Consider the following 288,358-nt stretch of genomic DNA (forward strand, 5'->3'; position numbering starts at 1 on the left):
GGCATAAAATAGAGAGGCTCGGGGAGAGTGGGGAGACCTGCTGCCAGGAGAGAGGAGGCCGTGCTTAGAAAGGGATTATTTTAATGAACAATGATGTCCCCGACGTGGTAAAGAGATCCCAGGAAGGACAGAGTACGAGGGAAGAGTCCAAAGGGTCAGTTTCCCTGACAGTCACTTCAGGCATTAAAGGCTCCATGACAACATCGATTGATTTATATTAAATGGAAAGTGCTGGCAAAGCACGTCGTGGTACATAACTAAGGTTACAGCTGTCAGAGTTTTGAAAAGTGTGTATTTCTTCTAAAGCTGGATACACTGTGATTTTAACACTATTTTTTTAAAAGTATTTATTTCTAATCCTACACTCGACGTGGAGCTCGAATTCATGACCCCAAGGATCAAAAGTCACATGCTCCACTGACTGAGCCAGCCAGATACCCCTTAACAAATGATTTTTAAAAAATATTTACTTGAGAGCCAGCGAGCAAGTGAGTGCACATGCACACAAGAGGGGTAGGGACGGGGAAGGGAGAGGGAGGGGAAAAGAATCCCAAGTAGACCCTGCTCTGAACATGAAGCCTGACCTGGGGCTCGATCTCATGACCCTGAGATCATGACCTGAGCCAAAATCAAGAGTCAGGTCATTAACTGACTGAACCACCCAGGCTCAACATCCATGTGATTTTAATGGGCAAGAGTAAAGCACAGTGTGGTATCTTCAGGCCTCTCTGCTGCTGAATAGTCAATAGGCAATTGTTATTTTCAGAAAATAATATACTTTGGCTTTAAAATGTGACACCAAGATAACTGCTTTAAGGGACATTATGTGTGAAAGGTTAAAAGTAATATTCAACAAGTGTAAACTTTTAGAGAAATATACTGACACAGCCCACATTTCTACATCAACAAAGAAAACAACCTTCACACTCTACTTCATATTACAAATTTTGTGTTAGCATTAGATGATATATTAATTTTATTTTCTTTACATAAATTGAGGAAGAAACAATCAGATCCAAATATATTACAAGGCATTTAGAGAGGTGTGTTTTGTTGCCCAAGAGAAAATTATCTGAAATCGACCTTCAAAATTGAGTTAGACTTCTTTAAAAGCATCTTCCTGGCTCCTTTCTTGTTTAGAACACATCCTGGTTTTCACAGAAGTATCAGTAAATGGATTTGAAACACATTCTGTCTTACGCTGTTAAGATTCCAGATGTTCCAAAAAATCATATTCAACACAGTCTTCCAGTTGTTGTAAGACCCTGGGACTATCTGTGACAGGAAACTCCAGGGCTGGAGGTCCTCGGGTGTCAGCAGGCAGTTTACTCTGGGTTTTAAAAGCACAATTTAGAGTCTCGAAGAATGGCATCAATTGCCTAATGCTGGAGACAGAATGTTGGCGCAGAAGGGGGAATTCATTCTTCATGGTGATTTCATCAGAGCTGCCAACTTCCTGCAAAAAGCCCCCACAACAACCCATAAGGATGATATGGCTTTGCTAAGGGTTAGAGATGCAAGTGAGGTACATGCAGGTGTCAAAAACCAAGGAGGTGGGTGCTTCACGAACATTCACTACCAGCGCAATGGTAGTTTCCAGATCAACTTAAGTTCTGGTCTTCAACTGATTGTTTCCAATAGGATGTCAGCCCAGGCCATCCTTGCCGCCCCACCCCCGACCCTCCCCCATGCCTCGGGACCCCAGACCCCCACCATTCTTCCTGCAGGTCCTTTGTCTGCATAATCAGGGGACTCTGTGTATAAAACTACTTCCACAGGACCGCGATCGTGTTACCCAGGATGCTTACCTCAGCAACTGGGACGAGAAAGTGACATATAAATGAAAAAGCCAGGATGGAATTTGTTTTAACACATGGATCAAAGAACTTGAGAAAATTATTCAGTCATTAAAGTCAAGTGGTGCATGAGGGACTCCTCTCGCTACCTAGACTTTCTCCCCTCTGCCACAAATGAAAATTGCCAAAAAGGAAGACAGTTACCCCATATTTTAATTTGAGAAGTTCTAGAATCCGAACGGTGTGGGGTTTGCATTCTTGGTGATTCTCCTCTAGATCTGATGGGAAGGCAGGGCCCTCTGTGTCCACTTCTGGAACAAATGCCCACCTGTAGCTGGATGAAAAAAAATCTGAGGTCAGGCATGTTGGCTTGGAGCCCACTTCAGAAAGATTTTTAAACGCTTTTATTGAAATCTAATTCACACACAATATAATTCACCCATTTGAAGTGTGGCATTTAATTGCTTTTCATTTATTCACGGAATTGTCTATCCATCACCCATGATCAACTTCAGGATATTTTCACCACCCCCAGAAGAATCTTGCTCCCTTTAGCTATCATCCCTCAATCCCTTACACCCCCTTCATCTAGACCACCACCAACCCATCTTCTATCTCTCCATATTTTCTTATTCTGGACAGTCCCTATAAGCAGATTCACAGAATATGTGGTTCGTCGTTGTGACTGGCTTCTTTCACTTCACATAATGTTGTCAAGGTTCATTCATAACCCAGGACATGTCAGTACTTTGTTTCATTTTACTGCTGAATATTTCATTGTATGGATATATCACATGTTATTTGTCCACTTGTACACAGATAGACTTCAAATATTCTCCACTTTTTACTTATTATGAACAATGTCACTATGCATATTTACATACATTAGAACTCACTTAAAAAAAAAAAAAACCAACTTCCTTTTTTGGAGTGGTTTTAAGTCTGTGACACAATTGAGCAGAAGTCTATATGCCCCCTGCCCTCCTCTGCCACGCAATGCCTTCCCAATTATCAACATCGCCCACCAGAGTGGTACATTTGTTACAATCGATGAACTGACATTGACTCATCATTACCATCCCAAGTCCAGAGTTTACCTTAGGGCTCAATCTTGGTGGTGTGCATTATATGGGTTTGAATGAATGGATAATGACATGGATCCACCATTATAGTATCAAATAAAGTAGTTTCACTGTCCTAAAAGTCCTCTGTGTTCTCTCTTATTACCCCCTTTTTACTGTCTCCATAGTTTTGCCTTTTCCAGACTATCACAGAGTTGGAGTCATACCGTCTATAGTCATTTCAGATTTGCTTCTTTCACTTTGTAATATGCAGTTAAGGAGAACCCACACTTTAACCACAAACATTTCTACATGGCTCCTGTCTTTAGGAGGATGGGACAGAGAGAAGTGGCATCTGGGGCCAGGCACGAAATTAACCATATGAGCAGCTGTGTTAAGCCTACAGGAAATGTAAGCCAATAGGGGCAAAGTGAGCTGGACACAGCGTGTTCCACTTATTATGAACAGACACTCTACACAAATGCAGTGAGAACCACCAGTCCCTGACCCTTGTTTCATAAGCGTTCGGTAGCAACCCCCCCTGAACACACGCACATACCACAGAAACTCATCCAAAAGCACTACAAATTGAGGAAACCACAGGTGTTGTAAGCGCTCCGAAACCCGGTATTCTCATCGGCCACTAGAAACCCCTACCATAGCTTTTCACACGCTCTACACAACAAGTGAAAGCGCTGACAAGGAAAGTCACCATTTCAAAGAGGACACATGATCTTATCTGACTTACATTTGAAATAATGGCATCTTGTCAGGTGGAAAAGAGAGTGCTGTGTCCAGGAATTTGCAAGCCGATAAATATAAGACCAGTTCACTTGGGGGTATCTCCCCCATTGAAGGCCCATTTCCATCAGCAACCGCAACTTTCATTCTGTTGATTTTGTTGCTGTTTCTATAAATTTGCAAAGAAACTCGTGTTACAAATTTGTTCACATATGCTATAGTCCATTTGCCTGTGCAACGTCCATAAGAAGCTATTCCGTTTAAGAAACAGTCAAATAGCTGGTCCCTTCACAAGTACTTCAAGAAAATAATACTGAGTGTTAGATAACCCTATATCATAGAGTGACATCCACTCACATATGCACACAGACCTGTGCACAACTTACCTCAACGATTCATCGTCCTCTTTCAGATCTTCTTCAAGCTGTATGAATATCTGAATCTTAAAAAGAAAACATAAATTCAATTTACTGTTTGAGAGAGATTAGATCTAGCATAATGTTTAAAATGTGTATGTCCATATACAATAACAAAGCAAAAGAATCAGCAAAACGAAAAGACAACCTACAGGGTGGGGAAAAATATTTGCCAACCAAATATATGATAAGGGGTTAATATTGAAAATATATTTAAGAAATTCATACAACTCAGTAACAAAAAAAGCAAATAATTTAATTTAAAAATAGGCTAAGGACCTAAATAGACATTTTTCTAAAGAAGACATCATGGCCAACGGGTCCATGAATAGATGCTCTGCATCGCCAACCATCAGTGAAGTGCAAAAAAACAAAAAAACAACAAAAAAAACCAACAACACCACACACACACACACACACACAAACCCCCAAACCCAAACAAACCCCAGTGAGAGATCCTCACACCTGTCAGAATGGCTAGCATCAGAAAGATGAATGACAAGTGGCGATGAGGACATGGAGAAAAAGGAACTCACATTCACTGTGAGTGGGAACGCAAACTGGTGCAGCCGCTGCAGAAAGCAGTATGGAGTTTCCTCAAGTTTTTTTTAAAGATTTTATTGATTTATTCATGAGAGATAGAGAAAGAGGCAGAGACACAGGCAGAGGGAGAAGCAGGCTCCATGCAGGAAGCCATATACGGGACTCGATCCCGGGACTCCAGGATCATGCCCTGGGTCGAAGGCAGGCGCTAAACCACTGAGCCACCCAGGGATCCCCAGGTTCCTCAAAAATTAAAAATAGATTTACCCTATGACCCGGCAATCTCACTTCTGGGAATGTATGCTATGTGCTACTAACTTGAACATTTTCAGATAAAATTAGATATATGTGAAATAGTACATTATTCCTGCAAAAGGAATTTTGAAAATATTCCTGAATACATGAATATGCGTTCAGAATCTTATGGCATAGCTGCATGACTATTTTTATTTTTTAAAGATTTTTATTTATTTATTTATTTATTTATTTATTTATTTATTTATGAGAGAGAGACAGAGAGAGAGAGAGAGAGAGAACACAGAATGAGCAAGAGGGAAAGGGGCAGAGGGAGAAGTAGACTCTGCTGAGCAGGGAGCCCCACATGCAGCTTGAGCCCAGCACCTCGAGATCATGACCTGAGCCGAAGGTAGATGCTTAACTGACTGAGCCCCCCAGGTGCCCCTTTATAACTAAATGTGTGGAGTATTTCAGAAGCGCTGCTCTTAAAAGTCTCCCCATAAACTTATGGCGCTTTTGGAGATTCATGGTTAACAGCCTTCTAATCAGCATTAAGCTTTCAAACTTAAATATTTCTATATAAGATATGGCTTCAAAGAAACTCACAACATAGGTGTAGTGGGCCTCTCTTGGAAATCTAGTATCAGTGAATATAAACATCTGGTCATGAAGTTCTTCAACAGAAATATGAAGAACTTAGTAAAGATAATTTTTCATTAGGAATTTTTAGTAGTGTGGATCCATGGTAGGTTATGCTATGTGTTATGTGATGGTAATATTTCTAGTTATGAATGTAAACTCTTATTCAGAATTTAAAGGATTAACCTGCAGATTATGTAATTAATGTCACCATAAGTCACAGCTTACCAGTAGTTCTGAAACATGATGACCTGACGTCTCCCCTCTAATTTGCTTTTGACTTCACTTGAGATAGAACTTCCAACTCAGATATTGTGAAGGCATGCATATTTTAAAATAATCTGAGTTTTTTCTTCCTAGAGGTACTATTTTTTTTTATTTTATTATTTTTTTTAATTTTTATTTATTTTTGATAGTCACACACAGAGAGAGAGAGAGAGAGGCAGAGACACAGGCAGAGGGAGAAGCAGGCTCCATGCACCGGGAGCCTGACGTGGGATTCGATCCCGGGTCTCCAGGATCGCGCCCTGGGCCAAAGGCAGGCGCCAAACCGCTGCGCCACCCAGGGATCCCTTCCTAGAGGTACTAGATCTAAAAGAGCTTACCGAGGAACTTTCCTGACAGTAGTAGCAGGCTTGTCTGATGGTCGCCGGTTTGTAACATGTATATAGTTACTCACTGTGCCTTAAAGTTTTATACTTTGCTTATATAAACTATAAAATTTCCCAGAGATAAATTAAATGGTTTTGTCTTCAAATTCTCTATGTAACCAAGAGCTGACTATGTAATACCAATTTAGTTGAAAATTTTGTGATAAAATTAAGATGTAGATAAAATAGTTCATTATTCCTGCAAAAAGCATTTCAAAAAGCTCCAGCCCCGCTTTCAAGAGTGAAATAGTTGTACTTACTAATTCAGAGACCATTATGGGCCACAATGAAGTCAAATGCTGGGGAGATATTCTTAGCAGCAAAACTCTGAAAAAAAGAAACATCTGAGCAGCAACTATGGATGTCTGTCCAACTCTGAGATTGTCTGTCAGGCGTTCTAAGGAAAGAAGATTTTAAAGATGTCACACAAATGTGCAGTTTGAGGTTTCTCATTAGACCAAAAAACCCCACAAAAAAAACTGTACTTGTTTTGACATTTAACAACAATGCAGCCTGAAAAATGGGTGCCGGGATGTTTCTGCCCCTCATTTACCCCAGCCTTCTTCTTTATGAAGGGGAGCAGTTCATGACCTTTGCTAAAGGAAGTGAACTAAGGGGCTCTTGTTCCCTGCCGCAGCTGACCAGAAAGACACTGACTTCTGACTTAAGCTGGACATCCATTGGATGACCAATGACCACTAAATTCCCTTCTGAGAATATGAAATACAAGACACAAGAACCCCAGACAGTCCTTGGTGAGTGATGGCGCCCTAAGATCACAGAGGTTGGCTGGCAGCTCTGGGAGTGAGAGGTTGGAAGCTGAGTAAGTGAATGAAAGTAGAGGTATTTGGTAAGTTTGGATTTCACGGCCATGACAGAAACTTTAATTCCTGCAGGAAGAAAAGGTGTGAGTTCCCCTAGCCCTAAACAGTTTTCCCCACTTCTCCACTGAAATAACTGTCTGCAGAATGCAAATCCCCCTGCCCCCACAATTTGAGGTTTCTTAGGAACATAACAAATCAGTATAGCAAACAGCTGAACTATAGTCATGCAAGTTAAGATTTGTTTGTAGTATCTGAGTAATAAACTTCTATTTATCTGAGCTAGCTTAAGTAGCTTTTACTTCTTGCTTTGAAAAGTACTCTTGACCAGGGGTGCCTGGCTGAATCAATCCAGTCCATAGAGTACGCGACTCTTAATCTCAGGGTTGTGAGTTCAAGCCAAACCTGTGGGCGTAGATTCTTTAAATAAACATTTTTTTTTTTTTTTTTTAAATTTTATTTATTTATGATAGGCACACAGTGAGAGAGAGAGAAGCAGAGACATAGGCAGAGGGAGAAGCAGGCTCCATGCACCGGGAGCCCGACGTGGGATTCGATCCCGGGTCTCCAGGATCGCGCCCCGGGCCAGGCAGGCGCCAAACCGCTGCGCCACCCAGGGATCCCTAAATAAACATTTAAGAAAAAAAATAACTCTCAACTAAATGAAGAGTTGAGCATCACTCAAACAGTTAACAAACAGGTTGGCATTTTTACTTAAAAAATTTTTTTAAAGTAATCTCTATACCTATCATGGGTCTGAAACTCAAGACTCCAAGATCAAGAGTCACACGTTCTATGACTGAGCCAGCCAGATGCCTGGGTTGGCATGTTTAAAAAGTGCTTTGCATTTCTGGTTCTGGATGAGATGGAGTATATAGATTACACCCCATTTCTCTAACTGCAATTAAAAAAATAATAACCTTGAACAGAAATATTTAAAGTGCATCAGAAAACTGAAAAGTGAAGGAAAGGTGACAGGACAGGCTAGAATCCTTGGGACTTAAACAATGATCTAAAGGTGAGTTCTCTAGGGTTTTTAATTTTATCCTGGCCTGGGAACCTGAGGAGAGGGTAAGCTGGAATGCCAAAGTGGCAACCAGAACGAGAAAAGGTAACAAAACACACCAGTGCAGAGATGCCACTGAGGTTAGGGTTATTGGGAGAGGATCTTAAAGATGTGGTCTAAAAACATTCAAATAGTCAGTTACAGATAGTTGGAACAAATAAAAAAAATAGAAAATGTCAGCAAAGAGTTGGGAGATATAAAAAAAAAAATGTTAGCAAAGAGCCAGGTGGAAATTTTAGGACTAAAAAGTAAAATTGATGAAATAGAAGAGCTCACTGATGGGCTCGACAGTGGAATGGTGGTGAGAGAGGAAGGGGGAAGTAGAAGATGGAATCTGTGCAAATTACTGAAACTGAACAAAAGAAGAAAAAAAGAGGTGGCTCAGGGACCAGAGGAAAGATGACAGGTCTAACATTTCAGTCACTGGAGTTCCAGAAAAAGGCCAAAGGGTACACATTGGGAAAATATTTGAAGAAATAATGACTGAAAACCTCCCAAATTTGGTGAAAGACACACATCCACAGATTCGAGAAGCTGAGTGAACTCTAAGAAGAATAAAACCAAAGACATCCAGCTCTGCTACATAAGGAAACTTCTGAAAAAATAAAGATAAAAATCTTGACAGTGGTCAGAGGGAAATGATACGCTCCAGTGGTCCCCCTGTCTCAGCCATGGTCTACTTTCTGACGTTGCACTGGGCCATGGTCAACTGAGGTCAATTGAGGTCCAGAAGCTGATGTCCTCCTCCTGTCATACCGTCAGAGGGTCAGTGGTAGCCTCATGCTCAGTCACATACCGATGTCACTCACCTCTCTTACTCTCATCACGTGGGCATTTTATCATCTCTCATCAGTCACAAGAAGGGTGAGGACAGTGTGATAAGGTATTTTGAGAGAGAGAGAAGACATTCATGCAACTTTTACTCCAGTATATTGTTATAATTGTTGCATTTGATTATTATTGTTGTTTTTAAAGATTATTTATTTATTCATGAGAGAGAGCGAGAGAGAGGGAGGCAGATATATAGGCAGAGGGAGAAGAAGACTCCCTGCGGGGAGCCCGATGTGGGATTTGATCCCAGGACTCCAGGATCATGCCCTGAGCCAAAGGCAGATGCTCAACCACTGAGTCACCCAGGTGTCCCTAATTATTGTTGTTGCTAATCTCCTACTCTGCCTAATTTATGAATTAAATATCATCATAGGCATGTGTGTACAGCAAAAAACAGTGTGTAGTATTGGTACTGTCCATGGTTTCAGGCAGCCACTAGGGGTCTTGGGATGTAGCCCCTGTGAGAAAGGGGGGCTACTGTACCTAAAAGGAAACAATGATTTGAGTGAGAGCAGATTTCCCTCAGACACTGCAGTCAGAAAGAAGTGGCACACTTTGCAAGTGCTGAAAGACAAGACCTTCCCCCAGAATTGCATTTCCAGTGAAAATATCCTTCCTTCTGGGTGTTTGATCACCCAGACCAGAAAGGAGGAAGGTGAGATAAAGAGTCTCCATGAAGGGAAACAGAGAAAACTTGTGGCCAGGAGATGTGGACTCAAAATGTCCAGAAGATGCTCTTCAGATGAATCAGAAATGGTAACAGTGGGAAACATGGAACATTAAGACAAAAGAGCAATTGAAAGGGTCAGTCCGTGAGTGAAGACGGCATTCCCTGTCTTTTTAAACTAGGTTGACCAGTCGATGTGGTTTTCTGATGGATCATGCTCTATGAGCTGTTCTCACAGGGAAGGCTGGACACACAGGACGCAGGGACGCTCAGTGCTGCCTCTGCAACTCCTTGGGAAATCTTCATCCGTTTCAACATAGGAGGTATTAGGGGAAAAAGTGGTTTGTACACATAGGTACATTTGGTGCTGGAAATTTCATAGTGGTGCTCCAAATAAAAGCTAAGTTCATGAGATTATTTTTTAGCTAAGATGCTGTTTTCGAATCACTAATGTTCTTTAATCTCTAACATTCCTTCCCTAGCTGAGTGATGAATCTTATCAACCTAAGGAGATTTTTTGTTTTCTTGAGCAGCGAGTGGGAGAAAGCCCTGAGCCAGCTTCCCTCCACCACCATTCCAGGTCCTGGGACCTTGTTCAGGCTGGCTTAACTGTGTTGCACCCCTGTCTCCCATCTGTGAACCCTAGTCTGGTTTCCCTACTCCACTCACCTCAAGGGGCACCTGCTAAAGGCTTTTGCCTACCATTGGGAGCCAAAGGGCTCAGGTTTCCAGGCGTTGGTTCCAGGTGTTGCCAGTTGATGGCAATACACCTCTGAGCATCAGTATCTTGATCTAAAAATCGAGCTATTAGGTATAGGATGATGAGGAAGACTTCAAAGATGGGAAGGACTCCAATGGACCTGGGACAGGCCAAAGTCACCCAGCTTAAAGGGTACAGAGCGTTGCTGCTAGATCTTTCTGATGCCCCTAATCAGGGCCTATATTGGGAGTGATGTCCATCTTCCTCTCATCTTAGACAAACAACATTTTGCTTTAAAAAAAAAAAAATCCTTGCTTTGGGCTTATCTACAGGCTCTTCTATGATCAATGTAAAATTTATGTGACTCTGAACCAAGATGCATGGAGCTGCTCTACACCCTGTGCACACCAACCTCCTTCAGGGCTACTGGATGGTGCCACCATCCAGGGAAAGGGACTTCTGGGCGTACCCCAGAGAAGAAGTGTTAAAAATTCCTTATTCCTGGATTTGAGATGAGGCTGAAACTTAGAAGCTTCTAAATGTATCTACTCCTTCAACTTGGGCATTATTGCTCCACAGGGGCCAGTCCAGTGTCCCAAGACTATCAGAGAATGCTCTGAATTCCATCACCTGAGGACCTCAAGGAGGCTGGCCTTTCAACAGTTTTGGGGACAATGACAATAAAGAGGGAAGTGCTTTGTCAAGTGTCAGGTAACAAAAAATGAAAGGGGGCAAAAATGTTGGTTTTTAAAACATGGAGCATTCTTAGAAATACAGCACTTGAGCTATGCAAAGTAGAGGAGAAATACCTCATTCCCCAAGGGCCCCCAAACCATCTCTGAATGAAATCAGCATATGCACACACACTTTTATGGAATATATACAGTATTATATTGCCCCTACCTGTCCTCCCTCTCAGAGGCATGATTTCTTAGAACTGTTGGATGCCCAGATCCTGCCATGGTGAAACCACTCCAGTGTTTGAGAAGGGTGTTGTCTGTTCTTTTCCTGTTCTACACACCCAATACTGTCCCTTTACCTCTCTGGGCCTCACTCCACATTTTAAAGGTGTGTGTGATGGGAGACAGGGCAGAGAACGAATGGATGTTTGCTGTCAGGGCGGTAAGGCCCCCAAAGGACCATCTGGGGCACTGGCCAACATGTTCTCCTTTCTGGTTTCCTCCTCCTGCCTTCACCAAAAGTGGACTTTCAGACACTGTGGCATGGCTGGGTGTGTACAGCACCATCACAAACCCTGCACGGGCACCAGAGGACAGAGGATTCCTAGTGCTCCTTCTCCCCTCCACGTTTTGTAGGGATGCAACAAAGTTCAGCTTTGACTCTGCATTCGCTATCTTTTTTTCTTCTTTTTTTAAAATTTAAATTCAATTTGGTTAACATATAGTATATTGTTAGTTTCAGGGGTAGAATTTAATAATTTGTCAGTTGCATATAACACCCAGTACTCATCACATCACGTGCCCTCCTGAATGCACATCACCCAATTACCCCATCCCCCCCCCCTCCTGCCCCCCCCCCCCCCCAGCCACCCTCACTTTGTTTCCTACAGTTAAGAGCCTCTTATGGGACTCTGCATTCAGCCAAAGTCTCTGGAGGGCTACCTCATCCGTACTGGCATTCCTGGCCACCATCTGACCGAATCAGCAATTCGAGAAAGGATATGTCAATATTTGAACATTCGCTTTCATTTATTTCAAGTACTCAGGACGTTAGGATGGGACAATCTCCTTATAGGTTTCACAGGTTGAAATTATGTCAGTTTTAGTATAAAGATATTATTGCAAACATAAAATACAGTCATAATTAATAATTGTGAGGGCTGTTAACATTCTAAACTACAACAATTAAGACCTTTCGAATAGTTCATCAAGTAGGCACATGGGCTGACAATTACTACTAATATTAAGAATCATCAGGATGGGGGCGCCTGGGTGGCTCAGTCGGTTAAGCATCTGCCTTCAAGTCAGGTCATGATCCCAGGGTCCTGGGATCAAGCCCTGCATTGGGTTTCCACTCAACGGGGAGCCTGCTTCTCCCTCTCCTCCTGCCTGTGCTCTCTCTCTCTCACATAAATAAATAAAATCTATAAAAGTCATTAGGATGACTTGGGAAAGAGAACATGCTTTGTGTGCTGAGAGATACATTTATATATTTATATATTGATTGATGGTAGGCTCCATGCCCAGTGTGGATCCCAGTGCCAGGCTTGAACTCACAACCCTGAGATCCACAGTCAGGTACTTAACAGACTGAGCCACTCAGGCGCCTCAGCTGACAGATGTTTATGAACGTGTTTTGTTTGTTTTTTAAAGGGCAGAGCAAGACATTTGTGCCATAATTCTACTTGGAAACAACCCAAGTGCCCTACCATTGGCAAACTAGTGAGCAAGTCACAGAATGGAATACTGTTCAGCAATTAAAAGGAGTATACTGTTGATAAATGCGATGGAACCGATGACTGTCAAACACATTACGTAAGTCAAAGAAGCCAGACTCAAAGGCTGCACCCCATCTAATTACATTTAGGACATTCTGGAAAAGGCGAAACTGCATGAGCAGAAGGCAAATAAGCACTTGGCAGGCGGAGGGGAGGGGATGACTTCTAAGGGTTACAGGGGAACCTTCTGGAGTGATGGAAATGTTCTGCATGTTGACTATGGTGATGGTTCCATGACTATATGTGCTTATCAGAATCCAAAGAACTGTATACCCAAAAGGGTGACTTTTATTGTATATAAATTACACCTTAGTAAACTTGACCCTCAAAAAAGAATTTACACCATAATTCTAGTATTTGTAAAATTGTTACACTAATCTTCATATATTAAACAAATAAATCCTTCAAGAATTGTATTAATTTTAATTCCATCCAGGCTATGAATCTTTTTTTTTTAAAGATTATTTATTTATTCATGATAGACATAGAGAGAGAGAGAGGTAGAGACACAGGCAGAGGGAGAAGCAGGCTCCATGCAGGGAGCCCGACGTGGGACTTGATCCCGGGACTCCAGGATCCCGCCCTGGGCCAAAGGCAGGTGCCAAACCGCTGAGCCACCCAGGGATCCCCCAGGCTATGAATTTTAAGGATAACACCTATTTGAGAATTCTTTTATATCTTGGAGAAGGGTGAATTTATTTTTTTTTTAATTTTTTATTTATTTATGATAGTCACAGAGAGAGAGAGAGAGGCAGAGACACAGGCGGAGGGAGAAGCAGGCTCCATGCACCGGGAGCCTGATGTGGGATTCGATCCCGGGTCTCCAGGATCGCGCCCTGGGCCAAAGGCAGGCGCCAAACTGCTGCGCCACCCAGGGATCCCGAGAAGGGTGAATTTAGACAGAATTCCCACTTCACCACCTCCACATTTTTATGAGGGGAAAAAAACCCCTTTAAAATAATGAATTGCTGCAATAAGTCATTTTTGAAGCAAAGAATATATTGAGTACAAAAAAGAGAAAAACCATTAAGGAAAGGTTAGATACTTCGCTAACCTCGGTGGACGTTGTAACCTCAAAGTATCTTAACTCTGGGAGGGATCTAGCAGGAGACAGTGCTTAGAAAGTACTGTCAGACTTTTAGTAACAACCTATTAAAAACTAATAGCATTCTAATCATTAATTTTTAAAACCACGTTCCAGAGTCACTGATAAATTTCTGGAGTTGTTCAATGGTAACCCCTGCCGAATACTCTTGTGAAGACTCCACCACCCTGCCAGGACGAGCTGTGGGCCACGCTGGTAGCCGGCCTGTCTCAGCCAGCCGGGAGCCCATCCATGAGGGGGGTGGGATGGGGGAGGTGGCCTTCTTACCTTGTATCAGAGGAAGGTAAAGGTGGTATTGATCAAGCTCCCCGCTGAAGACAGCAAAAGCCTGGCGCTTTAGCAGCATGGCTTTCTGCTCAAAACTTGAGAACAGTTTTAAAGAACTGCTCTGCATGTCTAGAATAAACACAGCCAATAAGTTCCATTTAGTGAGAAAACTGCAATCGGTGGTAAGTGATAGGACATTCACAATTGTGTAATTTCTATCCATTCATAATTGTGTAATTTCTATCCATCCTGGTGAAAAATCATGATCCTAAGTAATTATGATCTAGTGGTTATTAATCAATATTTATTTGTAAACATAAATACCTGTTTAATGACATGTAATGATAGGGCATGAGAAGAAGATATGAGGGACAGACAAGCACTCTGAATAAATCAGGGTAAACCTGTCATTACTTTCAAAAGTATTCCTCCGCTGTAAAGCTGTAGGAGAGGTTGTCGGGGCATTCTGGTCAGTAGACGAGCCGGGAGGCTCATTCGTGAGCCCTGACACACTCTGCTCATTACATTACAGTCTGCAGCTTAGAAAGCATCCTAAAAGATCCGAGTGGAGCTTGAGATACATGGTCAAATCGGAATGTGATGGGGTTGGGCCTTTAAAGGTGCGATTTAAGTGCAGGTGACAAAGAACTTACTCATTAAATCTTTAAACATTGTTTTCTCGTGAGTCAGAAGATGGTCAATAATGGACTTCCAACTGGATATTAAAAAGAGCAAAATTAATTAAGTCTGTAAAGGATGACAGTCTGATGAGAGGCGTCGAGAAAAGAACACGCCCCTTTGAGATCTATTAAAACCTGTTTTCTGAAAAGGAGTTAGTGGAATGAATAGGTTTCATACAAGCGAAAGTTGGGCAAAAGCTCTTCAATTCATAAACTTAACAATACAGGCGATGAATAGTAAGAAAGAATAATTCCCAGCTCGCAGTAAAGAAAAACAGTCGTTTCAAGAGTTGCCCTAGGTTCACCCAGGAGGATTGTTCATTCGCCTGCGCTGATGGAAAGCAGCGGGGGCGGTGACACCCAACGTGGCTGGTTTTCAAGTGGGCTCCCCAGAAGAGCAAAGGGACTTCAAGGTGAAAGCCACAGGGCTCTGGGGGCGGCAAGGCAACTTTTGGGCTTTGCAAAACGCAGACCAATCTCCACCCTCCATCCCTGCCATTAATTAAGACATCAGGCCTGACGGGGGAGAGGCGATTTAGGGGCTCTGCTGACCTCCCCAGAAAAGGCACAGAAAAGGTCACCACACTCTGCAGCTCAGTGGCTCTCTGCCACCAGCACAGTGCCTGGCTGGCTGCATGGGCTCAGGGACAACTTGTGAGGTGTGAGCTGAGATGCGGGATCAGGGCACCACAGTGTCACCAAGGGCTCGGTCATTGTATAGTGCTGGAGTATTCTGCGACTCCAAGATGCAGCAGTACTAGAACAGGGGACCCTGGAACCCCGGATTGTGCACTCTGGGGATGATATGTCCTCTTCACTAAGATCCTTTGGCTAATAAATGCACCTCTGTATCTTTAAAACACCTAATCCCTCTGCCACGACCATGCGAGCCTGTGACAGTGACGTCCTGGGATCTGGGGTGATGCTGACCGCTCCCACGTCAAGTATGAGGATCGAGTAACCCGAACCACTCTCCCCACTTGAGGATTTGCAGCACCCTTTTGTCAGAACGGCATCTCTTACTGTGCACAGCAAGTGTCCATCTGAAAGAAGGCAGGGTCCAGGAACAACTCGAGGACTTCTTTCTTCCAGGCTCGCTTGGTGTAGGCGTAGCCACTCAGGGAGCTCAGCAGCTGAGCACCAGCCCGGAAGCTGGGAGCGTTGTAGGCGCTGAACCGGGGATGGGAGGAAAAAGGGTTAAGGTCAGAGACTGTGCAGAGGAAGCCACTTTTATTTATTTATTTATTTTTAAAAGATGGTTTTTTTTTTTTTTTTAAGATTGTATTTATTTATTCATAGACACAGAAAGAGAGGCAGAGACACAGGCAGAGGGAGAAGCAGGCTCCGTGCAGGGAGCCTGATGTGGGACTCGATCCCAGGTCTCCAGGATCACACCCCAGGCTGCAGGCAGCGCCAAACCGCTGAGCCACCGGGGCTGCCTGAGGAAGCCACTTTAAAAAAAAAATATATTATTTATTTATTTATTTATGAGACACAGGCAGAAGGAGAAGCAGCTCCATGCCGGGAGCCCTATGTGGGACTCGATCTCAGGACCCCAGGATCATGCCCTGGGCCGAAGGCAGGCACTAAATAGCTGAGCCACCCAGGGATCCCCCCAGAAGAAGCCACTTAATGCGTTTCCCACAACCTACGGTGACACCACGGGGAAGACAGCATTACCTGTGATTGCGTAAGTAAGGAAACACGTAATAGAGCAAGCGGGAGACCAACGGCACCGCCTTCTCCTTCTCGTCACTTCGATACACCATGTCCAGGAGAGATGCCAGGACCTAGCAGGGTGGGATCACGAGAAGACAGAAAGCTTCTGAAGCCGGTGACAGGAGGGATTAGTCCTCGAGGGGCGCCTAACCTAACAAGACAGCTGGCAGGGGCAGCCTGAGGCCAAGGGCGGCTCTTGAGGTCACCCGGGAGGGGTGACCGGCACTCGCTGGCCTGAGAACGGGGTGCCAGCATGATGCTTTGGGGTGGCAATCGTGCCATCGGGGGAGGGCAAGCCAGGTGTGCACTGACCTCTGCCAGGAGGGACAGGGCCTGCACGCTGTACACCGAAGGGGCGGACGCGGACACCATTGCCGAGGCAGCGGCGGTGGCATCTGCTGACAGATAGAGACATTTGTGCTTTAGTCACGGCGGGGGGGCCACGGTTCAGGCCCCTGGAACATTGCACGGGTGGGAGTGATGAGCCCCATCCTTGCACCCTGAGTACGTAAGTAAGTATATATTAGGGGGTCCTGTTAACACGCTCAACCTCAGTAAGAATCTGGGCACAGCGACCAAGGAAATGAGCACCGACTCAGTGTCTTCCGCCCCCCGTGTCTTCTCCGCATAGTTCTCAGAACTTCAGTGTCCCCTCGGATGATCCACCCTACCCCCTCGGCCTCTGCCCCCCTGGCCTTCTCTCCCCCAACGATCTGCTACTCCGCTGCGCCGGCTCAGTCACCCACTGGCACCGTCACCCCCTTGGCCTCCCCCTCGGACCACATCTGCTCCTTCCTGGACCCGGGCACAGACCCCCGAAGCCTCCAGCCTGCCGTCCTGACCACCATCGGCTCCTCCAGGTCTGCCCCGCTCATCTCCACCCCCCCACCCCCCGACACCCATGGTCTCCCAGCTACCTGGCCAGTGTCCTGGACTCTCTTGCTGCTCCCTCCCTCTGACGCACTCGCGTGGAAAAACGCAAAGCAGGCTAAACCCACAGATCAGCCCGTGCGGTTCTGGGTAGCTAAATGTTCTGGGGAAAACCAGACAACGATAAAATAGATCTCACTTTCCTTCATGACCGTGAATCTCAAACAGGCCCTGATGTTACCAGATAGACCCAGGGCACGGATGCCGGTGGCACGCTGGCTCTCCTGCTCTGCTGCGTAATGCTCTCGGACCTGCCCTCGGTAACCACCGATACCCTTCCCTTCTCACCTCATCACCTCCCCTCCGATTCCACAGAGAAATGTCAGAGAAACAAGCAGGAACTCCCTCAGTTGGGTCACTATGAGCTATTAATCTAGAACATACGTATCTTTGCCTTCTCTCCTGTTTTTTTTTTTTTTTATTTTTTTTTATTTATGATGGTCACACAGAGAGAGAGAGAGAGAGAGGCAGAGACACAGGCAGAGGGAGAAGCAGGCTCCATGCACCGGGAGCCTGATGTGGGACTCGATCCCGGGTCTCCAGGATCGCGCCCTGGGCCAAAGGCAGGCACCAAATCGCTGCGCCACCCAGGGATCCCTCTCCTGTTTTTGATAAATGTGTCCCTGGCTCCTCTGGACGAACGGTAATTCCATGTATGACATCATCCCCGGCCCCAAGGCCATCACGTGCTTCGCTTTCTAACTATCCTTTCTCTCTTTGGTATCGATTTCTTCCTCTCTGCTGCACGGATCCGTCATCATACTAGTATACTCCAATTTAAAAACGAATCAGATAGAGGGTATTCTTCTTTGCTCTTTATTTATTTATTTTTTAAATTTATTTTTTCATGACAGAGAGAGAGAGAGAGAGAGAGAGAGAGAGAGGCAGAGACACAGGCAGAGGGAGAAGCACACTCCACGCAAGGAGCCCGACATGGGACTTGATCCTCGGTCTCCAGGATCACACCCTGAGCCGAAGGCGGCACCAAACCTCTAAGCCACCAGGGCTGCCCTCTTCTTTGGTCTTTAGTTCGACTTGATCACTGTCCTCTTGACAAGAGAGCTTCCAGGAGTTCTGTGTTCCCAGTATCCTCTGCCTCTCCCGGCCTCCTCCCTACCTGCTCGACTATGTTCCCCCCACAGCTTCCACGTTGTCAAGCCCCGTGGGTCTCTGTCCGACCTGCCTCTGTTTCTCTGCAGCCTTCCACTGTTATTCCTCTCTCCTTCTGGAAGCACCCTCTTTCTCGTGTTTCATGACTCTCTTCTCTCTTGGTTTTTCTCCGACCCCAGTGGCCACTTAAGTGTCTTTTCTGGCTCTTTCTCTTTTTTTCTGACATCTCAAATTTAATACTTGCAAAACCAAGCTCAATTTCCTGTTCCAGAATGTTCTTATTTTGGTTTTCTCCACCTCAATAAGTTACGTAAGCCAAAACCAAAGTCGTCCTCGACTGCCTTTTTTTGTTTGCCACCGCATCCAGCCCATCAGCAAATTCTGCTGACTCTCCATCTACATCAGTCCACCTTTCCATCGCCCCTGCCTCCAAGCCGACACTGTCTCTTGCCCACACTACTGTGAAATTCTGCTAAGAGGACTTCCTTTTTCTGCTCTCACTTGATACAGCCCATGTTGCTCACAGCAGCCAAACTGATGTTTTCTGAAGACCGCATGAGAGCCTGTCACTTCTCTAAACATTTTAATGGCTTCCACAGTGGGTGGGATGAAATCCAAGCTCCCGATCCGGCTCTCTACCAAGCCCAGCAATCCTCAGCTCCCACTCGGCTCCCTGCCCCCTGCCCACCACTTGCTAAGCTCCAGCCAGGCTGGTCTCGCCCGCCTCAAAGACTTGCCACCCCTGAGTGGCGTCTCCCAGGTCTTGGCACAGCTGCCCCCACACTGCTCACTTCTCAGCACAACCGTCGCCTCCCTGGGGACACGCTCTGTAACACCTCCCCACTCCCAGCTGCTCCCTGTAATAGGATTCTTATTGTCCTTGCACCGCTAAGAACCACCTGAAATTCTCAGGGTAACTTACTTTTTTTTTTTTTCAATCTTTAAAAAAACTTCCATTTTGAAATAACTTCAGATTTTCAAAAGAGTTGAAAGATCCCTTTATTAGTGTGCTATTTTGCTTATCATCTTCCATGCTGCCCCCATGTCTGCGGCCGTTGGGCCCACCCACAGGATATGGCATGCGGCACACACCACACGCGAGTTCAGTGTAAGGACCCGTGTGTCTGGGGCATGCGTAAAAATTTTAAATGGAGACAAATGTATTATTTGAAGCCTCACTGTTTCATGCTTTATGTGGCCGATACGTATACATAAATTCTTCATGTCAAGTAAAATACAGTCATGATCTAAACACTCATGATTTTTGGTACTATATAATTAGCTAGTTAAGTTTTATAGTGCAGTTCAAAACTCTCCTCCAGCTTTGGAATTCTAGGATTTCTTTAAAGAAAAATCAGGTAATTTTACTATAGTACTATTTTGAGGTTAAATTTAATCACAGCACCGAAGTCAGGCCCAGTAACAGTGGACCGAACATGGTTGGCTCAGCTATTCTGGTGGTGGCGAAGCAGTTCAATCTGTACATTAGTACATAGGACAGAGATGACTAGGAGCAAATTAGCCCAGGAAAGGCAAGCTCTTCCTCCCTAGAACCACAACTGTTATCATCCCGCAGCCTGAGAGCACCTCGTTGTTGCTTTATATTAGCAAATGATAGTACACTAGTTATAGGATCTTCATTACAGAGTGAAGTATATTATTTTTCTTTTTTTTTTTTTAAGATTTTATTTATTTATTCATGAGAGATACAGGCAGAGGGAGAAACAGGCTCCTGATGTAGGACTTGATCTCAGGATCAAGTAGGCTCCACACCCAGCCCTGAGCCAATGGTAGATGCTCAATCACAATCGCATGCCCAAGACACACAATCACTGAGTGACCCAGGTGCCTCAGCATATTATTTTTCTTATGCAAACCGCAAAACTAGTTATCAGACAAATACAGCAAAAGTAGCGGCCAGTGGTCCCGCAGTTTGTCCAGCAGGCCATCCTTCCTCCTCTAGGGAACAGAAGCCTCCTTTCAGTGGGCACCCATTTCTTGCAGCTCCAGTGTCCCAGCCCTTCCCCTCCTCTCTGGGTCAGCCGTGTGGCCAAAGGTGAACCAGAATCTCTGCACAAGACTTGGTTAACCTCCTCCGAGCACCTGATTCCTGCTTTGCCTAGAACCAGATGCTGATGCTAGGGCTTTTCACTTACATGAGCCAAAGTGTCTTGTTCTGTTGTTTCTATTATTTCTGTTACTGCTGAGAGAAGAGAACCCTGATTTTCTCGCCACTTTTTCTATGGTATGTTAAAGATCACAAACTTAGCTTTGAGCTGCTGCTGTAACTATTGCTCATGACAATGAAAGAGATAATAAAATATCACAGAACAGTTTTTGAACATTTACTTTGTGGCGGGTACTGTACTATGTAGCTCATATTAAGAACCTAAATATAATTTTTTTTTGCCCTTGTGTTAACAAAACCAAGAGCAAACTGGTTCACTCATCTGGTGTAACCAATACTGGGACTGGGCATATGTTCCTGTCCCTCTGTTAAATTATACTGAGAACTAGTAAAAACAGTAACTTTCTCCAAAATACATTTAATCCTGAAAAAAACTGAACACCAACTAAAACAGCTTCCTTATCAAAATAGCAAGCTCAACAAGATTCACATCGGGGCTCTCACCTTGTGCTGTGCCCACCAATCCAAAACTCCTTCTACTACCAGTTCTCTACCCTAAAAGATCTGCCACAAATGACTCAGCCAAGACCCTGCAACCCTACAAATGTCCTCCTTGAACTTCCCTAATGAGACATTCCTATGACTCTGCAAGTCTGTCTCTCCCTACAGTAGGTCTAATAATCTACGATCTGCTACATCAACAGCTGTCTGGTGGTCTTCAGGGCGCCGTTGATTAACCATCTACACAGCTGCACTTAATGCAGATTCCTCCAGAGTACCTGATGGATCGATGGTCTGAGTGAACAGATGAGTCTCCCGACTGCTTTCTTAGGAGCTGTAACTAATAATACGGCTGCGGTATGCCTAGCCCATGTGACTTCTACTAGAAAATTTTCACTTCCCAGGCAGTGATGAGACACAAGGATCACTGAGAGGCAAGGGTGTGTGAGTCATAAATAAAATATACAATCTGACTGCCTGACAACAGTTCGTTGGTTTACTACATTTTCTTACCATAGTTCCACAGAAAGAAAAACCTACATTTCCATATTCTTTATACCACATGGATTTCTTTTCACCTAATCCTTGCAAATTATCTTACGAAGCTACCTTCTTGGATCCTGATCTAGGCTCAGTGAGGGCTTCCATGGTAGCATATGTCACTTGGACTATCAGTGGAATCCTATTGTTTATTACACATAAATAATGTTGTAAACAGTAAAACAAGAATGACTGCTTTTCTTAACTTTTTTTTTTTTTTTAAAGCAGGCTCCACACCCAGAATGGAACCCAACTCGGGGCTTGAACTCATGACCCTGAGATCAAGAGTCAAAAACCTTACCCGGCAGAGCCCTCCAGGAACTCCCAGACCGTTTACTTTTAAGGGAAGTCCAGACCCTCTCACACTAGCTGGCAGCAGGCATATCTGGCCCCCTGTACCTACCGCACAAATCTTCTTCAACATCAGATTCTTCTAGAGAGATCTGAGGCTGGGCCTTCACTTCTAGGTTTCTGCTGAGCCAGCTGGTTTGTTCCAAGGAAGAGCCAGCAATGTTCCCTACAGCTTCTAGGACTTTTTGAGTGACTTCCTAATAGTGGGGAGAAAGAGGAAAGTTAGCTCAGGAGAAGCATCCAAAATGCCTAAAACAGTAACCATCCAGCAGAAGCACAATATAGGCCACAACCAGAACCACACAGGTAATATGAATTTTATAGAAACCACACTAAAGGGTCAGAAGGAACAAGCTCATAACGTTTAACCTCATATACCCAAAATATGATTAACATGTAATCAAAAAACATGTAATCAAAAAAAAAAAAAAAAACATGTAATCAACATAAAAACTTTTAATGAGATTTCACGTTCTTTTTTTGCACTAGGCCTTTGAGATCTGATGTGTATTTTATACTCAAGCACATTCAACTTGGACAGGCCACATTCCAAGGGCTCAGCAGCCACACGTGACTAATGGCTTCCACACTGGCCCCCGCAGACACACCACAGAGAGACAGGAAGTCACAGCTGCACACTGCATCTAGCAGATTCGTTTTCAGGGTTCTTCAGCACCATGGGTTCTTGCTGGGATTGCATCTTCCAATAGCGTAACAAGAAACACAAATAAACTAAACTGACTCAATGAGGGTGAAGTGAGGAGTGATCTGTATCAGGATTATAACCAGTGAAAGCATCTGGCCAAGGAGCTGTGATAAGGAGAGAAATGCTGAGCCACTTTCCCAAGCCAGCATCGTCAAGTCTCACCAGCAGAGGCTGGCGGCACATCCTTGACACCTGAGAATCGAACAATCCTGGCTTCCACTGTAAGCTATGCTTAGGCATGAAGCGAGGGCGTGTCTGCCTGCCTGCGGTGAGCCTGGGCAGAGGTGTGGTGTGGTGTGGCTGGCGGTGGCAAGAGCGAGCAGGAAAAGGGACCGAGGGCTCAGAGGAGGTGAGCACACAGAGAAGAAGTGCAGGTCCTGCCTTGGAGCAGGAGTTAAGGGGTTGGCATCAGGAGGCTGGGCATTATGGGGTAGAGGCAACCACAAGGAGCAGGGGTGAGGTGGACCAGTTGTACCAGTTGTGATAACACTCGTGGCCAATGCTACCCCCAGAATGGACCAAAGCAAGGGATGTGCTATAGGTAACAGGCCACAAAACAGGGGCCTTGAGAGCTGAGTTTGGGAAGTGCTGTCCAAGTGCTGGTCACGCAGCGTCTGTGCTTTAATGATGCTTCCTTCTCTACAAGTGAAGGCCGGAGGAGCCCCCCAAATTTCCTGATTATGCTTGACTGTGTTTTATACAGTGCTCCAGCGCTTCAGCAGTGCGAACCAGAGACCCTTCACGAATGCCACAGATCATAACAATTAGCAGACATGTCACCAGTCATAGGACTGATAACACGTCCCGGTTTCGATGGAAGCCTTGGCTCCAACAGCCCCTGCATCAATGATTCTCACTGTTGCAAAATAGTGACTTCCTAACTTTATCATTCTATTTATTAGGTGGCTATCTACTTGAAGATCTCCCTTCTCCTGGGGTGAGTTTCACTTTTACTTTGCAGGATTTTTCAAATTTCCTTTGAGTTATACTTGCTTTACTAAGGGAGGGCAGGGAAAGAAAGGCTCTCAGGAAAGAAATCCACGTCTACGGAGTTTCTATCCTAACGTTGCTAAGGTGGTGGCGGTACCCACGTCTGCATAGGGTGATGATGGGGGCATCCTGTCAACCCATGAGGGCTTGCTCAAGTCTGACGCAAGAGCTTTGGCAGGAGTCTGTGGCTCAGGTCTATCAAGCCCTCCCCAGACAGCAACAGAGGAAGCCAGATGCGAGAACAATTGCAAATCTAAGGAATGATCCTGCGCAGTGCTGACATTCCCCCAGCACCTCCTCTAAAGGCGGGCACTATTCCTGGAACAGTTGCATCTGCTAGACTCTGCACACAGACCTGCAGGTCTTTTTGGTCCTTCTTGCTTTCCACGTTGGGAGTTCTCGTCACGAAGTCATTGAGCATGCTGTTGGGAGACAATCAGCGTCAGACTAGGAGCGCTGCAGAAACAAGGTACCTTGGGGCAGAACGACACGGTGACCGGACTGGTGGGCCACAATACCTGAGAAGCAGAAAGTATCCGGGGGGAGCGAGATTCAACTGTACAGATTCCTTTAACACGCCCAACAATGAAGGAAAGTTCTCCTGCAAGGCTGTCACTGGGAGCCTATTTAAAAAAAAAAAAGAAAAAAGAAAAAAGGAAAAAAAAAAACCCACCCAACTGTGAACATGTGAACAAGTTAAAACACGTTATCAGGAGCACATTTCAGATCCAGGCAGTTGGAAAGCAGAGGGAAGATGGCCTGACTAACTTGTTTGTTCTTTTCTAAGTTAAAATAATGCACAAGCTAAATTTTCGTATTCTGGCAAGAACTTGGGAGCCTGGAGACCAGAAAGCCTGCTGCTGACAAGTCAGATGCTCCTGGTTTCCGGTCTATCAGAGAAAGGCCTCAAACCAGAGGGCTTCTGATCCCTTGGATCTGTCTGGCTTGCATATCCGGCCTCCCCAGTGTTGTTGGTACTGGAGTCAGTCCTTGGGTCACATCACAAGGTCCCCCACCAGGAAGCTGATCTTGGGCAGCTTTCCAGACGAGGCCTGCATAGTACAATATGCTGTGGCTTAGCCACAGCCCGAGGGCCCAGGGTTCAAGTCCTGGTGCTTGATGTACTGCCTCCTGAGTGACATCGGCAGTGCCTCCTCTGCAAGAGGAGGAGGGTAAAAACCTAACGTGCAGCTGTTCCGAGAGCTCCCGTGTCACTCAGACCGCTGCAACAGACACTTGCTAGCATCACGATGCATGGCAGCTCTCACCAGGAGAGATGTGTGATCAGCTCTTTAACTCCTGGAAAAAGAACTGGGGCGATGCTTGTGGGTGAAGCATCAACAGCTGATCCAAACTAGAGCCCAGAGCCAGGGACTGCAGGGATTATGACTCTCTCTACCTACCCTCCTGCAACCTCAGGGCGTGGGGAGTCGGAAGAAGCATGAAATGGGAACTGGGCTAACCAAGGAGCTTGTCCCTGGTTGTCAGATTGCCTGATTGTGTAACTCCACACCCGTGAGGATTTGGAGGCTTCCCTGAGAAGGGGCTTCTGCCCCCAACCTGCCCCTAGTTACTGCAACAGAGACAGCCCTGGATGGTGGAGGCCTGCGAGCTGCACCTGGACGTGCCCATGTCAGACCCAAGAGCCCAGGAAGGCTTCCTCTCTACTGTGGAGAACCACATGGGGGGTCTGCCTCACTGCCTCCTGCAGCAGAGGCTCCAGAAAAGTGCCAGTAAGCTCAGGACACCCCAGCAGAAGCCACAGGAAGGTGCTGGGGACAGCACCCAGAAGAATCATTTTTCCTTTTTCTAAAAGAAGTCTTCAACACGTTCAACACTGAACATAAAACGTTCAACGTACAGCACTGGGACAAAATGAGATCAGATCTCTGCAAAAGGAGAAGTAAGAGCATCAGGGCATTCTCTCTCCTCGGGAGGAAAGTAAGACACCGTCACGGTATTTTCTCCAGGGGTCAAGTACAACCAGGGTTCTGCTTGGAATCCCTGCAAGAGCATCTCTAATTGAGAAGCCTTTGGGAAGGGCTGCATTACCTCTGGATGAAAGCGTAGCAAAACTGCAACACAGGGATATCCACAAGGGGCGCTTTCTGAAAACAAAAGTGAAACCAGTTACTCCAGGTTGGTAGGAAATGAGGTTAGAAGAATCACAAGAGAAAATGAAACAGTGTCTCATAAAGCAAAGGGTTTTAGCCTGAGCTTTTCAAATACAGTAACACCCGTGACCCCATCCCCCCAGCATAACAAAACAAACGTATGCTATGAGGTCCCCAAACATGACTGCCCCTCTTAGCAGACTTCCCTGGGAGAGTCCACACCAGGCTTTTAATAAATATTCAGGGAAAATGTGGCATCGTAGCTGAACTTCCCTAAACAAGGTGGTGGCCTGTTGACCCTCATGAGGGTGTGCAATTAGCTACAGACAACAGATGATAAAAACTTTTAATTCTTAGCTCAAGGAATTCCCTTAAACTCAGACCAGACAACTTCCCTGAATCCCAAGTGGCTGCAACTACTCAGAAACTGGCTTTGAAAATTTCCCCCCTTCCTTGCTTATAAAAAGCTGTTTGTAGAAATTATACAAGTTGAGCTAATTAAATGAGTCGTGAAACACAATTCTGTTACTCAAACAGCCAAAAACCAGCCAGCCAGATGAGATCTAGTGTGTGTGTGGTTGTTTTGTTTTTTTCAGCCCAGGAGTGGCAGATATTTGTAGAAATTCAAGTGATGTGAAGGAACAAAACTGGAACTGTCTGCTGTGCATAGAAAACCTGTCACAGAGGCTCCTCCTGGCGGACAGCTCACTTGGCTCTGCTCATAGGAAGTGACCACCAGTGTGCAGGGTCACTTTCCTGACACCTGAGACTTGCTCAGGGTTATAAAATGTGAAGTCACCAAGAATCTGATGGCTCTTTCACCCCTGCTCCTCTCTTCGGGGTTGACTACTTTAATATTTATGTACAAGAGTGAAGGCAGCAGGACTATACCAGGCATTCGCGGGAGGCCCGACGAATGCCATGGATGTCACCCGTGTGCATTTCACATCCGATTCCTTGTGCTTCAGCGGTTCCATAATCTGGCCTCATGGTGTTAATTTTTAGGCTGGCTTATCTTCTTTTCCCCACTAGAAGAGAGCTGACTGAGGGCAGTAGGAGTTTCACTATTTAGGATCCCTTACCACTGAAGCACGTAGCTGATTTTCAGTTCTGGAATGAGAAAGGACCAGGGCCCTGAACACAACTGGCTGGTGAGGAGCCCTAATAGGCCTTCTCAGCACAGACGTGTCTGTAGAGGCTCCCCTGTGCCATGTACCAGCTATAAAAATGGCTAAAGAAATTCTTGGCCAGTTTTCCCACTTACCGGGTAAGACGTGGCTGAAAACACTGATTCCAAGGTTCAGCTTTTGTTTGCCGTCCCCAGTGCAATGACCTTAATACCCGAAGCTATATGCCTTTTATTTGTTATAAGACTTTTTATTGTGGTAAAATATACTTAAGGGGCGCCTGGGTGGCTCGGTTAAGTGACCGACTCTTGGTTTCAGCTCAGGCCATGATTTTAGGGTCGTGGGATTGAGCCCTACATTGGGCTGTGCACTCAGCAGGGAGTCTCCTCTCCTTATGTTCCCTACCCAGCTCACACCCTCTCTAAAATAAATACATCTTTAAAGTATACCTAGAATTTGCCATTTTAACCATTTTTAAGTGTCTAGTTCCATGGCTTTAAGTTCATGTGGCATTAACATTCATATTGTACAACCATCACCACCATCCATCTCCAGAACCTTTTCATCTCCAAACTGAAACTCTGTCCTGATAGACAGTAACTCCTGTTCCCTCTCCTCTCTCTGGCAACCACCACTCTACATTCTGTAGGAACTATGTTCACAACAGACTACTCTAGAGATCTCACGTAACTGGAATCACATAATTTTTGTCTTCTGTGACTGGTTTCAAGGTTCATCCATTGTTGTAGCAGGTGTCAGAATTAACTTTCTAAGGCTAATATTCCATACTCCACTGTGTGGATATATCTGGTTTTCTTTATCCAATCGTTCACCAATGGATACCTGGGTTGTTTCTACCTTTTCACTATTGTGAGTAATTCTACTATAAAAATGGTGTTCGAATATCTGTTTGAGTAAAACTTTATTTTTAAATATTCACTTTGGGGCACCTGGGTGGCTCAGTCTGTTAAGCACTTGCCTTCGGTTCAGGTCATGATCTCGGGGTCCTGGGATGGAGCCCCACGTCAGGCTCCCTGCTCCAGCAGGGAATCTGCTTCCCTCTGCCCCTCTCCCTCTACCCCTACACTCTCTCTCCACTCTATTAAATAAATTTAAAGATCTCGAATGAATGAATGAATGAATGAATGCTTTGTCCATTCTGCTAGTTTTCATTTAGGGAACTGTCCTTATATTTTCCCTAACAACTAAAAAAACATATTTATTCAGTTATTCGTTTATCTGAAAGACAGCTCACAAATGCACAGCAGTGGGGATGGGCAGAAGGAGAGGGAGAAGCAGACTCCCCACTGAGCAGGAAGCCTGACATGGGGCTTGATCCAAGGATCCTGAGATCATGACCTGAGCCAAAGGCAGACACTTAATTGACTGGGCCACCCAGGTGCCACTTTCCTAACCACTTTAAATTATCTGATAGAAGGCAATTATTTCAAAGTCAAAATAAATCTCTGGTTTCTATTAAACTAAGAACAAAACAGCTCCTATACTTTCAATGAGGTGCCCTGGGAAACACAAAAAGCTCTGAGTTGCCTGGCTGGCTCAGTCAGCAGAGCATGTGACTTTTGATCTCGGGGTCCTGAGTTCGAGCCCCATGTTGGGTGTAGAGATTACTTAAGAATAAAATCTATTTTTTTTTTTAAAAGCTCTAAGGGCATTAAAAAAAAAAGAAAGTTAAACCACAAAGTCTGCTCTGTTTCAAAACCATTGCATGTGACTGGAAAAGGCCTCTAGCTCTTCACAGTTCCATCCTAGCGCCCTTCTCGCCCCTTCTCGCGCCCTGCCTCCACTGCGGCCAGAAGAAATCTCTTCCTTCTCAGAATGCCTCGAAGGAGTCCTGTCCTCTGACCTTTTTCATTTTTATGTAAAAATTATGCAAACGCTTAACTTGCCCTTTGACAAAGACCTTCTCTTCTCTTTGAACTCTGGTCAGAGCTCTCTCTTCCCCTCCTGGGCCTGTGGGGGCTGGGACTTCCAGCCGAAAAGACTCCGGCCCCTACTAACCTGTACTGGGAACAAACACTACCCAGGTTTCTAGCAGCTCAAGGCGGTGTCCCGCAGATGATAACCCCGTCACCCTCAAATGCCTCCCCGAGAGCGCTGGAGGCTGCCAAAACAGTTTGCCATTTGCTCTGTCAACACCCATAGGCTCCTGACCTCCCTGCCTGGGGCATTTATTAACCCTTCCTTTGAGACGTGCATGCATCCTCTAGGATAGGAAAGGTCTTCCTCCAGGACCTGGGAGCTGTCCTCTGAGATATCGCCTCTGAAGGAGACCCGGCCCCCTCCCTGCTCTTTCAGAATTTCCCAGTTCCCTGACTTGTTGGGGGCCCTGCTCGTTCACCGTTCCTACTCCCCCGTTGTTTGGGCTAAAATACCTTGCTGCCTCTGAGCAAATCAGAACTGAGGTCAGCTCTCTCTCCCAACAGTAGCTACTGAATAAAGTCGGTCTGGCCCACCTTTAGGTGTAGCATCTGGCTTTGCTTCTCTCTGACACCTCTTAGGCCGTGAGTTCCTTGAGGCAAGTGCCATTTCCTCTTTTTTCTTTTCTTTTCTTTTCTTTCTTTTTTTTTTTTAAGATTTTATTTATTCATGATAGACACAGAGGGGGGGGGTGGGGGGCAGAGACACAGGCAGAGGGAGAAGCAGGCTCCATGCAAGGAGCCTGACGTGGGACCTGATCCGGGGACTGCAGGATCATGCCCTGGGCTGAAGGCAGGCACTAAACTGCTGAGCCACCCAGGGATCCCCTCTTTTTTCTTTTTTTAAGATTTTATTTATCTTAGAGACACACAGAAAGAGGCAGAGATATAGGCAGAGGGAGAACCAGGCTCCCAATGCAGTACTCGATCCCAGAACCCCGGATTCACTCCCTGAGCCGAAGGCAGACATTCAACCACCGAGCTATCCAGGAATGCTTATTTCCTCTTTTCCAAAGCTTTGTTCAACTTAGCATGCTGCAAGTACTTGGTAAGAACCCATCTCTGGGCTGGGGTGCTACAGCCTGGGTAGAGACAGCCCTGACCTCCAGCAGCTCCCACCTTCAAACCTGTGCACTGAAGCCCATTAGGCACACTTCACAGAGTCTCCCCCAAGCCCAGGAAAACATCTCCATTTCCCTAACACCAGGAATTCTCAGGTGCTCCTGCGACCTCTGCTTCCCTCCCAAACATAATTTATAAAAGATAGGAGGGTGCCATGCATTCATCTGGAAGATCCCCAGGCTTCCCACCTCGTCCCCGCGGATCTGCGGCGGCCTCTTCACCACCTCCTTTGCTAGGTGCAGCACCGTGTCCGTCTGCAGGGTGCTGAGCGCACAGATCAGGTCGACAAGGGTCAGTTGGGATGCACTTGCAGCTGGGACAATCTGCCAAGGAAAAAAAAACAGCTCTCTTCAAACTCACAGAGAGAAAACAAAAATAAGAATGATGCACAGAAAGTATTCCGTAATAGCTGCCCTTGGAGAGAGAGCTTTAATCTTTTAAGTAAATATTTAAACAAAAACTAGGTAAAGGACTCTATCGGTGGGGATAAAGAGGAGGCTGAGTATTTAATGACAGTGATGTATCAGCATCTGACACACATGAGGAATAACAGGCACAGGTGATGATAGGGCAGTGACATTGGTATGTTCGAGCTTAGAAAGAATTTTGTTTCATTTTTTAAACAGTAATCTCTATACCTATTGTGGGACTCAAACTCACATCCCTGAGATCAAGGTTTGGGTGGTCTACCAACGGAGCCAGCCAGATGCCCCTCAGAAAGCATTTTTAGAAACAGATACACTTAATTTGAACAGAGCAGGCTGGCATTGAAAGATAGCTCTAAAAGTATGAAGCTAGTAAACGGGAAACCAGATAAACCAGGTTTTCGATGGTTGGCCTTGGCAGGAAAGCCCTGGTATGGGAAGTACTTTTGTTTTGTTTTAGTTTTTTTTTGTTTTTTTTGGGGGGGCGGGGGGTGAGAAGTACTTTTGATGATGGAAGTCTGCATAATACGATCGCATGCACTTGGAAGGATAAGGATTACCACCAGGGAAGATTCTACAGGTGCTAAGCAAGGTGGCCTACACCACCAACCTCTCATGCCTCCTCAGGGAACAGGAGCCCATGTTGGGCACTGAGATAGTGTCCAGGGAGTGGGAGAGACCCTCTGAGGGAAGTGAGATAGAAACCTAGATGGTCGGAATCCCTGGGTGGCTCAGCGGTTTAGCGCCTGCCTTTGGCCCAGGGCACGATCCTGGAGTCACGGGATTGAGTCCCGCGTTGGGCTCCCGGCATGGAGCCTGCTTCTCCCTCTGCCTGTGTCTCTGCCTCTCTCTCTCTCCCTGTGTCTATCATAAATAAATAAATCTTCAAAAAAAAAAAAAAAAAAAAAAGAAAGAAACCTAGATAGTCAAGAAAGAACAAAGGAAGAGGATTATGTTGGTTTTGCAGAAATAAAACAAGTCCCTGGAGGACTTAGTGATGGACCAGTCAGTGGATAAAGAATGGATGAGCTGTGAACTGAAGTCATCTTTGGGAATAGGAACACGATGATTTAAATCGGTTTTACGTTTTTGCAAGTATTATTTTTATAAATTAAAAAGCCTATGGAACCCGGGTGACAATGATGCGTCAGTGTAGTTCATGAGTGGAACAAACCTACCACTTGGGGGGTTGCTGATCGTGGGGGAGGCCATACACGTGTGGGGCAAGGATATTTGGGAAATCTCTGTACTTTCCGCTCAATTTTGCTGGGCACCTACGACTGCTCTTAAAAACGGTAATAATAAAGTCTTTAAAATAATAGTTAAAAAAAAGCTCTAGGATGGCACTACATGCAGGGAAGGACCAGCAGGGGTTCTCGCAGGTAGGATAACGTGCACTCGAGCTGGGAGGCAGGTTCATGGTTTCTCTATTTCGTGGAACATACATGCTGTATGTGCTCTTCTACGTACGCTATTAGATATTACATTTAAAAGACTGAATGGAAGTAGTATGTATTCATTACACAGAGATCCGAGAGCAAGCCAGGGGTGAGCTCCCTGCACCCCCTGCCACCTGCCCACCCACCCACAATCCTAGTTGGAGGCACGGCTGTGTTATCTGTGCATTTAAAACAGTGAAACCACTTCAGCAGTTTCCCACGTCGGTCTCCAATGTCACCTCTGATTACACGCGACTCTGGTATTTCTGGCAGAGTAAGTTTAAGTACAACTTTCATTTTTAGACTCTACCTTCATCTTACTGAGACGTTTAACCTTCTTTCTGCTCCACACTGCTGCGACAGCGGCGGTTAACTGAACTCCCAGATGGGCCGTCAAGGGGTTCAAGAAGTCTAAAATTTTTTGTCGTATGGTCTAGAATGGGAGAAAGAGAAGAGTTATGGCACAGTAGCACCCGGGCTTTCATGGACCACCCTCAAATGCTGGGAGTGGAAGCTCGCTGGTCTGCCCAAGGGAGGCCTCCCCTCAACCCCAGGCCGGGGCAGGTCCCTTGGTCACATGCTGTCAGAATATCCTGTGTTTCTTTGTATTGCTTCTCATCTTTTTTTTTTTTTTTTTTTTAAGATTTTTAATGTATTTATTTATTGAGAGAGAGAGAGGGGCAGAGACACAGGCAGAGGGAGGAGCAGGCTCCATGCAGGGAGCCCGACGTGGGACTCGATCCCAGGTCTCCAGGATCACACCTCGGGCTGCAGGCGGCGCTAAACCGCTGCACCACCGGGGTTGCCCTCATCTTGATTTTTAAACTGGTGGTTAGCATGTGTGTTTGCCACGAGGGCGAGGACCTCCTCTGTCTTGTATGAACAAGGCCCAGTGCCCTGCAGCAGGCACACAAATATTTGTGGAATGAATGAATTTACTGAGCACTTACTATGTCTCTACGTCTATGTTTAAGATCATGTTAGATGCAACGAGCATGTGGGGGAGATGTCCTCCATCCTGTGCCCTGGGTCCAACCCCTGTGCCGCTGCTTATATGTACAACTGCCTGCAAAGTGCTTCTGCTCTCTACACCCCAACGTTCTTGTTTGTAACCTGGGAATAAAAACAGTGCCCACCTCGTACATGAGGGCTAAATGTGCTAATAAATGTAGAGTGCTTTAGATGATGCATGCTTCCAACTTAAGAAACTCTGGCACAGAGAGGCTGGGGAACCTGCCCAAGGTCCCACAGTATGGCTGAGCAGAGCGCTGAGCCTGAGTCATCCTGTTCCCCATGCTCTGAACCAGTCTGCCCAGCCTGGGTTGCTGGATGCCTGTGTAAGCCCTGAGGCCACCCTGGCACTGTGTGGTCAGCTGACAAGAGATATGACCAGATAATTCCAAGGGGCCATACCAGGCAATCAGAGACTGAGCCACATGCCCCGATGCTTCCAAGGCAGAGACTGCTATAATTGAGAGTGGGTGTGAACTAGAAACACCCTGGGCTATGTAGGTTTGGTTTAACAAAAAAACTGAGACACCATAGCGCTCCACTTGATGTGCCCATGTGTCCAAGGCACCACTGAAAGCAGGATATAAGAGACAAGCTGTGTGATAAAAGTGCTTCAGGGAAACAGGTGAGATCTTTTGGTACCCCATTCAAGCCCCCAGAGACTTTATTTTTACTTTAAATAAAAAGATGAAAGGGGAAAAGATGGGTTGAATTCACAAAGCCTTTTTTTCATAAATAGGAAAGTTGTTCTTTTTAAGATTTATTTATTAGAGAGAGAGAGAGAGAGAGAGAGGAGGGGTGGGAGGAGGGAGAGAGAATCCTCGGGCCAACTCCCCGCTAAGCAAGGAGCCTGAGGCAGGGCTTGATCCCAGGACCTGAGATCATGACCTGACCCGAAATCAAGAGTTGGATGCTCAGTTGACTGAGCCACCCAGATGTCCCAGGAAAGTTCTTTTTCATTTTTTTTTTATTGGGATTCAATTTGCCAACATTTAGCATAATACCCAGTGCTCATCCTGCAAAGTGCCCCCCTCAGTGCCCATCACTCAGTCACTTCAACCCCCTGCCCACCTCCCGGAAAGTTATTCTAATAAACTGGAGAGTTCTATTTCTGACTTACAAGTAACTTGGGTTTCATTGATCACATTAAGCTTGATCATTTATGTATATATTCCTGTACATACTTGTTTTTGGTGGGACAAGACAAAAGAAAGAATAAAACCACAGAGGAAGTTCTCTCACTTTGGTGGTTTTAAAGTAAACGGAAGAGGATCCCTTCGTGGCTCCAAGGAGATCGACGGGTCTCTTGTGAGTCTCCTCCTTTCTGAGAACATTCCAGAGAAGGGCCATGGTGTTAACGATTCGAGGCAACTCTTCCAGAATGGCATTCTTGGCATTTTTCAAATTGGTAGGATCGCTTATGGTAGTGGTCTACAATTGAAAGTGAACATGAGACTTGGCTGCGTGTGTGGCACCGGCCCCCTTCCCATGAGGCCAGGAGTGGGTGGGGTGGGAGTCTGGGCAGTTGCACGCCTCCAAGCAAGTCCCACGGGTGGTGGTCTGGAAGCAAAATGCTTCCCCGTGCATTTCAACCCATGGCCTTCTTTCTAAGAGGGGCATCTGGGAGTCTGAGGTTCCATGTTATAGACTCTTTCATTCAGCTGAAGCATTACCTGTATTCTGAAACGTAATCCCCAATAGGGCAGAGCAAATAACAGCTGTGCCATGTGTAAAAAATTGGCACCAAAAAGACATTTTATCCCTTTTGGTTACTGATAAAACAATGGGCAATGGGACGGTGCCTCGGGGAGCACCAGAAAAACAAAGTACATTTGCATTACTTTCCCACATTTGTGCACATATATATGCACACGCGCTTGCATTCTGTGCAAGTATACATCTGTGTACATATTTACAGTTATTACATGTGCACATTTCTTATTTGAACTGGTCATAATCCAATGAAGACAACACAATATATGAAAACTGCCTCGAGCCTGGGGAGGGAGGTACAGAAAAAAACAACTTACCTTTTTGTTTTGGTTGGGTTGTTCCAGAAGACAAAAATGAGTAATGGTTGTCAGGCCTTCCAAAAGAGTGAGGGGGTAATCTGGGGAAATGTTTTCCCTCTTGGAGGTCATGCTTTGGTGAAGAAATGAGAAACTCATGAGAATTTTTATGAATGAGGCTGTAAGGTTTTTAACCCTACCTAAACGCAGAAACCAGTGAGCTAGCACTATCTTTGATAAATTAGGGCCCTCATAATGAAATATTGTTACAATAACGAGGGGCACCGTTTGTGCTTTTACATTTTACATTCCTACAGTCACTGTGGAAAAATGTTTTCAGGTTATTTCAGAATTTCTATAAAGGTGACGCATGTCTTTACTTTGGTCTTGGAAAAGTAATGGAGTGTGGCTACAACACTCAGCTAGCCTGGGTACCTGTGTGGAATCAAAAATGAAGGACATGAGCATTTAGCTCCTTGTTACCCCTCTTGACAATGCAAAGCAGGCTTTTGATTAGGTTGGAATTATCCTCCAACTGGCTTCTATGGCGCGTCAGGTCAGCCACCTGTTACAAACAGGATCATCAAAGCAGTAATAACACACCAAACGGTTTGCCATACCTGATAGAGAGCTTCACAGCTTCGCTTTCATACTGCTTGACCAGCTCATCCAAATTTTTGCAGATCTGGACAATGAAAGGTGTCACGGTCCAGCCCAGGGACTTTCCAAAGTACGGCAAGGAATGCGTGACTAAGCTCACCCAGGCCGGGTGCATGCCGTAGCCATAGGCCGGCTGCAGACCCCTCACCACGGCGGACACCAGCAGCCCCTGGGAGGTGAGCGGGTGCGGCTGCATGTACTGCATGGCACTGATGGCCTGCTGGAAGTTAAGGGCTCTCCGCCACTCCCGGGACAGTTCTGGCTGATTTTCAGCCTCCTCCTGGACCTGACCCAGGTGATGTTCCAGGACAATGAGCACCTGCAGGAGCTTCAGCAACTCGATCTGCAGGGGGTGCTCGCTCCAGATCTGATCCTGGCCCAGGTTGATGAGACTCTCCTCAAAGAGGCTCTCCTCCTGCAGGGCCCGGCCTCGCTCGGCGGTGGCCAGGCCATAGCGCTTCTGGCTCGTGTACATGGACGCTGACAGTGAAAGCAGGACGAACTCCTGAACTTTGCACCTCTGCAGCAAGCTGTGAATGAACTCCACGTTCTTCCCCTCGGCCGACTTGGCCACGGAGACCAGCTGCGTCATTATTCGGATCAAAACCTCCACGCTCTTGACCTGCACGTCCCGGTTGCCGAGGACGTCTCGGTGGGAGACCTTCAGGTAACAAGGGTAATAGCTGCGCAGGAAACTGAGGCACAGGTAGGTGAGGAGCTCGATCAGCAGGGAGTGGGGACACACGCTGGGAGACTGCGTCTGGAGTTTCCCGTAGAAACTCTGGCCGACCAGGGCCTCCTGGTGGCGGGCGAGGAGGTTGGAGATGAGGTTGAGGTGCGCGGTGGAGCTGGTGTCCATGCTGGTCCTGGACACCGCCTCGATAAACTCCTTGGGGTTGGTCTTGAGCACGGCCTCTAGCACCGAGAAGGCATACAGGACTCGCCGAGAGTCGTAGGGCTGCAGGTAGAGCAGAATGTGCTTGAACAAAGCCTCGATGGTCTCCTGCCTCTCCCGCTGCTGCTTCAACAGACGGGACGTGCTGAGGGCCTGGAGCTCCAAGTCGGCCTCCTCATCGCTGGAGAACGACTCCGAAGCCTGGGTCTTGTCCGAGTCCACGCGTGCCAGGCCTAATCTGGCACTGGACTTGAAGCTTTCTGCCTGGAAGGCGGCCAGCAGGGCCGAGCGCTTGGGGTAGGCCCTGCCGCCCATGGGGATGGGCGCGCAGCAGCTCTCTTCGTGGCTCAGCTCCTGCGGGTCGTGGGAAGGGGAGGAGAAGGAGGACGTGTTCTCACTGTCCGTGTGGGCAGAGCTCGTGTCCGCGGACTCCGTGTGCTCGCTGCTGTCCAGCGTGCTGCAGGCCGTCCTGTCGGGAAGGTCCACGTAGTAGGGGAGGTCATCCTCACTCAGCTCGCTTCCGGGGGGGCACTTCTCCGGCTCCTTCTCCACCTCGGCCCAAATGGCCTCACGGTCGACGGTGGTGAACTGGTTGAGAGGCACACCTTCCTCCGAGCTGCCCTCCTGAAGCTCCGATGCTCCACACGCCTCTTTGAAGGGGATTTTCTTCCTGTTAAACCAACGATGCAAGTCTTCTGAAAATTACAAAATGACAAATGGCTTCAGAACAGAAGAGTTGGCGGTGATACATCAGTTCCAGAATGCCCTTTCTCTTCAAGCCAGACAGAAAGATCAATGCTTATAAAATTCTCCCCATACAACGACAACACCGGAATCTACATTGTATCATGGACAAAAGGCAGTCAAGTAAAAGTGAACGGGTCTTTTAAAATGTTCAGGGAATCCAATAATTTAGTTACACTGTCAGAGAATATGTGAGTATTGCAACTTTTACAGGGAGGGTGATTAAAAAAGTGTATTATTTTGTTCCTGTCAAGAAATGTATGCCACAGAAGTGTCTGCAGGTTTTCAAAGCTGTAAGGGTATTTGCTGAGCTGTCACATGGGAAGACAAACTGGAAAGCGAATAAAACATTGAGACAGAAAAATTGTGGCACACGCATGCAGTGGAGTACCATTTGGGTTTCTAAAAGATACATCCGTACGTCCTGATACAGACCAATGAGTGGCATATTTTAAGTAAAAGACAAAAAATCAAGCTGTATTGAATGAGCTCACTTAGGGGAGAGCCTCTATAATACACGGCTCTAAAAAAATCTGGAGGACTATCCGCCAAACCATTAACAGTACTTAGCTCTATTAGCTAGCATTCCAGGGGACTTTCTTTTTTTTTTTTTAAGATTTTATTTATTTGATAGAGTGAGTATAAGCAGAGGGAGAGGGAGAAGCAGACTCCCCGCTGAGCAGGGAGCCTGATGCAGGGCTGGACCCCAGGACCCTGTGATCATGATCTGAGCCAAAGGCAGATGCTCAACCGACTGAGCCACCCAGGCACCTGCTGGGGGACTTCCGTGTGTGTTTTACCTCATTACTCCGATTGTTAAAATGAGCATGTGAGTACTTCTGTAATCAGAAAATATACGATGCTTTAAAATATTCAGGTCTCTTTAAAAAGGAACAACAGCCAGAAAGAAGTCCTTTGCTTGCCAAACCATTTTCACATGCAGCTCTCAGCAGATCCAGTCCATGAACATCAAGCAAGATTAGGAAAGGAGGAAGAATGAGGCATTAGAAACAGCTGAGCTGCCTAAGGCTCACAGTAATATTTCCAAAACAGGGATAGGGTGGAGGGTAAAGCAGAAGGCTATTCTAGTTGCTTCCAGGGTAAGGACATAGCAGGGAAAAGACACTTTCTTTTTTTTTTTTAATTTTTATTTATTTATGATAGTCGCAGAGAGACAGAGGCAGAGACACAGGCAGAGGGAGAAGCAGGCTCCATGCTTGGGAGCCCGATGTGGGATTCGATCCTGGGTCTCCAGGATCGCGCCCTGGGCCAAAGGCAGGCGCCAAACCGCTGCGCCACCCAGGGATCCCAAGACACTTTCTTTTATCAGGAAGGTAGTGGGAAATACGGGTCACAGGAAGCAGTGGGAAGTGCCCTCAGACTTAAAACTAGGACATGTGGCCTTAGGACTCTCTTCCTAACACAGAGGAACACTAACAAATTTAGAGCCGAAAATGAGAGCCAAGCTTTCAAGAAGGTGCTTTAGTTTATACTTCCCTGGACTTTACTTTCCTATAATGTGGATTAATAAAATGCCTCCTCTTTGAGAAGGCAGCCAGCTTTCTCTCCTAAAGGAAAACTAGAAGTTCCAGTTTTAGTCAGAGAACCTTGTAAAGAGGAGAAGCCGTCTCAGAAATCGCTGCTTATGTGCGTGTGAGGCTGCTTTTCCCTGTAAGATAAGACTGGTGCAGACAGAATATTTACAGTCCAGTGGGCTAAACCAGCTAACTCAAAGCTCGTAAAGCCATCGCTTAGAAAACTGGAAGAAAAAAAAAAAAAGGAAAAAAAACTGGAGGAAGTCACAAAACACACCTAGTGTGCAAAGTCACATTAGTTCATAAACTGTGCTCCGTACTGATCGCCCAAATGTAATGCGCTCATTAGGTCTACATTAGCTCCGTTCTTCTTCTTCCTACCTATAGTCAGTTAAATTTGTGTTAAAGATGCCTCTGGGGGCGCCTGGGTGGCTCAGTCGGTTAAGCCTCTGACTCTTGGTTTAGGCTTAGGTCATGATCTCAGGGTTGTGACATCGAGCCCCACGTCTGGCTCTGAGCTAGGCATGGAGTCTGCCTGAGATTCTTTTCTCCTTCTTCTCTCTGACCCCTCTGCCCTCCCCACTCTTCACTTGTGCTCTCTAAAATCAATCAATCAATCAATCAATCAATCTTAAAAAAAATGCCTCTGGAAGTTTTTGGAACTCAAAGGATTCCACATTTCTGATTATCTGTTCACAGAATTTATAGCTGGAGAGAACTTTAGGGAAGAGATAGAAAAATAGACAAGAAATCACTCATCTCGTGGTTGAAGGTTCACAAAGGAGTGTTTTTTGTTTTGTTTTGTTTTGTTTTTTTACTTAAGTACAATTGAGCTGATTACAAGGAGATTTCAGCTTCTAGGCCATTCACAGGTAGAGGCAACCTAATCCTCCCCAGGTCTAAGCACACATCTGGGGAGAAGTGCCAGCCCAACCGTCTCAAACTTAACTTCCCGCCAGACACCAAACCCACTCTTCTAAGTGAAGGTGCTAGGATGGAGGATGTGTTATTCTTTCCTCCTACCTTAGGTGCACTTGAATTGTTTTTTGTAGTGAAAGAATAAAAAGTCAGCTATTTTTATTGGAACAGTGGTTACTAACAATTTCCTTTTTTATTAAAAAAAGAAAAAATCTGATTTTTCAGTGAAAACAAAAACATACTCCCTGGCATTTCGAAGTGCTGGTTCGTCTACTCCTTATGTTGGAAGAGTCCTCACAACTTTACAAAGTACCCTCACACCACTGGAATGTAGCTAAACCACTGAGCAGGGCTAGGTGCCTTGACTGTCCCCAGGGGCAGCTGGGGCTGGAGCCGCCCCTCCTCCCTCCCAGGCCCAAGGACCCTGGGGACACAGAGCCTCCCACTGACCCTGCCCACTACCCTGCATGGTGTGCTCACCTGCCGAGTTCTCCTGCTTGAGGCAGTGAATGGAGGTCCTTTGGGTTTTGGGCTGGAGCAGGAGCAGGAGCATGGGTTCCAGGATGCGTGCCACATCACCAAGGGAGAGCGCCCGAACCAGCCAGCCCTGGGCTGCCGCGCTGATGGCACCGTCCGTGCAGGCCAGGCTGTCCAGCACGACGAACAGGGATCTGCGGGTGGGAAGGGCACCATCAAGTCAGCATGTGGTGACCCTGTGCACCAGGATGCCCTCGGGGAGCTTCACCCATGCTGGGCTTAGAGACCAAGCAAAGACAAGTGGACATCCACCCAAGAATCACTAGGGGGGCTTTCAAAACCCTGATGTCCCAGCTTCACCCTAAATTATTCAATCAACTTTGAGGCGGGCCCCCACCATCGGATCAGCTACCCTTTCTCTAAGGCTGTGTGTCTGGCCTCACACCTAGTTTTGGAAACAAGGAGGAGGATTTTGTTTTTTTAAGTACAAAAGACTGTACTGCAGTAAAATTCACATCTCAAGCATATAGTCACTGACACTTAAGTGTCTACAGCCAGCGTAGTTGCAGCCCCAATACAGACCCAGACCACCTCCACTTCCCTACAAAGGTCCCTTCACGAGGCATGGTCTCAAAGCTGCTCAGGTGGTTCTGATGCACTGGGCTTCCTCCTTCTGGGACCAAATTAAGAAAATTCCTACTATGTATTCACATGCATCTGGCCTAAAGTCACTCGAGGGATCATGGAAATCGTTTGCTGTGCATCCAGAAAATGGGGTCATGTTATCAGTTTCGCACACAGCCCCCTCATGGCCTGACACAATGACTAGGATCCTCCGCAAAGCGTCCTTTTTGACTTAAGGGTATCTACATGAGTAGCACCTTACCTATCAAATGAGCGGTTGTGAGATGTCACACGACTGCCCTGGGTCTCTCTCGTCAGGTGCCAGATGACAGAAAACCTAAACAGAGCTTCCAGTCTCGTCCCCTTGATTAGGAAATAAGCGGGAGTGAGGCACCTCCCTCCCTCCCAGCAAACCCAACCCTAGTAACAAAGGGGAGCTCAGCAGGAAGACAGCAACCTCAGAGGCGGTGCTGGGCTCCCAGTGCGGCCCGGGGCCAAGGAAGATGGGCATCGGGCATCCTCCCTTCCTTGCTCACTTGAATACAGTAAAGCACATTTTCAAGACCCCTCATAAGCCCATGTCCAGGGTCACACGTGGGTCGCAGATCACAAGATCATGAAGAGCATGGTGTGCTCACACACCCTGGGGGTGCCAGGCCCATGTGGCTCAGAGAAGAACGACACAACTTGACTGCAAAGGATGGCCAGGGCCTAAAAGGGTGATGCATTCCCTACAACTGCCTACTTCAGCAGCAGCTCTGGGATCCTTCCAGGGACTCAGTGTCCTGCAAACATCCTGGGAGTTGGGGGTGGGTTTCCCTGGTGAGTCTTAAGATGGACACAACCCATGTTTTTAGGACTCTAAAGGGGCTGGCTAGTGCTTCTGAAGGCCTCCCAATCTTCTGAGACTCCGTAACACCCCTCTGCTTACTGATCAGGGTGTCTGCTGAGCCCCAGAGGGCTGAATACATGTAAGTCAGCCCTGGGCATCTACGGTGATGGGTGGCCTGGCAGTTGGGATTGTTGCAGGACAGAGATTACAGGCTGCAAGGACTTACCTTGTCAGGGTCCAGGAGGGCATGGCAGATGATATCTTCACAGATGTTGGCCGTTGGGGCCAGGCAGTGCAGCCGGTAGAACAACTCTACACAGGTGATGTGATGCTCTCGGGTCTCCTTGTTCAGCTGATTCCAAAGCACACGAGCCACCCTCTGAGGCAGGAGGGAGACTGTTAATATGGGCAGCACCCACATTTCTTCCTTGTGCCAGTCCAACCCCAGCCCCAAGGAACTGGCTTCTACCTACATTTCTTATGTGAGGATCCCTAACATACAAAGAAATACCACCAACAAACAAAATGAAGCAAAGCAAACCCCAAACCAAACCCAAATCCCACCAGGTGTCCCTACACCCAATGTGGGGCTCAAACTCATGACCCTGGGATCAAGAGTCGTGTGCTCTACTGACTGAATCAGACAGGTACCCCAAGACTACTCTTTTTATTAAGTAAGCCCTATGCCCAATGTGGAGTTTGAATTCAAGTCCCTGGGATCAGGAGTCACGTGCTCTATCAAATCAGTCAGCCAGGTGCTCTTTCAAACTTGGAGGTTTGGAACTTGCAGCTAAGAACACTGCAGCTCTTGCCCAGACTTTAACATTACTTTCAGAGAGGAAATCCTGGAAGCAAGAACCTACTGGTTGACACATCCTTTTGACAAGCACACTTGACCAAGCCTTACTATATGTGCTGGCACCGGAGGTCCCAGAGATGTGGCCTCCAGGAAGTGTGGGGAATTTGCAGTGAGTGGTGCCAGTCTTGAGGCAGACACACTCGCAGCACCTTACCACCTACAGCTGGCTTACACCAGTTACCACAAGGCACTGACAAAGAATCATGGCTTTCAGCTTTAATTCCACAAACCTGTCCATTCCCATTTCTTTTTTAAAAAAATTTATTTATTTATTCATCAGATACACAGAGAGGCAGAGACGCAGGCAGAGGGAGAAGCAGGCTCCATGCAGGGAGCCCAATGTGGGACTCGATCCCGGGACCCTGGGATCATGACCTGAGCCAAAGGCAGACGCTCAACCGCTGAGCCACTCAGGCAGCCCTGTCCATTCCCACTTCTGTGCAGTGTCATCACGGGGGATGCCCAGCTCACTTTCAGGACACAAACCACACCCCAAATCAAGTCCTCCATCTTCTCAGCCCTGATTTTAGATCTTTAAACATACAGGGTCTAGGGCTGGCTGCAGCCCCTTCCAGACCCCAGGAAGCACCCGTGCGGTGCCTGGTGCAACCGGCTGAGACTCAGGGGAAGGCTGGCCCCATTTCTGGGAGGAAATTTCTGAAGGCATTTTTCCAGGTGATGGGAAAGGACTATGCCTCACAGACTGTGACATTTCACAAGTACATCTTAGATCAAATGACTTCTTTTGGCTCATCTATTTCTGTTGGACAAAACTATCTTCTCTGCTTAGATCAAATTATCCGTTGACTGTCTTGAGCCCTAATCGTGATTTTATTTTTTTTTAATCTACGGGAATGTGATTTCCAATTGTCAAATTGCAATGAAAGCTCTGAATCAAAACTTTTGACTGAGTAGTCACCTCGTAGCCACTGTGGGCAAATTTATGTGGAAGAGTCTCCTTCCTTCTGGAAGGTTTAAAACAATGTTTTTTCAAGGGTTTGGGGGCTGATGTTGATCACAAAACACACATCGCACACCTGCTCCTTCATCTGAGTTAGACTTCTCAATCCCTATGTTCTGAACGCTTTCTTAGTGAACTGAATTCTGTTACCACCTGATTAGAAAGGTCAGGACACTCGTGGGATAGTGAGCCTTACTCAACGTGAGCACTGGGATGTGGGCTGTGCTGTGAGAATGAGATAAAGGCCAGAAGATCTGGAAGCAGCCCTGCACCTGGAGTCCGGGAACTGGCACATGGCCTGGCTATCTGTGCAGGTGGCTTCCCTGCTGCCCATCCAGCATCGCCTCATGGGCCAGTGCCAGCCACTGCCATCGTTCTGGAGAGTATATTCTAGAAAGCACACTCCAGTGCCCGGCGAGTGGTAAAGACTCAGATATGTACCACATCTGACTCAAAATAAAAATCAAGGCTTCAGAAAGAACTCAGAAAAGCATACTTTCCAAAAACATCACCAAGGGTACATCGTCAAAACAAGAATATTTAATGCAGTCATTTCATTCTATTGATAGCTTTCTAAGGATTCACAGACTAAATTCTTCCTTCTGTTCTTTCCCTGTGCCTTACAACACAATGACCCCAAACTTCTTGGATAGAAGCAGGAGCAAGGAAGGGTTGCCCAGGCACAGCTGCTGGATTACAGTGACACAGTTCCTGGTTGCAAGATCCACACAGACTCAACTCTGGTAAGAAGAGGAGGGGGCGTGTCGGGGATGAGGGACCCGAACCCAAAAGCAAGTTAGTAAGACTCCACCAGGACCTGATGCCATAGATGGGGTCTGAGGACACAAGATAGTCTGGCTGTGTGAGGAGCTCCATGTGCTCTCCCAGAAAAACTACTGTAAATAAAACTGAAAATTATGGGGAAAAAAATCAAACATTTAGAGTCTCTGTAAATTATCCTAAGGACATTCAGGAAATAAAGATTTATTCAAGAAAATCTACTAAATTTTAGTAGAAGCAACAAGTCTGTAGCAATGAAACTACAACCCTCCCCTCCCACCCCCCGGCCCAGCTTGGTGTGACAAGGAACGTGACTATCCCCCTGACCCTCCCCAGCTCCCAGTCCAAGGCTCTTCATCTTCATGGAAGGCACAGGCCACAGCATTTCACTCCTTGTCCTCACTCCTGGGTGGAGGCTGTGTCCACACACTACAGGCCAAGAGTGCTTGAGTTCAGATAGTTCTTTCCCTAGTTTACTGGTAGGGGGACATTCCATGCTCAGAGAAGCAAGATCAGACAACTGGAGGCTACCGCTGGGAGCGACCTACAGGGCTAGCCCTCCAAGAGAAGCAGGCAACTGTCTCAGTCCCAGCACTTCTTGAGTAACAGGATGTAGAGACTTTGTCCAGAGTGAGAGGCAGGCCATAAACCAGAGAGCTAGCTCCTTCAGGAAAATGTGGGGCAGTTCAAACCCAGGAGTGCTCTCAAAAGCAATGGAATTTTTTAATAAGTGATTACGAAGAAGCTGGTAGCTCCATGACAGCACTAGGCCAGCTTGTTTATCAGAAATAACCAGGACAAGAGACACTTCGGAAGAACCCTCTTTGTAAACAAAACAACTCAAAGATGACCTCCAGAAACCATCAGACTGTGGGGTAACGTACGTCTCTGCTCACTGCTGAAAACATGAGAGCAGTGAGCCAGCAGTTTGTGGAGCCCAATAGTGGGGTGTACACTGACAGCTTCACAGAGACCAGGGAAAGAGACAGTCAGTGACAAACCTTCTTAGGCCACTGTCACTGCAGGCTGACCGCACATCCCTCCAGGGAGCAAGCACTAAAGGTCTCATATGGCAGGGGGGACAGACTCCACCAAAACAGTCTAGGCAAGTCACCAAACAGCAGACAAGGACAAAACAAGATGCAGATGGCGGTCAGAATACAGTAAAGTTGCTATGATACATTATCTAAAATATCCAGGCTTTGATAAAAACTGTAAGATATGCAACAAAACAAGAAAATATGATACTCACACAAGGGAAAACGCAGGCAACAGAAGGTGTCTGGGAGAGCAACCAGGTGTCAGATTTATTTAGCAAAGACTCCAAAGTAGTGATTGTAAGTATGTTTAAATAACTCAAGGAAGCCATGCTTAAAAAAGTAAAGGAAGATATGATGACAACTTCTTTTCAAGTAGAAGACATCAACAGGGAGACAGATAGTGGAAGGAAGGAAGAGAAGGAACCAAATGGAAATTCTGGAACTGAAAGTACAATAACTGAAATGAAACTTTCACCCCTCAAGGAGCTCACTGGTTCATCTGAACTGAAAGAAGGAAGACTCGGTGAAGAAAATGGATCAACAGAAATGGTGAAATCTGAAGAATAAAGAGAAAGAAACGAAGGAAAGGAAACGGTCAAGTGCAGCAGCAGCAGCACGTCCACAGGTGGAGTGCTGGGGAAGGAGGAGGAGAAAGGAGCAGGGAAAATATGTGCAGAAGTAGGGGACAAAACCTTCCCAAATTTGATTTAAAAAAAAAAAAAAGATATTGAACTACACATCTAAGAAGCTTGAAGGATTCCAAGTAGGATAAACTCCACACGATCCACACTGGACACATCACAACGAGAGGCTAACAGACTAAGAGAAGGAGGAAACTTTGAAGCAGCAAGAGAAAAATCACTCATCATTCACAAGGGAAACCCAAGAAGATGAAGAGCTGCCTTTTCATAAGAAAGCTGGAGGCAAGATGACAGTGGGATCTTGACAAATGGGGAGTTCCAATGTAAGTTCCAACATTCACATGAGCATTTGTTACAGGTTATTGGAAAAGTGCTGTTGGGCGTCTGGATGGCTTAGTTGGTTAAGTGTCTGACTCTTGATTTCAGCTCAGGTCACGATCTCAGGGTTGTGAGATCAAGCCCCTAAGGTGGGCTCCATGCTGGGTGTGGAGCCTGGTTAGGATTCTCTCTCTCCCCCTGCTCCCGTGCCCCTGTGTGCACAACATGAATGCTCTCAAAAAAAAGTGCTGCTGGGATCCCTGGGTGGCGCAGCGGTTTGGCGCCGGTCTTTGGCCCAGGGCGCGATCCTGGAGACCCGGGATCGAGTCCCACATCGGGCTCCCGGTGTATGGAGCCTGCTTCTCCCTCTGCCTGTGTCTCTGCCTCTCTCTCTCTCTCTCTCTCTCTCTCTCTGTGACTATCATTAAAAAAAAAAAAAAAAAAAAAAAAAAAAAAAGTGCTGCTTTACTTACATATTGTATATTCAAGCATATCTGGGGCTGTTTAAAGTATATTTATTCTTTTTTTTTTTAGTTATTTTTTTTTAATTTTTATTTATTTATGATAGTCACAGAGAGATAGAGAGAGAGGCAGAGACACAGGCAGATGGAGAAGCAGGCTCCATGCACCGGGAGCCCGACGTGGGATTCGATCCCGGGTCTCCAGGATCGCGCCCTGGGCCAAAGGCAGGCGCCAAACCGCTGCGCCACCCAGGGATCCCAAAGTATATTTATTCTTATATTCCAAGTGTTGAAAGAAAAAAACCACAACCAAGAACATTATACCTAGGAAAACTATCTTTCATAAAAGGAGAAATAAAGGTATTCCAGATAAACAAACACTGAGTGAATCTGTTGCTAGCAGACCTGTCTTATAAGAAACTCTAAAGGAAGTTCTGGTGGTGGCATGGGGCAACTGGGTGACAGGCATTAAGGAGGGCGCCTGATGGAATGAGCACTGGGTGTTACATGCAGCTGCTCAATCGCTCAATTCCACCTCTGCAACTAAGAATTCGCTACATATTCATTGAATTTAAATTTAAAAACATCAAATCAAAACACAAAAGAAATACTAAAGGAAGTTCTTGAGGTGAAAGCAACTGACCCCAGTTCATCAAATCCATACGAATAGCACCAGTAAAGGTAATTGCGTAGCTCTAAAAAGACAGCATAAACGCCACCTCCTTTCTTTCAACTGATTTTCTGGAAGAGGCTGAGCACACAGGTATCCCAGCAGCTATCACCAGAACATGTAGAAACACCCTTGTGCGCCAGTGGCATGGAAGACAGGCAGGGCACAGGTGTGCGGGGGGAGGGCAGTGGCCCGGGTGCCACCTGAAAGCCCCACCTGAAGGGCTAGGAATGTTAAAGAAGAAAGTTAAGTAACAAACTGTATAGCTATTCAGTCTCCTTTCTCCTCCCTGCTTCTTTAAAGAACACAGTATCATGTAGTGACTCTAACGCTGTGTCGTGGGGTCTGTCTCACACATGCACACACACACGGGTGTAACGTGCAGAACAGCACCAGGAAGGGGAGGAAAAGCTGACACTGAAGGTCTCTGGGTTTCACTGCATCTCAGTCTGGAAGTGAGTAGATTCTGATGAGCTAGGATGTACTCGGTAAAACCCTGGAGCGACCACCGAGAAAGCTCCAAAGATCTACAGAGAAAAATCATGAAAGCGATGCAAACATTGCACTGGAAAATATCCATTTGCTGAAAAAGAAAATGGTAAAGGGGGGATGACAAAACCCAGAAAAAACAGTAAGCACAATGGCACAGTTCTGTAGGCACAGTGAAAGCCACTGAACTGTACACTTCCAGTGGGTGATGTGGCCTGTGAATTATGTCTAAATACAGCTATTATTAACAACAGCGACAAGAAGAAACCGAGCTGTAAGGTGGCCTGAGTTATGTGACCTGTTTGGGAAGAGCTCATCCCAAACAGAAAAATGGCAGCCTATTTCCAAGGCCTTTCAGCACAGAGGCTCTTAGGACCCAAAGGAACAGTATAGGTTCAATATCTCATTCACCCATAAAACATGTAAAATATCCCTTCCTAAGCGTCACAGCTTTTCAGGGTGCCTGCCGCCCCATCAGTGCAGGGAAACCTGTTCCATCCACAGTGTTGGGAGCCGCGTGTCAGGAAGGGGTTAATGGATCGAGCAGTGGCTCTCTGTTGACTCTTCCAACCGCGGCCCACCTGTCTCACCCTTGTTGTTGAAGGCTTGTGGCTCAAGGACGCATACTATCGCTATCTATTCAAGGGCGCATACCTTTGCTATCTATTGTGAAAAGACATGTTTGGAGAACTAAGCTTAAAACATCCTGCTTGTTAAACAACCCTGCTTTATAAAAGAGTGAATAATACAAATAAAGTTGGCATTGTGGCTGAATCCGGCCATATGTCCCTCCTGCTCCCACTCTGTTTATGTCTCTTTTCTTTTCCTCATTCCCTTACCCTCATCCCTAGACAGTTGTTGCCCCCAGCTGCCCCCAGTGCGCACGACACCACAGGTCCCGGTGAGTGGGCACATTCCTCTCTGCACCACATCACCTCCTGCCCCAGGGCCCCTGTCACTGCTGGGTGGGCTGGAGAAGCTGAAGGCACTGACCCAAGGGTGCTTCACTGACAGACTGTTTAACAGCCCCCGACCAGTTGGTCCAGAATTGCAGGAAAGACATACAAGCATCATTAGCTATAGGAACCAAACCTGACGGTCAGGAGGCAGACCGAAGGTCAAGTGGCAACCACGTTTGTTACCTGAACCCCTGGATGGCCCAGCGAGGTGCAGAGGGAGCAGCCTCCGAGTCTCACAGCCCCCCAGGTGAGAGCCAGCTGCGTTCTACTCTTGCCCTTTGGCCTCCACGGGGCACTAGCTCAATAGTAAACTCCACTTTTTCTTTTTTCTCATAAGCTGACTGGAACTGCTTGTAGCTTTCTGCAATTAAATGAGCCCTGGCACATATAGCTTTAAGCTATTTCGCTTTGTCCCCCAAAAGAGAGAGAACACGTTCTCACTGTCTTTGGCAATAATCTTCCTTAAATTTGTCGAGTCCTATGTTTTCCTTGATGTTAACTAGCTTTGGGACGCCTGGGTGGCTCAGTTGGTTGAGCGTCTGCCTTCGGCTCAGGTCATGATCCCAGAGTCCTGGGATCGAGCCCCACATCGGGCTCCCTGCTCAGTGGGGAATCTGTTTCTCTCCCTCTCCCTCTGCCCCTCCCCACTGTCCTGCTGTCTCTCCCTCTCTCTCTCTCTCAAATAAATAAAAAAATCTTAAAAAAAAAAAAAAGTTAACTAGCTTCAAAGCCTTTACCCTTATAAGTTAGGGCACAATCTCTTGTTCCATATATTTAGATAATTCAACAATCTTTGCATATGAAGTCCAGTTAGCCTAAAACTGAACATAAATCTTTATGGAACTCTTGCTGCAGAGCCAGAAACTGTGCCAGCAGGCTGGGATGGTGGTGCAGACAAGGGGAGCACAGGTCTCCAGCAACCCTCTTGGGCTGTCCCCCGAGCCATCATACCCTATCACAGCGCCTGCCACCTCGCAGGCAACTTTATTTATTTATTTATTTATTTTTTTCGCAGGCAACTTTAAATAAGTGGTCGGGAAGAGGCTCCCGCCCACCTCCTCCGAGTGGGAAGTACCTGATAGAAGTCTGTTTTCTCTGCAATGACTTTCAATATTCCTGGAGCAATGGGAGGAACCGTCACCATCTGCAGCTTGCCGAAAAAGGGGTTGTGTCCAGAGCTCTTGTAGCGTTTCATCTTGTCTTCGATGACAAGGGCCAGGGACTGGGAGTGGTTGATCACCTCCAGCAGAGTGGAGATGGCCACGTTCTGGAGGAAGCAGTCAGTCACGCAGCAGCCCACGGTCATGAGGGATCGCAGCCACGAAGGGAAACTACAGTCGCCGGCTCCTGAAAGGAAGCAGGTCAGACAAACAAAATCCCATGAAGATACCTCTGCCATGTGCAGGTTCTAAGACGCCCTGAGATCTGCAAGTCGGGTGGCCAGCAGGGGGATAACCTTCCGCTGGGGACACGGTATCAGCCATCACGCAGGGCCAGAGGACAAAGGAGACTGGGTCTGCTTTTGAAAGCTTGTCACATTACTCGAATTCTGGAAATGTCAATCTCAAGGCTCCGAGATGACTCAAAGTGTTTACTATTTATTTTAAAAATTTACATAGAGAATTCATGTTAAAATTTTCTTCTAGATTTATAGAGTCAATCCACATTTTTTGGCATAGAGTTCGAAGTGTTTTTTCAAGGCTGTCTTGATGGTGGGACACATGGCACTAGCTTTAAAAGAGGCCCAAAATGCACCGTAGATTTAAAACCTAGTGACGTGCTTCCAAGCACAGGTCATCTGCAGCTAATGAGCCAAGAGACACACTGCACAGGAAATTTACTGTAATGACAACAGGAGGGGACAGCTTTGTCCTGCATTCTCACCAATGTAATCACTTTTCTCTTGTTCTCTATCTTCCTCTTTTTTCTTTAAAGCGTTCACTACCTGCTAAGGATTGAGTTGTGTCTGCCCCAAATTTATATGTTGAAGCCTGATGCAATGGTATTTGGAGGTGGGGCCCTCATGACGGGATGAGTGCCCTTATAACAGACACCAGTGAGATCTCCCTGGACCCTCGGGCTGTGAGCACCCCGAGAGAAGGTGGCTGTCTATAACCAAGGGGAGAGCTCTCATTAGAAACTGACTCTGCTGGCACCCTGACCTCAAACTTCCAGCCTCCAGAACTGTGAGAAGGACATTTCTGTCCCTTAAGCCACTCTGTGAGTGCTGGAGCTGCTAAGACACTGCCTGTTATGGGTAGAACGGTGTCCCTCCAACACCCCCAAATTCTTACATTGCAGTCATAAACCCCTTTAGGGCCTCAGAATGCAAACTTCTTTGGAAATAAGGTTGATGCACATGTAAGGAGTTAAAGCAAAGCCATACGAGGGTGGGCCCCTAATCTGGTATGACTGGTGTCCGCAACCCAGGACATGTACACATATGCAGGGGGGCTGCAGTTAGGATGCCATGAGCCAAGGAACTACCAGAAGCTAGGGGAGAGGCCTGGGAACACATCCTCCTGATCCTTCAAATGGAGAACAGCCCTCAGATCTCTGCCTCCAGAACTGTGAGACAATACATTTCTGTGGTTTTAGCCATTTAGCTTGTGGCACTTTGTTATGGCACCTTAGCAAACTAATGCCAATCTTTAACAACCGGGATGATGGACTAGTCTATTTACTGATCATCATTAAGCACCTTTTCTGTTCCAGACCTCTTAATGGGCTGTGTGGGACCGCTCAAGTTTAGAGATACGGTCCCATCCTCACCAATCTGCCCCCTTTAGGACGCAAGTCAAAAGCACGCACAAATAGTGACAAAAACACACAGGGCAGACGGTTTTGACTGGTCTGTAAACACCAGCTGAACGACAGGGCTCCTTGAGGAGGACTCTGTGGGGGCAGCCCTCTCACCGGGAAGCTGGAAGAGCGTTTCGCAGAGCCGCTCCGTCTCCTCCTCAGACAGGTAGACGGGGAAGGTGGCGCAGTCCAGCAGCAGGTGGCAGGCGGCAGCGAAGGCCTCCCTGCAGCCCTCCCGTGAGCTGCCCAGGTCAACGACCACCTGCTCCACAGCCCAGTCCCCCTCCTTCTTTGGGCCGGGGCTCCTGGGAAGAGGTGATGGCAACTCCGCACTTTTTGTCTTAAATGGAGACCCTCGAGCTGTGAACAAGTCTGAGAGCATCTGCTTAAACTGGGGCACGCTGATGGGCTTCGCGTCCCATGGGTTCTTCCTGTCGGAGTCACTGCCTGCTGCACACGGTGGCCCGCCTTCATCCCTCTGGCTCGCAGGCTCTTCATGCTTGTCCTCTTCCCCGGACGTTGTCACTTGTACTCCAAAAATGTTCTTGTGCGCAAAGTTGGCGATCAGCTCCTGGATGCAAAGAAACGTCCGCTGCATACTCCCACCCTTCTTCCAAACATCATCTTTTTCGGGAGAAACCCTGGGGACCCGCAAGTGCTCTGAGAGCTCTGGCGATGAGGCACTGAGCCCAATCCCACTGTCTTCAGACTTGAGGGGAGGAAACGAAGCATCTTCATCAGCTGGAATCACTGCCTTGGTGTCTATAATCACTTCACTGTTTTCACCTTTTACTGGGCTCTGTAAAAAAAAAAAAAAAAAAGGAAATTTGTATTGTACACTTCTTGTGAGGTCAAGAGATTCAAATATCGGACATACCATGAATATGTACTTCCTGTTTTTCGAAACCCTAATCCTCTACACCAAGAGAATCCCTGTGTGAAAGCATATAATAAAATGAAGACAGCACATCAGGGGGAAGAGAGAGGGAAGAGGCTGCCGGGCCCCACACTCTCTGAGGAGGCTGGCTTTGAGCCCAATCTGTATTATTTATTTAGGTTCAAGGTTCAAAAACCCTATTTAAAAATAGTTTCTGACATATTTTAAATTAAAAAACTGAATGAGGATATTGAGCTGAGGGTAAAATAAAGGCCTGAAGAAATTAATGAGCAAAAAGCCAGAATAAAGTGTTTACCTGTGTGTATATGGTATCTATCTGTCCATCTATCTGTGTGTGTGTGTGTGTGTGTACTCTGGCTTTTTTCCTTTTTTTTTTTTTTTTAAAGATTTTATTTATTCATGAGATACACACAGAGAGAGAGAGAGGCAGAGACATAGGCAGAGGGAGAAGCAAGCTATAGGGAGTCCAACACGGGACTTGATCCCAGGACCCTGGGATCACAACCTGAGCCAAAGGCAGACACTCAACCACTGAGCCATCCAGTTGCCCATTCTGTGGCTTTTTCAAGGAGATGACACTGCAACCTTCAACCAGTCAACCTCTTCTCTTACAGTGTGCTCTATAGGGAAGAATGAAATAGAATGCACTTTGTGAAACATCATTAATTGTATTTGTAGACACATGCTTAAATTTTGTGTCTTAAATCATTTAAGGGAAATTCATTAGCTACAATAGTTAGAAAAAAAAAGGGGGGGGGACTAACTTTGGAAGGGAGATTACCAGTCTGTAAGCTAATCTGCACCCAAGTGCAGGCCCGGCCCTGACCACGCGGAGTGGAGGGCCCATTGCCTCGTCTGTCTGCACTCCTGCCTGCAGCTGCACTGAATGGGTGTCAAGAGCAGAATTTTTCAAATCTTTAAGGAAAGCAGAAAATAAAATCAATCCAGACTGCGGGCCTCGAGCTGCTTGGGGGAACTCTGGCTGTTATTGTCTTCTGGGAGGACCCTTTGGCAGCATCCATACCAACTTAGAAGGAACATGCATCTCTCCCAGTTTAAAAAGAAATGGGCTTGATCACAGCCCACGTGGAGGAGTTGATCCTTCAGAGAAACCTGCAAGCATGAACTAGTTGTGCAAGGATGCTTAGTACAGCACTGTTTTTAACATTGAAAAACCCAAAATCATCTATGTGACCTTGGTAGGGGAAGAGCGGAAGATGAGGTAAAGCAGCAAGACTATATGGCATGGAAACCAAACAAGAGTAAGATACCTCTATGTAGACCAAAGTGGAAAGAGAACCAAAGTGAGTCAGAGAACAGCAGATGTTATGGGTTGAAGTGTGTCCCCCTCAAAAGATGAGAAGTCCTAACCCCGGTACTTGTAAATATGACCTTCTTCGGACACGGGCTCTTTGCCGATGGTCAAGTTAAAATGAGCTCCTCAGGGTGGACCCTAATCCAACATGACTGATGTCCTTACAAAGAGGAAATCTGGCATTGTGAGGATGAAGACAGATCAGGGCAATGAGTCTACAGCAGAGGGACACCAGAGACTGCCAGCACCACCAGGAGCTGGGACAGAGGATGGAGCCGACTCCTCCTGCCACACCCTCAGAGAAAACCAGCCCGGCCCACACCATGATCTCTGACTTCCAGCTCCAGAACTGGGAGACACTAACTTCCACTTATTTAAATCACTCAGCCAGCGACACTTCCCTACTGCAGCCCACGTAAACTAGTATCTCACTCAGATGCTTAAAAAGGCACCAGCGTCACGCAAATACAAACATATGCATAAAAAGGTCTGGAGACTGAGCTGAATTGAAGCAATAGCTGTAGGAGAACGTAGCGGGGGTGAGCAAAGTGAATGGGGGTGTCAGCTACCAGACTAGAAGCTTTTAGGAAGTGTTTGAGGATTTTAGAAGCATATTTTAGCTATTACCTTTATATCCTCTGATCTTTACTCCTTTTTTTCAAAAAATTCATTCATAAGAGAAACAGAGACAGGCAGAGACATAGGCAGAGGGAGACTGCAGGCTCCCAGCAGGGAGCCTGATGCAGGACTCAATCCCAGGACCCTGGGATCACGCTCTGAGCCAAAGGCAGACCCTCAACCACTGAACCATCCAGGCGTCCCTGATCTTTACTCTCACTCCAACCAACCCTAATTCCTTCCTGCTCCCAGGAAGGCAAAAGCCTAGCCCAAGGGAGCCACTTGTGCTCCTCGGGGCCATACCATGCTTCCACTCGTGGGCTCCATGTCCAAGTAGGAAGGTGGCATCTGGACCTTGCTGAGCACTTTGAAACATGTCTTCAAGGCATGCGTGAGCTCAGGTAAGCTCAACGCCTCCATTTCCTCAGCCAGAGGCTGCACCAGACAGCCCAGCACCTGAGGGAGGTACTGGGTTTGCACCTCGGAGTAAAGTTCCTGTGGAAAACAAACATGAGATTAACTAACAGGTTTCCAATTTCTGGTCAGAAAAAAAAATGCACCTCAAAATGGCACCTTGAAAAAGTCCATTTTTTAAAAGATTTTATTAATATTTATGAGAGAGAGAGAGTGAGCATGTGTGTGTGTGAGAAGGTGGGGGGATAGAGGGACAAGGAGACTCCTCGATGAGCAGGGAGCCCGACAAGTAGCTCGTTCCCAGGACCCTGAGGTCATGACCTGAGCCTAAGGCAGACACTTAACACACTGAGCCACCCAGGCGCCCTGAAAAGTCAATCTTTTTAGAGAATGAGTGTCTCATGTTCATTCCCAAATCAGAAAAAAAAAATCTCTTTGATCTCAACAAATCAATGCACATTCTTTCTCTCTTTTCAAGTGTCTTTACCTTTTCTTTGCATTTTTTCTTCCTAAAGACTTGGGGGAGAGAGAGAGAGTGTGCATGTGAGCAGAGGGAAGGGCAGGAAGAGAGAGAGAATATTATGCAGGCTCCACTCTCAGCATGGAGCTCGACGCGGGACTTGATCTCAGGTCCCTGAGGATTATGACCTGAACCAATCAAGAGCTGGACGCTCATCTGATTGAGCTACCCACCCAGGCGCCCCTCAGGTGTCTTTACTTTTTCTAATAGAAAAATCACTGTCACACTTACTTCCATATTAAGGAAATTAGTTTCCTTTAAGAAAATTAGCCAGTAGCACAATTTTACCTAGAAATACATTTACTCTCACTCCTAAATAATGGCAGTGCAAGGTGATGCCAGTTTATCTGGCTCACGTGACCTGGGCTCAGGCCACTTACAATGGGCTCAGAGTTATAACTTCTTTTATTTTTTTATTTTAATTTTTAAAATTTAAATTAAATTTGCCAATATATAGTACATCATTAGTTTCAGATGTAGTTTTTTCTCTACCTGTCTCTTGCGTAAGAGACTTAAGAGGTTACATTCAGCTACATCTTCCAGGCCAAAACAAACATGAAAAGTGTTGTGGATTTACGCACACCCGCTTTTCAGGCCAACAACACTAATGAACGGAAATAACAGCAAGCATGGGGTCGCCACTTCTTGGCAGGGGCCTTACCAAGGGGATAACATCCAGAAGGAACACCAGGAGGGTGCAGAGCTCCGAAACCGTCGGGGGAGGGCTGATGCTTTTCCCAACAGTGTAAGTGTGCTTCGTTGGTCTACAGAAGTCACGGGGAAGAAAATCCAATCAATTCTTTCTCCTCTAATACCTTTAAGTATCTCTTATGATGTCGAATCAAGTTACTCTATTTCAAACATAACGAAAGACAGCTCTGTGCTCTAATGAGGAAGCTTCAGTGACTAAAACCACTGGACACAGAGGTGTCAGTCAGTGTCTTGAATCTGCCTGTCTCCCAAACAGGTCCAACTCAGACTCGAACTTCATCAGTCCAATGAGGGTGGTCCCTTGGTGGTGGGATTCCGCGCCCAGCACATCCTGCTTTCAACAGGAGCAATGCTAAGCAAACGCATGGTCCAAGGGAAGTCGCCTGGTTAGAGAAGACATGGACTGCACAGGTCCACCTGCTGTGGGGGCAGCCTGAGATGACTCCTCCATGTGACACTTTTGAGCTCATCCCCGTGAGCCACTTAGCTTTTCCAGCTTCCACAGAGAACTTTAACTTCACCAGTCAGCTCTACAGTAGCCGCTTATACAAAAACTCAACACTTGTTTCTAAATAAGCAGACAGCTGGTGAAATAGGTAGGTCAAAAACCATACGTGTTGGTTCTCAAAACCAACTTTGGATTCATCGAGCTATCACAGCACAACTCAACCTGGGTTGTCTTCACTGCAAATTAGCACCTGGCTACCCAGGGGTTTATCTTAGCAAGAAAATGCCTTTGAAGAACTGCATACACCATAATCTAGCAACTAATCTCAGGAAACCTCCAGCATATGTCTGTAAAGGGACAGGACAAAGTGCTATTTGTAACAATGAAAAAATTGAAACTGGTGTTTCCACCCGATGTACACACAGATCTCCAGAGGACTGTTAACCAACCCCGCAACAGCAGACTGCAACGTTATCTACAACCTGATATCCCTCATGTAAAACTTGAACAGACACACTGGACTGTGTCATTTCTGGATACACATTTAGTTATAAGGGCACAGACAACATCAGTGATAGGACAGACACTAATAATCCCAGTAGGAAAGGAGCAGGTGCTGGGAAGGTAGGAGGGAGTTAGTTCTACCTAGGAAGCAACATTTTATTCCTTAAAAAAAAAAAAAAAAAAACTGAAAAACAATGGCCAAGTGTTGCCTAAATTTCCAGTAACGGGTGCACGTGTGCCTGGCATTTCTTGTTCTTTCTTACATTTGAAATGTTGCATAGTTGATTTTTTTTTTTCCTTTTTTAGAAGGCAAGCACACCATGTGACTCCGAAATGCAAATAGGCTGACCAAGATATACTGTAGCTTCAGTATAACACAGCCAGCTGTGCTCTTGCCCATGGGTCCAACTACGACTAATTTATCCATCACGGAGTTGAATGCCTACGGGGACCTGGCTCCAGGGGCACAGAGTAGCACAGTGGGAGAGCTGGGGAGTCCGACATTCCTGGGTTCGCATCTCAGCTGCTGCTAATGTGTTGTGTAGTGCCATACTGGGTGCCTCATGTCACTAGGCTCCGGCTTTCTTCTTTGATACAAGTGCCGACTTCTCTTTGGGGGTGTCCCAAGGAGCTAACGAGTGTGCTTGGTTTTCAGGCCAGAGGAGGGCCCACAGCAAACAACAAGTAAAGCTTCTACTAAGTTGCTAGGTTGGGGGAGAACAGAGACAGCACAGAGCATCATGCTGAACAGTACGAGGAAGGAAGCCTGATGCTGTGACTTGGACAAGACAGGGGCTGAGAGACTACACTAGTCCCCCGCTGTGGGGAGAAGGTCCTGGGAGAGGCTCCCCAGGGTGTGCCACCATCCATGATGTTGAGGTGGTGCAAGTCACCAACTAAAGCTGACATAAAGCTGATTATGGCAGTTTGAAACATTAAAGCTTTTATCTGACCCATGATACAAAAATTTCAGGAAGAATTTAAGAAGACTGATGATTTCAAAATCACTTGCTCTTGTCACTGAGGTGCAGAATAAACCCCTTTAAACAGATCCACCTCCCAGAGAACAATGTGAAGGTATGTTTGGTCAACGTAACTAGAAAATGCACAGGGTTTTCTCAAATTAGAATTAATAAATTAAAAAGCTCCAGAATTATGTGGCAGAGATTATCGGAACCTTCTCACGGGCAATATCTTTTATTCTACTAAAATTTTAAGTGAATTCTCTCCCATTGTGTGCTCAGCAGAGACCACCCACCCTGAGCCACAATAAGCAGCTACGAAACCACAAAAGCTTCCAATTCTTCCTAAACGTTCCATAATCCTGAACTGGATACTTACCTAAAGCAGTCCTCAAAACACCGGGTCATATAGTCCCAGAGAAAGTCTGTGCTTAGGGAAGTGATCAGCAAATTCACCGTTTTAACAATCTCAGAGGCATTTCTGTTTTCTTTTATTGCACTGTAAAGGAAAATGGATGCTCATAAATATATCTATGAGAAACCGTCTATCATGAGAACAGTGTGTCTGAAAAACTGTAATTCATTTCCTTTTTTTTTTTTTAAAGATTTATTTATTCATGAGAGACACAGACTGAGAGGCAGAGACATAGGCAGAGGGAGAAGCAGGCTCCTCGCAGGGAGCCTGATGTGGGACTCGATCTCGGATCCCGGGATCACGACCTGAGCCAAAGGCAGGCACCAATCACTGAGCCACCCAGGAGTCCCTCGTTTGCTTATTTCTAGAGAGACAGACAAAACCCAGTAAGAAACCCAGTAAGGATAAATATGTTACTAGTCTGACAGAGAAAAAAGTTTGCATAATGCCATCCTACACAGTATATATACTGATACATTCTCTTAGAAGTAAGTGTAAGAGCTACTGTAAAAAGAATCGGTATAAACCAGGTTTAGTCCAACAGTGAGTCATTAGTACCCTGCTGGTAAAATGACAGGGTACACCCATTTGGGTGGGAAATTTGGCTAAGATTTAAATGTGCATCTTCTATGACTCAGGAAATGTATTCTAGGGGTTTCTCCTACAGAAGTCCTTGTACAGGCACACAAGTATGCATGAGAATACCACTGCAAGGTCGTTTAAAAATACTGAGAAAGTAGAGGCCACCTAACAGTTAATCAATGGGAGACTGGTCAGTCAGGATTTATTTAAATAAGTGATAAATCCTCATTGAGGAACCAAAGGCAACGTGATGTTCCACTGCAGAAGGCAGGGGAGCTACTCATGACTGCATTTTAAGAAAATAAGCAACTAAATAATTAATGTAATTCCATCTCTATAGATTATTTTCTTAAAGATTTAATTATTTATTTTAGGGAGAGAGCAAGCGTGTGAGCTGCAGGAGGAACAGAGGGAGAAGACCTTAAGCAGACTCCCCACTGAGCGTGGAGCCCGATGTGGGGCTTGATCCCATGATACTGAGATCATGACCTGAGCTGAAATCAAGAGTTGGATGCTTAACTGACTAAGCCAGCCAGGCTCCCCTCTAATTCCATCTTTAAAATAAAATATAGGCATCTATATATTTATGATTGCATTGAAAATCTGGAAATAAAAATGTTTTACGTTTTTCTTCTCAAGGGCGGTGGGATTGTGGGTGATATCTTTTTTCTCGATATGTGCAAATATTAGTATATTCCACAAAGAGCATGTACTATTTTCGTATTCAGAAAAACAATAATTCTGGTAGAAAAGAACAAACACTCTGGGAGAGAAAAAGCAAACACTCAGAACTCTTGGTACATTGACAATTAAGAAGCCAGAGAAATCTTCAAATAGATTTATATTTTCAATATACCTAATGCCAATTCAAGCAGAAAAAAGTTACATCAAGAATAAAGTAAAAAAGAAGAGACTGTATTATCTTAAAAGGAACAAAAACAAGGGACGCCTGGGTGGCTCAGTGGTTGACTGCCTTCAGCTCAGGTCATGATCCCAGGGCTCCGGGAATGAGCCCCACATTGGGCTCCCTGCTCATTGGGGAGTCTGCTTCTCCATCTGCACTCCCCCTCATCCCACTCAAATAAAATCTTGGGGGGAAAAGGAACAAAACCCAAAACCTAGGGTTGAGAGAGAGAGAACTACATACCTACATACATGTCTGCCATGTCCTGAACCCCACTCACTCCACCTTCAGGTCCTACAGCACAGGCCCTTGGAGTGCCCTTGACCAGCTCTCCCCCTGCCACCAGACCCTGGCTCTACTTCCTGACCTTGCCCCATCCTCTGCCATCCTCCCTGTAAGTCACCACATGGGAACACCAGCTCCTGTCCTTGAAACAGCTTTCACACTTGCTCAGTAAATATGTTCTGTATGTCCCAGCTGGGCAGAGACTAACTCAGATACCTTTGAAACTCTTCACAGGGCACCTGGGTGGCTTAGTTGGTGAAGTGTCTGCTTTCAGCTCAGGTCATGATCTTGGGGTCCTGGGATGGAGTCCTGCCTCGGACTCCCTGCTCAGCGGCCAGCCTGCTTCTCCATCTGCCCCTCCCCTCTGCTCGTGTGCAAGCGCTTCCACCACCCTCTCTCACAGGAAAGAAAAGAAAGAAAAAAGAAAAAAGAAAAGAAAAAAAAAGAAAAGAAAAGAAAAAAGAAAAGAAAAGAAAAGAAAGAAAAGAAAAGAAAAGAAAAGAAAAGAAAGAAAAGAAAAGAAAAGAAAAGAAAAACCTCTTGACAGTATTTGACAGGGAGCAGGCCATTTATGGTGATTGACTCAAGAGCATCCGTTACCTTAATCAGTGGTGTGATCCCTTGCCTGCCTGCTTTCTCTAGCCCCACATGACTTATAATAAACAGTAAGGAAACAAGACTTGTGCCATCAGGTTATGGAGAAGAAGTGTGAAGCTGTGAACCAAAGTGTGAAGTATGTGGATGGGGAAGAAGTATGAAGCTGGGGGCCAGAGTGTGAAGTGTGAATGGGGATAAAGTGTGAAGCTGAGAGGCAGAGTGTGAAGCGTGGATGGGGAAGAAGTGTGAAGCTGGGGGGCAGAGTGTGAAGTATGGACGGGGATGAGTGTGAGCTGGGGGCCAGAGTGTGAAGTGTGGACCGGGAAGAGGTGTGAAGCTGGGAGCTAGAGTGTGAAGTATGGATGGGGAAGAGGTGTGAAGCTGGGAACCAGAGTGTGAAGTGTGGACAGGGACGAGTGTAAAGCTGGAGGCCAGAGTGTGAAGTGTGGATGGGGAAGAGGTGTGAAGCTGGGAACCAGAGTGTGAAGTGTGGACAGGGATGAGTTTGAAGTTGGGGGCCAGAGTGTGAAGTGTGGACAGGGATAAAGTGTGAGGTTGGGAGCCAGACTGTGAAGTGTGGATGGGGAAGAAGTGTGAAGCTGGGACCCAAAGCCGTACCTTATTAGTGAGTTTCCACTCTGGGTATAGCTAAGTTTGAGATCAGAGCCAAGAGCGTCTCTGCAGTAAGAATAAAAGGCTCGGATGACTTCAAGAAACAAATTCCCAACCACTCGAGGCCCTGTAATTGAAAAGAAAATGGTCAGAGAGAGATGAACAACCCACGTTCAAATCAATAAACAACATATGCGTGAAACAGAGTTTGACAGTGACAACCCAAGCCAGGGGAATAAAATTCATGAAAACGGCCAATATTTTTGCAGCACTTGCTGTACCTGTTACCTTGTTTACACCTTACAATAGCCATAAGACCGGGTACTGAATTGTCGTATGGACTACAGACAAAGGGATGGGGCAGAGAGGTGAAGGAAGGCATCCAAGACAGACTAGCCTGGGGAGCCAGGTGCATGCTCAGTGTGCGTAAGTGTGAACGCGCTGCTTGGCCAGAGATGCTACTCAGCATAAATACCAATGAAGCAGGGCAACTTTCTGATTTTATTTTACATTCTTTGAAAACGGATTTATTTTTAAAGGTTTATCTATTTATTTGAGAGAGAGAGAGAGTGTGTGCACTTGAGTGTGGGGGGTGGGGGGAGCAGAGGGAAAGAGAAACCCAAGCACACTCTGCACAGAGCACAAGGGAGCCCAACCAGGGGCTCGATCTCATGACTCGGAGAGTACAAACTGAGCCAAAACCAAGAGTCAGACACTTAATTGACTGAATCATAGAGGCATCCTTGTTTTTCTTTCTTTCTCTCCCTCCCTCTTTTTTTTTTTTTAAGATTTTATTTATTTATGCATGAGAGACAGAGAGAGAGAGAGAGAGAGAGAGAGGCAGAGACACAGGCAGAGGGAGAAGCAGGTTCCATGCAGGGAGCCCGACATGGGACTCGATCCCGGGTCCCCAGGATCCCACCCTGGGCCGAAGGCGGCGCTAAACCGCTGAGCCACCGGGACTGCCCCTCTCTTTTTTAAAAGTAATCTCTCCACCCAACATGGGGTTTGAACTCATGACCCTGAGATCAAGAAGTCACATCCTCTACCGACTGAGCCAGTCAGGCACATCTCTAAATTCTCTTAATCATGAGCTAGAACCTCACAAAATAAATACCACCACTCTTGAGAAGCTTATTAAAAGGCACAGAGGAATAGACCAGCTGCAGGTTAGAGAAGCATTCCCGCCGGTGAGGCAGGTGGAAGGCAGCCATCAGGCAGGGAAGGGAGTGACTTCTCACGCATGTGTACGAAGGGATGAAGACAGGATGGATTCAGAGGAAATGAAAGCTCGGTCAATATATCTGTGTTAAAAAGCAATCAGCAGATTAATCCAATCTTTCATGCTGCTTTTCTCACAAAAACAGAAGGTGTGCCTCTGAGAAAACTTTTTCATGATAAGCCCCGCGTGTATTTTATCTACGCTGTAAGAAAGCTGAATTTGCTTTTTACAAATGAAGGCAAGTTTGTTGCCATGATTCAGGAGAAAATGGGGCAGTGAGTGAAGCCTGGTAGCAAAAGAATGAGCACCCTGGGCCTTCTAGCTCTCCTTCTGTATAATCCACCCCTCTGCCTCTCAAGTAGGTCTTCTCTGGGACAACTAAATTAACAGAAAAATAAAATCAGACTGCTAGATTGGGGAGAAGCCTGCCATTCACCGCCTTCCAGCAACTATCACCTGGAGCCCCAGCTGGCAGGAATATTTCACTTGGCTCACCGAGGTGCAGGGTCACAACATAAAACACTCATCCTCAAAAATGCAGTCACTTTTTTCTTTGAATATTTCCCCAAGTTACGTGGGAGGGTCCCAAGACACTTACATAGCTCACTTCACTTTTTAGCCTAAATCATGATTTTCCCAAATTGCAGTTACTCCACACCAGGATGAAAATCTACTGGAGCCACCGCTGGCCAACAGAGGCAGCCGGGGCGGGGGGGGTGGTGAGGGGGGATGAGGGGAGCACAGTACACAAGTACCTTCAGGTGGCACTGAGGGCTGAAGCTTGGAGGGACAGACGCTTCAAGCTTTGACTTTAAGAGCAGCTAGAGCTGTACATGTCATGGGACACAAGTTCTTCTGTGTTCCAGGACTAAGCATCTCGGCTATGGGGGTCCGAGCACAGTCAGGGGAGCAGTGGCGTCCTGCCAACGAGAGCTTAGGCTCTAGAGTCAAACAGACTGCGTTTTAATCTCAGCTCCTGGGCAGCTCTGGCAAATCTCTTGTCCTTTCCATCTGTAAGATGGGAGCAGTGAGAAAACTCACTTCAGGGTTGTTGGGGGCAGGGAGGTGCATAGGGTGATGTGCGTTAAATGAAGTATACAAGTCACTTCACATTAAAAAATCGCAAAAAAAAAAAAATCGCTCAAAAAATGTCAGCTGTTATTACTCACAATAGTAAAAACGCACGAGGACCTCAGAATCTCCCTTCCATCCAACTTGACTGGATGCCTTCTTTTTTGCACCTTTTGCACCTCTAGAGCCTTACCATCATCCCTGCCACACAGCAAATGTTCCCTGACTGCCCCTGAATGAATCAACGAAGACCAGAGGGAGAAGGCTCCTTGGTAATGCCCTTGACCTCATTCTCTGCAAACAGCTACCAGGCGATGGACAAGTCCTGAGAGCTCAGATGATGCCATCAAACTTGAAATCCCAGGGCTCCTGGGTGGCTCAGTCGGTTAAGCGTCTGCCTTCTGCTAACATCATGATCTCAGAGTCCTAGGATCGAGCCCCAAGACAGGCTCCTTGCTCAGCACAGAGCTTGCTTCTCCCTTGTCCTTCTGTGCTTTCTCTCTCACATTAATTAATTAATTCATTCATTCATTCATACATACATACTTACTTAAATACAAAAAACCACCACCACCATCACAACAAAAAACCCTTAAAATCCCATGGAGAAGATGGGACCCATCATGGTGTCCAAGTGACTGGATGTTAAGAACTGTCAATGGATATTGAAGCCATTTCTACTCTTTAAGCAAAGGAGAGAACCAACACTTGGAGGACCACAGTGTGTAAGAGGGGACCCTTTAGGAACCAGAATCTAGTTCAACCCCGTTCATTTGGCAGAGGAACAGACTGAGGCCCACATTGCAGAAGTGCCTTGCCCCAGTCACAAGGCAAAAAGATGGAGGAGGGTCCCCTACTCCCTTGAAAATAAAATCTAAGCTCATTTGATACATGATATTTGATTGGAGAAACATTCTCACAAAGTCTGAACTGTCTATACTCTGGAAGCACATGTGCCGACGTGCACAATAGGAGCTCAAAGGAATTTTTCTAACAAAAGTGCTCATGCTATTGTGCAAAACTTTTAAGTGGTGCCTAGATAGGATAACTGAACACATAACATGACGAACTATTTCAAGATTCGGAAACTCCGATGATGGAATTACATTCAAAATGACCTGAGGATTGTTGTCTCACCAAGCTTAATACCCCTGGACCTACGGTGGTGACCACGTGCCGCACGTTACCTATTTCTGGCTTGTCAAGCAGACTGACGAGGACGCGGAAGGGCTTCAGGTATGCATGGTGGCGTTCCTCTACATTGGCATCTGAGAACTTCTGGTGCAGTATCTCAGCTAGACCCTATTTAAAAAAAAAAAAAAAGCCACAAATGAGGATATTGTCCAGGGACAGTTTCACATTATTGGTTGTTCTACTTGTAAATACTCTGGGAGAGGGAGAAAACCAATCACAGGGCACAGAATGAGCACACAGAATTTTTCCCACCCGTGGATCCAGGAACTTGCCCAATGTCTGCTTTGAGGTCCTGCCAATTGATCTGCTGAGGAATCTGATCAGGAATGTTCTGATTGGGATCTACTTTCCGGAAAGGCTCCTTTACCTCAACTAAAAGATCCTTGGAATATTTTTCAAAAAAATACGAGGACTGGTCTTCGTAAGAATTTGAGAGTTCAGATTCTGGCACAATGGTATTTCCTTTAATATCTGAACCTATAAAAGAACAAGGACCATGAGCTGTAACAAGATCTACAATTTTAAAGTACATAATACTGTGCGCAAAGGTCTCATGCTCCAGCATTTTTAAAACTAGAATTCCTCCAACAGAAAACCAAATACCAATCTGGTAAGACTAAGTCACGTTTTCTTCTGACAAAAGAAGTGATGTCCCAAGGATTCCACCTCATTAGGAGTCAATTTAGTCTGTTCCAAGAATTCACTCTAAGTGTCTTTAACAAGCCTGATTACAAGGATTGAATGGAACGAGGATCATTTTCAAAAACCAGTGTTTGCATGGCAATATGTAAAATGGAGCTATTCTCATCTACATGCCTTTATTTTGGGCCTTGGCTAAGTCTATGAGGTCTATGGGATAAAAAAAGGCATCTTCTGGCACAAGGAGAGACCATGGACTCTGGGACCAAGGCTAACAGGTCTAACCCAGCACTGAATTTGGATCCCAGGTCCTCTCTACACACAACAAGTCAAGGCCAACTAGGACAGAGCTGAGTGTTTCGCAAAATCATCCTTTTGATAAAAATGCTTAAAAAGCCTCCAAATATTCCTCTTGAAATCCTTCCTAAGCTTCCATGCAATGGATTCTGGAAGTTCTATAACCAGGGAGAAGAGAGGAAAGAAGGGGTTCAGAGAACTTCCTGACTTTGGTGTGAGAAGACCTGTATGTTGAGGGTTATAAAAGCGGTGAAGCAGAGAATTTCTTAGGGTGGTGAAACTACTCTGCACGGATGCTGTCATGGTGGACGCACGTCCTTACACACCTGTCCACACCCACAGGAAGGACACCCCCAAGAGCAAGCCCTGATGGAAACCACAGACCCTGGAGAGGATGTGCCAGTTCACTGACTATGACGAATGTGCCACGCCAGTGGAGGGGCTGCGGGAAGCTGGGAACTCTCTGTACCTTCCTCTGATTTTGATCTGAATATAAAACTGCTCTAAAAAAAAAAAAAGTCTTAAAAAAAAAGCTACAGAGTCCATTCATGGTCATTTTGTACACCTTTTCTGCTCAGGTACATGAACGTGGGAATTTATAAAATTCAGAAAGTGCCAGGAGCCTCCATGCCCTGTGACTTCCTGGGCTCTGTCCCTATGAAGCCTCCCAACCAAATATCAAGGGCTCTTTTCCTACAGGTTTACAGGCTGTCGACAGAAACACAAGCCTGGTTTCTCATGCTCTCCCCTGAAGTCATCCAAATGTCTTCTAAAACTTTACATCAGTTCCACAAACATTTCCATCTACGCCAAACCTTCTCTTACGCAAACTCTATAACATCTGTGGGTCTTCTCTCACCCACCCCCCAATCCCATGAGACTTCTTTACAGCAACAGGCTTCTACTTGAAAAAGGTTTAGCTACAATTTTTTTGCGGTATTTCAAGCCTCTTAAGATGGAATTCAAATATTCAATAAATATCCCATGGATTATTTCCCTATTTTTAATGTAATACTTGCACCATAAGCAAAGCTACAGTGTAGACATAACTCAGCTGAGCAGGGCCATATTCAGTCGGTGTGTTTTCTCTCCACACCTTATGATTCAGAAACATATCACGAAGATTGAAATGTGTCCCAAAAATCAGCACTAAAAGGTTTCATGTTAACTCTGACTTTCAATGATCGGCTACGGCTCAGTACCTAGTAACCATGCATAAAGTCTTCTGTTGAGAGACATGTCTCTTCTCAGCAGGGTCTGGGTGGCCGCCGACAGGATCTGCACAATGTCAGCTCTGGGCAGGGGAATGGCTCTCTCGTGGGAATCCTATTGGGGGGACAGAGAAAACTTTACTGCAAAGGGATGATTGGATGATTATTGGCTTTCTGACATGTGGCCCGTCCTCAGCAGTCTACAAAGCTTTATCTTAGAAAGGTAGTTCTTCTCAAAAGGAGTTGGTTCTTCACAATGCCCACAGACAGAGGCCATTTGGTTTTGGCTACAGAAACACCATCCTCACAAAAATGACCAAGGACCTTCCATCGGCTGAAAGCAAATGGTGATCACAAAGTGGCTGCTTTAAACCATCCATCCCACTGCCTTCCCCACATCCTCAGGAAATACCAGTGACCTCCCTGGAAGAACACAAACGACTTACCAGACAGGTATAAAATGGAAAGAAGAACAGAACGATTTCCAGAGTATTTCTTTGCACCAGAACATTTGAGTCCAACAGTGACGCACACAGAGACTTTACCTGTAAGTGATAAACCACCATGAACATTTCACTCCCAAGACATTTAACATCATTTGCAGGCTACTCTTTACAGTCACAAAAGTGAAGGTAACTCCTGGGAATCTTGAAACCATTGTGTTAAATCACATGGAACAGAACAGTAAGGTAAAAATGTGGGTTTTAGTTCTAGACACGGGCGGGGGGGGGGGGGGAGGGGGCAGTGTGTGCTGGGGGAGGCCATCGACCAGACGTGACCCAACTGATCTGCAAGCTGGAGGCTCCTCACCCCCTCCCCGGTCCTGGAATGTACATTCTGCTTACCCTCCCTGCTCCAAGGTCCCTGAGGGTCCACAGCCTTGAGACGGTGATGTGCCGCTGAGAACACCTGCACGGTGTGTAGGACTGAACCCAGTAGGGCCTCTACATAAACTTAAGATTTGGCAGGTGGAAGCTGTACTGTGCGGTTGGAGGTCTCTGTGGTCTGTCCTGCATAACCGACTACCTCCACCTGCACGTACACAGGCAGGGTTGGGAATGCTGTTTGTGAGACTCATGCTGCCTAACTGACCTTGGGAGCCTGGTTGGTTGACATCAGCTGGTCTCCAGGACAGAACTGGCCCTTCTGTTCTGGACACCAAGAGCTATGCAATTTGCCTTGCATCCCCTCCTGCTCTGGGCTGGGCTGCCCGCCACCCTCAGAATGGAATCCGGAAGGGGAGACAAGCACACCCAGTCCAGGCTCCTTGAAGATGTAGAGACACGATAACACAGAAACGTAGCTCGCTCCAAACTGCACGTAGGTGAATAATTTTTTAACCTCAGAGCCCATCATCTGCCCTATAAACTCGGCCCTGATGGGGATGGTCAGTTGGAAGTCTCACTTGAGGGGAGGATGCTCCGTCCAGGCCTCTCAATTGGGACCCCAGCTGGCTGTCTCCACAGCACTTCCCCAGCTAGTGAAGTTGAAGGTTGGAAGCAACTGATCTGATGTAAGTTTGCCTTAGTTTCCCCTTTACTGCTTACTATCACCTTCATCTATGTGCAAATTTCCCTTTTCTTTTTTCTGCTTCTATTAGATTTTTATAATATCAATGAGGTGTTTTTTCCCTTTTGAAACTGAGAGTGCGGCTGCTGTGAACCTTTTCTTCAGAACAGATGCAGAGATCAACTGTCTCGTGGCCGCCAAGACAAGCCTTGTAAGTAAGTTCCCTTGCTTATTGAGCTGGCCCCCCACCCATCTGGAGCGGCTTGTCTCTTGATCTCTCTCTGCCCTCCACATTACACGGGCCACGTTCAGGTTACACCCAGGAAGCTCCCAAGGAGGCTGTAAACTGAGTGTGACATCGGCGATCCAGTCAGCTGCAGCCCTCACATGGTCCATCTGAGAGCTGCAGAGGCTTGGACCAGATGGTCCGGTTCTAAGACCTCACATTCTATGATTCCAGAAAGGAACATCTTTAGGGTCCAATAGAAACTTCGGGTTAACTTAAAACCCCAAAGGCATTCTGTGAAATGGATTCCAAACCAATTCAATACATATTTCGCCTGTCTTTTCCAGATATAGATACATGAGATACAGATGTGTAACAGAGGAGAAGAGCCATAGGAGAAATGCTAATAAAAACCTATGAGAATTCAGAAAAGGGGAGGGAGAAAAGGGGAGGAAGAGATCTTTCCACCAGGGAAGGCTGAGCCAGAAGGTCAGGGAGGACGTGCGCTGAGATCCCTGGAGAAGGGATGGGGAGTGAGTGAGAGGAGCAAGGAGGTGGTATCCCAGACCTCCAGGCCAGGCTGGGCAGGGAGCTCAGGAGTGCAGGGGCCTGGACGGAGCGTAAGGCACTAGTGGGTTGGGAGTGGACCTGAAATACTTTTGAGTTTGGACTTTATCCATAGGCAAGAGGAATCCAGATACTTTTCAAGCACAGTGTAGGCAGGAGCAAAGTTATGCTTTAGCAAAGCAAAGAGCTAAGGGTAATCAAAGAAGCCTGGATGGGGGGAGGGGTTGGGGAGGGCCTGTTGGGAGGTGACCGCACAGGTGCCAGCCGGCCTCAGAGGCTGAAGGAAGCAGAGGTGGAGTGGGGAGACACGCACGCTGCTCACGCTTCCCACTAGGTGGCGACAGACTGCAGGCCATCGACACCCCAGAGCTCAGTGTGCGAAGAGAAGAAAGATCTGGAGGGTCATGAGAAGAGGCGGCCTTGCCAGGGAAGAAGGCAGCTGTCCGAAGCGCCTGGGGATGGACGCCCGAAGAGCCCTGACCATCTAGGTTTGAGGGCGGCCAGAGGACAGGACGATGGCAGGAGGACGGAGAGACACAGCAACTGGAGGAAGAGGGAACCTGATGTGTGGTTCCCTGCCTACAGCTAACCAGCGAATCGTACCACTGAAGCCTTGGCCGGGCTTCCAGAAGGGCCTCTTTAGGTGCCAATACATACTGACTACGGCAATCGTTAATGCATACGTTGAACACAAAGCCCACCACCCTGCGTTTCGTCCGCCTACTGACCTACGGATGCCTCCCCGGTCTGCTCGGCAGCAGAGCGCACAGACTCGGAGGCTCAGGACACCTCCACTTCCCTGCCACTATCACCAATGTCCCTTGGCAGCCCCAGCTGACAAGCTGTGCGCGAGGAACCCGGCCGCCACCCTGCCCCCCGAGAGGAGCAGCACCCACCGTGAGCTGGTAATCCGTCCCCAGCATGTACTTCTGCTCCTTGCCGGGCGAGTCCCTGCTGATGTGGCCCACCACGAAGAGCGAGGCGGGGAGGCGGATGGCCGGGCTCACCAGGACGCTCCCCCAAAGGGCCGCGTAAAACACCTCCTTGCCGACCACCAGGGACAGCCTCAGGAGCAGAGCGTCTGTTCTGTGGACAAGAGATGCAGACTGTCAGGGCTGGGTCCCACGTACCAGCAGCCACCGCTCCCTCTCCCCGCGACGTGACACACCATGTCCTCATCATTCCGAGCGCCTGCCATCTCTTCTTGCCTTTCTGCTCTGTCCACCTGCCAGCTGTCACTGAAACTGAGTTTGCTAAAACAAACATGTCACCGACAGGTACGGCTTCTTGGCCAACAGGGAGTGTCTGACGGGTCGTGTCACCGTGGCGCGGAGCTCCCTCTCTGCCCAGGGCCTTGCTGCAGACCTGCAGGACTTAGCAGGAGGGCGATGCCACCACCGTATCGGGGACGAGATCATCCTCAAAGGCTGGTGCAACTGACTGGAGACTTAAGTAATGATAAAGATAACCCCCCACCTGGGCAGAGCCAGGGGACATTTGACTTTAGGAACACAGGACAAAATTCACCTGGGCCTCCCACTCGATGCAAATTCCATATGGCCTGTCACTCTGCCCCCAGCACACCCCTATGCTGACTCCTGCTCTGGGAAGTTCTCCTGCTGATGCCTGACATTTTTTTGTCCCTTATCTCTCTGAGTCTCTCTCCTCTGACACGACATCAGCAACTTCATGCCCGCCCTGTAAGACAGGCAGTGTCATCAGCGGGTCTGGGCTTGTTTTTCCAATGATACCAAGGCCAGGCCCCCCTCTGCTCAGTGGCCTGCATGCAGCTGACTAGGGCACCTTCCCTGTCAACAACGAGAGCAGTTTGCCGGGCCCGATGACAGCACCTGTCAATAAAACAGCAGAGGCAAATTCCCACAAGTGGATTTCGTTGAGGGAGCAAACTGACTCAAAATCACAAGAATTCCATCCCTTGCATCTCCCATCTGCAAAGACGACACACAAAAATCACAGAAGGAGTAGCCCAGTGTTATGCAGTGGTCTCCCCAGGTTCCTGGAGTCAGGTCTCTATTGTCCAAATCCTGCGTCTGCTTCCTGGCAGTGGTCCCCAGGATGAGTTTATTAACCTCTGTGCACGTTAGCTGCCGGCTATGAGATCCAGGGGAGATGGAGATGTCCCAAGGAGCATGACCTGAGAGTCTCGTGTAAAACTCAGGACAGACAAACAGAGCCAGTGCTCAGGCCTTCTGTTACCACCAGGTCTGCTCTGCTTGCTGACACGTCCTTAACATCCAGACGATCGTCTGACACTCAAAACATTGTGAAATGAATACCACCCCTTCCCTTTTTTTAGGACTCAAATTGTCTTCAGCTTACTTTTCAATCATCAGTTCAGGGTATACAAAGACTTTTCATTACAAAAAAGTATCTGCTGCCTTTCTAAACAAGATTTATTGCAGAGAGAAAGAGAGAGAGAGTGTGTGTGTGTGTATGTGGTGGTGGTGAGGGGGGTGAGGAGTAGAGGAGAAAGAAGAGAGAATCTCCAGCAGACGCCCATTGAGTGCAGAGCATGATGTGGGGCTTGATCTCACAACTCCAAGATCATGACCGGGGCCGAAATCAAGAATCTAGTGCTTACCCAACGGAGCCACTCAGGCACCCCTACAATCTCTTTATATTAACAGCAAGTTTTGTTCTCTTTAAGGCTCATCTGAATCTTTTTATCTCATAAAATATTTGATTTTTACTGTGCAAATGATGCACAATATCATCTTTACAGAAAGAAACAAAACAGGATGCCTGGGTGGCTCAACAGTTGAGCATCTGCCTTTGGCTCAGGTCAGATCCCGGGGTCCCAGGATTGAGTCCCACACTGGGCTCCCCGCATGGGCCTGCTTCTCGCTCTGCCTGTGTCTCTGCCTCTCTCCCTCTCTGTGTCTCTCATGAATAAATAAACAAAATCTTAAAAAAAAAAAAACTGAAGAGGCACGAGTAATAGTCAAATGCTTAGGAAAAGCACACAGAATGGTTTAGTGGCTAAAGATACCGGCTAATCTACTACTGAGGCTGAGCAAACAAATACAGCATATGTTGCCCAGCTCTGAAAACAGTGCAGCAAAGGCCCCAATTTGAGGCAGAAGCACGTGGTGGCAGATCAAGCAGATGGGTAACTGTCCCCTGGGCAGACAGGACAGTCCCGAGAGAGGCAGAGATTCCTATGGCAGGAGATTAACTGAGAAAGTCCCCGGGGGTGCTCCCATCGCCAACACTGCAACGTACACACTGACATCACATCCCCCTTTGCTCAGAACAGTGTATTACCAAAGTCAGTTCCCTGGAACACTGGCCACGAGCTGCTCCACAGAAAGGAAGGGCTCCACTGACAAGAAATCTGGGAAACGCCGTCTAGGCTAACCCTTCTTCAATATTCGGAGTGCACCGGCTAGTTTTCTTTATGAAAGAAATACAGCTTCGGTCTCATTTTATCCTAAACAAATTAATAGATACCAAAAACTTAAATGATGCTGGGGTTCACAAAAGGGCAATGAGGACAAAACTTTGCTCTGGAGAGCACAGTAAAGAGGAAGACAACTGGGCTCAGACTCAAGAAACTCTCTATTAAGTGAGAATTACTCCCATCCTCTCAGATGTGAAATTCCAAAATCAGCACTCACAGTTTAGAGCTCAGGACTCGAATCTTTTCTCTTCAGAAGCAACGGGCAACCTCCAAAGCCCTCCTGTTTCCATCTCTCCTGCCTCGCCCTGGCCGGTGTGCTCGTGCCTCCTACGAGCACCAGCTCACTTGGACGACACCACTAACATGCTCTCCTCTATTCAACCGACAGCAAGTGACACGGACCGTTTGCCGTGAGCCCCAAGCATTCCCCAACTTCAGCTGTGTGGTCACTTGCCTAGCGGGTGGTCCTGGAAAGCCAAGCTGTCACAAGAGCAAAGAGCTTGGGGCGTGAGCATCTGAGCGAGCACAACAGTGACAACAGCATCCTGTACCACCACAGGTCAGGTCCCCTCCCAGAGGGGTAAAAAACATTCTAGAACCAGTAGAGCTCATCATCATGGTGCCTGGAATCAACCAAAAGAAAGGCCAATAAATATGCTTCTGGGCACGTGGGCAGCTCAGTCAGTTAAGCACCTGATTCTTGCTTTCAGCTCAGGTCATGGTGTCAGGGTGGTGGGATCCAGCCCCACGTCTGACCTCAGCGCAGAGTCGCTGGAGGATTCTCTCTCTCTCCCCCACTCCTTCTGCCCCTCTCCCTGCTCGCATGCATGCGCGTTCTCTCTCTCTCTCTCTCTCAAATAAATCTTAAAAAAATATGTTTCAACTTCTATTTACATCAGGCTCTCTCAACCCTGACAAGATGGACTTTGGGGCCAGATAAGCCCTCATTGTGGGGACAATCATGTTGCGGCAGGATGTCAGCGCTAGATGCCAGTAGCACCCTCTCTACCCCAGTGGTAACAGCCAAAGGAATGATGTCAAATGTCCATGGGGGATACAGATTCAGCCCAGCTGAGAACTGCTGACTCACATTTTTGCTTGCTCACAGACCTCTGGAAATAGTCACCTTTCCCCCAAATCCTCAGAAGGGGAGTCTGGTACTTTCTCCCTACTACTCCTGCTTTCTCAGGGCAGCAAAACACAGCTGTGAAGCTACCTCATGGGCCCTTTAAAGAAGAAATTCTGGCCAGGATTAGTGTGCAGGCACACAAGGACTAGAAAGCCAGTGTGAAGAGTTAGTCCTAACTGGCCAGAGTCTCTGTTCTTAGGGTTCGTGGACAAGCACAAGCCAGGAACAGTCTACGGCTCCAGGGAACTAGTGAGTCACCCGGCCTGCAGCGGCCCCAGCCTAACTCAGCCCTCTGCATCTGCTGCCAATGGGGACATGAAGATACCCTCCCCCTGCCCCTCCCTTTGTTGTTCCTGCACAGGGTTTGCTGGGGGTGTCTGCCTCGGTCCCTGAGCACTTAGGGAAAAAGAGTTACTGACTTTCCTCAAACTAACATGGATATAGAGACCAAAGACTCTGGTGCTGTTGTCCCAATTACTGTGCTCAGACACATCCAAAGATTCTAGAATCTTCCACCAGCATCCACCTCGGAGAGCTGAGAACGAATGGCTTTGGGGTGCCGCAGACACTTGGCCTGGCTTTCTGTCATGGTTCCATCCACTCAGTGATTCATGCAGCTCTACTCAGCTCTTGGTTCGATATCAAGAAATCACACCAAGAGATCCATGTTAAGCAACTTTAGCAACTGTTCCAATGAATCCTCATTGATCAGCTAAGAGAATGCACAAAAACACCCGCCCCAACTATTTAAACTCTTCTGGTGTGATTCATTCTCACAAATTCACATTTTGGGAACTGAACTGATGTATTCATCTGTCAGATGATGGAAAAAAACATTTTATAAACACACACACACGAACATACATGGATCTGTTTGGGAAACATGAATGGGCCAGCACTTCTAGAAAGAGCCTGGGACTAGGGGTTAAGAGACAGGTCTGGTAAGGGTCCTCTTGCTGACCCCTACATGACCTCCAGTTCATTATCTCCACACACCTAACCGATCTTGCCTGCGGGCACAGGCTTAAAACGGCAACGAGACGGACTCTGCCTTCTAAGGAAATGGATCCTACAGACCCAACCCACTGCAAAGATGGACCCTTCACTGGGAAGTGGGAAGCCACCACGTGCTCTGCGTGAACGCTAGATATGTTACAATGCAAATTTTTGGTTAAGTTTGTCAAATTCTACTACAAATGCTCATGACTTAAATGTAGCCTTGGTCACTAGCCACAACCCGTTTAATTACTTGGTTTCTCTGAGTTTAGGGGAGCACTTGAAGCAGACCTTGAATTGATTCCTTGATTCCACCCCAGCCTCCGCACCCCCCGAGTCACAGCCAACATGACAGACAAAGGCGGTGTGGCTGGGGCCTCTGGCGTGGGGAAAATCTGAGCAGTGCATTGTGTAATCAGATGGAAACTTTTGCAAGCACAGAGGTTTCTAAACCTCCCAGTCTGGCTGCACATGGGCTCTTGAAGCAGGTCCTATTAACAGAGGTTAATCACAGTGATCACTCAGAATGGTTAATATGACGGAAGTGAGTTCCTACATGATAATTCCTGAAAAATAGGCTACTGTGTATACCCAATAGTCTGAACGGATATACGCTTTCTTCTGCTCCTGAGCATGACCAAAAAAACCCAAAAACAAAAAATCCCTGCGTGACCTTCTATGCATATGAGCTTTACAAATTTCCCCAAAGTGGTGCTGAAATTTTGAAGCTGTTCTGCTCAACATCGCCTTTTCCAGCCTTAGCCATAAATAAAGCACGGCTCTGCAAGCAGCCTAGTGTAATGGGAAGAAGGAAGACTTCAGAATCTGACCTACGTGCCTTAGGATCCCAGCTCTGCCACTCGCTGACTGTGGGCCTCTGGGAAACCTTCTCACTTTCTGACTCACTGGAGACAATTCCGAGGAGGACACGGTATTTGGTCAAGTGGAGACCAGCACAGCAACGTCAAGCATCATTCCCTGCCACACAGACCTCTGTACCTCCTGGCCTGCTTCCCAAAGCAGTGGCGTCACACTCAAGCAGCACAGCCATCAGCACCGGACGAGACCCACCTGTCATAGATCTCAGAGCCCTCCTCCAGGCCGGGCAGCAGGCCCACGATGAAGGCCTGGAGACTGGGCAGGAGCAGCTTCTGCAGCGGGAGGAAGTACTTCTCATACAGGCCGAGCAGCACGGGCCTCACCGACATCGCCGCGTTCGCCAGAAGAGGAAACAACCCACAGCTGTGAGAGAGAGGGGATAAATGAGACACCGAATCAGAAGTCTGGAACAATCACCCAGCTAAAAGGAGTTTTCAAGAACAGCCAGCCTGCCATTTACACTGGGGTTGTAGACGCTTGCTGGTGCCACAACAGTCACAACATACTGTTCGGCCCAGAGCAGGCATCTAGATAGACAGTAGGTATGACACGGTCCTACTTAGAACACGCTCAAAGAAAGGCCTGGGTGCTGCGCTCCAGAGGTGACCGCTGGTTATGTCCTGCTGTTGTGTGTACGATGAACTGTTGCCCACCACCCCCTATTTTGCTTGTTTGTCATCTTCTAATCTTGCGAACTGAAATCCTGGTTGTTCAGGTAATAAGACAGTAACGTGACAGGGAGGCTACTATACCTGTATAGGAACAAATCCTTGGCCAGCCATTTGGTCCCCACAATTTTGAAGATAATCTCATAGGTTTCTAGGGCTTTTAGGTGCACACCGCTGGGCAAAGCAGGATGCAGGCACTGAGCTAACCTCTTGCTGATAATGAGCCGTCTTGGCAATAAGGAATACCTCAGGTTACTCTGGAGGGCCTAGAAAACAGGAGGAAAAACATGAGGAAGAAGGTATGGACATTTACAATGCCAAGTAAGTCACCCGCAGCCAGGAAGACTCCGGCAAACGCCAACCGAAGACAGAGGGCCTGTGTAGGGAACACCAGGGGGGCCACGAGCCAGGCTCCAGGGACACGGGTACCAGTGAAGCCCCTGGCAAGGCTGGAGATGAGGCAGGCATCAGAATCAAGAGCAGGGGACACTGTCACCAACAGACCAGTCACACGTGGGAACCTGGATACCAGTGAGGGCTCCTGTGCACACACGAGTCCAAACAGAACGTGGACTGTATCAGGGGACGCGACCCTCATCCCTAGGAGGACCCTTGCCTGTGTGCTGGGGAGGCCCTTGGAATCTGCCCAGCAAAAAGAGGAGGTCTGAATTATCCCCATCATTCTCATAGCCAGGTAGCTGTGAGCGAGGGGTTACCCCAGAAGAAATGCAGGGGGAGGGGGGCACACCTCTAGGCCACGAGTCCTGGAATCTTTAGCAGTGGTGATCCCGCTGGGAGGGACCCACATCCCACTGGAGAAAGGCCCAACCCTGCTGGGGTGCAACAACAGGATTCCTGAGCCAGGCCTCTGCCAGCCAGACACAGGCCTCGCCTGCGCTCAAGCAGGCCGGGTACTGGGGGTACTTGAGAAACACGGTCAGGAGTGTGAGCGGATCGCTGCCGCCCTGCACAGCCTCGAGTGACCACTGGCACACTGCTGCGTCTGGGTGGGTCCTCATGACTCAATCTTAGAACACAAAGTGTCTGTCATTATGGAATGATCCACAAATATTTGCTCAAAGCCTACGGGGTGAAGTCCACGCTTCTTAAAAAGCCACTCAAAGGCCTCTATAGCATGAGTCCTGCCTGCTTTGCCCCCCTCCCCCGCCCCATCTCTTGATTCATCAGCTTCAAACTCTGTAGCAACACAGATCCAGTTGTGATTCCTGCCTGCGCACTCTCTCTGCCCCAACCTCCTTCCCCGCAGGAGACTTAGCATCCCCTCTCGTGGAGGTGGAATGTCCCCCCATCCCCAGCAGGGTGCCCCAAGTTCAGTTACTCCTGCGCTGGGTCCCATGTGTCCATCCCATCTGTCACCAATACAACACTGTTCTAATGATTATCTGCTCCGGGGCTGCCTTAGGCGGTGAGCAACTCTCTGAGGGCCGGGTCTGTTGTCTTCCTCTCTGCGGTTTTCAGCAGCACTCTGCACAGAGCCTAAAACAAAGCAGGCATTCTGGAAGAATGTCATAAGACGTGTGTGATGCCAACTGCATTCTATCTCTGTCTCCCAACTGCTGGCCCCTGGACCATATGGTCTTAGGGCCGTGACAGCTTTCTTTTTATAAACAAGGAAAATGATCCTGCCCCTAAAACATACACTGAGGTTATGCAGGAGGTAAAGGGAAAGGAAGGAAAATAATATTTTTCATCATAAGCCTGTAGTCTAACTGAACTCTCCAATTCAATAAACCCATGTCTCAAAAACACCCCCATGTAACTAGAGGTCATCAAGAAACACCTTAAAACATTGTATGTAAATGTCTGATATTTTAAAACAAAGGGAAACCAACAAAATATTTTTTTAAAGATTTTAATTTATTTGACAGACTGAGAGAGAGTGTGAGTGCATGAAAGTTAGCAGGGGGGAGGGGGAGAGGGAGAGTCCCCAGCAGACTCTTCACCAAGCATGGAGCCCACTGCGGGGCTTGATCTCATCACCCTGAGAGCATGACCTGAGCCAAAGTCAAGAGTCAGACATTTAACCAACTGAGCCACCCCGGGGCCCCCAAAATATTTTTTTTTAAATGTTCTTCTGTCAAAAAACAAATCCTGAGGTAACTTGAAACACATGCTGTAAGGGGATAAGAACAAAGTGGGACAGCTTTGGCGGAGAGGAAATGAATGTGCCAAATGCACAGGAAGCTGTATTTTATTATGGACATTTTAAAAAAACATAGAAAAACAGTTGGAACAGCCATACAACCATCACTCGGCTTCAACAAGTATCAACTCCCAGCCAGTCCTGAAGACTCGGCTTCTAGAAAACCATGTCTGCGACTTGACCGGCTCATTTTTTTTTTTTTTTTTTTTTAATGATAGTCACAGAGAGAGAGAGAGAGGCAGAGACACAGGCAGAGGGAGAAGCAGGCTCCATGCACCAGGAGCCCGACGTGGGATTCGATCCCGGGTCTCCAGGATCGCGCCCTGGGCCAAAGGCAGGCGCCAAACCGCTGCGCCACCCAGGGATCCCAACCGGCTCATTGATAACGAGATTCAAGAGCAGGAAAGAGGGCCTCTGTCTTCACCTGTAGCCATCTTTTTTGTCGGGATTAAGCACTTGTGTTTCCTTTTTCTTCTAAGATTTTATTTATTTGAAGACAGAGAGAGCGAGAATGAGGGGAGAGGCAGGGGGAGAGGGAGAAGCAGGCTCCCCGCTGAGCAGGGAGCCCAATGCGGGGCTCCGTCCTAGGAGGCTGGGATCATGATCCAAACCAAAGTCAGACACTTAGCCAACTGAGCCACCCAGATGCCTTCAACCATTTGTTTTTTTTTTTTAAGTCAGCATGTCTGTGCTGCTCAGTGTATTCTAAGGACTTCTGCTGTTTGAGGTGGAAAAGATGGGGCACCCCCCATGGTGGTTATCTGGGACCCAATGGTGTTTGCCTTCCTTGGGCTGTGGATGTTCGGAATCCCATTCCTCTGCCCTTTTGACCCCAGGTGTGGCCGTATGACTTACTCGGGCCAGTGGGATGAGTGGGGTGATACGTGTCATGCAGGCACAGGCTTTAAAAGCCAACTCAAAGCATGTTGGGTTCTCTCTTCTTGACTCTAAGATCATGGAGATGTGGGCTGAGCTGACGCCTTCTCCCAGCCTGGCTGCCTGAGAAATTACAGAGCAGAAACCGTGTGCTGACCCAGTGAGGCAGAACTCAACTGTGTATGACTCGCTGAGACGAGGGACTGTTTGTTACCGTGTCATAACCCTCACTATCCTGACTGATAAACCCCTTCCCACATACACGGAATCACAGTGAACCACAACCACCCATTCCAAATGAATGAGGCTGCTTGCTATTTCTATCTCATTTAAATGTGTGACTTGATTTAATTTGAAAAAAGACATAGGGGGATCCCTGGGTGGCACAGCGGTTTAGTGCCTGCCTTTGGCCCAGGGCGCGATCCTGGAGACCCGGGATCGAGTCCCACGTTGGGCTCCCAGTGCATGGAGCCTGCTTCTCCCTCTGCCTGTGTCTCTGCCTCTCTCTCTCTCTGTGTGTGACTATCATAAATAAAAAAAAAAAAAAAAAAAAAAAAAAAGACATAGGAAAAGAAACATAACCAAGAGCTGAGGCCGTGACAAGTAAACAGGGAATGGGTCGGTCACTGGATGCTGTCCGTGTCAATCCATGCAAACACGTATGTCTGAGACAGGGAGGGACTCAGTGCCGCTGAGGTACCTAGAGATAAAGGAAGCTGTCGGATCTGAAAATTCAGCAAAAACAAAAGATATAAACAGATAGTACTTAGAAAAATGAGAAGGTGCTTGTCCTTCCTGGTAAGAAAAATGTAGATTAAAAAAAAAAGAAAGAAAAAGAAAAAAAAAGAAAAGTGTAGATTAGGACTACAAGACAATACCGTTCTTTTCACCCACTGGACTGTCAAGTTAGATCAAACACACAAGTTCAGGAGCAGAGCAGAGCCACCCAGAGATGGGGAATCAAGTTAAGTTCCTCACCTAGAGTCAGGATGTGGCCAGACTTTGCCAGCCAGCTCCTTAGAGCAGTTAGGAGAGTCAACCCTTCTGCATCATTTTCATCACTAATCACAGGGCTGAAATCGTGCCTAGGTCACAGCATTTGTGCTAACCCACTTTGCACAGAGCCTGGCACTTAACAGGTGCTTCTACACTGAGGCTAGGCTAAAAAAAACAATACTGAATTATTATAATCCTGGTCTAATATGGGAGGTTGGGGTTGAGAGCCTGGCATGCCAGTTCCACCGTCTGCTTGTTGGGCAAACTCTTTAAACTTTCTGGCTATGGTTTCATCTAGAAAAATGGAGATCATGGCACCTCACAAAGTTGCACACATCAAATGAGACACCCCATGCAAAGAGGAGATAGCACAATGTCTGGCACAGTGTCATTATTATAATGACAGATTGAAAATGAAGCACAAGGGACCCCTGGGTGGCTCAGTGGTTGACCCTGCTTCTCCCTCTCCCTCCCTCCTGTTCATGTGAGCGTGCACTCTCTCTTTCTCAAAAATAAATAAAGAAAAATCTTCTAAAAAATAAACACACCTTCTGGGTGAGTAGTAATAAGTAGTATCTCACAAACATGCCAGAAGGGGAACATAAGCCAACTCTTGGTGCCATTAAGGAAACAGTGGTCTGCTCCCTCACCATCCCCCTCCCCTGTGTGCAGAGACTCCGGGGTGGGGCTAGTGAAGGAAGAGCCAGTTGCCTCTGGTCAGTGGTAAAGGCCACCAGGAAGGTCCCCACGCTGGTTCCCCTAAATTCTCCCTCTGTAAGACTTTATCTTTAGTCTCACTGGGGGTTAATGCATGGCTGTGACCATCTCCATGTTTTCAGGGTAGACTTAAAAGGGAAGGAGTCCTCCAGTGATTCATTCCCCCACTTTGGCTGCTAAAGACTCAGAGCTCAGGGCGGTGGTCCAGCCATGGGGGATTTCTTGAGTCGGCCACCTCTGACTTGGGAGCTCTGCTACCTGGGAGCTGGCAACTCAGGCACCCCTGCACTAAGGAAGTGCTTGGCTCATGTGGCCAGCCCACTTTTAGGATCTGAAAAACACTTCTCAGGAGGAAATTGGAGGCCTTCTGTGCCATCCTCTCTCAGAGTAAGCCAGATGCCCATGGCTGTCACTGCTTTTTGAAAAAGAAAATGTTCTATTTAGAAGAGCCTGGGCCTAGGAGGTTTCAAAACTGAGTGCTGTGCACTGCTGGTGGGAATGTAAACTGGTGCCATTTCCGGGCAAACAGTAGGGTGGCTCCTCAAAAGATCAGGGGTACCTGGCCGGCTCAGTCGATAGAGCATGGGGCTGTTGATCATGGGGTCGTTAAGTTTAAGCCTCACATTGGGTGGAGAGTTTACTTAAAAAAAAAAAAAAAAAAGAATCTTAAAAAAAAAGATTAAATGTTTAACTTGTTTACCAAATTACTATATGATCCAGCAATTCCACTTCTGAGCACATGTGCAGAGGAACTGAGAGCAAGGATTCAAAGAGGTATCTGCACACCTCTGTTCATTGCAGCCCTATTCACAATAGCCAAAACGTGAAAACAACCCAGATGTCAATGAATGCATCAATAAAATGTGGTCTACACAGTAGACCAGTACTCAGCCTTAGCAAGGAAGGAAATCCTGAGGCACGCTACATGGATGAACCCCGAAGACTGCACTCAGTGCAATGAGCCAGATGCAAAAGGATGAACACTGACTCCACTTCCATGAGGTCCCTAGTGTTGTCAAAGTGACAGACACGGGGAAATGGAACGGTGGGGGTGGGGGACCTGGGAGGCGGGGGAGGGGAAAGGGCAGCCCATGTCTCATAGAACCGGTCTCAGTTTTGGATGGTGGTGCTGGTTGTACAAGGTAAACACGCTGAATACCACTGAACAGTACACTCGTAAACAGTTAAAATGGTAAATTTTATATATATTTGATCACCCAAAAAGACAAAAGAAGCCAATGCTGTGTTTCATCCAACTGCTCCTGCAGCTCAGCTGCCAAGAACCATGAACTCCCGAGTGACGTCTATATGTTGAACAAACTGAAAACTCTTTCCTTACCAGCGAACAAAGGGACTCCTTTTAATAAATCCTGAAGGGACCCAGGGACTCGGTCCAACCTCTCTTGAGTGTGAGGCTTTTTTCCCCCTTTTCTTTTAGAGAGAGAGAGAGAGAGTGCACACACACTCATAAGCGAGCAGGGGTGGTGGGGAGGGGGGAGAAGGAGGGGGAGGGAATCCCAAATAGATTCCCCAACCAGCGTGGGGCCTGACATGCAGCTTGATCTCACCACCATGAGATCATGACCTGAGCTGAAACCAAGAGTCAGAAGCTTAAACCACTGAGCCACCCAGGTGCTTCTGAGTGTGAGTTTTTAAGCCTTAATTAAATAGCCACCTGAACTGAGTCCACCTTCTAGCACTTCAAAACTCCAGATTTCCGGGATCCCTGGGTGGCGCAGCGGTTTAGTGCCTGCCTTTGGCCCAGGGCGCGATCCTGGAGACCTGGGATCGAATCCCACGTTGGGCTCCCAGTGCATGGAGCCTGCTTCTCCCTCTGCCTGTGTCTCTGCCTCTCTCTCTCTCTCTCTGTGACTATCATAAAAAAAAACAAAAAAAAAAAACTCCAGATTTCCTCCTGGGTATTTGAGAGCTGCCGAGACTGGAACCCTGGTGTGGGTTAGGGAAGGCCAGCCTCTATCCAGGCACTGTGCTTCTCCAGCAGGGAAAGCCCAGTGAGGATTTCCAGGGAACTTTCATTATTTGGGTTGTGTTTTTCAGGACACTAGAAACCCAAGTAAGCTTAATAGATGCACAGAGAGATATATACAAACACAGTCTATGAAATATATATATATATTTATGTTATATATACAACACACATGATAAACACTGAATAAAAATGATGAGAAACATTTGTTAAAAAACAAAGATGAGAAATGTTCTTCAGCTATAGACTAAATAACTCAAGGAAACTCATGAATCTGGAAGGAAAAAATGGCCATGTTTTCAAAATCACTTTGAAAAGTGCTAAACAGAAAGGAAGAGCTACGATTAAACCAGAAATAAACCTTCCTTCCTTGTTTTCCTTAAAAGCTACACTATTTTGAAAAACATTCCTTGAGCTACAATCAAGATGTAATATTTTGGACCTCATTGTATGCATCAGCTCAGCAGGCTGACCTTAAAATAAAATAATGAAAAATGTACAAAACGTAAGTTTGAAAAAGAAAGGTTTGAGCCACATCCACGCCTCATTAATGAAGACCAGGAAGTGTCTCACTTTGTTCCACCCAAGACAATGTCTGCGCTGCACTTTATTTTATTCTGGCATCACGCTATCTGGCAGCCTGATGTTCTCTAGCACTCTCAGCACAATTCAGAAGGGTTTTGTGTAAGAAACAGGATTAAAGATTCCAAAAGGGCAGACCATGGACTCAAAAGGTAATTTAGTACACTTAAAAAATGGTGCAGGTAAATTGTGTGTTAAGTGTGTTTTACCATAACTAAAAAAAAAAAAAAAATGTTAAGGGTGATTTAACAATATGGATAGGGGGTAACTTATATTCGGTTTTAGAAAGTTCCTAAGGGAGATCGCCCAAACCTGCTCTTCACCACGATAACACTGACCTCAGGATGCCAGTGCTCATCTACAGAGCAACACAAGCAAGCCAATTTAAAAGCAGGTCTCGCATGGAGCAAATGGTAAAATACCAGCAGGTCCTCTTCCTGGAAGTTGGTCATCTTTAAAAGGATGCTCGTTACCTGCCGCAAAAACGAAGCTGTGCAGCGAGTGAGGCTGGCCAAGTGGCACAAGCTTGAATAGTCATTAAATACTTGCCAAGGTACACCAACGGTGCCCTTCACACAGAAGGAAAACAGGACAGACACGGAGTAAGAACAGATTGGCCAGAGCGTCCCACACTAAAGTAGGCCACGTACGGAAGGTGGAGATGGCAAAGACTGTCATGCCTTGGCTGAAATGGCAGTGACTCGGCCACAGGGCCAGCTTGGGAGCAGGGCGGGGGAGGATGGCAAGAGACAAGTGGAGAAATGATTGGTCCCTAACAGCCACGACAGGGAGCTGGGGTTTCAGAGAACCAACAAAGTCAGCTGTTGTTTGACTGGGGAGTGACACGGGCACAACCCCTCTGTAAACGAAGAGCTTCCTTCTTAGAAAGGTCACGGATTGAAACACGACTGCGCTGCACTGACGCATCAGCTGACCGCCTGGGGCCAACCTGCAGAGCGGTGACCCCGAGTGAGTAGTCAACTCTTGGCTTGCGACACCCACACCCCACGACCTCAGCTCGCAAGACAGCGAGCTCCTAGCAGGCCACAGCAGCAATCTCTGCTGAACTCCCCGTCCACTGGGGGTAGAGACGCGTTGGAACACACTGCTTCCTTTTTAAAATGTCTTAGGATTATTTTTATTCCCTTTGCACTGGTTTTATCTTATTGCTGCAGCTAATATTAACTTAAGCTTTCCGAGCAAATACCATGCTGCCCGCGAGGAGCACAAGCAGAGGCTGAGCACACATGCTAGGGGAGGCTTTACGAGGCGCGGCCTGATGGCCAAGGCAGTGGCTACCGCAGGCCCGGCCAGGGCGGCGCACAGCAGGCAGGCCGACCTGCAGCTGCCACTGACCACGCACCCCCGGGAACCATGGCCCGGATACCACAAGGCCTGGGCCCACGCCTCGGCGGGGCAGTCTTGGAAACTCATTTTTCTCAGCTGAGCCCGAGTCGGCTCTGCCGTGGAGGGGAGGCTTTGCTGGTCTAACTCATGAGAAAGTGAGGCCAGGGCAGGGGACATGTGATGCAGAGCCCAGGCTCGGAGCCAGCTGACCTGGGCCCGGTCGGAGCACCACCCTTCCTTAGCGGGCCAGCCTGGCACAAGGTCCTGAAGCACAGGGACCTGGTCGTGCAGGCGGGACTCAAAAGGAGCTAAGATGTTCCAGATGTTCCTTGTTCCGACTCCCCCAGGGCAGCAGGCTTAACAAGGAATGCACACATCTGTACACGTGTGACACAAGCATCGGTCCACCCTAGAGTCTCAGCGGAGAGGACGTGGGAACCTCCATACTGGGTCAGAAAACTCTTGATTTAGGCTCAGGTCATGAGCTCAGGGTCGTGAGATCGAGCCCTGTTGTCGGGACCTGCGCTGGGCAGTGGAGTCCGCTTCGGATTCTCTCCCTCCCTCTCTCCAAACACAAAAGCCAAACCACAACACAGCAGAGGCATTGCCACCTCCTAGAAGGCAAGTGGCAACACACATGTCCAGATGTTGCTCTTTATTTTTCCGCTTGTGAGTTTATTGCAACATCTAGATTGTAGAAACCACTCCCCCTCACCACTAAGAGCAATTTCCCCTGTCTTCCCACAGGGAAACTTGGGATGGCTGGCTGTCATGCCTTTCACGTTTCCAGACTCGCATCTTATTCTTTTCCCACAGCAGGGCAGGTCCCAAGCCCCCCACCCCCCAGCCGTGCACGTGCACGTGGGCTCTGAGCTGAAGCACGGTACGCTGACCCCTGACCAAGCCTCAAGCAAGCCTGAGCTTCTTCCCTCAGCATCCTCACCAGTAAAAGGGGTGGCAGGGCACCTCTGGAGGAGGACAGACTTGAAAAACAATGAATGACGAGCTCATAAGGGGGCTCACTTATGGGGAATCACTCTGTCTTGGAGGCGAGGAGCCAAGGGGATGGAATGATGGACAAGGGTGGCAGGAGGGCAAGGCAGCGGAGGCGGAGAGTGAGCCACATGAAAGGAAATGAACACGTGGGGCAAACAAGCCGTCAGGACTAAACAATGACACATACGTGATGCAGAGGATACTAAAATACTTAAGAATTTGTAACCACAAACCAGAAGATCTAATAAAAGCAAGCATACCATTAAAATACTAAGTGACTCGCTGTCTGAACACAAATCCTTTTCTGCTCTTTAAACGTTTTTTTTTAATCCACATACAAATGATACATTTAATAAACCAACCAAAAGCCTATTATACGGAAACCAACTTGTTAAAGTCAGAGCCAGAAAAGCAGCAAGAGTATCATGGGGGAAGAGTCTCATCGCCAATCCCAAACAGGCTTCAGTTCCCAAAAGTTCGACTGGAGGAACTCAATAGTCTCTAAAATTCACACCCAGAAGAACAGAACTGGCACGCTCAAGTGAGACTAAATGTTATCTCCTCCCGCACAGAGGTTTCTCAGGATCCCCGGGGCGGCACTTCCCAATCCTCAATGTCAAGCAAAATGGGCTCAGAGTGGCCGAGTGGAGCTTGGACACGTCCTCCCCAGTGCTCTGGTTCTGCCAACCCACAGGGCCTCGGGCACCGCAGGGCGCTGGAGCGGAGATCGTGTGATCTGCATGTGCAGCAAGGAATGTACTTCAGGGACGCCCGGGTGGCTCAGCTGTTGACCGCCTGCCTTCGGCCCAGGGCGTGATCCTGGAGTCCCGGGATCGAGTCCCACGTTGTGCTCCCTGCCTGGAGCCTGCTTCTCCCTCTGCCTGTGTCCCTGCCTCTCTCTCCCTCTCTGTCTTTCATGAATAAATAAAATCTTTAAAAGAAAAAAAAAAAAGGAATTGTAACTCAGAGTTGCGGTTGGGATGTGAAGAACATGTCTCTCCAATGCTATGCTGCCTGTTCAAACTTTTTCTTTTTTAAGGTTTTACCTATTTGAGAGAGAGAGAGAGAATGAGAGAGAGCACACCAGCGGGAGAAGGGGCAGAGGGAGAGGGAGAAGCACACTCTCTCCACTGAGCAGGGAGCCCGACTTGGGGCTCGATCCCAGGACCCTGGGACCATGACCTGAGCTGAAGGCAGACGCTCAACCGACTGAGTCACCCAGGCGTCCCCTGCCTGTTCAATCTGATCTGAATCCCACCTGGGGTTCCCCTTCTCTATGCTCTTCTTTTGCTTCCTGGTCCCTGTGATAAACCATCTGCATAGAAGCAGGTGGCAGTTAAAGAATAAGCTCTCGGTGATGGGAGGAAGGAGGCTGCTAGAAGGCATCCGGGAATTGTGACCGGCGCACCATTCAAGCCCAAGTGGGCTCTGCTCCCCAAAACCCAACAGCTATAAAACTGCCTGGAACACTCAGAACCAAGAGGCTGAACACACGATGCTGAAGGAACTTTACCTCCTCAGACACATAATGGGGCTCGTGCACTGAGGGCGAAGCCAGTGAGGCCAGAGAGACAAAATCCTCTGTAGAGTCTCTGTATGCACCTTCATACCTTCATTCCAGCCAGAACCATGCTAATGCAGAGGTGAGGGCCCCCATCAGCATGGGACATTCCGCATCTTTTTTTTTTTTTTTTTTTTTACATTCCACATCTTTTAAGGACACACAAATGCCTTTACTGTTGAGAAACAACCGTGCCTGCTTCTGCCCACAGAGGAAACGGGTTCCTGTGGGTTTAGGATGGTCGGACGTTGCAGACTCGGTTACCAAACATTGGGCCGTAAAGTGTAGCATACCCAACTCTACAACTCTAAATGAAGAAATGGATCACCTCACAATCAAAAGTCTAGAGCAGTGGTTCTCAAACCGGGACAGTTCTGCCCCTAGGGACACCTGACAATGTCTGGAGGCACCTCTGGCTGTTATAATGGGGGTGGGATGTGCTACTGGCCTCTGGTAGACAAAGGCCAAGGTGTTGATAAATGTCCTATAATGCACAGGACAGCACCCCTTGCCCCACCACACAAGGTCAATAGTGCTGATGCCAAGAAACTGGTCTGGGGGAGCATATTCCTCTATTTGGCTAATCTGAGGGCTCAGTGACATCTTAAAAGGACGCGAACCTTTCCATGCTTACATGCTTCTCATGGTGAGTTGACTTATCCTCAGCTTTTTCCTGCTGTGGCCTCAGATGTCTGCTACACATCAGGCCACTAAATTCTCCCACAATTAAGCAGAGGAACAAAAAAAGTCAAGCGTTTGTTCCTTTCCTGCCTCTCTGTATTAGAGGAAACCCTTTCCAGAAGCCAGCTGGCCCCATCTCATAGGTCAGAGAAGGTCACATGCCTATGTCTGAGTCAATCCCTGTCAAGGAAAACAGAATTACTAGGGAGAAGTCCTAGAACAATAACGCTTACTGCTGAGGCTGAGCGATGGGAGCTACCACCCTGCAGTTGCTTTGCCACCTGATCCCTAGACGTAACTGGATTCCTCTGACAAGACGGCAGAGCGTGAAGAGCTGGGTAGACCACTAGTACATGTGTCTCGATCTCAGAAGTTGGGGGTGAGCCTGAATGTGAACTCCTATGCTCTGTGTTCCTTCCTTGTTCCACACATCTGAATTAGTGTACCTGCCAGCAACTTACTTCTGAGGTGTATCTCGGGCGTTGGCAGAATCAGTTTAAGGACCACGATCACCAAGAACACGGGAAAAAGTTAAGACAGAATTGTGTGGCCCTGAGAAAAGCAACCCAACACTTTACGAACTGATCAGGTAATGAACTGGCTTACGTTCTGGCTCCATAAAGATACGAAGTCAGGGAATCCCTGGGTGGCTCAGTGGTTGGGCACCTGCCTTCGGCCCAGGGCGTGATCCTGGAGACCCAGGATCGAGTCCCACATCGGGCTCCCTACATGGAGCCTGCTTCTTCCTCTTTCTCTCTCTCTCTCATGAATAAATAAATAAAATCTTAAAAAAAAAAAAAAAAGTTACCTTTAAAGATACGAAGTCATTTAAGTTAATAAATAAAGACCAAACTGGTGTCTGAGAGACAGAAATCTGCTGGGCCCACAGGGCTGAGATAACCGTGAAAGAGGAGGTACCCTCTCCAAAATCAGTGCATGCCAGGCGGGGGTAGGGATTGCCACGTTCACCCTAATCATGCTCCCTGTTTCTCTTCCTGTAGCTGGGCCACCAGAACAGAATTCTCTGGCTGCTCCACCCAGAGAATATTTTTCTGCCTTAACGAGATGCATGGAGGTAATGTGCGCCGTTAAGTTCTGTGCGTGCTCCTAAATGCTCTTCCCCCTTCTCGTGGAACAGAACGACAGCGAACAGAGCAATTCTGGAAGCCATGTGTTAAAGATGGCAGAGTCCCAGGCTTGAGTCTCTAGAATAACCATGTGGAAGAGAGCGGCCCAGTCTGGAACACCATGCTGAACTGATAAAGGAGCGAGAAACTTCTATCTTATTGGTGGTCCTTAGGCTTTGGAGGGCTTTGTTACAGCAGCTGGCATCGTTATCACTAATACACCACCAGTGTCAACATTATTAGTGTTCCAGCAAAATGCTGGTATGGCAAAATGCCAGGGAAAACCCACAAATTTAGTATCGATTGATGATATGTATGCTTAATTAGTTACAAAACTCAAAACAACTGGTTCAAAAAAAAACTTAGAAATAAATTCACTAAGATGGCTAGTTTCCAAACTCTGTAAGTTAATTGCTTTGTACACCCACGGCCGGTTAAAACATATAGTGGGAGATAATCCCATTCACAACAGCAAAATACATGTACAGGCGATCTACCGTATTTAGGACACAGGGAAGACTTGTGTAAGAAAAATGATTAAGTTCCTAGGGACAAAAGTGAACATTTTTTCCTCAACGGAGAGAATGACCACGACTCCCCGTGGGAGGGCCAAATGCATCACCACGTCACTTCTTCCCCAAACATTCTATAATTGTTACCTAATACCAGTCAAGCCCCCCAAAGATTTCACTTTACAAATGATTCTAAAGTTCATCTGGAGGAAAACCACCTGGCAACGGTAGAAAAATTCTGCAAGAGAAGAGGGTTAGGTTGGTGTAGAGAACCCAGTCCTGCCAGATGGACCTGCTCTAAAGCACTACAGTCTAAGGCTCTGGTACCAATGCAGACAGATGAGCAGGACGCAGACTCGTGTGTCCAAAGGTTTAGCTCTATGCCCACCAACACAGCCAGTCTACCTCTGACGAGGGATGGATGTTGGCAAAAACAGCCAGGTGCAAAAAGATGTTCATGGGAGCTTCATTCAGAACCAGGAAAAACTGGAAGCAAACCAGGCCAGGCATGAGGGTTTCTAGACCTCGTCCCTTCCATACAATCCCCTCTTTTATTCTCCCTCCCAAATCCAAGACTACAGCTGTATATATAACTGTTCAGTTAGCCTTTTTTTGTCTCTATTTTATCATGAGCCTTTGTCACACTGGTAACTACAAGGATACCTCATTCGGATGGTGGCATATGTCATCATATTGTTACAGCATGACTTATCCTACTGCCACTCCCCTACTGAGGGGGGTCACGTTCACTTTTTGTCTATTCTATACAACATAAAATAGTGCAAATTTGGGGTGCCTGGGTGGCTAAGTGGATTAAGTGTCTGCCTTCAGCTCAGGTCATGATCTCAGGGTCCTGGGATAGAGCCCCAGAATGCTCAGCAGGGAGTCTGCTTCCCCCTCTCCCTCCTCCTGCTCGTGTTCTCCCACTCACTCTCTCAAATAAAATAAAATCCTTTAAAACAATAGTGTCGTTTCTTACAGTTATCCTTGTATTGTATTTCTGTAAGAGTAACACAAGTTTATAGTGATCACGTACTGAGGCTCTAACCAGGAGTCATTTAAATGGGAAATGTAAAAGCCACAAGGAGCTACTAGTACAGTCCTACTAAAATGGCTAAAATAAAGACTGCCCATACCAAGTGTTGAAAAGAATACAGAATAACTACAGTGCCCGGACAATACTGGAAGGTATGAAATTGTGATACAACCACTTTGGAAAAAGATTTGCCAGTTTTTTTAAAAAAGTGATATGAATATCTATTGGAAGCAACCCAAATGTCCATTAATAGGAAAATAGACAAATGAATGGTATATATCCATGGCATCCTACTCAGCAGTAAAGAGGAATGAACTATCAATCTACACGACAACCTGGGTGACTCTCCAAACAGCTGTGCTGAGTGAAAGATGCCAGACCAGGAAATAAAGGATATATACCATATGATTCTGTTTATATAAAATTTTAGAAAGTGCAAACTTGTCTCTAGTGATAGAAAGTGGATCAGCGGCTGACTGGAGCTGGGGGCAGGGAGACAGGGTGCAGAGGAGGGACCACAGAGGGCATACAAGGAAACTTCCAGGGCTAACAGATACATGCCCACGTCATGGTTTCACATGGATATACACAGGTCAAAACTCATCAAATTATACACTTTAAGTATATGTAGTTTTTTGCATGTCAGTAAAGCTATAATTTTTTTTAGAAAAGGAAAAAGGAAAAGACCATTTAAAAAAAGGTAAATAAATGGGAATGCGTGTATTTGGCTCACATACAAGCTTGAATATAGGCGCCCATGTTCAATCAGCTGTCTTTTTTGAAAAACATCCAAGTTTAACTTAATTCCTTCTGTATTAGTTTGCTTGAGCTGCTGTAACAAAATATCACAGACCAGGTGGCTCAAAAAAAACAGAAATTGATTTCTTACAGCTAGATGAAAGGCTAGAAGTCCAAGACCAAGGAGCCAGCTAACTCGGTTCTCCTCCAGGTGTGTGGAGGGTCACCTTCTCACTGTGTGCAAGGAGGGGGAGAGGTATCTCTTGCTCTCCCCGCCCTTTTTTTTTAAAAGATTTTATTTATTTATTCATGAGACACACACACACACACACACACACACACACACACACACACACAGAGGGAGGCAGAGACACAGGCAGAGGGAGAAGCAGGCTCCATGCAGGGAGCCTGACGTGGGACTCGATCCCAGGTCTCCAGGGTCACACCCTGGGCTGAAGGTGGCACTAAACCGCTGAGCCACCCGGGCTGCCCTCTCTCCCTCTTTTTATAAGGCCACCAACCTATTGGATTAAGGCCCCATCCTAATGAATGACCTCGTCTAACCTAAATACATACTGAAGATGTATCTCCAGGTATGTCATGATAAGGGTTAGGCCTCCAACATACAAGTTTGGTGGGGATGGAGAAGACATAATTCAGTCCACAGCACCTTCCTTACCATGGCCTATCATGAAATCCCTTTTTTCTTTCTTTCTTTCTTTTTTTTTTTTTTTTTTTTAAGATTTATGTAGTTGACAGAAAGAGAGAGATGAGCGCACAAGCAGGGGGAACAGCAGCGGGAGAGGAAGCAGCAGGCTTTCCACTGAGCAAGGAGCCTGATGCAGGGGTTGATCCCAGGACCTTGGGATCATACCTTGAGCCTGAAGGCAGCCGCTTAACCAGCTGAGCCACCTAGGTGCCCTGCCATGAAATTTTTAGTTTTGTAACTTTCTTTTTTTTTTTTTTTAAAGATTTTATTTATTTATTCATGATAGTCACAGAGAGAGAGAGAGAGAGAGAGAGAGAGAGAGAGAGGCAGAAACACAGGCAGAGGGAGAAGCAGGCTCCATGCAGGGAGCCTGACGCGGCATTCGATCCCGGGTCTCCAGGATCGCGCCCTGGGCCAAAGGCAGGCGCTAAACCGCTGCGCCACCCAGGGATCCCAAGTTTTGTAACTTTCTTGACAGGATTTATAAAATGTAAGCAGGTGGCAAGCTCTTTCCCTTATCCATAAACTCAATTAGGCCAGACAAGCTTTTTCGTCCCCCCAGATGACCTTTTGTCATTAGATTACCAGAGGAACAACTCACCTGCCCACACCTGGCCTATTTCCACCCCTCCAAGAGGTCTCAAAGAACTGCAAAAACATCCTCTGTTCGCATGCAAAATACATACACTGCTCTAGCTATAAATTATCGAGAATATATCAGCCCTCTGATGTCAGCAGAGAAATGTTCTTTCCAAAAGGATCGTGTCAGCCTTCTGTGGACATGTGTTTGAGCGGCTCACAGTGAGGCAGCTCCCACAAGCCCAAATCAGTGACACTCTTGCTGATTCTCCGCAACTTCCGGAGAGCGTGGGATAGGGTAAGAAGCAAGAATGCCATCGGAGCCCCAGTGCTTCAGCTACCAAGAGGAGGAGGCTGGCACAGGACAGGACTTGGCAGCCTCTGGCACACAGGACACTGGGAGCTCTACCTGACATTCTATCAGCTACGCCTTCTACTTTCTGGTACCAAGAATATCAGCCCACTGCCAGAAGCAGACGGGCCTTGTGCTTACCACTGTCCTGCAAAGAAACAGCTCTATTTTGCTGACAATGTGAAGAATCGGTAATTGCCAAAGACAACCTTCCCATTTGGCCTCTTTCCAGAGGCATTCAGGCCACATCTTTCCAATATAGCCCCGACACCACACCTACCGGACAACTTCTACCCTCAGGGTCACTGCCAGAGGTGGCAGCAAAGGATTGCTGGAAAGTGGCCTCAAACAGCTGCCCCAAACTGAGGTACCACACTCTGACAGAACGGCCCCTCACAGTAAGGTGACAAGAAGGAACCAGGCATCACATAGCTCAGAGCCGCAATTCATAAACAGTGAGAGGGGCTCGGGTCCTGCCCCAGGTCACCGGCCAGAGGGAGTCTGGTCCAGGGGGATCAGGAGAGGTGGCTTAAAGAGCATCTCACTGGAAGGAGGAAGAGGATGGGGAGGAGGACATGAGGAGACCCGTGGGAAAGGCCAACTGGAAGGACAATACCCCTCACCCCTCAAAGACACCCCACAACAAAGCCCCTATGAGAAAGTGGTGCAGAGCTTATGAGGTGAAGTCAGATGGGACACAAATCATCGGTGTTACAGTCTGAAGGCTCATGTCCTACAGTGAGATGGCATTGGGGGTGGTGGTAATTAAGTCCTGAGGGTGGACCCCTCATGATTGGGATTAGTGCCCTTATAAAAGGGACCTCCCAGAGCTCCCTGGCCCCTTCCACCATGTGAGGACACGATGGAAGTCGGCCACCTGTGAATCAAGGAGCAGCCTGCACCAGCCCCTGAATCTGCCGGTGCCCTGTCCTTGACTCCCAGCCTCCAGAACTGTGAGAGAGGAAGGCCTGCTATCCAGCCAGAAGCCCAGTCTGGGGTATTTTGTTGTAGCAGTTCACACAGACTGAGACAGTCAGGAAGGTGGCCCTGAGGGACTCGGAACATCTTGGCGCACATCAAACCACTGCACTTGCAAGAAGCGAAGGTCTTCACGATGTTGTGGGGCAGTAAAAATAAGTTTAAAAAAAGTAACATCCTACTGTTCCATAAGGGGTATGATGGAAAACCATCTGGGATTCCATCAGAAATGAGCTTTTTGGAAAAACTGGTACATGGAGAGACAATCTGTACTTCACTGTCGGATCCTGTTATGGGCTAAATTGCATCCCCCAAAATTCCTATGTTGAAACCCTAACCCCTAGTAGCTCACAATGTGATTGTGTTTGGAGACAGAGCCTCGGGAAAGGCGGTTAAGGTAAAATATCACTGTCTAGGTGATGTCCAGTAGGACTGATGTCCTTGTGAGAGATTAGGACACAGACACACACGGTGGAGAGACAACGAGGGACACAAGGAGAAAGTGGCCGCCTACAAACCAAGGAGAGAGGCCTCAGAAGAAACCAAAACTACCGACACCTTGATCCTGGACTTCTAACCTCTGGAACTGTGCAAAAGTTCATTTCCATTAAGTCGCCCAGTCCGTGGGATTTTGCTGTGACAGCCTTAGCCGACTGATACAGACCTCAGTCTAAAGAGGCTTTGTCTGAACTCCTACTGCCTCACGGAGAAAAGTGTTGATTCAGGCGAGGGTAAGAATCAGGATCCAGCTCAGACTCCTCGAGTTTCCAGGCAGAAGGGGTCCCACAGCTGATCAGTTCCACGCAGACCAGAACAGTTCAGGTTCTTCCTGGAGCAACACAGCACTAACCCTGCAATGCCACCAGGAGGCCCTGCTTTAACCAGGAGGTGCTCAGGCTTGAGAAGCTAAAACTAACAATACCCCGCACCTCTCATTTCTCTTGCTATTCACGTCACCTGCTTTCTGGCCATTTTGTGAAACAGAAGAGTGCTGGAAAAAAGCAGTGGAAAAAAGGTGCTTCATTTAGGACCAGCATGATTTTTTTTAAAAAGGAGTTTCAAAGATAAGGTTTTTAAATGTACAGAATTTATTAGTTCCTACAATCCTTTGTTTCCATACTCAGAGTTGTAATCTAGGCTTGGCAAGTGGTTGGGGTCGTCAGGGCTCAGTATGTACTTGTTAATTAAAATTTCTCTAAAAATAACTAGCGAAAGACGATGGCTTGAGGTCTCCGAAAAACAATTAGGCCAAAATTACCCTATTCATGTTGCTGTACCTGAAAGCCATGAAAAGTCAACTTTTCTCCCATACATAAAATTCTAAAACTGATTCTGGAAGTTCGGAAACTCATACCATTATAACTTTCAGAGATGCTCTGAAAATCAAGACCTCTTAGGGCTCGGTTCTCTCATTTGCCAAGAGTGGAGTTAAATGAGCCTTCTGTTCTGCCTATGTTTATGTTTTACAACCAGCAGTCGCCCACCTTAATTAGAAAGCATCTTGACCTGTCCTTACTATTAACCTACACTAGTGTTTCTATTTGCATTATAAGGATCTTTAACTAATTGCTCACTAACTTACTCACTGAATTTCTGTGTACGAGTCCAAGAAATCTGATCATCGCCAAGGCCTTAAATTCTTTATTCACATCAGGTTCCCTGAATGCAGAGTCTCCTAGAAGTAACTGTGGACACTGACTGGGGCTTGCTCCATCCAGCACCTTCCCAAATGCTCTGCTCCAGTAACTCTAATCGGGCTGCAAAAGCTGCCTGCCGCCACCCCAGCAGGCTCTCAGGCTCAGCCCACACATCAGCCAGGGGGATGCTCCCAGCAGGTAAGGCCGTGGTCACCCTGCTCAATGGCTTCTCCTCCCTTGCATTAAAAGACCCTGTAATCTGCCCCAGCTACCTCTCCTCCCTCATCTGCTATCACCTCTCCACCCCAGCCACACCCACCCCCTGCTGTACCTTGGACCCAGGCCCATGCCCCAGATGGTCTCCCCGCCAGCTCACTCACTGCATCCGGGCCTCTCTGCTCCAATCTCAAATGTCACATTATCAGAGCCATCTCGGTCTGAACTAACACCACACCCTCCTTCCTTGCTACCCTACTTGCCTTGCCTGCTTTGCTTTTTCCTTCCCATTCACAGCATCTGATGCCACATATTTACTCATTGTCTTCTGCCAACAAAGCCTTATGAGCACTGTGTTCAAGGCTGTATCCTCTGCACCAAGGTCTTCCATATATCTTGGTCCTACCACTGTATCAGGTTGTCAGGACTGCTGTAATGTGGCACCGCACACTGGACACCTCAAACAACAGAGACGGGCTATCTCTCAATTCTGGAGGCCAGACGTCCAAGATCAAGGTGTCAGCAGGGCGGTTCCTTCTGAGGGCTGCAAGGGAGACTGCTCCAGACTGCCCTTCCTGCTTCTGGCGGCTGGCTGGCAATCCCTCTGGTTCCTTGCCTTATAATTACATCAGCCAGATCTCTGCCTGCATTGTCACACGGCCTCGCCCCTCTCTGCATGTGTGTCTGTGCCCAGATTGCCCCATTTCATAAAGACTCCAGTGTGGACCAGGGTCCATCGCATCCTAACAACTTCACTTTAACTCAATTAGCTCTGTAAAGACCCAATCTGTTGGGATGCGGATGGCTCAGTGGTTGAGCATCTGCCTTCGGCTCAGGGCGTGATCCCAAGGTCCCCACATCAAGGTCCCCGCAGGAAGCCTTCTTCTCCCTCTGCCTCTCTGTGTCTTTCATGAATAAATGGATAAAAAATTTTTTTAAAATAAATTTGAAAAAAGACTGATCTCTAAATAAGGCCACACTCTGAGATACTGGGAGTTAGGACATCAACATATCTTTTCTGGAGGACACATTTTAACCCATAACAACCACTGAGCAGCCATGCGACATGGGGAAAATTAGTTACACTTCATTAATAAAATGAATCTTAACTCACTGCACCTGCTTCATTTGGATACTGAAGATGGTGCCCCTGACAGCAAAAATGTGTATCTCTGCCCCCTTGTGTGAGCCGCACAGATAGGGACATGGAAAAAGCTCAAGAGCATGGGCTTGGAAGCCAGGCAGCCAGGGTTTGAGCTTTCTTCTCTCTGCATTTGCTGGTTCTCATCCTGCAGAAGTTGCTGAGACCAATCTCCAGATATGGTAAATTAGAAGATACTGCATGTCAAGTCCTTAGAACATAGTACGCTCTCTAGGAATGTCCGCTGTCACAAGCAGGGCTGAGGCAAAGATGGACAGTGTCACCGCAACCCACTGATGCCTTGCAAGTTCATTCATCACTTAATCATACATAGCAGAACAGGAAGCTGGAGCACAGAAAACACAGTAGTGCCACTACACAGAATTGGATACCAACTGTCACAAAAAGGTTTTTTAAACTTTTATTCAGTATCACTCATATCCAACTGTCTACGGACATCGTATGGGGACATCTACCAGACACCTCAAACTAGCCCGTCCCAAAGTGAACCCCTGTTCTCCCTACCCACCCCATGGAGCAGGGTCCTCCCCAGCTCCCCCCACCCCATTGCATCTTTGGCTTCTCAAGCCCACAGCCTGCAAGTCCTACTTGACTCTTTTTCTCTTGTATCTCAAATCTAATCCCTCAGCAAATTCTGTTATACCTCTGAAATATATTCAAAATTCAAACCCTTCTCTGTTGGCCCACCTATGTTACAGCAACAGCTCCTAAATGGCCTCCCTGTTTCTGCCTTGCCTGACCCCCACCCATTTTCTACCCTCTAGAGAGTAGCTGAAACCTGGTCTAACATGCTAAGCCAGGCAATGCTACTGGCTCAGCTGTCCTCAGGGCACGCACTGCCACTAACTGCCCGCCCCCTCCCAGCCCTCAACTCAGTGGCCACTGTCAGACTCCAGTTTAAAGGACCTACAAGATTGGATACCCTCCCCCCACCTTCCCTCTATGGCCTTGCGTCCTATACTCTCCCCATCCCTCTCTTGCTTTGTGACCTCACTGGCCTCAGACAAACCAAAGCCTCTGTACTTGGTGAAAGGGTGCCTTCTCAGCAAGGCCTTCGTTAAACACCTCACTTAATACAATGCCTCCCCAACACTCACTGTCCCCTTCTTTACTGTTCCTGCACATCCCTCTCTACCGTCCTGAGTATTTTGTTTATCGTCCAGCTTTCCCCTCGGCCCCACATGGGGAGAATCGTGTTGGTTTTGCTCTCCGCTGTGCCGATACCTAGGACAGTACCAGCACATTGTAGGGACTCACAACAGCTACTGAGTGCATGAATAGTCAGTGCTTTTACAACTCCTCCAAGAAGGGTTGATCTGTACCTGATGATCTGCATTTTAAAAGGTGGGTTAAAACGATTAAACATTTTTGGAAGTTTTTCAGGCATATTGAAACAAGACTTGTCTAACAGAATACCTCATGGCTTGAGAACTGCACTGACCAAGTTGATTATTTCAGCTAGCTCAAAATGTGTATGCTCCTAAATAAATGGAAGACATCTAGTGTTCATGGACTTGGAAGACTTCATATTGTTCCCATAGCAACACTCCTCAAAGTGATCTACAGAGTCAATGCAATCTCTGTCAAAATCCCGTTTGGTTTGTTGGCAGAAATTGACAAGCTGATCCTAAAATGCATATGGAATTTCAAGGGATCCGAAATAGCCAGAATAATCCTGAGAAGAACAACAAAGTCATGTCTCCATTTCGAAACTTACTACAAAACTATAATCACCAAAATGTGTAGTGCTGGCCTAAGGACAGACAGGTCAATGGAAAAGAAATGGAAGTCCAGAAATAAAGCCATCTATTTATGGCCAACTGACTTTCAACAAGGGTTCCAAGGCCCTTGGAAAGAACGCTTTCTCCAACAGATGGTGCTGGGCCAACTGGATTTCACACAAAAAAATACATTCAGAGCCTTACTTCACACCATGCATAAATATTAACCCAAAATGGAACGAAGACCTACCTAAATGTAGGAGCTAAAACTATAAGACTCTCAGATGAAAATACAAGGGCAAATCTTCATGATCTTGGATTCGGCAATGGTTTCTTAGATAGGACCAAAAGCACAAGCAACGGAAGAAAAAGCAGGTAGCTTGGACTCCATCAAAATTACTTTTGGGGGGCAGCCTGGGTGGCTCAATGGTTTAGCGCTGCTTTAGGCCCAGGGTCTGATCCTGGAGTCCTAGGATCGAGTCCCGCATCAGGCTTCCTGCATGGAGCCTGCTTCTCCCTCTGCCTGTGTCTCTGCTTTTCTCTCTCTGTCTCCCATGAATAAATAAATAAAAATTTTTTTTAAAAATTACTTTTGGGGAGCCTGAGTGGCTCAGCTGGTTAAGCATCTGACTTTTGATCTCAGCTCAGGCCTTGATCTCAGGGTTGTGAGTTCAACCCCCATGTTGGGCTCCACACCCCACTTAAAATAATGAAAAGCTTTTGCATAAAGTTTTTTGTATAAAGCCATCAAAAAAGGTAAAAAGACAACCTAAGAATGGGAAAAAGTATTTTCAAACCATATATCCAATGAGAGCCTTGTATCCAGAATGTGCAGAGAACTCTTACAAAACAACAAAAAGACAACCCAGCTAAAAAAAAAATGGACAAAGTATTTGAACAGAAATTCCTTCAACGAAGATACACAGATGGTCAATAAGCACATGAAAAGATACCTAAATTATTATTCATTAGGGAAATGCAAATCAGAACCACAATGAGAGAGCACTATGACAGCTATCATCAAAATAAAAAAAAAATCTGAACGTAAGTGTTAATGAGGATATGAAGAAATTAGAACTCTCATACATTGCTGGTGGGCATGTCAAACACTGCCGCCTCTGAAAAAGGAGTTTGGTGGTTCCTCAAGAAATTAAACAGAATTACCACATGACTCAGTAATGTCTCTTCTAGGTCTATACTGCAAAGAAGTGTAGACAGGTGTATACAAATTTGTACACAAATATTCACAGGAGCACTATTCACAATAGCCAAAAGGCAGAAACACAGATGTCCGTCAATAGATGACTGGATAAACAAAATGTGGAGTAGCCAAAAAAAAAAAAAAAAAAAAAAAAGTGGAGTAGCTATCCATATAATGAAGTATTATTCAGCCATAAAAATCGACGAAGTACTGGTACATGCTCCAGCATGGATTAACCCTGAAAACACGCGAAGTGAAAGAAGCTAGACACAAAAGGATATTGTATGTGTACGTCTATATGAGATGTCAGGGGGAGGCATGGGGAGGGTTTCCTTGTGGGGCGGTGAAAACGTTCTGGAACTAGATGGTGGTGATGGTTGCACAAAGGCGCAGTACTGTATGCTCTAAAATGGTGAAGTGACACATTATAGGTTTTGAGGATTTTACCTCAACAACAACAAAAAAATAATGAACAGATCCCCTCCCAAAGTAAGTCACTATTTTTAGATACCAGGAGAGTCAAGTACCAAATAAAATACTGAAACATCCAGGAGAACTTGAAGATGCCTACACACCATTTCAGCACTTCTCCCTTTCCGCTAAAAAAGAGACCTACCTTCATGCAAGGCAGTGACTGTTCTCTTTGGCTTGCAAATTCCTGAGCTGGAGCTCTTAGCTGCTGTTTTACTACATCTGTCTATCCCAGGCAGGCCAGCCATGACACTCACATGTGGCAAATACACCTTGTGAGAGACCTCAGAGTGTCCCAGCCACTACCTGTCCTAACTGCTGGTCCCCACCATGCCTGACAGCAGAGACAGCGAGGGCCGAGAGCTGCTCTCAGGCAGTTGGGGGTGGACTGCTGCCCAGGCCTGGTACCCACCACCAGGCTGCCAGCATTCTTCACTTCCTCCTCACACCCTCCCCACAATCCCTAAGGAGGAAGACAGAGAAATTTTTTCTCTTCATTAGAGGACCTGGTGTGTGTGACCTGGTGGGTGGAGATCTGAAGAGTGGGCGTGCACATCTCTCAAGTCCCATATGGCACTAGGGTTCCAAAGTCAGGGCCCTGGCCATGGAGCAACCAGAACCTGGGGACGTGTCTTCAAGCCCAAATATCTTCTACTCACAGTAGAGCATCAGGCATTACTAGGTTATCCTCCTGGGCAGGACAGGAATGTCCAGGGGTCCCATCTACAGAACACAAGGTCAAACCTACATGTGACCAGTTCTGGTCTTCCTACAACAGACCCTTGTCTCCTCGCCCAGACACACTCACAAGTTCTGGGCAGATTTTAAGATTTATGTCATCCCATGGTCTTCCACGAGTTACCAGCAGTCAAAGGGCCAAAAGAGTAGACCAAAGAAGCAAAATCCATAAAAAGCCTAAGTAGTACATGAAAGATAATTCATCTTTGAGGCACCTGTGTGGCACAGTAGGTTGAGCGTCTAACTCTTGGTTTCAGCTCAGGTCATGATCTCAGGGTCCCGGGATCGAGCCCTGCATCCAGCTCAGCAGGGAATCCGCCTGGGATTCTCTCTCCCTCTGTCTCCGCACCTCCCCCCCCCCTCTCTCAAATAAATAAAATATATTTTTAAAAGATTTTATTTATTTATTCATGAGACACACACTGAGAGAGGCAGAGACACAGGCAGAGGGAAAAGCAGGCTCCCTGCAGGGAGCCCGATGTGGGACTCGATTCCAGGACCCCGGGATCACGCCCTGAGTGAAAGGCAGATGCTCAACCACTGAGCCACCCAGGCGCCCAATAAATAAAATCTTAAAAAAAAGAAAGATAATTCATCTTTGAATAACTGATTGGTCAATCTTAAAGTTTATTTAGACACAAATATAGTTGAGAAAAAGCATTCAGCTATTCCATCGACTGTATCCATGGAGTAATTTTATGCCCAGGGGGAAAAAAAAAAAAAGCTGGAAGGAGGCCAGTACACTGACCAAGTTAACTTAACAGCTGGTAACTTATCAGTGTTTCCTAATTGTTATAATGAGCATGCCGTGTAATAATAAAGAGAATTCCTTGCAATAATAAAAAGATAGCTCGTGTCCCCACCTCCACGCAATCTAAACACTCGACACCCCACATACCTTGTTGAGCTTGCCCAGTGAGGATATGAGATCCGCCCATTCGCTTGAGGACTCGAAATTTCTTAAAGCCTTTTCGATCACCGAAGAGTAATTCCTGTATCTGTAATCATTCAAGAGTTCCTGCTCTTCTGGATCCATCTTACATTCTTACAGCGGAGAAAGTATCTAAAAGTCAACCAAGAAAGAAAGGAGGGAGTTATTCAAGAACACAGAGCATTCCCAGCCCAGAGCTACAGGGGACACGTGTCCATAAACACCACCACGCACAAATGCACGCAGCGATGCAATTCAAATATTTAGCAAGGCTCCTGGGCCAGGCCGAGTGGTAGATAAAAGATATACAGTTCCGGTCCTCTTGGATTCTGAGACACACGGACAGAGCAGAGAAGCAAAAAATGTGAGGATTCCTCTTACCCAACAAAGTTAATTTTAGGAGTGAAACTTATAAAGTGGCTAATGAAATATGCTCTCTGGTAATTCTGAATGCAGGTGGCCCTTCCCACCGCAGGGCATTTATAAAAGCTAAGGAAAAACAGGCCAGGCTATTAACCAGAGCAACCTCTTTGGTGATCCAATCCTTTACCACCAGACTATGAGAGGATTGGGAATATTCTAGAAGAAAATCTGATGGGTGGGGGATTTAAAAAATCAGGATGTAAGCACGCACTGTCTGCCATCAGCGCTGCCAGAAATCCACCAGGCGCTTGCTTGCTCAGTTACTAAGCTCCAATCAGCCAACAATCCCCTCAACCAGCCACTGCCCTGATAGTGTCATGTCTCTCTGTGTAAACCCTGGACATGGGGTGGTGATGCCAGGGCCCAAGCAATCACTATTTTTTTCTTCTTGCCCTTGTATATTCTTTGATTCTTTTATTTTATTCCTGTGGCTAGACGCATTCATTATGTATGAAGCACTGCAGCTATTACAAAGCCTGAGACCAATATGGTCTTATCCTGGCTCCAACAGCAACCAGTTCCTCTTTTTATCTCCAGAGTGACAAAAAGGAAACAAAGAACAATGCGGAATGCTGCACTCATTTGACTTCATGAAAATATTCTTCGTTCACATACAACAATGTATGCAATATGAGTGCATGCTAACGTCAAGCTGTTTTTTAAAAAGATTTACCCATTTGAGAGACGCAGAAACAGCGAGAGAGAGGATGAGTGAGGAGAGAGGGAAGCAGACTCCTTGCCGAGCAGGGAGCCCGATGTGGGACTTGAATCCAGGACCCTGAGATCGTGACCTGAGCCGAAGGTAGATGCTTCACTGACTGAGCCACCCAGGTGCTCCATCAGGTTTTGTTTCATGAACAAAAGAATCTGTAGGTCAACCTATCAGTTTATTGAAACAAATTACAACTATGAAAAATATTCCACGAGACATAGAAATGTTCAGTGGGTCCCTTGATCTGTCACCAAGTTCCATACTTTGGCATTTTCTCAAAAGCGATGACTTAGGGCTCTGACTTATGCTCCTCTTTTAGTTTTCATCTGACTGAGATCTATTTAAAGCGTGGCCGACACCCACCTAAGAATCCCATGGTATCTGCTGCTTCACTTTCTGGTCATTCTGGGCCCATTCCAATCTTCCCAAGGCCACCACAATGCTCAGGTTTCCAACATCAGTGGACTTTTCACCTCTCAGAGGACTGTGCAGCAGACCATTCCCTCCTTCTCAAAACAGCCACCCGTCAGCCCACACCCTCCTCTGACCCCACCAGCCCTGTGCTGGTTTCCACCTCTCTGCTGGTCCTTCTCCTCTGCAGGCTAATCCCCCTCTACCCTATTGTCAAATAGTGGCATCTCCTGCCACCAAACCTCAGGTCCTCTTTCTCTCTATCCTTGGTCATCTCTCCATCCCGTAACTGGCAAATGCCATCTTCATGCTAATGACCCATGGATTTATAATGCCTGCCCAAACCTTCCCCACTGAGGTCCTGATTCATGCAAGTATTTCCTTGGCTCATCCACCCAGATGTGGCACAAGTGTCTCAAACTTAGTGCATCCCAAACATCCATCAACAAAATATGGTCTAGCTGTACAAAGAATAAAGTACCGATATACACTACAGCAAGGGTGAACCTGAGAAATACTAACATAGTGGAAGAAGTTGCACAAAAGACCGCACTTTGTAGGATTCCATGCATACTACACGTCCAGAAGAGGTGAATCTGCAGAGATGGCAAGTAGATTAGTGGTTGCCTTGGGGGAGTAGCAGCAGGAAGGAACTGCAAATGGGCACAGGAATCTTCCTGGGGTAATGGATATGTGCTAAATTGCATTATGGCAGTGGTTGTACAACTCTGTAAATTTGCTAAAAACCACTGAACTGTACCCTTAAATGAATGTATAGACTTATTAAGCTTGTTAATTATACCTCAAAGAGTGCCTGGGGTCTCAGTAGGTGAAGTGCCTGCCTTCGGCTCAGGTCTTGATCTCAGGGTCCTGGGATGGAGTCCTGCACCAGGCTCCCTGCTCAGAGGGGAGTCTGCTTCTCCCTCTTCCTCTGAACCCCGCACCCCCGCTTGTGCTCTAATGAATAAATAAAATCCTTAAAAATCACACCTCAGTAAAGCTGTTTTTTAAAAAACTCTATACTCTTTTTTTTTTTTTAAACTCTATACTCTTGATGGCACCCCCTCAATATGCTCCTTCTTCAGTCCTCCTTTCCTCAGAAAGTGGCCCCACCACTCATGGGACCTTTCACATCATCCTGGACTCTTCCCTCTCTTCACCTGCCTTACTCAACCCAAGTCCTGATTCTTCTAAAACACCAGTGGATTCGATTGCTCCCCTGTGCCACCACACCACTGTGCAAGCCACCTTTCCCCTACAAGCTTGCAGACACTTCCTGATGGTTCTCCTTCATTCTTGCCCCTCTCCAATGCATTTTCACACAGCACTCCAAAAATCCTCTTAGAACATAAATTAGAGCACATCCTCAGCATGTTGAAACTCTTCCCTTTAAGCTTATATAATCCGAACTTCCTCACCCCATGGCCTACAAGGCTCCAACTACCTCTGCTTTCAAGGCATTATGCTTGTCCTAAAACTGACTCAGCCTATCACAGAGCCTTTGCACATGCTGTGGCTCTCTGCAAAAAATATACCGGACTATGCATATGAACGTACACAATAAGAGTCCCCACTGATTTCTGGGAAGGCCTCTTCTTCTGAAATACTAGCCTTTACACTTAAAAACATTTTTATTTTTAGGAAGAGTGTGCAAGCAGGGGGAGGGACAGAGAGAGGAAAGAATCCTCAAGCAGACTCAGCACTTAGTGCGAAGCCCAACTCAGGGCTCGATCCCAAGACCTGAGCCAAAATCAAGAGTTGGTCACTTAATCGACTGAGCTACCCAGGCAGGCTCCCCTTGCCTTCATGCTTTTCAAAAATATTAAAGAACGAAAGACAAACAATTAAAAGATCATGAGGATAGATTAAGGGACAAGTTGATGGCAAAGAGGGAAACTGAGGAAAAAAGAGACAATTAAAAATATTAAAGGATGGCAATGAGAGATGGTAGTTTATTTTCCCAAGATGTTAGTATATTCAAACAGTCCATAATTTTTTTTTTTTCAGGACATTTACAGGTTTGAAATCCAGCATCTCTGAACCATGGGAAAACTCCATGTATAGTCTAAGTGTCTAAGCACTGGGGAAAGAAGCATGAAAACAAAACAAAAAAAAACAAAAAAAACAAGGGTTCCACTTTCATAGTTCATAATGTAAGGAAAGAGGAAATACCCAAACGTGTAATTTCAATTTAAGGTGGCACAATTTAAGTGACGGAGGCTGTACCGAAGTAACACTGGTACAAGGGAAGCACAGGGGAAGCCCACCTACCAGCAGAGGAGTCTGGGCGGCTACTTAGTAGGAAGAGATCGTTGATCAGCCGTAGTTTGTAATTAGGAGCTGGGGTGGCAAAGAGGCACCACTGCTCCTGGCAAGGAAGGCGTTGGCCAGGTTAAGAGGAGGTAACTGGAGCAGGTCAGTGTCATGGTTGGCTACACGAAGAAAGTACTATTCGATGTAACTAAAGGCCCAGATGAGAAGTCTGGAAATAGTCATTCAAGCAAGCTCCTTTTATTTCAAAACATGGGGCATTCAATACTATGCTACTTCGCAAGACTTCTGGGTGGGCTTGGTAAATCCATCACTATGCACGCATTTATCTTTCGCAACACACAGGAATCCTACAACATGGGTATCATCTTGGGGTTGCTCAAGATGTGTATTTTGGGGGATCCCTGGGTGGCACAGCGGTTTAGCGCCTGCCTTTGGCCCAGGGCGCGATCCTGGAGACCCGGGATCGAATCCCACGTCGGGCTCCCGGTGCATGGAGCCCGCTTCTCCCTCTGCCTGTGTCTCTGCCTCTCTCTCTCTCTCTCTGTGACTATCATAAATAAATAAAAATTTAAAAAAAGATTAAAAAAAAAAAAAGATGTGTATTTTGGGAATCAGCCTCCCCAGAAAATTGCGCAGGGCCCTCAACAAACCAACGAACCGGCAGAATTAGGAATCCAGCTCAGGTTAAGCACAATGGCACAGTCTTTATTTACTACCTTATGCAACAAGTAAAAGTAACGAGTTTGGTCCCTAACACAGCACTTCTGACAGTGATCTTGCAATCTACCCTGAATACCTTTCCTGAGAGAGAGAGAGAGAGGAGACTGCTCAATAAACCTGGTGGAGTTCTACAGCCTACTAACAATTAGAGACACAAAAGAGTCATCCTATAAACGAGTATATCTCACCAGCTGCATCTGCCTTAAAGTCGAAAATGCCAGCCAGAAATCTCTCACTTGAGCCTTTCTAAATTTCTTAGAAAAAACAAATTTAGGCGAAAAAAAAAAAAATCAACTGCCAGATGAGAAGGAAGTTCACTGTAAAGACGTTGACGCGAAGGGTCATGCGAAGTAGCTGAAAACAGAGCAAAAAATGACAAATAGCCACCCTCTCACGGGCAAGAACATTAGATAATGACCCTTAGTCTACAGCACGGAAACGCTCTCCTGCAATTGGTTTAATCAACGCTGGGGCACATTATTTTGAAATTTGGTCTTTCAGGGCGGTAATTCAATTGCAGTGGGGAGAAAAAAAAAAATGTAAGACACTAAGGGGAGTAGGCTTTGAGGGGGAGGGGAAGGCCTCCATCGCATCATTAAAAAAAAAAAAAAAAAAAAAAAAATCCTACAAAGGTCTCCGGTCTCAGGTCAGGTCAGGCCAGGCCAGGGAAGCAGGTGCAGGTCGCCGTCTCCCTCCGCAGCCTCCCTGCGAGTTGCTCGAGGTCCCCCCGCCCGGCAGCAGGCGGCGATCCTGCAAGGCGCCCGGCCCGGGCGGGAGAGCTCGCGCACTGCGGCTGCGATCGGTTCTCCCGGGGGCGGTCCGGGAGGCTTCGGGGGTCTTCCCCTCGCAGGAAGGCCCCTCCCCTCCCCTCCCCTTCCTTTTACAAGGGTTTCGGTCCCTCGCCCTCCGCCCGGACCCGGACCGCGCGAGCAAACAAAGGCGCGGCTGGTGGCCCCCGTCTGCCGGCCGAGCGGAGGGGAGGGGAGGGGAGGGGAGGGCGGGCCGTGACCCACCTGACCTCCACCTGCCCGACGGGAGGCCGCGCCGGGCCGCCCAGGGCTCGGCCCTTCCTTCGCCGCTGGGACCCGGGACCCCGCCCTGCCCCAGGCTGCCCCCGGGGGTCCGGGCCGGAGCCCACGCCCACGCGCCGCCGCGCCGGGGCCGTCGAGCCCGCACTGCAGCAGCGCTCGCCGCGGGCCCGGGCCGCGCTCGGCAGCCGCCCTCGCCCCGGCCCGACCCCCCCCCGCAGCGCCGCTCGCACCCCGCGCTCCCGGCGGAGGACGCCCGCGCCTCGCCGCTCCCGGGCCCGCGGGAGGAGACGCCCCGGCTGCCCCGGCTTCGCCCAGCGGCCGAGGGCGCGGGGCCGGCTTACCGGCGGCGGCGGCGTCCCTGGGGGCAGGCGCGCCCACGTGCGGCGCGGAGGAGCCGGCCGGGCCACGGCACGGGGGCGAGCAGCCGCCGCTGCGGCTCAGCCGGGAGCCGGGACCGCGAGCCGGGAGCCGGGAGCCGGGACCGGGAGGAAGCGCCGCGCCCGAGCCCGAGCGGCCGCGGCCCCAGGCGGCGGGGCGGGATCGTGAGGTTGGCCCTCGGCGTGGGGGGCGGGGCGGAGCCGGGCGGGGCGGGGTCAGGGCGGGCCCTCGGCGCGCGGGGGCGGGGCCAAGAGCGAGACCTGCGTGCGGGGGCGGGGCCGGGAGGCGGGCCTTTGGCTGAGGGGGCGGGGTCAGGGAGGGCCCTCGGCGCGCGGGGGCGGGGCCAGGAGACGGTACCTCAGCGCGCGGGGGCGGGGCCGAGGGCGAGCCGTGCGTGTAGGGGCGGGACCGGGAGGCGGGCCTTTGGCTGAGGGGGCGGGGCCAGGAGGCGGTACCTCAGCGTGCGGGGGGCGGGGCCGAGGGCGAGCCCTGGGTGTAGGGGCGGGGCTGGGAGGCGGTACCCCAGGCGCTGGGGGCGGGGCCAGGAGGCGGGCCCTCGGCTCGTGGGGCGGGGCCTGGGCGTCCACCCTGCGGCCCGCTGAGGCCCTGACAGCCGGGCTGCTCCGTGCAAAGCCTGCACAGGTGGGGGCTCACCTGGGGGCTCCCCCGACACACCTAAACGGAAGGGGACAGCGGTCAGTGAATCAGCGTGCCCCAGGAGAGGCTTTGGAGTTACAGACGAGAACCGCGGGGCCCCAGGAAAGTGGTCGATGACACCTGGGTCGCCCCATCCTTTCCAGCGGGACCACACCCAAACCCTCGGGGAGGAGGTGCAAGGAACCCTTCCAAACACGCTGGGGCCGCAGGAGGCCCCGCGGACCCTGGTGAAGACAACCCCGCCCCCGGAGGCCGGCCGCACCTTTCTGGCCTTTGGCATCGGAGGAGAGGGAATTAATTCCTGAAATGAGTTTCATTCTGTGGGTTCTGGCTCAGGAAGGAGACCTCGGTCAGTTTAAAGAGCATTAATATTTCCAGATAAGCCCTGACGCCTTCCTGTCATCCTCACGAGCCTCCAGACCTGGACAGTTGAGACCCACCCAACCTGGCCTGACAGCTGCAGAGCCAGACGCACCTAGGACTGGAATCACGTAGAGTTCACCTGCGCATCCTGATTGCACCAGCTGGGGCTCCCAGCCAGCCCAAGCAGCAGCACCTGTTGACTGAGGTAGTAATTTCTGCACAGGCCTCTGACCAATTAACCCTTGACAGCCCCTTAAGGAATTTTCAGATCTGGTCTGGGGCTCCCAAAAGCCATGAAAGAGTTAGGAGGTGGGAGTGGTAAGTCTGTGAACACATCAAAATTGTACAGAACATCTTGTGTATGTGTTTCTGGAAAAGGGTATATGGTTGGTCTCAGATTCCCAAGGGGACCTATCACCTCCCCCAATCACCAAGAATATTTTCATAGTTTGGGGTATTAGGCCCCTGGACTGCCCAGGCTTCTGATTCTGATTCCATCTACATTTGGCATATACCAAGTGCACCAGATGTAAATCCTCTAATGGTCAATTTTAGGAGTGGTCTTTAATTAGAAGTGGAGGAAAGCTAAAGGATGGAGCATTTAGTAGAAAAAAATTAATTTCACGAAAACCGATTTCCTGATGTAGATATAAGAAGCTCCATTTTTACCAAAACAGTTGCCAAAGAGGTGAGGTGGGGCTTTTTTTGTTTTAGGTTCCTCAAATCCTAGCCACACTCCACACTGCATTTAGCTAATAATGAAAGAACTGCTTGTACTCCCCACTGAAAGGGAGAACCAGTCTATCCGTGTCAAAACCACTATGTATAACTTTGTCCTAATATATTAAATAATATATATATGCCTTGTATTTTTTTCATTTAAGTTCGATTTGCCAACATATAGTATAACACCAAGTGCTCATCCCATCAAGTACCCTTCTCAGTGCTTGTCACCCAGTTACTCCAACCCTCTGCCCACCTCCCCTTCTACAACCCTTTGTTTCCCAGAGTTAGGAGTCTCTCATGGTTTCCCACTCAGTTCCCCTCCTTTCCCTTATAACCCCTAGGACTATCTCTTATAGTCCTCGTATGAGTAAAACCATATGATGATTCTCCTTCTCCAATTGTATGTCACCAATCTCTAAAGAACTCTAGGTGTGTGGAACATTAAGTTAGTTTTGACAGATTCAAGTACTATCAACGCTTAAAAGAACCACTACATTTATAATCAGGATTGACAGTAAATGTACAGCACTAAGATTTGAAAGTTTATTCCTACACAAAATCTGTTTCTGTGGGTCAAATTGTCACATTTAAAAGTCTACTTAGCTGTGTTTGTTTAAGGCATATAAATAGAGCATGTTCCCCGTATAATCTCCAATCAGAGCATTTCAGATTTAATTTGAATCAAAACTTTAATCCTTACCCCTTCTGATATTAAGGACGGGGTTATAGGGACCCCTGAGTGGCTCAGTAGTGGAGCATCTTGCCTTTGGCTCAAGTCATGATTCCGGGGTCCTGGGATCGAGTCCTGCATCAGGCTCTCCACAGGGAGCCTGCTACTCCCTCTGCCTGTGTCTCTGCCTCTGTCTCTCATGAATAAATAAATAAAGGCTTAAAAAAGGGGAGGCTCTAAATCAGAAGTGACTACATTTTCTGGTTCTCTCTCCACCTTTTAGAGAGATTGGCCAAACACATTCTGAGTTTCCATATGCAAATCCTGGTGATTCTCTAACCTTGTTTTTTCTATGAATAGATCCTCCACTACCCCATCTGGAGAATATCCTGTGCAGTTCTATATTTGATGCTGTGCCCACTTTGTGGTTGACTTGCAGAAACAAGTATACCTTTGTCAGAATCATCATTATCACCAGTTTCATCTCCACACTACATCACTGTTCAGGATCTTGCTGTGTCACAATCTTTGCTGAAGTTCAGTAGGTGAGGGAGAAGCCCAAAGGGCAGGCCTAAAGCTGATACTGTATGTGGGTTTCACACCCACGTGTCAAGCTAGAAAAGTGTATCACAGAAGCTGGTTCAGGCAGGGTCACTGGCTCCTTTTGGGGCCTAAAAGGCACACAGAATGGGATAATCCACTTAAAATATGCCCCTTTTAAACCTATTTCATTTACCTATTTTATGGAAAAGTTCACACAGAGGTTAACTTGGAGATCTAACAACCATATGGCTTACAAATCACTTAGATTCAATATATCATCTCCCTTAATTTTTACACCAAGGGGATTGCCCTGGTCTCTAGACTCATGATAGTGAAGCTGGACATGCCAAGCACTGGGCACCAAGAAAAGCAAAGGAACTGCTATTAGACAGTCCTGGATATGCTGCTGGCTCCTGGCTCTTAGCTGTGTGATCTTGGACAAGTTCTCCAAGCCTTTTTAATTTTTTTAAAAGATTTATTTATTTATGATAGAAAAAGAGAGAGAGAGAGAGAGAGAGTCAGAGAGAGAAGCAGGCTCCCTGTGGGGAGCCCAATGTGGGACTGGATCCCGGGACTCCAGGATCACGCCCTGGGCCAAAGGCAGGTGCCAAACCGCTGAGCCATCCAGGGATCCCCTTTTTTCCTTATTTGAAAAATGATATTAATATATCTATCTTGGGGCACCTGGGTGAGTCAGTTGGTTAAGTGTTTGCCTTCAGTTCAGATCATGATCTCAGGGTCCTGGGATAGAGCTCCATGTCAGGCTCTCTGCTGAGTGAGGAGTTGGCTTCTCCCTCTCCCTCTCCCTCTGCCCCTCCCCCAACTCATTCATTCTCTCTCTCACTCTCAATATCTTAAATACCTATCTCAAAGGACTGCTGTAAGAAATACATATAACAATGAAGGGAAAATATTAAGCATGACATATGGCCTAGTATGCCATGGTTCTTAATTCATGATTTTTTTTTTCCTTCTCATTCTAAACCTAATTCTTTTTTCACTACAACACCATGAAACATCTTCATGCACATATATTAGATGCCTTTCAGTTGTGAGCAATAACATAATTCAAACTTAACGAATGGGAACATTTAAGGATACAGAGGTATCTTGGAGCATCTCTTAGAATCTGGGATCTCAGGAATAGTCTGAGGCCAGGTAAGGGATGCCACTGTGGGGTGGTGGGACAGTCTCTTGAGAATTAGTTGCCTTTTTCTGGCTATACTTGGTTCCTTCTGCTCCTTAGACCATGTAGGCTGGGGCAGAGCCACTCAGAGTAATAGCTCTGAGCTTTTTCTGATCCAGTCCAGCTGGTGGTCCTCCTCTTTAGAAGCTGGGCCCAGGGATCCCTGGGTGGCGCAGCGGTTTGGCGCCTGTCTTTGGCCCAGGGCGCGATCCTGGAGACCCGGGATTGAATCCCACGTCGGGCTCCCAGTGCATGGAGCCTGCTTCTCCCTCTGCCTATGTCTCTGCCTCTCTCTCTCTCTCTCTCTGTGTGTGTGTGACTATCATAAAAAAAAAAGCTGGGCCCAGAGCTGGAACAGTCAACAGAGGCTGGCAGGGCAAAGTCACCTTGTGGCTGTTGTAGCTGCAAACATGGGAAGCAGGATCAGGGGGGAGGGTACTGGGCAGACCATCCAATGAGGGTCCCTTATGACCTTTCCATAAACATGATACACGCTGATCAGCAGTTTACAACTGAGAGTCTTCTAAGCAGGTTACACATGGATCCAAAAATGTCAAGGTGATACTTGGCTAGAGACAAGAAAGGGAGAAGAAATAAAAGGAACTGGCCTGTTTACTTGTGTGCTTCCTCTCTGTGACTCCATTATTTTTTTTTATTTATTATTTATTATAGTCACAGAGAGAGAGAGAGAGAGAGAGAGAGGCAGAGACACAGGCAGAGGGAGAAGCAGGCTCCATGCACCGGGAGCCCGACGTGGGATTCGATCCGGGGTCTCCGGGATCGCGCCCTGGGCCAAAGGCAGGCGCCAAACCGCTGCGCCACCCAGGGATCCCTGTGACTCCATTAGACAGGATCTGAAAGTGCTCCAGGGTCCTGCTGCTACTGCCCATCATTGGCAGGGTTCTGGAGGATGGCTGCGGAGGGAGACCAGAGTATGAAAGATACAGAGGAAACATAGCGAAAACCATTAAGATGTTTTTAGAGCCAGACAAGAAGTCATTAAGATGTCTTAGGAGCTATGGTCTGAGACAAATAGGATGGCAAGCTGGATTTAACCAGGCAAGGTAGAGATGGCTAAAGGAAGTGAGACGCAGCCTGGGTGGGACTCAGATGTTCCTCCACCCAAAGTGGATGAAGAAGTGAGGTGTGGGTTGTCAGAGCTAAATGGCACTTTGCCATCATTAAGTTGAAGAGTCAAGAAGTGCTTTGCATGCTGAGACAGACTAGAAATAACAGGATTACCTGCATCATCCTGGTTTCCTCAAATAAATGAACCTTGAGCATTTCCATACTCTATTGCTTCTCGAATGGAAAATAGCCTTATCCCTTATTTCTGCAATGCTGTCGTCGGGTGATACGATGTGACCTTTGTGGTCATAATCAAGTGACAACATTGCCGTATCTCGCTATGAACAGCCCATCATAAACTTGGTAAATTTGCAGTATCTTTCCTTTTCAGGTCGTCCATTGTGCACCTGTTGTATCTCTGCTCTTTGGCCAGCCATTCCTCCGGAGGTCTTGACTCCCCAGCAAACGTTCTTCACAAGTGTACTTCTGTTTCCTAAGATCGTTTCCAAGTCCTTTTTCTACAGGGCAGAACCAGAACCCGGGAGGCTGTTTACAAAACCAACCCCATTTGAAAGCAGGGAATGTGCAGTTGCCTATTGCCAGAGAGACTACAAAATGGGCTGAGGGAGGCATCTGAAGGATCACCTTGGGCTGTAGCTCAGAGGGGAGCAGGAATGGGTCAGGGAGAAAGCATCTGCTTGTGTCAGAGCGAAGAGATGGTCTGGACAAAGTTGCCCACATGTGGACAATTTGAAAGAAGGGGCAGGGCGACTTTGCAAACATCCTGGGAACACAGAAACCAAAACCCAAGTAAAAAAAACCAATGTGGAAGAAATCATAGCCCAGTGATAAAAAGGACATTCTCCCCGAGTCTTTCAAGCCATACTACTTCATAAAAACTAATGAAAATGTGCTCAGATATAATGAAACAGAATGTGATACAAAATAAGATTGCAGAACTATGAAAATAGGATAAATCACACCCTTACAGAGTTAACAACCTGGAATCAGCAAGGGATGGCTGGAACATGGCCAGAACCTGCTCCGTAGCTCCCGCTAGACCAGCGGTTCTCAAACTGCCCTCCCAGCACCAGCAGCCCCTGGGAACTTGTCGGAAGTGCATGTCCTGGGACCCCAACTCTGGGCAATGTCTTAACGTGCCCTCCAGGTAATCCTGATGCCCTTTGACACTGTAGAACCAGGTTCTTGGACCTGGTTCTTCTCCCTTTCAGGCTAGAGTTTGGGCATAGCAAAATCGCTCAGCCTGATTTCTAGAACAAGACACTTTCTCACAGGGATATTCTAATCTGCATTCCCCAAGGACAGAAACAGAAGCAGACTACAACACCAGAATTCATTCATTCATTCATTCATTCAGCCCACAAACATTTATTAAGCTTTGAGCACCAAAGCAGACATTCACCAGTTTAGGACGACTTTGTCATGGACTAGCTGGCCATGAGGCTCAGTAGCGTCTGGAGGCAGGAGAGCCAAGTAGACAGGGGTCTCGGCTCCCTCCTCCACAGTCCGGGGGCCGTAAGGCCCACCCATGTCCGTCTTCACCCACCCTGGGCAGCATGCATTCAGCAGAATCCGGTCAACTTTCCTCTTCTCATCCAGACGCCAGGCCAGGATTCTTGATAAGACCGTGACCCCCAGCTTAGACACCCCATACGCGGAGTTGGGCCAGCCTTCCCTCTCATGCACTTCATTGCTTGTATCCTCCACAAACTTCTTCATGAGGTCCACCAGGTCCTCCTCTGTGAGCGTCTCGCATTGGAACTTCTTCTGTAGATCTGCGCTGCAATTTTCAAGAGCCTTTGAACCCTCTAAACTACTGAGATTCACCACCCTGCCTGGAACAGAAGAGTAAACACATGGAAGCATGTCACACAAATAAACAATTGTTGGGGCACCTGGGTGGCTCAGTGGTTGGGCGTCTGCCTTCCACTCAGGGTATGATCCCGGGGTTCTGGGATCAAGTCCTGCATGGGGCTCCCCTCCAGGAGCCTGCTTCTCCCTCTGCCTATGTCTCTGCCTCTCTCTGTGTGTCTCCTATGAATTAAAAAAAAAAAAAACTCTTAAAAAAATGTTGGTTGACTCTACTCAACATGCAATTGATTCATACTACAGGTTTAACTGCTGATTTAAAAAAAAAAAAAAGAATTCAGGATGCACCCAGTGGGTGTTAACATTATTTTGTGCTCTCTTCCCGCAAAGGGAAAGACACATTACCATCAATAACAGAGGCTAAAGAGCAGTGATTACTCATTAATCACTCATTAGGTAGGTCTGTAGTGGAATCACCGAGTGATTTTTTTGAAATATCCCCCTGCACACAGAAACACTCCAGCTACCTGTGAACTTGCTTTCCTAGAGACAGCAGCTTCACCCTGAAGATTAAAGCTTTTTCAGGGTTTGCCCAATCCTAAGGCCCATGGGCAGCCACCTCTTTATTATCTCCAAGTACCAAAAATCAGAGTCAAGCAATGCCTTGTCTATCTTTAATGATGGCGTGAGTTAAAAATATTTAAAAAATTAATATTAATTAAATATTAATATTTTAAAATTAATATTTTAATGAAAAATATTTTTTAAAAACCTGGGTTGGAGAATTATTTATTTGAGAAAGAGAGAGAGAGAGGCAGAGACATAGGCAGAGGGAGAAGCAGGCTCCCTATGGGGAGCCCAATGAGGGACTCATCCCAGGACTCCAGGATCATGCCCTGAGCTGAAGGCAGACACTCAACTGCTGAGCCACCCAGGCGTCCTTCAAATCCCGTTTTGATTTTCATCACTTTTTTTTTAGCCTGTAGCTAAAAATTAAATATAGTGTAATGAAGGAGTTAACATTCATATTACCAATAATTCACAGCTACTAAAGAGACAGTCATGTGCATAAAAAATATGCAGGCCAAAAACTATAAGACAATTTGAAGTATTGTTGGAAATCTCTGAACCAGTGAACGGGTGAATTTATACAGTTCATCCAACATCAAAAAACATCCTGTTTTGAGGGTTCTTTTCTTACTTATACTCTACTCTACTACCTGTGAGTACTCTACTACTCTACTACCTGTGCATTCAATAGGATAATTAGATGATTTTTTTTTTTTTTTGAGTAGGTTCCATGCCTACCTATAGAGCATGGAGTCCAGTGTGAGACATGAACTCATGACCCTGAGATCAAGACCTGAGCTGAGATCAAGAGTTGAACACTTAGTCACCCATGTGCACCAGGATAATTGGATTTTATTGCATTTTCTAAGTGGCATTCATTCACCACAGAGACGGGGCTGGAGAGGGGACTAGGGGTGGAGAGGGTGTTGCACATTCTACTGGATATTCTTGTGGGCCAACTCCACACGGAGATGCCCTCACTCTGTCTTGTACACAAGCACCTCGCTTATCTCTAGGTACCCAAGACTCTTCAGTAATTTTCTCCCTCTCTTGTAATACATATATCTTTCCCAACTTTAAACTATGAGCAATTTGAAACCTATAGGGAAGTTGCAAGAGTAGTTCGATCAATACCCATATACCCTTAAGTTCCCCAATTAGCATTTTGCCACATCTGCTTTCTCCTTAATTGCAGACAAATCTAAAACTTTGCCCTAAACACTTTAGTATACGTAAGAGTGATCACACTTAAGACCTTTATCATGGTACAACACTGTTATCCAAAGTACAGTCCATATTCAAAGGACTACAGTCCTTTCAAGAATCTTCCTTTATAGGTTTTGTTTTCACTCAGGCTCTCATCTGGGATGATGGATTGCACTTAGTGGTCATATCGCTTTAGTCTTTTTTTTTTTTTTTAGATTTATTTATTTAATTAATTAATTAATTAATTAATTTATTTATAGAGAAAGTGGTGGTGGTGGTGGGGGGGACAGAGGGAGAGAGAGAATCCCAAGCAGACCTCATGCTGAGCAGGGAGCCCAATGTGGGGCTCAATCCCATGACCCTGAGATCAGGTCCTGAGCCGAAACCAAGAGTCAGATGCTTAAGTGGGCCGCCCAGGCGCCCCTCTCTTGAGTCTATTTTAATCTAGAGAAGTTAACAATGACCTTTTTGAAGACTCTAGGCTGTTATTTTGTAGTATCTGTCCCAATTTGGATTAGCATGATGTTCTTAGACTCACTTTAATAGTGTGGCCAGGAATACTACTACTTCGAGGACGTTGTATTCTTCATTACTTTCTAAGTGGCTTTGTTCTCAATCACCTGGCCCCTAACAAGGAATTAAATTCAAAACGGAAAGGAGGAAAGAAAAGAAAAACGAATTACAGGAGCTCCGCTATGCCTTTGGTGGAAATAAAAAAAAAAACAAAACTTCCTAGGAGTAAGAGGAAGCCTCTGGGACAGAGGCTAAGAGGTGACAGTCTCAACAGCCAGATGGGTCCAATCAACCCTGAGAAGGACTGGACGCACACCATCCACATATACACCCGCTTTGGTGAGGTCCAGGGGGGCTCTCTGGTCCAGAAACAACCCCTATTCTTATTCTTAGAAAGGGTGTGCAAGTAGCTCCACCTAGTGGGCAAACATTTGATTAACCTGTGCACTGGGAATCTCATTTGAGTAAGAGGGTAACTTTCTTTAAAGAGATAATATAATGCTAAATAAAATATGGCTTTGAAGTCGGTTTTGTTTGTAGAGACGGTGATTCCCTACAAATCAAGAGGCAAATAACTCTCAGCCTCTTGTCCTCCAAGTAAATATGAATTTTATGGAAAAAGCACAAATATTCTCAGTGTGTTATAAAGCAGATTCCCATTTTGGGAATTACTGTTAAAGAGAACTGGTTAAGGCCAGTGATTCACCTGCTCTGGGTTGTGGCCTGAGCCCCACCCTCCCCAAAGCCATCTTTTATCTTTCAAAATGGCTTGGTTTGCAATCATTTAGCGTTATGCTCCGTCCCTTCACTGGAGCAAATTATCCTGATTTGATTGATGGGAGAAGTCAGGAAACCTGAGTACTGTTCCTAGCTCTATCGCTACCTGTCTGTGTTCACATCTTTGGGTCTCAATTTCCTTCTCTGTAAGATGAAGACAAAGGAATGTAAGGTTTCTTCAATACCTTGTAGCTTTCAAATTCTAGGATTCTAAAAACCATAAAGACTTCCGGATACTTAGTAAAAGGCACCCTTGCCATGGAATACTATGCAGCTGTAAAAAGTAAGAAAGCTTTCTCTCCTGATCTAGAAAGAGTCCCAGATATAGTAAGTGAAGAAAGCAAGGTGGCAAACATTATACTTAAGGATCCCTTTCTGTAAAAAAAAAAAAAAAAAAGGGCACAAAAATATGCACTTAGATTTGCATTAAAAAAACTCCATCCTAGAGGCATGCCTGGGTGGCTCAGTTGGTTAAGTGTCTAACTCTTGATCTCAGCTCGGGTCTTGACCTCAGGGGGGTGAATCCAGACCCTAAGTTGGGCTCCATGCTGGACATAGAGCCTACTTAAAACAAGACAAAATTCCATCCCCTTGGCCCTGGGTACACACCAACCCCATGCAACCAGACCTAAGGCTTCCTTCATTTTAAAAATTATTTTTAAAAAAAGATATTATGTATTTATTCATGAGAGACACAGAGAGAGGCAGAGACATAGGCAGAGGGAGAAGCAGGTGTGCGGAGCCTGATGCGAGACTTGATCCCAGGACCCCAGGATCACGCCCTGAGCCGTAGGCAGATGTTCCACTACTGAGCCACCCAATATTTGTTGAAAAATAAAACAATCAGTGTTGTTTATTGGAGGCACCTGGGTGGTTCCGTCGGCAAAGCTTCTGCCTTCAGTTCAGGTCATGACCCAATGCCCTGGGATCGAGTCCCACGTCCGGCTCCCTGTTCAGCAGGGAAGTCTGCTTCTCCTTCTCCTTCTGCCCCTGCTCCTGTGCTCATTCTCTCTCTCTCAAATAATAAAAATCTTTATTAAAAAAGATATTTATGGAATACTTGGGAATGTGGGTAAGATACTCGCTAATAAAGAAAAATTTCTTTGGGAGGTTCTGCATCAGCTTGACAAAATGAAGGAAGGAGCACGAGGAAAGCCAAAAAAAAAAAAAAAAAAAAAGACTAAAAGAGATCCTTCTTCTCCCAGGTCCCCAAATGAGCTGGACATGGCCCCACCACCCTGGGGAGGTGAGAAGGGCCCACTGAGGTTGTTCAAAGGCAAGAGGCCTTTGGGGACCTGTGACACCTTATCATTCTAGGGTTGAGTTCATGACATGGGACCGGAGACCACTGCCATGTACCATACATATCTTTTAAAGCTAAAGTGGGCAGGTGAAGAGTAAACTATCATGAGAAAATAGTGAAGTTCTCTATTTTCCCTCCTACAGGGAAATAGCATCTCTGGGTGACTCCTGAGGGACAGCCCCATGGCCCACTTCGTGCTGAGGGATGCAACCTGGCCATTCACGTGGCTGGACTTACCGTGAGGTTTTATTATTGGCAGCAATTCGTTGCAGACATTTCTTGTGGCAAAAAAGTTTGTCTTCAGCGTTATCTCAGCTTGGATGTCAAAGGGCGTCGGATCATCAGCTTCCAAAAAGAGAAGGAAACAAAGTCACGCATTTCCCCTCTGAAATGTATATGACAAAGTGGATCTTATCTCTAATGAAAGTTTAAAAAAAACAAGCTAACTTTAAAACGATTTTTTAAACCACTGGGTCGGTGCTTCTCAAACTTCCAGCGTGGTCTGAATCACCTGCAGGGCCTGTTAAAACAGCTTTCTGGGCTCCACCTCCAGACTTTGGGATTGAGAAGGTCTGGGGTGGGGCTCCAGAATTTGCATGTCAACGCGTTCCCAGGTGACGCTACAGCTACCGGTCTGGCCACACTTTGAGAATTGCGGGCTTTCAAGGCTGCTGCTCAATCTTGACCGGGTTTGGGACGCAGCTAGGGATTGTTAAAATGCAAATTCTGATTCAGCAGGTGTGGAAGGAGGCCTTCGTTGAAGGTGATGCAACCAAAAGTGGTGCCGCCGCCCACACTTTTTGAGAGGGTGGGGGCTTCCAGCCGAGGTTGTGTTCCTGTCCACGCGGTCCAGGAAGCGGAGCATCTCTCCATCAATCTGTCAGCCTGCGGGTCCCCGCCACTTCCCGCCTGCGCTCCCAGAAAGCCCGCGGGCTGAGTTGGAGGTGCGGATGCTCAGCGACGGTGACGGGTTAAGGCCGGGGCGGAGGGGCGGGAGTCGATCAAGGCCTCATACTACTTTTTACTCTGTTCTGCCTCTTGGGTTTCCCTTGCCCAGTAGGTTGGTAAATGGGGCTGGCCTGATTGTTCTTTCTTCCCCCCGCACAAGGCAGCTCAATTAACTCTCTTGTGTGTGTGTGTTTTAAAGATTTTATTTATTCATGAGAGGCACAGACAGAGAGAGAGGCAGAGACACAGGCAGAGGGAGAAGCGGGCTCCCTGCAGGGAGCCTGATGCAGGACTCGATCCCGGGTCTCCAGGATCACGCCCTGGGCCGCAGGCAGGCGTTAAACCGCTGAGCCACCCAGGGATCCCCTCAATTAACTTTCTTAATAGAACCACAGAGAAAATAATCTTGATTTTTTTTTGTTCCCCTCCGAAGATGCTACTTAAAAAATCACACTTAGCATGTATGTTTGAGGACAAACCCAAATTCCCTGGGGGTGGGGGTGGGGGTGGGGGTGGGGTGGGGAGGGAACAAGGCTCGCTTCCTTCCCGCCTGAGCCTATCGAAGCTCTCCATTAAACAAAATCTCAAGTCCACTAATGTGTAAAGTGCGCACTGATCTCGTCTCAGCGATCCATTTCCTGTCCCGAGCAGATGCCTCCGGGCAACTACGAATGCACCATTTCGCGGATAGCGAAAGCCCCGCCCGAGTGAGCTCGGAGACCCTTTGCAGAGAAATGCCTTTTTTTTCTTTTTCTTTTTTTTTTTTTGCATTACACAGAAAGCTGGTGAGCTTAGCAGGGCGTGGCCCCCCTCCCAGGAGGCCGGGTTTCTGGCGCCCAGCGGCCGCGGACGGCTCCGGGAGCGCCCCGGGATGCGCCCCGCCCGCCTTGCGCCCAGCGAGCAGCTCTGGAGACTCCGCGAAAGGCGAGGATCGCAGCGGGAGGCCCGGGCTGAGCGCGTCCCGCGGAGCTGGCGCTGCGCTGCGGGATCACCCGGGCGCACGGGGGCGCACGGGGGCGCACGGGGGCGCACGGGGGCGCACGGCTGGGGGGTGCCTGCGGCTCTGCGCCCTGCACCCTGGGCGCACCCAGGGACCCCCCCCCCCCCATCCCGACCTACGCTTGAAGGCGATGCCCGCGTTGTTGACCAGCACGTTGAGGCCCCCGTACTCCTTGCGCAGGAAGTCGCGCAGGGCGCGGATGCTCTGCAGGTCGTCGATGTCCAGCAGGTGGAAGCGCGGGCTCAGGCCCTCGGCCTGCAGCTGCTGCACGGCCGCCCGGCCCCGCGCCTCGTCCCGCGCCGTGAGCACCACGTCCCCCGAGAACTGCCGGCACAGCTCGCGCGCGATGGCGAAGCCGATGCCCTTGTTGGCCCCGGTCACCAGCGCCACGCGGCTGCAGGAGGACATGGCCGGGAGGGGAGGCCCCGGGGCGCGTGGGGAGCGGACCGGGCTGCGGGCCCCCGGGGAGCGCGCTGCAGGCCGTGGACGCAGGAAGGGAAGCCCCAGAGAACTGAGCGCCGCGAGCCCGGGCTGCGGCTTCTGGGGAACCAGGCCTGGCCCTCGGGCCCTCCCCTGCGAGGAGGGGCCGTCTGCTCCCGAAGGTTTCGTAACGGGCCCTCTCCCGGGTCCGCCCCTTCGCCCGCGCAGATCCCGCCCCCGAGTCAGGGCAGCTGTCTCCGAGCCCGAGCGGATGGTGCAGGGTCGGCCCGGGTCTGGAGATTCCCTGCAGTTGGATTGAAGAAACTATTGCAGGAAAACCCCACAAGGAGGAAAACAAGTGCTGAGTAATTTTCTTGGGCACGTGCCCATCATTCACTGCAAAATGGAAATGCCTGCCTTTTCCTAAAATGCGATGAAATTAGACACCGTAACTGCTTCTGAAGACACAGATCCCCCCCCCCTTTTTTTTGCTTAAACTCAAGAAAGACAAGAGAAAAAAAAGGGGGGGCCTAGGAGGAGATGTACAGGTGTGGTCCCGGCTCATCTCTGCGTGTGATTCCCAGTGCGCCCCCAAGTGGGACGAGTGTGGATGGAGCCCTCTCTGCGTCTCTTACTGGAATGTTTTCATGTAATCCTTGCATAAGTCCTGTGGGTGCTCAGTGTCTGCATTTTAGGTTTGTCCAAGGAAGATGGACATTATCCATATCTATTTTTTTTTCTCCCAATGAAACATGTGTGCCCCACAAAGTTCAAAAGAAAATGAATCCCCAGGTGTGTCAAGGTCTGCAGAGGCAGTTAGAGCTCCCCGGCCCACCTTCTAGAGTGTAATCTGAAGGTGTTTGATTAGTGACACTTAGATTTATGGAGAGTTGCGACCTCATTGTGACTCACCTTTTCTCAAGCAGAGCTGGCTAAGCTGCTTTTCTTTCTTTCTCTTTCTTTTCTTTTTTCTTTTTTTTTTTGTATGTCACCTTGACCATCCTTTTCCATCAAATCAATAAGGGAAGTCAGGAAGTTGGGCTCTTGCTGTGTGGTTCCGCTCCTGTGGCTCAACCAGTAGTCTTTTTCCCCCTCTAGAAATTATTTGGAACTCTATTTTAAAGATGTAGGGCTATTCAGGTTTTCCATTTCTTTTTGAGTGAGCTCAAATTGTGTTTTTCAAAAAAATTGTTTATTTCATCCAAGGTGTTGATTCTTGTGAGGTGAGGTTGTCACAATATGCTCTGGGTAGTGATAAATGGGTAGTGATGCTGCCTCCCTTACTCCTGATAGTGTTCATTTGTGTCTTTCATATTTTTTCTCCTGCTCTGTCTGGTGAAAGGTTTATCAATTTTTTTTTTTAACCTCAAGGAAGCATCTTTTGGTTTTACTGGTATTTTTCTCTATTTTTTTCCTGCTTATATTTTTGTTCTAGCCTTTATTTCTTTTCTTTTGCTCACTTGGGGTTTTATTTTCTCTTTTTCTAGTTTCTTACCATGGAGGATGAGGTCATTCAAGATCTTTTTTTTTTAATTTAAGATTTTATTTATTTATTCATGAGAAACACAGAGAGTAGAGAGAGAGAGAGACAGACAGGCAGAGGGAGAAGTAGGCTCCATGCAGGGATCCTGATGTGGGACTTGATCCCAGGTCTCCAGGATCAGTCCCTGGGCTGAAGGTGGCACTAAACCGATGAGCCACCCAGGCTGCCCAAGATCTTCTTTTCAATATAGGTGCTAAGGGCTATTAATTTCCCTCTATTTATTTTTATTTATCTTTTTTTGAAAGGCAGAGGGAGAGAGAGAATCTCAAGCAGACTCCATGCTGAGCACAGAGCCCTCCATGCTGAGCTTGATCTCATGACCCTGAGATCATGACCTGAGCTGAAATGAAAAACCAGTCCTTAACTGACTGAGCCACCCAGGGCCCCTGTTAATTTCCCTTTAATTACTGCTGTTAGTGGCATCATGTAAACACTGATATGTTGATTTTTCAATTTTAATTGGTTTAAAATACTTTCTAATTTACCTATCGATATCTTCTTTGATGATATTTAGAAGTATTTTTAAGCACATTAAAAAAAGATTTTATTTATTTATTCATGAGAGACACAGAGATAGAGGCAGACACATATGCAGAGGGACGAGCAGGCTCCCTGCAGGAACCCCAATGTGGGACTCAATCCTCAGACTCTGGGATCATGCCCTGAGCAGAAGGGAGACGCTCAACCCTTGAGCCACCCAGTTGTCCCTAAAAACATTTTTTGAGAGATTTTATTTTTTAAGTAATCTTCATACCCAACGTGGGGCTCCAGCTCACAATCCCCAAGATCAAAAGTTGTATGCTCTACTGGCTGAGCCAGCCAGGTGCCCAGGAAGTATATTTTTTAAAGTTTCCAACTATTTGGAGATTTTTCAGATATCTTGCTATTATTGATTCCTAACTTAATTCTATTATAATCAGAGAACATACTGTGTAAGACCTGAATTCTTTTTAAAGAGTTTTAAAAGCTGAGAGATATTAAAGCATGTTTTGTGCAAAGGTAATAATCTCATAGGGAGGTAAAAATTGATGGAGAGAAAGGGAATAATTCAAGAACAAAATGTGTGGGAGGCAGGTGCAGTTGGGATCTAGGACTTGGATGGGGGCTTGTCTTTGGAAGCAGGCATCTGGTAACAGGAGGAAAGCAGAGTGTGTGAGTCTAGCTAGATGGTTCTTCATGAAGGCATTATTTCCTCTTTGAAGGATGAGCCATTTGACGTCATTAGCAAGAGGTTTCAGTCTGGGAGATTTGAGGAAATAATAGCCATCTTGTGGAGTGTGAGGTGAATGAATGTACTAGGGAACTGGGCAGCATTAACTAATGAAGCCGGGGCCCCATTTGTGATCTGTGGTCATAAACGTCAGGATAGTATGATCAGCTTCCTATCATTCCCCATACCCCCTACCCCCCTGGCATGTCTACCTGCTAGTGCAGGCTGAGAGCAGTGGTGAAGTTGGAGGGTTGGTATTTTGCCAGGCTTACACAACAGCATGAAGGGCGTTTGCAAGGAAAGGATTTATAGTATAGGGCTATGGCCTCAAAGAATGGAAGAAAAGACATGAGGAAGTTGGAGATTTACAAGGGAAAAACAATAGGGTCGATAGAAGGAGAGGTCTCTGAAGGCGGGACACCGCTGGAGGAAGCCAGGTCCCAGGGGTCAGTGTGGGATGCTTTGAGATAGAGGCCTCAGAGGCTGTGTGGATGAGCCACATGAAGGGGGCAGGAAAGTTGTTGGTGTGACAGAGGTCAAGGGACTGGGAAGCCAACATACTGAATGGATCCTGCACATGTTTCGTGACTTCATCAGAGATGAGGACAGTTATGGAGAGGAAGGAGAAGATAACGAGCCTGGTGCTGGCCTCAAGGTGTGTGCCCTGCTGCTCTTGCTGTCCTGAAATTCTTGATTTTAAAATAAGAATCCCTCATCTTCATTTTGCACTGGGCCCTGCAAATTGTGTAGCATGTCACACCCATGAATGAAGGGGTGTGGTGAGATTGGCTTGAAGGAAGTGTGTTAGTCATAGCAATGGAACCTTGAGTTTTTCATGTTAGAATCTCCTGGGGATCTTTAAACACACACACACACACACACACACACACACACACACACACACACAGATGTCTGGCTCCATCCCCGGACATTGTGATTTAACTGGGGTATGACCTAAGCCCTGGGACTTTCGTGGTGATTCCAGTGCGCAGCAAAGGTTGGCAGCCATTGGGTTTTATAGTAGCAAGGTGGGTTGATTGGTTAAAAGTGACATGATCTTAAAAAAAAAAAAAAAAGCGACATGATTTGAAAAGAGTTGGTGTTCTCAAAAGAGAAAAGCTGAGAAGAGGTTTGGCACAGGTTATTGCGGTAGACAGAAAAAGCAATGCTCCCAGGGATCTGTGTCCTAATCCCCAGGACCTGGGAATGTTACTTTACATGGCAAAGGGGACTTTTCAGGTGTAATTCAGTCGTGGATCTTGTGATGGGGTGATTACCCTGGATTATTTTGGTGGTCCCAGGGTAATCCCAAGGATCCTTAGTTACATTTTTTTTTATTATTATTTAGTAATCTCTACACTCAATGTGGGGCTTGAACTCACAACCCTGTGACCAATGTGGTGCCATCCCCCCATCCCCACCAGGGTCCTTATTAAAGGGAAACAGGAAGGTCAGAGGCAGAGAAGGAGATGAAAAACAAAAGAAAGGAGAGAGAGAAATTTGAAGATGTTGTACTGCTGGCTCCGAAGACCAAGGAAGGAGCCAGGAACCCAGGAATACAAGCAGCTTGCAGAAGATGGAGAAACCAAGCAAATCCTCCCTTGCCCCTTTCCCAGAGCCTCCAGAAAAAACACAGCTCTGTCGACATTTTGGCTTTAGGACTTACGACCTCCAGAACTGTAAGATGATAAATCTGTGTTGTAAGCCACCGAGTTTGTGGGAATTTGCTATGGCAGCTGCTGGAAACTGATAGAATTTTCTTAGAGGATTCCCTGCCTCACCTCCAGAATGTCAGGAAAAACATCCTCCACTTGTACATGGCACAGCATCACACAAAGGATTGACATCATGAACAAGTTTTTTTTTTTTTTAAAGATTTTATTTATTTATTCATGAGAGACACACAGAGAGAGGTAGAGACTAGACAGAGGGAGAAGCAGACTCCTTGCAGGGAGCCCGACATGGGACTTGATCCCCCTCCCCGGGATCATGCCCTGAGCCGAAGGCAGACACACAACCGCTGAGCCACCCAGGTGCTCCTCATGAACACATTTTTAAAGCAAAAGACTGGTTTGGGAGGAAAAAATGCTTTGATACCTCTCCTGAGGATTGAGGAAGAATGAGTTAAAGAGAACAAAGCAGCTTGACCTCATCTGTTTTGTGGAAAACTCAACTTGGTTGGTGGGTCTGTCAACAAAAAGCAGAAGCGAAGGACAAACTCCTGGGCCTGATCCAAACTGCCACCCTTTGAATGGCTGCGGGTACCTATTCAGAAGACTTATGGGTTCTGGTGGCGGTGGTGTTTTTACAGCTGTGATTCTTCTTAAATTGCCTTTGTACTCACTCAGTGAGGCTACTAAGTCGTGTTTCCTAAGTCATTAGGGTAAGAACCAAAGTTGGTCCCCAGCAACATGGTGTGTCCAATGGTTCTTCAAAAGGCACATTTCATCCAGGGCCTGGGTGTCCACGGCATTCATTCCCCTGCATTCCTCTGGTGAGTATTTGAGCATCAGTTAGGTTCCAAGCATATTTAGGAATGAACAGATGCAGGGCGGGTGGGGGGGTGGGGGGAGCCCCTTATCTTCATGGACCTGCTCTTAGCTTCGCTGCTTACTGGCTGTGTGGTCTTGGGCAAGCCTCGGTTTGGCCCCTTGTAAAATGGGAACAACTTGCAGTGCTTAGGTCTTACGACTGGCATATGGGTGAAATGAGAGTATTGTAAGGGTGCGTGGTGTGGGACTCGCAAATGAAAACACTTTGGACATGTTTGCTCTTCTGTCCTCCAGCAAGGGGAGGCAGACAGCTAAAACCAGGGCTCATCCATGTGCTTACGCCTCGGACTGAGGTCCTCCTGGATAGCAGGAGTGGCATCGGGAGGTGTCACAACTGCTGACACCGCTTTGCTATAGGCAGATGGCAATGTAGGCGGAGGTGGGAGAGGAGAACCTGCCTCCAGCCTCACCTTAAAGGAAGCCCTGTTGACGCGCTCAGCTTCTCAGAACCTTTGGGATGCTCAAGACAGGCCCGGGCAGGAATGGGGCCCATTGTCTTTCTGGAAGCAAGATTAAGGTCAGATTCCTGAGTCAAATGAAGAAGTCAATACAGTTTGGCAAATTGTCTCCTCCTCCTTCTCCTCTTCCTCCTGCTCTCTGTCCCCATTGCTTCAGCCCCTGGCCTTCCCAGGACCGGACAGTGAAGTGGTTCAGGGGCAGAACTGGGATGTTGAGTGTCGGGAGGGCAGTGGGGGTGGGGGTGGGGCATGTGGGGATGGAGAGGCAGATCCTGGTGCACCTCAGTGCCCCCCCCACCTTCCTGTCCTCTGGGCTGTGCCCCTGAGTGTGGACTGTGGGGTCATCCAAGGTCCCGGCAGGGCTTGACCACATGTACAGGAGGCACGACAAGCAGGTGTGGGATGGTGCTTCTTCTTCTTCTTCTTCTTTTTAAATCATATATATTTTTATTTTTGTAAGGAACACGTAACATAAAATCTCACCCCTTAACCATTTGTAAGTGTACAGTGTAACAGTATTAACCACGTGCATATCATGGAACAGGCTTCTAGAACTTTTTCATCTTTCACAACTGAAACTCTATACCCCTTGAACGACAACTCCTGGTCTCCCCTTGCCATCTCCCAGCCCCTTGTAACCACATTCTACTTTGTTTCTACACATTTGACTGCTTTAGGGACCTCATTTAAGTGGCACCAGGCAGTATTTGTCTTTCTAGGATTGGCTTATTGCACTTAGCATAGTGTCCTCGAGGTTCATCTGCGTTACAGAGCATGACAGGGTTCCCTTCTTTTTAAAGGCTGAATAATATTCCATTGTACGTATTCACCACATTTTCTTTATCTGTCAGGGGGCACATACGTTGCTTCCACTCTCGGCTATTGTGAATCACGCTGCAGTGAACATGGGGGCTCACATTATGCTGCTTTCTTGAAGACCTCCAGGGGGTCCTATGGTGTGTTTATGCCTCAGCTGGAATACAAACAGATCTTCAAACCTCCAGTTGAATCTTCTCTCTACTGCCTTATTGTCTTGACCAGGACCAGGCTTAGTGCCACTTGCAGGTGCATTCGGATCTTATTTCTATGAAATTACCCAAGATTAAAAGTATCCTGTCTTTTTGCAGCTCTACTGAGCTGTAACTCACATAGAATTTTTTTAATGACAAGCAGGTGTGGGATGGTGAAAATAGTTTTGGTTTTCTTTGTTTTTCTTTACAGGAAACAGCAACGTTTTTGTTTCTCCCCCCTCCCCAGCTTTGTTGAGGTGTGATGGACAAACAAAAATTGTACATATTTAGGTGGTACAGTGAGGTTTGTAAAAAGATATACAGTGTGATGATTTAATATATGTATACATTGTAAAATGATCACCACAGTCAAGTTAATTAACACATCCATCACGTCACATGTAGCTATTTATTTATTTATTTATTTATTTATTTATTTATTTATGAGAATGAATAAGCCAGGAGAGGGGCAGACCGCATGTGAGAGAATCTCAAGCAGATTCCATGCTGAGCACAGAGCCTGACATAGGGCTCGATCCCATGACCCTGAGATCATGATGTAGCCAAACTCAAGAGTTGGATGCTTACCTGACCGAGCCACCTAGGCACCCCAATAGCCTTTTGTTTTAAAAGCTCTAGCATGTGCAAGGTATTCTGCTAAAGCCTCTGCATTGTATTATCTCATTTACTCCTACATATTATATTTCCCATTTACATTGTTTTGTTGTCTCGTTTACTCCTCACATCAATCTATAAATTAGGTACCATTCTATGCCTATTTTACAGGTGAGGAAACTGAGGTACAGAGTGCAATAAACTTGGCAGATATAGTGTTAAATCCTCTATACCACTGGCTATCAACCAGCAGTGATTTTGGGGTCCCCATTCCCCTCCCCCCAGGGAACATTTGACAATGTCTGTAGACATTGTTTGGTTGTTACATGATGTTGGGGGTGTTGCTATTGGCATCTAGTGGGTAGAGACCAGGAATGCTGCTACACATCCTACCAGGTACAGGACAGCACTCCTGGTCCTACTCCTGACAAAGAATTACTGAGCTGGAACTGTCCCTGGTGCTCAGGCTGAAAAACCCTGCTGTATATGAGTGACCTACTTTAATCTCTACCACAACCTTGGTGAGAAAGTTGAGGCTTACAGGGGTGAACTCATCCACACAAGTGCTCAACTGGTTAGGGGGACCTGGGTTTGAAGCTGTGTGTGTGTCTTATTCCTAAGCTAGTGCTTTTAACCACACAGGTAGACTGCTCCAAAGGTGTTGGCACGTTACATTTCAGGGGTGGAGAAGAGGCGTGGGATTGGAAAGTCGCATATGGGAGCATCGTTATCAAGATGTGACTATCACAATGGGTGAGCTGTAATTTGGGGTGTCCTGGGGGAGCACAGTGTTGAGCATGGGAGAAGTATGTTCCTGCTTGATGCCAGGGGGAGGGCACATCAGCACTAAACACCTTCTGACAGCAGGAGGACACCCCATAAATGAATGTGGTTGCCAGCTCTTCATTCATTCATCCAGTCCACGTTTATTGAGCATCGACCCTGGGCTTGGTGCTGGTGATATGATGGCAAAGGAGATGGGCCAGTTTGCTGCCCCATTGACCATATATTCAGGTGGGGATATGGACAATATGCCAGCCAAGAAGCTCATAGATTAAGCAAATTGTGATTAGCATCTTGGAGAAGGGAAAAGGGTGACGTGACAATGGATAAGGGGTTGGTGGGTATTTCACCTGGTGAGTCTGGAAGGCCTTCCTGAGGTGGGACCATGTAGACCACCTTCCAGGAAGACTGGAAGGAGCCAGGGGAAAGTAACTTCAGATGATGGGAATGGTGAGGATAGAGGTCACAAATTTGAAGCCTTCCAGGAATACACAGAGGATAATATATAGGGCTAGTCAAAGTACCGGACTGTGGCTCTGGGCCCCGCGACGACATGGTAAGGAGCTTATACTGGAGTGCACAGTGATGTAGCGCTTCATTCGCTGAGAAGGTCTTGCTGTGAACCAAATGTCAGTAGAAACGAGTCGTATGTTTTAATGATGTAGCTGATCAACGTTCTGGCCCAAGCGTCTCCTCTCCTCACAGACTAGTTACATTTTGTGGGGGGAGCTGGTCTGAGGACCACATGCTGAACAGTCCTGAAGAAGCAGATGCTGGTGGTGTTCCAACCAGGTCCCCTCAGTCTAGCCAGGTGGTCACAGCTTCCTGTGTCTTCCGAAGCATGTTCGCCAGCCCCAGTTGGGCAGCTGGCAGAGCACTGGGAAGTTACACCCCCAGAATGATGCTCAACAGTGAGGGATGGGACATGGTGGATAAACTCTCCACTTTCCTCACTCTGAGCTGGATTGCCTTGGGGGCGTGTCCACACAGAGGGTCCCCAGCCCAGCTGAGCCCCAGTTGTTCACAGAGCTAATCCACTCGTTAATGTCCCCTTGTTACACTTTCCTATTCCTTCACCATGCTGCCTAGAGTCTTCTCTCAAATTATCTTCTTGAACCAAAATCCTTGTCTCAAGGCTGCTTCTGGGAAAACCCTAATAGAGAATGTAACTGAACTATAATACGCAAAGGGCAAATGATGGCAGGGGAGGTCAGATGGCTGTGCAGGGCAGATCACGCAAGACTTTGTTGACCATGGTAAGATACTTGGACTCTCCTCTAAGCGTGTGGGATGCTACTGAAAAGCTTAAGCAGGGGAGATCTGTTACATGATCCATTTGTAATTCAAAAAGCTCCTTGGATTGCAATTTGTGTCATGGATTGGATAGAGCAGGAGTAGAAGTAGGAGACCAGTTAGGGAACTATTTGCAGCAGTCCAGGGAGGAGCTGATGGTAGCCAAGGGGTTTTGGTATAGACGGAGGCACACGCATAGGTTTGGAATCCATCTTGGAGAATAAACCAATAGGACTTGATGGTAGTTGGACTATGGGGGCAAAGAAAAGTCAAGGATGACACCTTGATCACTTGATTCCCGGTGTGGATTGAGAAAGCTTGGATGGGGTGTGTGTGGATTTTGCCACAAAAGGCGCTCAGGGAGACTCACCCATAATATTGTGTAAGTTTAAGGTGTGAAACATCATGATGTGATGTATGTATATAGTGTGATCACCACACTAAGTTTAATTAACGTCCATCACCGAGTTACGAATATTTTTTCTAGAGATGAAAATTTTTACCATCTACTTTCTTGACAACTTCAAATACACAACACAGCATTGTTGACTGTAGTCACCATGCTATGCATGGCCACCCCAAGACTAGTTCATCTTATAACTGGAATTTTGTACCTTTTGACCACCTTCATCCAATCTGGTTTCTGTTTCTATGTATTTGGGGTTTTGTTGTTGCTGCTGTTGTTGTTTAGACCCGCATATAAATGAGATCATATAGTATATGTCTTTCTCTGACTTGTGTCTTAGCATAATGCCTTCAAAGTTCATCCCTGTGGTTGCAAACAGCAGGAGTTCCTTTTTTTTGTGGCTGAATTATATTCCATTGTATATATTCTACACTTTCTCTATTTATCTGTCGATGGACACTTAGGTTGTTTCCCTGTCTTGTCTATTGTAAATGATGCTGCAATGAACGTGGGGTTGCAGAGACCTATTTGATTTCATTTCCTTTGGATATACACCCAGAAGTGGAATTGCTGGATCATATGATATTTCTATTCTTTGTTCTTAAAGGAGCCTCCATACTGCTCTCCACAGAGGCTGCATCAGTGTGCATCCCCACACCAGTGCATGAGGGTTCCCTCCCCTCCACATCCTCATTGGTATTTTTTATCTCCTGTCTTTTTGATGATAGTCATTCTGAAAAGCGTGAGGCGGTATCTCATGGTTTTGATTTGCATTTTCCTGATGATGAGTGATACCTGTTGGTCATTTGTATATCTTCTTTGGAAAAATGTCTATTCCAATTCTTTGCCCATTAAAAAAAATGGATTATTTGTATTTTTTTTTGCTATTGAGTTGTATGACTTTTTAATATATTTTTAATATTAACCTCTAGTCAAGTATAGGGTTTACAAATATTTTTTTTCCCATTCTGCAGATTGTCTTTCCATCTTGTTGATGGTTTCCTTTGCTGTACAGAAGATTTTTTAAACTCTTATATTTTTATAAATATTTTATTTATTCATTTATTTGAGAGAAGGAGAGAGAGAATGAGCATGAGACAGAGCATAAGCAGAGGGGAGGGGTAGAGGGAGAAGCTGATTCCCTGCTGAGTGGGGAGCTCGAATGTGGGACTCTATGGTGGGATCATGACCTGAGCTAAAGGCAGACACTTAACCAACAGAGCCACACAGGCACCTTGTACACAATATTTTTAATTTGATGTAGTTCCACTTGTTTTTTGTCTTGTTTGTGCTTTAGATTTTATTTATTTATTTATTTATTTATTGGAGTTCAATTTGCCAACATATAGCATAACACCCAGAGATATATAAAAAAATCATTGCCAAGACCCATGCCAGAGAGACTTCTTCCTACTTTTCTCCTTATAGTTTCTAGTCTTACACATCTCTAATCCTTTCCGAGTTAATTTTTGTGAGTGGTGTTAGACAGGAATCTAGTTTCATTTTTTAAATGAGACTATCCAATTTTCCAAGCACCATTTTTTGAAGAGAAAATGTCTTTTTTCCACTGAGTATTATTGGCTCCCTTGTCAAATATTAGTATATGCTTAGGCATAAGGGCTGTTGTTAAGGACACCATGGTGGCTATCCCTAGAAATGGTTTCAGGCCTCTATATTCAAAGGGACTCAGGCAAAAGGGATGCTGCTTGTTGGAAACACCACAGACCTTCTCTCTGCAATGTGGTATGAACCAGAATAGTGTGGTGTCTGAAAGGCTGGGCTCCATGCCTGAGAAGGGAATCAGTTGTGCCCATAGTAGGCTGGAGAAGAGTTTTGGAAGACTGGGGATCTTTAGTAGCCATCACACTGGTAAGGCACCTGAATTGGGAGATGTCAGTCTAAGGGCCTGTCCTTGGGACCCACCTCACTGCTTGTTCTAGAGCAGTATTGCTAAGGTGGGGCAAAAAACCCTGCATTCTGATACATTTCTGCTGAGTATGTAAAACAGTATTACCTCCTTGTAGAGTAATTAGGCCCTGTATATGGAAATTAAGAATATGCACCTGTTCCTGGAAGGGAAATTGTTGGGGGAATTTATCCTACAGATGCCTTCCCATGGGTATAGAATGACAGCAGGGCGAGGATGTTCTTTCAAAGCTCCCAGCCAAGTTGTTGCAAAGGTCATAAATTATCCAGCAAGATGATAATGGTTGTAATTTTTTGTGAGTGATAAGTTATGTCTTGTTTACCATCATAGAAAAGGTATAAGTGTTTAATTTGTGTGGACACTGGCTTTCTCTTGTTAAGTTCAGTAATTAATTTGGGGCCTAGTGTCTGTGAATGTAATACTTGCTGGTAGACAGTGCTCTCTGGTGGTCAAGTGGCCAAACTTCATGGCATCTGGATCCATTTCCCATGGCTGTCATACAGTAAGTACCACAAACTGGGTGCTTAGAAAACAAATGTATTCTCTTACAGTTCTGGAGGCCAGAAGTCCAGTATCAAGGTGTTGATAGGACCATATCCCTCTCAAAGCTCTAGCAAGGAATCCCTCCTTGTCTCTTCCAGCTTCTGGTGGTTGCCGGCAATCCTTGGGGTTCTTTGGCTTGTGGCTGCATTATCCCAATGCCTGCCTCCTCTCATGTGTGTCCTTTTCCCTTCTTATCAAGAAACCAGTCATTGGATTTAGGGCCCTCCCTAAATACCCTATTTCCAAATAAGGTCATGTTCTGTGGTTGCAGGTGGATGTGAATTTGGAGGTGGGGAGGACACTATTCAACCTCCTACAGAATCCTTCCTTAACCTCTCTGTTGATTCATTTCAATTAATCTAATAAATAACTTAGTCCTGAGCTGTCTATCACGAATAAGGATTCTCACCTGCATACATAGTATTAGTTTTCTTTTAGTATGATTTGCTCTTACGCACACTTTTTCCTATCACCATGGAAATAGTATCTGATATGTTTACTGTTCTTTTTGTTATGGGGGTATTAGGGGGTCTCTCAGGAGCTGAACTGGATTGTTAACCTTCCGTTCCCTATCTTCTTCCCTGGCTTGTAAAATAAATGCTAGCTAACCTGCTGAGTTCTTGCCCAGAGCCAGTTGCTGCCTTTGTACTTCATACTGCAACTCATCCCATTATCACACAAGGTTTGCTACACTGTAGAGTCAAGCTTGGGGGAGCCTTTTGAAAACAGACTTTATGGGGTGCCTGGTGGCTCAGTCCGTTGGGCATCTGATTCTTGATTTTGGCTCAGGTCATGCTCTCAGGGTCCTGAGATTAGTTCTGCTCATTCTCTGTGGTCAGCAGGGAGTCTGTTTGTCCGTCTCCCTCCCCCATTGCCCCTCCTCCTGCTCGTTCATGGGGGCTCTCTCTCTCTCAAATAAATAAATACATCTTTAAAAGAAACAAACAGACCTTAAATCATCTAGGTAGCCACTCATTTTCTTTCATAGCTGCCTCTGTGCTTTCTGCTCCTCCTTATTTCAACTGGTGATGGCTACACTCAATTATCAGTGATTTACAGAAGAAAGATTCTTTAGCAATCATTTTCCAGACATCACATTCCTTGCAAAAGAATCTTTGTGCTGCTGTCAAAAGATATATTTATCTTCTGCTATTTGGCAACTCTTTTTCTTTGAACCCTCCCTTAAAAAAAAAAAACAGCTTTATTGAGATCTAATCCATGTACTGAACAATGTACCCATTTAAAGCCTACACTTCAGTGGTTTTTCGTATGTTCACAGGATTGTACAGCAATCACCACAATTTTTGAACATTTTCATCACCCCTCCAAAAGAAGCTCTATACCCATTAGTAGTTACACCCATGTCCACCAGCCCTAGGCAACCACTAACCCTGATTTCTGTCTACAGAATTGCCTCTTCTGGATGTTTCATTTGAACGGAACCATAAGATGTGTGGTCTTTTGTGACTAACTTCTTTCACTTAAGATAATGTTTCAAGGTTCATTTGTGTTGTACTGACTTTTGAAGTTCACATTTGGCAAGACTGATTCTTGATAGGATTTTGTTTATTTTTTAAATATATTTTGTAAAGATTTTATTTATTTGATAGCACAAAGCAGGGGAAGCAGCAGGCAGAGCGAAAGGGAGAAACAGGCTCTCCCCACTAAGCAGGAAGCCTGATGCAGGGCTTGATCCCACGACCCTGAGATCATGACCTGAAACGAAGGCAGATGCTTATCTGACAGAGCCATGCAGGTGCCCCTTGATAGGATTTTATAATGAACTTTTAGTTCATAGAAATATTTATCTCTAAAAATATTAATAAAAGATATTAATGTTTATACATACAAAAAGACATTATAGACTTTATGGCTTTCAAAATAAAATTTTCAGAAGTATACAAGTGAATATTTTGTCAGTTTTTCAGAATTTTAAATAAAACATTTCAATTTTCTAATTTGCTCATCTATGCTTAATTTTTTAAAAAAGTGATTGGTTTTAAAGTGTTCTGAAAAAGTGGCTGATGTGAAACAGGTTTTATTTGGAAATATCAAATTTCTGAAACTGTCAAAGTCTTCAATCCTTCAAATACTTTGTACCTAAATAGAATTTGACAGATACAGTTCCACATTACCAATTTTAATTTTAAAATTGCAGCTGAGTATTAGTAACTTATTGCTGAATAATTACTCCAAACCCCAGTGGTGTAAAACAAGAAACATGTATTTTGTCACAGTTTCTGGAGATAAGGATTTTTTTTTAAGGCAGGCTACACACTCGGTGCAGGGCTTGAGTTCACAACCCTGAGATCAAGAGCTGGATGCTCCCCCAACTGAGCCACCCAAGTGCCCCTATGGAGATAAGGGATGTGGGAGAGGCTTAGCTGGGTGGTTCTGGTTGAAGGTCTCTCACGAGGTTGCAGTTAGACGCCAGTTGGGGCTGCAATCATGCAAAGGCTTTACTGGGCCTGGAGGATGCCTTCCAAGATGACTGACTCATATGGCCTCTGGCTGGAAGCCTTAGTTCTTAGCCATGCGCTCTCTTCGTAGACAGCTTGAGTATCTTTATGATTGGCAGCTGGTTTCTTCCAAAACGAGTGATCCAGGAGACAGTGAGAAAGAAGCCAAAATGTATTTTATGGTCTAGGTTCACAAGTTACATGTCATTATTTTGCCATGTTGCCTGGTCACACAGATCCACTCTGATCCAGTGTGGGAAGAGTCTACATGAGGATATTAATAATAGGCAGGGATCACGTGGCAGTCTTGGCTGGCTATGCTGGAAAGTCATCTGAATCCCCAGACTGACACAGTCCAAAAATAATTTGAAGTCGCTCATTAGGCAGTAAATATTAGGTCGACTTTGGCTGTTTTTTTTAACTGGCATCTGAACACCTGAACTTCAAGAACATGGCATGGACCATGTGAAAATATATTTCATATGTGTGTGTACATATATATGAATATATATTGAAAAAGTTTGTGTATTTAAAGCAAAACGGCAGCTTTTGAAAAAGTTTAGAAATTGTGTACCAGCAATCACTAGTCCAATAAATTGAACCCTAAAGAGGAATTAGATAGTAGAGTAACATCTGTACATGCTTGAGGAGAGGCTTCACTGTTATTTTAAATTAAAACTGTGTTGTCTGCTATGGTAGCCACCTACTACGTGTGGCTGTCAAACACTTGAAATGTAACTACTCTAAATGGAGATGTGCCATAATGTTAAAATTAAAGACTTAATTAAATTGTAAGTGATCTCACTAATGTTTTTCATGCTCATTATGTGTTACAATGATGATATTTTGGTTGTATTGGGTTAAATACCTTAAAACTAATTTTGCCAGTTTCTTTTTACTTTCATGTAGCTACTGCAAAATTTAAAGTTACATGTACTTGCATTTGTGGCTCACATTCTATTTCTTTTGGGGAGTGCTGATTTGAAGTGGAAAAGTTTGGCTGGATTTAAAAATCCTTTGGCAGGATCACAAGAAAACATTAATCTATGAATAAAAACAAAAGCTGCTAGATTTATTCATTTATTTATTTTTTAAATTTTTATTTATTTATGATAGTCACAGAGAGAGAGAGAGAGAGAGAGAGAGAGAGAGGCAGAGACACAGGCAGAGGGAGAAGCAGGCTCCATGCACCGGGAGCCCGACATGGGATTCGATCCGGGTCTCCAGGATCACGCCCTGGGCCAAAGGCAGGCGCCAAACCGCTGCGCCACCCAGGGATCCCCAAAAGCTGCTAGATTTAAAGAATGGATCATTTCCCTGAACTTTGCACTAAAGAGATTGAATTATTTGAAACCTGGTCAATGGCAAGAATAGAGAATTTTTGGAAAATGGGGAAATGGTCTCCTGTTTGTTATGGCCTACTTGGGTTTTTTTCTTTTTTAAGATTTTATTTATTTACTTGAGAGAGCGCTGGTGCATAAGCACAAACTAGGGGTAGGGACAGAAGGAGAGGGAGAAGCAGACTCTCAGCCGAGCAGAGAGCAGAGGCTGGGCTTGATCTTAGGACCCTGAGATCATGACCTGAGCTGAAGGCAGACACTCAACCAACTGAGCCACCCAGGTGGCCCTGTTACTGCCTGCTAGTGCAAATGAAGCTGTCCATTAGTGGCAACTCTAAAAATGGGAAGAGATGATCTTTAGACAGTCCTCTTGGTCAGGGATTGCATACACACTTGATCCCTATTATTCACGAACCCTTGTTTGTCAGCTTGTCTACTTGCCAAGATTCATTTGTAACCCCCAAATCGCTGCTCCCAGGGCTCTCACAATCATTGCAGACATGAACAGAGCAGCAAGAAATTTGAGTTGTCCAAAGTGCAGGTTTCCAGCTGAGGTAAAAAAAGTGATACCTGCCTTCTTGTGATACTTGCTTTCTTTTCTCATACTGTATACAAGTGTCCTTTTTGTGGTTTATTTAGTGGCATGTTTTTTGTTTTTTGTTTTTTTTTTTGTGTATTTTTTTCTTTTTACATTTCTATGCTTTTTTAAATGGTGATTCTGCTGTTGGAAGTGGCCCAGGTATAGTGTCACAGAGCCGTCTAGTGTCCTAAACTTGGAAAGGCTGTGATGTGCCTTATGGAGAAAACCATATGTTAGATAAGCTTCCTTCAGGCATGAGTTTATAAGGAAGGGAAAATAATCATTCCTCTACTCTTCTGTGTCCTTAGCTGAGACTCCTGCAATAAAAGATTAATAAGAGCAGAACAAACAGAAGTTTATTAACACTTCCTCCAATTGGGGTGGGGTGGGTGTGTGAACAAGTGGGCAATCCCCACCCCTGCACATTGCACAGGTCAGTGTTCCCCCACCTGCCCCTGAGGAGGATCTGAGTGATTGTGCAGTTTGGCACATTTTGGGATCTCTAGGCTCTGGGGCTGGAGATATGGGTACAGCCTTTTTCTGTTTTTATTATTTTTTTATTTTTATTTTTAATAATAAATTTATTTTTTATTATGTTCAATTTGCCAACATACAGAATAACACCCAGTGCTCATCCTGTCAAGTCGTTTTTTGTTTTTAATCCTCCCCACCCCCCAAAAGAGGTGAGGCCTCCAGGAACAAAGACCTCACAGAGCAAACTGCTTACACAGAGCCTGGCCACCTGGCAATGGGTGGGGCATCTCCACCCAGGAACAGACACCTGAGAATCAACACAGCAGACCCCTCCCCCAGAAGACGAGCTGGAAGAACACATTTATGGACCAAACAGGACTGGAAAGCTCCAGGACTGGGGGAAAATAGTATATAGAACTCGAGGTTTCTCTCTTGTGATTGGTTAACCTTTCAGGTTAAAATTTTCTGATATTCTTTCTTTTTTCCTGTCTCAACTATAATATTTTATAAGATCTTCATTTTTTAAGTTTTTTCTTTTTTAACTTTCATATTTTACAATTACATGTTATAGATATATTCATTTTGGGCTTCCTTTCACTGTATTCAATTATATATATATATATATAAATTATATATATATGTACGAGTGTGTGTGTGTGTGTGTATGTGTTTTGCTTTTTTTTTTTTTTTTTGTGAGTTTGGAATTTAGTACTTTCTAGCATACAGACCAAAATACCTTCAGAACCAAGTGAAGCACCATTTTGGTCCACCCTGTGAGATTATATTCTCTCTCTCCTCCCTATACCCCCAACCCCCTTTTATTGTTGCTGTTGTTTCTCTATGTAAGTTTTGCTTTAAAAAAAAATAATTTTTGAATTTAGTACCTTCTAACATATAGACCAAAATACACTCAGAACCAAGTGGATTATTGTTTTGGTCCACTCTGTGAGATTATATTCTCTCTCCCCCACCATTCACCCCCCTTTTTTGTTGTTTCTCTCTCTTCTTTTTAATTTGGTTTTCTTTTTCTTTGTATTTTTTCTTTTATTTCCTGGTCCCTGACCTCTTCGGAATTGTCTAGTGTGTATTTTGCTTGGGTCATGTTTGATATTTTTGACTCTGCTCACTTGTGCAGCCATTCTGCACTGGACAAAATGACTAGAAGGAAGAATTCACTACAAAAGAAAGAACCAGAGGTAATACTCTCTGTTACAGATCTAATGGATATGGATTTAAGTAAACTGTTGGAGATAGAATTCAACAATTATAAAGTTACTAGTTGGACTTGAAAAAAGGATAAAAGACTCTAGAGAATCTCTTAGTGCAGAAATGAGATCTAATCAGGCCAAAATTAAAAATACTCTGCGATGCATTCTAAACTGGATGCTCTAACAGCTAGGGTAAATGAATAATGAATGAATCAGAAGAGAGAATAAGTGACATAGAAGTCAAGTTGATGAAAGGAAGGAAGCTGAGGAAAAGAGAGAAAAACAACTAAAAGCCCATGAGGAGAGGCTCCAAGAAATACGGATAATTTGAAAAAAAAATTCATATTATTGCAATTCCATAGGGCGTGGAGAGAGAGTACCAGAAGGTATATTTGAACAAATCATAGGTGAGAACTTCTCTAATCTGTGGAAGGAAACAGGCATTCATATCCAAGAGATAGAGAGGATACCTCTCAAAATCAACAAAAGCCAATTAATACCCTGACATATAATAGTGAAGCTTGCAAATTTCAGGGATAAAGAGAAAATCCTGAAAGCAGATTAAGACAAGAGATTCCTAACATATCAGATTAACAGCAGATCTATCCAAAGAGACCTGGCAGGCTGCAAAGGGCTGGAAAGATATATTCAGAGTACTAAATGAGAAAAATAGGCAGCCAAGAATACTTTATCCAGCAAGGCTGTTATTCAGAATAGAAGGAGAGATAAAGAGCTTCCAGAATGGACAGAAACTGAGAGAATATGTGACCACCAAACTGTCTCTGTAAGAAATATTAAGGGAGACCCTGTAAGTGAAGAGAGAGCCCAAAGAAACAGAGACAATCTGCAGAAACAGGGACTGTATAGGTAATACAATGGCATTACATTAATATCTTTCAATAGTTACTCTGAACATGAATAGGCTAAATGCTACAGTCAAAAAACACAGGGTATCAGACTGGATAAAAAACCAGACCCATCTATATGCTGTCTGCAAGAGACTCATTTTAGACCTAAAGACACTTTCAGACTGAAAATGAGGGGGTGGAGAACCATTTACCTTGCAAATGGTCCTCAAAAGAAAGCTGGGGTAGCAATCCTCATATCAGATAAATTAGATTTTAAGTCAAATACTGTAATAAGAGATGAAGAGGAATACTACATCATACTTAAAGGGTCTATCCAACTAGAAGACCTAACAATTGTGAATATTTATACCCCTAATGTGGGAGCAGCCAAGTATATCAATCAATTAATAACCAAACTAAAGAAACACATAGATAATAATACATTAATAGTTGGAGACTTCAACACTCCACCGTCAGCAAAGTACAGATATTCTAAGCAGAAGATCAACAACCAGATGGGCTTCATGGATATGTACAGAACATTCCATCCTAATGCAACAGAATACACATTCTTCTCAAGTGTACATGGAATTTTCTCCAGAATAGACCACATACTGGGTCACAAATCAGATCTTGGGCAGCCCAAGTGGCTCAGTGGTTTAGTGCCACCTTCAGCCCAGGACGTGATCCTGGGGCCCCGGGATCGAGTCCCACATCAGGCTCCCTGCATGGAGCCTGCTTCTCCCTCTGCCTGTGTCTCTGCCTCTCTCTCTCTCTCTCTCTCTCTGTGTGTGTGTGTCTCTCATTAATAAATAAATAAAATCTTAAAAGCGAACAAACAAAAACAAATCAGGTCTCAACTGATAGCAAAAGATTGGGATTATCCCCTGCATATTTTCAGACCACAATGCTTTGGAACTAGAATGCAATCACAAGAAGAAATTTGGAAGGGACTCAAACACTTGGAGGTTAAAGAGCATCTTACTTAAAAATGAATGGGTCAACCAGGAAATTAGAGAAGAATTTAGAAGATTTGTGGAAACTAATGACAATGAAAGCACAACTGTTCAAAATCTTTGGGATACAGCAAAGGTGGTTTTAAGAGGGAAGGACATTTCAATACAAGCCTCATTCAAAAACATGATCTGGATTTAATGGTGAATGCATATATTAAACTCTATATAATTAAGTCAGAGCTTCCTATAGATAACTCAGAAATCATTGAAAATATCTAAGAGACTTAAACATTTTTTAAAATTTAAATCCAATTAATTAACATATAATGTATTATTGGTTTCAGAGGTAGAGGTCAGTAACTCATCAGTCATCATCCAGAGCTCATTACAACACATGCCCTCCTTAATACCCATCACCCAGTAAACCTGTCCCCCCTTCCCCTTCAGCTACCGTCATTTTGTCTCCTATGATTAAGAGTCTCTTATAAAACAAGATGAAATCAGAGAGGGAGACAAACCCTAAGAGACTTTGATTTGTTTTTATTTTTTAAATTTTTCCTAAGAGATTTTAAAAAATAGGCTTCCTCTTATCTTTGGTATCTGGAAAAATCTGTAAGAAATTTAAAAACATCTTACAGAGAAGCTGTCAGGTTTATGTAGGCCATCTAGTAACCAAATATCTTGACCCACTGACCTCTCATTGAGGTCATTAGCTCATTAAATACTTAGCCATTGATAATCTGTCTATTTAAATGGCCCCTACTTGATCTGTAATGGACAGTGAAGAGAGTTGAGAGAGAGAGAGAAGGAGAGAGAGAGAGAGAGAGAGAGATGTGAGCTTGCTAAGCAAGGATTGCCGTGTAGATTTTGTCTTTATCAAATAAACTTGAAAGGAACAAGTTACAATTAAAGTTTGAATGGGGGAGCCTGCCCTTTTCCACACTGGGTTGTTGCTGTTTACATTCCATTGTTGAGCCTGCATCATTATAAGCTCTTTAGCAAGTATATGTTGAACACCTCTGTTCATGGTCGAGACAAGTCTATGGATACCGACAACTGATTTGTCTGTTTTCTTGTCTTTTTCCATGACTATATCTAGTCCATGAATATATAAAGACTATATCAAGCCTTGTCTTGATTTATAAACAAAACCCAGAAAACCTACAGAAATGAGTGTTTCGTGGTTTATCTAGGAATAACACAAAAAATATTGCTGTTAGTTTTGGTGAAGAAAATGAATTTTGTACAGTTTATCTCAACCTAAATAAAATGTAAATTTTGTTTAAAAAAGTATATTGAATGAGAAAAGCATGGTATCATATAGTATGTGCATTAGTTTTTTTATTGCTGCTGCAGCAAATTGTCACTAACTCAGTGGCTTAATACAACATAAATCTATTACCTTACAATTCCATAGATAGAAAATCTGACAAAGGTCTTGATTGGGCTAAAATTAAGCTGTCAGCTGGGCTACATTCCTTTCTGGAAGTTCTAGGGGGAGAATTATTTATATATTTAAAGATTTAAAAAATTTATTTAGAGAAAGAGCACGAGTGGGGAGTGGGCTGGGGGTGGGGATGGGGCAGAGGCAGAGAGACAAGCAGACTTCCTCCTAAGCAGGGAGCCTGGACCAAGGTCTCCGGGGCTCGATCAATCCCAGGAGCCAGAGACATGACCCTGAGCTGAAGGCAGACGCTTAACTGACTGAGCCACCCAGTCCTAATATTTTAATTTAATTTTGTTTTGTTTTGCCTTTTCCAGCTTCTAGGGGCTGCCTGCATCCCCAGCGTCCTACCTCTTTGAAGCCAGCAATGTTGCATGTCTGACCATTCTTCCATAGTCACATGTCCGAAACCTAGAAAAATTCTCAGCTTTAAGGATTAGTATATGATGACATTGGGCCCATCTGGATAATCCAGGATAATATCCCCATCTCAAACTCTTTAATCTGAATGACACCTGAGAAATCCCCTTTGTCCTGTAAAGTAATCTATTCACAGGTTCTGGGGATTAAGATGTGGACCTCTTGGGGAGAAGGCATTATTCTGCCTGTAGTATGCACATTTGTGTACAAGAAATATTTAGGGGCCCCTGGGTGGCTCAGTAGTTGAGCGTCTGCCTTTGGTTTAGGTAGTGATCCTGGGGTTCTGGGATCGAGTCCCTCATCAGGCTCCCCACAGGTAGCCTGCCTCTTCCTCTGCCTGTGTCTCTACCTCTCTCTGTGTGTCTCTCATGAATAAATAGATAAAGTATTAAAAATATATTTATTTAAACAGACTATCTTGGGCATCTGGGTGGGTCAGTCGGTTAAGCATCTGCCCTCAGCTCAGGTCATGATCCCAGGGTCCTGGGATCAAGTCCTGCATTGGGCTCCTTGCTCAGTGAGGAACCTGCTTTTCCCTCTGCCTCTTACCCTCCCCTGCTTGTGCTCTCTCTCTCATGCTTTCTCTCCTAAATAAATAAATAAATAAATAAATAAAATCTTAAAAATAATAAATGGACTATGTCTGTCTGGAAGGGCACATAAGAAACTGGTAACAGTACTTGCTTCTGGGGGGACATGAGTACCTGGGGGGATATGGAGGCTGATTTTACACTGTGTATATTTCGTTCTTTTTGATTTTTTAATCAGTGTGCATATATTTAAAATAAGTGAAGAAAAATTTAAAGGTCTTAAGCTGTGTGGTGGTTCATCAGTATTGTTTGTCTTTTTTGTGTACATATCTTAAATACTGCCTAAGTAAAGAAAAAATCCAGGGACACTTGACTGGCTCAGTGGGTAGAGCATGCAACTCTTGATCTCAGGGTTGTGAGTTCAAGACCCGTGTTGGTCATAGAGTTTATTTGAGAAGGAAGGAAGGAAGGAAGGAAGGAAGGAAGGAAGGAAGGAAGGAAGGAAACAAAGAAAAACTCAACTGCTTCTATCTGCCAGGATGGTCACTAGATGGCGACCTCCCACTCTCCCTGTTCTGTCCTGGTCACAGCGTTTTCACCTAGCCTGTGTGTTCATCTTGATCCCCACAAAGATGAATGGTGGTGCTAAGGCTTCAGCACACAAACTAGTTGCATTCAGTTTTGCTGGTTTCTTTACAGTTCCATTATGTTTGAAGCCTGTTTCCTCCTCTATGAAATGCGGTTATCATAGTACCAGCTCATAGAAGAATTATGAAGACTCTACAGGAATATCTCTAAGATGCATAAATGTCTTTCAAAAGGCACACCTAGTAAGCATTGGGTAACTGTTAGCTATTTTTTCTTTATGAATATTTTGTTTATTTATTCATGAGAGACACAGAGAGAGGTAGAGACACAGGCAGAGGGAGAAGCAGGCTCCATGCAGGGAGCCCGACGTGGGATCGATCCTGGGACTCCAAGATCACACCCTGGGCGGAAGGCAGATGCTTCATTGCTGAGCCACCCAGGTGTCCTTGGTAGCTATTAATAACAACATCCACCTCCTTGGTTAGGGAGTTTCTCCAACAACTTTCCTAATTGTGTCCCAGTTTACTAGTCTTTGGATGTCTCCAACACTTGTTCCAGGTAAGAAAGAAGTGTATCTTGCATTTAGCTTTTTGTGAAATACCTCATTCTAGAATCACACTCTGATTTCCCCAAATAGGGCCAACTCCACAAATCCAAAATGCACACCAGATAAAGTTAAGATACACTAAAAATCTAGGACTCTTGTGAACTGACCTCTAAGTGAATATGTTAAGGGTTATGACACAATTAGCAGGAATTCGTAAACTCATTTTTGATGAAAGCTACCCAAGCTACCACCACACACATTGAAAGGATATTTTCTCAACTGTGCCTTCCTATTTTCCAATCAGAAAATAAAATTTAAAAAAGCTAAAGAGCTCTATTAAGATCCCAGATTGAGGGGATCCCTGGGTGGCTCAGTGGTTTGGCACCTGCTTTCGGCCCAGGGTGTGATCCTGGAGTCCCGGTATCGAGTCCCATGTCAGGCTCCCTGCATGGAGCCTGCTTCTCCCTCTGCCTGTGTCTCTGCTTCTCTCTCTCTCTGTGTCTCTCATGAATAAATGAATAAAATCTTTAAAAAAAAAAGATCCCAGATTGAAGGCAAAGAGGAAAGGTAAAGCACATAGTAGGTGCTCAAAAATGCTTCTCTATCCTGTTCTATGGGATTGTTGATGTTGTTCTTTCAGCCAAGTCTCTTATTTTCAGAAGTCTCAAGATAGTGCCATTAAGTGGAAGGGTATGTGTGCTAAGAATAGAAACAAAAACATTGAAAGACATTTTATGGGCTTGAGAGCCATGACCAAAGATATCTTTGGGATAGTCACTGCCACATATCCCTAGATGCAACAGTGAAATCTGCATCAAGAAAGGGGATCTCCTGGGGTGAACTCTGGTGTGGACACAGGGTGTCACTATTTTTATTTTTCTGAAGATTTTTATTTATTTATTTGGGGGGGTGGGAAGAGGGAGAGGGAGAGAGAGAATCTCAAGCAAACTCCCTGCTGATTGTGGAGCCTGATGCAGGGCTCAATCCCATGACCCTGAGATCATGACCTGAGCTGAAACCAAGAGCCAGACACTCAACAGACTGAGCCACCAGGTGCCCCCATGGGTGTCATTATTTTTAGAGGCATGCCAGTCTCTCAGGCTGTCCCTGGGAGGACCTGGCTTATCTTCTCTGTTCAACTCTTTAAGCCAATAAATGGGAAGTTTGGCTGGGCTTCTAGGCATCCTGGAGGCAGAACGTTCAATATGCAGTAACATTAGAGATGCTGTAGTAAAAGCTTCTGTTTGTATTACAGGCTGGTTAGAGGAGCAAAGCCCTGGTGAGTAGCAAACTCCTGGGTCAGTCAGAACCCAGAGTCTGGGCCAGCAGCACAAAGAGCTTGAAGAAGGTGACCTGGAGGACTCCAAGAAGGAGCCTGACCCTTACTGCAAAGGTCACCGTGCCTTTGATGGTGATAACCTGGTGGCTGGGGTTGGGGGGGTGGGCAGGTAAGACCAGAGCAGTGGGAAGAGGACCCTGACTGCTGGTTGCAGGGCTGGAGACTCTATACATGTGGAGAAGTACAGCGGGCTGATGGATCCTTCACAATGGCCAGCACAGCTGGGACCTGGATTTCATTTCTGGGTTTCATTCCTACAATCTCCTTGGCACTGAAGACCCCGATCTCCAGCTAGTGCTGAAAACTTGAGGCTGGTTGGCATGGAGGCCTGGGCAGAAGGACTCCTTGGTGCCTCTGGCCTGTGGGGAAGTAGGTGCCAGAGACAGAGCCAGGGAACTTAAGAGTGGTCATCTTCATGCCCAGGTTACTCTGTGCCTCTTGATGGGCCAGGGGAGCTGGCTTAGAGTAGCAGCAAACCCTTGTTCTGTGGTGAGATCTCACCTGCTGAGAAATCAAAGACTTCTTGCTCCAGCTGAAGCTGCCACTGATGGCCTCTGCCTGAAAGTCCTCTGAGTAGGGAGCACCGTGTTCTCAGTATGGAGCTTCTTGTGAGGGACAATTGCTTGACAGGCTGAGTCATCCCCAAAACTGGTCTTGACAGCACTTACCTAAAGTGCTGCCTTTAGGTAGTTTCCAATTAACTGAATTCTGTTGTTGGGTTACGTGCATTGAAGATCATGAGCATAGATGTTCCTGATTCAGAGGATGAGGTTATAGTGTTCTGAATGCAATGCTATGATCATGATGTTTTTTGGACCAAAATGGCAACAAGCTGGGTCAGGAGTCCTTTGGGGTCTACAGCAATATTCTGGAACTTCAGTTCCTATTGGTCAAATGCATGAAGAGTTCTATAATTTTACTCGTCAGCTTTTCTGGACCTTGTAATGAATGGGGGTCTATACCATTAGGAAGACCTCATAAGACTCAGAACTGTGTTCTCCAAAATTGGCAACTTGAATCCTGCAGGATATATGTTCTTGTAAACTGCCTCCTGGATCTCTCTTCTGCCTGGAACTTATGATCCTCTTGCTGAGCACCAGGGCGGTTTCCCCATGCTTAGTCATCTTCTCGATCTTGGAGGAGATAGAAGTTAGTGCATAGATTTAAGGATATGAGAAATATCACAGGTTTCTATTGGAGGAAGTAATTGAGAGGACAGGACCACCAGCTGACCCTCCTGGGGGTCAGACCTGGGCTGCTGAAGGCCCCTCCCCTGTTCTTGGAATATATGCTCTGTCCCACCGGCCCCATAGTGGGAACCGTTTTCAAGGACATAGTCTTGAGAGAGTAAAGTGTTGCGGAGTGTGTGTGCCTGAACCCAGTTAAGGCTTCTCTCTAAAAACTTTTAAGATTCTGGTGGGCAGGTGCAGAGATCTACTCATCTTAACAGCCGCACAAGATAAGCCTTGTAAGTAAGTTACCTTGCTTATTAAACCTGCCAGCTACCATCTGGAATTGTCTGGATCTTTCTTTACTCTCTCCTTGTCCTCTGTGAATATGGGGATTTTTTCTTGAACCAACACTTTCTTAGAAGCTGTGTGCTTCTCTGTCCTTTACAATGACCATTAAAGACCAGCCTTGGGATCCCTGGGTGGCGCAGCGGTTTGGCGCCTGCCTTTGGCCCAGGGCGCGATCCTGGAGACCCGAGATCGAATCCCACGTCGGGCTCCCGGTGCATGGAGCCTGCTTCTCCCTCTGCCTGTGTCTCTGCCTCTCTCCCTCTCTCTCTGTATGACTATCATAAATAAAGAAAAATTTAAAAAATATATTAAAAAAAATAAAGACCAGCCTTGCCAAGGCCTTGGTAGTATTTCCAGTAGTAGTTGTCCTTCAAGGCTTTTAGTGTAGAATGGTTGTGCTTGAAGGTCAGCAGTGCTTTAGGATATGGGATTGGGATGAGAAATAGCATTAGCAGGACCAAAATATGTGAATGGTGATGGCAGCTCTGGCTGTGTTGCCTTGCCCCACCTTTAGTGAACCTACTACCTCTGAAGCTTCTTCCCTATGAGTTCCACTTTGTGTCTTCCTACCACCACCACCACCACCACACACACACAAACACACACGCATGCACACACACAGACTTTTCTCCTGCCCAGGAAGCAGGCAATATCAATGGGAGAGCTATATGGGAACAGTGACCTGGAGAGATACTTCTTGAAGTCATAGTTCTTAAAAAATCAATTATAGTAACTGATTGTCATAGCTCCTACTTATGTAGGTTTGCATTGCTACTTTATAATCCTGTAGTTTCAACACATTTTCCCCCCCTCTGGTGCAACTTGGAATTGTATCATGCTCCCATTACTGACAGTGGCTTACTGTAGTTGTGCTTCTTAGTTCCAAGTGGCATAGCAGGTCTTGCTAGGGAACGGGGAAAGTAAGGGAATATGCAATCTGAGAAAACCATTTCCTCATTCTTATACTTCTCAACCCAGGATTGTTGGCTATAAGTAGTATGGAGGAAAGCAGCTTCAAGGGAATAAAAAGCCCTCTTTTTCCTGATTCTTATCCAAGGAGCTATTGAAGACCCCATATGAAGCCATCAGAAAAATCTACAGTAACTAAAAAAGAAATAACAAAAGCCTAAGTTTATCAGAAACCTGCCAGGCAAGGGAGCCACTGGTTTAATGAATTTCATCTAATAGCCTCCCCTCGGGTCTTGAACTATTGAGTTTTATAAGGCTTTGTTTGGATTGTTTGTCACAGGGAGAAATTAGAAATTGGGGTCTAAACCGGAGTTCATCAGAATTTATAAATTAGGAGAGCTGTTGAACTCATTTGTATCTGAATGGTTTTTCTCTTGAGCATATTCTTTGGAAATGCATGAGTCCACCAAGCAAACTATTGCTCAAGCTGTTTCAGCTTAAACCGTCTTCCAGTATATAAAGTTTGTGGTTTCTGTATAGTTTATCTGGTTGGCAAGATATAAAAGCTTCACCTTTCTCGTAGTCATGAGTTTTGGATTATACTTCATACATGCCTATGGGACAGACCACATCCTTGATGATGTAATCAATCTGGAGTTATACCACTAACTTAAGTATTTAGTCATGATAGAGGTCACCTGAATTTTAGTAGATGTTATATTTTGCTTCTATCAACAAGATAATTCCCTAAGACAGCAGCTGTGGCAATATTTATGATTCTATGGAATCATGTATTTGATCATTGTGACGCTGACAAATACTGAGTTGGTGATCTACTTCTAAGCCAAGTATGCCCAAGTTAAGCCAAGAAAACTGATCTTATCCCAGTTTGAAGAGTCTATTGAACCAGATATGGGGCACTATCCAGATTACTGAATTTTCTAATATCTTTGTTTGCCAGATCTCTTTAATTAACATTAAAGATCAAAGAAGATTTCCATAGGGATGGAACTACAGCATTCTTTCTGTAAGATGGTACATGTTCTACCTTGAAAAGGCAATAATAACCCACTGTTTTAACCCACTGTCTTGTCCAATCTCATGAATTTCTCAGGCAAGGAGACCTTTAGCCTTAGTAGCACTATCTGATTTTGCTGTTATTCTCTGAACCACAGCACATAGGGTTTTTGGCATCACTTTCAGAACCTTCTTTAAAGTGTGAAATGGGTTTTCCTGAGGACAGAATAGAGCAACCCAGAATTTTTCCTTGGAGATTAAAATTTGAAATTTCAAACTGAGGCTCACGTTTTCTCCTTCTTGAATTAAGAGATCTAAAGACTATTTTTTTTTTAAGAGGGAAAATCAGTGGGCCAAACGGACCCAGAGGAATATCAGGGAATTTCCTGGTGGTGGGCATCAGTTTATTGAGATAGTAAGTCCCTGTCTAATTTATGAGCAGTAGCCAAAAATTTCTTTCCTTTCTTTTCTCTTCTTCTTCTTTTTGTTTAGTAGAACAAATCAATTATCAGTCATTGGGGGCCATACAATGACCCACTGTTGGCCCAAATACCTCTGTGAGGTTGTCTGATTGTGTCCTACAGCTTTGACACAAGTCAACAAGTGTAGCTGAACATCAGATGGTTAAATATATAGTAAGATCAGCAGGTAGATTCATAGTTAAGGAGACTAGCTTTTCCTTGTAGGATCTGTATTTGAAGAATCTTCTACTTACATAATTTGTCTCTTACCACGCTCTATAAATAGGCATTAGAGTCCTGATCTAGAGAAGGCTAAGGAAGGCAGTGGACAGGTCTATGACTAAAGAAAGTGGTTTCACGTGGCATTAAGGATAGGATAGTATTGGGGTTTGATACCACAGAAAAATAAGGTATGACTGTTTGCATTTATACCTCCAAAGTCCTGGATGAATCAATAGTTTCACCTATTGGATTTTTCTATCAGATTTCTGTAAGGCATGATAAATTTTCTTTCTATCATAATTTGTATTTCAGGCCTTTATATCTTTAATTTCTGGTCTGTGAGGGTACCATGAAATTTCAAGTTACATGGATCACTCCATAACTTAATAAGTTCAGCTCCAATAATTCTGCTAATGTTAGTGGAATTCTTTGTCCTAACACAGTCCAGAGTTCCTCAATTCGGGTTTAATTTAAACATAAGGGCACTGGTAAGTTAATGTCTCAATTAATTTTAACCAGATTATGAAGAGGGGGATCTTTAGGAATTTCAAGAGGAAGTCTCTGGAAGGTCATTTCATCTGGCAATTCCACTGGCATAGTGAGTGTTTTTTTAAGTGAGCAGATGGGGTACCACGAAGAAAGGAGGAATGTCCTTTTGTTAAAGTCCAAAAGTGATAACAATGTGTTTGGATATAGGATTAGGGGATTGGTGGGCTGGCCTCCACCTCTGACGGAAAGGTTGTGTGATTGTGGTAGGTTCACTGTTGTTTGGTAGTATCCATAAGGTATTCATTTCCTGTGTTTGCCATAACAGATTGCCACAGACCGAGTGGCTTAAAACAAAAAACAAACAAAAATTTTCTTTCAGTTCTGGAGGCTTAAAGTCTGAGAGCAGGGCACTGAGGGGACCATGAAGACTCTAGAGAAGAATCCTTCCTTGTCTCTCCCTAGGCTTTGGTGATTGTCAACAATTCTTGGCATACCTTTGGTTTGTAGAAGCACCACCCTAATCTCTGACTCTGTTGTTATATGGGATTCTCCCTGGATATCCTTAGTGTCTTCATATGGCTTTCTTATAAAGATACCAGTTTTAATAGGGCACCCTCTATCCCAGCATGACCTCATGTTTACTTAGTAATAACTGCCAAGGTCTGATCTCCAACCAAATAAGATCACATTCACAAGCTCAGGATAGACATGACTTTTGGGGGATCCTATTCAACCTAATATCCACATCAATCATAAATTTGCATGTGTGTCTAGATTTGTCTAGATTCATAGTTAAGGGGACCAGCTTTTCCTTGTAGGATCTGTATTTGAAGAATCTTCTACTTACATAATTTGTCTCTTACCACTTTATCTCTTACCAAGCTCTATAAATAGGCATTAGTGTCCTGATCTAGAGAAGGCTAAGGAAGGCAGCGGACAGGTATCTAAACATTTATCTTTAGATAAATCTTTATTTTTTTTTTTTAGTTTTATTTATTTATGATAGTCACAGAGAGAGAGAGAGAGAGGCAGAGACACAGGCAGAGGGAGAAGCAGGCTCCATGCACCGGGAGCCCGACGTGGGATTCGATCCCGGGTCTCCAGGATCGCGCCCTGGGCCAAAGGCAGGCGCCAAACCGCTGCGCCACCCAGGGATCCCATAGATACATCTTTAGATAAATGTTTCCACATCAACTTAAAGGTGCAACAGGGAATTGAATACTCGTTTTTCTCTTTGGGCATCATAATTTTCTCTTTTTAGTTCATGGCTAATACAGGATAATTATATTTCCCATCCCCTCTTTTGCTTGCAGTATCTACAGGTGCACCTACCTGGGAATCTGATCTCAGCAATGATTTCTATAGGAAACATATTATTGTTTAAGTTGGAAAATCTTAAGTTTATTCTGAGTTTTATGCCAGGTTTGATCTCTTCCCTTCTAAAAGTATTCTTCTGAGTGCTGTAGTTGAGGGAAGGGAGTTATTTTCCACTCTAACTTGCTTTTGCTAGTCAAATATCCCATTAAGATTTTTTTTCCAAAAAGGAAAAAAAAAAGATTTTTTTCCATTAAGATTTTCATTCATTGACAAACAACAAAAACAGATCATGTTTTTGATCTAAAAACATGTGTTTTAAACAACACAGATCATCATGTGTTGTTTAATAATCACTCTTTGAATTGACCATACTTTCATCTTTGTCTTGTTTATAAAACTGAGTAGGCGCCTAGTCAATCTTTACAGGGAATGTGTCTGATATGATTCTTAGGAGAGTGTCTTCTACTCTAATAGCCTTGCTGTCCCCACTGGCTGTCCTGAGGAACTCAGGATTCTTAACATTCTCTGTGGTCTCATCCTAGTGAGTCTTTTTCAACCAAGATTTGACATATGAGGAGCCCACCAGTGTGCAAGCTAGTCAATATAAGCCTGGCAGTCCAGAATTATAAATTCATAAGACTATTCTGAGTTTCTCAGTAAAATGTTAGGATGGTCATTGATGGTTCTGAATTCTGACCTAGACAGTTTTCAACTCTGCTTTAAGGTTTCCCAGTTGTCTAACTTTAAGGGGCTACTGAGCATTAGGTGATTCAGGTAGACCAGGGCGACAGTAAAGGGAGTCAGAACTAGGCAGAGAGCAGAAGGTAGAAAAGGCATGTGGGTGGGAAAAAGAGGTAGATTTGTACATGGTATGTGTGTGCTCATGATAAATCTAACACATGCACAGTTTTAAGCTTTTCACCTTTTTCATTAACTTTGGCTTCACTATATTGTAAAGGTCCAATTTTGAATCTGAATTTTGTTTGAAGCTTACTCAAACCAGTCAAAAGTGTTGACCAAAGGTATTAGGGATCATGTTTTGTCTCTCTTTTAATGTACCCCTTAGATGATCAATTTTTGTCATATCAAAAATTTGCCAAAGTATGGGACACCTGGGTGGCTCAGTGGTCGAGCATCTGCCTTCAGCTCAGGGTGTGATCCTGGGATTCCAGGATTGAGTCCTGCATTGGGCTCCCCGCAGGGAGCCTGCTTCTCCCTCTGCCTATATCTCTGCCACTCTGTGTGTATCTCTCATGAATAAATAAGTAAATAAAATCTTTTAAAAAATTGCAAAGTAGTCACTACAAGTTCATATTACTCTTGGTGGAATTATGACATACATATAAAGGCACAGCAGCAGGGGTTGGAATTAAGTGAGAATACATGCAGCAAGCCAGATATCTGCCAGGAAGAATTGTAGATGTATTCATTAGCAGGTGAATCCATGTGGAGTTCGCTAGGAGTCAGTAGGAGGTATTGTTTCTGTAACCCATGTCTTGGGCCCCTTAACCCAAAGTTCAACCATTTCCAGTCATTGAAATGATAAATCAATGGCCCTGGAATATGGAGTATGGTGAGAGAAAATCTCTTCTAGAAGCAATTTCTTACACATAGACTGGAGTAAAGAAAGATATTGTAAGGTTTTGATGAGTGACCCAAGGCAAAGATGTCTAAGAAAGGAAGACAGACTAACAAGATCTCTTATTCATCTATCCTCAGGGTCAGTTTAGAGGTAGATTTATCAGACCTATGTATGCTATGTATGCCCGTATGCCCCCTATCCTAAGAGCTTCCTCTCATAGACAGAAAACATGAGAGGCAAAAAGAACAGAAGATGGTAAATAAATGCTTTGTCAGATTTCCAAGAAAGAATTTGAATAGAAATGTACTGAAAGTTAAATGATTCCTGAAGGATAATGATTGAATTTAAAATAATTTCAGCTAGGGAGTTCAAGGAAAAGGAATGGGAACTCAGACTTAATCTTGGAGACTCTGTGGCCATGACAGCTGAGGACTTCTAATTAGGGAATCCAGGGGGTTTTGGGATGTATGCTGTTAATGATATGGGATCCTGGGCCAAAATGGATGAAGGGATTTTGGCTAGATATCACTGGACCTCCCAGTCTGTTGAAGCTCCCCATAAAACCACCAGGAAAAACTTTTGTGATTGAAAATAAAAAACCTTACAAGCTGGGTTTATTAGGGACTTGTCAAGCAAAAGTTCCACTGACCAAATGAATTCATCAAATTATTTCCTCAATAATTTGAGCACTTGGGTTTTATAAGGGTCTTTTTTGTTTTGTTTCTTTATTTTTGGTAAGGAATTAGTCATAGGGGAGTTTTAAGGCAGGAGTTACTAAGACTGAGATCTGGGCAGAGACTGATAAGCATTAATAAGTTAGATTAATTGGTGAAATAATCTGTGTTTAAACAGTTTACTGTTTATAATCTGTCTTTCTGGAATACAAAACCAAGCAAGCTATCGCTGAGCCCAGTGGGAAAGAACTTGGGGCTCTGTGGACAGAACTCAAACAGAAGCCAGAGATATTCTGGCTTTTTTCAGAATTTCCAGAACAAGTTGCAGAACAATTTTGTAAATTTCTTTTGTCATATCACCATATTATATGCATGGCTCTTCCATCAACCTCTTTACTCTGAATTATGATACTCAATCTGCAGAGCACAAAACCTCTCTTGTTCTCATCACTTCTTTCTTTCTGATCTCTTCCCAGCTGATGGACACTTGTTTAGGTCCTGCATTTAGAAAACTGCACTGGTCACTGATGGGCAAAAATCACTTGACCTCCCTGCAGTTGCTTCAAAGTCACCTGCTCCTGGACCGGGGGCCCATGTGGTAACCTCTCCTTTCTTGACCTGCCTGAAGGGCCAGCAGTGTCCTATACCACTGGATAGCATGTTTTATATGTAGGGAGATGTAGTAACCCTCCAACAGAGATCAAGAGCACTCGCAGAAGAAGAGACATAATTGCTGGTTGTGTGTGTTTTCTTTTGCTAAAGGAAAGGAACTTTCTGAACTCTTTGTTCTTCAATAACAGTACTTTGGCACAACCCATAATCCTAAGGAGAGCTGCCAAAAAAAAAAAAAATGCAAGAGGTTTTTACCTGAGGGCTTTTTAGGGTAATCTGCCAGAACTTACATAGAGTCACAAATGTGGCCAAATTGCAAAATAAACAAAGAACATAGGTATCTTCTCTAGAAACTGGAGAGCGCACAGCACTGGAAGCACCTTGATTTCAGACCTGTGGCCTCCAGGACTTCAAGAGAATAGATGGCTATTGTTTTAACCTACCCAGTTTATAATCATTTGTCATGGAAGGTGCAGAAAAGAAAAACCTTTCCTTGCCTCTTCCACCTTCTGGTGGCTGCAGGTGTTTCTTTGCTTGTGGCTACATTAGCCTACTTACTTCTTCCATGGTCACATGCCTCCTCTTCTTCCTCAAAATTTCTTTGACCTCTGTCTGTAAGAGTATATGTGACGACATTTAGGGCCCAGCAAGAAAATCTAGGATAAGCTCCTTTGCTCAAAATCCTAACTTAACACATCTCTTGTAATATAGAGTGATATTTTTTCTTTTCCTATAAGTATTAATCTATTAGTTCAGAATCTTGAGAGACAAATGATAGGGTGTGTGCATGTGTGTGTGTGCATATACACATACATAGAAGAAGAGAGGGAAAGAGTGACTGAGATTTATTTTAAGGAATTTTAAGGAGTGACTTACAGTTATAGAGTCTGGCAAGTCCAAAATTAGCAGGGTAGGCCAGCAGGCTGGAGACCCAGGGAAGAGTTGATGTTGCAGCTTCAGGCCAAAAACAATCTGAAGAGTAACATCAGCAAGATGAAAGAGTAGGAAGCCCCAGCCCTGATTTTGTCATAGAAACACCAATTTCACTGAGTTCCAGAATCCAATTAATAAGTCGCATTTCTCCAGATGAGCACAAAACTGAGAGAAGCTACCGTAAATGAACAAATGGAGAAATGAGTGTTCTCTGGAAATACTGGTTATAGATGGGGTTGGAAGGGCTTGAGGTAGGAAAGGAGGACATCAGGTGCAAGGGGAGATGCAGGAAGATAAATACATGTGCCTAGAAATCCTGGAATATTCTGGGTAGGTGACAGATTTTAGGGACACCTTATGGATTGTAGGTGGTGAAAATTCCACTAGCCTGACTATAACTCTCAGAAAGGGAGAGGGGAAGGTGACATCTGTGCTGTTGACTAGCATGTCCAGGTTCCCATGGAAATCAAGCAGGAAATCAAGCAGGGAACAGATGCTCTGTAGGTCGTCAATGTACAGCAGGCAGAAGCATGGTTGTGAGCACCCTGCCTCCAGAGAACTGCTAGCACAAGATGCACGTGATGGTGAAGGAGTGCCTTGTTGGGCCCAGTCACCAGTGCCACATGGATGCAGGGCCACTAGGCTGAATGAGGCAGTAGGTGTGGAGAGCAGATCTGGTGGGCCATTGAGGGTGTGCTATCAGGGGCTGGCCACAGTCAAAGATGCCAGTAGAACTGTGTTCTAGTATTCAGTGCTGTGACTCTAGGAGCCCAAGGCCCCACCTCTGTCCCCTTTCATAGTAGGGCCCAAATGTTTCAGAAGGGGTCCTAATGACCCTATAACAGATCTATCTTTAATGGGGATGTACCCTTACCCCAAACAGTGCTCTGTCACCCTAGGATCTCACCCCTGAGATAAGCAATGGTTCAGTTTGGACTTATTTGCTCCGCAAAACAGAGGTAGCTGGTCATGATTAATAGGGGGCTAGAGAATCATGGTAGTTAAACTAAAATTATTTTGGGAAAATCTGAACAGAACAAAAGGAGTATAACGATTGCCTTAGGAATGTGTCCTTCCTCTGCAGAATGGAAATGGTTGCTTCCTTCCCAGACGCAGTGAAATTACTGGCATCGGGGAAGTTCTTTGAGGACACCTATCCCCAGGATTTATTAGAAAAAACTCAAGAGGGAGAAATAGAGAATTCAGTTCTATACTGAGTTTGGCTATGGGCAAGGCTCTCAATCTGTGATTCCAGGGGGCATGAGTTGGAGGGGATGTTTATGAAACTCACTGTGGGCTAAGGTATTGATCGGATGCTTGATTTAATGCTAACATAATGCCCGGTTTGCCTGAAGTGCCCACATTTGGGTTTGTTTAACGTAACAGTAAGTGTTATATATAATTAGGTGTTATTTTTAAAATACTGAGGAAAATCTTTGTGACACCAGGATAGATTTCCAAACTAGCAGTAGAAATACTATTGTCTTGACTTAGACATTGAGATTCCTCATGGGATTGTTTAGAATTACAAGCAAATGGATGAGATTAACAGCCCTGTTAAATGACAAAACTTGCAATGGAAACCTCACTTTTAAATAAAGATCCTATTCTTATGTCAGGGGCAAATAGTTTTCATTTCTGTCAGCTGAAGACCTCTGGTGAAAAGTGAAATATAATCATGAGAGGAGAGGAGTCTGTACAACATGGATGCTTCTGTGACAGGGCGAGGTGGTGGGCACTTAAGGAACCCATGGGGAGCCAGGCTTGGGGCAGGGTAGGAGGAAGCTTCCTCTCAGGGCTGTGGATGTGTCAGGCCCCACCATAGGGATTCATGGCGGATAACACTTTGCACCATCACTGTTTTCAGCCTGTCCACCTGCATGAGTTCACTTCCTTTTCAGAGCAATCCTATGACGTTTCTCCCATTGGACGCTTGAGGAGACTGACATACAGCAACATGTAGGATTTTGTGCAAGGTCACCCAGTAAGGTGGCAGAGCCTGGATCTTTTTGATTTCCAGATGTTTGTGTTGAGAGCTTTCAAAGAGGAGAGAGGAAAGAATAGTATTGTGGTCCATCACGTATTCACCAAAGTAGGCTCCACAACGATGACTATTTTATTATTGGTAGGTATTTACCTTCTGTCGATATTTTGCTGAACCATGTTCATGTTACCAACTCGGTGACCCTTTATCCCTATGTGGGTAAGACATTCACCTTGAGGAGATTTGACAATAATTCTAACATATCCATTGATACCAGTCCACATTCACTTTCCCCCTTGTCTCAGATAGTCTTATGGATGTGTCTAGAGTGCTCAATCCCATTTCCTATCTCACAATTGTTTTTTTTACCCAGTAAGTTTGAAATATAAAGATACAGCAGATATCTCTTCTTCATGGGGTTGCCCATGTCATAGTAGAGGCTGCTAAAGTATACTGGCAAGGGAAATCCAGCTCCATTCATGTGCTTATACATCACCTGTGGTGAGGTTCAGCTACAACAGCAGATTTGAGTAGGTCCAACAGAGACCATTGGCCTGTAAAGGCAAAAAGTACTTATTACCTGGCTCTTTCACTGATGTTTACCAAGCCTTGAGTTTAACTGTCCCTTCTCTTGACCTAGCTCCGAGTTAGAGTTTGGAGCTGTTTGGCATAGAGCAATCTGTGCACATGGACATTGACTTAGAATTTTAAAAAAATTTTTATTTATTTTTTGATGAGAAATACAGAGAGAGAGGGACAGAGACATAGGCAGAGGGAGAAGCAGTTTCCAGGCAGGGAACCTGATGCAGGACTCGATCCCGGGACTCTGGGATCATACCCTGAGCCAAAGGCAGATGCTTAACCACTAAGCCACCCAGGTGTCCCCTAGAATTTTTATTGATATTATTTATATGTAATGTTCATTTATTATTGTCATCAATTCCACTTTTTCTTCTACATTACGGAAGAAATTAAAGAAAACTGCACAGAATTAGTAGCCAATACAATGTGAACACTTAATAGAGTTAGTAATTCCTTTTTTTTTTTTTTTTTTGATAAGGATATTGTTGATAGCATAAGAGTTGTTTTGGTCAAATCATGGCAGATATCAAATTACGATCCATGGAGGAAACTGAAAGGGGAGTCCCCATTGTTCAACTTTCTTTTCCATAACAAACTCGCCATGAGGCCCCTCAGCATCTGAGGGCAAAAGGGCTAAGTAGACAGGGGTCTCTGCTCCTTCTTCTGGGCTTTTGATGCCTTTTGGTCCACCCATGTCTGTTCTCAGCCACCCAGGGCAGCAGGCATTCAGGAAGATCTTGTCACCTCTTCTCTGCTCACTCAGTTTCCTGGCATGGATTCTGGACAGAATGGTGACACTCAACTTTGATATTCCATAGGTGACTAGTTTCATATCAGGCCAGCCCTCCTTCTTGTGCACTCCATTCTTTACGTCTTCCACAAACTTGTCCATGAGCATCCCCAGCTCCTCCTCTGTGATGGCCTCACTTGTAATCTTCTGTTGCAGTTCTGGGCTGCATTGTTTAAGGGTTACGAAGCCCATTACGCTAGACACATTCACCACTCTGCCTAAAATACAACACAAAGAGTCACAAAGAATGGCATGCATGAATGATGAATACCAATATTGCTAGTATTTTGTCCATTTGGGAGACAATTTCTAGTTTGCTATGAGGGTTAATGAAGACTGCCTCTGTGACTCAAGGACATGCTGCAGTCTTGAACCTTGTTTTACCCATAATGTCTCATATGATGTGACAGAAATGATCTAAAGGGACTGAGTAGTGCCCAGATGTTCCACAAAGAGAGAGTGCCCTATACAGGAACATGGTAAGTACAGTGTAAGAAGGCACTCCATGCCGTCACGGGTAGAGAGCCAGTTTTCCTCATAGGTCCCCTCTGGGACTGCCTGGAGACCTTATAGTCACTTGAGCAGTGCTCTATGAACAAGTGTTTAGTAGCTCACAATCAGCTTCTGAGTTTAAAGATGGCCTTTTGAAGGTGAACAGACCACATTGGGGTAAGTCGATTTTTACTCTGCTGTGGCCAGCTAAAAGCAAATCACCTCAGTAGGCTGAGTTGCATGATGTTTTCTCTAGGTTTGGTATTTCATCTTCTCAGGAGCAGTGACAAAATGCCTGGCCGTATGGTCATGGAAAGGGGCAGTGGAAAAATGACATGTTGTAAAGAGATGCTCTAAAAAGAAATGAGGTCCATGCTACACCATGGATGAACCTTGATAACATCATTGAAATAAAGAAGCCAGTCACAAGAGACCACTCATTATATGGTTCCCCATATATGGGATGTCCAGGGGGAAAAAAAGTAGGGACAGAAAGTAGATAGGTGGTTGCTTGGGGCAGGGGGGCATGGGGAACAGAGGGCTCATAGATAAGCGATAAGCATACAGGAACTGTTGGGGTGATGACAATGTGCTAATCTTGACTCAGTGATGGTTCCACAACACTGCTCAATTGCTAAAATCTACTGAGTTGGATTCCTGAAATGGGTGAAGTATACGATAGGTGAATTGTATCTCAATAAAGCTGTTAGAAGTGTAAAGCACTGACACTTTTCTCACTAACTCTTTTTTGAAAGTATCGTTAGTATTTGTAAGAATGAACTTACATTGACATGTATAAGTAATTAATCTCATATTTTTACATTTATTTATTTAAAAGTTTACTTATTTTAGGAAGAGTGAGAGTGTATGAGCTGGCGTTAGCAAGTGGGAGAAGGGCAGAGGGAGAGGAATAGAGAGAATCCCAAGTAGACTCCCCACAGAATGCAGAGCCTGACTCAGGGCTCCATTATATAACCCTGAGATCATGACCTGAGTCAGGTGATACCAAGGGTCAGTAGCTTAGTGGACTGAGCCACCCAGGCACCCCTATTTTGATATTTAATTGAGTCTTTTCAGCATTATAGAAAGGTCATGAGATCATACCTACAGTGGGAGATCAAGAAAATTAGGAAACCTTCCTTTTTTTAATGTAAATAAAATATCCAGGAATGAAAGTCATTGCCACTTAAATCTGAGTTTCCTCCCACTAAGGAACGGCAGGGCCAAAAAAGTTCAGTGGAAGAGATGATGTTCTTAATGTATCTGTTTTCTAAGAGGAACACCTTTAAGGAAGGGGTCTTTTACTCCAGTACTTTATTTCATCAATAACATGTTAAGTGTAACGTTAATGGAACCTATTTGTCAAATGTTTTAGTGAGTAGCGCTGAAAACTCGACAATACTTACGGAAGAAATTAAAGAAGACAGAAAGAAATGGAAAAACTTTCATGCTCAGGTTTGGAAGAACATATATTGTTAAAATGTCTGCACTACCCAAGGAATCGACATATTCAATGATTTCCCTATCAAAATAATACCAGCTTTTTCATAGAGCTAGAAGAAACAATTCTAATATTTGCATAGAACCAGAGAAGAGAATGGTCTGGTTTCATTCTTCTGCATGTGGCTGTCCAAATTTCCCAACACCATTTATTGAAGAGACCGTCCTGTTCCCAGTGGATAGTCTTTCCTGCTTTGTCCAATATTAGTTGACCATAGAGTTGAGGGCCCATTTCTGGGTTGTCTAATCTGTTCCATTGGTCTATGTGTCTGTTTTTGTGCTAGTACCACACTGTCTTGATGATCACAGCTTTGTAATACAGCTTGAAATCCGGCATTGTGATGCCCCTGCCTCTGGTTTGTTTTTTCAATATTCCCCTGGCTATTCGGGGTCATTTCTGATTCCACACAAATCTTAAGATGATTTGTTCCAACTCTCTGAAGAAAGTCGATGGTATTTTGATAAGGATTGCATTGAATGTGTAAATTGCCGTGGGTAACGTAGACATTTTCACAATATTAATTCTTCCAATCCATGAGGATGGAATATTTTTCCATCTCTATGTATCTTCCTCAATTTCCTTCAGGGGTGTTCTGTAGTTTTTAGGATATAGATCTTTTACCTCTTCGGTTAGGTTTATTCCTAGGTATCTTATAGTTTTGGGTGCAATTGTAAATGGGACTGATTCCTTAATTTCTCTTTCTTCAGTCTCATTGTGAGTGTATAGAAATGCCACTGATTTCTGGGCATTGATTTTGTATCCTGCCACATTACTGCATTGCTGTATGAGTTCCAGAGATCTTGGGGTGGAGTCTTTTGGGTTTTCTATGTACAATATCATGTCGTCTGAGAAGAGGGAGAGTTTGACTTCTTCTTTGCCAATTTGAATGCCTTCTATTTCTTCTGTTGCCTGATTGCTGAGGCTAGGACTTCTAGTACTATGTTGAATAGCAGTGGTGAGAGTGGACATCCTTGTCGTGTTCCTGATCTTAGGGAAGGCTCCCAGTGTTTCCCCATTGAGAATGATATTTGCTGTGGGCTTTTCATAGATGGCTTTTAAGATGCTGAGGAATATTCCCCCTATCCCTACACTCTGAAGAGTTTTGATCAGGAATGGATGCTGTATTTTGTCAAATGCTTTCTCTGCATCTATGGAGAGGGTCATATGGTTCTTGCTTTTTCTCTTGGTGATATGATCTATCATGTTGATTGTTTTACGAGGGTTGAACCAGCCTTGCATCCCGGGGATAAATCCCACTTGGTCATGGTGAATAATCTCCTTAATGTATTGTTGGATCCTATTGGCTAGTGTCTTGTTGAGAATTTTTGCATCTGTGCTCATCAGGGATATTGGTCTATAATTGGTGAATTATAGAAACCAGATCTTTGGAATTAGGGTGATGCTGGCCTCATAAAACGAGTTGGGAAGTATTCTGTCCCTTTCTATCTTTCGGAACAGCTTTAGTAGAATAGGTAGTGTTTCTTCTTTAAACATTTGATAGAATTCCCCTGGGAAGTCACCTGGCCCTGGACTTTTGTGTCTTGGGAGGTTTTTGATGACTGCTGCAATTTCCTCCCTGGGTATTGGCCTGTTCAGGTTTTCTATTTCTTCGTGTTCCAGTTTTGGTAGTTTGTGGTTTTCCAGAAGTGCGTCCATTTTTCCTTGATTGCCTAATTTATTGACGTACAGCTGCTCATAATATGGTTTTTTAAAAAGATTTTATTTATTTATTCATGAGAGTGCACACACACACACACACACACACACAGAGAGAGAGAGAGAGAGAGAGAGAGAGTGAGGCAGAGACACAGGCAGAGGGAGATGCAGGCTCCAGGCAGGAAGCCAGATGCAGGACTCAATCCTGGGTCTCCAGGATCATGTCCTGAGCCGAAGGCGGTGCTAAACTGCTGAGCCACCGGGGCTGCCCTCATAATATGTTTTTAAAATTGTTTGTTATTTCCTTGGTATTGGTTATAATCTCTCCTTTTTCATTTGTGATTTTATTAATTTGAGTCTTTTTTCATTTTAATACGGCTGGCTAATGGTTTATCTATCTTATTAATTCTTTCAAAGAACCAACATGCAGAAGAATGAAACTAGACCATGGTCTTACACGATACACAAAGATAAACTCAAAATGGATGAAAGATCTAAATGTGAGACAAGAATCCATCAAAATCAGAGGAGAACCCAGGGAACACCCTTTTTGAACTTGACCACAGCAACTTCTTGCAAGATACATCTATGAAGGCAAGGGAAACAAAAGCAAAGATGAACTATTGGGACTTAATCAAGATAAAAAGCTTCTGCACAGCAAAAGAAAGAGTCAGCAAAACTAAAAGACAACCTACAGAATGGGAGAAGATATTTGCAAATGACTTATCAGATAAAGGGCTAGTATCCAAGATCTATAAAGAACTTATTAAACTCAACAGCAAAGAAACAAACAGTCCAATCATGAAATGGGCAAAAGACATGAACAGAAATTTCACCAAAGAAGACATAGTCTGAGCAATTGCACTACTGGGGATTTACCCCAAAGATACAGATGCAGTGAAATGGCAGGGCACCTGCACTCCAATGTTTATAGCAGCAATGTCCACAATAGCAAAACTGTGGAAGGATCCTTGGTGTCCATCGAAAGATGAATGGATAAAGATGTGGAAAATATATATAATGGAATATTAGCCAATAGAATGGCAAATACCCACCATTGCTTCAATGTGGATAGAACTGGAGGGTATTATGCTGAGTCAAGTAAGTCAATTGGAGAAGGACAATCATTGTATGGTTTCACTCATACGGGGAATATAAAAAATAGTGAAAGGGATTATAGTAGAAAGGAGAGAAAATGAGTGGGAAAAATTAGGGAGGGTGACAAACCATGAGAGACTCCTAACTCTGGGAAATAACTTAGGGGAAGGGCAGGTGGGTGAAGGGATGGGATAACTGGATGATGGGTACTGAAGGGGGCATTTGGAGGGATGAGCACTGGTTGTTATGCTGTATGTTGGCAAATTGAACTCCAATAAAAAAAATACATACATAGACACACAAAAGAACCAGAAAAGACACGAATGGCCAAAGTGATGCTGAAAAAGAAAATCAGAGCAGGAGACATCACCATTCTGGACTTCAAGCTATATTGTAAAGCTGCAGTCATCAAGCAGTATGGCACTGGCACAAAACCGGACACATAGACCAATGGAATAGAATACAGAACCCAGGAATGGACCCACAAGTGTATCTTGTGGACCCACAACTAATCTTCAACAAAGCAGGAAAGAATATCCAATGGAAATAAGGGAGTTTCTTCAACAAATGGTGTTGGAAATCTGGACAGCCACATGCAGAAGAATGAAACTGGACCACTTTCCTACACCATACACAAAAATAAAGTAAAAAGGATGAAAGACTTAAATTTGAGATAAGAAATCCTCCCAATCCTAGAGAAGAAAGTTGGCAGCAACCTTTTTAGCCTGAGCCATAGCAACTTCTTACTAGATATATCTCCTGAGGCAGGGGAAACAAAAGCAAACATGAACTATTAGGACTTCATTAAGATAAAAAGCTTCTGCACATCAAAGGAAGTAATCAAAAAACTAAAAGGCAATGACGGGGCAGGGAAAGATATTTGCAAATGACATATCTGATAAAGGGTTAGTATCTAAAATCTAGAGAGACCTTATTAAACTCCACACCCAAAAAATACATATGTTCATACAAATGGGCAGAGATGTGAAAAGATGACTTTCCAGAGAAGATATCCAGATGGCTAATAGATACACGAAAAGATGCTCAACATCACTCATCATCAGTGAAATATAAATCAAAACCACAATGAGATACCACCTCATATCTGTATGGAATTCTAAAATTAACCACTCATGAGACCACAGATGTTATCATTGATGGAGGAGGGGAGGGCGAACTCTTTGGCACTGCTGCTGGGAATGCAACTGGTGGACACTCTAGGAAACAGTATGGAGGTTCATTAAAATGTTAACAGTAGAGCTACCTTATGACCCAGCAATTGCACTAATGGTATTTATCCAAAGGATATATAAGCATAGTGATTCAAAGGGGCACATGTATCCCAATGCTTATAGTAGCACTATTAACAATAGCAAAATTATTGCTAAACAGCCCAAGTGTCAATCAATTGATGAATGGATAAAGAGAATGTGATATATATACATATATAATAGAATATTACTCAGTTATCAAAAGGAATGGAAACCTGCCATTTGCAACAACATGGATGGAGCTAGCAAATAATAAATAAATAAATAAACAAATAAATAAATAAATAAATAAATAATAGCATGTATTATGCTAAGCAAAATGAGTCAGCCAGAGAAATACAAATATCATATGATTTCACTTATGTGGAATTTAAGACACATATGAACATAGGGGAAGGAAAGGAAAAATAAATTAAGATGAAAAGAGAGAGGGAGGCAAAGCATAAGAGACAATTGTAGTAACAAACTAAGGGTTGCTGGAGGGCAGGGAGGTGGAAGGTGGGCTCAATGAGGGATGGGCATTAAGGAGGGCAATTGTTGGGAAGAGCCCTGGTTGTTATATGTAACTGATGAAACATGGAATCCTATCCCTGAAACCAATTCTACACTAATGTGAAATAAATTTTTAAAAAGTTTAGTGAGTACTTCTCAAATATGTATTACTTACAAGTAGTTGAATTTCCTTCAAGGGGAGTCTGGGTGGCTTAGTAAGTGAAGCTTCTGCCTTCAGCTCAGGTCATGATCCTGGGCTCCTGGGCTCAAGCCCTGCATGGAGCTCACTGCTCAGCAGGGAGTCTACTCCTCTCTCTCCCTATGCCCTTCCCCCTGCTCTTGCTCCTGTTCTCACTAATGCTTTCTTTTCTTTTCTTTTCTTTTCTTTTCTTTTCTTTTCTTTTCTTTTCTTTTCTTTTCTTTTCTTTTTTTTCTTTCTTTCTTTTCTTTCTTTCTTTCTTTCTTTCTTTCTTTCTTTCTTTCTTTCTTTCTCTCTTTAACTCTCTCTCAAATAGATAAAAGCCTCAAAAAATTTATTTAAAAAAATTTATTTAAAAAAATATTACCTGCCTTTTCCACAATAGAAATAATACATGTTAGTGATTCAAAACTGCAAAACACAGAAGTGTGTGCAATAAAGGGCAGGACAAAGGGAAGACAAGGCCCGAGGAAGCCACACGGGGTAACTGGTATACCAGAAAGGCAGCTCAGGACCATTTTCTTACATACCTGTAGCATTGACAGCAGAAGGAGAAACTCTACTAAATTTCCATAGGCTGTTTGTAAGGAAGTGATGACATTTTTTCTATTCTGTGTTGTCTGTCTCAGGGGGTCTAGGAATTAGCTGTGAAAATACTGACCTGTGTAATGAAGGAAGTCTGATGGGAAGTAGAATGTTTTTGAAGGTAAATTGCTAGATGTGGGTGCCTCTGCTAGACCCTGTTCCCCAGGCCTGTCCACCCACTGACCACATCCCCAAGGGGGCAGGGTGGCCACTTGGGGGCTCCTCGTAGGAACTGAGTGAGACTGTAGATCCTTGTAGTCTGACAGCTCAGGACAGGAAACACAGGTGCAGGAACTTGTGGAGCTTCCATAGCAAAGACTCTGATGTACACATTTTTGTCGTTAAGTGCATTCATAGCTTTCAAGGGTCATTTTAGAGACTCTAAACTGGAATACACATGGCAGGCATCTGGGCTAGGAAGTGTATGGGCCATCCCAAAGTCCTTGTGCTAGGGGTGTGTGAGTGCATTGAATGTATGAGATGTGGGTGAGTGTGTGAGACAGAGACTCTAAGTGAATGTGAGTGTGACTGCATGAGTGTGTGACACTGTGATGTAGTGTGTAAAACGGTTGCCCTTTCATAGTCATTGTGAAAAGCAGTCCCTCAAGTAAGTAAGGACTCTTGCACTCGTGGGGCTGCGGCGTGTGTCAGGCTTACAGTTCATCCAGACCATTACTCTGCAAGTGGCAAGGGATGTATTTTTAGGAAATCTCTGTCTCCAAATCTCAGTGTTCTTAAGCAGAGCCACAGTGAGCTGGATATTTTAGATATCTTCTCCTCTGGGGTCACCACTTCAAGTGCATTCCTTGATTCTCAAGCCTATTCAAGGGGTGCTAAGTCCACAGCCATTTCTCATGACTTTTTACGATTCAACATTCATCACTTTCTCTCAAAGATTCATCTTTTCTCATATCAAGGTTAATAGTGTTAAGCGTCTGGAGTGATAAGGGATTTTCATAGAACACTTCAGGGTTTTAAATGTGCCTCCAGTTGTTTTCCCTGAGTTGCCTGAGGCCCTGCAGTGAGGAAGACATTGGTCCCAATCAGCAGAGTCCTTTTATTTTCTGTTTATCTTGCCTTATTGGGAAGGAAGAACAGAAAATTCACATGGAGAGGTGCTCCAGTGGAAAATACTTGAGGTCCTGGAGTAGTGGGAAGGACCATTAGTTAGGATGCCACATGACCTCAGTCTGCAACCAGCTGTGCTTGTGACCTTGAGATCTATTATTCTTCCATGTTCCGAATGCGGATAATATCTAAAATGCCTCGCATATCACATCTAGCCACCTATCCATTCTAGAACCACAAGATGTCAATATGTGTTTGTGAGCAACTTTTTCTACTGTACGTTCTCAAATGAAGATTGAGAACATCTTCTTTAAGGTTTCCTTGGTTAAGTGTAGCCGTACAAGTCTGTATTTTCTCCTAGTACTTTAGCTAATATCTGATGAACAAGAGTTTTCAGATTTCAAATGTTTGCTCAATTCCTTACCCATGAGTATACCTTAATATCTATTAAAATAAGCGCATAAATAATTTAAAATAAAAAAACAGCAATTTATCATTTTATGGAGATTATCCTTCAAATAAGGGAATATGAATTTGGAGGAATGAGATAGAAAAGCCATGGAATGTGGGAAGGGATGTTCATGGCCTTGATACAGATTGCCTAGTTAAGGTTGGTGGTGGCCACCTGGTTGGGTAGATACTTATCTTTTTTGTGGCTAAATTATTTTAGTAGAACTCTTTGAAGAAAGGATTGAAAAATATGAAGAATCAACATTAACAATCTCTCAATGTCCTTAAGGTCACAATTCTCTTTTGTTTTGTCCTTCCGTGCCTAAAAACAGAGCCAATAGAGCAGACAAAGGCCTTTAGAATGTGTTCTGCACCCTCAGAGATCATGTGATGTCATTCAAGACTGTTCTTTGTATCCTAGTTTCTGAAGTATGGGGAAGGAGGGACAGTATTGCTTTTGGTTATCCTAGCTAGTATTTCTCCCAAACAGTATCTCCAAAGAAAGTCATGTCCTGGTCACAGGAAATACTGTGGCTGCCATCCCTCCAACTAAGAAAAGAACCCTCCTCTTGCAAAAGACAAGAAAACCCTCTTTCACAAGAATATAGCTTGCATGTCCATGTCCATGCAGTCCAATTTCCCTGAGGCAAGATCAGTAGTTTGATTAGAACCTGCCTTAGCAAATCCAGGAGAGCACTCACTCCTCATTCTGGTCCAAGGCCAACAGGCAGCAAAAACCAACACTGTTGAGGTAAGTGAGATCCAAACTCAGCCAGAAGTCATTTTATCTTCTAAGGGGAAAACCTTTAAGATGTATGGGGGTGGCACAAGGAACTCCATCCCACCCTCAAGTGTTGTGGTGAGTAAAGGAGTCAGTGACATCTGAGAGCTGCCCTGTGACATGCCAGTGAAGCCGGTGTTGGGAGTAGAACTTTCCAGGACAGAAGAGGAATTGGGGGGCAGAATGGGGAGTCAAATGTACCTGCATGTAGTCTTTTTGAGGGAGACATAATCTTTCTAAAGTATCAGCTTATCTTAATTAGTGTGGTACATGGGTGGTGGTTCCCCCTTCAAGTTCACATGGGGTAAGGATTACAGTAGTTTACAACTAAGGAATGATGGTAATCTGTTTTGTGCAGAGCATTGCAGAAGTTAAAGGGTAGTCCATGAGCCCAGACTTTGGCAGGTGTTGACAAAGATCCCTACAAGTTATGCTCAGAGCCTAGGCTTTCTTTGCTCCTGAAGGACTTTTTGGAGTAAGTGAGCACTAAGAGAGTACCAAGAATGCCCAGAGAGGAAAAGACTGAGAACCATGGTCTCTTAGGATTGTTGCTGTGATCCAGAAATGGCAGCTGAGTGTCTGTTGTAGAGCTGTCATGGAGGAGAGGCCTGCAGACAAAATCCATAGGACAAAATTCATAGGATCACTCTTAGGACCTGATTCCTGATAATCAGAAGCTGGGCATGGTGACCTCATTAAGCATGGTGTGGTTTTTGAAAATGGTAAGTGTTGTGGAAATGTAGTTGTAATTTTAGATTAGGGTGTCGTTGAGTGCTGGAGGGGTATGATTTGCCCATGGTGAGGAACAAGCAGGAAGGAACTATGTGTGTGTGGAGCTCTAGGAATGTTCTAGGCAGCTAACAGATTTTAGAGAGGGGACCTGAGAAGTTTGGGTAGTGAAGAGTCTACTGGTCTGAATAAAATCACTCAGAGAGGAGAGGGTTAAAAAGGGTCCAGGAAGGAATCCCAGGGCACTCCATCTGTGAGTGGTATGTCAGAGTAAAGGGCCTCACCGAGGAGAATTTTGAAGGAAGACTTAAAAGCTAAGACAGAGCCTCAGATGAAAGCAGGACACAAGGCACTGCTGACTCCCAGACCATTGTGTAAGAGTCGTGAGGCAGAGCAACACAGACCCGGGGGAGGCACAGCAAGGAGGCCAGTGTGGCTGAGCAGGGAAAGGGGCCAGGGCACGTAGATGAGACTAGAGAGCCAGAGGCCAGATCCTGCTAGAAACCCCACAGCTTGGGTTCCTCATCAGGCTCACCTTGGGGTTTCATTAGAGGCAGCAGTTCTCTGCACACATTTTGGGTGCCAAAGAAGTTTGTTTTCAGTGTCACTTCTGCTTGAATAGGTAGGGGTGTTGGATCACCAGCTGTTAGGAGAGAAGGAGAATAGATTAATAAATAGTAGCATCTGAGAAGATTCCCATACACTTGAGTAACTTTTTTTTTTTTTTTTGCATGTTTATTCTGTTAAAATCTCAGCAGTGTCTGGGTTAGTGAGCTGTATGGTCTCAAGGTGATGTGTCGGTTGTGTTGATGCCGTGTAGCTGTGTAAGCTGGGATCATTTGGGGAGGCTAAGGGAAATGTGCACAATGGGATTTCTGTTTATCTCTGTTTGGAATTTGTTGTTTCTCACAAAATAGGTTAAATATTCACTAAATGGCTCAGATCCAAACTGAGAGGAAAACAAAAAACTAGGTCAGGTCCCAGGCATCCATATCGATGCCAAGGCACTGTGGCTGGAAAGATTTACCCTCCCAGAGGCTTCTGTCTCTCTGTGCCTCCAGTCTGACCTCCCCCAGGGAAGCCCTTCTAGGCCCCATAGTAGTGGTTCAGGCATCATCCCCAACCCACTCTGGGTGGTCCACTAATGGAGGTCTCCTGCCCTAAGTGTTCCCATTTCTTACTATCAAAGTTGATGCCCGCGTTGTTGACCAGCACGTCCAGGCCCCCATACTCCTTGCACAGGAAGTCACGCAGGGTGCGGATGCTCTGTAGGTCATCAATGTCCAGCAGGTGGAAGCATGGGCTCAGGCCCTCGGCCTGGAGCTGCTTCACAGCTGCCCGGCCCCGCGCTTCATCCCTGGCAGTGAGCACCACGTCCCCAGAGAAATTCCGGCACAGGTCCCTCGTGATGGCGAAGCCAAGGCCCTTGTTAGCTCCGGTCACTACTGCCACACGGGGGGCTGATGACATGGTTGCGTGGAGTGCAAGCACCAGCCTGTGTGGTGAATGGTTGATGCTGTGGGCGACAGGGAGGGCTGGTGTTCCAGAGCCCTGGCCACAGTCAGAGATGCCAGTAGGACTGTGTTGTATGATCCAGCAGTGTGGCTCCTAGAGCCCAAGGCTCCGCCTCAGTTCCTCCAGTGGAGGAGGGACCAAATGTTCTAGAAGATTTCTTAAGGACATTATAGCAGGTCTTTCTCTCCAGTAGCTGTACCCTGAGCCATACTGGGACTAGGCTCCCTTAGGGTCCCTCCTCCCAGACAAACAATGGTTCTCATTGGGCCGAAATGCTATCTAAAGAATGTTGGTTGATGATGGGCTATGGGGCTAGAGATTTTTGGTAGTTGAACCAAGATAATTTTGGGAAAACCTCAACAGAAAGAAAGGAGTACAGATATTGTCTTGGGAATGTGTGTTTCCTCTGGAGAATGGAGAATGCTTCCTTTCAAGATGCAGTGAAATTACTGGCACAGAGGAAGTGCTTCTGAGGACACAGATCACCTTACTTTCTTAGAAGACTCTCAAGAGGGAAATATAGAGAATTTGGTCCTGTGCTGAGACTTGACTGTGGGCAGGGCTCTCCCTCTGTGTGATTCCAGAAGGCTCCTAGAGGGACAGGATGTTTATGAAGCTAACTAGGGGCCAAGTTATTATTGGATGTTTGATTTAGTGGTTAAATTCCGTTTGCCTAAAAGGGCCTACATTTTAGTTCTGTTTAAAGTCACAGTTAATAAGTGTTCTATATAATTAGGTTTTGTTTTAAAATATCAAGGAAAAAGGGATCTTTGTGACAGCAGAATATTTTTGTGAATTTTCAGTAGAGATCTATTGTGTTGTCCCAGACATTACTATTACTCCAGTGTCAGTTTAGAAACGCAATAAATAAATAAATAAATAAATAAATAAATAAAGGTATGAAATCATTAGTCTTTTTGAAGTTAATGACTTTTAAAGTGAGAACCCTAGAAGAAGAACCACTTTCAGGATTGGAGTAGGACTGGAACCAGCAAGTGGATATCCTGGTGTGCTTGTATGACATGGCCCTACTGTCCCTGAGGCGAGTGGAAATGGGGCCATGGCAGCAATGCAGAGCTGGGGTTATTGTTGACTTAGACTCTTGCACCCTGTGATCAAACACATGTGAAAGACTCTTGTACTTCTCAGCAAAAGAGACAAAGACTGGAGATTGTTATGGGGGTGATTTCCCAAAGGATGGCCATGCACATGGCTGTCAAATTGGGTGGAAGATAGTAGCCCTGGAGGTTCCATATGGGTCCAGACAAGTAAAGACCCTATTTCTGGACCAAGCTTTGAGTAAACCCAGAGGAAGATGCCAATGTTCAAGCAGTATAGGAGGATGAGAACAGAAGATAGTGCGACAATTTAGCCTAACGAGGTACATTTCTGCAGGCCAAGCAACACATTTTCCTCTGCATGGAGTGGTTCCATAGAGAACTGGAACAGGCATCTCAATCCTTGCTTGTCTCGAACACCAGATGAAAAGTATGTAGGGCTTGACACATTCATGAGCATGTATTCACACTCAACATGGGCGGGGGCAAGGGACTTTCTCCACTGGGCAGATTCTTCTGCTTCATTGGGGAATGTGGGGAAGAGGGGGTTTGGGAGGATGCTGCCTTGACCTTACAATTCTTCCCCACACCAGCTAAACTTCCTCTGCTTCCTGCTCACACCATGGTCCTGGGACCAGGGCTGCAACTGTGGAAATAAGAAGCAAGGATAATGTCTAAGCAAGAAACTGTGTAACTATAGCTTTAAATCTTGATGTCAGAATTCCTAAGGACATAATGGAGTGGACGGTGCCTTCCCCTGTCTGGCAAAACTGGACTGACAGTCAACATAGCTGTATTGCACAGTGGTTGTGCCAGCCCACTCGTCTAGACCTATGCAGCCCTGACCTATAGGAATGGGAGTGGGCAGGAGGGAAGGCACTAGATTGAGTAGTATCATTGCAGGTCATGGGGACCAGCACAGATGTTGACCTTTATGTCTCCTTCAAGGTGAATGGGGATAACAAGGAGGAGGAGGAATGAGGGTAAAGGCACGAATAATGGGTCTTGCAATAAGAGGCATCCAACAGTACACAGGTGCCTCGAGAAACTCACTGCTCTGAGGAGAGGATAACATCTCTTAGCTCAATTATACCAGATGCCCAAAAGGGTGAAGCCTACATGTTGCCAAGCGCACTTGTGTTTTTGGGACCTGACCAGGCTGAACATAAGCCTGAGCACTTGAGTGGCACCACTATGGGAGATATGGCCATGTGATATGGTGATGAACAGAACATACTGCTAGTCACTGAGTGGGACTCTAGTCATGTGCCAGCATCTCCTGATTCTTGTTTTCAGGTTAGATATGCCACTGTAATGAGGCACACCAGGCTAATGAGACCAATTCAACCAGCATTTATCCATGAATCTCATGTTGATAGTGATATTGATGGAAGACTGAGTCAAGCCTCCTCAGGATGTAGTCCTGATGGAAAATGACTAGCCTGATGAAGTGGATTTAGCTAGCCATCAGCGTATTTCTATAGTGTTAAACGAATGAAACAAGGAGGCCATCTGACTGGCGTGGCTCTAATAACAAGGTGGCCTGTGTAGCAAAGCAAAATCTAAGCTTGTAAATGCCTCACAGTTACAAAACTGAAGCTACGGGACCACTGATCCCAAACAGGCAAGCAGGCTTGGTGTTATAGCCAATCAATAATTTTGTTACTTTAATTCTGTTTTTGCTCTCTAATAGCCTTTTCCTGAGCACATGTCCTTGGAGCACTCCTAACTACCACTGTATTCCTGCTTCCTGATCCAAAAGCAGGTGAACCTTGAATAACACGGGGGTTAGGAGCACTGACCCCATATAGTAGAAAATCCACATGTATCTTTTGATTCCCCCAACACTTTACTAATAGCTTGATTTTTACCAGAAGGCTTAAATGCTGACAGAAAGAGTTGATGAACTCACATGTTGTCTATGTACTACTATATGCTGTATTCTTAGAAAAAGGAGCTAGAGAGAAGAAAATGTCACTAAGAAAATCACAAGGTAGAGAAAATATATGTAGTTGTCCATATGGTCATGGAAAAGAATCCAAACATAGGCAGGAAGGCCGGACAGGGGTACCTGGGGTGGAATTGGCGAGCTCCAGGATGGCAGGTCTCACATCCTGGTGGCCTTGGCTTTCCCATGGCAGCTCCCAGGCTGGCCTGCAGAGGGTGGCAACAGCCTGGCGGGGCAGTACACCTGCCCCATCTGCTGGACACACACCACTTGCCATCAGCAGCTATGGCCACATGTGAGTGTGCAGGTCTCCTGGAGGCCATGGGGAGGGTCTGTACCCAGCCGGACAGGCCGTGGGAGGGCATGGTGAGGAGGAGAGACAGGAAGAGAACCATGTGTGTCTGGAGCTCTGGAAATGTTCTAGGCAGGTGATATATTTTCGAGGGGCCAGAAAAGTTTGTGTAGTGGAGTCCACTGGTCTGAATAAACTCATTCAGAGGAGAGGGAAAAGAAAGGGTCCAGGGAGGAATCCCAGGGAAGTACATTGTGAGGGGCATGGAGGGAGCAAAGGGCTCTCTGGGGAGAGTTTTGAATGAAGACTTGAAGGATAAGACAGTGCCTCTGGTGAAGAGCAGAGGGATACAGGACATTGCTGACTGCAGGACAACTGTGTCAGAGCCCTGAGGCAGAGGGACACCTCTTCTGGGGGAGGCACAGCAAAAAGGCCAGTGTGGCTGAGCAGGGCCAGGGGCCAGGGGTCTGCAGATGAGAACAGAGAGTCAGGGACCAGATCATGCCAGACACACCACAGCTTGGCCCCCTCATCAGGCTCACCTTGGGCTTTCACTAGAGGCAGCAGCTCTGTGCCCACATCTTGGGTGCCAAAGAAGTTTGTTTTCATGGTCACTTCTGCCTGAATATAGGAAAGTTGGATCCCCAGCCATTAAGGGTGGAGGAGAATAGATTAGTAAGGCGTAGTCATTTGAGAAAGTCCATGAAGGGATAGTAACTTTTTTTTTTTTTTTGCATGTGCAATCTGGTCAATTCTCAGTAATGTCTGGGTTAGTGAACAATATTGTCCCATTTTTTTTTCTGGTGAGTTGCAATTGTGTGGCTTTGTAAGTTAGCGTTATTTGGGGGAGGCTTTGAGAAGAGTGCACATGAGATTTGTGTGTGTCTTTGCCATTTTTTTTGTTTATTGCAAAATAAGTTAACATTTACCAAATGGCCCAGATCCAAACAAGAGAGAAGCAGAAATTTTGGTCAGGTCCCTGAGAGTCTGATCCATGGCGATGCTAAGGCCTTGTGGCTGGAAAGGCTTACCCTCCCTTTCTCTGTGCCTCCTGGCTGACCTCCTTCCCCAGGGAAGCCCTTCTAGGTCCCATAGGAGCTGTGGGGCCCACAGTAGTGGTTTAGGCATTTTCCCCAACCTACCCTGGGTGGTCCCTTAAGTGAGGTCTCCGGCCCTTAAGCATTCCTGTGTTCTTACACTTGAAGGCGATGCCTGCGTTGTTGACCAGCACGTCCAGGCCCCCGTACTCCTTGTGCAGGAAGTCATCCAGGGCAGGGATGCTCTGTATTTCGTCGATGTCCGGCAGGTGAAAGCGGGTGCTCAGGCCCTCAGCCTGGAGCTGCTGCACGGCTGCCTGACTCTAAGCCTCATCCCATGCCATGAGCACCACATCTCCAGAGAACTTCCATACAGGTCGGGCTCAAAAGTGAAGCTGGGGCCCTTTTTGGCCCTCATCACCAGAGCCTCTCAGGTGGCTGATGACTAGGCTGCATGCATGTCAAGCATGGTCCTCTGTGAGGCCATCTTTGTGGGCCACGCTTAGGGCTCATGGTACAGAAGACTGGCCACAGCCAGAGATGCCAGTAGAACTGTGTTCTAGGATCCAGCATTATAGATCCTAGAGTTCAAGCCCCTATCTCAATCCTTCCAACAAAGGAGGGACCAAATGTTCCAGAAAGTTCCTTATGGCACTGTACAGATCCATCCTTTCTGGGGCTGTACTCTGAGACCACCTAGTCCTTTTCCCTCTTTGGATCTCGATTCTGAGCCAAGCAATGGTTTGGGGAGTACTAATGTGTTTCCCCCCCAAAAAGGTGGTGGGTGATGGCTTAACAGAGCACTAGAGATTCTTGGGTTCAAGTGAAATATTTTAAGAGAATCTCAGAGGTAGAAAAAGAGAATTCAGTAGTTGTCTTGGGATGTGGCCTTCATCTACAAAATGGGAATGTTTGCTTTCCTCTAAAATACAGTGAAATTGTCTGTACGGAGAAATGGCTTCTGAGGATACAGATCCTCTTGCTTTCTTAAGGGAAAGAAACTTGCAAAAATCTTGGTCAGGTCCCTGAGAACCTGATCCATGGCAATGCCAAAGTGCTGTGGTTGGAAAGACATACCCTCCCAGAGGCTCCTGTTCCCTCTGTGCCTCCAGTCTGACCTCCTTCCCCAGGGAAGCCCTTCTAGGTCCCATAGGCGCTGTGGGCCCCACAGTAGTGGTCAGGCATCATCTCCAATCCACCCTGGGTGATCCCCTAATGGAGGTCCCCGGCCGTAAGTGTTCCCATGTTGTTACTCTTGAAGGTGATGCCTGCATTGTTGACCAACACGTTGAGGCTCCAGTACTTTTGCAGGAAGTTGCGCAGGGAACAGATGTTCTGCACGTCGTCGATCTCCAGCAGGTGGAAGCATGGGCTCAATCCTGGAGCTGCTGCCTGGCTGCCTGGCCCCACACCTTGTCCTGTGCCATAAGACCATGTCCCCAGAGTACTGCCTGGACAGGTTGTTCTGAAAGGTAAAGCTGAGGTCTTTTCTGGCTCTCGTCACCAGAGTCTCTCAGGTGGCTGATGACAAGGCTGCGTGCATGTCAAGTGTGGCCCTGTGTGATGAATAAATCCTTTGTGGGCCACACCTAGGGCTCGTGGTGCAGAGGCCTGGCCACAGCCAGAGATGCCAGTAGAACTGTGTTCTAGGATCCAGCACCAGTGTGGTTCCTGGAGCCCAAGGCCCCGGCTCAGTCCCTTCATCAATGGAGGGGCCAAATGTTCCAGAAGATTTTCTAATGACTAATACAAGGTCTGTCCCTAGTGGGGCTGCACCCTGAGCCCAACCAGGAGGACCCTGCCCTCTTAAGGTCACTCCTCTGTACACAGGGTAGCAAAGTGGGGGTGTCCACCATTCCCTCTCGGGCAGGCAGAACTGGGGACTGCTCAAGACAGCAAGGTCCTCCTGTGGCTGGCACCCTTCCATTTGTACAGATCATTTCCCCCTAGGATGCCCCCAGGAACATCTAGGCCAGTGTACACTGGGAGACTGTGGTTTGGTACATATGAGGAGCTCTTGGCTCTGGGGCTGGAGATCTGGCCGCCGCCAGTTTTCCCCCTCCTTTCACCTGGGAGAAGTGAGGCCTCCAGGGAACAAAGGCGTCTCAGGGCAAACAGCTTTACATGGATTCTGGCCTCTTGGCAAGGGGTGGGGTATCTCCGCTCAGACACAAACATCTGGTTATCAGTGCAGCAGGACCCTCCCCCAGAAGACCAGCTGGAAGAACAGGGGGAGAGCCAGTTTACTGATGGAGCACCACTACTCAGCTCCAAGGCTGGGGGGAAATAGTATATAGAACTTGAGGTTTGTTTTCTTTATGATTCATTTAACTTTCAGGTTAAAAATTGCCAATATTTTTATCCTTTTCTGCCTTAACTACAATATTTTATCAACTCTTCTTTTTTAAGATTTTTCCTTTATGACTTTCATAGTTTTACAATTACATGTCTTAGATATATGGTCCATTTTTGGAATCCTTTCCCCATATTCAATTTAATTTTTGTAAATGTATAAGTTATGTAGTATTTATTTCTCTTGTCTTGTTTTATAATTGTGCAAGTTAGTATCTTCTAACATATGGACCAAAAAAGACTCTGAACCAAGTGGAGCACTGTGTTGGCCCATTCTTTGAGGTTATGGTCTTTTTTCCTTCCCAATCCCCCCCCTCTTTTATCTTGTTTCTGTTTTCGGGGTTGCTATTGTGTCTTTATATAAGTTTTGCTGCTTTATATAAATTTGGAATCAAGAGAATCACCCTTTGGTCCACTCTGTGAGTCTATATATTCTGTCTCCCAACCACATCCTCCCCACCATTTTTAAATTTTTGTTTTTTAAAAAATTTTGTTTTTCACCGTTATGGTCTTTTTTTTCTTTTTCTTTTTCTTCTCTTTCTTTTACTTTCTCATCCCTGATTTCTTTGGAATTGTCTAGGGTGTATTTTACTTAGGTCATGGTTGATATATTTAAAAAAATTTTTTTTATTTATTTATGATAGTCACAGAGAGAGAGAGAGAGAGAGAGAGAGAGAGAGAGAAGCAGAGACATAGGCAGAGGGAGAAGCAGGCTCCATGCACCGGGAGCCCGACATGGGATTCGATCCCGGGTCTCCAGGATCGCGCCCTGGGCCAAAGGCAGGTGCTAAACCGCTGCGCCACCCAGGGATCCCCATGGTTGATATTTTTGACTCTGCTTGCTCCTTTAGTCCTTCTGCACTGGACAAAATGACTAACAGAAGAATTCACCACAAATGAAAGAACCAGAAGTAATTATCTCTGCCACAGACCTAATGGATATGTATTTATGTACCATGTCAGAGATACAATCCAGGAGTAGGATTATAGAAGTATTGTTGGCTCTTGAAAAAAGCATACTGACCAGATGGGCTTCATGGATATTTACACACCTCCCATCCTAATGCAACAATACACATTCTTCTCAAGTGCCCATGGAACTTTCTCCAGAATAGACCACACACTGTGTCACAAATCAGGTCTCAACATATAGCAAAAATTGGAATTATCTCTTGCATATTTTCAGACCACAATACTTTGAAACTAGAGCTCAATAACAAGAAGAAATTCGGAAGGAACTCAGACACTTGTAGTTAAAGAGAATCCTACTAAAAAAAGGAATGAGTCAGTCAGGAAATTAGAGAAGAATTAAAAAGATTCAGGGAAATTAACAAAAATGAAAGCACAGCTGTTCAAAATCTTTGGGATCCAGCAAAGGCCGTCCTAAGAGGGAAATACATTGCAATAAAGGCCTTCCTGAAAAATTGGAAAAATCTGAAATACACAAGCTAACCTTGCAACTAAAGGAACTGGAGATAGAACAGCAAATAAAGCCTATCCAAGCAGAAGAAGAGATAATAAAGATTAGAGCAGAACTCAATGAAATAGAGACCATAAAGAACTGTAAAACAGATCATCAAAAGCAGGAGCTGGTTCTTCAAGCATTAATAAGTTAGATTAATTCCTAGCCAGACTTACTGAAAGGATAAGAGAAGACTCTAATAAAATCATGATCAAAAGAGGAGAGATCATAACCAATACCAAGGAAATAGAAACTATTTTAAAAAATGTATTACGAGCAAGTCTATGCCAAGAAGTTAGGCAAACTGGGGAAATGGATGCATTCCTGGAAACCTACGCATAACCAGAGTCAAACCAGGAAGAAATAGAAAACCTGAACGTGCCAATCACCAGCAAGGAAATTGAATCAGTCATCAAATACCTCCCAAGAAACAAAAGTTCAGGGCCAGATGGCTTCCCAGGGAATTCTGCCAAACATTTCAAGAAGAAATAATATTTATTCTACTAAAGCTGTTTTGAAGGATAGAAATGGAGGGAATACTTCCAAAGTCATTCTATGAGGCCAGCATTACCTTGATCCCAAAACCAAAGACCCCACCAAAAAGGAGAATTTACAGACTAATATCTCGGATGAACATGGATGCAAAAATTCTCACCAAGATACTAGTCAATAGGATCCAACAGTACATTAAGAAGACTATTCACCACAACCAAGTGGGATTTATTTCAAGGATACAAGGGCGGTTCAACATTCATAAGACAATCAAGGTGATAGACCATGTCAATAAAAGAAAAGCCAAGAACAATAAGATCCTCTAGATGCAGAGAAAGCATTTGAGAAAATAGAGCATCCCTTCCTGATTAAAATTCTTCAAAGAGTAGGGATATAGGGAGTATTTCTCAATACCATAAAGGCCATGCATGAAAAGCTCCCAGCGAATATCATTGTCAATGGGGAAAAACTAGATCCTTTCCCCTAAGATCAGGAACGAGAAAGGGATGTCCACACTCACACTGCTTCTCAAATAATACTATAAGTCCTAGCCTCAGCAATCAGACAACAAAAGGAAATAAAAGGCATTCAAATTATCACAGAAGAAGTCAAACTCCTCCTCTTCACGGATGACATGGTTCTCTATGTAGAAAACCCAGAGGACTCCACCCCAAGATTGCTACAACTCATACAGCAGCAATTCAGCAATGTGGCAGGACACAAAACCAACATGCAGAAATCAGTGGCATTTCTATACACTAACAATGAGACTGAAGGAAGAGAAAAGAAGGGATCTGTCCCCTTTACAATTACACCCAAAACCAGAAGATAGGAATAAACCTAACCAAAGAAGTAAAGGATCTATACTCTACAAGCTACAGACGACTTCTGAAAGAAATTGAGGAAGACATAAAGAGATGGAAAAACATCCCATGCTCTTAGAGCAGAAGAATAAATATTGTGAAAATGTCTATGCCTCCCAGAGCAATTTACGCATTCAATGCATTCCTATATATAAATAAAAATTAAAAAAAATAAAAAATTGCTGGCACAGGAGAAGTGCTTCTGAGGACACAGAACCTCTTAATTTCTTTGAAGAAACTCAAGAGGGAGAAGTAGAGATTCGGTCCTTGCTGAGACTTGGCTGTAGGCAGGGCTCTCCCTCTGTGTGATTCCAGGGGTCCCCGAGTGCAGCAGATGTTTATGAAGCTCACTGTGGGTGAAGGTATTGATTGGATGTTTTATTTGATGGTTACATTATCCAGTGTATGATAAAATGCGTAATCTTTTGTTTCATTTAAAGACATATTTAACAAGTGTTATGTATAATAAGTGCTTTTAAAATTTTATTTATCTACTTAACAAATTATTTTATTTATTTATTTGAAAGTGAAAGAGAGAGAGAGAGAGAGAGAGCAAGCAGAAGCAGGACAATGGACAGAGGTAGAGGGAGAAGCAGGCTCCCGACTGAGAAGGGAAACCAATGTGGGGCTCCATACCAGGACTCCGAGAACATGTCCTGAGCTGAATGCAGAAGCTTAACTGATGAGCCACCCAGGGGCTCCAGAGTGCTATTTTTAATAACTGACTTATTTATTCATTTATTTATTTAGAAAGAGACACAGGAGTGTGGGCTGGGAAGGGGCATTCAGATTGGGTGAGAGATAATTTCAAGCAGATTCTCCACTGAGCTGGAGCCATCTCGGCTTGATTTTAGAATCCCCATACCATGAAATTAGCTCAAATGAAGGTCTGACACTTAACCAACTGAGATCCCCAGGTGCTCCTAATTACGTGTTATTTTTAAAGTATCAAGGAAAAAAGATCTTTCCAATACTGACTTTCTGTTCAAGCTAGAAGGAGAGATGGTATTTCTTTGTCCTAGACATTGAAACTCTTCATAGGTTAGTTGAGAAAAGCCAAATAACAGAGAGAAAATTAATAGCCCCTTCAAAGGGAGAATCTTCTAAAGCATGGACCCTACCCTTTCTTGCATGGGCCTTCAGGTTTCATTTCTGACAGAAGACCCCTGGTGAAGAGTGAAAATAGTCATGAGAGGAGAGGAGTCTGTACAACCTGGATGCTTCTGTGTGGAGGTGGAGGGGGCCGGGGATGTGGAGGTGGTGGGCATTCATGGAGCCTATGGGGAGCCAGGTTTGGGGCAGGGCAGAAGTTTCCCTTTGGGGCTGCGGATATCTCGGGTCCCACTACAGGAACTCATGGTGGAGGACACTTAGCACCATCACTGTTTTCAGCCTGTCTCCCTGCAGGAGTTCACTTCCTCTTCACAGGAATCCTATGACGGTTCCCCCATTGGACACTTGAGGAGACTGACATACAGCAACATGCAGGATTTTGCTTAAGGTCATCCAGTAAGGCGGCAGAGCCAGGGCCTTTTGTTTCCCAGGTGTTTGTGTTGAGAGCTTTCAAAGAGGAAAGAGGAAAGAAAAGTATTGTGGACACTCATGTATTCACCAAGGTAGGCTCCACAATGATGACAACTTTACTATTAGAATGTGTTTACCTTCTGTCGGTATTTTGCTGAACCATGTTCATGTTACCGCTCGGTGACCCTTTGTCTGTACGTGAGTAACACATTCACCTTGAGGAGATTTGACAATAATTCTTTCATATCCATTGATACCGATCCATATTCACTTTTCCTCTTTGTCTCAAGTAGTCTTGTGTTGGTTTTTTTTAAGGTAGATTTTTATTTATTTATTCATGAGTTACACACACACACACACACACACACACACAGAGAGAGAGAGAGAGAGAGAGAGAGAGAGAGAGAGACATAGGCAGAGGGAGAAGCAGGCTCTCTGCAGGGAACCTGATGCAAGACCACATCCCAGGACTCAGGGATCACGACCTGAGCCAAAGACACAACTGACCACCCAGGTGCCCCTGTCTCAGATAGTCTTATGGATGTGTCATAAGCACCCACTCCCATTTCACACTGGACAATTGCTTTTTTACCCAGTGATTTTGATATTTATAGAGTCCAGAGGAGATATCTAACATTCATGGGGTTGTCCATGTCAAAGTAGAAGGCTGCTAAAGTATGCTGGCAAGGGAAACCCAGCCCAGTTCATGGGTTTATACATCACCCATGGTGAGGTTCAGCTATAACAGCAGATTTGAGTAGGTCCAACAGAGACCACTGGCATGCAAATAAGAAAATACTCATTTTCTGGCTCTTCACTGATGTTTACCAAGCTTGAGTTTAACTGTCCCTTCTCTTGACCTAGTTCAGTGTCTGTTAGAGTTTCAGGCTGGTTGCATGAAACAATCTGCACACATAGCACATTGACTTAGAGTTGTTTATTCGCATGTAATGTTCATTTATTATTGTCATCAATTCCATTTTTTTCTTCTATATCACAGAAGAAATCACAGAAACTTCACAGAATTAGTAGGGCAATTCAGCGTGGGTCCTCAATAGCAATAGTGATTCCCTCAACCCTCTTTTATTTTTTTTTTATAAGAATATTGCTGACAGGATAGCAGTCTTTTTGGTCAGTCATGAGGAGATTATAGTAAGGAACCATGAAGGGAACTGAAAGGGGAGTCCCCATTGTTCAACTTTCTTTTCCATAACAAACTCGCCATGAGGCCCCTCAGCATCTGAGGGCAAAAGGGCTAAGTAGACAGGGGTCTCTGCTCCTTCTTCTGGGCTTTTGATGGCATCTGCTCCACCCATGTCTGTTCTCACCCACCCAGGGCAGCAGGCATTCAGGAGGATCTTGTCATCTCTCCTCTGCTCACTCAGTTTCCTGGCATGGATTCTGGACAGAATGGTAACAGCCATTTTTGACACTCCATAGGCTGCTATTTTGATATCAGGCCAGCCCTCCTTCTTGTGCACTCCATTCTTTACGTCTTCCAGAAACTTGTTCATGAGAATCCCCAGCTCCTCCTCTGTGATGGCCTCACTTGTAAACTTGTGTTGCAGTTCTGGGCTGCACTGTTTAAGTGCTAGAAAGCTCGTTATGCTAGACACATTCACCACTCTGCCTAAAAAACAACACAAAGAGTCACAAAGAATGGCATGCATTAGAATGATGAATACCAATATTGCTAGTATTTTGTCCATTTGGGAGACAATTTCTAGTTTGCTATGAGGGTTAATGAAGACTGCCTCTCTAACTCAAGGACATGCTGCAGTCTTGAACCTTGTTTTACCCATAATGTCTCAGATGATGTGACAGAAATGATCTAAAGGGACTGAGTAGTGCCCAGATGTTCCACAAAGAAGAGAGAGTGCCCTATACAGGAACATGGCAAGTACAGTGTAAGACGGCACTCCCTGCCATCCCGGGTAGAGAGCAACTTTTCCTCATAGGTCCCCTCTGGGACTGCCTGGAGACCTTATTATAGTCAATTGAGCAGTGCTCTATGAACAAGTGTTTAGTAGCTCACAATCAGCTTCTGAGTTTAAAGATGGCCTTTTGAAGGTGAACAGACTATGTTGGGATAAGTTGCTTTTCACTGTGCTGTGTCCAGCTAAAAGCAAATCACCTCAGTGGGCTGAGTTGCATGATGTTTTCTCTAGGTTTGGTATTTCATCTTCTCAGGAGCAGTGACAAAGTGCCTCGCCGTATGGTCATGGAAAGGGGCAGTGGAAAAGTGACATGTTGTAAAGAGATGCTCTAAAAAGAAATGAGGTCCATGCTACACCATGGATGAACCTTGATTACATCATTGAAATAAAGAAGCCAGTCACAAGAGACCACTCATTATATGATTCTCCATATATGGGATGTCCAGGGGAAAAAAAAGTAGGGACAGAAAGTAGATTGGTGGTTGCTTGGGCAAGGGGGTATGGGGAACAGAGGGCTCATAGATAAGGGTCCAGAAACTGTTGGGGTGATGACAATGTGCTAATCTTGACTCAGTGATGGTTCCACTACACTGCTCAATTGCTAAAATCTACTGAGTTGGATTCCTGAAATGGGTGAAGTGTACGATAGGTGAATCTCAATAAAGCTGTTAGAAGTGTAAAGCACTGACATATTTCTCACTAACTCTTTTCTGAAAATGTAGTAGTATTTAAACAATGAACTTAATAGACATCTATAAGTAATTCATTTCATATTTTTACATTTATTTATTTAAAATTTATTTATTTAGGGAGAGTGAGAGTTCATGAGCTGGCGTTAGCAAGTGGGAGATGTGAAAAGATGAGTGTCCAAAGAAGAGGGAGAGGAATAGAGAGAATCCCAAATAGACTCCCCTCAGATTGCAGAGCCTGACCCAGGGCTCCATCACATAACCCTGAGATCATGACCTGAGTCAGGTGATACCAAGAGTCAGTAATGTACTGACTTAATGGACTGACTGGCTTAATGGACCGAGCCAGTTCCACCCAGGAACCCCTATTTTTATATTTAAATGAGTCTTTTTATCATCATAGAAAGGTCATGAGATCACACCTACAGTGGGAGATCAAGAAAATTAGGAAACTTTTCTTTTCTTAATATAAATATCCTGGAACGAAAGTCATTGGCACTTAAATCTGAGTTTCCTCCCACTAAGGAATGGCAGGGCCAAAAAAAGTTCAGTGGAAGAGATGATGCATGGATGGCACTCTGACTCTTATAGAGAGAAATTGAGAGAAAATTAAGTTGAGAGAAAATGAAAAGGACCTGTAGAAACTATATTCTTCATGTATCAGTCTTCTAAGACAAACACCTTTTACAGAGGGGTCTTTTACTCCGGTACTTTATTTCATCAAGAACATGTTAAGTGTAACATAAATGGGACCTGTTTGTTAAATGTTTTCATGAGTACTGCTGAAAACTAGAGAATACTTATGGAAGAAACCAAAGAAGACAGAACGAAATGGGAAAACTTTCATGCTCAGGTTTGGAAGAACATATATTGTTAAAATGTCTGCACTACCCAAGGAATCGATATATTCAATGATTTCCCTATCAAAATAATACCAGATTTTTCATAGAGCTAGAAGAAACAATCCTAAAATTTGCATGGAACCAGAAAAGATCACGAATAGCCAAAGTAATGCTGAAAAAAGGAAATCAAAGCAGGAGGCATCAGCATTCTGGACTTCAAACTATATTGTAAAGCTGTAGTCATCGAGCAGTATGGCACAGGCACAGAACTGGACACACAGATCAATGGAACAGAAGATAACCCAGAAATGGATCCACAAGTGTATGTCAACTAATCTTCAACAAAACAGGAAATAATATCCAATGGAAATAAGGGAGTTTCTTCAATAAATGGTATTGGGACACCTGGACAGCCACATGCAGAAGAATGAAACTGGACCACTTTCCTACACCATACACAAAAATAAAGTAAAAAAGGATGAAAGACCCTCATTTGATATTGGAAATCCTCCATATCCTAGAGGAGAAAGTTGGCAGCAACCTTTTTGACCTGAGCCATAGTAACTTCTTACTGGATATATCTCCTGAGGCAGGGGAAACAAAGCAAACATGACCTTTTGGAACCTCATCAAGATAAAACTTTCACACATCAAAGGAAACAATAAAAAAAACTAAAAGGAGGGTACCCGGGTGGCTCAGCGGGTTAGCCCCTGCCTCCCGCCCAGGGCGTGATCCTGGGGTCCTGGGATCAAGTCCCACATCATGCTCCTTACATGGAGCCTGCTTCTTCCTCTGCCTGTGTCTTTGCCTCTCTCTGTGTCTCTCATGAATAAATAAATAAAATCTTTAAAAAAAAAAACCTAAAAGGCAATGACGGGGCAGGGAAAGATATGTGCAAATGACATATCTGATAAAGGGTTAGTATCTAAAATCTAGAGAGACCCTATTAAACTCCACACCCAAAAAACACATATGTTCATAAAATAGGCAGAGATGTGAAAAGATGACTTTCCAGAGAAGATATCCAGATGGCTAATAGATACATGAAAAGATGCTCAACATCACTCATCATCAGTGAAATATAAATCAAAACCACAATGAGATACCACCTCATATCTGTATGGAATTCTAAAATTAACCACTCATGAGACCACAGATGTTGTCATTGATGGGGAGAGGGCGTGACCTCTTTTGCACTGCTGCTGGGAATGCAAACTGGTGCAGACACTCTAGGAAACAGTATGGAGGTTCATTAAAATGTTAACAATAGAGCCACCTTATGAACCAGCAATAGCGCTACTAGGTATTTATCCAAAGGATACAGGCATAGTGATTCAAAGGGGCACATGTATCCAAATGCTTAGAGTAGCACTATTAACAATAGCAAAATTATTGACACAGCCCAAGTGTCTATCAATTGATGCATGGATAAAGAGAATGTGATATATATACATATATAATGGAATATTACTCAGTTATCAAAAGGAATGGAAACCTGCCATTTGCAACAACATGGATGGAGCTAGAGTGTATTATGCTAAACCAAATGAGTCAGCCAGAGAAATACAAATATCGTATGATTTCACTATGTGGAATTTAAGACACATATGAACATAGGGGAAGGAAAGGAAAAATAAAATATGATGAAAAAAGAGAGGGAGGCAGAGCATAAGAGACCGTTAATTGTAGAAACAAACTGAGGGTTGCTGGAGGGCAGGACGGTGGAAGGTGGGCTCAATGAGGGATGGGCATTAAGGAGGGCAATTGTTGGGAAGAGCCCTGGTTGTTATATGTAACTGATGAAACATGGAATCCTATTCCTGAAACCAATTCTACACTAATGTGAAATAAATTTTTAAAAAGTTTAGTGAGTACTTCTCAAATATATATTACTTATAACTAGTTAAATTTCCTTCAGGGGCATCTGGGTGGCTTAGTAAGTGAAGCTTCTACCTTCGGCTCAGGTCATGATCCTGGGCTTCTGGGCTTAAGCCCTGCATGGGGCTCCCTGCTCAGCAGGGAGTCTACTCCTCTCTCTCCCTATGCCCTTCCCCCTGCTCCTGCTCCTGTGTTCACTCATGCTTTCTTTCTTTCTCTCTGTCTCTCTCTCTCTCTCACTTTCTTTTTTTTTTTTTTGTTTATTTTTATTTATTTATTTTTTAAAGATTTTATTTTTTTAATTAATTTTTATTGGTGTTCAATTTACCAACATACAGAAAAACACCCAGTGCTCATCCCGTCAAGTGTCCACCTCAGTGCCCGTCACCCCTTCCCCTCCAACACCCGCCCTCCTCCCCTTCCACCCCCCCTAGTTCGTTTCCCCGAGTTAGGAGTCTTTATGTTCTGTTTCCCATCCTGATATTTCCCAACATTTCTTCTCCCTTCCTTTATATTCCCTTTCACTATTATTCATATTCCCCAAATGAATGAGAACATACACTGTTTGTCCTTCTCCGATTGACTTATTTCACTCAGCATAATACCCTCCAGTTCCATCCACGTTGAAGCAAATGGTGGGTATTTGTCGTTTCTAATTGCTGAGTAATATTCCATCGTATACATAAACCACATCTTCTTTATCCATTCATCTTTCGATGGACACCGAGGCTCCTTCCACAGTTTGGCTATTGTGGCCATTGCTGATAGAAACATCGGGGTGCAGGTGTCCCGGCGTTTCATTGCATCTGAATCTTTGGGGTAAATCCCCAACAGTGCAATTGCTGGGTCGTAGGGCAGGTCTATTTTTAACTCTTTGAGGAACAAATTACCTAGAACTCTCTCTCACTTTCTAACTCTCTCTTAAATAGATAAAATCCTCAAAGAATTTATTTAAAAAAAATATTACCTGCCTTTTTCACAATTGAAATAATACATATTCATGATTCAAAATTGCAAAACATAGAAGTGTGTGCAATAAAGGGCAGGACAAAGGGAAGACAAGGCCCGAGGAAGCCACACGGGGTAACTGGTATACCAGAAAGGCAGCCGTCTTTACTCACAGGGGCTCAGGACCATTTCCTTACATACCTGTAGCATTGACAGCAGAAGGAGAAACTCTACTAAATTTCCATAGGCTGTTTGTAATGAAGTGATGGCATCTTTTCTATTCTGTGTTGTCTGTCTCAGGGGGTCTAGGATTAGCTGTGAAAATACTGACCTGTGTAATGAAGTCTGACGGGCAGTAGAATGGTTTTGTAGGTAAATTGCTAGATGTGGGTGCCTCTGCTAGTCCCTCTTCCCCAGGCCTGTCCACCCACTGACCACATCCCCAAGGGGGCAGGGTGGCCACCTGGGGGCTCCTCATAGGAATGAATGAGACTGTAGATCCTTGTGGTCTGACAGCTCAGGACAGGAAACACAGGTGCAGGAACTTGTGGAGCTTCCATAGCAAAGACTCTGATGTAAACGTTTTTGTCGTCAAGTGTATTCGTGGCTTTCAAGGGTCATTTTAGTGACTCTGAACTGGAATACACATGGCAGGCATATGGGCTAGGAAGTGTATGGGCCATCCCAAAGTCCTTGTGCAAAGGGTATGTGAGTGCATTTGAGTGTGTGAGATGTGGGTGAGTGTGTGAGAGACAGGGACTGTATGTGAATGTGAGTGTGACTGTATGAGTGTGTGACAGTGTATGTGACGTAGTGTGTAACACAGTTTAGACATCTTCTCCTCTGGGGTCACCACTTCAAGTGTATTTCTTGATATTCAAGCCTTTTCAAGGGGCATTAAGTCCACAGCCAATTCCCATGACCTTTTATGATTCAACATTCATCATTTTCCCTTGAGGATTCATCTTCTTTCATATCAAGGTTAGCAGTATTAAGTGTCTGGAGTGATAAGGGATTTTTCACAGAAACTTCAGGGTTTTAAATGTGCCTCCAGTGGTTTTCCATGAGGTGCCTGAGGGCCTGCAGTGAGGAAGACCTTGGTCCCAATCAGCAGAGTCCTTTGATTTTCTGTTTGTTTTGCATTATTGGATAAGGCTTCATTTTGGAAAGGTGCTCCAGTGGCAAATATTTGAGGTGCTTGTGTAGTTTGAAGAATCATTAGTTAGGATGCCACATGACATCAGTCTGCAATCAGTTCTGCTTGTGTCCTTGAGAGCCATTATTCTTCCATTTCTGAATGGGGATAATATATAAATATTCCATCTAGCCACCAATCCTTTCAAGGAAAACAGTATGTCAGTGTGTGTGTGTGTGTGTGTGTGTGTGTGTGTGTGTAAGAGTGAGAGAGAGAGAGTTACCTTTTATACTAGATCTTCTCAAATGAAGATTATGAATCCTTTTGATAAGGTTTCCTTTGTAAGGGTAGCCTTACAAGTCTGTATTTTCTCCTAATACTTTAGCTAATATCTGATGAACAGGAGTTTTCAAATTTCAAACTTTTGCTCACTTCCTTCAACATGGGTATACCTTAACATTTTTTAAAAATAAGTACATATCGATTAAAAGAGAAAAAAAGAAGAATAGAAGTTTAGCACTTTAAAGAGAGGATCATTCAAATGATTCAAAGGAATATGAATTCAAGGGAATGGGAGGGAAAAGCAATGGATGTGGGAAGGGATGTTCATGGCCTAGATACCGATTGCCTGGTTAAGATCGGTGGTGGCCACCTGGTTGGGTAGATTCTTATCTTTTTTTAATGGCTAAATTATTTCTGTAAAACTCTTTTTGAAGAAAGGATTAAAAATATTAAATAACAGCACCTCCTATTCCTCAATGTCTTTAATGTCACAATTCTCTTTAGTTTCCTCTTTCACGCCAAAAAAACAGAGCCAATAGAGCAGAAACCGGTCCTTGGAATTTGTTCTGTAACCACAGAGATCCGGTGAAGTCATTCAAGACTGTTCTTTGTATCCTAGTTTCTGCAATATGGGAGAGGAGGGACAATATTTGCTTTTGGTTATCCTAGCTAAGATTTCTCTCAAACAGGATCTCCAAAGAGGGTAAAGTCTTGGTCACAGGAAACACTGTGGCTGCCATCCCCCCAAATAAGGGAAGAAGTCTCCTCTTGCAATAGGCAAGAAAACCCTACTTTCACAAGGAGAATAGAGCTTGCCTGTCCATGTCCATGCAGTCTAGTTTCCCCGAGGCAAGATCAGTAGAGTTTGATTAGAACCTGCCTTAGCAAATCCAGGAGAGCACTCACTCCTCATTCTGGTCCAAGGCCAACAAGGCAGCAATAGCCAACACTGTTGAGGTAAGTGAGATCCAAACTCAGCCAGAAGTCATTTTGCCTTCTAAGGGGGAACGCCTGTATGATGTGTGGGGGTGGCACAAGTAAATTCATCCCACCTTCAAGGTTTGTGGTGAGTAAAGGAGACAGGTGACCTCTGAGAGCTGCCCTGCCACATGCCAGTGAAGGGAGTGTAGAAAGAAGTACGAGAACTTTCCAGGACAGAAGAGGAATTGGGGGCAGAACGGGGAGTCTAATGTACCTGCATGTACTCTTTTCAAGGGAGACATCCTAATCATTCTAAAAGTATCAGCTTATCTTAATTAGTGTAGCACATGGGTGGTGGCTCCCCCATCACATTCACATGGGGTAGGGATTACAGTAGTTTACAACCACGGAATGATGGCAGTCTGTCTTGTGCAGAGCATTGCAGAAAGTGAAGGGGAATCCATGGGCCTGGTCTTTGGCAGGTCTGATGACAGAGATCCCTACAAATGATGCTCAGAGCTTGGGCTGTGCTCCTGAAGAAATTTTGGGAGACAGTGAGCACCCAGAAGGCACAGAGAATGACCTCAGAATAAAAGACTCAGAAGTAGGGTCTCTTAGGAAATTTGGAATGATCCAGAAATGATAGCTGAGTATCTGTTGTAGAACTGGGATGGAGGAGAGGCCTGCAGAAAAATGCAGAGGACAAAACCCATAGGACCACTCTTAAGACCTGGTCCCTGATAATCAGGAGCTGGGCACAGTGACCACATTATTCATGATTGGTGGATTGTGGGCTATGTGAGCAGGATGTTTTTGAAAATGATAAGTGCTGTGATAAGGTAGATGTTTAAATGAGGGAGAGTTGAGGGCTGGAGGGGCAGGATTTGGGCTTGGAAGTATGTGTGTGTGGAGCTCTGGGAGTGTTCTAGGCAGGTGACAGATGTTGGCGGGGGACAGAGACATTTGGATAGCAGAGTCCATTGGTCTGAATAAAATCTGTCAGAGAGAGGGAGAGGGAGAAGAAAGGGTCCAGAGAGGAATCCCAGGGAAGTGCATTGTGAGGGGCATGGAGGAAGCAAAGGGCTTCTCTGAGGAGAGTTTTGAATGAAGACTTGAAGGATAGGACAGTCAGTGCCTCTAGCGGAAGAGTAGAGGGATAGAGGACACTGCTGACTGCAGGGCAAGTGTGTCAGAGTCCTGAGGCAGAGGGACACCTCTCCCGGGCAAGGAGGCCAGGCCCTGGCTGAGCAGGGCCAGGGTCTTCTGGATGAGGCCAGAGAGGCAGAGGCCAGATCATGCCAGAAACAGCACAGCTTGGGCCCTTCATCAGGCTCACTTGGGGTTTCACTAGAGGCAGCAGTTCTGTGCATATATCTCGGGTGCCAAAGAAGTTTGTCTTCAGGGTTACTTCTGTTTGAATATGTAGGGGTGTGGGATTATGACCTATTAGGGGAGAAGCAGAGAAGATTAATAAATAGTAGCCATCTGGGAGGACTCCAGGATATGACAAATACCTTCTTTTAGTTTTCGTGTTCATTCTATTGAAATCTCAGCAACGTCTGGGTTAGTGGACTATATGGTCTCAAGGTGGTTTATCGGTTGTGCTGATGCCGTGTAGCTGTGTAAGCTGGCATCATTTGGGGAGGCTAGGGACGTGTGCACAATGGGATTTCTGTTTACCTCTGTTTGCAATTTGTTGTTTCTTACAAAATAGGTTAAGTATTCACCAAATGGCTCAGATCCAAACTGAGAAAAAAAAAAAAAAAACAACACCCAAATAACTAGGTCAGGTCCCGTATTTTTCCACGGGGATACCAAGGCACTGTGGCTATAAGACTTACCCCGCAGAAGCTTCTGTCTCTCTGTGCCTGCAGTCTGACCTCCCTCCCCAGGGAAGCCCTTCTAGACCCCATAGTAGTGGCTCAGGCATCATCCCCAACCCACTCTGTGTGGTTCCCTAACAGAGATCCCCTGCCCTAAGTGTTCCCATGTTCTTACACTTGAAGGTGATGCCTGCATTGTTGACCAGTACATCCAGGCCTCCAAACTCCTCCCACAGGAAGTCACGCAGGGTGTGGATGCTCTGCAGGTTGTCAATGGCCAGCAGGTGGAAGTGCAGGCTCAGGCCCTCAGCTTTGAGATGCTGCCTGGCTGCCTGTCCCTGTGCCTCGTCTCTCACAGTGAGCACCATGTCCCCAGGGAAATTCCGGCACAGGTCCCTTGAGATGGCGAAGTCAAGGCTCTTGTAGCTCCAGTCACTACCGCCTCATGGGGTATGACGACATGGTTGCATGGAGTGCAAGCACCAGCCTGTGTGGTGAATGATGCTTTGGCCACGCGGAGGGAGGTGGTGTTCCAGAGCCTTGGCCACAGTCAAGAGATGCCAGTAGAAATGTGTCTGTTATCAAGCAGTAGGCTCCTAGAGGAGCTTCAGTCCCTCCATCAAAGGAGGAGCCAAATGTTCCAGATTTCCTAATGACCTGTACAAGGTATGTCTCCTGTGAACCCTGAACACAAACAGGACTCTGCCCTCTTAGGGTCACTTTTCTGAACCCAGATATGGTTCAGGTTGGACTGACATGTTCCCCAAAAGAAAGGTGGTTCGTGATGGAGTATAGGGAGCTAGAGAATCATGGTAGTTGAACTAAATTTTGGGAAAACCTCAACAGAAAAAAAAAAGGAGTATTGGATATTTTCTTGGGAAGAGTCCTCCCTCTGTAGAATGGGAATCTTGGGGTTCTTCTAAGATGCAGTGAAATTGCTGGCACAGGGGAAGTGCTTCTCAGGACCCGGAACCCTTACTTTCTCAGGAGAAACTTAGGAGGGCGAAAGAGGATTGGGTCCCGTGCTCATACTTGGGTGGGGGCAGGGTTCCCCCTCTGGGTGATTCCAGGGGTCCTCAAGTGGGACAGGATGTCTATGAATCTATGGGCCAAGGTATATCAATTAGATGTTTAATGGTTACATAACTCCATTTCCCTAAAGTGCCTATTTTTTGTTTAAGGTCACAATTAAAAAGTGTTCTATATAATTCAATGTTAAGGTATAAAGAAAGATCTTTGTGGCACCAGAGTTATTTTTGGAAATTGGTAGTAGGATACTATGGTTTTTTCCTATGCATTAATATTCCTCATATGTCCATTTACAAATGAAAAATAATGGTAATTTTTCAGTTCTTTTGATGTGAAAAAGTGAAATACTTTTAACATAAGGACCCTAACCTTGCTTTCAGGGTGTATCACCTATGGTTTGGGTAAGCCTAAAAATCCCTGTGAAGAGTAAAGAGTAATCAGTAGAGTACAGGCATCTTTGCAACATTCATGCTCTTGTGAAGGGAAGCATGTGGGGGATGTTCAGTCAGCCCCACAGGGATACCAAGGGCTTAGATGGGACAGTAAGAATCTTTGGTCACACCGGTGTCTTGGGCCCCACTCCCAGGGACTTGTTATCAGAACCCAATCTTTACTCAATCTTCCCCATGGTCTCAAATTGTCCAATAGATGTATCTTACATGGCCACTGCCATTTCACACTTGGCGATCGTTATTTTCCCAATGAGTCTGATATTCAGAGACCACAGGGGATGTCTTCCCCTCATGGTGTTGTCCATGCTCTTCTAGAAGCTGGTAAAATAGGCTGCATGCCACACACAACCATGCTCATTGGTTTGCATACTGTCTGTGGTTACTTTCATGCTACGGCAGCAGATCTGAGTAAATGCAACAGGGAGGAGTGTGTGGCCTGCAAAGACAAATATATTACTCCCTGCCCCTCTGCATAATGTTTGCTTACCCTTGAGTGAAATTCTAACTTCTCTTGATCTCATGATCAAGATCTCTTGATATCTTAGGTGTAGCAGATTTTTCAGCTGGTTCACCATATAGAGGCTGCAAAGAGGCATTTATAAATGAATATTTATTCATCTCTAGGTTCATGATTTCATGTTTTCTGTCCCTGTATTACAGAAGAAATAAAAAACACCTTCACACAATTAGTAGCCTATTCCAACTCCATGCTTAATAGGGATATGTTATACATTTTCTTTTTCTTTCTTTTCTGTTCTTTTTTTTTTTTTTTGTTGCTGTGGAAAGGCTTATTATTGAAAATGGAAGAATCCTTTTGGTCAAAGGAGGGGGTTATCCTAAAGGGTTCCATGGATGAAGGCCTAAATTAAGCTCACCATTGTTCAACTTTTTTCTCCATAAGAAACTCTCCATGAGGCCCCTCAGCATCTGAGGGCAAAAGGGCCAAGTAGACAGGGGTCTCTGCTCCTTCTTCTGGGCTCTTAGGGGCTTTAGGTCCTGCCATGTCTGTTCTCACCCACCCAGGGCAGCAGGCATTCAGGAGGATCTTGTCATCTCTCCTCTGCTCACTCAGCTTCCTGGCATGGATTCTGGACAGGACAGTGACACCGATTTTTGTCACTCCATAGGCATTATCAGGCCAGCCCTCATTTCTGTGCACGCCTTTCTTTGTGTCTTCCACGAACTTGTTCATGAGCCCCACCAACTCCTCCTCTGTGATGGCCTCACTTCTAAACTTCTGCTGTAGTTCTGGGCTGCAGCTTTTAAGGGCTCGGACACTCACCATGCTAGACACATTCACCACTCTGCCTAAAATACAAGGCAAAATGTTACATAGAAAGGCACAAGATTGATGGATACCAATTTTACTCAGATTTTGTTCTAGAAAATTTCCTCTTGAGATCTTTTTAGTTTACAAGGGCATAATAAAGACTGCCTGTATGAGTGAAGGGTATGATAAGGTCTTGAAACTTGTTACACCCTTAAGGTATCTGATGATGTCTACCAATATTCTACAAGGTGGGCCCTGAGATGTTCCATAGGAAAATGGAAATGGTTTATACAAGAACCTGCTAAGGAGAGAGTTAGACACTCATTGTATTCAAGAGTGGATTACCTCCTTCTCCCTAAGGCTGCTTTTGGGACCTACTGAGGATCTTATGGTCACTGGGGGAGTGCTCTACAAACAGGCCTCTACTGACCATCAGAGAGCTGATTGGTTTAAGGTGGGCAGTTCCATCTGGTTTGGAAGGCTGCTTTACTGTTCAAGGATGGTAGAAACAAATTAACAGGGTTGCATGGCTTGTATGGTGATTTGTCTATGATAGGGATTTTATGAACTTGGGAGTATGTTATGGCCTGAGAATACAGACATGATGAGAGGCACTGGAAAGCCGGAGGACTGAAGGACTTCCATATGGGGCATAGTGGCCCTGTGGAGTCCACTATGGCAATTTAAGGGATAGATTAAAGTAGGACATGTCAACACCCAGCAGAAGAACCACTTTCAGGATTGAAGTGGGACTGGAACCAGCAAGTGGATATCCTGGTGTGCTTGTATGACCATGGCCCTACTGTCCCTGAGGTGAGTGGAAATGGGGCCATGGCAGCAATGCAGAGCTGGGGTTATTGTTGACTTAGACTCTTGCACCCTGTGAGTCAAACACATGTGAAGGACTCTTGTACTTCTCAGCAAAAGAGACAAAGACTGGAGACGGTTATGGGGGTGATTTCCCAAAGGGGCGGCCAAGCACATGGCTGTCAAGTTGCATGGAAGGTAGTAGCCCTGGAGGTTCCAAATGGGTCCAGACAAGTAAAGACCCTATTTCTGGACCAAACTTTGAGTAAACTTAGAGGAAGATGCCAATGTTCAAGCAGTATAGGAGGATGAGAACAGAAGATAGTGCGACAATTTAGCCTAACGAGTTACATTTCTGCAGGCCAAGCAACACATTTTCCTCTGCATGGAGTGGTTCCATAGAGAACTGGAACAGGCATCTCAATCCTTGCTTGTCTCGAACACGAGATGAAAAGTATGTAGGGCTTACACACATTCATGAGCATGTATTCACACTCAACATGGGCGGGGGCAAGAGACCTTCTCCACTGGGCAGATTCTTCTGCTTCACTGGGGAATGTGGGGAAGAGGGTGTTTGGGAGGATGCTGTCTTGACCTTACAATTCTTCCCCACACCAGCTAAACTTCCTCTGCTTCCTGCTCACACCATGGTCCTGGGACCAGGGCTGCAACTGTGGAAATAAGAAGCAAGGATAATGTCTAAGCAAGAAACTGTGTAACTATAGCTTTAAATCTTGATGTCAGAATTTCTAAGGACATAATGGAGTGGACGGTGCCTTCCCCTGTCTGGCAAAACTGGACTGACAGTCAACATAGCTGTATTGCACAGTGGTTGTGCCAGCCCACTCGTCTAGACCTATGTAGCCCTGACCTATAGGAATGGGAGTGGGCAGGAGGGAAGGCACTAGATTGAGTAGTATCATTGCAGGTCATGGGGACCAGCACAGATGTTGACCTTTATGTCTCCTTCAAGGTGAATGGGGATAACAAGGAGGAGGAGGAATGAGAGTAAAGGCACGAATAATGGGTCTTGCAATAAGAGGCATCCAACAGTACACAGGTGCCTCGAGAAACTCACTGCTCTGAGGAGAGGATAACATCTCTTAGCTCAATTATACCAGATGCCCAAAAGGGTGAAGCCTACATGTTGCCAAGCCCACTTGTGTTTTTGGGACCTGACCAGGCTGAACATAAGCCTGAGCACTTGAGTGGCACCACTGTGGGAGATACGGTCATGTGATATGGTGATGAACAGAACATACTGCTAGTCACTGAGTGGGACTCTAGATATGTGCCAGCATCTCCTGATTCTTGTTTTCAGGTTAGATATGCCACTGTAATGAGGCACACCAGGCTAATGAGACCAATTCAACCAGCATTTATCCATGAATCTCATGTTGATAGTGATATTGATGGAAGACTGAGTCAAGCCTCCTCAGGATGTAGTCCTGATGGAAAATGACTAGCCTGATGAAGTGGATTTAGCTAGCCATCAGCGTATTTCTATAGTGTTAAATGAATGAAACAAGGAGGCCATCTGACTGGCGTGGCTCTAATAACAAGGTGGCCTGTGTAGCAAAGCAAAATCTAAGCTTGTAAATGCCTCACAGTTACAAAACTGAAGCTACAGGACCACTGATCCCAAACAGGCAAGCAGGCTTGGTGTTATAGCCAATCAATAATTTTGTTACTTTAATTCTGTTTTTGCTCTCTAATAGCCTTTTCCTGAGCACATGCCCTTGCAGCACTCCTAACTACCACTATATTCCTGCTTCCTAAAGCAGGTGAACCTTGAATAACACGGGGGTTAGGAGCACTGACCCCATGCAGTAGAAAATCCACATGTATCTTTTGATTCCCCCAACACTTTACTAATAGTTTGATTTTTACCAGAAGGCTTAAATGCTGACAGAAAGAGTTGATGAACTCATATGTCATCTATGTACTACTGTATGCTGTCTTCTTAGAAAAAGGAAGCTAGAGAAAAGAAAATGTCACTAAGAAAATCACAAGGTAGAGAAAATATATGTAGTTGTCCATATGGTCATGGAAAAGAATCCAAACATAGGCAGGAAGGCCGGACAGGGGTACCTGGGGTGGAATTGGCGAGCTCCAGGATGGCAGGTCTCACATCCTGGTGGCCTTGGCTTTACCATGGCAGCTCCCAGGCTGGCCTGCAGAGGGTGGCAACAGCCTGGCGGGGCAGTACACCTGCCCCATCTGCTGGACACACACCACCGGCCATCAGCAGCTATGGCCACATGTGAGTGTGCAGGTCTCCTGGAGGCCATGGGGAGGGGTCTGTACCCAGCCGGACAGGCCGTGGGAGGGCATGGTGAGGAGGAGAGACAGGAAGAGAACCATGTGTTTCTGGAGCTCTGGAAATGTTCTAGGCAGGTGATATATTTTCGAGGGGCCAGAAAAGTTTGTGTAGTGGAGTCCACTGGTCTGAATAAAATCGCTCAGAGAAAGGAGAGGGTGAAGAAAGGGTCCAGAAAGGAATTCTCAGTCAACTGCATCTGTGAGTGGCATGGAGCCAATAAATGGCCTCTCTGAAGAGAGTTCTGAAGGAAGACACGAAGGTTAAGACGGAGTCTCAGATGAAAGCAGGACACAGGGCACGGCTGACTCACAGGTAATTCTAAGAGTCGTGAACAGAGCAGCAGAGTCCCGGGGAGGCACAGCAAGGAGGCCAGTGTGGCTCTGAGCAGGGAAAGGGGCCAAGGCATGTAGATGAGACCAGAGAGGCAGGGGTCAGATCCTGCTAGAAACAGCACAGCTTGGCCCCCTCATCAGGCTCACCTTGGGGTTTCATAAGAGGCAGCAGTTCTGTGCACACATCTCGGGTTCCAAAGAAGTTTGTTTTCATGGTCACCTCTGCTTGAACGTGAAACGGCGTGGGATCATTAGCTTGGGGGTGCGGGGGGGTTGGTGGGGGGAGGAGAGAAAGAAAATAGCATTACTAGCGTCCATTTGGTAAAATTCCAGAGAACCATACATAGTATAAAGGTGCATGTGAAATCTAGTGACTTTTGTGTAAAAGTGGCATCAGTCACAATTCTCTTATGAGATACTACGTGGTGTTACAAGAGGGCCCGTTGGCGGAGGCGGGGTGAAGGGTGGTGCTCACAGGGGAGGTCTTGTCAACCAACGTGTGCAATTGTCTTGCTTATTACAAAACCAATAAAAATCCACCCAGCTGCCCTAAAGTCCAATGCCAGAGAAACTCTGATAATCTGGAAAAAGTGCCCCGAGGAATCAGAGGAATCACAAGGGTCACTCTGGTTGGAAAGCACTGCAACCGCGGCCGGGCTCCGCTCCAGCCCCTCCCCTGGGCCCCCACCCCTTGTCCTACATTGGGGAGCCATTTAGGATGCTGGGGCGCTGCGGGCCTGACCCCAGGGGTTCCTCGGCTCCAGCCCCTCCCCTGGGCCCCCACCCCTTGTCCTACATTAGGGAGCCATTTAGGATGCTGGGGCGCTGCGGGCCTGACCCCAGGGGTTCCTCGGCTCCAGCCCCTCCCCTGGGCCCCCACCCCTTGTCCTACATTAGGGAGCCATTTAGGATGCTGGGGCGCTGCGGGCCTGACCCCAGGGGTTCCTCGACAGATGCAGCCCACGCGGGCTGGAGGAGCCCGGGGCCACCTCCCCCCCAGCTCCCATCCCCTTACTCTTGAAGGCGATGCCCGCGTTGTTGACCAGCACGTCGAGGCCCCCGTACTCCTTGCGCAGGAAGTCGCGCAGGGCGCGGATGCTCTGCAGGTCGTCGATGTCCAGCAGGTGGAAGCGCGGGCTCAGGCCCTCGGCCTGCAGCTGCTGCACGGCCGCCCGGCCCCGCGCCTCGTCCCGCGCCGTGAGCACCACGTCCCCCGAGAACTGCCGGCACAGCTCGCGCGCGATGGCGAAGCCGATGCCCTTGTTGGCCCCGGTCACCAGCGCCACGCGGGAGGCTGCCGACATGGCTGCGGCCAGGGCGCACCTGCAACGGGTGTTTGCTCCGCGCCGCGCCTCGCCCTTTCTACGCAGGCGCAGGGCGGGCGCGGCTCGGGGGCGTGGCTTATGGGGGGCGTGGCTTAGGGGGCGTGGCCTGGGCGTGGCTTCCCGAGGACGTCGTCCTGGGCCCTGGGCCGGTCCGCGGCACCCGCGGGGGTGTGGCCTGGCCTGACCTTGCGGCTGCCCCGTCCTCCAATATTGACGCTCAGCATCGGGAAACGGAGCATTTATCCTTGGTTCTCGGTGATTTTTTTCCCTCGTATTTACGCAACTATTAAACTGTTGGCGTGTGCAGACGAAGAAGTGGGGTGTTTGCAGAGGTTTTGCTTTCCGGTGTTTTTTTTTTTTTTTTAAACTCCCTTTTAAAACAGATTTTATTAAAAAAAAAAAGAATAAAATAAAACAGATTTTATTTATTTGACAGTGATCGTGAGAGCGCAGAAGCAAGGGGAGCAACAGAAGGAGAGGGGGAAGCAGGCTCCCTCCCTGCAGAGCAGGGAGCCTAACGTGGGGCTTGATCCTAGGACCTTGAGATCATGACCCGAGTGGAAGGCAGGCGCAGAACCAACTCAGCCACCCAGGTGCCCCTGAAAAAAAATAAATAAATAAAAATAAAAAAATCTCTTGAACTAAAGTCTTGGGAACTCTAGTCGTGGAATAAGCCGGGAGTAACATGGCAAGGGATTGAGTGTGTGTTGTTTTCTTCCCTAAGTATGTGAAAGCAAACCTAGTGGCTAATCCTTGGTTGGTTTTTACATAATGGGGAGAGTTCACTGAAATGTCACAGGGTGGCCTCTTGCAGGGGCATCAGGTTACTTGTATCCAGGTACTGCAGTGTACAGGTGGGAGGGAGGTTTTTGAAGCCCTTGCTCACACTCTAACTCATCAGGATGCATCTTATCTTCCACATTTTATTATTTTTTATTATTTTTAAAAGATTTTATTTATTTATTCATGAGAGACACAGGCAGAGGGAGAAGCATGCTCCATACAGGGATGAGGGACTCGATCCCGGGACCCCAGGATCATGCCCTGGGCGGAAGGCAGGCGCTAAACCTCTGAGCCACGCAGGGATCCCCCTATTTTCCACACTTTAAAGTGAGGGAATGGGTCCTCACACAAAGTTTGTAAATTAGTTCATTTTTGGGAAATTGATTTTTCTTCTTATTTCCAACTTACAACAGAGGAATAGGGGGTTATAAAAGCGAATCTCATTTGTGTACTGTCCCCATATGGGAGCCACAGCCACAAGTGGCTATTTAAATGTAAATTTAATTGAAATAACACAATTTAAAATTCAGTGTTTAGTTGCATTGGCCATATTTCAAGTGCTCAGGAGTCACGTGTTAGTGGCCACTGTATTGGACAGTGCAGATCTACAGTATTTCCATCATAACAGAAAGTTACAAGCAATGCTTTAGAGAGATTCCAATGATGTTGCAATTTCAAGATGCGTTTCCAAGCAGTTGCAAAAAAACAAAACAATCTGGGAAGGCCTTAGCATTCTTTGACCTAAAATTTTTATTGAGATAATTGCAGATATACATGCAGTAGTAAAAGAAGAGCAGAGAGATTCCTTATACTTTACTCAGTTTTCCTCTATGGTAATATTTTGCTACATTACAATATCAATAATTAAGATATTGACATCAAAACAATCCACCAATCATATTCAGATTTCCTTAGTTTTACTTATTTATATATTTGGATCTATACAATCTTATCAAGTGAAGGTTTTCTGTCCACTACTGCAGTCAAGATGTAAAACATTTCCATCAGCACCAGGACCTGCAGTGTTGCTTTTTTATAGCTAAACATTTCTCTCTTGCCCACCACCTCTCCATTTCCTTGGAACCAGTAATCTGTTCCTCATTTAAAAAATTTTATTGTTTTAAAAATGTTAGGTAGAGTTGTGTAGTGTAACCACTGGGGATTTTTCTTTTTTTCACTAGAGATGACCAAGATCTTTGTTTTGGTTTTTCTCTTTTATCCAAGTGTATACCCGGTCTGTCATTTGCTGAACTCTCTCCACACCACTCACTCGTTTCTTCTATAGCTGCGGTGAACCAGTGTTATAAGGAAGTAGGATGAATTAAGTTCATTAAGAGGGTCATTTACAGATAGCACATGGTATGCAGGAAACTTTGGACATGGGAAGGGCTATTTCAAAGAGCACATTCTAGGAGGGCCATGAACGTGTTTTCTGCGTGATTTCTTTATCCTTTTAGAACTGGTCCCAGTGCAAGACTGGACAGGTCAATAAGGCAGGAGGCTCAAGAAAATACAATACATAAAATATCACATGGAAATAAGAATTTAGCATATGATGAAAGTGGCATGAACAATTATGGAAGAATTATTCCAAAAATGGTATTGGAGAAAGGGAGTGATAATTGCATAATGCACATCAATTAATTTCTAAAAAGAGAAAAAAGTGCTTTCTCACTTATACAGTTTTATATATGCAACCATAAAAGAAGCATAAGAAAATGTAACTAAAATTTGTGGGAAAAGGACTTTGTAAGCAGATCAGGGGAAGAATCACAAAGGAAAGGGCAGATTTGAGTATGGGAAACGTTTTTTGAAAAGCATGCTGATTTAAAGTAAGCGAATTAAGCTCTTTGGGATGATTTTTTAAAAAATTTCTGTCATTGTTTTATAGTTTTATAAATTTATTTTTTATTGGTGTTCAATTTTCCAACATATAGAATAACACCCAGTGCTCATCCCCCATCAAGTGCCCCTCTTAGGGCCCGTCACCCAGTCACCCCCACCCCCTGCCCACCTCCCCTTCCACCACCCCTAGTTCGTTTCCCAGAGTTAGGACATTATATGGTCTCATTCATTTGGGGAATATAAAAAATAGTGAAAGGGAATAAAGGGGAAAGGAGAATGAGTGGGAAGTATCAGGGAGGGAGACAGAACATGAAAGACTCCTAACTCTGGGATGATTTTTAATATATTATTTCCCCTGTCAAATTTGGGTCTTGACCTTGGCTGTTTGTTTGTGAGGTCCCTATCATTTTCCATACATAGCACTTTGTCTGACTTCCGAACAACTTGAGAAATGAAACAAAAGAGTAAAGATGGAGTCCCCAGATCTCTGTTAGTACCGGCTAGCTTGGAAGATATTCCTTAGTCATTAGTGAACTCTGAGATCATCCTGGCTGCTAGATGGAGAAAGAATTTTATCACATCTTTTCACTTGTGGAATAAACTCACATCTTTACTATCCACTGGTTCAAAGCAGTTATTTTACTTGCCCAAAAGTACCCAGTTCTATGGTGTTGGTTAACATAAAAGATATAGGAAAGCTGTACTGTGGAATGACAAATTATTAAGGTCTCAGGGTTTTCTCTTGCCCATGATTATTTACACTCATCTGATTCTACTTGGCACTGGCTTTTCTTCCGACATATTATGCTTGTTTGGAACGGTCAACAAGGTGGAGCATGGATTTAGAGTCCCAGAATCAAATTGTGGCTGAGCTGTTTAGTAGTTATGTAACTCTAGGCTATATCTATTTAAGTTTGTCAAAGATAAGCAATGCTGGATACATTTTAAGGTGCTAAGAACAGATTTTAATCGGTAATATATTATTGAAATAGGGAAGGGGTCCAGCATGAACCAAATTCAGCTTGAATTTGTACAGGGGTGGCTGAGTGTTTTAAAGGGAGAAGGAGAGAGTAGGGAGGGAGAATGAAAAGACAGAAGTATGAGTTAGGGAAATGATAAATGACAAAATGACAGGTCGGTATAATTATTAGGCCAGCTGTGTGGGCTACACAGAGATGGGGAGACCGACTCCTATTTTTTTCTGATGATTACATTTCAAAGGGATGGCTTTCAAGTCCTTGAGACTCTACTGATTTATAGGAGATATACACCTCAATCGCAGAGAGGAGGGACTTACAAATTGTAAATCCCTTTTAGCAAATGCTCTAACAAATGGTGGTGAAGGGCCTATTATCAGTTGTTGGCTAGAACAAATTTTAAATTATTTTTGGCAGCCTTGAGTATTTTAAAGATAGCTAGGGTCATCTTAGGGAGCAGCTTTGAGCTATCAGAACTATGTTAGTTGCCTCTCTCTTTTCTTCCTTTCTTTCTGATCTTATTTGTGTGTGTGTGTGTGTGAGAGAGAGAGAGAGAGAGAGAGAGAACAAATAGAGGGAGTGGCAGAGAGAGAGGGACAAGAGTACCCACTGAGTGAGGAGCCTAGGTGAGACTTGATCCCAGGATCCTGGGATCATGACCTGAGCTGAAGACAGATGCTTAACTGACTAAGCCACCCAGATATCCCTAGTGTTTGCTTTTTAAAAGTATAATTTTAGTGTGTATGTGTGTGTGTGTGTGTTGGGGGAGGATGAAATCAGTCATGCTGAGTTTGTATATTTTACAGGCCAAGACTGAGGTCTAGTTGAGAGGAAAGGTCAGAAGAGCCTGGCTAGAGTTTGCTTAAGGAGAGAATCCTTGTCAATTCCCATCTAGAAAATGGGAGTATGCATTATTTTCCTCCCTCATAAAAGGAAAATACTGGTTTCATCCTATCCTTTTCTTCTTGTCTTGAATGCATTTGTGTGAGAATGTGATGCTTGGAGCTGCAGCAACACCATAAGGAAATAAACTAACAGGTGAGTAGCTAACTCCCTAAGAATGACATTGTGGAAAATTAGAGCCTTGATCCTCGATAACAGCATTGAATCATAGGTCTAAATCTGGAACCAACTATTTCCAGCCCCCTCTTTACTTTTCGTTCTTCCCTTGTTATTTTTCTTTTAGAGAGCAAAGTGTGCCAGAGTGGTGCAGGTGGGCAGAGAGAGAGAGAATCTCAAGCAGGCTCCATGCTCAGGGCAGAGCCCAACGCAGGGCTTAATCTCACCACTCTGAGATCATGACCTGAGTGGAAATCAAGAGTCAGACGCTTAATGGAGTTCCCTCCTGGGGGGCCCCTACCCCCCTTTACTTTTCAATAAACTTAATTTTAGGATATACTTACTGAAAAGTTGCAGTAGAGAGTTCCCATATACTCCTTATCAAATTCCATTATTTTTAAAAAGATTTTATTTATTCATGAGAGACAAATACAGAGAGAAGCAGAGACACAGGTAGAGGGAGAAGCAGGCTCCATGCAAGGAGCCGGATGTGGGACTCTATCTGGGCACTCCAGGATCCAGCCCTAGGCCAAAGGTGGTGCTAAACCGCTGAGCCATCCAGGGATCCCCTCAAATTCCATTATTAACAACTTACTATTCTCTGTTACAAGTTAAAAAAAAAAAAGCAACATGGAACATTAGTATTAACTAAGCTCCATGCTTTATTTGGATATTACTAGCTTTCCCCCTAATATCTCTCTTCTACTCCAGGATGCCTTCCAGAGTACATTACACGTAACTGTCACATCTCCTTCGTTTTCTATGGTTTATGAGAGATTCTGAGTTTGCTTTTTTTTCCCCCATGAATTAGGGACAGATTTTGTCAAAGTACATGGTCGACGTGTTTTTCGGTTTGTCTTGATGTTTTTCAATAAGAACTGGAGTTACGGGTTTGGGGGAAGAAGACCATAGAGGTGGCGAACCCTTCTTGTATCTGGGTAACACGCTATGGACTTCATTGATCACCGTTAACCCTCATCACCTGACCAAGGCAGTATCCGCCAGGTTTCTCCGCTGGAGGTGACTTTCTCCCCCTTCCATCTTGTACGCTTTGGAAGCGAGTCACTCAGTGGAGTGGGGAGGTGGGGGCAGAAGCTGAGCTTTAGATTCAGGAAGGATTTGGAATTCTGGGGATCTGGGATAGCCAGGTTCCAGCAGGAGAAGTGGGGTGGGGGTTATGGGGCAAAGGGGTTGAGGCAGGCCTGCGGATGAAGAGAGGGGTGGGGAGGGGCGAGGTGGGGCAAGGAAAAGGTGAGAGAAGATGGGAGGAGATGGGGGGAGGCAAAGGTGGGGGGAGGTGGGGCAGAGGTGGGAGGAGGTGGGGGGAGGTGGGACGAGGTGGAGGAAGGTGGGGAGAGGTGGGACGAGGTAGAGGGAGGTGGGGAGAGGTGGAGGGAGGTGGGGAGGTGAGAGAGGTGGAGGAGGGGGAAGGTGGACGGGTAGGGAGGTGGAGGTGGAGGAAGGTGGGGAAGGTGACAGGTGGAGAGGTGGGAGAGGTAGACGAGGTGGAGGAGGTGGGAGGTGGGACGAGGTAGAGGGAGTGGGAGAGGTGGAGGGAGGTGGGGAGAGGTGGAGGAAGGTGGGGAGAGGTGGGGAGGTGAGGGTAGGAAGGTGGGAGAGGTGAGGAGGTGGGAGAGTGAGAAGGTGAGAGGTGGAGGTGGGGAGAGGTGAGAGGGGAGAGGTGGAAGGGAGGAGGTGGGACGGAAGGTGGGGAGAGGTGGACGAGGTGGGAAGGGGGCGAGGTGAGAGGTGGAGGAAGGTGGGGAGAGGTGAGACGAGTGGGAAGGTGGAAGTGGACGAGGTGAGAGGGGGGAGAGGGGACAGGTGGGAAGGTGGGGAAGGTGAGACGAGGTGGAGAGGGGGGGAGGTGGACAGTGGAGAAGGGGGGAGAGGGAGACGGGTGGGAAGGGGAGAGGTGGGACGAGGTGGAGGAAGGTGGGGAGAGGTGAGACGAGGTGGAGGAAGGTGGGGAGAGGTGGGACGAGGTGGAGGAAGGTGGGGAGAGGTGGGACAAGGTGGAGGAAGGTGGGGAGACGTGCGACGGGGCGGAGGGAGGTGGGGAGAGGTGGGACGAGGTAGGGGGAAGGAAAGGTTGCCTGGTAGGGCCGGACGCTGCCTGCCAGGCCTGCTGGGCCCGAGGGCGAGGCGGAGGCCAGGGGTTGGCGGGAGCAGGCGGGGAGCTGGCTGCTGCAGGGGCCAGGCGGAGCCGGGGTGCGCGCCCAGAAGGTCCTTCCCCGCTTGCTTCCAGTTTGGGAGAGACCGCCCAGAGCAACTCCAGGGAGCGCAGCCTGGTCTCCCGCGCAGCTTGCGTTTATCTAACCCTGACGCCGGCGGTGGGGGTGTGTGTGTGTGGGGGGGCCGGCGCAGCGCTTCCGGGGAAACTAGGCGCACGCGCAGACGCAGACGCACGCGCAGACGCAGACGCAGACGCACGCGCAGGCGCAGACGCACGCCAGGAGTGGAAGCCCCCGCACAGCGAAGCTTCCGCCCGGCGGCGGAGGCCCGGGGTTGGTGAAGCGTCGAGGCGGCCGCGACTGATGAATCGGCCTCTCCCTCCGCTGCTTGGGCCGGCTCCTTAACGCCGTGTCACCCGGGCCCCTAGTCCGGGTGTCCTGGAGCGCTAGCCCGCCGCCGCGCCCAGGTGAGCCAGAGGGACTTCGGCGTGAGGGCGGCTGGGGGGCGCGGGGCCCGGAGCTTTCCTCACGCCTTCACTTGGTTGGTGTGAACAGCGCAGCTCGGCCCGCCCCGCCCGCCCCGTGGGCCGCGCACGGCAGGGGCTCCCGAGGCCCGCACGTCCTCCCGCGGACGTCGCCCCTGAGCCGCGGTTTGAGGCGCGGGGGTCGGGGGATGCGCCGGAGCCTGTGGCCGGGAGTTGCTCCCTCCGGGGTACCGAGGCTCAGCCGCAGGGGGGAGGGGGGAGCGAGGCCGGGGCGGGGGGGGCGGGGGGGTCGGGGGGGTCCGACCTGCTGTCACCGGGGCCCGGATGCCGGCGGGGTCGGTGCCCTCGGGGACCCGGCTCGCAGGCTTCGGGTGGGTCACGGAGCTTCCACGGCTGCAGCGGGTGGTAGCGGTGCCCTTGCTCATCGGTAGTGGATCTCTACAGCCAGGAGTATGGCCAGAATGCAGGTACGTGCACCTGAGGGATGTTCGTGTCGTGGCCCCAGAGTAGGAGGATGTACATACTCGTAGTAGTAAAAGCTCCCTCTTCAGGCACGGGTTTGAATATCCTTCCTTGAATTCTGTTTTATGAACACAACGGAATATGTCAAAAGCAAACCCAAAAGGAATCATTAAAGGTCCTGCGACTTTTTCACTTAACATATCTTGAACATGGGGACACCTTGGCACGTACCTCCTTCCTGTCAGTGGCTGCATAGTGGGTTCATGTCCATTGTCTGTCGCCCTGGTGTGGTTCACGGATCTCATGAGGTTGGAGACTACGATAGTAATTTTAAATTTTATGATCGTCTTTTTGTGTTGTCTGATTTCTTGTTTCTCATTCCCTCCCTAATCTGTTGCAAACCTCCATTTACTTATATTGATTTCAGTATCCTGGTTCTAAGAACAAATCCGTATTTCCTTCGTATTAAAAAAGGATTTTTATTCTTCTAAGACTTTCTAGCTGATGGGCGCTCCATGGCTACTGGTTTTTTTTTTTTTTTTGGTTTTGTCTTTTTAAAGATTTTATTTTTATTCATGAGAGAGAGAGAGGCAGAGGGAGAAGCAGAAGCAGGCTGAGGTGGGACTCGATCCCGGGTCTCCAGGGTCACACCCTGGGCTGAAGCCGGCCCTAAACCGCTGGGCCACCTGGGCTGCTCTGGTTCTTTCAAAGTATATTGGTGCTTAGTGAATGTGGATTAGCACTGAGTTATGTAAGTCACCAAAGCACACAGTTGTCAAGTCAGTTATGAGGATTTTGATGATTAATCAGCATTTAATAGGACTTCAAGATAAAACTATTTCAGAAGGACCGGTATAATGGATATTCCCTTCCTGCACAAGGAATCACGACTTTGCTCACAGTATAAATGCCTTGTGTACAAAGACACTTAAGAGAAACGGTTTAATAAATGACAGGAGTCTGTGTTTTTAAATCCTTGTAGGTACGAAGAATGGTGATTATCATACAAATGGGAAGAAAGGCAAAGAAAATGCTTTTTTTGTTGTAGGTTGGGCAACTGAACAGAAACTGCAATTTTAGGATGAAGAAGGGTGGAGGAAGAACGAGCCGGATCAGAAGACGGAAACTCTTCAGATGTTCTGTATCAAGAGGAGGTACAAGGGGTGACGGGCACTGAGGTGGACACTTGACGGGATGAGCACTGGGTGTTTTTCTGTATGTTGGTAAATTGAACACCAATAAAAATTAATTTAAAAAAAAAAAAAGTAAAAAAAAAAAAAAAAAAAGAGGAGGTACAGTTTTGATCTTTTGGTGCCAGTGATGAAAGAAAGGAATCCTTGGTTGAGTAGCATTAACAGATACACATAGCTTTTCTCAAAGGCATATGGGCGATGTTCAAAGAGAATATTTCTTAAAGAATACTCTTTTTGTATATTTTTTTTTATCGGAGTTCGATTTGCCAACATATAGTAAAAAAAGCAAAACTGATGAACGCGGCGGGGGGTGGGGGGAAGTGGGGCAAACCATCAAAAAGACTCCTAACTACAGAGACCAAACCGAGGTTTAGTAGAGGGGAGATGGGCGTGGGGTCGGGTCTAATGTGTGATAGCGACTAAAGAGGACAGTTGTGATGAGCACCATGTAATGTAGGGCAGTGTAGAATCACTGAATTCTACCCCTGAAAGTAATAGTAATTTTGTATTTTAATTCACTGGAGTTGGAAAAAAACTTGAGAATTAAAAAAAAAATACTCTTTTTAATAGTGTCACTATGTTTTTTTTAAATCCTTGTGGGACTGTGAATATATTTCTCATTGCTTCAACTATGTCTTCTCTTGGGATGACTCCCAGGTTTCTCCTTCCAGGCCTGACCTTTCTCCTGACCTCCAGCTACCTGTAGAATATCAGTGTTTGGGTATAAATTAGTCATTGCAGATTCAGTGTAACGGAGTCTGAACAAGACCTTGTATGTGGAAGTGCTTGGCCAATGGGATAGTACTACGTAAATGCAGTTGTTATTTTTAAGAAAAATTAATAAAACTCCTCTAGTTGGCCCCAAGCCTGTCAGCACCATTTGAGCCTGTCTTTTACTATTTCCTTCTTTGCGCTCTGTGGCCAGTGTCCTACAAAATGTCATCTAGTTTTTCTTCCATTAGCTTCTCCGTCTTTTTTACTACTGGAAGATGATTTCAGGCAGCTCTGCTGGTTTACCTACACCCTTGTTTTTCTTCCCTGCTCGTTATTCCATTTGTTGCTGTGAGTCTCACTTTCCCAAGGGACTGCTCACATGTTGCCTTTTTGGTTTAAAAGCCTCCAGGGATTTTCTTTCATTCCCTTTTGCATGATATCTGTGGGCTCCATCCTGTCCCTCTTGTACCAGAAGCATGTTCCCTCCATGCTGTTACCTGTGCTCAACCCACACATTCCTGATGATCCTTCAATCTAGAACACCTGTTTTCCTTCTCCCTGCCTTTTCAGTTTTTCTCCGGTCTTTAAAACTGAGCTGAGATCTTGTGTTTTTGGTAATGCCATTTTCAGTTTTCACTGTCATCCTTTGTTATGATGCTTTTTGGGTGTTATTCTTAAGGACCTATGACTTTTTAGTTGCTTCTTATGGAAGTGTTATTTCCCAGCTAAGTTGTTAACTTTTGAAGTTGAAGAACATGTTGAACATTCCCCACTGTGGTTAACAGTACTGTGTGTATAGTAGTTGCTCATTAAATGCTCACTGATTAAATGCTGCTACTGTAAAATCTATTCTCTAGTTTATGGTGACATATTTTGGAAACCTTATTATCTTGGGTCATGTTTTTATTTTATTTTTTATTTTTAATTTTTTTTTTGGGTCATGTTTTTAAAAAAGTTTTATTGAGGTATAATTGTCATACAATGAATGTCAATATTAAAGTGTATTAATTTGATAGATTTTGACATGTATGTTCACACAGGAAGCTATCACCACAATTAAGATAATGAACATGTCCATCCATCTCAAGAAGTTTCCTTGTTTTCCCTTGTAACCCTTTCCTTTTGCCTCTCTTTAACTGTACCCTGCCCCCCCGCCCCCGCCATCCAGGCCAGCACTGACATGCTTTCTGTCACTTGATTTATTTGCATTTTATCGTATTATTTGATCCTATAGTGTATCATAAGATATAATAATAACATAGTATTTGGCTTCTTTTACTTACCATAGTTTCGGTGTAGGTTGAGCTTTTAAATAAACTGCCAAACTGTTTTTCAGGAGTGATTGTATAATCTCACATTTTTTCCAGCAGTTTATGAGAGTTCTAGTTGCTCCACATTTTTGCTGACTTCTCATTGCCCTTTTGACTATAGCCATTTTAATGGGTGAAGTACTATCTCACTATGATTTTGATTTGTATTTTCTTAATGACTGGTGTGCTTATTTGCCATTTATTTTTTTTATTTTATTTTTTTTAAATTTTTTATTTACTTATGATAGTCAGAGAGAGAGAGAGAGAGGCAGAGACACAGGCGGAGGGAGAAGCAGGCTCCATGCACCGGGAGCCCGATGTGGGATTCGATCCTGGGTCTCCAGGATCGCGCCCTGGGCCAAAGGCAGGCGCCAAACTGCTGCGCCACCCAGGGATCCCTTATTTGCCATTTATATAGGTTTTCTGCAGTTGACTGTGTAGATCTTTTGCCCATGTTTTTATTAGTCGGTTTTCTTTTTTCTTTTTTCTTTTTTTTAAATTTTGTGTGGTTATGGGTAAGCAAGACATTACTTTCAATTACATCTCTCTGGTTCTATTTGTACTTTTGGCTATTGATTTCTACACATCTGTTTTTTTACTGCACTATCCTAGTAAGTTCTTTTCTGTATATTTTTTGTACTTTTTTGAGCTGAAAATGCTAATTCTTATTTATTTGTTTATGACTTACTTAATTTTTAGAATTCCGGTACAGTTAATATACAGTGTTCTCTTAGATTCACGTGTGAAATACAGTGATTGAGCAGTTCTCTACATTACCCAGTGTTCATCAGGATAAGTGAACTCTTCACTCCCTTTGCCTCTTTCATCTGTCTCCCCACCCACTTCACCTCTGGCAACCATTGTTTGTTCTCTGTATTTGAGAATTTGTTTTTTATCTTTTTTTCTTTTTATGTTTGTTTTTTAATTCCATATATGAGTAAAATCATATAGTATTTGTCTTTGTCTGACTGATTGATTTCACTTAGCATTATAATTTCTGGATCCATCCATATAAATGGCAAGATTTCATCCTTTTTTTGGCTAATATTCATCTATCGATACCTGTCATTCATACCTTGGTTATCGTAAGTAATGCCAATATGAATGAATACTGCCGTATTCATAGGGGTACACATATCTTTTGGAATTAGTGTTTTTGTATTCTTTGGATAAATACCCAGTAGTGGAATTATTAGATAATATGGTAATTCTATTTTTAATTTTTTGAGGAAGCTCCTTCCTGATTTCCACAGTGGCTGTACCAGTTTGCATTCCCACCAATGATGCATAAAGGTTTCTTTCACTCCATTCCTTGCCAATGCTTGTTTCTTGTGTTTTTGATTGTAGCCTGACAGGTGTGAGTTGATCTCATCATGGTTTTGATTTGCATTTCTCTGATGATGAGTTGTTCAGCATCTTTTGATGTGTCTGTTAGTCATCTGTGTTTTCATCTTTGAAAAAATGTCTGTTTTATTTTTCTTGACTACTTTATTTTTCTTGACTTACTGATTCTTTTATAAGGTGTTTTGCAAATACTTTCAATAATTCCGTGGCTTTTCTTTTCATGCCCTTAACAGTGTCTTTCTTCTGAAGAACAGAAATTTAAAATTTTGATAGTCTTATTTGTCAATTTGTTGTTTTAAAGATCTTCCTTTTGGTGTTGTTACCTAAGAAATTTGCATAACTCAAGGTTGCAAAGGTTTTCTATGTTTTCTTCTAGGAGCTTTATAGTTTTAGACTTTATATTTAAGTCTGATTAATTTTTTTAAAAAGATTATATTTATTCATGAGAGAGACAGGCAGAGACATAGGCAGGCACCCCAATTTTGGATTAATTTTTATATGTTGTACAAGATAGGAATACTTTCTTTTCTTTCTTTCTTTTTTTTTTTTGCTTTGGTAGATCCAGTTGTCTTAGCAACATTTATTGAAAAAACTGTCCTTTTCCACTGAATTGCTTTTGGACCTTTGTAAAAACCTGAACTATTAAAAAAAAAAAAGCCACAAAAAAACCAGAAAAACAAAAGCCTCAACTATTTATATATGTCTGTATCCTTTTTTTGGACTTTCTGCTCTGTTTCATTGATTTCTTTTTGCTAGTCTTGATGACAGTGTTACATAATCTTGGTTACTGTAGCTTTGTAATGAGTTTTGAAATGAGTATTTATTTTTTAAAAATTTATTCATGATAGAGAGAGAGAGAGAGAGAGAGAGAGAGAGAGGCAGAGACGCAGGCAGAGAGAGAAGCAGTCTCCATGCAGGGAGCCTGATGTGGAACTCGATCCCAGGACTTCAGGATCATGCCCTGGGCCAAAGGCAGATGCTCAACCACTGAGCCACCCAGGCGTCCCTGAAATCAGTATTTCAAAGTGGTTTTGACTATTGTAGGTCCTTTGCATTTCCATATAGGTTTTAGAATCATTTTGTCAGTTTTTTACAAAAAGTCTGCTTGAATTCTGATTTGGATCATATTGAATCTATAGATCCCTTTGGGGAGAATTTGATGCCTTAACAGTGTTGAATCTGCCAACCCATAAACAAGGCATATTTCTCCATTTATTCAGGTTATTGACTATAGATCTTTAAAACATTTTCTTGTGATAAAATACACATAAGGTAAAACTGAACTATTGTGAAATTTTTTTTTTTTTTTCTATTGTGAAATTTTTAAGTGTAGTTCAGAAGCGTTAAGTACATTCACATTGTTGTCCAACGAATCACTGGAACTCTGATTCTTGCAGTTCTTGCAGTTCTTGCAGAACTGGTACTCTATTTCCATTAAATAGTGACTTCTCATTCTGCTCTTTCTCTAGCCCCTAGCAGATGCCATTTTGCTCTCTGTTTTTGGTGAATTTGACTGTTCTAGGTAGCCTGTATACATGGAGTCATACAGTATTTGTCTTTTTGTGACTGGCTTATGGCACTTGGCATAAGGCCCACAAGATTCATCTATGTTGTAGCATGTGTCACAATTTCCTTCCTTTTTAAGGCTGAATAATCCATCATATAGATGCCACATTTTCTTTGTCTGTTGATACTTAGTTTTTTCGCTACCTCTTGGCCATTTTTGAGTAATGCTATGAACATGGGCAGATGTCTCTTTGAGATCTTGCTTTCTATTCTGGATATATATCCTGGAGTTGCGGGGTCAGTTCTTTTCTTAATTTTTTGAGGACTTACCATACTGATTTCCATGGTAGCTGTACCATTTTACATTCCCACCAGCAGTGCTCAAGAGTTTCAGTTTTTCCTTTGGCAACACTTCACAACACATATTTTTTTGATAGTAGCCATCCTAATGGATATGGGATGATACACATTGTAGTCTTGATTTGCATTTCCCTAGCGGTTAATGATGAGCTTTTTTTAATATACTCGGTTACCATTTATATACTATCATTGGGGAAATGTCTCTTCAAGTTTTTTGCCTGTTTTTTGCTTTTTATATTATTTATTATTCACTTATTTATTTGCTTGTTTTTTTTTTTTAATTGGGTCTTCTTTTTTCTTTTTCTTTCTTTTCTTTTTAAGATTTTATCCATTTATTTGAGATAGCACAAGAGTGAGAGAGCACAAGCAGGGGGAGTGGCAGAAGGAGGGGAGAAGCAGCCTCTAGCCTGATGCAGGGCTTGATCCCAGGACCCTGGGATCACAACCTGAGCCAAAGGCAGATGCCCAAGTGATTGAACCACCCAGACGCCCTGGGTCTTTTTTCATATAGGCCTTTATAGCTGTAAATTTCCCTGTCTCACAGTTGTAGAAGCCAGAAGTCCAAAATCAAGGTGTCAGCAGGATTGGTTTCTTTCCAGGGCTGTGAGGGAACCATCTGTTCCAGGCTTCTCTCCTTGGCTTGTAGATGGCTCTCTCCCCCCAGTGCCTCTTCTGTCATCTTCCCTCTGTGCCCATGTCCAAATTTTTCCTTTTTATGACACTAGTCCTGTTGGAATAGGGGCCACCCTAAATGACTACCTTTTAACTTGATTACTTCGGTGAAGACCCTATTTCTGAATAAGGTTATATTCTGAGGCACTGGGGTTAGGACTTCAACATAGAATTTTGGGTGCACACAGTTCAGCCCATTGGTACCTTTTATTTATTTTTCTTTCATTTATGCTGGCTAGAACCACTAGTACAAGGTTGACTGGAAGTGTCTTGTTCCTGATCTTAGAGGGAAAGCACTCAATTTTTCATAATTATGTCAGTTGTAGGTTTTTTGTTAGTCTATCAGGTTGAGGAAGTTCTCTTCTATCTTGTTCTCTTCTATCTTGCTTGTTGGTGTTATTTATCAGGAATGAATGTTAGGTTTTATCAAATGCTTTTCCTGCATCTTTGAGTTGATCATATGGTTTTTCTCTTAGTTTACATTATTCAGGTATTACTTATTCTCACTTATGACATGACCATCTGTCTGAGATGTTACTTTTTATTATTTTTTTTTGAGATAGTAAGAATGGGTTGGGGGGATAGGCAGAGGGGAGAGAGAAAAAAATCTTAAGCCAGGGATGGAGTCCGATGAGGTGCTTGATCTCATGACCTTGAGATCATGACCTGAGCCGAAATCAGGAGTCAGATGCTTAACTGACTGAGCCACTCAAGGTGTCCCTGAGACAGTTATTTTTTTATAAATGGTACTGTGATTATATAGTGATTTTTGTCACCATTTTGTCTTTCTTTTCCTGGCTAGTGAATGAGAGCTACAAGCCTGAATTTATAGAGCTTAAGAAGTGGCTGAAAGATAGGAAGTTTGAAGATACAAACTTAATACCTGCTTGTTTTCCAGGTAAGGTCTCTAGCATCGTCTCTCAGGACTTTGCTCACATGAGAGACATGTGGGCCCAGGTGATGGGAAAGCAGGGACAGTTCTTGAAGGTGGGCTGTATTCTCCTTTGGAGCACATCTTCTGTTGTGTGTCAGACTTCCTACTTTGTAGCTATTAATATTTATTCATACTTTGTTCTTAAAATAAATTGAAGTGGCTTGGGAGAAATTCCAAAATGGTAAAAATAATACTAAAAATTAAAAAAGGGAAAGTGAGAATAGAAAAATAAGATGAAGATGGCGTAAGGATAATACATAAAGGCCATAATTCTAAAATCTTGTTGTATTCCTGTGAGAGGTCAGCCACAAATTTGACTATCTTTCCAATGGCCAATTTATATGATCAGTTACCTGAGTCTTTATGTTCTGTAAGCAAAACTAACTTGTTTACTCAGCAAAAGTGCAGGTATTCCTGAACTTAGACCTTCCCAATGAAGACGTTTATGTAATATGACTGGTGTCCTTATCGTCATACTCATAGTGGTTTCGTGGTATTTTTCAAACCATGCAGGCTGATGAGATTATTCCATAGCTCAGGTGAGTTGAAATAGATTTTTTTTTTTTTAAAGATTTTATTTTTGAGAGACCCGCAGAGAGAGACAGAGACATAGGCAGAGGGAAAGGTAGGAGAGGTAGGCTCTCTGTAGGGAGCCTGATTCAGGACTTGATCCCTGGATCCTGGGATCACAATCTGAGCCAAAGGCAGACGCTCAGCTGCTGTAGAGTAGAGACAGTTGTACAATCAGGGCCTTGAAAGTCTACATCACAGAGCAGGTGCAGATCTTTTACCGCACAGAAAAGTTAATCATATGCCTCTGGGTGCTCCTTTGGGACACTGAAATAATTAAATACCCACTAGGTAATTTAACTTTGAGCAAATTTACTTCTTTATACATCATCAAAATAAATGATGTGGCCATGCTTGAATGAGGTGATGTGTGTAAAGTTGTTTCCTACACATCAGGATGGCTTTGGGCTAAAATATTTGCTTTGAGCCATTACCTGTTAGGGCTGCTCCTCTTGAAGATGGTAAACCAGTTTTGTCAACTTCTGACAGGTTTAACTTTCTGTTTTTGTGTGTGAAGAAGCACCAAAACAGGGAAAGCCACATGTTTTTTTTTATTGGATGGAGTTCTTCACAAGACGATCTAGAAAAAATAGTGTTAGGAGTGGACTTGTGCCTTTGGCCTACCTGTGCCTCAGCTGTCACTTGGCCTTGAGAAGGATAGGATTAAAATTACCAAGCAGGGATTGGCATATGTTTAGGTGGAATGTCTGAAAAATAATCTATCATTTGGAACAGTGGAGAGTGAACCAGTTTTAGTGCAATAAGTCTTTCTGGGCTCATCTCCAGATTCACTGTCACAGAGAGGCTGAAGCAGAATGGTTCAGTAATGGTCACAGCCCACTACTTACAGTTCTGGGGTCAAGGAGCCTTCTGTCTTAGGCAGTTCGAGCTGCTATAACAAATTACTGTAGACTGGGTAACATAACTGATTCCCTCCTCACAGTCTTGGGAAGTCCAGTATCATGGTGGGCGCAGATTCAGGGTCGGGTGTGGAGTGAAGCCAGGTTTGCAAATTGCCATCTTCTAGTTGGGTCCTCATGTGACGGGAGATTCAAGAGCGGGACCGGCTTTCTGGTCTCTTCTTAGTGGTGCAGTGGGCACTAAATCCCATTCATGAGGGCTCTGTCCTCATGGTCTAAGCACTTACCAAACATTTCCCACCTCCTAATGCCATCACACTGGGGGTTGGGATTTCAACATACCTTCCCTAAGTGCTTGATATACCTTAATCTGACAGGAGGGGACGTGTATAGGAGTCTATCAGAATGTCCAAAATTTTGGGTAATTAATCTTAGTTTGTGGAGGTTCAAGAACAAGATTCCTAAGTTGCAAGCAGGGTTCACAGTCTTCAGACTCTCACCTGATTCATGCTTTGGGAATTGACCCCAGTATTTGTTTTTGCCACCAAAAGCACTGGCTACATATGAGTCTCCTAGGTGGACTTAATGATAGCAGAAATTTTCAGGTGCCGAGAAGCCTATAGTAAGCTTTCCTTTTATAAGATCCTAATGGCCACTTCCTACCTTGCCTTAGTAAGTGCAGGTTACTGTGCTTTGTTTTCTGATACTGAACACTGTATTGTAGAAATACAGGTGAAGTATTTTCCAGGATTATTCCATATACTAAGTTCTATTCACATATGTAGTTTGAAGAGAGATTTCCACTTAGCTTACTTAGCAAAATAATTTTTTAAAGGATGACTCCATAGAAAAAAATCCTTCCACTAGTAATTGGTTCCAGGGTTCTGGCCCACAGGGATAATTAACTATGCCATAAGACACATGGAAGAAATTAAATCAGTTTTTGAAACCAAAACCATGTGTCTGAGCACACAGTATGTTTCTGGGTAGAGAGATGAGTTAGGACTCATCAAATAAGACTTACCAGACTTCTGATCTAGGATCAAGGCAGGAGTTCCCTCCATGAACTAGGAGCTCCCAGTAGTCCTGCAGGGATTGACCTTTGCTGAACTATATTCCCTCCTAGTTGAGAGAAAAAGATCAAGAATTATGAATTTGAAAAGATGAATATTCTACACCTTGTGTAATAATTATAGGTCAGAGTGTACCTAGGCCTGCTGGGAAAGCTACTGACTGTTAGAGGGACAGAGCCTTGGGCTTAGAACGGTACCCTTTGGGGTGGTAGTGGTGTTGACCATGCAGCTGGTGAAGTTACTTGCTGTGACTGCTCTGGTCGAGGCCTTGGCTAACCAGGAGGAGCTGGCCCTGGATCTCCCCTGTTGAGCTCACCCAGTCAAGGAGAGTCTAATGACTTTCCTGGTCAGGGAGGGTAGGGCATGGTCTGAAGGCTTTGTGGGACCTGAACGGGTTAATTGATCAGCCAGTCAAAGAAGCCTCATCACTGGGAAGGCTGGTTCTGGTAATGAGTAAAAGTGGCTTGAGGGTCCAGCCTCTCTGGTTGGGTGGGCTTCAGGAGTAGGCCCCCAGCACAGCTGGTAGGCCCCAGGGGAGAGGGTCCAGCTTGAAGGGTCCTGTTAGACACCCAGGAGCAGATCCATATAAAGTCGATGATCTTTAGATCTTGACTCTTTGCTCTTCAAGGGTCATAAACCCAAAAGGAGGTCAGGACATTATCTAGAAGGAGCTTCTTGATCCTCTGTTTCCCCTGGGAGTCAAAGGATGAGAGAGCTTCAGTGTGTGTAATCTTGAGGTTTATTTGCATGTTTTTAAAAAGCTTTATTTATTTATTTGGGAGAGAGAGCAAAAGAGAACTCGTGCATATGAGCAAGTCAGAGGAGGGGGGTTGCTAAGGGGAGAGGATCTTCAGACTCCCCAGACTCCCCACTGAGCACAGAGCCCAACTGATGATTGATGCTCATCCCATGACCCTGAGATCATGACCTGAGCTGAAACCAAGAGTGGATGCTTACTGACTGAGCCACTCAGGTGCCCCGTTCAATCGCATTTTCTACTCAAAATGATATCCTTAATATCTTGAAAACACAGGATTTTGTTGTTGTTTTATTTTGATACCCTAGGATTTACCCCTTTTTCTTTTTTTGTGTCTTAGGTACAGGAAGAGGGCTGATGAGCAAAACATCCCTGCGGGTAAGAATTTCTGTTATCCTTGAAACCTAATGTAGATTTTGTTCCTTTGTTTTTGTGGTTCAAATCAGGTGAATGAAAAATATTTCAGACACATAGCTATTTTTTACCTAATGGTAGGTTTGAATGTAATTGTGTCAGTTAGCTTTAAGTTTGCTGCATAGAGTGACAAACCCAAAGTAACAGAGCAGAAGTTTATTTTGCTCTCAAGTAAACAGGCCTGGATGGGCAGACCTGGGCTTGTGTGGTGATCCCACAGCTGTGAGAGGCTCAGACTCCTTCCAGCTCTCTGTCCACGTTCTCGGAGAAGCCCTTCACCCTCAGGTCCAGGGAATAGTTCCTGGAGATGGAGCAGCAAGATGGAACAAGGGGGTGAGGGAGGGCAGGTTTCCTTCTTTTAAGAAAATTCTAGCCATCTCCCATAGACCAGGTACACAGCCCTAGCTGGCTGTGAGGGCGGCAATTTGTGTCCTTTCCCTGGCATAGTGACCTCCTGATAGGATTGCACGAATGGCTGGAGGAGAAAGGACGTGTTGGGTTGGCAGCTAGCCATCTCTGCCACAGCAAATTGTACAGAGCAGCCCGTATGAATGATAAATGTGCCTGGGGAGGGAGCTGCTCTCGTCTGAGAGGGTGCGTGGTATGGTAAGTGAAGCCTGAGTCAGCAGAGGGCAGTGCCTCAGAGCCTGGCTCTGGACTGCCTACAGCTAGTGGTGGGACCTGGTTAGCTCCTCTCCTTACCTGACAACGAGGAGGTAAATGACACAGAGGATCTCTAGGGTCTGTTGTATTTTTTTCCATGTTATTTAAAGGATATCTAATGCACGGTTTTCTGTGAAATTAATTCCTTAGAATTAGAAATTAATTCCTTAGTTTATTTTTAGTTCCTTAATTATAAAATCCACCTACGTGCATACACGTTTAGCCTAAAGAATAGTCCTTTTTAATGTTGTAATTCTCTTTTGCTACTTTTTTATTTAAAAAATTTTAATTGTAAAATATATATGACAGAATTTACCATCTTAGCTGTTTTTAAGTAGAGTTCAGTGATATTAAGTGCAGTCACATTGCACAACTTTTTTATGTTTTAAAGAAACATATAATTGTGTTCCTGCTATTTTGGGAGGAGAGATACACTTCTCATGTATATGGCAGTAAATGTAGGTAGTCTTTGTTTAGATTATGAAATAATAATTGGCCATTTCTTCACCTCTGCTTTCAAATACAACCTTTGGTTAAACTTTTTGAAAATTAGGACATAAGTTACACAGAGTGAAATGCACAGATTTTAAGTGTCCAGTTTCGTAGTGTTGATGAAGAGATTTACTCTAGTCAGGATACAGAACATTTTATTAAGTGGGCTTTTTTTAAATCAGAAAATTGTAGCATGTTGGAACAGGAAGGGACTGTCATGATTGTCCAGCTTGATCTTGATTTACAGATGAGAAAACCAGAAATTGAACCCAGAAGCTTTTGGCCTGAGATCTTTAACCAGCTTAGATGCCAATTACAACGAAAGCCAGGATCTTAATTAATATCAGGCTTCTTGGTGCTTTGCTTCTGGTGTCTGTGACTTGACATCCTAATTTTTCTTTTTATATTTCTATCTCCGTGGGAGGAACTGAAAACTATACTTTTGCAGGTGGTAAGATGAACCCCTTGTGGTGGCTGGGCTGCCCTTTTCTTAGTCTGGTTGCCACAGGTTATATGTATGGAGAGGAGGCCATTACTGGGAATAGTCGCCAGACACACGGATTTCACCAGATAGAGTTCTCAGCGGTTTCTGCCCGTTTCCCATAACACTGTGTCCTGGTATAAGAACGTGAAGGAGCAGTATGATTTGAGCTGTCAGACAGTTTCCACATTCCTTTCTGGTGAAGGGCTAACTGCTAGTGGATGCCAGTCACATAATTCACCTTTAATTCTTGTTGGGGTTGTAGTACCTGCTACTGGAGCAGTCTTGCCTGCACCCGCTGATTCAGGGACTTGGGAGCCAGATGATTGGTGGGCACTTTGGTGTCTGTGTGTGGGGTATCCTGGGTTCTTAGTGTACGACGATTGTGGACCCAGGGACACAGGACCTTCCCAGAGCACGAGTGTTCTAAACTTTACTTTCTTTTTGGTAAGGAGGGGCAGATGATTATTTCGTTGCCTGAGAGTTGCCTGATCACCACGGACACAGTGATTAGAAGCTACTTAGGGACATACATTGCTAAGTAAGTGACTGCACACATGCTCGTCCGATGCAGGTGCTTGTCTTTTAAAGTCCGCAGCATTGGCGAATAATGTCCTCTAAGGCATAGTTCATTAGGACCAGCTTCTGTGTACACCTAATACATATTTGAAATGATTGAAAGGGTTTACTCTGTTCTTGAAGTTTGTTCTTAATTCATTTTAAGCTGCATTTTTAAGGGTTTTAGTAGGCTGCCTGGGATATGGGTTTGAATCCTGACCTATCACGTACTAGAAAATGAAGATAAAGTGGGAGAACAGATATCCATCATTTGGAGGGCCTTGACTCCTCCTAGCTTGTTCTTTATGATAGTAGGTCTCGACAGCTGTTACTCTTAATTTTACCCTTACTGTACTTGCTTGAATTCTCCTTCAGCTACAAAGAGCTGTTGACATTATGAAAGAGTGGTTTGTTTAGCATAGAAGAGAGGAGGCCAAGTTAGGAGAAGACTGTTTGCTGGCTGTTGTTATAGTGGGCCTTTGTTGGGGTGGGCTTTCTGAGGACAGAGTGAATGGGACCTGTAGCAGAAGGGGTTTCTAAATAATGAGGGTTATATGATTGTATTGTTTCTTAACTCAGGATCTGAGCTCTGGACTTTAAGTCTCCTTGGCATGTTTTTATGAGGGCAAATGTATCTTTATTGCCCTGAGTAGAAGCAGGGATGCTCTTAGTATTAATATTTTCTATATCATTCTGAAAATTTGAGTAGGATATTTGGTAATATAGGGATCTGGATTTTGAAGGATTAATGAAACCTCTAAATACATTCACACAACATGAGATCTTTTTATTGATAACAAATAAAAATACTGCAATATATAGTTTGTAATAGACTGGGTAAATTTAGGGATTAAAATTGTAGAACTTGAGCAAATATATACAATGAGCTGATGTAGTTTTCTGTGTAGGTTAGTGTCCTACAGTAAAACTTTCTGCAGTGATAGAAATATTTCATTCTGCATTGTTTAGTATGGTCGTTGTTAGCCACTTAGGCCTACTGAACGCTTGAAATGTGGGCTACATGACTGAGGAATTGAATTTTAAATATTAACTTTAAATAACTAAAATTGAAATAATTATATGGACCCAGGGGTTATTGTATTGGATGGGACCAGTCTAGGTTCTTTCCACTAGTTTTCTCCCCACCAAGTTTGATACCTTTATCCAAGTGAAGTAAGTGAACTTGGAGCAGAAGCTTTAAAACTGGAGAACCAAGTTGGAAGCAAAGAGATTGTTTGCCAAAAGGACTGTTGCAAAGCTGCAACATGGGTTAGTGAGACTGTTCTCGTCACTAGTCAGTGTGACTTGTTTAGAGCATTTACATCAGCATTTACTTTCTGCAGAGGAAATTCTTGAGGAAGCAAAACCTTGGGTGCATTTGAATAAGCTTGGAGGATTCTGATGGATTGGCCACAGTCCCTCTGGGAGCAGAACAAACTGCTAGGATATCTTTTTATCTATCTGGCTTATTCTATATTTTAGATAAAAGTAATTCTTTGATCTGGCTTGTGTTTTGAATAGGTGGCAGCCTCCCCCATCTCCTCTGCTGGCTCTGTGCACCTTTTTAGTTTCAGAAAAGCATGCTGGGGACCAGTCTCTCTGGAAGCCTTACCTGGAGATTTTGCCGCAGGCCTACACCTGCCCTGTGTGTTTGGAGCCAGAAGTGGTGAATCTTTTCCCCAAACCTTTGAAAGCAAAGGCCGAAGAGCAGAGAGCCCGTGTGCAGGAGTTCTTTTCTTCCTCCAGAGACTTTTTCTCTTCCCTGCAGCCCCTGTTTTCTGAGGCTGTTGAGAGCATCTTTAGCTACAGGGCCCTCCTGTGGGCTTGGTGCACGGTCAACACCAGAGCTGTGTATGTGAAGCACAGGCAGAGGCAATGCTTCTCCACGGAGCCAAACACCTACGCTCTTGCCCCATACTTGGATCTGCTGAATCATAGCCCCGAAGTCCAGGTGAGAAGTTGAGAGCATACATGTTCTGTTTTGACAGGAACGTCTGTGATGTATAGAACCTGACTTTAAAACTATAGACAGAGGTGTTGCTGGCTTTAGGTAAACCTACTTGCCACCAGGTATTTTTTATCTTTTCTTCCAGACCCCTTTTCCTTCCTGGTATGTTCCCCACCCCCTCCGTGTTTTACTACCTGCTCTCCAGGCCCTCAGAGCTTAGTGTTCTATCTCCCTGAGTGGCCTTAACCAGCAGCACTTGCATTTCCCAGCTTGGGGGCAGAGTCCTCTTTCCTCCTGCCAGTATGGGGACTAAAATCTAGATTGCTTTCCTGTCCCATTCCCTCTTACACCTGGTGGCATTGCTGTCAATGTTTATCTTTGCTGTGATCCTTGATTGACTTGCTCTCTCCCCCTCTGAGCTGTTTAAGGATGGGGGCTATGCCTTATTTCTGCCTGTAACCCAGTGCAGGGCCAGTCACGTGGTAAGCATTTGATAAACCTTTACTGAATGGATGGGTATTTGTGGGGGAAAGGAGTCTGAGAAATATTAAAGAATCCCTCTTTGGGAGATAGTCCTAGATCTCATCCCCAGCCCTTTTCCCCTATGGCACAAAAAGCAGATGACAATACTTGTAGGCCTGCTGGGCTAAGTGCCTGGCTTTGAGGGCAAAGGTGTCCATATGTTGGCTTACCTGTAACCTGTTGAGGGTACACTGGGAGGTACACTGGCTGGGCCCCTGCTCGTGTAGTTCACTTCATACTCCACAGCACTTGGAGAGGATCCTTGACACTTGGCTAGCCCACGTGCTGGTGAGAGGGCAGCGTAGGAAAGCCTGTACTGTGCTTTCTCAGGCAGAGGCAATCTTCTTGTCTGTCTGCTTGTAACGTTTTTAGAAAGATGCATTTTTGACAGTATTAAGCAAAGAAGCTAGACGTTCTATGGCTGTTTCTGTGATTGATGTTGATGAAGTAATGTTGGGGGCATGCATATAATAGGGTGCTGGACACAAGGACCTCACTGGGGTGACTTTATTTTTATTGGGCTGTTAGTGCCTTTGTGCTTTAAGCCAGTGATTTTATAGCCATCGTAGGGACCCCACAAATTTTAGCCTGTGACCAAGGGCCCTGGCAAAACCTAAAATACTTGCTCTCTGGCCCTTTATGGAAAAAAGATTTAAAAAAAATTTTTTTTAATTTATTTATGATAGTCACACACAGAGAGAGAGAGAGAGAGGCAGAGACACAGGCAGAGGGAGAAGCAGGCTCTATGCACCGGGAGCCCGACGTGGGACTCGATCCCGGGTCTCCAGGATCGTGCCCCGGGCCAAAGGCAGGCACTAAACCGCTACGCCACCCAGGGATCCCCCCCAAAAGATTGTTGATCCTTGGTCTAAAGCGTGTTGTAGCTGGCTCTTGGCATATAACTCGAAACCATGGCCGTAATCTGTTGGTGCTGCAAGCTGGGGATTTCAGCCCTGTTACTCATCCTTTCCCTGTCATTGCTGGGGTTTACTGTGTAGTGTGGCAGCCTCAGTACTTGTACACACTCCTTAGTGTGGAGAGCAGTAGGTCATCTTGGTCCTTTCCTTCATTAGTTGTTAACTAACAGAATAATCACAGAACCAGTATCCTGCTGCTTGAAGGCTGTGTATGGTGAGACCTGAAATTCGTGTGTTGCCTTGACATCTTTAGGCCTCGCAGGGCCCTAGGGGCCTGTGAGTTCCTCTGCTCTCACTGGATATGCCCCCACCCAGAGGGAAAGACCCCATCAGCAGGACTAGCGACACTCCGCCTGGTCCGTAGCCTGATGGTTTCCACTCCCTGCCAGCCTCTTCCAACGAGCTCTCACATCTCCCCACAGGAACCAGGGTTTCACCTCTTGTTACTCCAGAGCCTGCTTCCTGTGTAGCCCCTGCATGGCTGGGGTGTCCTTTCCACCAGGGTATACATGTAACTAGAAAACTGTTCTCTGTCATACCTGTCCACTTTGGCCATCCTGAGAACCTGGGGCAGAACCCCTTCCCTCACGAGGGATGACGTGGAGGCAAAGCAGGCCCAAGTGCAGGGGTGGCTTTTTCCCATATGTAGTTAAATTCAGTGATGAGTGTTTGAAAGCTACACCTGACTTTAATACAGTAAGTAAACTTAATATTTGCAGTTTCACGCTTGGCTTTAGAAAAAAACCGTTAATTCTTTTTTCTAGGTAAAAGGAGCATTTAATGAGGAAACTCGCTGTTATGAAATTAGAACGGCTTCAAATTGTAGGAAACACGAAGAGGTGTTCATCTGCTATGGCCCTCATGATAACCAACGGCTGCTCCTGGAGTATGGATTTGTTTCCATCCATAATCCTCATGCTTGTGTTTATGTCTCAGAAGGTTGGAATCAACTTTGTTCTTACTAAGAATTTACAATTTTTTTTCCCCATCGGAGGGTGTGTTTCTTTTAAGTTTTAGTAAAAGTGGCAAAACCTTAAAATGTGTATCATTTATTTTCCCCTACCTAAGGGAAAATACTCTCACTGACCATGTGATTTGAGTGTTGAAGTGAAAAACAACAAAAGCTCTGGTCAGTACTGAGGATTGGAATAACTCAGAAAAAGTAGTAAGGCCACTAAGTAAATGAATAGAATATTAAAAAGTTGGGAAGAAATGGAAATTTTTGTGCTGAGACCTTGTCACTGTTACTAAATACAGGATGGATTTGAGAACAAAAAATAAATATTTAAGCACCTACTGTCTGAGGCACTGTGCTAATAATGGATACAAATATTACATAGTTTTGGGGGTTTAATGCCATGATAAAATGTTGATCTCAGTTATTTTTTCTGTGACCTACTAACTAGCCATCATTGGTATTACTGTTGTTAAAAATAATAATTTAGGGGCACTTGGGTGGCTCAGTGGTTGAGCGTCTGTCTTTGGCTCAGCTCGTGATCCTCGTGTCATGGGATGAAGTCCCAATCGGGCTCCCTGCAGGGAGCCTGCTTCTCCCTCTGCCTGTGTTTCTGCCTCTCTCTTTTATGAATAAATAAATTCTTAAAAATTTCTTAAAATAATTTAGCTATTAAATTGATGCCATGGAAATTCCAAATACAGTGTTAATAACAGTACATAGAAAAATGGTTCTTTCCCCCTCCTCCTGAAGCAGCAGAGAAATAGTTTTGTAGGCCATGAAGAAATGTGGCCAGAGGTTTACCGACTATATGATTTGGGGTAGTTTTAATATAAGTTGTAGTGGAAATAGAACTTGTTCAAGATGAAACTACTCCATCCTATAGGCAGAATAATAATGTTATTTCTCGACATAGAAGTTAAAAAGCAAAATTGGGCCTTGCTGGGTCTCTGAGAAAACTAGCTTTGAGATTAGCCTCCTGTTATCAGAATCACTTTAATATTAATGACCATGAAATACTGATTTGCAAACAGTTTGAGCAAAATTTACATTTTAGTGATTTTTGCATTTAAAATATTATAAATATAATAAAATCAAAACATAGAACTATAAAAAAGAAATTTTAAAAATAGAAAAATCAGTCATTATGCTGCTACCCCAAAAAGCTTTGCTAATTTTTACCTGTTGACTTTCAATTCCTTATACCCAGTTTTGCATTCTGGCTTTTGAAAATTTACAGTTATAAACAATTCCTCATGTTTGTACAGCTCCTGTACTTTTGGTGGCTGTAACTTCCATCCTCCTGCCACTGTCTTAATTACCTGGTTCTGTGAATTGATTTGCTTAGTGGGGACATGTGTTGAGGTTGTGGATATTTTCTCCCCTGCCCTGGAATTCCTCTAGCTTTTCAGGGGCTAAATAAAGATCTCATTGAATTGAACCCAAGTGGAGCTTTTTTGGTGTGAATTAGGTAAAACTGTTTACACAAGTCTTGATCATTGATGGGAGGGAGAGGAACTGTAGAAGGTCCACACTTTTGTCTTATGATACCCTAAATTTATTTCATTCCTATCTTTTTTTTTTAATGTAGATATACTTGTTAAATACCTTCCAACAACAGACAAACAGATGAACAAGAAGATTTCCATTTTGAAGGATCATGACTTTATAGAGTAAGTGTTTTCTCTGTCTCTTAAAACTATTCCTTCAGGAAACTTTGATGAGAAGATTGAGGGTTGTGTTTCTCCAGGTACAGGATACCTCCTGACTTGTACAAGTTGACAGGTAGGTGTTTATCGAGCATTTCCTGTGTGTAGTAAATTGTGCTTGATGTGGGCCTCACAAGAGGTGTAAGATACTTTTCAAGAAACTTATTTTGGGGGACATGAGATACAAACTGGAAGGGTTATTATACTAACAGAAAGCCCTATTGATCTAGATTGGTAGTCCAGTGTTTGTCTCCAACACAGGGTACGGTGAAATGGCATTGAGCTACTGCAGGCCAGGCTGGCCTAAGTCACCCAGCAATGTGGCGCAAGCACTTAGGGCACTGGGCTGGGAGCTTTGGCCAGGTGATTCTACGCCAGGTGGGATAAACAGGGTTTGAGGCTCTTCCTTTCAGATTTTCTTCTGTAAATAAAACTAAGTTTTAAGTGGTCCAGGAACAGTGTGAGGGCAATCTGGCAGCTGTGGCTGCCATTTGATGCCCAGGGAAATGCTGATTCTTCATATTTCATCTCACTAGGACCCGTGACACTGGCCCTTTTCCTCTGGCTTCCTCATCCAGATTCAGTTCCTTATCAGAATTAATTGGAAAGTTTTTTACCTTTGGGTTTTTTTTAATGATTTATTTATTTTTGGGAGAGAATGAGCAAAGAGAGCATGAGCAAGGGGGAGGGTCAGAGAGGGAGGGAGAAGCAGACTCCCTGGTGAGCAGGGATCCTGATGTGGGGCTCAATCCCAGAACCCTGGGATCCTGAACTGAGCCGAAAGCAGATGCTGAACCAACTGAGCCACTCAAGTGCCCCTTTTACTATTTTTTTTTTAAACAGAAAGTAAGAATTTTTTTTTTTTTTAAACTCTGGCTTTATTCTTAAGTTTTTGCAGACTTATTTTTCTCTTTTGCCTTTGTGACCAAGATACAAGTTACATAATGTTTAGCCCCTTCAGAAAATAGTTGGCTCTTCAGCCATTTGCCATGGTGTCATGAAATATTGGAATGACAGGTGTGTTGTTATTTGTTTTTATACTTTAGAAATTTGACATTTGGATGGGATGGACCATCTTGGAGGTTGCTCACAGCTCTTAAGTTGTTATGTCTGGAAGCTGAAGAATTGTAAGTTTCATGTATGTTGGTCATGAACTCTAGTTACAACCTGGAGGTAACCTTGGGGCTTCTCTTGGCTTACATTCAAATACCCATTCTGGGAGGGGGAGGAAGGAATGACATTGTATACCAGGAGGCTTAGCCTCTATGGAACTTGCCCGTGCTGTGAGCGATTTAATACTAAGTTTTCACCATTTCTGGAATTCTGGTTTTAGAGTTGTAATGAGAGTACATGGGCCTGAGAACTTTTTATTCTCAGGTATTTTTCCCTGGTGACCTGCAGCTGGTTGTTTAGAGTATGTGTGTGTGTGTGTGTATATATATATATATATTTTTTTTTTTCATCTTTAAAACAATTTTTTTTATTAGAGTTTGATTTGCCAACATATAGCATAACACCCAGTGTTCATCCCATCAAGTTGTATATGTTTTTAAAAGATTTTATTTATTTATTTATTTATTTATTTATTTATTTATTTGAGAGAGTGCGCATGCACACGATCATGTGCATGTGAGTGTCAGAAGGGCAGGAGAGGGAAAGAGAGAATCTCAAGCAGACTGTGCTGCATGTGGAGTCTGACACGGGGGTCCATCTCAGGACCTTGAGATCATGCATGACCTGAGCCAAAATTGAGAGATGGTCAACTGGCTGAACCATCCAGGCACTCCTTAGAGTAAATATTTTAAAAAATATGACCATTGGCACTTTATATTGAAGTCCCTGAGTATTGTCCCTGAAGTCCCTGAGGTATTGTTTTTTTCCTGGGGGCAGACAACTCCTCCCACCTGGTTCTATCCTGGGCACACGTCCAGCCCCTTGGTAAAGGAGAGGCCTGGATATTTCATGGAGGAGGCAGGTAGAAGGGGCCCTCGGTATAGACACACATTACTTTGAGGCTGCCAGTCCCCCCTGTCCCCCACCCCGCCCCAGCATGGCAAAGACTGTCCAGTGCAGGGACCTCTGTCAGCCTGGATCCACTGCTTAGCTTAGCAAAAGCTCAGATGAGAGAAACCATATGAGGAGTGGACTTGCCTAAGATGGTGACCCCATCCACGAGTGGTTGGGAGGACTAAAGGGGATAATGTATAGAGATGCCTTCAAGTAGTTGATGCTCATTCAATGACTCCTGTCAGGAAATTGCTTAGCTCTTTTTCTGTAGGGACTCTGGGGAAAAATTACTCCCTGATCTCAACACCAATAGATGTATTTATTCTCAGCACATGTTGTGTTTTTATCTTACAGTCCCTGTTGATTCTGTATCTGATACATTTCCTTCTCTTTATTGTTTGCTAGAAAACTCAGGACAAATGTGTAGCCCATCCAAATGTGCAGGATTTTTAAGACATGCAATGTATCCTGGTTGTATCTTATCCCTCCTCCTTTCACCTTTCCCTTGTCTTGTTTTCACTGTCCATTCATCTTACCTTTTATTTCATCTCATGTGTGCCCATGTAAGTGTCTTCAGGCCCTTTGTAGAAAAGGTAGGAGTCCTTCTTAGGCACGTACCTCAAATTAAATGAAACAGGCTATTTCCCAGAGGTCACCTGAGGCCTTTTTTCCTCCCTTTGAGTTGTTCCTAATGGTCTGGGTGGTGTGGCAGGACAGATGTGGTGTGTGGTGGGAATCCAGCTGGATGTTTGCATGCTCTTCCCATCTCTCATTAGTGCTGTCACTTAGGGTGAGTTCTTTACCGTTCCTGATCTCAGTTTCTTTATGTCTAACATGGGAACACTAAATGCTTTCTTTACTAGGAAATTGTGAAGATTAGATTAGATTAGAAGATTGTTTTATATGAAACACTGTGCCTGGTGTGTAGTGATTTCCTTCTTTCTTTTCTTTCCTGAGACTGTGGCTGTTCCTGAGGTTTCAGTTGTTGTCTCTAAAGGTGAAGACATTTAAGACTTTCTTCCATGTGACAATCTTGTCAGCTGTTCTGAATTTCTCAGTGACTTCGGTATACTTGCACTCTGATGTGGCAGTTGTCACCTTACCTTTCCCCTCCTTAGCCATTCTGCTTTGGATTCTCTGCATCCACAGTGTTCCTCCACCCTCCTCCTTTCTGCTTAGTGCTTCTTGCTGTCACGGAGATTTGGCTCTGCCACCTTCCGGCTCAGCGTCCTGCTGTAGCTCCCTCTTGCTTATCCTGAAACTCTTACACTTCTCTGCCTGCAGGAAGTTGGCTCCACTTGCCCCCTTGAGCTCCATTTCCATGCATTTTCATTGTATAAAATAGGAATGACCTGCCTGTACAGAAGGGCTTCGCTATAGGCTCCTTCTTCCATCTTCAGAGCATTTTACCTTGTGAAACATGATCTGTTCAGTTTGCCATAGTTTAGGAAAGACTGTCACTTGAAGAAAAGGAAAGTTCTACTGCCTTTGCTCCTTAGCCCTTAGTCCTTTGGGCTGCGAGTCACCTCCCTGTTCTCATGGCTGGTGGGCGTGACTCCACTTAACTTATGTGCCAGACACAGGATTGCAGTGATAATAGAATTCAGTCCCTCCCTGCAAAGAGCGTCAGTCCCCTTGATTCTTATTCTCAGCTCTTCCTCCTTCTTCTGTACCTTATCTGCTTCAGCACAGGAGCTACATGTGGTGGGAGGTTTTAGGAAATCTGCTAATGGAGTGAGTTTATTAATGCTTCTGGAAAAATAGGAGAAGAGTTTGTTGTGTTGAAGTGTAAAAAGCCTTCTTTACTTTTTGAGAGCCTGCTGACATTACCTTACTGAACAATTTGGTTCTAGTACATGCTGGAAAAAAATACTTCTTGGGGAAGTCATTTCAGATACAAATGAGAAGAGAAGTTTGGTCATAGCTCAGAAAATATGCCAGTATTTCATAGAAGAGACCAATGCTATGCTTCGAAAGGTATGTTTCTAGAACATTGCATTCTTTTGTTAAAGACGTATTTTGATTAAGAAGTTACTTGCTTTGTACATGTTACACCTTGTTAGGGCATTGTTTGATGCCTTAAAATAGATGAATGTCGATGTAATTTCTGGGATTTTTGTCTGTTAACATTGTGTTTATATCTTCGATAGGTAAAATTATTGGATGAATTTTCAAGTACTCTTTTTAAAATATTTCTATTTAGTAAATGCTTTAGTGAAATGGGAAATCAGCTCATTTTTTAAGAAAAGATTTTATTGGGACGCCTGGGTGGTTCAGTGGTTGAGCATCTGCCTTTGGCTCAGGGCGTGATCCTGGAGTCCTGGGATCGAGTCCCACATTGGGCTCCCTGCATGGAGCCTGCTTCTCCTCCCTCTGCCTGTGTCTCTGCCTTTCTCTCTGTGTCTCTCGTGAATAAATAAATAAAATCTTTAAAAACAAAAAAAAAGAAAAGATTTTATTTGTTAGAGAGAGAAAGAGAGAGAGGGAGAGAGAATGAGCAAGGGGGAAGGACAGAGGGAGAAGCAGACTTCCCCATGGAGCAGGGAGCCTGACGTGAGGCTGTATCCCAGGACCCCAGGATCACGATCTGAGCTGAAGGCAGGCAGAAGCTTAACCACGTGAGCCACCCAGATGCCCTGAGAAATCAGCTCACTTTAATGAAAACATTACTGGGACTGAAAAGTAATTTTAATGAACCTTCAAGACATTATGCTAAGTGAAATAATCCAGAATACAAAAAGACAAATATTGTGTAATTCCACTTATATGAGTTATCCAGCATAGGCAAACTCCTAGAAACAGAAAGTAGAGTTATGGTTACCAGGGGCTGGAGGTGGGGGGAACAGGGAGTTCCTGTGTAATGGGTGCAGAGTTTCTGTTAGAGATGATGGAGGGAGGGATCCTGGGGAGACATAGTGGTTACAGGTACAGGACACTGTGAGCATAACTTAATGCCATTGAACTATCCCTGCAAAGTGGCCAGAATGTTAAATTTTATGTTTATGTATATTTTACTACAGTAAAACAAAATTAATTTTAAAATACTTTCCAGATTTCTCATATGAAAGATGAAGAAGTGACTTTGCTAAACCAACTAACTTTAGTAGAAACACTGTGGACAGAAGAGCTAAAGATTCTGCAGGCCTCTGCTGAGATTTTAAACAGCTTGCAAACACCTTTTAGGTAACTTCACCTAACGCATTTGATCACCTCCTATGGTGGGTGTGACTTCTTAAACAGGTTTAAACAAAGATTTATTTTGTATAGAAGCATTTACAGTCAATGAATGGTTTCTATTAAACAGTTGTATACCAAATCCTACTCCTTTTGCTTTCTTTGTTGGTGGGATGGAGCGGTGGCTTGCTCTGACGCTGGAGGGTATCTGGGGGGTGGGCAGGGCAGGCTCTGCAGATTCTGAAGCTGTAAGTAGAAGTTGGATGTGCCATCCTCACAGCACCTCTGATATTCTCAAAACAGACCACAGTCCTGCAGGAAGAAGTAGGAGGAAAGCACTGCACTGTAAGGAGAGGGGCTGTGAGGGGCTCTGTGTGTGGCCTTTCACTGGTTGTCTACTTCCCCTGTGACTCAGCACTTGTAAAAGGAAGGGCAAGAAGTTGTACTTTGATCATGTTCTGATACCCTTGGGTTTAGGGATGGGCTGGTGGTGGGTGCCTTTGGGTGGGGAGGGTGGAGGAATGTGGGGCAGGCCTAGGTCTTTGCTGGCCTTCACCCTGAGCTGCACTGAGCTGGAGCAAACCATGCCACATTTTTTGCTTCTGATTTCCAATCTGAAAAGGAGATTGTTGGGCTGGAATGGGGGTGGACGTCCTATGCATCAGCCCTGAGCCCCCGGTCAACAGAAGGACTGGGACATGAGGCCAGCAGAGGCCCCAGGTGTTGCTGCCTCTTCCTTTCTTGGCCTTTCTCACCAGGAACTAGGGAATTGGGTGTAGGAGAGACAGTTGGGGTGCTGTCTGTGATTTTTATTGAATGGAAGTTCGGTCATTAAATTCAGGACCACCATCTGTTTGCAGTTTTCTGGAATGTGTTTGGATTTTGAATCTCTTGTCAGACATGTCCCTTTTCCATTCTTTGTGGTGGGTGTTTAACCCTTTTATTCTGCTTTTTTGTCATTTTAGGGACTGAGGTTTGGGAGGAATAGAAGATAAATATATGTGCTCAGTTGGCGATTTTGAATTCTGAGTCTTTACCTTCCCTTTTTTTTTTAATAAAAGCATTTTAGACTATAGACTTCCCTGTGAGTATGGTTTTTTATGTAAAGTGTGTACTACTTAGTACTTTTTATTTTTTTGTTTTTTAAATATTTTATTTATTTACTCATGAGAGACACAGAGAGAGGGAGAGAGAGGCAGAGACACAGGCAGAGGGAGAAGCAGGCTCTGTGCAGGGAGCCTGACATGGGACTAGATCCCGGGTCTCCAGGACCACACCCTCAGCTGAAGGGGGCGCTGAACCACCGAGCTACCCTGGACTTCCCTAATTCGTACTTTTTAAACTCTTGGCTGAGAATTTACAGTTTTCATAGCATTCTCATGCCTGTCAGTCAACAATCAGAACGACTGCGAGGGAGTTAGCAGGTGTTATACATCACAGAAGCAGATAGGGACATGTCATAAAAACTGGACTACTGTAGAAACACAAGACATTTATTAAATATTAGCATTGCTGAATGTGAAGTACTGTGCTCAGGCCTTGGCATGCAGTGTTTTATTTAATCCTCATACTTAACCCTGTTATAAATAAAAAGGAAGAGAACTTGCCTAAGATTATATACCCAGTGTGTGCTACAGTAAAAATGCCCACTCACCCTGCCCTCAGAGGGCCCAGGGTCCCCAGCTTGGGTGTGTTTGTGTTCAGGATTCACTGTGCTGTCCTGACAAAGGGATGTAATACACCTGTATGGGCCTGTCACCTCCATTTCAGTGGGCATCCCCACATGCCAGTCAGGGAGCCTGGCGCAGCTGCAGCGCAGTGGGGAGGTCTGCTTGATTCTAGGGCTCCATGTAGATAAACTGCCCTAAAGCCACAGTCATATGTGAGCTTCCATCCTTGCTCTTTTCCTCTTTTATCATTTTCAGAACCAGGGAGGGAAGAAGGGATGCTCCCTCCTCAGCTCTCACTAGTCCTTGGCCTCAGGGGATCCCCTGGATAAACCATGCAGGGGGTGGAGTCTTGGAGGAACCACTGGGCCTCTGCAAGGTTGGGGATGGACAGGGGCATTGGTGCCTAGGTCTGGTTTTCCCTCCCAGGTTTGCATTCTTCCCCAGTGCTGGAAATCCTGCTCTTGTGGAATACAGCCCAAACAAGCAGATGGGGCCCACTCTTTTCAGAAGGCAGAGTGTCTAGACAGCTTTCCCCATTCCTGTATATAGTTGGTGTTGACTTTGTTTTTAAATAGTTGCAGTGTGTTTCAGGATATGCTGTATTAGGGATCTGCAAACTTTAAAGAGGCAGATAGTAAATATTTTAAGCTTTCTGAGCCATACGGTCTTTGTCCCAACTATATTGTACAGTGTACAGACAATATGCAAACAAGTTGCATGGCTGTGTTCCAGTAAGCTACAGAGACAGGTCACGGGCCATGGTTCACTGACCCTTGTGCTATACCATACTTATTTTTCTGTCCCCTATTTGTGGACATTTAGGACCTAACTATATTAATATATGTATAATTATATATATATAATACATAGGACATGAGCTCCTACTTGAAGGTGCCATATACCTTTGAAAAAGAAGCCCCCCCTCTCCCTTAACATGAAAAACTTCACAGACCTGTGTGGTAATAGTTGTGCTTCGGTTGTCCGGTGCTTAGGAAAAAAAAAAATAGACGTGACAAAAGTCTATACATTTACAAATGAGAAGTGTTTCATCATCCACACCCGATCTGTGCATATTTGAAAAACATCAGAATAAGACTTTTCCATTCGTGGACAATGCATGTGAGAAATCTGTGGCTCCTGCAGGGCAGCCTGGCCCACGGGGTAAACCACTGTCGATAGAGACAACGCGGCCTCCTTTGGCTTGTCCTTGCAATGATTTTTCAAGGACCTGCAAAACCCATCTCTGCCAAGACAGGAGGGACAGCCTGAGCTGATCTCTGAGCACCACTGTTTCCCTCTTCTTTCCTCTGGCACCATTTCCATCTTCTTCCTTTTCTGTTTTCTCCTCACTGGCACCTTGGACATGGCTGAGGTTCCAAGCACACTCGCTCCTTGTTGCTCTCTGGTTACAGTTTGTGGGTGGTAAGTGTCCCGAGGGCTGACTTGGCTTGAAGGACAGACACCTAGAAGTTAAGGGCTATTTGAGGCATACCTCAAATATTTCGAACTAAAAACAGAAAAGGCACTCCTCAGACTGGGGCATTAAGTGCTTCTGCCCGAAGGTGGAGATGGGTAATGACGCAGGAAACCAGAGCTATTAATTCTAAGAAAACAGCTTTCACTGAAGCACCTAGACACCACCCTGAGAGCCATCAGGGTACAGAAATAGGAGGAAACTTACTACAGCTCTTCATTTGGCAAACAGCAATCACATTCGGTGTGACAGATTAATGTTGGGCAGTAGGTTTTGTCCAGAGGACTAAAGTATAACAAAACTCCAATCAGTTTGTCAGCTGACCTTTGAATGTAGAGATTTGTCAGGAATGCAGCCATGTTGGTTCAGTTGGAAAAGGGCTCTTTTGTGAACAGATCCAGAGAGTCATTTGTAAATTACAGGGAATGGAACATTAAGAGGGAAGAAGTGGGCCTGAAGCATCTTTCTATAACTTTGCCAGTGTACTGCATACAACAAAGCCAAGAACCTTACACAACATGCCAGTGAGCCAACACAACATGTCAGTGTGTCAATACAATACCAGTGTGCCACATACAACATGCCAGCGTGCCGCATGCCAGTGTGCCAACACAACATGCTAGTGGGTCAATATAATACCAGTGTGCCACATACAACATGCCCACGTGCCAACACAGCATGCCCGTGTGCCAACATAACATGCCAGTGTGTCAATACAATACCAATGTACCACATACAACATGCCCGTGTGCCAACACAGCATGCCAGTGTGTCAATACAACATGCCAGTGTGCCAACACAACATGTGTGTCAATACGATACCACTGTGCCACATACAACATGCCCATGTGCCACATGCAACATGCCCGTGTGTCAGTACAACATGCCAGTGTACCACATTCAACATGCCCGTGAGCCAACACAACATGCAAGTGTGTCAATACAATACCACTGTGCCACATACAACATGCCAGTGTGTCAACACAATACCAGTGTACCACATACAACATGCCAGTGTGCCACATGCCAGTGTACCGACACAACAGGCTAGTGTGTCAATACAATCCCAGTGTGCCACATGCAGCATGCCAGTGTGCCAACACAACATGCAAGTGTGTCAATACAGTACCACTGTGCCACATACAGCATGCCCATTTGCCACATGCAACATGCCGGTGTGCCAATACAGCATGCCAGTGTACCACATACAGCATGTCCGTGAGCCAACACAACATGCCAGTGTGTCAAACAATAACTGTACCACATACAACATGCTAGTGTGCCACATGCCAGTGTGCCAACACGCTAGTGTATGTCTCAATACAATACCAGTGTACCACATACAACATGCCAGTGTGCCACATGCCAGTGTGCCAACACAACATGCCAGTGTGTCAGTACAATACCGGTGTGTCACATACAACATGCCAGAGTGCCACATGCCAGTGTGCCAACACGCTAGTGTGTCTCAATACAATACCAGTGTACCACATACAACATGCCAGTGTGCCACCTGCCAGTGTGCCAACACAACATGCTAGTGCGTCAGTACAATACCAGTGTGCCAATACAACATGCCTGTGTGCCAACACAGCATGCCAGTGTGTCAATACAATACCAGTGTACGACATACAGCATTCCAGCATGCCACATGCCTGTGTGCCACATAACAACAATGCTGTGTACTCTCTGGTGCTGTTCTCTTTCACCTTTCAGAGGACACCTTTCTATATCATTCTGTTGTAACCTTTCCTTGGGATATTTTCTTGTTTAATTTCCTTCTATTCTATGGTTAAACTATCCCATAGTTTTAACATTAGGCTGTGAGTAAATTTTTAAAAACTCACAACAATATAATGGAATTTAATAAAAATGCAGAGTCACCACTTCCCACCCTCCAGGACAGCTGTAATCAAGAAGCTAAAGTGTTAAGGATGCGGAGAAATTGGAGCCCTCTTACACTGCTGAGGGAGAAGTCCAATGGTGCAGCTGCTTTGATCAACAGTCTGGCCCTTCCTCCAACAGTATAGATTTTATGACCCAGCAGTTCCCCTCCTAGGTTCGTTACCCAAGACTTGAAAACATGTCCAGGCAAAAACTTGAATGTGAAAGTTCGTAGCAGTTTGCATAACTGTTCCTCGTAACAGCCCCAATGCAAATGTTATCTGTGGGTGAATGGATAAATGAGATTTTGCCATAAAATGGAATATTATTTAGGCACAGAAACGAACAAAGTACTCGTATATGCGACAACAGGGATGAATCTTAGAAACATGCTAAATGAAAGAACCCAATCACAAGAGACCATGTATAACTGTATTTATATGAAATGTGCAGAATTGGCAAATCTAGAGTGATGGGAAGTGGATGAGTGGTTGCCGTGTTTCGGGCTGGGGTGCTGCTGGGATTGGGTGGCAAGGGCTAGAACGTAGGGTCTCATTTGGGGCAACAGAAGTGCTCTCGAGTCGTGATGGCTACGTGGCTCTGCATAAATACTGAAGCCCATCGGATTGTGCACTTTAAATGGGTCAGTGGTATGTATGGCCTGTGAGTTACATGGCAAGAAACTGTTTTTTGTTTTTAAAGTAAGGCTAGTGCCTAATTAATGAGCATTCTACGTCTCTTCTCACTTGCTGCTAACACTTTTTCCAGGAAGGTCCAGAGTCTATCAATCTGACAACATCAGTAAGTACCCATCATTACATTTATCACCTTGTTAATCCTTACCATGAAATGTTGAGGTAACGCTTTCTTGATTTTGTAAATATGAAGTCATTTATTGCTGAGGTCCCGTAGCTGCTAAGTGGCAGAGCTAGGATTCAGACCTCAGTCATCCTCCAGACGCTGTGCTTATAATGTTCATACCACAAAGATTGTGTTTGTGAAAGGTGCAGACAGGCTTGGGGAGGCACCTGATCTGATCTCACCTGATCAGGACTCTGTAAAATTAAAGTGCCGCTGGATTGGCCATCCTTGGAAGAACATGTAGAGTGCTGAGACACCACAGCCTGTTTAAATCTGTTCTCTTGGGATGCCTGGGTGGCTCAGTGGTTTAGCACCTGCCTTGGGCCCAGGGTGTGATCCTGGAGTCTCGGCATCAAGTCCTGCATCGGGGTCCCCGCAGGGAGCCTGCTTCTCCCTCTGCCTGTGTCTCTGCCTCTCTCTCTGTCTCTCATGAATAAATAAAATCTTTAAAAAAAATCCTTTTGATGAGCAAAGAGACTCCCTAATATATGGAAGAGGAGACTCATGGCCCAAGGAACCCATCTTCAAAAATGACAACCCATTCCCTGAGAGAGCGTGTTAGTAGCCACATAGTATAGAAGAGCAAACAGGTGCAGAGAAGGGAAGTGATGTGGCCGAGGGTATTCAGCAGGTGAGCACCGGGCCACATAGGGTACGGGTGGAGCTATCTTTGGTCACAGGTAGTGGAAGCCTTTATTAAGAGCATGTGTGTCAGTCTTTGGGCCCCTGACCATGACATCAGAAACTGCCAGGTACTATGAGCTCATCCCAAGCCCACAGAATCAATCTCTGGAGGTGGGTGCAGGAATATGTATTTTCAGTGAGCCCCCGGGTGACTTCTGTGCCCATTGTTTGTGAACCACCGATCTAGAGATTCCGATGGAGGAGTGCCCTCTGAGGGTCCCTGGGTTGTAGTTGGGTCCTTTCATGACTCCTGATGCGTTAGGCAGACCCCAGATTGTGTGACTCTGAGGTTAGGCCTCAGAATACGTGTACTGCCAGAGGGTTGGGGTGAGAGGTCCTTGAGGTGGTCCACTCAGACCCCTTCATTTTGTGGTTGAGACCCTGAAAGATTGAGGAGCTTGCTCTGGACCCTGGAACTGGCATAGCAGAATCCACATTTTCTTTCTGATTCCTGTGGACGTCACAGTGTCCTGCATTCTCCTTCCGTAGTATAACATCTAGACGTTCTCACAAATGGACTTTCTGGACTGTATTCTGAAGAAAAATCAGAGTGGGAGTGAGGCAGTTGGAGGAGAGAGGGAGGTGGGAGCCCCAGCCCAGGGAAGGGTGGAGAAGACACTAACAGGCACCAAGTCCCTCCCATCTTTGGCCTTTCTGTTCTCATTCCATTTTCCCATCTTATTTTCACAGCAGCTCTGTGGGGCAAGTATTCCATGTTTTACCAGAGATGAAGAAAAAACGGAGAGATGGAGGGGTTGAGTCACCTGCCCACATCGTACATTTCAGATTAGAACCCAGAAGTCTCCAAATTCAAGTCCATTCCTCATCAGACCTATTTCTGCCTCCAAAGATGGGCAGCCTACAGTGCAGGGTGGGGATAGGCCCCCTTAGCACGGTTTGTTTTGTTTTGTCTCCTTTTCATGTTCTAACAGGCAGCTTCCTCAACATCATTGTGCAGACTGGCAACGAAGAGCCAGCAGCACCCAGGTGCCAGGAGAAAGAGGGCCTGCCCAGGGGGTCCCTGTGGGCCAAGCCCCCTCCCTGTCACAGTGACACCTACATCCCATAAAGGGCAGAGGGGCGAGCAGGGGTGAGTGATCCCAAAAGGCAGCCTTGTCCCGTTTCAGAGGAACTTGTCCTGCAGGTGGGGGACTCTCCTTTCGATCTCAAGGGTCCCTGTGTGGTTACGCAGCTCTGGCCATAGGGATTTAAAAGCCTTCTGCTGTTGCCTCGAGCCAGAAGATAAGGCAAAAAACCAGGACTGTGCAGGGTCTACTTAGCAATTATGAGGACAGTAAATAATTCCAGCTCTAACTTTGCCCCTGTCAAGGGCACCTAGGGAGACCTCAAAATGTCTAAGATAAAAGGGAATTCAGGGTGTCGTTCATGACAGGGGTCCAGTGTAAGGCTGTGTCTGTTGCAGGCAGCATAGATCTTTGCTTCTCAGGTCCTCCCAAGCCTCAGATAGTAAGGGTGGCAGCAGCCATTCCAAGCCTTAGCTGCTTATGGGAACCACGGATGAAGCATTTTAAAAAATTTTATTGAGGAATAATTAGCAAATATATTTGGATAGACTTAAAGTGTACAGGGGCACCTGGGCGGGTCAGTTGGTTAAGCATCTGCCTTAGATTCAGGTCATGATTCTGGGGTCCTGAGATCGAGTCCTGCATCAGGCTCCCTGCCCAGAGAGGAGTCTGCTTCTCCCTCTGCCTCTGCCCCTGCTCATGCTCTCTCTTCCTCTCTCTCTCTCTCTCTCTCTCTCTCTTCAATCAATCAATCTTAAAAAAAAGGCAAAGTGTACACATGATGATTTGATATACCTCTACATTATAGAATGATTGCGGAGATCAAGATAATGAACACGACCATCAGCTCACATAGTTAACGTAGTTAACTTTTATTTCTTTCTGTGTTGGGAGTGCTTACGGTTTGCTCTCAGCAAATCTTTCAAGTTTACTTTCAAGTAAACAATACTGTAGTATTAACTGGTGATGATGCTGTACAGTAGTTCCTCTGAACTTATTCTTCTTACAACTGAAAAATTGCACCCGTTGACCAATGCTGCAGCATTGTCCCATATTTCCAGCCCCTGGCAACCACTGTTCTATTCTCCGTTTCTATGAAACTGGCTTATTTTCTTCCTTAATATTCCATGTAGCTGATATCAGACAGCATTTGTCTTTCTCAGTCTGGCTTATTTCACTTAGCAAAATGCCTTCCAAATTGCTCCATGCAATTGCATTGGCAGGATTTCCTTTTTTATGGCCGAATAATATTCCATTGTTTGTATGTACCACGTTTTCCTTACTCATTCATCTGCTGAAGGACACTTTACACTGTTTCTGTATCTTGGGTATTTTGATGTAATACGTATGAATATGGGTGTGCAGATATCTCTTCAAGATTCTGATTTCAACTCCTTTGGATCAATTATAAGGTTTTTTTTTTTTTTTTTTAGGAACCATTATACTGCTTTCCATAATGGCTGTAAATATAGCTTGAAATCAGGAGTGTGATGCCTCCAACTTTGTTCTTTTTTTTTTTTTTTCCAGTATCACTTTGGCTATTTGGGGTCTTTTGTAATTCCATACAAATTTTTGAATACTTTTTTCCTATTTCTGTGAAGGATGCCATTAGGATTTTGATAGAGATTGGATTGAATCTGTAGATCACTTTGGGTAGTATGAACATCTTTATGAATAGGTAATTCACATCTTCCTTTCTGATTTGGATGCCTTTATTTCTTATTCTTAACTAATTGCTATGGCTGGGACTTCCAGTACTATGTTGAATGGATATAGTAGGAGTGGGCATCCCTGTCTTACTCTTGATTTTACAGGAAAGGCTTCTAACTTTCCACCAATGTATATAATGCAGCTGTGAGCTTGTTGTATATGACTTCTATTATTATTATTATTATTATTATTATTATTATTATTTAAAGGTTTTATTTATTTATTCATGAGAATACACAGAGGAGAGAGAGAGAGAGAGAGAGAGAGAGAGAGAAGAGAGGCAGAGACACAGGCAGAGGGAGAAGCAGGCTCCATGCAGGGAGCCCAATATGGGACTCCATCCTGGGACTCCAGGACCACGCCCTCGGTTGAAGGCAGGCACCAAACCGCTGAGCCACCCAGGGATCCCTAGCTTGTAATTTTCTTTGCCTGTAGTATCCTTGACTGCCTTCAGTTACCAGGGTAATGCTTCATAAAATGTGTTTGGAAGTGTTCCTTTCTTTGCAATTTTTTAGAAGAGTTTATAAAAGATTGGTATTAATTTTTCTTTAAATGTTTGGTGAATTCACCTGTGAAGCCATCTGGTCCTCCTGGGCTTTTATTTGTTGGGAGATTTTTGATTACTAATTAAATTTCCTTGCTTATTATTGGTCTGTTCAAATTTTCTATTATTTCATGATCAGTCTTGGTAAGCTGTGTGTTTCTATGAATTTATCAATTTCTTCTGAATTATATAATTTGTTGGCATATAATTGTCCATAGCTGTCTGTCTCTTATGATCTTTAGAATTTTTGTGGTATCACTTGTAATATCTCTTCTTTCATTTGTTTTTATGGAGTCATCTTTTTTGCTTAGTCTAGCTACGTATTTGTCAATTATGTTTATTTTTTCAAAAAGCCCATTCCTAGCTCATATTTTCTATTGTTTCCCTAGTCTTTTTTTATTTTTAAGATTTTATTTATTTATTCATAGAGACACAGAGAGAGAGGGGGCAGAGGCACAGGCAGAGGGAGAAGCAGGCTCCATGCAGGTTGCCCGACGTGGGACTCGATCCAAGGTCCCCAGGATCACACCCGGGGCTGCAGGCGGTGCTAAACTGCTGCGCCACCAGGGCTGCCCCCTAGTCTTTTTTAAAAAAGACTATTTATTTATCTGCTTGAGACAGTGATAGAAAGCAGGAACAAGAGGGAGAAGCAGACTCCTCACTGAGCAGGGAGCCTGATGTGAGGCTTGATCCCAGGACTCTGAGATCACATCCTGAGCCGAAGGCAGATGCTTATCTGACTGAGCCACCCAGATTCCCCTCTCTATATTTCATTTATTTCTGGTCTAATCTTTATTCTTTCCTTCTTTCTGCCAACTTGGGCTTTGTTTTTCTTTATCCAGTTCCTTGAGGTATAAGGTTAAGTTGTTTATTTGAGATTTTTTTTCTTATTGTAAGCATTTATTACTACAAATATTCCTCTTTGAACTGCTTTGACTGCATTCCATAAGTTTTGGTGTGTTGTGTTTCCATTTTTGTTTGTGTCTAGATATTTTTTGATTTCTTTGTTGATCCATTGGTTGTTAAGTGTGTGGTTGAATTTTCACATATTTGTAAATTTCCAACTTTCTTCTTGTTACTGATTTCCAGTCTCAAACCACTGCTGTTGGAAAAGATACTTGATAGGATTTCAATGTTCTTAAATTTCTTAATGCTTATCTTGTGACCTAACATATGATTTATTCTGGAGAATGTTTCATGTGTCCTTGAGAAGAATGTGATTTCCCCTGCTGTTGGATAGAGTATTCTGTATATGTCTGTTAGGTACATTTGGTCTAAAGTCATTCAAATCCATTATTATTATTATTATTATTATTATTATTATTATTATTATTATTATTTTACTGATTTTCTCTCTGATCTGTTGAAAGTGAGGTATTGAAGTTTCCTAATATTGTTTCATTGCTGTCTATTTTTGCCTTCATATCTATTAATACTTGCTTAATATGTATAGGCTTTCCAATATTGGGTATGTAGATGTTTATCCTTTTGGTGAATCAACCCCTTCATCATTATAAAATGACCTTCTTTGTCTCTGTTGCAGATTTTGACTTAAAATCTATTTTGTCTGATCTGAGTATTTCTATCCCTGCCCTCTTTTGTTTTTCATTTGCACAGAATATCTTTCCTCCCTTTACTTTCAGCTTATGAGTGTCCTTAAAACTCTAGTCTCTTGTAAGTAGCATTTAGTTGGGTTTTTTTTAATGCATTTTTTTGTCTATTCTTTTCTTTTAATTAGAGAATTTAAACCATTTACATTTAGAGTAATTACTGATGGGTAAAGACTTACTATCACCATCCTGTTAAATGCTTTTTCTGATTATTTTGTAGTTCCTTTCTTGCTTTCTTCTTCTTTTGCTGTCTTTTTTTGTGAGCTGATGATTTTTTATAGTGGTATGCTTTGATACTGTTCTCTTTATCATTCGTGTATCTATTACAGACTTTTGCTTTGTGGTTATCATGAAACTTTTAGAATACATTTTTTAATTATGACTATTTTGAGCTGATAACTTCAATTGGATAAAAATCTTCCAAACATTTACATGCTTACACAGTTTATATTGTTGATGTCCCAAGTTACATCTTTTTATATTATTAATTCATTAACAAAATATTGTTGCTAGAGTTATTTTTACTATTTTTGTCTCTTAATCTGTAGGTTGGAGTTCAAAGTGATTTACATACTACCTTTGCAGTATTTTGAATTTGATGATATGTTTTCCTTTACTAGTGAATTTATACTTCCATCTGTTTTCATGTTGCTAATTACTGTTTTTTGGTGTGTCAGCCTCCATAACTCCTTTTAGCATTTTTTGTAAGGCAGGTATGGTGCTGACAAATTCCCTCAATATTTGTTTGTGAGAGTTTTTATTTCTCCTTTACTTCTTTTTTTTTAAGATTTTATTTATTCATGAGAGACAGAGAGAGAGAGATACTCTCTCTCACAGAGAGAGAGAGGCAGAGACACAGGCAGAGGGAGAAGCAGGCTCCATGTAGGAAGCCCAATGTAGGACCCAATCCCGGGTCTCCAGGATCAGGCCCTGGGCCAAAGGTGGCACTAAACCACTGAGCCAACTGGGCTGCCCTCTCCTTTACTTCTTAAGGACAACTTTGCTGTGTAAAGTATTCTTGGTTGGCAGTTTTTTTGTTTCCTTGAGTACTTTGAATATGTTATCTCCTTTCCTAGCCTGTAAGGTTTCTGCTAGAAATCTGCTGATAGACTTATTAGGATTCCCATGTATGTGATTAATCTTTTTTTTCTCTTGTTATTTTCAAAATTATCTTTTTGTCTTTGATTTTGAGTCTTGGTGAAGATCTCTTTGGGTTGTATCTGTTTGGGGGCCTTTGAGCTTCATGTACTTGGATGGCCATACTTTCCCCAGATTTAGTAAGTGTTCAACCATTCTTAGGTTTTCTGTTCCTTTCTCTGTCTCTTCTCTCTCTGGGTCATCCATAGTGCAGATATTATTTCACTGGCTGTATCCTATAATTCACATGGATTTTCTTTATTCTTTTTCATTCTAATTTCTTTTTTCTTCTCTGAATGGATAATTTCAACTTGAACTGTCTTCATGTTTCCAGATTCTTTTTTCTGCCTGATTGAGCCTAATGTGAAGCTTTCTATTGTATTTTTAATTTCATTCATTGTATTCTTTCAGCTCAGAGTCTCAGGGGTTTTCCTATGATTTATGTCTCTGTTGTACTTCTCATTTTGTTCATATATTGTTTTCCTGAGTTCATTAAATTGTCTGTGTTCTCTTGAATCTCACTGAGCTTCCTTAAAATGATTATTTTATATTCTTTTTCAGGTAACTCACAGATCTGCATTTCTTTGGGATTTGGTTCCTGGAAAATCATGTTCCTTTGATAGTGTCATGTTTGCCTTTTCGTGTTTCTGATGGCTTTGTGTTGATGTTTGCACAATTGATGGTGCATTCACTTCTTCCAGCCATTTGAACTGGCTTTGGTGGGGAAACACTCTCACCGGAAGGTGGCTGCAAGGGCACCAGCTGGGTAGGATGCTGTGTCTTTCATTCTTGGAAGGCACAGCAGTGTAATCTCCATGAAACTCCATCAGCTGAGGTCAGTGTAGGCAAAGATTTGTGGTTTTTTTCTGTGACCAAGACTGTGGATGGCATGGTGCCTAATTAAGGCTGTTGGGATATTCAAGGTGAAGGTTGCCAGGATTTTCTGTTCTTCTATTTTTGCCTGTTGGAAAAAGTTATAGCAAAGGGGATCCCCTCTTGGCATATAGTCTGGAATGCTAGCACTCAGAGCAATGAGTGAACTCATAGAACTGGAATCTTGGACTCAGGTGCATGTGGAACTACCACAGTGCCTGGGTCCTGGGGGCACAGGTGTACTTGCTGTAGCAGTGGCACTCATGTCGAAGGTGTGGGTATGTGTAGAATCCTGTGAAACCAGGGTCTGGGGCTCTGGGTCATGTAGCAATTTTGGCCAGGTAGGTAATGGAGCAGTGACACAGGCCCCAGGATGGCAAGGCATAGCAGTGGCTTGGGTCTAGGGGGCAGGGTACAGTAGCAGTACAGCCGGTGGATAGTGATGAGTCAAAGTCCCAACTTTGGCCTCAGGGGAAGTTTCAGGGTAGCAGAAGGACATCTCTAGTGATGGCCTGTCAAAGCCACATGTTAATATCCAGGGAGCAGGACTCAGGGCAACAGCAGTGCCCCTGACAATGGCAGTTCAGGGCTTTGATCTGGAACCCAGGGATAAGGATCAGAGCAGTGGTAGTGTCACCTGGCAATGATGGTTCAGAGCAGCAACCTGGGACCTGGGTGGTGGGGGGTCAGAGCAGTGGCAGCACAGCCCCATCAGTGAAGGTTCACAGCCACAACCTGGGACCTGGGGTGGGGTTCAGAGTAGCTCCTGTAATGAAAGCAACCTGAGTTGAGGGCAGGGCTCAGGGCAGTGGCAGCTCTCATCTTGTATATGGTGAAACACCTTGAAGTCTTGACCTCAAAGAGCTGGGCACAGCAGTGACAGGGTTCCTGAGGGTAGATATTATTGCAATGACAGCTTGAGCTATGAGAAGAGGACTCAGTGGTGGGGAGTCTGGGAGTTCCATCAGCTGGGATCAGCATTGGTGTAGACTGTGGGATGCCACGGTAGCAAAGGCTGCAAACATTCACAGTGCTGTGGCTTGCTGGGGTTCTCCTGATCTTCTTTACCCCCTGAAAGGAGCTTCCCCTGAGTGGATCCCTCGTGCTCCAAGCTTCTTTTGACTTGAGGATGGGGAGATATGGATAAAATACTTCCTGTCTTCTTCTATGTGACCATTCTTGGATTTTAAGTTCTGCAGCGTTTTTGCTGCCTTTTTTTTAATTTGTAGTCCAGAACTTTCCCTGAGTTATCTTCATTGGTTTATAGTTGTTTATTAACTATTTTTGTTGTTTTCTTCTGGGCAGAGATGAGCATTGGGACCCCCTAGCCCTCCATCTTACTGATTGATGTCACCTCCCTTGAACAAGGCAGAGCCTGGGGTCTCACCCCATAGGCTCTGATTTAGTTGGTCTGGGGTGTGCTAGGATATTGGGGGCCCAAAACCTCCCAGGTGACTCTGATATATGTCACAGTCCCCCTTCTGAGCCCCTGCACTATAGGAACAAGGTGCTTTAACTAGTCCCAGCTGGAACACTCTGGTTTTCCAGTGCCTACAATGACAATAGTTTGGGAGGCAGAAAACAGAGTGACCATTACTACATAACTTTGTGCTACTTAAATTAGTCTTTTAAATGGTTCTAATCCAAACTGATACAGATTAATCCAAAGTTCAGATGCTTTAACATTTTGTTCAGTGAGTACTTTTAAGTATACGTGGCCAGACACAATAGATGCTCAGTGCATTTTAGTTCTTTTCATGCAACTTTTTTTTAAAGATTTTACTTATGTATTTGAGAGAGAGAGAGAGAGAGAGAGAGCATGAACAAGGGGAGAGGAAGAGGGAGAAGCTGACTCCCCACTGAGTGGGGAGCCAGACATGGGGTTCAATACCAGGATCTGGGGATTGACCTGATTTGAAGGCAGACACTTAACCAACTGAGCCATCCAGGCGCCCCTCATACAACTCTTTTTAAAAAAACAAGTTATGCCTGTAAGTGTCCCTGTGTTTGGATTGATGCCTGAAAAATACAAAGTGGATCTCTGAATCTTCGTGGGACTTTGCCATGAGTTGAGACATTTCTATCTTTGTACACTAGATGGCACAAGAAGACCAGCCAAGCTGAGGATGCTAACTCAGGTCATCAAGGCACTGTCAAAATAAGGCAACAGAGTGTCATTTTTTTTTTTTTTTCAGATGTTAGTAGGATCCAAACAAGGCAAAAACAACTCTGTGTGTTGCTACTGGGATAAAATGCAGAGATTCATGTTCTCTGTGGGGTGTTGGATCTCCTTGGGTGAGAAACACAGGCAGATAAACATTAGTTCAAGGTGACAGCTGCCAGGCAAGGGACCAGGTGTGTTGAGTTCAGAGGAAGGGTCTGGGGTGGGGGTGGGGGTTTGAAAAGATGCAGAAACTGCCCTGTCTCTGCCCACAGACAAGCCATAAATAAATGTTGATACCACTTTCTTTTGAGAAAGAAACAATTTCTCCCACCAGATAGCGGTTTTCATTTCTAACAGCATTGATAGCGGGTAGACTCAGGTCCCGACATGCAGGCAAACAGTGGAAGAGTCACTTTTAAAGGAGTTTAAAATGACCACCTTCACAAAGGAAGGGGTCTAGTTCTCTGACTCGTCTCTTGCCAGATGTTTCTGGAACTAGAAAATGGTGCATTTTGTGGAGAGAGCTGGAAAGAAGCCATTTCTTCCGTCTGATGGGAGGGCTGGCCCAACCGTCTTTAGAGATGTGCGTTTGATCTGAAGACAGAGCTTCAACGTAGAGTGAAAATGTCAGGGTGTCCTTGGGTTTCCCCGTCCACAGGCAGCTGACAGCCTCCAGATCCCAAACTGCTGGTGATGTGAAGTGACCTAGCACAGCATCACATAGTGACTGTGCAGGCGGTCTTATTTTAAATGATTTCTTTGGTCTGTTGGACTTCCTTTGTGCCTCCATTACCTGTCCTTAGATCAAGACTAAATCAACTTGCAAATGGGGGAGCTCCTGGCACGTCTATTTCCTTTCGATTCCTCTTCTTCTATACCTCTTGCTTTTGATACATGCTCTGACTTTACTTTGAGTGGATCCTTGTTTCCTCTTTGGCATTTCATCTAGAGTGTGCTGGCAAGACCTGATTGAGGAGGCCCTTACTATAGTATTGGCTTTCCCCCCTATAATTGAAAGGGTAGAGAAAACTGCAAATGACTTTATCTGATTGGAGTTGCCTTACTCATGGCGGCTGCCTGTTTGGGAAACAGATCTTGCTTAAGAGTACTCAGGTTGGGATAACAAGCTCTTTTTAATGGTCGTGGGTCAATATTCAGAGCAGGTAGCCACAGCAAAGCCTAGGTTGGGAGTCATGGCTCATATGGACACAGTCATCAGCAGAAATTGTGTGAAGGATGAAATATTCTGTTTCTTTATTCAGAAGGCAGTGTCTCTGGTACCAGTAGGAGCAAACACTGGCAATGGGCAACTGTTAGAACCTTTCTTCTTTCTTTTATGGTTTACTAGTGGCAGGAGTCTATAGAGGAGGCCAGTGCCATCAAAATCTGTCCCTCAGCAGGCTAAGTGGTGTTAGCATCTTTTATCGGGGTCACATAAAACACTGCTCCTCAAAGGTTGAAACCCAGTTCAACAGTATCAATACCCCTGGGAGTATTTATTAGGAATGCAGAGTCTCAGGCCCTACCCACCAGACCTTACTGAATCAGCGTCTGCACTGTCACAAGCCCTGTGCTCCCATGAAAGATAGAAGAGCTGTGTCTCAGGAGTGCGTCTAGCTCTAGGGACTGGGTTTCGTTGAGTATTACCAGTCTCCTGGGCCAGTCTGTCTGACCTCAGCAATCTGTATAGCTTAGCTGGGGGATGCTGGTCCTTGACAAAAGGCGCCATTGGAGATGGCTCATCTGTAGAGAGTGGAGCAGAGCTGCGGGTTCTGCTGTGAGGCCAGATTATGAGAGCAATTATCATGGTTTTGCCCCTTTAACTTTGGGCCATGGCTGTTCCCCATTCCCTCCACAGTACCTGGTGACCCCATAGCAGCTGCTGCCAGTTTCTCATCTACACTCCATGCTGGGGAGCTGCTGGGTGGTTGGCTATGGAACCCTAGTCTCCTTACCACATTTCTGAGGTTCACCTTCACAGGGAAAAAATAGATGCCAATGCAGCACTGTTGTTATGAAGTCACTGAGCTACTATAGATGCATTATCACTGGTGGGCCTTGACTGGAAGAGTCCAGGGACCTTTGGACTGGCCATGTGTTTACTTAGGGGCCAGCTACTACCTAGCTAGCTACCAGGGGCATGCACGGTACCAGATGGGTGCCATCTGTGAATTGATTCCATCCTCATCATGCACTATTCTCTGATAGATGACGAAGGCCCAGCTGAGTAGGGTCACTAGGTAAAGTCCCTTCCTTGCCCAAGAAGGCAGACTGGGCTGAAACCAGCCCTGGTCTGCTTGATGCCCTGTGGTCTTTATAGCCATGCAACTTCTTTCAGGTCATTTCTGTGGACTGCTCCCTGGTTTCCTGTAACACTGAGAGTAAAAGTAGGGATGAGTTTGGTTGGACTCTTAAAGAATGAGGCAGTGGGGTTGGGGGCAGACTTATTTGCTTCAGGCCATCCATGGGTTTCTGGGGGTGGGGGTGAGGGCAGACAACTGCACACTGAATCCTGGCTGTGCCTTTCCTTTCTTGTGGCTTTGGTTACCCGCAGCGGGTTCTGACATGCTCCTAGCTCACAGATTGAGCCAGGCGGAGCTGCTGGCAGCCGAGGGCGTTCTGGCCAGGCTGATTTCACGGCATTGTTTCCGCACATTAGCTCATATTTATGTGGAATGATGGGGAACAGTGCCTGGTATCCCTTCTTTTGTTTATATACATTTTTTTTTCTTTGTGAGGGGAAAAAAAGAGCTGACTCCCTTTTAAGGGACATGAAAACTGAGTTTTGTCTTCCCTTCCTATTACTGTCAAACAAAAGTCACCTTAGAACTCAAAATCACATGGGGTCCGTCACTGGCAGGAAACAAGGCCTTCCCTCGTGAATGTATAACTTACAGTAAGTTCTCAGCAGACCAAAAAAAAATGCCTTTTATCATGTTCTGGTTTTTCCCTCCCACTGTTTTATTTCACTTACAACATCACTCAGGCCCAAATGGTATTTGTCAGGAGTAATTGGCAAACGCTGGAGGCTGTGTTCAAGGCTGCTTGAATGGAAAATCTCAAAGCAGTCGCCCATGTTGAAAGAAAATATTACATTTGATCTTTTTTTATGATTTCTGCAGACATGATGCGTGTCTGCATTCTTTAGCCTTATAACCCCTTTATATCTGAAAGAAAAAAAATCCCTGCAGGAAGTAGCACTTCACAGTTAATTTACAGTATGCTCGAGAAGTAACCACAACACATGGGAAGTCATTTTAAAAACACCTCCATGATTTATTTTTATTAGCCGTCTAATAAACCTGTGCTGGTTTGCAGGTTGTTATACATTGAATTATGTCTTCGAGCCTCACGTTTCATGTCTGTTTCTTCGAGGACCTTTATTCTTCTGGATGAAAACACACCTAAGGATGGTGGCAGCCATCTGCAAATGTGTAGTGTCCTCTCACTTGGTCTTGGTTGTAAGCGACGTGCTTTTGGATACAGGACATCCTACAGCCAGCCAGTTAGAATCATTGGATCAAACTGAGGTCACAAGCAGAAGTGATGTGACTAACAATAATGCAGTAAACTGGGACTGGGTGTTCTGAACTGGTCTGCACACTCTGCCAGACAGTCCCTCGGCGATTTTTTTCTTCTAGATACACAGCGCAGTTATGTGACAGGGTTTGGAAGCTTTTTCATATCACACAACCTAATAGAAACACACCTTCCTAGTAGGAACACACCGTGTTCCAGATGTGTATATGTATGTCCTAATAAGGAAATAGCACAGGATCTCAGAGCTCCTGGCAGGTACTTACTACCTTATAGCTACTACACTGGGGTAGCTCTGGAGTAAGACCATAGAGTCCTCTCAGTGTGATAGAGACTCTAGATCAATGGTCAGCAAACTATAGCCACTCCCTATTTTTGTAAATAAAGTTGTTGTTTTTTTCTAAATGCAAATCTTAAAAAAATTTTGGTAAAATATGCATAACATAAAATTTGCCATCTTAACCATTTTTAAGTGTACAGTTTAGTGGCATTGAGTATGCTGTTGTGCGAACATCATCATGGTCTATTTCCAAAACTTCATCACCCCAAATGGAAACTCTGTGTCCATTAATCAGTAGCTCCCCCTTCCTCCCCATTCCGCAGCACCTGGTCGCTTCTCTTCTACTTTCTGTCTCTATAATTTGCCTATCCTAGATATTTCAGAGAGGTGGAATCATATACTATGTGTTCTTTTTGTCCAATATTTAACTTAGCATTGTGTTTCTGAGGTTCATCCATGATGTGGCACATATCATGGATTCATTGCTCCTTCTTGGCTTTGTTGAAGTTTAATTAAGAATTAAACATGATATATATTTAAGGTATATGATGTGATGATCTGACATTTTTACATTATGAAATAATCACGACAATCAAGCTAATTAACATACTCATCACCTCATATAGTTACCATATATATATATATATATATATATATATATATATATATATATTTCTTTGTGATGAAAACACTTAAGATCTACCTCTTAGCAGATTTTGGGTATACAAAATCGTACTATTAACTATAGGCAAGCATTGGACATTAGATCTCCAGAACTTACTCTTCTTGCATTGCTGCTTTCTTTCCCTTTGTGATAAAAACAACATAAAATTTGTTACCTTTTTTTTAATAAAGATTTTATTTATTTATTCACAAGAGACACAGAGAGGCAGAGACATAGGCAGAGGGAGAAGCAGGCTTCCTGTGGGTAGCCCGATGCGGAACTTGATCCCAGGACCCCAGGATCATGACTTGAGCTGGAGGCAGAGGCTCAACTGCTGAGCTACTCAGGTACCCTAAAATTTGCTATCTTAACCATTTTTTTTAGCTTAACCATTTTAAAACGTACAGCTCAGTAGTTTAACTATATTCATACTGCTGTATGACAGATCTCTAGAACTTTTTCATCTTGCAAAACGTAAACTCTATATGCATTGAATAATACCTCCCCTCTCCCCTTTGCCCCTGGGAACTACCATTCTACTTTTTGCTTCTCACAGTTTTGACTCCTTTAGATACCTCCCAGGGGTGGAATCATATAGCATTTGTCCTTTTCCGACAGACTTATTTCACTTAGCATAATGTCCTTAAGGTTTATCCATTTCATAGCATGTGACAGGATTTCCTTCTCTTTTATGGCTGAATAACATCCTCATCTATATATGTAACATAGACGGTGGACACTTGGGATGTTTCTACCTCTTGGCTATTGAGAATAATGCTATGAACATGGGTGTACAAATAACCCTGTTTGAATCTTAGCTTTCAGTTTCTTTGGGTGTATACCCAAAGGGTGTAAATCACGTTTTATTGTAATACACCCATGTCTATTTGTTTATCAATGTCTAAGGCTATTTCCTCTCACAATAGGAGAGTTGAGTAGCTGTTGACAGAGATCATACAGCTCACAAATCTGAAAATATTAACTCTCTGGATCTTTATTGGAAAAGTGTGCTGACTCCTGCTCTAGATCTAATGGAATATATACTTTCTTTGGTGGTTCTGTTGGAGAGTTACTTCTCTTGGTCACTGGCTTTGAATTGGGCCTAGTTATTTGCCTGGTGTTTGGTATACACAAAGCAATCACACCCAGCATGCTCCAATCATAGATTCTTTTGGCTGTAATACATCTGCTCACCTCCCACGGGCTTGACTGACAACGATGAAGTACCAGGTCTGTATTGTGGTAACATTTTCTTTTCCTGTCTTAGCACATATGTATTGCTTTCCTAGGGCTGCCATAACAAATCATGACAAACTTGGTGGCTTAGAACAGTAAGCATTTTAGGGGCACCTGGGTGGCTCAGTCAGTCGAGTGACACTTTTGGTTTCAGCTCAGTCATGATCTCAGAGTTGTGAGATCAAGTCCCGTGTCAGGCTCATGCTCAGTGCAGAGTCTGCTGGAGATCTCTCTCTCTCTCTTTCTCCCTCCTCTGCCCTCCCCCTGGCTTACACTCTCTCACTCACTCTAAAATGAATAAATTTATTTATTTATTTATTTATTTATTTATTTATTTATTTATCCATTCATTCATTCATTCAGCAAAAACAATAGCCTTTTATACTATCACAGTCCTGGAGGCCGGAAGTCTGCAATCAAGGTGTCAGCAAAGTTGGTTCCTTCTGGATGCTGTAAGGAAGAATCCATCTCACACCTTCCTCCTAGTTTCTGGCAGTCCTTAGGATTCCTTGGCTTGTGACTGCATCATCTCTGCCTCCATGGTCACATCACTTTCTTTCTGTCTCTCTCTGTATATTTTTCCTTTTCTCTTAAAAGGACTTGTCATTGGGGGGCACCTGGGGGGGCTTAGTTAATTAAGTGTCTAGCTCTTGGTCATGATCTTGGGGTCATGGGGTTGGTCCCCACAATGGGCTCTGTGTTCAGCATGGAGTCTGCTCAAGAATTTCTCCCTCTGCCCCTGATTGCACTCGAAGTCTCTCTCTCTCCCTCTCTTTCAAAGAAATAAAATATTTTAAAAAAGGACTTGTCATTGGATTTAGGGTGCATCTGGCTGATCTAGGATGAGCTCATCTTCAAATCCTTCACTTAATTACATCCATAGAAACCTCATTTCCAAATAAGGTTACATTCAAAGGTACTGGGGCTGATGACCTGGACATTTCTTCTGGTGGTGAGTAGGTGGGTGAGGGGACACTGTTGGGGAGGAAAAACTTTTTTCTCTACTCTCTTAGGTTCAGTGACAGGGGCCTGTGAATTAAACTTCCAAAAGACAGATCAGTAGGAGAAAACATTTATTTTGTATGCACATAGGGGCTACATAGAAAACAGAATCCAAAGAAATAGTTAGGCTTGAGACTTTATATACCATTTTTAAAAAGGTGATAAATGTAGAGAAGTGACAAAGGAAAAGGGGTTTGGGCTTCTGGGAAGAGGGTAAATTTTGGAACAGTAAATATATGGGGAAACTAAGGGAAAAGAAGGGCCATTTAGTAAGGGTTGTTATGCAGACTAAAGTTGGCGATCTCCAGTGATAGGAGACTTTGGTGGTTAAGAATTCTTTGTATAGGGGCTGGGGAAGGAACATCTTTACAAATAGAAATTTATGCCCTGATTTTAGTCAGAAGGAAAGAGGGCAGAGTGTTCCTTTTGCGTCTACTGTTTCTCAATTGCCTGCAGCCCAAAAAGCCCTATGCTAAAGTGACATATTTTGGGGTAGCATATTCTGATTCATTTCAACTCCATTCAACACACTACAGCATGCAATGGATGGCATTTACAACCATGCTGTACGTACATCTGTTAGATGTATATACATCTAGCATAAACACATATCCTGGGAGTGGACTCAGAGTTTTGGAAAATAGAAACAATCTTGTAGAGAAATAAGGCAAATGACACTGCTCTTTTTGGTGACTTTTATAACCACATTTATCCACTTATTGAGTGAAGCAGCCATGTAAAGTTCTCAAAAAATAGTCATTTTACAGATAAAATTAATTTTGCTAATGTAGTCACTGAAAATATTTTTAAAATGTAAGGAATACATTATTTCTTAAAGGAGTAATGATTTTGTTCCCCTTCTGTATTCCACAGATTATTTAGCAATCATGTACTACATATAATGTTATATTCATTTCAGCTGTATAACATAGGGATCTGCAAATTCTATCCTTTGCTCAGTGCTCACCTCAATAAGTGCAGTCACTCTCTTATTCTTGTCTTCTTCCTGCTATTAGTGGGAAAACTTTTGGTCTTTCACATTAAGTATAATGTTAGCTATGGGTTTTGGCAGATGCCCTTTATCACATTGAAAAAGTTCCCTTCTATTCCTACTTTATTGAATTTTTTTAATCATAAAAGGGTATAGGAGTTTGCCAAATGCTTTTTCTGTGTCTTATCATGTGGTTTTTGTCCTTTATTTTCTTAATAAAATATATTACACTGATTGATTTTCATATCAACCAATCTTGCATCCTGGGACAAATCCCATTTGGTCATGGAGCATAATCCTTTTTATATGTTGTTGGATTGGATTTCTTAATATGTTGCTGATAATTTTTGCATCTATGTTCATAAAGGATATTGGTCTATGCTTTTCTTTTAATAGCCTTGTCTGGTTTTGGTATTAGAGTAATTAGATAATCTTACCTCATGAAATAAGTTTGGAAGTTTTTCCTCTTCTTTGGAAGAGTTTGTGAAGTATTGGTGTTTTTCACTGTATTTTGTAGCATAATGTAGGTCTCCTCATGATCTATTCTGTAATGTAAAAAGAGGGAAGTGAGAAGGAATAGTACCTTTGTGCTTCTAGATGTCATTTCTGTGTGATGCCCGGACCTTTGGCAGCCTCTTTGGGACTATGAGGGGAGTCATCCTAAATCCATACCCTGAGGATGACAGAGTAGAAAGAAGATAAGAAGAAACAGGGAAAGTTTTTTATGAGCAACTGAATAATCAACCCTGGAGCCTCCCTCTCTCTCTTTCCCCTCTCCCCCATCCCAGATCTCTTGCTATGTGAAGTAATTCATGTCTTTATTATTGTTTAAGCTCCTTTTTGTTAAGTTTTCAGTTATGTGCAGCTAAAAATATCTGAGTGATTATTGTATCCTGTGCAACAAGAGTATTCCTTGTTTTATTTTTTTTAATTTAAATTCAATTAGCTAACATGTAGTTAGCTAATCATTAGTTTCAGATGTAGAATTCAGTAATTCATCAGTTGCACATAGCACCCAGTGTTCATAATAACATGTTCCCTTCTAATGCCCATCACCCAATTCCCCATCTTCCCACCCACCTCCCCTCCAGCAACCCAATGTTTATAGTAGCAATGTCCACAATAGCCAAACTATAGAAAGAGCCCATATATCCATTGACAAAGGAATGGATAAAGAAGATGTGGTCTATACACATAATGGAATATTACTCAGCCATTAGAAAGGATGAAATCTTACCATTTACATCAACATGGATGGAACTGGAGGGTATTATGCTGAGTAAAATAAGTCAGTCAGAGAAAGAGAATTAGCATATGGTTTTATTCCTATATGGAATATAAGAGAGAGGATCATAGGGGAAGGGAGGGAAAACTGAATGGGAAGAAATCAGAGAGGGAGACACTCCCTGTTTTCTTTATTGTCTCCCACTTTCTATGTCATTAGACTAAGAGGATACAAATTGTGCCAGCAGAAAAGTAGCATCAAGGGGACTAGACAGTCATTGGCTTCTGTGTAAAGCAGACCAAGTACAGCCTCAAGATTTCATGGAATAATAATATACCTCTGCTGGGACCCTGTAGGCTGTCCTGAACATTCAAAAATCCTTAAAAGGCTTACCATTTTGCTCCTTGCCTGAAAGCAAGTAAAATAAAGGACAGATTGGGTTTGGAGAGACATACAGTGGAGCCTGAATTATAACTCAGAGAATAACCGTGTGTATTATTCTGGGTTCCCCAGAGGACCCAGGCCAGTACAATTGGCCCCACATTTCTGCCCCCTGGTACACACACCCTATGTCATTCCCTTTCCTTGAGTGTGATGGGACTGTGAACACAATGATTAAAGTAAGTTAAGGGGCATAAGTGAATGGGTTTTTCAGATATAATTAAGGTTCCAAATCACTTGAATTTGAGTTCATCAAACGAGAGGTTATCTTAAGTGGGCCTGGCCTAATCAGGTGAGCCATTGAAAGGGACTGAGTGCCTTCTGAAGAGATAGGTTTGAAGAGTGAGGGGGCTCTGGGGAGGGCCATGGAGCAAGGGCTTGAAAGCACCCTCTAGTAGCTCAGAGTTGTCCCCAGGTGACAGCTAGTAAGAAAATAGGGACCTTAGTCATACCTCAGCCCCAAGGAAATAAAATCTGTCAACAACTTGAAGCTCTTTTTATTTTATTTTATTATTATTTTTTTAACTTGAAGCTCTTTGGAAGTAGATCTTCCCTCACTGAGCCTCTGAATGATGATGTACTTGGCTAACAAGTTGATTTCAGCCTTGTGAGACTGTCTTAGTCTTCTCAGGCTACTATAACAGAAGTACCATAGACCAAGTGGCTTAACCAACAGGCGTTTATTTCTCACTTTCTGAGATCTTATCAGTGTGCTGGCAGGTTGGGTCCATGGTGAGCACCCTTTTCCTCATTTGCAGATGGCTGCGTTCTTGCTGTCTTCATATGGCAGAGAGAGCAAGTGAACTCCAGTCTCTTCCTTTTCTTATAAGGCACTTTTCTCATTGTGGGGACTCACCCTCATGACCTCATCTAAGGCTAATTAATTCCCAAAGTTTCCAGTACATTGATGATTAGGGCTTCAGCATATGAATTTGGGGTAATACAAACATTTAGTCCAAACCCAGTACAAGGAACCCAGTTAAAAATGTGCTGGAGTCCTAGCATCCAGAAACTATGAAATTAATAAAGTAGTATTGCTTTAAGCCACTAAGTTTGTGGTAATTTGTTATGCAGCAATAGAAAATTAATATAGGTAAAATTTCAAATATCATTCCTTTATATTGAAAAAATAGATCAATGATCAACATAGAATAAATTGTGAAAAGTAATGTTTGACCACTCAGAAAATTACATAGATCAATTCCTTAGCAAATTGCCTTTTCTTTTTTTTTCTCTTTTTCTATTAAATGTTGTCACTTCTGATGGGATCTCACAGACAAGGGGCAGATTTGGGGAGATCGGAGGGAATGCTTTTGTGTCTTTCCCCAAGGAGTTGGCCAGTTGTGTTCAGTTGTTGGGAGATTGGTGCCCCTGAGAGGTCCTTGTCCTGGCCCTGGGACAGCCTTGACCCTGGGACCCCACAGTCAGCCCCAGCTTGTACATACTCTGGGGTTCCCTCTGTCCAGAGGAAACCTACTCCAGGCAAGTGCATCCAAGTTAAGAAGAACCATGGCATTGGGAAAGATGGCTTAAAATTCATGAGGCTAGCATCTGGTTGAGTATTATTTCTCTATGGTATGGGGTATAGTCATTTCTTGAAACCTTCTTACTCAGTAAAAATTGTTCAGGCAAATCTAGTTTGCTTGGTAGCATCACTTGTTATGTTCTCAGCTTGGGCATGTTAGGTATAGCACTAAGATCATGTCTGACTCTATGTTATAGATAACAAAACTGATAAAGTGACTTCTTAAAGAAAAATGATCAAACTGCAGACCTTTTATTAGCCTTATTTAAGAATTTCTTGGATTATTTCTTAACATTAATTCGTTGATACAGAACAGGTTGACAGAACAATCTTCTTTTCTCTCTTTGGCTTTGATGGGATCACAGGTAGTTGTGTATGTTTCCAGTTTGTGAGAAGTATCTTTTCTCTTGTGTTATATTGATGATGAAAATGTGAGTCAGATGGAGTTTTTTTAAGCAAATTTTAAGAAATGTCCAATCATTTGTACAAATGGTTTAAAAGCCTTGAGATTTTAGGAATGTGTATTTGCAATTATTCTCCTTTAATAATTAATCACTAATATGTTTTAATCACTGAGAACATTGTTTTGATCATTAAGAATTTACAATGTAAAGATTATTTCAAGGTCAAAATTCAAATGTTAATCATTGTAACCTAATGCATGTAAATCTCTACTGAATTTGGTTTAAAAATAAAAAGTAAATCATTAATTCGAGCTAGCATACTTACTGGAAATTGTCTTTTATTATTCTTGTTCTGGGTCAAGGTCATTCTTTAATCAAACCTCAGTTTGATCCAGAGTCGTGGGAAGAAAAAAATCAGTCTTCTCCTGTCTTTCTTTCCCTAAAAATACAGCTCTCACAGGGAACCTCTTCCAACTGCGCTTTTTCTTTCTCTTAACTGTTCTTATCTCATCTGTAATTATTACTGCTGCTTTTTAACTTCTTCTTCTTCTTCTTTTTTTTTTTTTTTTTAGTTTTGAGAGCAAATTGTGTCACCAGACACAAGACATAAGTCACGTGGCTTTGCTTGCTGGTAGAGCATTTTTGCTTAATGCTTTGAGATGAAAGTTTTATATGGTATCTTCTGTTTGCTTGAATGGCCTTCCTGATTATTATTATTTTTTTTTGGCCTTCCTGATTATTGAGGCCTTCTGCTTAACTGTCTTCTGACCAGGGGCTGTGTAAGGTAAGGGTTATAAGCATGGATTCTAGACCGAGTCTCATCTTGGTTTGGGTCCTGATACATTACTCACTGTTCTGGGATCATGGAAAGTTTTTATCATGCATCCTGTGCCTCTCCTTCTTCATCTGTAAATGGGGACAAGCAGAGCACTGATTTCCCGGGGCTGTTTTGAGGATGAAATGTCCCTCATCCTCAAAACACGCATGCAACCAAGGCTGGCTGTTTTGCAGTGGCATGAATTTAACTCATACTACAGAGACAATGTAATGCCTTCCTTGTGGCGGCATGATCCAATTTTCCCCAGAGCCCACCCCGCAGGTTACTGGGTAAAATCTGGCTTTTAGTTCCATTCAGTTTAAATTTTATCTCATCCAATTTAATTTAAAAAGCCTCAATTGAATTTAAATAGCTTCTTTAGGCAATTGCCTAAAGAGAAACGTGGTCCAGTAGCCTCCCATGTTTCTTCCCCTAAAATGGCAATGGGTGGGAGGAGGGGTTTTGTGTTTATAGTTCTACCCTCCCCATGCTGATTTTTCTGTCTGTAACTGGTGAACTTGCAGCCTGTCCCAGGCAGTGCCTCTGGGACACATCTACTATCTCTCCCTTATTGATGTTTGCTACCTGCAAACTTCTGAGCCTGATTCTCTACCTGGTCCCAGGCCAGGAATCCATGTGGCTCAGGATGGCTGATCTTTAAGGCATCCTCTGGAATGACCATACTTCTCTGTGCTGCCAGATTTTGCAGGATGTGTCTGGTCTGTGAACTGGAATGTGGCATGGCCTATAAGCTAGCTACTTTATACCTGCTGCATACAGTATGGCCATCACTCTGTCCTGGATAGCCTCACTTGAAAAATAGTTCACTGTTGGCTTTTGTTATAGACTCTATGTTTCTCTCCTCCCCCACCCCCATTCATGTGTTGAAACCTTAGCCCCCCAGTGTGATTGTTTTGGGGCCTCTGAAAAGTGGTTAGGTTTATATGAGGTCATGAGAGTATAGCCCCTAAAATAGGATTAGTACTCTTATAAGAAGAAGAAGTCTGGTCTCCTTCTCCTGGTCTCCCTCTGCCATGTGAAGATATACCAAGGAGTGGGAAATATGCACAGCAAGAAGAGAGCTCTCACCAGAACCTGACCATGGCTGGCACCCTGATTTCAGACCACCCAGCCTCCTGAACTATAAAAGAGAAAAATGTGCTGTCTAAGCCACCCAATATGGTATTTTTTAAATAGCAGCCAGAGTGGAGGAAGGCACTTGTCTTGCTTTCCTGCCTCTGGGCTTCCTTCTCTTCACCAGTTTACCCAGGGCCAAAATGCAGCAGGTCCTGTCTAGGCCTCCTGTCTAAAGACCCCATGGCTTAGTCCTCCAAGCCTGGCTGCTGATATACTACTGGTGGGACAAGGAAAGCTGGATGCCCTTTCTTGGGACAATAGCCCAGCCTGAAGGGCCATCTCTTGCTGCAAAATCATCACTTTGAACACAAGGTGAACATTACATTGGTCTGTCTCTTTGCATGTCTTCTATAATCCTCATTTTCTGCCTAGACAGAGGGATGTCTCCAAAGATCAGAGCAAAGAGAAAGGCGAGAGAGAGAGAGAGAGAGAGAGAGAGAGAGAGAGAGAGAGAAGCACATTAATGCTTTCCAAACTGCTACCCTTGTAACACTGATGTTGGACTAAAGTTTCTTGAAGACTGGGTCTTCATGCTTGCCAGTGCCTATCCAGGACCAAGCACAGTTTTTGGTCAAAACCCAATAAATATTTGTTGAATGAATGATGAAAACTATGATATCTTTAAAGTTCCCTATCAACAAATGTAAATGGAATTCTCAAACAGCGTGTCAGCAATTAACAGCAGATGTCTCGTAGACATTATACCATGAAGAAATAATGGACCTTCTGTTAATTGTGAAGAAAGTAACTTTTTGAGCCTGAGACAGAAGGAGTTTTTCCCTTTTCTCTATGAAGAGCAGAGTTCTAGGAATGATAAACTCCTGTCAAACAAAACTTGCAGTGAACAAAGTTAAATAGTCAAGGATGACCTTATTCAAGACTGTTACAATAGTGAGGAGAGACTAGAATGGAGTCTGAACTCAACTCTGCTGAAACAAAGGGCAGAAGGGCTTTTAGGGGATGGAATGAGCTAGTGGAGGATGTTAGTGGGAGATTGATTGATGGGGTGTATAGAGCACGTTGGGTTATTTCCTGAGTTTGCAAATGTTTCTCTGTGATTTGGTCATCATGTGAGGCTCCTGCCTTCTCACAGAGACTGGGAGGTAAGGGTGCTACCTACTTTGATGTCTACATTTTAGATTTTATTTATTTATTCATGAGAGACAGAGATAAAGGCAGAGACATAGGCAGAGGGAGAAGCAGGCTCCTCCCAGGGAGCCCGATGCAGAACACGATCCCAGAACCCCAGGATCATGCCCTGGGCCAAAGGCAGATGCTCAACCACTGAGCCACCCAGGTGTCTGGATGATTATATTTAAAGCAAAGGCTCCCAGGTCCTTGAGAAAGACATCCCTGGACTGTAAAACTGGCAAGAAGCTTTAAAAAAGATTATATAGATCTCAAAGTGACAGAGAATATACAATTACAAGTATTCTAAACAAAGTGCTCTAAGGAAAGGGAGCCTAAGTTCAGGAATAAACCTGTCTAAAGTTTAGTCAAGCTGAGGCAAACATTAAGGCCATCTTGGTTACTCTGAACCAAGTGACCAGATGGTTTCCTCTTGGGAATTTAATGTGATTGTAATGTTTTTTATATTGTTCACTCTACTCCTTCCTGGGGCACTTACGTGGCTCAGTGGTTGAGTGTCTGCCTTTGGCTCAGGTCATGATTCCAGGTCCTGGGATCAAGTCCTGCATTAGGCTCCCCACAAGGACCCTGCTTCTCCTTCTACCTATATCTCTGCTTCTCTATGTGTCTCTCATGAATAAATAAATAAAACTTAAAAAAATAGTCCTTCCTGAAGTGAAATACAATTTACTGTAGAATAGCAACATGACAATGTAACTACTATTCCTATGTTATTTTTGGGGTCATAATTTGGGAACAGTAATCATAGAAGAAATTGGAGAGTATAGGTCCTGTCTGTGTGTTTTCCCAATCCTGATGCCATTACCAGCCATAGATGTGTTGAATCAGACACTTTAAGATAAAATATGCCATATACATGCTGATTTATTTACTGCAAAGGAAAGTCTGTTCTATGGGCTATTTATTCTTGTGTATCCCCCACAATTCTATCTTTCCCTCCTACCATCATGCTTTGCTAATAATTATTAGTAGGACTTCATTGCCATAACTCTCCAGCATTAGCAAAATTAAATAGAAAACTTTCATGGGAGTTCAGACACACTGGAAACAGATATAGGCATCTAAAGTAGTATGGATTTGGGGCTTAAAAGAAGAACCCAATGCTGGAAACAAGGAGAAAATGATAAAGAATGCAAAGATAAATTGGAAATTTGAGCTAATAGTATTGGTTGAGCCTAGAAGACACCAGTACATTTTCACTTAGATGATGTCATGTGTGGGGCAGCTGATAGAAATGTCATGAGCTGCCAGAAAAGGCTGGGTACTCTGAGGTTCAGAAATATCTATTTGTAAGTTTTTGTTTTATCTGTTTGGAGCTGCTGTTTAATATAAGCTAGGGCTGTTTCCAGGACCTTATCCTACCTTTAAATGATCCCATGTTATAAACTGCCCCTTGGCCGTGCTATACTATATGCACAACACATAATCTGTCAGGGCTCAGGGACTTGTAGAGCCATGAATCTTGGGTGAAGAAGAAGAACACATACCAGGGGCCAGTGGTAAATAAGTGCCAGAAGCCCAACTCCCCCATTGAATAGTCACATTTGATGATTTGCATAGATTTTATACATTTTGGATTAAGTGCCTTCTGGGTTGTGCTCACTGTTTATCGAAATAGCAATGGTTATTAAGTTTAACAGTGCCAGTTTCTCAGATCCTAAAGATATTGATCAAAAAGCCCTCCTCTTTTATTTATTAAAGGCTATATCCACCATGTTTTTCCCCCCATCAGAAGCTAAATACAGATGGTTTCCAAGATCTGTATTTTGGCATACTTCATCATTGGATCTGAAAAGAATGTCTAGGTGTTTCTGGTTGAGTTGAACCCCCTGTTAATCATATTAAAAGGTAGAGATTAGCAGCAGGACCAAACCCTTCTCCTAAACCAGTGCTTTTATCCTATAGATAGTTGATTTATTTCAGGAGGATGGTTTAACTCATAGTATTTGTATACTGATGGTGCTATGGGTCAAGTTAAAATAGAGTAATAGCTAAACTTCTCCACCATTCTACAGAGTTTCTATATTTGGTTCTGTTAATGTGTCTGGCATATGCTCTGTTAAGGCCTGAATTGTGTTCCTCCAAATTCATGTTGGAGCTCTCACCTTCAAAGTGACTGTATTTGGAGACAGGCTCTTTGAAGAGTTAACTAGAGTTAAATGAGAGTATTGGTTAATTTTATGTGAACTTGACTGGGTTAAAGGATTCCCAGATAGTTGGTAAAACATTATTTCTGTGTTTGAGAGTGTTTTTGGAAGAGATTAACGTTTGAATTAGCGAACTAAGGCAGGTGGCCCTCTCCATTGTGAGTGGGCATCATCCAATCTGTTGAGGCCCCAAGTAGAACAAAAGGGCAGACGAGGGTGACTTTTCCTTCTGCTGGAGCTGATACATCCATCTCCAGCCCTTGAACATTGATGATGGTCCTGGTTCTCAGGCTTTTAGACTCAGTTTGGTATTTAGATCATCAGCCTCCGTTTCTCAGGCCTTTGACCTTGAACTGTATTTATCACTGGCTTTCCTGGTTCTCTAGCTTGCAGACAGCAAACTGTGGGACTTCCTGCCCTCCAAAACCACATGAACCAATTCCTATGGAAGTTTCCTTCTCTGGAGAATTCTAACTAATACAGTGGAGCCCTGAGGCTGGGGCCCTACTTCAAGAGTACTGGTTTCCTTATAAGAAGAGGTAAAGACACCAGAGATGTGTGCACACAGAAGAAAGGCCATGTGAGGACTCATTGAGAAGATCCATATGCAAGCCAAAGAGAGAGCTCTCTGCAGAAACCAGACCAGCTGACACCTTGATCTTAGAACTCCAGCTTCCAGGATGGTGAGAAGTAATGTCTGCTGTTGATGCTCCTTGGCCTGTGATATGTCGTCCTGGTAGTCCTGGTAGACTAACAAATCTTCTAAGGAAGTAAGTATTGGGCCAGAGTTTAAAATCCAAAGACTCAGAAAATACCCAACAGATCAAAACCACAATGGAAATATTTAATCTCTATCCCATTGAAAATATCATTCCCCTTTGGTAATTTGCATCTGGATAATCCAAAAAAATGCTGGAAATGGAATGACCAAAGTGACTATATGCAAAAGCTGAGAAGTATAAGGAAGTTTTTCTTCCTTAGGTGGGTGAATGAACCCTGGCACTATCTGCCACCTAGGCTCTCCTGGGGGCCATCCAGTTAATGATGAGTTACACTGATTTGATAGAGCAAAAGTTATATAAATGACTGACAAAGATATTCCTAACATATATGAAGAAAATATTAAAAAGCACAAGGAGATTTTTTTTTTTTTGGTTTGTTTTAAAAAGAAGATGAGATACCTGGTTGGCTCAGTTGGTTAAGCATCTGACTCTTGACTTTAGCTCAGGTCATGATCTCAGGGTTGTGAGATGGAGCCTCATGTTGAGCTCTGTGCGGGACATGGAGTCTGCTTAAGATTCTTTCTCTCTCTCCTGCTGCCCCTCCTCCACCTTAACACATAAAAATAAAAAGAGGAAACACAAATTATAAATTATTATGGAGAAATACTGCTAAGTATATAAAAGGTCTTAACATAGATGAGCATGTCTGTACCTATTGTGATAGAACAGTCAGGACACAGTCATGCAACATGAGCATGTTTTACAGAAACCTGAAGTTGAATGTGCTGAGCCACCTTGCGGATCCTCTGTTCAGTGCTTTAGGAGCACTCACTAATTAGCCTCACAACACTGTGGTGAGGTAGGTGAGCATCTCTGCCCTCATTTTCCTTACTGTACCACTTTCCATTGGTTGGAGCTGAGGAAATTGCCCTGTGTTGAACTCCCATTACAGCTACTCCACAGCTGTGGCATCCAGCTAGATTTTTTCCCCCTGAAGCGTCTGTTGGATCCTGCCAATCCCAAAGCCTGTCCATTTACCTGTGGCTCTGTGCAGATCTGTTCCTATTCCCAAAACAACGTCACTTGATATTTAAGAAGCAACCGGAATTCTTAGTTATTTTTACTTGCAATTTCAAGGTTGTTTTTTTTTTTTTCTTTCCTTTCCCCAAATCTCCTTGGGCTATAAATTAATCTTAGTCAAAACATGCTTTTAAGAGAACGGGACTCAAAGTAGGACAACGACTTGTTCTTTTTGAAATTGCATATAATTTAACATAGTATAACCTTTGAAGGGGAAATGTGATCTGTTCAGAGCATCGCAGTGGTATTTAAGGAGGCTCTATGTCTGAAAGCCCCATCTCAGAGAAAGCAGGTATTTGGTTTCAAATGATCAAAACAGCCTTGTACTCTTCTTGGAGTTATTTTGACATCTAAATAATAGTTCTGGCATTTCTTTCAGAGTGTAAATCAATAACATTGACTTAGTGCATTCTTTCCTCTTATTTTCTTTCCTTACTCTTTTATAACCTTAGATCAAGTATTAATAATTATTTTAAGCCTTTGCTTAGGTTTGGTACTTTGCCACTTAGTGATGTAGGAGGTACTCCCCCCTCCTCCCCCTTTACCAGTTGCCTAGTTTTTCCTGAATATTCTTTTTCTGAGACAAAGACAACTTCCTCTAATGCAGATAAGTAGATTCAGTGGTCACCTTCGACACATTTCTTTTTCCTCTTTTCCAGTACACACAATGTTGGAGCACATACATCTCTCTCCTATTGTTTTTTTTTAAGATTTATTTATTTATTTGTGTGTGTGTGTGTGTGTGTGTGTGTGTGTGTGTGTGAGAGAGAGAGAGAGAGAGAGAGAGAGAGAGCATGAGCAGGGGGAGGGACAGAAGGAGAGGGAGAGAGAGAATCCCAAACAGACTCCCTGCTAAGTGGAAGCCTGACATGGGGCTTGATCTCATGACCTGAGTACATGACCTGAGCCAAAACCAAGAGTTCAATACTTAACTCACTGAGCCACCCAGGCACCCCTCTCCTACTCTTTTCACATCCTGTTATTATTAATTGCCTTGGTTTCTCCCCAGTGTTTCTGAATGCTTGTCTGTCAGTGGCCTACCTCAGAATCACTGAAGCTTGTTGGAGCTGCCATTCTTGGGCTTCACCCCACACCAAAACCCCCTGAATCTCTGTGATGAGAACTTAGAAGCTGTAATTAAAAAAATTCTTTTTAAAAAAATTTTAGTAGACTCCACACCCAGTGTGGGGCTTGAACTCATGACCTTGAGATCAAGAGATGCTTGCTTCAGAGGCTGAGCCAGCCAGGCACCCCTAGAAGTGTGCTTCTAACAAGCACCCAGAGATGCTTTCAGCATCAGTACCCAAGGAGCATGACCTCACACCTCGTTGGTTTTCCAATTCTCTTCTCTCCTTTCCAGTTAGACTCTCAGTAGGTATTGAATTCTTATATACTAAATTCTAATTATGGCTCTTATAGTTTCAAAATGCACCAGCTCCAATCCTAATGATCTGGCTTTAAAACTGCTGAACATGGGAGACAGTATGGTGTGGGAGGGGACTGAATGGGGGTGAGGGAGCAGAGAGACATGGAAGGGGTGGGAGAGGTTTTGAGGTCCTTCAAACCTGGGTTTGATTTCCAGTTCTGATGTGGAACTAGATGAATGACCTTGGTTGATTTGATTTTGTGAAACCCAGATTTCTTAGCTCTTACTGGGGGATGATAATTTGTCAGGCAGGGCTGTTGAGGAGGATAAAATGAAGCCACAGATGTAGCACTGGGAGGCATGACTGTATGATAGCTTTTGTTGATCATTACTTTATTCCTTTTATCTTCTGCATTCTTATCCTTCAGTCTTTGGTTGTCTTAGCTCCTTATCATTGTCCTTATTATCCCCTTGGATATGATGGTTACCTTCCTAAATTCTCTTCTGCACCTTCTTTTTCAGATACTCCTCTCTAAAATGATTTCCACTTATTCACACATTTTATTCTTTTTAATTTTTTTTTTTTTAGGTAGGCTCCATACTGGGGCTTGAACTTATGACCCTGAGATCAAGACCTGAGCTGAAATCAAGAGTCAGATACATTTAACCAACTGAGCTACTCAGGTACCCCCAAACCTTTTTATTCTTGATTGTTTTGAGGTAAGAGTTTACAAATTTCTCGGGCTGAGCAAGTGTGGTAGATCCCTGTTCAGGACCCCTCCTTCCAGGATCATCACTTCTCTTCACCTTTAGGGTCCTGCCATTCCTCCCCCATCATGAATGGTTAAGGAGGCTGGCTGGAAAGGTGCTTGACTTGGGTGTGCCACTCATGGCACCATAGCCTTCCTACTGTAGTGATTGGTCCCAGGAGTTGTCATGTCACACAAGCAGGGTCATTCAGTGTGATTTTCTGTAGTTTTCTGCATTGGATTTACAGGGAAGGCTTGCTTTGCTTTTGGAGCCCCTGAAGGAAGGGTCTTCAGGCTCCCCACAGGGAGCCTGCTTCTCCCTCTGCCTATGTCTCTGCCTTTCTCTATCTCTCATGAGTAAATAAATAAAATCTTTAAAAAAAAGGAAGACCCTTCCTCTCACAGTTATCTCACTGGCAAAACAAAGGATTTGGTTTACATAAACCTCCCAACTCTGAATTATGGATAACTCTGACACAGGACTTAAGTGGAAATTGTAGTGTCACATGGCATTAGACTTTGAGCTGTATGCCCAAGGCCCATAGTGTGGAAGAGAAGGGGTCTAGGGTCTATAGGGGTTGACTCAGAGGATAGGAGAAAGTCAAGTGGATGAACCTCTGAATCTCCATCCTCTGTCCATAAGAAGATCAGCTCTGATCTCATCAATTTTATATATTGAAGAACTATATACAATTTTATTCATTTAAATTACTCTACTGCTGAAGAAATGCTGGAACCCTCCATCCCTTCCCATTTATTCAAACAAGTAACACCATTCTTACCTTGGTCTAGCTTGGTATAACCAAACTTACCTTTCAGTACTCTCCAAATGAACTCTTCACATCAATCAGGCAGATAATCTCATAGTCTTTTCAATATTTCATGCCCATCCTGTTTACTGGGTTCTGTTAGCAATGATCTAGCCTTAGAAAATGTGAAGTTGACAGGTGCAAGAATATTTTAGTTTCTGAAGTTACTAAAATTAGTCTCACTTAGCAAGATAGTATATAGTTGGGCTAATGACTCAAGTGAGGCCACACTGCTGGCTGGAGGGCCATAGGAGTAAAGTAATTGACAGCTTTTGATGTAACACCTTTAGGGACAGGGGCATCAAGTTATGACCTTCACTTCTAATGACATGATCAGGAGAAAAGCATAAGCCTGTCCTGAGCCGTGGCCATAGGGCTGCTGTGTGATACACCTGGCTGATTCATAAGATTTGGTCAGATGAAATAATTTCTTGGAATAGTCACCTGGAGAAGGGGAGCAGCAAGATCAATAGGAGTCACAGACATTCTAAATTCTAAATTCTAAATTCTAATTCTAGAATGTTACCCCATTAGCTGTGAACTTCTCACTGTTCACTCTTCTTAGGATTCCCTCCTGGGACACATGGAATAGAGGCTTATCATCTACTCTCTGGGTCTTTGGAGCCAGGACAGTGGGTACAGGACAGGCTTTATTCCTCACATTCATGTACAACAACACCCTGCAAGTGTGTGGATTTATCAGAAATTAATGGAGGGATTGGGATTTAATTAAGATAAATTACAACATAAAAGGGGAAGGATGATAAAAAAATTTTCTTTCTTTTTTTTTTTGTTAAAAAACTTTCTATGTAAAATATAGCCTTTTTTTTTTTTTTAAGTTGAAAGGCAAAGTCACCATGAAGTTCAACATGCCCCAGTTCCCAGTATAGCTTTCTCTTGCCTAAGGTTTCTTTTCTCATCTCATTCTGTTTTTGACATCAAGATTATATTAGCATAAAAAGTTAGTTGTACTGTTTTCTCTTTTCCTGATTTATGAGATATTAGAATCCTTCTTCCCTGAATGTTTGATAAAACTTACCTGCAAAAACATTTCTACATGAGAAGTTATTATTATTTTTGCTTTTGCATATACTTAAAATTTTTCATAATAAAAAATGGAGAGATAGTATAATAAACTCATGTACTTACTCAGCTGAGAAAAATTTTAGAGATTAAATTTTGTAAATAGTGTAGGACCACTTAGGTTTTCTATATCTTCTATAGTCATTTTTGAGAATTAATATTTTTCTAGGTAATTACCTATTTCAATTACCTATTTCAGATTATTGGCAAGAGTTGTTCATAATTTTCTCTTTAATTTGTGCACCCATATTTCTATTTGTTTTTCATTGTCAATCCTTTTTATTTGTGCCTTCTCTCTTTTCTTCATTCAGACTTACAGAGGTTTACCAATATTTGTTTCAGACTCTGAAATAAATTGAGTCTGCTTTTGTCTTGCTATTCCTTTGCTTCAGTGTCTAGACTGAACTGCATCCCAGGGCTGGAACTGAGGATGGGAGAGGAGAGATTTTCAAGATCAAGCTAAAGAAGGTCATTTTCAGGAAGATAGTATATATTAAAACCCATGCCACTGAGAGAAAGACAACAACTATAATAATTCTAATACTAATATAGGTATAATTGTTGTGTGCTGAGGACTAAGTTAGATATTTCACACACATTGACTTATTTAATCTTCATATCAATCTTCATATCAGATTTCTGTTATTAATCTCATTTTCAGATGAGGAAACAGGCTTTGTGTGATTAAATAATTTTCTCAAAATCATATAGCTTATTGATGGTATTTGACTTTAAATATGTTTTTTTCTGTTACCCCATTAGCTATGAACAGAGGGAAAACTGGGTAGGTTTCTGGAGATCTTGAAAGCATGGGACATGAGACATAAAGGGCCAAAGGAATAAATACAGGTTGAGCTTGTCATCTACTTCCTTGGCCATTCTGGCCGATATGATGAGTTCTATTTTAAATGACTTGATCTTTATTTTATTCTGGGAACTCCAGGGACAAAAAAATTATCTGATAAAAAGATACAAATGGAAATAAATGCCTTTTTTCAATACAAGGGAAAGGTAGTCCTTCAGAAATGAATTTTTGGTATGAAAAATTTAGGCAAATACTATCAAAAATTAAAGTACAGTGTTAATGTTTGCCAAAAACCTGAGCTGACCTATAAGCTTTCTTTCTTTTTTTTTAAATTTTTTACAGCAAAAATAGAAAGATGACAATTTGACTTTTATTATTGTTTTGCTTCAGTACCTTTCAAAGAATACCAGTATTTAGTATCTCTGAGAAAACATGTAGGGAGAAAATTGGTAACAAAATCAACTTAATAGACTATCTCTAAAATGAAGACTATTATAGAAACATTACATAAACTGTAAAAAATGACTATACTTCCTTTCCAAAGAAAGTATATATATTCAGAAATTTAAGCATAAACAATCTCAGCTTTTAAAGTTTACTATATGTTGGCAAATTGAATTTAAATTAAAAAAAGGAAAAAATATATAGGAAAAAAAGTATATTGGAAACAAGTCATCTGCTAACACTTTAATCTCCTTATAAAATATTTGCTTTTATTTTTTGAGCAATATAACAAGGAAGAGGCATATCATGTAAACTCTGTCCATAATGTCTGGAAACACGGATGGGTGAATGTACTTGTTGTCAAAGACATTTTTGATCTATTAAAAATAAAAATAATAGCTATTTTTCCAGATTTTATAGGACATCCTGTGTTATAATATTTTTGGGTAGTGAAATGTATCTATTAGATGCCCCTTTAGTTTCTTAAACTCACATTTCTTTTCCTTATGTCCTTGGTATCACTGCCCAGAGCTCCCTCACTCTCTGAGACTTCCTCCTTCTGAGAACTGTTTCCTACTCTCCAGTACCTCAGTAGCTGGTACTGCTGTGTTTATTCTAGGTGGTTCCACCGTCCCTCCATGATTTTTTTTTTTCCTCCATGATTGTTTCAACCACTGAGAGAAAAGCTGGGCCAATTAGTTCTGGTCATGTGGAATTGGGTCTCTAAAATTCTGATTACCAAGGCACATGTGAAATCCAAGAGCCATGAGGTGGTCACATATGTTCTTTAGAGCTGAGGGGTGACCCTCTTCTACGCTGTGAGAAGCGTAGAGAAGCAGAGAATGAAGGTCTAAAGAGAGTGAACAATTATGTAGTTGGATAAAGGGAAGCAGAAATGTGAGGCAGAAAGAATTGGTAGAAGTCCTCCATGAAGCCTCAGTATCCTCAGGCTCCATGAAGTATTCTGGACTCCATCTGACATATTTCCTTTTCTCATTAAGGTAGCACAGATTGATTTCTCTTATTGTAATGCAAAGAGCCTTTACTAAAACAATGTCTATTGCTCCAGAACAAAGTTGGTACGGTCTTGGAACAAAAGCTTCTGCTAAGAAAATTCCTGAAAACAAACAAACCCTTAATCTATGATGAGCATTTATGGAAAGAAGGTAGCCAGTTAATATATATGTTCTAAAAGTGGGAAGTGGGATGTTTTTCTGTTCCATTTTAGAAAGATCAAAACTTGTTCCACTAGAAATCAGAAGAATAGATCACCAAAATGAGCATGGGGCCACCGACCAAGCTTTTGTTGAAAGAGTTGCTCTCAGTTTATTTATGAAAGTCACAAAAATAATTACCCATGGTGCATATACAATTACTACCTTTTATGGAACAACGTTGGTATATGCAGTCCTAGAATCTCATATCGAGTCATCTACGTGTTCATTGTGTCTGAGTACATCTTCAGGAAGCATTAAGATAGGTACATGGTTGATACTTAGGTTTCTGATTCTTTTTTTTTTTAGATAAGAACTCTTTTATTTCTTTTTAAACTCCCTTTCCTCTTCCTTTGTTAGTGTTTAGTCCTGTTTTGTCTAATAGAACATTCTGCTAAGATGGAAGTATTCTGTATCTGTGCTGTTCAATATGGTGGCCACTAACCACATGTGGCAACTGAGCCCTTGAAATGTGTGGTTAGTGTGACTGAAGAGCTGAATTTTAAATTTTATTTCATTTTAATTAGTTGAAAATTAAATTTAAATAGCTACATGTCACTAGTGATACTGAATTGGATAGTGTAGTGTTTAGTCTGTGAATCCATGCTAAAGTTTTTGTTTCTGGTTCTAAGATATCATTTGTGATTTTATAGTGATTTGAATCACCCTTCTGATTTCCCTAACTTTCACTCCCACTTCAAAATGATCAGTGGCTGAAAAAGGCAGACTCCATCACCTACAATCAAATTTGATTCTGTTCTTTGGATGGGTTCCTCTGCCCCAGTTCTGGTGTATTCTAGATGAGAGTTCTGTGGTTGAGTGTGAGTGAATTGTGGCTTTCTACTGTATTGTTGGCATTCGTGAAACACACTGGATACCAAGGGCAGTCAAATGTAAGCTGGAAGGAAAGGTATTTGTTTATCTTTCAGATTGTTTGAAGACCAAACCACAGTCATGTTGGGAGAAAGTAGCTTGGTGAGATAGAACCAGCAAACTCCAGGGAGACTTCATCTCAGCTCACCACAAAACCTTGATGCTGATATGCCTTTTTTTTCTTTATGAACCTTAGTGACAGATTTTACTAGTCTCAGTTGCTGTGAAGAGGTTGTTTGAACTGAGGAGTAGTATATTTACTACATTTAATTATTTCCACAGTTGCTCTAGTGTTTTAAATAAACTGAGAGCGACCCTTTCTACGTGAGATGAGTCAACAACTTTGTGTTCCTTATAGATTATCTCTTGGTTCTTGGTAGGATGGGTTCTAGTCTTCCTTTATCAAGCTCAAGTACACTGGATCCAGAGTGGGGCTCTTTTGAGATATAACTGAATGCACTAGTTCAAATGACAAAAACTGCAGACTGGTTGCAGAAAAGGGTCCATCTAACAGAGACAAATGAGAACATCTTTTTTGCTGTTTCTGACCAGGTTTCTTTTTTTTTTTTCTTTTTTATATACATTTATTTTTTATTGGTGTTCAATTTGCCAACATATAGAATAACACCCAGTGCTCATCCCATCGAGTGCCCCCCTCAGTGCCCATCACCCAGTCACCCTTACCCCCCACCCACCTCCCCTTCCACCACCCCTGGTTCATTTTCCAGAGTTAGGAGTCTCTCATGTTCTGTCTCCCTTTCTAATATTTCCCACTCATTTTTTATCCTTTCCCCTTTATTCCCTTTCACTATTTTTTATATTCCCCAAATGAATGAGACCATATAATGTTTGTCCTTCTCTGATTGACTTATTTCACTCAGCATAATACCCTCCAGTTCCATCCATGTTGAGGCAAATGGTGGGTATTTGTCGTTTCTAATGGCTGAGGAATATTCCACTGTATACATAGACCACAGCTTCTCTATCCAGTCATCTTTCGATGGACACCGAGGCTCCTTCCACAGTTTGGCTATTGTGGACATTGCTGCTCTAAACATCGGGGTGCAGGTGTCCCAGCATTTCACTGCATCTGTATCTTTGAGGTAAATCCCCAGCAATGCAATTGCTGGGTCGTAGGTCAGATCTATTTTTAACTCTTTGAGGAACCTCCACACAGTTTTCCAGAGTGGCTACACCAGTTCACATTCCCACCAACAGTGCAAGAGGGTTCCCCTTTCTCCACATCCTCTCCAACATTTGTGGTTTCCTGCCTTGTTAATTTTCCCCATTCTCACTGGGGTGAGGTGGGATCTCATTGTGGTTTTGATTTGTATTTCCCTGATGGCAAGTGATGCAGAGCATTTTCTCATGTGCTTGTTGGCCATGTCCATGTCTTCCTCTGTGAGATTTCTGTTCATGTCTTGTCTGGCCAGGTTTCTTCATCATCAACTTGATTGGTACTTGAGTTCCTCAATGCCCTGATAAGAAGCAGCTTTGATCTCAGAAGCTGGGTCATTTTGTTTTGTGTCCAAATCTTGTCCAAATCTGTGGCTGTACCTATTCATAGGCTTTGTAAAATCAGTCAATACACAATCAGTCAATACATGTATGTTGTCAGTAGAAAAACTTTTTTTCCTCAGTCTTCCTGAAAAGGTGTGGGAAAGCATTCTTTCTCCCACTTTGGCCATCTGATTCTTGAACTGCCTGAGTTGGAAGTGGTTACCTACTGGCACAGTGAGTGGTGAATTCACCTGGCGGGATGGCTAGAGCTCAGAAACAGGAAAGCAGGTAGGTTGACCTTTGCAGCAACTTTCTGTTATTGTTCCAGCAGGTATCCCATTGTCAAGAGAATCCAGAAAGACTGGACTGCCCTTCCTGGTTAATGAGCATCTGTGCAATTCTCATTACTTTTGTCCTTTTAAATTTGTCCTTACTTTTGGCCACAGCTTAGAGGAATGCTGGGTAAGCTCCGTGAACCAGGCCAGTGCACCCAGAGTCCTCTGCCTGTGAATTTCACCTCAGCCCAACCTCTTATGACGAGCCAGGAGCAAACAGCTACTGGGCTTGATTCCAGGTTTCCCTGAAGCTCCCTCGGCTAAGCAGCCTTTTTATCCTTACTGATTTAAGGTGAAGATGGGTACTAAAGGGGCACCCACTCTCTCTCTTCACTTCCCATTGACTTTAAATTTTCCTTCACTTACTCATTTTATAGTTACTGGTCAGGCACCAACAATATACCTGCAGTCTTTACTGGGGATACAGCCATGAATGAGACTTGCACAGCCTGTTTCCACCTAATCCACAGAACAGTTTCCAAACGCATTTCCTTCCCTAAAAGCTCTTTCCATAGGCTTTCTGTACCATCTATGCCCCAGAGACAGCAGGAAGATCTTAGGATATTTCAAATGTGTTTTTCTACTTTAGTCCTCCTTTTGGATGCAAAGTGAATAATAATGTGGTAAAAATAGGACCAAAGAGGCTGGAGTTAGTACGTAAAAACCTTTATTATTTATTTATTTTTTTTAGAGTTGGGGAGGGGGAAGGAGCAGAAAGAAATTCCTAAGCAGGCTCTATGCTCAGCCTTCGATCCCACAACCTTGAGATCATGAGCTGAGCTAAAGGCAAGAGTCAGATGCTTAACTGACTGAGCCACTTAGGTGCCCCCACCTTCTTTTATTCCACAAAAACCTTTATACCTTTATAGTGCAGGATGATTTACAGGAATTTTTGTTTTTCCTGCTTCCATTGTCCAAGGTGAGAGTAGGGCTTTGTGTCCTTGAGACCTGGAGCTGCCCTTGCTCACATGGTAGAGGCAGCAGAGGTGGGAGGCATTTTGCTTTCAAAAGTATATGGTCCATTAAGAGAGGGTGGGAGACAGAAATGGAAATGCTGGGGCTCTCTGAATGATGTCCTGAGGCTGAGAAGTAGCTGCAGTTCTTGTGTGTATGCTGGAGGTCATTCCATGAAGTCCCTAGAGAAAAGGGGTTTTGATGGCTCTAGGGTATGTGAGGTCTGGGGTTGTGAGGGCTGGGGTGTGTGATGGTTGGGATGTATAATGGCTGGGGTGTGAGGGCTGGAGTGTGAGCATTAGGGTGTATGAGTTGTGGGGTGTGTGAGGGCTGGGGTGTGTGAAGGCTGGGATGTGTGGGGGTTGGGGTGTATGAGGGTTTGGGTGTGGGGCTGGGGTATGTGAAGGCTGGGGTGTGGGAGGGCTAGTGTGGGAGGGCTGGGAGTGTGTGAGGGTTGGGGTGTGAGGGCTGCGGTGTGTGAGAGTGGGGTTTTGTGATCACTTAGGCCTTATGGTGGGGGTCCAGGATTGTGTGTGGGGTGTACTGAACAGGAAGGGGAGCAGTGAGAAGCACTTAGGTGATGGAAGCTTGGTGGGATCTCCCTGGGACCCGGCTGGTGGATTGGGTCTTGCTTCAGTCCCTTCTCTTCAGCCTCATGATTTATTTCAGGTGCTAACACTTGGGGAGCACACACTCTGTTCTGCTCAGCGTCCACCCAGGATGAGATAGATGCTCCTGGATCCTCTAACGGGAGGAAAAATGCAGCCACGCGGGTGCAGCACTGGGGAAGCCTCAACCCGCTTCAGCACAACTGAACGGAGCAGAGTGCCCACCTCTGGAATGGCCTGTAGAGACACCGCATGGCTGCAGGTGGCTCCACCAAAAGAAGCAAAGGGTTTCTTCCCCAAAGAATCCCAAATGCAACAGTAGGTTGAGTTTCACCACAAACTCATTTCCCCCAGGGGTCACGGCACTAGGCTTTTACCTTTATATATTCACAGGGTGCTGGTGAGGGTTGGATTGGCCCAGCAGCAAGGCCAAGCACTTCTCTTCTCAGCGACGGGAAAGGATGCTCTTGGAGGGCAGAGCGCTGGTCAGCACCATTCACTCCCCTCCTCACTGCTCTGCCTCCAAGGCCACCTGTGGAAATCAGGTGAGCGTGTGTCTGTTTTCAAAACGCAGGGACTCTGTGAAGCCTTTGGGAGAGCCTCTGGCACCACCAAAGGGGGTGGCTTTGCTTGGCCTGCCTTGTCACAGAGTCAGAAGCAGTCAGGAGTTTGAGTCGTGGACCTGACCTCTTGCTGCCACAGTGGGCCTGGCCTCTCAGATCCAGTGTCTCCATCTGCCGCTGGGGTCATATTGCACAGTGACTTCAAGGTGAGCTGCTCGCCTTTGATATTTGGCTTAAGCTGCTGTCCCGTTTGAGGCACCGACAGATTCAATTAACAGCTGGAGCCCTTTGTTTACAGCTCTCTCATCTCACGTTTCTGAGTGGATTTCTTTTTAGAGATAATGTTCTACGAATCACCTTTGAAATGAGAATTTATTAGCTTAGGGACTGTTCTCTTTGAATTGTCAGAATAAGAATAAAAGTTAACTCCCTGAAGTGCAGTTTCCTAGGCCCACCACAAAGATGGACAGGAATCCTCACATCCCTGGGACTGTGCTTTCTTTTTATTTTTTTACTTTTTATTTAAAAAAAATTTCATTTGAGTGTTGACACACAATGTTGCATTAGTTTCAAGTGTACAATATAGCAATTTGATAAGTCAATATAGACACTACAAGTGTAATTACTGACTGTCACCATGCAACATTGTTAGGATACCATTGCTTATATTCCCTATGCCGTGTCTTTTATCCCTGTGACTTATCATCCTATAACTGGGAGCCTGTACCTCTGACTCCCCTTCACCCACTTCTCCCATCCTCCCATCCCCTTCCCTCTGGCAGCCATCAGTTTGTTTTCAGTATTTGGAGGTCTGATTCTGCCTTTTGCTTGTTTATTCATTTTTTTTTAGATTCTACATATGAGTAAAATAATATGCTACTTGTCTTTCTCAGTCTGATTTATTTCATTTAGCATAATACCCTGTAGGACCATCCATGTTGTCACAAATGACAAGATCCCATCCTTTTTTATGGCTGTGCAATATTCCATCAAGTGTGTGTGTATGTGTATACACACCACATCTTCCTTATTTGTATGTTTATTGTTGGATACCTAGTTGCTTCCATATTTTGGCTATTATAAATAATGCTGCAATAAATACAGGGGTGCATATATCATTTTGAATTTGTGTTTTTGCTTTCTTTGGGTAGATACCTAGTAGTAGATTGTTGGATCATATGATATTTCCATTTTTAATATTTTGAGGAACCTCCATACTGTTTCCCACAATGGTTGTACTAATTTACATTCCCACCAATAGTGTACCAGGTTTCCTTTTTCTCCATATCCTGATCAATACTTGTTATTTCTTGTCTTTGGTTTTAGCCATTCTGAAATGTGTGAAGTGGTATCTCATTGTGGCTTTGATTTGCATTTCCCCAATGACTAGTGATTTTGAACATCTCTTTATGTATCTCTTGGCCATCTATGTCTTTCTTTGAAAAATGTCTATTCAGTTTCTCTGCCTATTTTATAATCAGATTGTTTGGTATTGAATTTTATAAGCTCCTTATATATTTTGGAAATTAACTCCTTATTGTACATATAATTTGTAAATATCTTCTCCTATTCAGTAAGTTGCCTTTTTGTTATGTTGGTGGTTTCCTTTGCTATACATCAAAATTAATACTCAGAAATCGGTAGCTTTTCTATGCACTAATAATGAAGTAGCAGAAAGAGAAATTTTAAAAACAATCCCACTTATGATTGCATCAAAAAGAATAAAATACCTAGGAATAAACTTAACCAAGGAGGTAGAAGACCTGTACTCAGAAGACTATGAAACACTGATGAAAGAAACTGAAGATGACACAAACAAATGGAAAAATATTCCTTGCTCACAGATTGGGAGAATCAATATTGTTAAAATGTCCATACTATCCAATGCAATCTACAGATTCAATACAATCCCTATCAAAATGCCAACAGCAATTTTCCAGAACTTAGAACGATTAACACTAAAATTTATACGTGCCACAAAAAAATCCCAAATAACCAAAATGATCTTGAGAATGAAGAACAAACCTGGAGGTGTCACAATTCCAGATTTCAGGATATACTACAAAGATGTAGTAACCAAAACAGTACCATTACTGCACAAAAATAGACACATAGATCAATGGAATCAATCAAAGAGCCCAGAAATAAACCCATGTTGATAGGTCAACTAATCTTTGGCAAAGGAGGGAAGAATATACGATGAGGGAAAGATAGTCTCTTCAAAAAACAATGCAAGAAAAACTAGACAGCAATATGCAAAAGAATGAAAATGGACCACTTTCTTGCACTATACACAAAAATAAAATTCAGAAGGGATTAAAGACGTGAAACCACAAAAATCCTAGAAGAGTGCACAAGGCAATATTTTCTCTGACATTGGCTGTGGCAACATTCTTCTAGATATGTCTCCTTAAGGCAAGGGAAGCAAAAGCAAAAATAAACTGTGGGGATTATGCTTTATTCCTTTTCCTCAAAGAACAATATAGCGGTTCTCACCTGCTTCTTCCATGTCTCTGTTGAGCATGTACTCCTGTCTCTGCCACTTCCAGTTGACTATCTTTCTTTCTTTTTTTTTTTTCTATGAGTCTTAGTTTTGTCATCTGTGAAGTAGGTATAATCGTTCAGCGTTGATGACACTTTGAGTTTCCATATGCAAAAGTACCTTATTGACTCATAAATGCTATACAAAGGGCCATTACTTTTCTGCTAAAAAGTGTGTGGGAGAATGGGCCATTTGGCTCTCTCTGGACTCACTGCCTGGCAGTGGGAAAATAAGTCTTGATCATGCTGCTATATTAAAACATTTTAAATGAAGACCATTTCTCTTTTCTTGGCTCTCTCCCTCCCTGCCACTTTTGTCCAGGAGGTAATGAAGATTAGTTTTCATTTCTTTTTCTCTTTCCTGGTAGCCCAGCTTCACTGTTTAGAGAGGCTCTCAGAGTTGTTTCCCTTTGAATTTCTGCTTTTTACCATCATGTTTACAAAAGAGTCCACTGCAGGTAATGCTGGGAGCCAGTGAAAGTATCAGGAAGCCAGACAGCTCTTGTGTTCTGACTTACAGAGACAGATGTCAATGTTAAAGTGGGGATTTCCCCTGGAGGAGGTCATCAACTAGAAGGACAAAGAACCATAGGAGTGGGCTGAGTGTGGGTATGGTATGGGCTTCTGGTAAACTCACTTTCTGAGAACACTCTGGAATCCTGATTCTACTGTGCTCCTACTGACTGAATCTCTCTTTATGTCCAGCAGGGCTGGACTGTATTCCCAGGCCTACAGGGAAGTTAATATCTGTTCAGTGGTTTGTTTAAAAGTTTGAATCTGATTGTGCAATTCAAGCCAGTAGTGTCAAACCTCAGCCAGTGGTGGCTTTTGGGGGGGAGAGGTGGAAGTTATCCAAATATTGTGACATGGGCAGCCTTTCTGTCGATTTTAATGTACTTTGTGCAGTTTTCTGAGGCTCTTGGCAGCCCGGTGCTGGCCCGATTCTTTGTGTAATATGAGGCTGCCACAGATGTGGTTACACAGTACTTTGGAGTGTGGTTCATCGACTGTGAACCTGGAGACGCATGTTCTGGATTTTATTGCCAACCAACCATCTTGAGGGAATGATTGGCTCATCAACGTAACATCTCTCCCTGACCCTTGGTATTCCAGCTAGTTCTTGCTGAAAATTACTGCCATGTGACAACTCATGGTGGTGTCCCTGTGAAGAAGACAGAGGGATACATTGTATGAAGATTGCCTTCGTACTTGGCATTTTGGCTGGCTGTCTCAGGAGGATCACTTTGTACAAAGTGATCTGCTCTATCAAGGGTGGAAGGGAAAAAAGGATGAGCTTCTGACCTATGATACAGGAAGTCAGATTGTTAGAAGTAGAGCTGGTAAAAGACAGAGAAGACACTGGGGAAATCCAGCAAGCCAAGAGCATCATGTGGTGTGTGGACATGAGGGAAAATGGAAGTCTCACTGTTTAGGTGAAATAGAAGACTTTGAATAATCATAGATTCATAGGAAGTTGCAAAAAAAAAAAATACAGGGAAATCCCATATATACCTGTCACCTCCGTACCATCTTGATAACTATAGCATGGTGACAAAACTAGGACCTGAAGCCTAGTGTTTTTGAAACAGGTGATACATTGAAATAATGAAATCATGGCACTATTGCAAAGATAGTGTTGACATTTTTTTGAGCTATGTGCCAGTCAATACACAGGGCAGCTGGAATGCAAACAAATCAGTCTTGGGTCCTTCCCTGAGGGAGTTACAGAATAACCAGGAAGAATGACGTTAAATTAGAAATTATGCAGATGATTCATTAATGACAACTGTGATAAGTGCTATGAAAAGAAAATAGAGCCAAATGAAAAAAAAAAGTTGATTTCATGAGAGAAATCTTAACAATTTCCATGATGTTTAGAAATCTTATACAAAGATTTGCCTATGATTCTGGAGTAGCTACAGCTTTAAAGTTTGCTCCTATATATATTTATAATTGTGTCCTTTTCTGGGCTTATTTTTGTTAAATTTCTTGCTTTTCCCCCCTCTGGTCTGTGGAAGCCAAGTATGTCCTGGGATGAATGGACACTGACAGCTGTGCCCACAAATGGCAGTTTATGAGGGTGTTTTTAATGGAAGTCAGCAATTTGGCTGCAGAATGGGAATTAGAACTCAGAGACCTGCCCGTTGGTATTGTCAGCAAGTAGGAGTGAGAATGCAGAAACGGACGCCTGCCAAGGGGAAGAATTCTGGAGTGTTGGCTGTGTTTGACAAGACCCAAGAACATCTTGATTGTAAAACTTGCTGCCTCTGACTTCTGAGGGCCACTTTGGCAAGCCACACAGAGAGTTCAAATGTACAAGGTTCATTCATGTGGTTCACAGACAATGACCTACTTTGGGATCCTTATGGTATAAGTGAAGACGGGGACAATTAGATTTATATTCTCTGTTAAATCCAAGAAGTGGTATCTGGGCAACTCAAGCTGAACTCACACAAGAGAGTGACCCTCCCCACCTACTTGGTAAACTTGGTACAGGTGGCAGAAATAATACCTGGATAAATACCACTGGTCACTTAGGACATTTTCTTTATATCAACATTTGCTGTAGGAGGTCCTCATGTCTCCTGGCTTTTGCCAAGCAAACAGTGTGGCTTAGACAGGAATTGGGAAACAAAGATTTGCCAGAAAGGGCCAGGAGTAATGGGTCTTAGCAGTAGGGTTTGCAATGGAGTTTTTCCTCTGATGTCAACTCTGGTTTTTGTTAGATGCAGTCTCGAATTAGTCTATCAGGAGGCACATGATATATAGACTTTCCATCTGGTCAAGTGGAGTGTCCTTTGTAAGTTTTTATCCCTCATTCTATGTTCTGCATCACTGAGCCATTCAAAATACACTCTATAGAAGCAAGATCTCCACTTCAATCTCTGTATTTGGCCACCTGAAAATTCCAGTAACTGGCCTCCATCATTGAATAAGTGAGGGGAGGGTAAGGCCCCATGAAATCTATTGTCCCAACTTAACAATCCTCCAACTCTATGGGGAAGTCACAGGATCTGTTGATGATCCTTGTGATGTTAGTCTTTTTGTTTAATTTCACTTTAATTATAATTTTTAAGAATATCTGCCCTCTAAAATGCTAGAGTCAAGTTTGGGGGAATTCGTTATGGTTCACAAATGCTGGTGAGTGGATGGGTGGGTGTGCTCTTGGGCCTGGCAGCTTTACAGGTAGATGCTGCTCCAGTTCCTGGAGGCAGGGCCAAGTCTCCCTATACCTCCCAGGGCCTGGCATTGTGCCCCACACATATCAGCTTGTGCTGCATGCTGCCTGCTTTGCTGTTGAAAACTTGTAACCAGATGGTATGGGGCTTAAGGGCTGGGATTTGGAGAAGATATATGATTTTGAATCCTGCTCCTGCCTCTTCTTCTCTGAGTCTTTGGGTAAATCACTCCACCTTTCTGAGACCCAGTTTCCTCATGTGTGAGATAGGGATAATAAGACCTACTACACAGAGCTATGAAAATGAAATGAGATGGTGCCTCACACTTGGTATGGAGCCTGTGGATTGTCTGTTCCCCCATTAGAGTGTAAGCCCCCTGGGGGAAAGGACATAGCTGTTCCCTGTTATATCCCCATGCCTGGCATATAGTAGGTTCTCAATAAAAGATTTGTCAGATTAATGAAAATGCATTATAGATTTTCCTGTGATATTACTGCAAAGAGAAAGAGAACAGTTTAAAGATTTGAGAAATGGTGGTATGAGATAATAATATTGGAAACAAACTAATTGGAGATTTTTTTTTATCAAAATGAGTTATCAATGTCCCTGCATGTTTATATATACATATATATTTTTTTAAAGATTTTTTTTTTATTTTAGAGAGAGGGAGAGGGAGCATGAGTGGGAGGGAGAGAGCATCTCAAGCAGACTCCATGCTGAGTGTAGAGCCTGATGAGGGGCTTGATCCCACGATCCTAAGATTTCAACCCAAGTGAAAACCAAGAATTGGATGCTTAAATGACTGTGTCCCCCAGAACCCCCTCTGTATATATTTTAATAGAAGTATGGTTTTTGGTTCCTCTGGAATATGGATAAGATTTCCTCTCTCTTCCATTCTTTCTCTTACCCTCTTTCTTCCTTGCTGTCTCTCTCTGCCTCCAAGATGAAACACAACAGTGCATTTAAAATATTTCTGAGCATTAAGAATGTAGGGAATAATCTTCATGGACCAAATTTATGTAAAGATGTGAGGTGTTTGAGTTTGTTATCTTCTCAGGGAAACTTAAATAAAGTTGATACAGTGTTTTTCTTTAGGAGTTACTCAGCTTTGTAATTCCATAGGTAATTAGTAATTTTTATGTTCTCCAAATTTCCAAAATCTGATATTGACCAGCAGTCAGTTTGGCGCATCACTATGTGTCTGACTCAGTTAGGAGTGAGGTGGGCACTCATTCAGAGCATTCATGGCAAGTCCTGGGTGGCTTTAACAATTCTTTAACTCACCACCAGATGGAGAAGGTACTCCACTGAAGTAGAGTCATGTTGGCCTTGACTTGAAACAAGTTTTGGCACTTTTCTCCTTTCTGGATTGGATGGTTAGCATTTTTTTGGATGCAGAAAAGAGAGCAACATATGAGGGCCTGTATTTTAGCATTTTATGTAGGAATTAAAGTACATGTTATTACAGATTTTGGCACTTATGCGCCCACTTAAAATATCTAAAGAGTTATGTATTTTTAACTCTTAAGAGACTGGTATTGACATGTGAGTTTGATTTTTTTTTTTCTGAAGATAGATTTTTGATTTCCTATTTCATGACTTCCAGGCATGACAGGCTGACACCTCCTTTCTTTGTGGTATCATAACACAAGGTTAATAATTAGGAGCAAGAGTGTTGGAGATTCATAGCTCTGTATTCAAGTCTAAACTATTCCACTTGGGTGAGCCACTTACTCCGTCCTCCAGTTTCTTATAATGTGAAATGCTTATTTCACGGCATTGCTGGAGGGTATAAATGAGGTGACCTACCTGATGGGCCCTGCATGGCACCTATGCCACAGGTGCTTACAACAGCTGTATTTACTGTTAGCTATGAAAAGACAGTTAAGTACAATATTTCCTCCCCAGTTTTGTGAGATATAATAGACTATGCAATATTTTATATCTTTCCCCAATGAGTTAAAATTTCAGACTATGCTAAATTATCATTTAATTATGGCCAACTGTCACCAGTATCCTTGGGATAGGCTACTCCAGTGGTTCTTGGGGGTAGTGATACTGCCTTCCCAGGGAACAGTTGGCAATATCTGGAGATACTGTTGGTTGCCACAATTGGAATGTGGGTGTTAAGTGGCATCAACTGCATAGGGGCTAGGGATGTTGCTAAACATCCTATAATGCACAGGACAGTACCCCACAACAAAGAATAATCTAGCCCCAATGTCAGTAGTACCAAGGTTGAGAAACATTGGGCTATAAGATTCTCAGTAGAGGAAAAGTTCCTTGTCTTTGGTTTAGTCAATTCAACTTGATTAAATTCCAAACATCTACTAATTAGGACCTGTGCTATACCCCCCTGGAGTTCCAAAGGATGAAAAGACACAGACTCTGTCCGGGAGGGTCTGGGGTTATGCTCTACTTATAAGCTAGTACTTGACTGTTACTGTTTCATGAATGCCAGCAAAAGGCACAAGGCTCCTGGGTCAGAGACAAAGGACTTTTTATTTATGGTATAGCAAGTGGAATGAGCATCCTGTTGGCATGGATTTCCTTTATCCCCTAAGCCTTGCCAGGCAACATGAAGGTGCCTAGGTGGATATTAAGCATGCAGTGGGTTTGCATCACAGCTGAAGAACACAGAACTCAGGTATTCCAATGCTCTTAACAATAAGTGGTAAGCAAATCTCTTCTTTGGGGGGAAGACATTACCTCATCCCTCAAGGGTAAGAATTATGTACAAGACACAGAGGATGTAGAGTAAGGTATTTCAGATTGGTAGTGTTTGAGAAGACTTCATGGAGGAGGAGATATATGAACTGGGTTTTGAAGGGTGAATAGGGCTTCAGCCCACAGACAATGGGAGAAAAGTTTTCTCTTTTCTTCCTGACAATAAATTAACTTCCCTCCTGTACATATCTCAGCACAGGTTGTGTGAGGACAGGGGACATTCTAGAAAAGTCCTGGCTGAATTTGATCAACTAGTGAGCATATGTGGACTTTTGCCAATTATGTTACAATATTATAAATTTACATTTAACCTTAATTTGCTGTGAGACAGTGAACTACATTTTTGTTATATTATTTTTTCCCATGCTGCAGCTGTGGGCTTATACTGACCCATAGGAACAAGTCTCTCTACTCCCAGTAGACTCTTCTTCAGCACTAGAAGAGTATGTTAGGCCAAAGTTGATGGACTAGGAAACCCTGCTGGATCATCTACAGAAGGCACTGCAGAGGTGATAAGAACAAGGAATGACTAGTCTAATGGGTAAGCATGAAAGCCATTTGGGTAAGCACTGGAACAGCGTCTTATTGCTCATGGTAATATAATTTGGGTAGAC

General features: G+C 44.5%; 6 protein-coding genes across 8 annotated transcripts; 1 reads left to right on the top strand and 5 right to left on the bottom strand.

Annotated features, from left to right (window-relative positions):
* Positions 1 to 958: 958 nt before the first annotated feature.
* DOP1B (DOP1 leucine zipper like protein B) lies at positions 959 to 108,428 on the bottom strand. Of its 3 annotated transcripts, none has more exons than XM_041735027.1 (37): positions 108,244 to 108,428; positions 102,299 to 102,463; positions 76,401 to 76,582; positions 75,841 to 76,011; positions 70,120 to 70,309; positions 67,368 to 67,466; positions 66,913 to 67,036; positions 65,142 to 65,251; positions 64,768 to 64,882; positions 61,294 to 61,414; positions 58,272 to 58,391; positions 55,929 to 56,031; positions 54,637 to 54,828; positions 51,617 to 52,301; positions 49,776 to 50,047; positions 41,749 to 41,901; positions 40,953 to 41,053; positions 40,070 to 40,260; positions 35,458 to 37,087; positions 34,859 to 34,970; positions 34,071 to 34,259; positions 32,128 to 32,250; positions 30,142 to 30,276; positions 25,706 to 25,761; positions 24,172 to 24,276; positions 24,009 to 24,075; positions 22,010 to 22,154; positions 16,710 to 16,792; positions 16,359 to 16,468; positions 15,702 to 15,848; positions 14,652 to 14,713; positions 13,999 to 14,127; positions 6,344 to 6,480; positions 3,985 to 4,040; positions 3,606 to 3,767; positions 2,001 to 2,130; positions 959 to 1,456 (listed from the first exon to the last, which is right to left on the bottom strand). In XM_041735027.1, the coding sequence occupies exons 2-37, from the start codon at positions 102,434 to 102,436 to the stop codon at positions 1,205 to 1,207; spliced, it is 6,897 nt and encodes a 2,298-aa protein (XP_041590961.1). In that variant the 5' UTR covers positions 102,437 to 102,463; positions 108,244 to 108,428; the 3' UTR covers positions 959 to 1,204. The 3 variants fall into 3 exon arrangements, with proteins under 3 accessions (XP_041590961.1, XP_041590959.1, XP_041590960.1); XM_041735025.1 differs by having other exon boundaries at positions 16,710 to 16,795; XM_041735026.1 differs by lacking the exon at positions 108,244 to 108,428 and adding an exon at positions 107,885 to 108,013 and having other exon boundaries at positions 16,710 to 16,795.
* Positions 108,429 to 114,862: 6,434 nt separating this feature from the next.
* On the bottom strand, positions 114,863 to 122,233 carry CBR3 (carbonyl reductase 3). The gene is made up of 3 exons (XM_041734707.1): positions 121,760 to 122,233; positions 119,930 to 120,037; positions 114,863 to 115,349 (listed from the first exon to the last, which is right to left on the bottom strand). The coding sequence occupies exons 1-3, from the start codon at positions 122,046 to 122,048 to the stop codon at positions 114,913 to 114,915; spliced, it is 834 nt and encodes a 277-aa protein (XP_041590641.1). The 5' UTR covers positions 122,049 to 122,233; the 3' UTR covers positions 114,863 to 114,912.
* A 37,560-nt stretch (positions 122,234 to 159,793) lies between these two features.
* LOC121479475 (carbonyl reductase [NADPH] 1-like) lies at positions 159,794 to 172,080 on the bottom strand. Its single transcript, XM_041735106.1, has 3 exons — positions 171,729 to 172,080; positions 171,083 to 171,190; positions 159,794 to 160,443 (listed from the first exon to the last, which is right to left on the bottom strand). The coding sequence occupies exons 1-3, from the start codon at positions 172,015 to 172,017 to the stop codon at positions 159,962 to 159,964; spliced, it is 879 nt and encodes a 292-aa protein (XP_041591040.1). The 5' UTR covers positions 172,018 to 172,080; the 3' UTR covers positions 159,794 to 159,961.
* An 11,932-nt stretch (positions 172,081 to 184,012) lies between these two features.
* LOC121479478 (carbonyl reductase [NADPH] 1-like) lies at positions 184,013 to 193,395 on the bottom strand. Its single transcript, XM_041735109.1, has 2 exons — positions 193,058 to 193,395; positions 184,013 to 184,720 (listed from the first exon to the last, which is right to left on the bottom strand). The coding sequence occupies exons 1-2, from the start codon at positions 193,257 to 193,259 to the stop codon at positions 184,227 to 184,229; spliced, it is 696 nt and encodes a 231-aa protein (XP_041591043.1). The 5' UTR covers positions 193,260 to 193,395; the 3' UTR covers positions 184,013 to 184,226.
* A 2,226-nt stretch (positions 193,396 to 195,621) lies between these two features.
* LOC121479477 (carbonyl reductase [NADPH] 1) lies at positions 195,622 to 201,132 on the bottom strand. The gene is made up of 3 exons (XM_041735108.1): positions 200,774 to 201,132; positions 199,906 to 200,013; positions 195,622 to 196,334 (listed from the first exon to the last, which is right to left on the bottom strand). Exons 1-3 carry the CDS (start codon positions 201,060 to 201,062, stop codon positions 195,898 to 195,900), a joined length of 834 nt encoding a protein of 277 aa, XP_041591042.1. The 5' UTR covers positions 201,063 to 201,132; the 3' UTR covers positions 195,622 to 195,897.
* Positions 201,133 to 208,152: 7,020 nt separating this feature from the next.
* Positions 208,153 to 234,148, top strand: SETD4 (SET domain containing 4). The gene is made up of 11 exons (XM_041735269.1): positions 208,153 to 208,388; positions 209,917 to 210,022; positions 216,770 to 216,865; positions 220,502 to 220,539; positions 222,664 to 222,752; positions 224,291 to 224,720; positions 226,921 to 227,095; positions 228,703 to 228,784; positions 229,867 to 229,947; positions 232,681 to 232,804; positions 233,880 to 234,148. The coding sequence occupies exons 2-11, from the start codon at positions 209,950 to 209,952 to the stop codon at positions 234,012 to 234,014; spliced, it is 1,323 nt and encodes a 440-aa protein (XP_041591203.1). The 5' UTR covers positions 208,153 to 208,388; positions 209,917 to 209,949; the 3' UTR covers positions 234,015 to 234,148.
* The last annotated feature ends 54,210 nt before the right edge of the window (positions 234,149 to 288,358 follow it).

Source organism: Vulpes lagopus, chromosome 20 (genome assembly GCF_018345385.1).
Source record: "Vulpes lagopus strain Blue_001 chromosome 20, ASM1834538v1, whole genome shotgun sequence".
In the NCBI taxonomy this organism is placed as follows: Eukaryota; Metazoa; Chordata; class Mammalia; order Carnivora; family Canidae; genus Vulpes; species Vulpes lagopus.

Excerpts from the sequence above, each read along its gene's own strand:
- DOP1B (XM_041735025.1), bottom strand. The coding sequence starts at position 102,436 with ATGGATCCAGAAGAGCAGGAACTCTTGAATGATTACAGATACAGGAAT. Across the intron at positions 67,037-67,367 it reads TTCCATTTTATACCTGTCTG|GATTCCCACGAGAGAGCCAT; the intron begins GTAAGTCGTTTG and ends TCCCCCCAATAG. Across the intron at positions 30,277-32,127 it reads AACGTCTCAGTAAGATGAAG|ATTGTCCCAGCTGCAAGTGC; the intron begins GTAGAGTCTAAA and ends TTTCCTTGGCAG.
- CBR3 (XM_041734707.1), bottom strand. The coding sequence starts at position 122,048 with ATGTCCTCCTGCAGCCGCGTGGCGCTGGTGACCGGGGCCAACAAGGGC. Across the intron at positions 120,038-121,759 it reads CGCGGGCATCGCCTTCAAGC|CTGATGATCCGACGCCCTTT; the intron begins GTAGGTCGGGAT and ends TCTTTTTGGAAG. Across the intron at positions 115,350-119,929 it reads GCCAATAATAAAACCTCACG|GCAGGGTGGTGAATCTCAGT; the intron begins GTAAGTCCAGCC and ends CTTCTGTTCCAG.
- LOC121479475 (XM_041735106.1), bottom strand. The coding sequence starts at position 172,017 with ATGTCATCAGCCCCCCGTGTGGCAGTAGTGACCGGAGCTAACAAGGGC. Across the intron at positions 171,191-171,728 it reads CGCGGGCATCAACTTTGATA|CTGGTGATCCAACACCCCTA; the intron begins GTAAGAAATGGG and ends CTCTCCTAACAG. Across the intron at positions 160,444-171,082 it reads GCCTCTAATGAAACCCCAAG|GCAGAGTGGTGAATGTGTCT; the intron begins GTGAGCCTGATG and ends GTTGTATTTTAG.
- LOC121479478 (XM_041735109.1), bottom strand. The coding sequence starts at position 193,259 with ATGAACACGAAAACTAAAAGAAGGTATTTGTCATATCCTGGAGTCCTC. Across the intron at positions 184,721-193,057 it reads GCCTCTAGTGAAACCCCAAG|GCAGAGTGGTGAATGTGTCT; the intron begins TGAGCCTGATGA and ends GTTGTTTTTTAG.
- LOC121479477 (XM_041735108.1), bottom strand. The coding sequence starts at position 201,062 with ATGTCGGCAGCCTCCCGCGTGGCGCTGGTGACCGGGGCCAACAAGGGC. Across the intron at positions 200,014-200,773 it reads CGCGGGCATCGCCTTCAAGA|CTAATGATCCCACGCCGTTT; the intron begins GTAAGGGGATGG and ends CGCACCCCCAAG. Across the intron at positions 196,335-199,905 it reads GCCTCTTATGAAACCCCAAG|GCAGAGTGGTGAATGTGTCT; the intron begins GTGAGCCTGATG and ends CTTGTATTTTAG.
- SETD4 (XM_041735269.1), top strand. The coding sequence starts at position 209,950 with ATGAAGAAGGGTGGAGGAAGAACGAGCCGGATCAGAAGACGGAAACTC. Across the intron at positions 210,023-216,769 it reads ATGTTCTGTATCAAGAGGAG|TGAATGAGAGCTACAAGCCT; the intron begins GTACAAGGGGTG and ends TTTCCTGGCTAG. Across the intron at positions 220,540-222,663 it reads TGAGCAAAACATCCCTGCGG|GAGGGGCAGATGATTATTTC; the intron begins GTAAGAATTTCT and ends CTTTTTGGTAAG.